The 288,358-nt window shown below is 42.6% G+C and overlaps 5 protein-coding genes across 5 annotated transcripts; 1 reads left to right on the top strand and 4 right to left on the bottom strand.

The window, feature by feature from the left end:
- Positions 1-19,141: 19,141 nt before the first annotated feature.
- On the bottom strand, positions 19,142-99,058 carry RAB31 (RAB31, member RAS oncogene family). Its single transcript, XM_086472472.1, has 7 exons — positions 98,843-99,058; positions 55,483-55,562; positions 52,814-52,895; positions 37,482-37,553; positions 35,463-35,569; positions 30,407-30,516; positions 19,142-19,239 (listed from the first exon to the last, which is right to left on the bottom strand). Exons 1-7 carry the CDS (start codon positions 99,056-99,058, stop codon positions 19,142-19,144), a joined length of 765 nt encoding a protein of 254 aa, XP_086328598.1.
- A 3,513-nt stretch (positions 99,059-102,571) lies between these two features.
- PPP4R1 (protein phosphatase 4 regulatory subunit 1) lies at positions 102,572-167,314 on the top strand. The gene is made up of 20 exons (XM_086472473.1): positions 102,572-102,598; positions 102,661-103,111; positions 118,195-118,330; positions 126,770-126,876; positions 135,641-135,783; positions 137,009-137,155; positions 138,751-138,858; positions 139,580-139,645; positions 141,912-142,070; positions 143,223-143,353; positions 144,982-145,499; positions 153,334-153,509; positions 157,724-157,819; positions 159,120-159,305; positions 160,828-160,989; positions 161,581-161,681; positions 164,022-164,142; positions 164,241-164,375; positions 165,324-165,465; positions 167,137-167,314. The coding sequence occupies exons 1-20, from the start codon at positions 102,572-102,574 to the stop codon at positions 167,298-167,300; spliced, it is 3,276 nt and encodes a 1,091-aa protein (XP_086328599.1). The 3' UTR covers positions 167,301-167,314.
- Positions 167,315-177,569: 10,255 nt separating this feature from the next.
- Positions 177,570-192,915, bottom strand: RALBP1 (ralA binding protein 1). Its single transcript, XM_009946827.2, has 9 exons — positions 192,634-192,915; positions 184,337-184,795; positions 182,378-182,727; positions 180,853-181,014; positions 180,260-180,391; positions 179,651-179,758; positions 178,773-178,894; positions 178,238-178,361; positions 177,570-177,962 (listed from the first exon to the last, which is right to left on the bottom strand). The coding sequence occupies exons 1-9, from the start codon at positions 192,875-192,877 to the stop codon at positions 177,699-177,701; spliced, it is 1,965 nt and encodes a 654-aa protein (XP_009945129.1). The 5' UTR covers positions 192,878-192,915; the 3' UTR covers positions 177,570-177,698.
- Positions 192,916-215,898: 22,983 nt separating this feature from the next.
- TWSG1 (twisted gastrulation BMP signaling modulator 1) lies at positions 215,899-235,456 on the bottom strand. The gene is made up of 4 exons (XM_009953880.2): positions 235,334-235,456; positions 227,839-227,938; positions 224,024-224,290; positions 215,899-216,080 (listed from the first exon to the last, which is right to left on the bottom strand). Exons 1-4 carry the CDS (start codon positions 235,454-235,456, stop codon positions 215,899-215,901), a joined length of 672 nt encoding a protein of 223 aa, XP_009952182.1.
- Positions 235,457-239,772: 4,316 nt separating this feature from the next.
- On the bottom strand, positions 239,773-283,723 carry ANKRD12 (ankyrin repeat domain 12). Its single transcript, XM_086472734.1, has 11 exons — positions 283,598-283,723; positions 276,092-276,239; positions 266,335-266,481; positions 265,003-265,203; positions 260,256-260,398; positions 258,469-258,616; positions 252,555-257,230; positions 246,059-246,157; positions 244,305-244,448; positions 241,387-241,482; positions 239,773-241,033 (listed from the first exon to the last, which is right to left on the bottom strand). The coding sequence occupies exons 1-11, from the start codon at positions 283,682-283,684 to the stop codon at positions 240,848-240,850; spliced, it is 6,075 nt and encodes a 2,024-aa protein (XP_086328860.1). The 5' UTR covers positions 283,685-283,723; the 3' UTR covers positions 239,773-240,847.
- Between the last annotated feature and the right edge of the window lie 4,635 nt (positions 283,724-288,358).

Consider the following 288,358-nt stretch of genomic DNA (forward strand, 5'->3'; position numbering starts at 1 on the left):
GGAGAGGGGAGAAGCGGCACCCCCCCGCCAAACACACACGGCCCGGCCAGGGACGGTGGGACCAGCACGCGTGCGCCGCGAACCGCCGGAAAAGGAGGGGCGCCGCTGGCTTGGCGCTTCGGGCGGCGGCAGAGCCGCCGGGGGAACTACCGCTCCCGGCGTGCCCCGCGGCGGGCAGCGCCGGACGGGCGCGGGGCCTGCCGGGAGTTGTAGTCTTCGGGAGCGCTGAGGAGGGCGGCCTCGGCGGGCGCTATCCCTGCGGGGATGGTGGGGCTGCGGGGCGGGTGGTTTGGCCAGCCCTTGCCTCGAAGCTGGAGGAGGGAGGGCCTGGATGGTGGGTGCCTGAGGGGCAACTGGGAAAGGCAGAGAGGCAAACGGGACAAATGGTGTCAGACTCCCTGTGGCCGCGGGCGGCTCTGTCTCAGGTCTGGGCGCCTCACGGGTGAGGCTTGAGGCGCTGGGGCCAGCGCCCGGCTGCTAACGGGTACCCGCGTCAGGGCGGCTGCGGCCCGGCCTAGAGGCTGCTGTACCGCCCTGCACCCGGGTACCGAGGTGGATGGGCCCAGCTCTCAAACAGGTCTGGAAAATGGCCGAAAACTCCTCGAGCAGGAAAACTGTCATGAGGTGAAGGCTCAGGAGCATTAACGGGGAGTCCATGTTGAGAGGTGGAGCTATTGCAAAACCGAAATGAGAAATAAGAGCTATTATTTAGTATTCGGCAGGAACACGGGGTATTTGCCATCCCCCTCCTTTGCTCTGTCAGATACAGCATTTTCACAGTAGGCCTCTTCACTAATACTGTACTTCTAAGCAGATGGTGCATCTTGGGATATTTGAATACGCTGGTAACAAACAAACAAGAAAAAACAGACAGCCAAATCCATCTGAACCCTGATGATTCCTATGTCCTAAATCTCCTTCTGAAGAGTCTGGCTGTAAGATAGTAAGTTGACGTTCATGCGAGGCTGGCATACAGGTGATGGAAGTGAAGTCAGAAGGATTAGCACATTTATTTTTCCTGTCTTGCAGTCTGGTGTAGGTATGCTAACAACATGTACAGGGACGTAATAACCCATTTGAAAAATATGTCCTGATAATAAATACGTTGAAATTATGTAAATGCTTTACCGTCAAAATCAGCTCATCATAATAAGACTTGCGGATCATGTAATTCCTTTGGCAAATACCTCTACCTCAGCCCCAACCCCAGGAAGGGTTTTGAGGCCATTTGGCAGGGGAGACCCTTTGAGTAACTTAGGTTCAGGCTCTGCCTTGGCTCCAGCAGAGCCTTCACCCTCCATTTCAGCTCCCTGCCTCTCCTCCAGGCCTGCCACCGTCACTCTTGCCAACTTCAGCACTTTTCTCTGTGCCTCTCTTGCCAACTTTTAATACCATCACTGACTGAAGAAGAAATAAGTGAGAAGTGGTCTAGGAAAGTACTTCAGAGCAGTTTTGCCTAATTGGAACTGCCTTCAATAGGTGGAGTTATGTGGCATATATGTGAAAACGTCGCTAGAGGTCTGCAACTGCTCTGGCTGCAGTTTTCCTGCTACAGACTTATTTTATGATGCGCATAAAATGGCATCTTAAATTACATCCTTTATTTACAGTGTCATATTTAAAGTTACTGTCTAGTGGTCTGCTGGGCTTTGTTAGCAAAACCAATGTTCCACTCTGTTTATGCATTCTTACCCTTGGGATCTGGAAGATAAACTGGAAGACAGAGGGGTTTTTCACTCCTGGTATATTTTTTTCTTCTGTTAACATGGACCCTTACTCTTATCACCTCCACTCTTTCTCTGCTTCTATTCATGAATCCACCAAAGATTAAGCAGTAGTGTACACTTCTCAGAAACTAATTACCTGGCAATTATGTACCAGAAGAACTGGGTCTGAGCTTGCAAACAATCAAGACACAGGGAACTGCTGCAAAATGCTAAATGCCATAAAAGGTTCTGTCTTTTCTTCTTTTAATGGGGTTAAAACATAACAGTAAACAGTACAGATTCAAAAGAAGCTTCATCTGTGCAGGTTTAGAAGACAGAAAAACTCCTGTTTTCTAATTCTTTTATACATCTTTTGCATAGGAAAGTCTGAGGAGGACCAGAAGTAGAGATCTCTCCTTGATATGACAGCAGGCCTTACAGGTTTTCCCGTGTGTGGTTTTCAGTGCAAACACCTTGTTAGACGTGGCTGCGCGATAGATCTAACTGACATCAGGGGACGTGCACGGGCTGGGGGAGGGCTGGGTTAATCCTTACCACCAGCCTACAGACAGGCAGGGAATGAAGGAGAGGGCACAGCCACAAGCTGTGGCTCGTAGAGGGAGCATCATAGCATGGCTGAGGCTGAGGGGACCCCAGCAGGGCCGCAGTTCAATTTCCATCTCAAAGCAGGGTCAAAGCTGAATTCAGGCCAGGTCACTCAGGGCTTTGTCCTGTCGGGTCATTAAAACCTCTGAGGACAGAGATTTCACAGCCTCCCGGGCAGCCCAGCTCAGTGCCTCCCTGCCAGCCTCAATCTGCTTGTTTCGTGGTGTGGTAACAGCGAAGTTAGTACACAAACACCGAGTGGGCGGCTTGATGGTAATTGTGTATAACATGTTTTTTTAATGTAGTCTTTGTTGTTGATTGAACACATGGAGAACCTTAATAAGGCATTAATCTGTTTCATTGCATTTAGTGTCATTTCTGAGCTAATGCTTTTATTTCATCCAGACTGATGTCATTTTTTGTTAAACAACACCTGTGCCGTTGATCGGCAATATCTGGCAATCTTCTCCAACATCTGATTCATTTCATTTTAACACCTTATGAGCTCTTGGATCTACTGCAGTCAATAGAACTCCTCTCACTGATTTCGGTGAGATCATCATGTCACTCCAGAAGTGTCTTTAGTGTATTCATCACTGCTTGCAGAAGGATAACATTTGCTTAATCTGAGGTCAACGTTTGTCCTGTGTGTTTGTAGATTCACGCTGTGAATTCAGTATTGTTGTTATAATATCTCAGTTTGGAGATGATCTGATATTTTTCAAAACTGTTTGCTATTAAATATTAAATAAGCTCGCTCTGTACCTGGAAAGTAGCAGAGTAGATTCGGCTTCGTAATAGCATTTTCCACTGTTTATTATGCAGGTAGTTTATTCAGTCCCATCGATTCTGAACTTGAAAATGTCTTGCGATAAAACAGTATCATGACCTTCTTTGCAATTTCTTGGTGTTATTAAGACTGTCAGAAAAAGCAACCCAGTGCCACATTACTTGTTGTGTTAATGGGAAAATTCTCGATCTCACTCAGTGAAGTATCTCATGCATCCTGCACTGCCAAGCCAGTGAATACTGCAAAATGCGAAGGTATAATGGTAAGAGTATGTTTTCATTTCTCTATAAGGAAATACCTGGCCTTCTGGTGCTGCTGTTTATTTTTCTGAAATACAAAACTGTTCATACAGCAGGCTCTAGTCATCATTTACTTGACTGCTAATGAGTTCCATATATAATTTTAGGCCCACTCGTTCTACTGTAAATCAAAGGTAAAAATGCAGTCCCCGCTATTACTGAAGATTGATGGCATTATTCAAATGTTGACACAGATTGCAAAAGTAGATCTTAGTTTAATACTTTCAAGTCTGTTCAATGACAGTGTATTTCTTTACCTAGTGGCATTATTATAAAAACAAACAGTGTGTGCTGAATATTCAAGTAGAGAGAAGCCAGTAAGACATAATGGCATTCTCATAAATAGCTATAGTGTAAAATTTGATGTACTTTTCACATTTTGGACCCAATTCTGTTCTGCTGAACACAAAAATGCCCTGGACCATTAACGTATGTAGGAACAAGACAAAAATGGTATCTCATCTCTGTGGTTTAAAGTAGCATTTAAAGAACTGAATGATTCCTGAGCCAATTTCAAATGTGCTAAAAGCCATTAGTCCTTTGATAAAGGACAAAGTTATCAAGGAAATGGATTTTTGAATACCATTTTCAGGAATTGGTTCTTTCAATTGATAGACATTCATGAGGGATGTAATGAGACAATCCAATATACAAAGTATGGAATATGTGTGCGTTGGTTGGTGTTTGCTGGTGTTGCATTTCTAAAAATGCACGAACACTTTGCTAAAAAGTAGCCAAAACTCAAATATGCATAGGTCAGTATACAAATGTAAGTCCATAGTTGAAACTTGCCTCCGGAAGAGAAAAACTCTGGTAAATAACAGTCTTAACCTGAGAAGTAATTCTGCAGAAGCAGCATGATGGTGCCTTGCGGTCATTGCCTCTCTTTTCCAATCTGATATTCTTGCAAACATCATCGTGGCCTTTCTCCATCCCGGTTTGGAGAACTCATCTGGCAACTGGGATTCAAATTTCCCCTTCTGTTTGCTCTGTTAATACACATAGCATCTCTGCAATGCTAATTCTGCCCTTAGCATCTCCCGAGCAGTTCCAGGAAGCCCTCAAATTATATTTTCAAATTATGCCTAGGTTCAGTTCTAATGGGTCACGAGGTGAGCAGGAGCAAAGAATGTCGTACCAATGTGTGAAAGAGAAGCATTGTACTGAGACTGCGCGTGGCACGCGAAGTGCTTTCCCTCTGCTAAGCGCCGATAAGACCTGCACTGAAGTGCTGCGTCTGGTTTAGGGCACTGTCCTTCCGGAGAGGTGTGGGGTCATTGAAGGGAGTGCACAAGAGGGGACCTGTAATGACAAAGATCCAGAAAACAGACGGAAACATGAGAACAGATTGAAATAGCGAGGTTGTTTAGCCTAAGAAAGACAGGATTGACTCACATGTTCAGTAATTGTCTCCAAATACATTAAAAGCTATTGCAAAGAGAAAGGAAATAATCTGCTCTCGGTTACTTTGAACAGGGCAGGAAGTAATGGCTGTAGATCGGAGCAAGAACTGATTTAGAGCAGATATGAAGAACTTTTTAAGAGCAAGGATAATTAACATAAAAGATTGCCTGAAAGCACAATCCACGGAGTCCCAGTCACTGACCTTTAAGAACAGGTTAGACATCTGTTGGGAGATACAAATTTAGCTGATCCTGCCTTGAGATGTGACCTCTGAAGTCCTTTCCAGCCCTATGAGTCTATCCCTGTGTAAATTCCAGCATGCTCAAAGATTAAACTGATCATCCGTAGTGGAAATGTCCATTCCCCAAGGTCTGAGCTACAGTCCATTAAAATCAGGGGGAATTTTCCAGTGACTTTAATAAGCATTGGATCAGGCCCTAATTGAGTGTATAATTTGGAGCTGTGTATGGAATTTGGTCCACAATTCTGTTAATGGTATTTGCAAATGAGAAGATTCCAACTCCTTTCCCAGGATACATTCGTTTGTATTGGTTACAAGAGAAAGTAAACACACACTGAAGAAGCAGGGCTAGATTTTTCTTACAAAATTGAGTAAATTGACTGAAGACAGACACAAGGAGAAGCTCTCTGGGGAAAAATTAGCAACTTTTCTCAGGGAAGAACGTTTTAAACAGCTATTTTTTACATCAATTAAGCAGGGCCAAACAGAAAGAGACAGCAAAACTATGTTAACAACGCTTTAAAAATAAATAGATATCATGAACATGAGAATGAAATGTTTGTCTCTGCTGAAAGATCAAATTAGCTGAGAGCCTACAAATGGGTAGAGCAAAAGAAGGGGAGGACATGGAGAAATTCAGTGTGTCAGTGGGTTCAATGAGTTGCACAGTGACTGACGAGGAAAGATCCATTCCCCTGTAGTCTGTGAGCAAATAACAAAGATTTTCCTCCACTCGGAATGATTGATTACATTACAAGCACTTATGTCAGCTAAAGCTCTGCCTCTGCAGTTGCTCCTGTTTAGGCGATCCGGAGGAATACCGATATGCATAAAGGTGAGAGTTTGCAGATGTGCAAAATCACAGCTCCTGTGGGCACCCGCAGCCGAGCTGCTTTCGCGGGCTGTGTGCATCCCCTGGAAATGCTTTCTCTGTTACCCTTGTGTTGTGGCAGGGAACAGGCAAGTGCTCAAAATGCTCCTCTAACAGATGCAGGAAGCTAAGGTTACCCATATGTGGCTAATACACACATAAAAGATCTTTGCTCTTGATTAATTCATTATCTCTAAGAGTAAAGACACATCCTAGAATCATCTCCCCACTCCAGTTTGTTTGTTGCAGCCGTGTTCTGTGTCTGCACACAAGCTTGAACACTCTACCTGGAAGATCCTTTATGAAATATTTATTTACTTTGCATTCAGGGAAGAAAAAACAAAAAAAGCCTGCATAATATTACTGATGGAATCTTTGCTGCACATACTGAATTATTTATAGCTTAATTGTACAAATGATACCCATGAGGACCTGTTAGATTGCAACATGCAATTGATACACTGCACAAAACCAGGGGCATGTCTTTCAGACTTTGTTCTGGTACTTCGGTGGGTCACCTTAAAACACTTTGCAGAGGCAAAGCTGGCGTACCCGACTGCATTTTTGAAGTTGCAAGGGGTAAAAAGGCCTGCAGAAAGCCCCACGTAGTGAAAGATGCTCTGACCTGCATTGCCCCACGTGGGACCTTCCCGCTCCCAACCCACGTGTGCCCATCAGCCAGCGATCTATCACACTGTGCACAATTCCCTGATGCTCCCCCTTCCCTGTGAGCGACCCAGTCCCTTCTGCCCTCCAGCAGGTCCCACCTGCGCTATGGGCACTGCAACCCCTGTGCACGGCTCTCCACCTGCAACCAAGAATATTCACCAGTTTCCTCCCCCAACACCACGCACAAGGTTAGGAGAGTGCACCCGCTCACCCACTACTTCAGTCCTGTGCCTACATACCTGTTGCCAAGAAATACAGAATTAGATGTTTCACTATTAAATTTGTAAAATTAAATGCTTGTAAATATTTTGTGAGCACGCCTTTTAGTACAGACTGTGCAATCACTATTTTAATTCCATTGGTTTCCTGGCTTCAATTCTGCTTTTCAGATAGAAGCACACTATAGTGCATTGAGACCCTTCTGCTCCCACTCCATCACCCCAAAACTAACTTCTGTCCTATTTTGCTGGGGGTTTTTTCCTTTCCCTCTCTCCTAAGCCACATTGCTCCTGCCCCTCTCTTCCCACTGGCTTCCAGACAGACAGGCCAGCGAGCTTCCCCTACTTTCACCTTCAAATGAGGCAGGTGGTTTTCCTCCTCCTTTGTCCCTAGTATGAAAAAAAGCAATTTAATAGACGTTAATAGCAATTTAATAGAAAACCAGAGTCAGCCACTGCAAACCTGGAATGTGATTTTTTTCCTGTGCCTGGCTATTCCTTGCATTTTTTCCTTCCCTGAGTAAGGCAAATAGTAGAAATTAAGAAAATGGGAATCTATAGTGGATCAAGAAGTTTCTATTCATTCACCACCCTTGCTCGCTGGACCAGCAGTAGAGGCTTCAGAGAGTCCCGCCATAGACAGGGAGGGGATAGTGTCTCTTCCACATTGAGACTCATCCTGGTTTTTAAATATTGGCTTAGGGCTTAAGATCTGAAGCACCACGTTAAATACCCTTATGTCATTTTGTTCTCTTCCTTCTTTCCTTTCCAGCAATTTTGGTGTCATTTGCAAAGTTATCAGCAAAGAGTTTATGTTTTCTTCCAGATCACTGATAAAGACATTGACCTGCATTGGCTCCTTTGAAGAAGAGAGTAGAAACATGCTGATGTAGCTGCTAATTGGTTCGCAGAGCATTTGATACAGGTACATTGATTTTGTATAGTACTGGGGTTTCTCACCAGATTGTCATGCAGGGCTACACCAAATGACTTAAAGTAATCCATGTGTGTTTAGTCAATACATCTACCTTAAGCGACGGCATTTCAGTCTCATCTTGTTGCTTGAATGCACCTATTTTCCATTAAAAATGTATTGATTAACATTACATAAGCTATTACCTATTAATTAATTTCTATTGTTTCCTACAATCTGTCTTTATTAGTATTTTGCCCAGGGTCTATGTAATGCTTGTAATTGGCTGAACACGTCCCATTTATTCTTTGCCATGTGCCACATTCACTTTTTACCAGTCATCTGAAATTTTCCCTGTGCACCAATTTTTGTTCAGAATGAATATGAATGGCTCCGAGAGTATCTCCACCAATTTTTGTCATACTCTTGGGAGCATTCAACCCTGAAGATTTAAATGTGTTTTGCTTTCACTGATGAACATTCTCTCACACACACAGTGAAAGGGAAAGTATTTCATATCACTTCATTATTATAACAGAAAAAAATCAGCTTTTCAAAGTAGCTTAGTAAAAACTGTGCTTTGTTATCCAGAAACTAAGTCTCCAGGTGAATTCAGTTTCACTCACATCAAAGGCAAAAAATAAATCATTGGATTTTGCTTTTGTTAGCTGTTCACAGACAATGCGATTGTGACAGAAACTGCTGAGCTGGGTTTTGGCTTATTTGTCAGTAACAAAACTTTTAACCAGGTTAAAATATTGGCTGTTCAATCTTAGGGATAGCTAAGCCAAAAAGATCACTCTTTAGGCAATTTTCACATTCTAAGTTGAGTTTCCAAGTCTGGCATGTAATCTTCAGCAAATCTTAGGAGGCTTGATCGGGATAGCTTTGATGGAGAGCAAAGCAGGGAACCGCATCATTCCATTTTTACTAAGTCACATAAATCACACACATAAATCACATAAGTCACACTAAATCTGAGAATTAGGCTCTTCCTCAAAAACTTCATACATTTGGGAAAGCTTGTGTATTCCAGTGACATCATGCATGACATTTCTTCACAATTTTTTCCCTTTATATTCATTGAAAAGTGAAATGAGTTTTAAATCTTACATTTGTCTCTTAGAGAGTGAACTGGATAGAGGTTTCTGAATGACTCATTTGGGCCACTGACTCAATTCTAACAAATTTCAGTAGCAACTCATTATAACAGACTGGACAGGATGGGGAGGGCTTCTGGCCACATTATGACTGACCTGACTTCCGATTGTTTCAGTCTGGATAACATGGGCGGATTCGTTCTTAACAAGCAGAAGTAACCCACTTGATGGGATGACCATAGCAACGTCCACCAATGATCTGACTACTTTTCTAGAAACTAGAACAGCAGAGTTTACCCAAGGTGAGCTTAAAGAGACTTTTTGCACATTTTCAGTTTTCACTGTCTTTGTTGCCTTTGTGTGAGTTAAGGAGCTAATAAAACTCAACACTTTCCTTCATTGTGTCATCAGCAGACACTGGATGACAACATAAGGAAATTAAATACTTGCAGTTGCCTCACAGGAAAGCTTAGAAACATGCAAAACCACCATGAAGCCTACTCTTGTATGAGGCAATACAAAGGCCAGTTCTGACGAAGGTGATGAAGATGCCATGGAGGCCCGACAGTGGGGTAATTCAATGTACAGCGAGACAACCTCAAGCCTCAAGGCTTCAAAGTCCTGACCCAAAATTGCTCTTATTCAATGGCCTCATAGGAGGATGGCAGCTGAAGAGAGGACAGATACCTGCATTGGAGGCATTTACCCTGGTGGGAGAAGGGAGACAATTTATACTCTGTCATAATCAGTCAAAACCTCAGTCTCGAGAGACCAGCTCTGAGTACGAAAGATGTAGGTAGATGACAACTGTGACGTTATAGAACAGTCCTGTTTAAAATTGCAAATGACTGTGAAATTTGACAGAGAATCTTCGTATATTTCTATGACGTGGTTGTGTGTGAAATCAGAAAGGCCACGTAGCCCGAAACACAGCTTGCTTAAATTTCCAGCATGAGCTCTAAATCTTGCCTTTGGCTGGCTGGTTTAAAATACACATTGGAGTTATCCAACATCCAGGATTTAGTTACAACTTTGAGCTCCCACTAAGTGGAAGGAGAATTTCCAATGCTGGTTGAAAATGGCCAGGGAACATAACACCTTTCCTCAAGTGTCTCAGGAAATGGGGACCTCTCATGGGAATTCTGGCACCTTTTCACCAAAAAAAAGCTATCTGTCATCGAAAGCAGAGTTGTCAGAAGGCGGCCTCAACAACCAGGCTCCCCTGTACTACCAGAGACATGGGCTGAGTCATCTTGCCAAAAATCTAAGTATCCACTTTCCCAGAGCTTTGAAGCCTATAGCTCCCAGACATCCTCACCTCGCTGTCACTGATGTGATGCGAACCGGGCTGCTCAGACAAAGGCTCTCCTTCTAATCTGGTGGTTGCTTTAGGCCCTGTAATTTTTTAAACTATGTGTATCAGACAGGGAAGGGTGCAATTTTCTGCCGTGGCATGCATCTTTCACTGGTGTGTGATTCACAGAGAGATGAGGCGAGGTGTTTGAAAGACGTGCCCGCTGACAGTGGTGACTTGATGACTCAAGTCTTGTGGATTTTCTAAGGCATCAATTTCCTCCTGGAAAAAATAAAATAAAAATCCCTCCATTTTATCTTTCGGTGATGGATGTTGTGTTATTGTAAAGCCTTTAAACTCCCAGCAGCAAGTACTTAAGTACATACTACACGCTGTGGTTAAATCAGTCAACACAAACCTACTTGGATACATTTATCACCACCTCATCCTTGCTTCCTTAGTCTCCTCTGGAACAGTTTGTGCTTTTTGTGCAAAACTACCCATCATTCCAAGACACCGTTCAGCCAGAATCAGCTTCACGACACGGCAAACCATGCAGGCGGGCTGGCTACGTAAGTGCACTGGAATGTATTAGGCAGAGCCCTTTGTCCAGGGCTCCAACTCCATCACCGCTGTGTCACGGGCTACACGAACAGGTATCATCTTTCATTCAGTGGACTTTGTACCACATAAATCCAGGCATACCCACAGGTAAAGATACAGTCTCATTTTTTACAGGTGGAGCCCAGGCACCTGCTGCACTCCTAATCTTGTATTTGTTTATGCTCGTATTTTAGCTAGGGTTCTCCAGGAACAACGGCGTTAATGTGGCTGTGCCATGAAATGCATGTAGATACACTTTTTGACCATTTATAATGTGATATCCTTTTTATCCCAAGTCCAAATTTTCTGTTTCAAACATCGCTTTTGCTCCTTCTCTGTCACCTCGATGGGGTTGTGACCCATCACGAAGAGTATCTTCCAGGGCAGGACATCATCATGTTGTTTGTCCCTTCTTTTCAGCTCTAAACTTTATTTCCCCCCTTCAGAATTTTGTAATCAACGTGACATTCTGGCTTTGTTCTCATTCAAGAAACCTATTTCCCCTCCATAAATTTCACCTCCTAAAAACATTAAAAAGAAAAAAAAAGACCATGGTGAAAAATTTACTAGAAAAAAAAAAATTTCCTTTTCTGGTATCTCTGTCATGAGGAAACAAGTTTATTTGTTGAGAGCCCTTTCCTAGATCATTATGAGTTCGTATTTCCAGCATATCTAAAAGCCTCCTTTGTGTTCACAACTGCCAAGAAACTGAGTCACCTCCATTCGAAATGTCAGCTGCTAAGACTTCTGTCCCTCCTTACTGACACTATGGGGAGAACCACTGCGGCGTTAAAGGCTGCGCCGTGGGAGGAGAGCTGGTTAGGTGCCAGCAGGCGGTTCAGGTTGCCACCTTGAAAGCAAATTTTCCCTGAGAACCAGGAATGACCTAGAGCGTGGTAAAACTCGGAGGGCAAACAGTATCTCTAAAGGGAATAGTGCCAGGAAAGCTATTTCATTCTCATTGGGGTTCCCGACTGTCTCAAGAAATAGCACAGAAAATTTAAGGCTTTATTTTGAACATCCTTCTTTCCCAGGGCTCTCATTAGATTCCTACTACACATTTTGTGCTTTTTTTTGGGTAAATATCTACTGTGCAAAACTGTCCCATGTGATGAGTGATGAACATAGACAGCAGCTGGGATATTTGGTAGTGATTCTAGGTTTGCTGATGACTTGATTTTTTGCAGAGCTAGAATATAGAAAAGGGATTTTGAAATGCACTGTCATCCAGGCTGCATCCACTGCTCTTTCTTGCTAAACCCCTGTGAAAACTCCCAACATGTATTTGTCAGCAAAGCAGCTGGATTCTTTGATGATGACAAGAAGCAGGGAGTTCTTTTATAAGGTGCTTAACCTACATTTCAGCCCTGTTAAAGAAGCAAAAAGAAACTCGTTTACTATGCTCTTATTCATTTTTTATTTTAAGTCAGTAACAGTAATGCTATCACTTACCCCCAAGTCATGTTATATTGACAAAGAGGAAGGAACGTGATGTTCATTTTTCTCAAGGGCATCTCTTCAACATGCAAGCTGACTTCCTCATTGATTGGTACTTGTCAATATGTAATCGGAAGCATAGGGATTGTCTCTCTCTCAGTCCGTAACAGATGATTTCCCCAGAGTATTCTACTCACTGTAGGGGAGCAGGGATTGAGTTGTTAGGTATTTATCTTCTTATTTAAACATATATTTTACCATCGTGGAGGGAGCAGGAATGGCACTGACTAGGTAAAATAAATGTGAATTAAATGGACTTCAAGGAAAAGGCATTTTTATTGGTTTTTTTTTTTTTTTACATTCCCAAAGTGTGGCAATCAGAAAGGCTGAGTGTTTCATCATAAATAAGGTGTGTCTCAAAGAACTTTTGACAGATGATGGGAAAGATAAAACTCAGGTTCTCAGGAAGGTTTTCAGAAAACAAGGTCAGTACTTTTCAAAGAAAGCTTTTTGCCCTTTTTTTTTTTTTTTTTAAAATACTTCAGGGAATCTCAAGGATAAAAATTATTTCTGGTTGCAGTAATTTAGCAGCCAGAAAAAAGAAATCTTTCCCAAGCTGGTAAATGTTTAATACTTAACCAGAAGCCTCAAAATTCTCTTCCACCCCAGTGCTAGACTTTTCTGCACTGAATATTGACATCTTATTAAAAAATTGTTAATTGGTGTGACACTAAATGCACGTTAGTACAGCCCTCTTCAAGTTCTGCAAGCGTACTATCTTCAAGTTTTCACAACTATGTTACACAACAATTTCAGTGACACTTCTATGCCGTATCTACTGAAACCGCAGGCATTATGAATGCGAGTACCGGGAGCCTGTCCTCGTCGTTCTACAAAATACGCAGCAGTGGTAAGTGATGATGCAAACTGATCCGCATCAAGACCAGCTTGGTAGTATCAGAAATACAGACGTTTTGCAGTAAGGACTCTTCTTAATCAAAAGAGAAGAAACCCATCTGAAACAGATTTTTCAGGCACGAAACAGGCTGCATTATGCTACATTGTGCTATTACTTCTCATCTTAACCTGCTAAATGTGGTCAACCATTGTTTTTACAGTTTCTAGGGAAGGATCTTACTTTTGGACAGTGTGAGAGCATTTGTATCAAGCAATGAATTTACCCCTGGCCCAGCTGTTAAAAAATAGATGTAATCAAAAGCAGATCTTATTAATGGTCAAGAACCCCATTACACATGCTGAGTCCTTAGGGAGTAACCTGCACCAATTAACGGAGGCATCTGTACAAACACTTTTAGCCAGTCTATCCTCCCAGGAGTGTTTTACCACTTTTAAGAAAATTACTCTCTAGCCTTGTGTAAAACAGCCTCGAGGGGGGGGGAAAAAAAAAAATAGTCCTGCAGCTTACTGTTTTCCTTTCAGGGAAGGGAGGCATTTCACAAACCTGGTGGTAGCCTAAACACTTCCGCAGATGAGGTGAGGGGGCGGAGGTATGAAGTAGATACACGGACTATTTAATCAGCCTTGCTGTCCTGATTTCAGAACAGGGCTCAGGAGATCACAGCAGGGTGTCCTACGATGCTCTTTGCAGAACGACTGAAGCCGCAGCAGTGAAGATTTTGAAGGCTGAATGTCAAATACTTTTCCTTAAGTACCTCGAGACACAATCTTCAGTCTTCAAAAGGAAAGCAGAGGAGGTTTATTTCCCAGCCAATTGTACAGCTCCCCTCTCACTGCTAAATTCAACACTAAGCTAACCTCAAGCACTGCCAGAACATGCTTCCAAACAACGTAAAACATCCCTCCGACAACGCAAGGACTGACCCATCGAGGGGCACAACTCTCTCTCCACACTGAAAGGAAAATCAGCATTCACTTCGGATTCTCCAACACACTGGTAATAGTCAAGAGGGGCTGACTCGGGCTGTCCTTGAATTAAGTACTTCACCTTTTACAGTTCACAGTTATGCACCAGGGTTCATTTTTATTGATGCATAGCTGGAGGTAAGACAGGTAATTTTTTCAGTTGTGATTATAAAGGCTTTAAAGCAGGGAGCAGACCCTGCCGCGTATCTTCGAGCAGTAACTAAACTCACAACCTGTGCAATCCCCTTCGAAAAAACGGTTTCTCCTTAAACAGAGAAATGGTGTTTCTTTGCTGGGTTTGAGTTGCTGCTTCTTGTGCACATTGAATTTATCTTCGTAGTTAAAAAAGCCTTACTCCAAAAACCTGTTTTTCCTTAAAAAAACCCAACCCTTTACTCATAGTCCTCATAGTTGTGGTAACAACTTTGAAAATATGAGCCAGACAGTGCAAAAAACTTCTGGTGAGTTTAAAGACCTCTTGAAACAACAGCACCAAGAGGTATGAAACGCTGCATACTGAAGGAGTGCTTATTCTTAACTCCTAAAGACAACTTCGAAGGACATAAAGTAGGGAGGAAAAATGTACCATCAAAATAAACACATACAAAAGAGAAAGGATCTTATGAGTCATGCTAGTCATGGTTGCCATTTAAAGCAAGTGGTAACTATAAGCTCACTTCTACTGACAGCTACTATTCTAAATTTCCAAGCTCTCTTCTAATGGATAAATCAAATAACTTCGCAAAGGGATTTTCAGATAATCCTTTTCTCGTTTTCGAAAGTTCACCTGCACTGCAGGATCCCCCAGGAATGCATTCAGTTTCTGCTAAAAGGCCAGCCACACACGCTTCAAGCAGCATTTAAACCCCAGGCAAGCGATGCACAGACTGCAGACAGCCCTTCTCCAAGAGCAAACGACGTGAAAAACGGGACCTATTTTGTTTTGCTTTACTGAAACCAGAGACATCCCCACATCAGAGGTATTTAAACATTTATTACCGTTAATCATTGTAGGTTAAATAAAACACAAAAACTACATTTTAGGGCAAAAAATATTATTAGGTATGATACAATTAATATGTAAAACAGAAGGTAAAGTATTAACAGATTGCAGCATCCCATACATGAAGCGAGTGGGTCCAGCCCAGTCAAAGCCCTTATATAAACAAAACAAAGGAAGAGTACTTAGCAGGTGACCTTAAACTGACAATTTGTCACTGACTCTGGTTTAAATAATTAAGGGTAGGATAGTAAAATATATCATTGTACTGAAAAGGTCTGATTATAGTCAGAGTGCTGCTCACATGTATAATCTATCTGGTCACGCTCGCTACCATGTGCCATGAAGGATTAGGGAAGATGAGGGACAACAGGTAACTTTTCTAGGTATTGATACAGACCCATGGTACACTGCAGCACTTTGACAGACCTGCTGTACCATGGACAAAACTAATTATTTTTTTCTTTTTTTTTTAGTGTCACTTTATTACTTCTGAGTCCCAATTCTTGGATAATAACGGCCTTTTTTAGATTTCTCAGTTTGCAAGACAAACTTTTTATACAACATGCCATCTTCATGCATAGGAATGGCAAGTCAACAATTGTACCTAAGTGTATCTCCATCTTCTTGCCACCTTTGATCCATAACTTTTAAGTTCATAAAGGTGAAATGATCATTAACAAAAAAATGTACTTACAGAATACAACGTGCAGTATATGAGAACCAGACATAGTGAAAAAACACTACATGTCAGCATAACAATATAAAACTGTACTTATATACACACACATATGCAGAGCATATATGAACACTAGTTCCTTCATAATCTTATTTTTAAACTACTTCACGACAAGCCAGAAAAGCAAGTCACCACGACTGGACAGTCACAGTCTTGAGTCACGGTATAAACGAGCTCCACCAAACACCCTTGGCACTGCAGCCCAGGCCTCCATCCCGCTGCCAGCTCTTGAGAAAACCACCTCGGACAAACCCAGCGCCAGCTGGCCAACCTAGAACCGCAGCGTTAGTATTATTATCCGTATTATTAGAGCAGATCAGCTACAGTCAGGTGCTCCTGTACAGTAATTCAGCTTTTCACCAGCCATTAACCACTAAGAGGAATTCTAGTTGCTGCTGAAACTTTGGACTCCGAGGTTGGTTTTTTTTTTGTGTGTCATTTTTCTGGCTGTTTATGAAGGGCGCTGATACTTTCCATGCAACACAGGCAACAAAAACAAGCAGAACTAATGCATTTCAGATTTGAAAATCACAAGTTCTAGAACAAACCGTTCCCCCATTTGAAGAGGCACGTTAAAGCTGCCCTTCAGCTTTGACGAACAGCAACACGATCGTCAAAGGCAAGCCCTGTCTTCAAAGAAAACGTGAGCTGCTCTGCACAGCACAGCGGCCTGCTCTTCTTCCACCTGTACCTTCAGAGTTCCCTGCTGAAGCTACTGGTAACCCAAATCTCAAGAACTTACACAATCAGAATCCTTATTCATTTAAATCTTTCTCTTGACTAAAAGCAGAATAAGGTGATGTAGATTTGGCCCACCAAATGCAAAAGTATTTCTGAGCCTACTTAGCCAGCATTTGAATTTTAAAATCTGCCAGACATCCCTTGTAACAACTCCCAATTTTAAACTATTTTAACCTATACCTCATAAACCTGTTCTGATTCGCATACAGCTCAATGGCAGCTGTGAGAGCTGGCTGTTCAGGACGATACCCCGTATAGACCAACACGACTTGCCAGTTCTAGCAGAAATTAGAGAACACAAGGTACTCGCAGAATTGGCTTACAAAGCTTCCAGACATCTCAAGTAGGGTTTAATGAGTTTTGAGATATCCCATTAAAAAAAAGAAATATGCCACAAAGATTTAGGAAAGCTGAAAACTCCGTTACGAATAACTACCATATGTTGAACTAAACTTTATGACACCTTTCAAAACGTGGTGGTTCAATCTCACCTTGTTTTCTTGGTAACAGGTCTAGCCTTTTACCAGGTTTTATTCAGGAAGAACCATATCTCTTGCAGTACCGGGTCACAGATCCCATAAATTGTATGAATCTGTGATGCTGATACGTTTGGTATTTCTTTAGTGCTGAAGGCCAGGTTAACCTCTCCCTCCACGGCCAGGTGGAAGAGCCAGGCACCCTGGCAGACTTGCTTGTGCTAGGATGAGCTGAAACGTTCCCTAAAGGAGCCTGTCTCCCTCCCCAACTACTGACAATGATGACTGCTGAATTTTCACTTAAACAACCCTGGATTATCTGAAAAACAGTTCTGCAATGAAGCAGCAACATGGACCATGTATCAGTACAGGTGACAACCGAAAGTTTACCTAAAATATCCTTTCTCATGGTAGCTGAGTCCGTGCATTATCCAAGGGCATATTTTCACGTATGAGTCCTTTCAAAGGAGTACAAAATATGAGAAATGGATTATATGTGAAAAAACAAGGCAGTTTAGATCCTTAGATAAAATCCAGTGGGATGTTTCCCACCTGTAACTACTTCAAGCCCTCTGAAGACAAAGAAAGCTTCCTGTTGATTTCATCTGGCTCCCTTTCAAGCCCTAATAATTAGTATCAAAGCAATCTCCAAGCAATAAGGTCTGGTTTTTATGTATAAAGACAGAAACCCAGCTGTAGCCTGCCTATTCAAGATTTATTGTGGAAAGTTGTTTTCCCCTTTTGTTTGCTTTTCATAAGTCCCCCAATAAATGGGCAGGGAGGTTAACCTTCCTCAGAAGAGAACAAATTAATGCTGTGGAGTGCAGGCCCGGCTTTGGTTTTGAAGCCCGCCTTTCTCACCCTAGTTATGATTTCCAACGAAATTGATGAAGAAGATAAATTTAGATTTTTTTCATCTCAGTCACACACATTCATAAAAGATGGAAGTGGAGAACACATACACTTTTACATTATTTCTAGTTCATAATGACCTATTGGACTTCTTTTTCTATGCTGCATTTCAAGCGCATCAAGCGTCAAAGATATCATGCAGTGGGTCTTCCCTACCACATCCCCATGCCAGTGAGGAGGCTACTCCACAAATTCACAGAGTTGCATTTGTAAAGAAACATTCTGGTTTGTTTTATTAGATTCCAGCCTTCAACCCCAAATTATATTGTGCTCTCTTAAGCTGTTTTTGTACAGAAACATCATTCTTCCAACTTGAAGACTTCTTGGAGCGCAGCAGTGAGACCACAAGGAGCGGGGCACTGTGGCACCCTCTCTTAGAAACCAAGGAAGAGGCAGCTTTGAGCAAAGACAACTTTGGTCTGGGGCACAGATTTGAAGGAAACCCGTTAAGCAGTGGAGATTAAACTGGTGTTTACATTCTTTTTACAATTTCAGAAATTAATGACACCCTAGAAAGGGAATCAATTCAGGCAAAGCACAGTGGCTGCATCTTCACTTCTTTCTGGAGCAGACTGGAGCTGCATGGGGTCCAGCAGTCCTTCATGACAACTCCTTCCTTCACATACACAGCACCTCCTGACACAGATTTTGACTTCTAGCTTGTAAAAATTGCACTTGCTCATCCTTTGGAACCATTTTTTTTTCTAGTTAGCAAATTCAGTCCATTTCTTGCTGATGTTTACTGAAAGTACGAGATGAAGCTACAGATTTAGAAAAAATACTGAAGCAAAGTCCAGCTAGAAAAATGGCAGAGAAACTCTCAGCCAAAATTCAGGTTTTATGGTGGGAGGTTTTTCACCCTATTATTACAGAGAAGACTCTAAAAACATGCCAAGTCCACTTTGCAATCTAAGAAGAGAGGTTTTTGTAGCAAATCTAAATTTTATGTATAAAAGGATCTTTTTATTAAAAAACCCCAGTCATTGGTTTAAACAGAGAATCGGTTACTTTGACATTGCAATTTTGACAGGATATTAGAGAGGATTTTCCAACTAGGTTTTGCAAAATCCCTTTGAAGTAAAGCTTTCTGCTTCTGGTCCTTGCATTATTGCTCATGGGAAGTATTGAAATTACTGCTTTCAAGACAGGAGCCACATCACTGAGATCATGAAGTCCTCTCTCAGTGAAAAAAGCAAACGGTGCTGTTTTTCAAGTAAATCTAAAAAGATCAAGTTGGGTCAGCAGCACCGCCTCCCCGTCTGTGAAGTCTGCTTTCCAAGTTTGATTGCTCCATTGTTACCGTTTTCATGAGGATCCAAGGGTGGAATCTGCCGACCTGAAACACAGGAGGAGACAGTGAATTCAATTTTCCTGATGTAGTAACAACACATGCAGTAACAGTTAGAACAGTTCAGCTTGTGTAAGAATTCCATCTGTGAAACTTCACCAGAAAACAACCATCTCCTGTGTACCTTGAGTCTCTTCCCTTGCATCCTACTTATGAACAAAGTTTTTCATATTTAAAAAGATATGAAATATGGCTGTTGAGAAAGCACGAAGTACACAGAAATGAAGTACACTGAAATTATGTTATCCACGTATTTAAAAAAAAACAGTTATCTTACTGAGCACAAGTAAAAAGAGAAAATTCTCGGCTTTCTCCTAATTCCACTTACATGTGAATGGTGCTGGTTTAATGAGATCTTGCCTGTCCTAAATCTGCGCGGCATTTAGTCCTTGTACATTAGAGTGTTACAAAGCACTGTAACTAAACGCATGCTGCCTATACTTGAAAAAGAACCCCAAATCCGCTCTTTCTATTGAATCCCTCCCTTTGAGGGGTACCCATGTCTTTCCAGTTGACAGCTTTGATTACTTAACACCACCCTCTCTCCCTCCCAAACTCTCCCAATTTTTTAATCATCTTAAAGGGTGATTATTTTAAGAGTCTGAAAGAATTTGAGCCGTCACAGGAGAGCTAGAGATCTCTCCTAGGGCAGAAGGCACTGCTCCAACTCCCTCGTCTGTGTGCCCTCTTAGTACTGCTGCATCTTTTGTCTAACTGGCTTCCTACTCACAGACAACATACAACGTGCTTAATGACTAGAAGGATAAACGGAAAAACAAGATCCTCCCAGGTCCAACCTATCCCCTGTCTCTGGTGTGGGCTTGGCCTTTCCACTAAACCCACTGTGTGATCCCTCCATCAGCATCTTGGAGAGCTTATGGTCATGGAAATATACTTTCTCATCACCTTGTGGATTTCCTGGAAGTTTTTTCTGAAGTTGAATCTACTTTCTATGAATTGCTCCTGGTTTTACTATTACCCATGTTAAATAACAAGAGTTAAAATATTTAACATTTATTTGTTATACGCCACTTTCAGAGAACATAAAAGTTCCTGTGAGCAGCTCATTGTAATCCAGGTGGATTTTACAGTTTAGATTTCTCCATCCTTTGCTGCATTTATTCACAGCTCTCTTGCCAAATGTTCTATGAATTATGTACCTATGCTGAAGCCCGAGTCCTACAAATTACTTGGGGGAGTGGTTGTGGGAGGGCGAGTTAAAGGCATTCAGGTAAAACCCAATCCCAATGAAATCAAACAGCAAAATTTCATCTGTAAAACTTGTCCCTAAATTACCTTTGGTCAAGCCCATCAAAATTTTACCTCTTAGTCCATTCTGAACAGGTATGTTACATAACAAAAGCGTGACTTTTGAAGCAAATAATCTTGAGTGTTTGTACAACTGAATGAGAGGGGGGAAATTCCTCACATTACTAAGCTAAAGATACTGTATTTGGTCCAACAGAGTGACAAACAGGTATCTTGAGGGCTGAAGCATGTCTAAGCGCTGACATTACAATGCTGTGCTCTATTTGGGTCACTAAAATATCAGCTTCACAGGCAGCTTACGTTCCGTCTGGACTTCATCATCCTAAGTGCCCTTCCAAAGTAAAATAAAAAGCAAAATGGGGGGGTTATAGACACAGCTGTTACGTGCACTGGTTCTGTTGGCTTTCTGTGAAGACAGAGAGAATCCACTAATTCTTAAAACTCTAGAGAATGAGGAATGCAGTATCTGTGAGAGGCTTTCCAAGAAGGTGATGCTGCTGTTCCAGAGACCTGCAGAGAACTTTTGCATTAGCTTTCCAAAGTGCTTTCAACTCAGTCCCAGCTAAAATAAAACCCTGTCGGTCTGACTCAGAGCACAATGTAGCCATAAAAACTGCAATCTGCAGACACAGTTTCCATAACATACCATTAAGCAAATACTCTCTAAACATTTGGTTCTCCTAACAGCAAGTTTGGAAGAGGAGAGCTGTAACATGCAAGCTAGCTTAACTTCCATTTTAGAAGTCCACATTAAACAATTAGGTTATCTCTACTTGGTTTTCATTCAGCGTTTCATATTTCTTACGAGTTTCAAGTCTTTTCCACAGTACTCTCAATGTGTATACAAAGAAGCAGGCAAACTTTGGAACAAAACCACTGCAGGCTTCAAGGTCAGCAGGCACTTTGTCCAGTTCAGACCAGGACACAATATATGTTGTTAAGAATCACCTTGATTTATTTCATTTCTCAAAACGATAAAAACAACACTGATAACAACGACAAACAATAAAGAGAAAAAAATTCTAGACACAGTATTTGCTGATTAGTTACTCTGGCCTTTGAACTTCAGTACTGTTCGTCATTAACTAGCCATGTTTTCTGCTGTTTGGATACTACCGCGCCTTGAATTCAGTACAAGGAAATACACCTTTAAACTGTCTAAACTTTTTTTGAGTTTGAGAATATTTCTTTTAGTACGTGTGTTTTCTCTCACTTATTACCAGATTATTAAACCATCAAGTTAAATCATTTTAGTTTTAGTCCCAAGACTTATCCCTGCCCAAACAGCTTTTACCATCTGATGCGCAGCTGACAGGAGTAACTCTCTTGGAGCACCAAACTCAGTCCAACACCCGAGAACAAGCTCCATAGCAAATGATATAGTGATTTTCACCAAGGGTCTGGGGAAATAAATAAAAGTAACCAGCCAGAAATCTGTTTGACCAATTGTCTCTCCCTGGGCCTCATTGATAGCTAGTCTCACAGCAGAGGCTGTAACAGAGAAAGGTTTAAGCAGCAGCAGAACACGATGGGCACTGAAACGCCAAGCCTGCATCTACACTTCCCGCTTCTAAACCAGCTCAATCACTGTTGCTACATAAAAGCACTGTGATCATCTCATCTTGTCATTCAGCTCTTCATAAATATGGCATCAATATTGCTGACACCAGCTCAAATATAGCTGGCACTGTGTCAGGATCAACAGAGGCCATAAACTGAATTAATTTTAGAAAGTATATACTCAGTTAAAATGTTTCTCTGTACATAGTCTCTGTTCCAGAGCAATAAAACCCACCCCTGTATTGGATAACTGACAGCATTGTTAATTTATGCTGTTTCTTTCATGCAGTTCATGTCAGAAAGCAGCAGTAGTGCTCCGACACGCAGCCCTGCAATTAAAAAGATTAATACAATTCCTCTTCAAACCAAAGACTGCTCTGTTAAGATAGAGTCAGCTCAAAAGGTCCATGAGAGATTGAACTCATCTGTTGCTTACTTAAAGACGACCAACCAGATCACGACTAGAGTCTTTTCTCCATTTTGCACAGCAGGACACAACTCACCAGCATGCCAAAGACCACTAACAGCACAACTTAGGAGTCCAGATGAAATGGTCAATTGCACAGTGAAAACCAGATGCGCATATGTTTATGTAAAAATTCTGCAGCTGAACCGGTGAAAAGAGGAACTTGGGGAAATACTACTGCTGAGACGGTGTAAAAGCCCTGTATGGTTCCCATTGCTGATATTTCTAAGGAGTGAGGTCCACTGACTGCAAGTTAAAAATTAGATTTTGCACTTGTACTAATCAAATATCTGATTATATATTTGGTTTCATTTCATTAACATTTAGACCACGTTTCACAGATTTTGTTCAACAAAACTGTTTGTTACCATGCGCCTCTACACATTCGTGCAGAGGTCTTTGTGTCCTCCGTGATCTCATTCCAGTAAACACATCACAGTGTGTAAACCACTATGTGTCACAAGAGACTGCTCAAATTGTCACGGCGCTGAAGTGAACCATGAGGTGGGAAGCACTAAAGCAATCACATCTCCTCCTTTCTGGTACGTTTGAGCTGGGCTGAGGCAGTCCAGGATGAAGGTCAGAGTCTTCTCCAATGCCTGGTAGAGTTCCAACTCCTGCTTTGAATCTGAGACTTGTCAATGTAAAGAGATTAATCAGCCCTCTGGGAGTTGCGGTTCTGAGAGCACCAGAGGCAAAGAGATTAGGAAATGGGAGGGTGGGACACGACATAAGCAAAATGGGAAAGGAGAAAAATGAAAACTGGAGCAGGGCAACAAGAGAGACAGCAGGGACTGGGTGACAGCTCTGCAAGCAGAGCTTGAAAAAAGGCTGGGGATTGCTCTGCTGCAGCTGGAAGCAGGATGCATCACCACAGTAATAAAGTCTGCTCTCTTTGTTCCTTTTTGAATGCGATGCTCCAGTTACAAGCTGTGACATCCATTAGCTCAGAAAAATCAGGCTTGGAGTTGAGCTTTTTGGTTTTGTTTGTTTTTTTAACATGAAACTAGTGTCATCACTGACCTGCCCAAGACTGCCTGAACGGCTGGAAACAGCCTTAAAGCTTAGCAGAAGGAAAAAAGCCCCACAACTGGTTACCATGCTGACAAAGGGATAAACACAACAGTGCATTGAACAGATACTTGTTCAGTGTGGAAACAGATCTGATGCGATCAATCTGGGCTGGCACGTGAAGTTCAGGTCCAAGCCCAAGAGAAGCCCAGCCCTACTATGTAATTGCATCAATTCTGCTTAGGGCAAGAGGCAAGACACCACGGTGCTGCACAGTGGCTTTCTGCACATTTCTCCCATCTGTTCTCTTCCTGAAAATCATGTACAATTTCATTTTTCTAGGAGGAAAGGGAGAGCTTTGCAAGGGCAGGATGTGAAATCCATTTCGCTCTGCCCCAGAGCAGCAGCCTGACAGCTGCCGCAGCTCACGGCAGCTTTTCTCATGGCTCACCTGACCAAAGGTAGGCAGTTTCAAGTCGTGGTACAACCGCCACACAACGGCCAGCACCTCCTAAAACTGCTGTGTCCCAGCAAGGGGAGCCCCTGCAAAGCGCTGCTCTCTCTACACCTCATGAACACAGCACAGCCAGCCGCCAAGGCAGGGCAGAACGAAGCAGGCACATCTTACCCAACACTTCTGGCATCTGCACACAAGACTTGCTGCACCTGTAGGACTTCGGACGGTCACACATCTTACCCTCCCAAATCCTTTCATCCTTTGAAACCAGTTTCACTGGCATTTTACAAGTTCCCCACGTCTCACATGGGTTATAAAGCTTGGCCCACTAGTCAGTCTCTAGTTTCTTTTTCTCCCCCATACATGATTTCCCCAATTGACATTTGTCAATGACTGCTGTTTACTTCATGTTCTAAGTGTTCACGCAAGGTAACACATATTTAAGATAAAGGATATTGCATAACTAAAGATAGTTAAGCTGCAATTATTTTACTACTCCTAGTATCTATCATACCTAACAGCATCTCCTTGCAAGAAAATAAAGTTTGTTCATTTGTTTTTTTTTAAAGCAAAAGCACAGATTGCTGACACTGAAGTTCTTGCTAGGGGAAGCAGCAATACAACTAAATTTTGCTCATTTAATTAAAATCTGCAGGAAAAAAAAAAAAGATTTAAATCTTACACACAAAGTAAACAACAGAATTCCTTATGACTTTACTTACTAAGAGATCCAACCTTGATTTGAGGTCCTGCTGCAATTAACTTTGGGGTGTTTCAGTTTATTTACTAGTTTATGTTGAAGGGCTCTCCTATGGTTGGAGAGAAATCCAGGACCTCACAAGTTTAACTTCAGGAGCAGTCCAAAGGCCAGTAAGTTTTGCTTCATTGATTAAAATTTGGAAGCAAGAGGAGAACTAATCCTAGAATACAGGGAGCATAAACTCTGAAGAAAATAATCTCACATGTAAGTTAGGGCAGTGTTTTTCCATCCTTTCACAGGCGAATGTCCCCTACAAAAATTCAATTATGAGCTTGGGCTGCCTTAAAAATGGTGTATGTGAATTGCTCCGTAACATAAATGTACTTGCTTTTCTTAAAATGTCTTTCATAGACCTCTTCGAAGTAGTTCAGAGCTATCTGCACCATACCCATCACTCGAAGCTTGAAAACTGTCCATCTGCAATTCCACCCACCCGAGTCCATCTGAGTCAGTGCAAACATCGAGTGTCTGGTGGGAAGGATCCCTCCCTGTTCCACAGACAGACACTTCACACATTCCTCTCATTGTCGGGTACACAACTGGTTAAACTGTGAACTCCAGAGATTGGATTTGTTTTGGTTTTTTTTAATCTCCCAGTATTTCTAGGAAGCAAGTATTTGGGTTACATTAAATATTCAATATATGAGCTGCTGGCAAAGCATCAGAAAATCAATAGCTTCATACATTTATAACCAAGCATTTACCACATGAAAGGCTGTATCCCGAGACAGAAACTCTCTGCTCTAATTAGGCAGCCGCCTCTAGGAGGAACATCCTTATCTGGATTTTGAAGCATCAGCCGTCTCTCCGTCTCATAGTACGAGCACCAGTAAGACCGAGCGCGTTAATGACTCTTCACACACTTTCCGTAGAGTGATTCTGATAATCTGTTCCTCACTTCCCTCTGACCCTCAACAGAAGATGCTGAAAATGCAATCTTGCTGCCTCTGGTAGCATGCCAAGCTCCAACATTTGACAGACTTCAAAAAAACAATGCATGACCCCAACTTACTCTTCTTTAAGCGCAAGTTTATCTCATGTTTCACTTGGCTAGGTATTCCTCAGTGGCCTACTCGTCCCACCACCTGTTTACCATTGGACCTACTGAGGCAGACTGGTATTAACCGGGGAGGTACAGTCTCGGCTCTGTCATTTACGGAGAGTGGCTTTTATGTAACCTTCTCTTCCGTATCTGGGGCACCTCCATGCTAAGGTACCAGGCAGCGCACACAGGCTGAAGAGCAGCAGCTGGGCGGGCACTAGGTTTGAACAAAGTAAAGCTTCTTGGAGCTGTTAAACAAACACGTGTCTGAAAATTGCAAGGGTGTGACTGCTCCTAGATGACGGTGCACTCGGGGAGGCTTGATTAATCAGTGAAAACCAGGCAGTTGTACCGGGTAAGCTGTCTCCCCAGGCACAAACAGTAATCACTGGACTAAAGCCCCACAACCAAGAAGGGGCAATACAGAACTGGTATGTCCCCCCGCCCAGCCACAACTTTATACTGGATTATACTGCTACTGTATAATACATTCCTGGCATTTTTGCTGCTGCTGAGTGACAAGGAGCCACTGTGCCCATGATTCTTCTAAGGTTGGGAATCAAAAATTGGTAACATTTGATCCTATAGACACTCAGCTATTAAAAAAGAACTACCGTAACACACAAAACCCCACTATAACCTTAAGCCCTTTTTATGCCAAAAACCTTTCAAGACAGACATAGGGAAAAATTTAGCCCAAGTGGGGAATATACAACTGCACTGAAAATATTTTTTTCTTGTTTACAGAGAAATAAACCAGCCACGTGATGTTGCACAATCACAGCAAGCCTTCAGTCAGGCGCTGCTAAATGTAAGCAGGGTAAGTGCAGCGGCGTGCCATCTGAAATCACAGGGGCACAACAGACAGGCAGGAGCTGCATCCCATTCCACAGCTCAGTGAAAACTCTCCAGCACAGAGAACACCAGCTTTCCTGACTCTTGTGCTCAGCCTGCCTCCTCAGCCTCATTCGCCCAAGTACAGCGACTGCCGAGTCCCTCTCCTACCAGATTTGCCCCACCTTCAGAAACTCAAGAAACTTTTACCAATTCTAGTCTTTCACCTCTTGTATCTTCTTGAGAAGAATTAAGGGCAATGGATTTGTGTTGAGACAGTGTTATTAAGACATCCCTCAAGCAGTCAAATCCTCATATCCTGAGAGAGATTTATAAAAATATTTTTAAAATAGTGTAATATAATAACCTTAAAAATGATCTGTCTATAATTTCTATAATTTCTCGAAAATTTATCTGGTTGTCAGCAAAACATCCAAGTTTCCCTTTTATTTTCTGCCTTCTTTGTATCATTATGGTGAGTAATTTTTTCCCATTATACTGTTTCACTCAGTTCACAACATTTTCCCTGGAAAAGAGACAATTGTTAAGACACCTTAGGAAGGAAAAATGATTATGTTAAAATACCCCTGGGAAATGAAAAGCATAAGCAAGCAGGAGGTAAATTTTTTAGCTAAATTAAAATGTAGCCTACCCTTTCTGTTTGGGGTATCAATTTCAAGAAGGTTTTAGCGGAGAAATTCTCCAGGCATGTTAGAATATCCTTCCAATCCCAAGCTGTAAAGTAGGTAACACACACAGTCTGCCTGCGAGATCCAAGGCAAACAGGAGTTGCTGTCTCCCTGGTCAGAGGCTGGGGAGCTGCACCGTGCCCTCTGCAGCAGCACAAAGAGAAGGGCACGAACTCTCAGGAAACATGAAGACAAAAACTAAAGCTGCAGCGTGACTTCTAGTGCACCACACAAAATTAGTCAACGGGGTAGGAGACAACCACAGAGGAGCTTCATCCACTGAAAAGGCAGAAATGGAAATTGCACAAAGGCTGAAGTGATGTAAAACATCAAAAAGTCATCTATACCCTTTGCCCAGTCACAATCATGCTAATTAATTCCTCTGCTAATTAAGCATTTTTCACTTGGTTTCCACTATATATATTTCTATAAATATACACTACCAACTCTCTCCTTTCTCTCTGCTGAGTACTTGGTAAGGTCAAGAGTGCATCCACTGAGACCGAATATTTCTATATATAGAAATAATTGCCTGTGGAATTAAGTGCACTTGCCTGGGTATCTAGTTCATACTAAACTTAATTTAGCTGATTTTCCTCGTCTATTATATCCATTATTAGGGACTGTGTACGCTGCCAGCTGCAGCATTGCCTATCAAAGATGGAAACTAATTATCTAATTACATGGCAAGGATGAGTTCCTCCGTGAGAACGTTCGAAACCATCAGAGGCAGACAATCAAGTAAACTATCACAAGGAAAAACCGGTTCCTCCAGACAGCCATGTTACACACTCGACCTTTTTTAAAAGAGGTAAAAGAAAGGTAGCGTATTCCAGGAATATCAGTTTTCATTAACCGTTTCAAATACATCCCATGCAAGCAAAGCAAACACTTGAACAGGCCCCATCTCAGGCAAAGTGTGGCAGATAATATGAGATGATGATAAGCATGTGAAATAAAAATAAAATACAGACTTTAGGGAAACAACGTTGAGTTTCTGGACGTGCTGTCTCCTACGCCTCTGCACCCCAAAACAGGATTCAGGGATAGAAGTAACCACCAGTAGTGGAAGAGGATCAAGTCATGAGGCTCTTAAGAAAACAGATGCAGAGGGAGCAAGCCAATGTCACTGCCAGGCTGTTCTTTACCATCCCTATTGTTTTTGCAAGGTTGTTGAGAATAAGGGAGGTCCCCTATGACTGAAGGTAGATGTTCTATCTGTCTTCAGAAACAGCAATAACAAGCCATGGATTTACAGGCTGGTTAGCCTCACTCTGCTTCCGGGCAAAACCACAGAGCAAAGCCTTTCAGAAGCTGCTTCTGAGCACGTGAAGGTGAAGAAGGTGACTGGGACCAGTCAGCATAGACTTACCAAGCATGTCCAGCCAACCTGGTTGCCCTAAATGATAGTGTGACTGGATCTGTGATTGAGGGAGAGCATTGGATGTTGCCTACCTTGACTTCAGCAAGGTTGTCAATACTTTCTCCTGGTGCATCCTGGTATAACCAAGTTGGGACATTAAAGTCTAGACAGGCAGACTGTTAGCTGTGTCAAAAATTGGCTGGATCATCAGACTTAAAGGCCAGTGGTTAACAGTATGTATCTACTTATAGGCTAGTTACAAGCAGAATACCTTGCTTAACACAGTCTATCAGTGGCCTGAAGGAGAAAAAAAAATATGTACCCACTTCAACCCTCAGATGATACCCAACTCAGAGGTGTGTTCACTGCCCTTGAGGGCAGTGCTGCTGTTCAGAGGGCCTTCGGCTGGAGGGAGGAATGGGCCAACAGGAGCCTTATGTGGTTCAGAATGGACAAACGCGCAGCCCTGCCTGGGGGAAGGAAAAGCCTCTGGCCATGAGACAGGCAGGGGACTGGCTGCCTGGGAAGCAGCTCTGCCAAAAGGGACCAAAGGGCAGCAAGCTGAGCACGAGCCAGCAGCACACCCTGGCAGCACAGATGGCCAACCTAAGTCATACCAACACCAGCCAAGCCAGCAGATCAGGTGAAGGGGTTATCCCTTTCTAGATACAGTCTAACCCAAGCTGGGTAACGCATCCAGTTTTGGGCCCCACGATACAAGAGAAATGTTGACGAACTGATGCAAACTCAGGAAAAGGGCCACCAAGACAGCTGGGGGGCTGAAGCACGTGCCCTGCGAAGAGAGGCTGAGGAAATGGGGCCTGTTCAGCCTGGAGACAAGATGGGGGACTGCAAAGCTGCCTGTCAGTACCCATGGGGAGGGCTGCCAAGAAGACAGAGCCAAGCTCTTTAACTGAGGTGCATCCAGGACAACGAGTGACCGTGGCAGTGAACTGAATCAGGAGAGGTTTTGACTTGATACAACGGGGGGGAAACCACTGTGATGACTTACAACAAACACTGGACTCAGCTGCCCAGAAAGGTTGGGGAACCTCCGCTCTCAGGCCCAGACAGACAGTGGCCTGAGCAACCTGGTCTGAATTCACTGTCAAGTCTGCTTTGAGTGGGAAGTGTGACTGACAATCTCCTGAGGTCCCTTCCAGCCCACAAGGTCCTTCCCACTTGCAGCCAGACACCAAAACCAGAACCCCTAGAAGGCAAACTGAACAAGACATTTTTAATTCTCCTCATGAGGAATGTCAGCCTCATCTTGTTTAAAAGATCCGGAGAGAGAACTCTTTTTTCTAAACAGATTCCACTGCAATGACTGTTTTCTACTTATCATAGCCCTCCAGGCGCATTTCTTAACATTTAAGTTTTTATCACCATGACGATAAGATCAGCAGTATCGCCCCTACAGCAGGCTTAGTCTGAAACAGAAGATGTGACCCAGGTCAGGATCCATACACAAATTTAGAAGGAACAGACTTACCCCATATCTACTATCTAGTATGCGTTACTCTGGTGTATTCAAAGTCATTTTTACTTTACATCTGCATAAACAGCAGCCATACTACCGGCTCAGTGGACTTCTTGATGCCCTTGGGAAAGAAGTTTTTAGACCCAAAACAAACAGCTTTTTTCAGAACATCTCCAAACAATCACAAACGAAAAAATAAATAAATAAATGGAACATTTACTTACTTATTCCTTGAAAAAGTTCTTCAATGTTAACAGCATTCTTTGCACTGGTTTCAACAACAATTGCACCTATAGATTCTGCATATTCTTTGGCATCCTTCAGAGGAACCTCCCTACAAAAAAAACAACCAACAATAACAAATTAAGAGAAACCAAATTTTAAAAAAATAATTTCATTTGGGGGGGGGACACGCAGGAAGACGTCAAAGGCAGCCTAATCAAAAAGCATTAGTATGCTACTCTTCCCTGCAAAAGTAGTACTATCTTTCTTCTTCCTATGGCATTTAGAGCATCATATTCAAAATATCAAAATTTCACCAATGATCAATTTGCATATTCCTTGGACTCGCTGCTGAATCCATGCCTTGAAAAAAGGAAGATAATTTAAATGACAATCCCGTTCGTTTGTTTTTTAAACTTGACCCTGATAAGAAAAGCATTTAAACTCTAGAGAAAAAGACATATAACTGCTGATCCAGGCAGCAACCAGCACTGTCTACACCAACTGTTCGAACAAGACAGGGTATGACCGTTGCAGAAGAAAACAATAAGAGCATGGTATGTCTAAGTGTTTGCAAGCAGCAAGAAAACAAGAGAGGTTCTGAAAGAAACACAAAAGCTGCTGACTCTGAGCACACTGGCAAGGGCAATCTGGGAGTGCCAGGTTCACTGGGGGCAGACCACCATTCTGTGCCATGTCACCAAAGTGACACCACCTTAAAATGACTGGTAGAACATCCTCATTGTGTAGCTAATACGTTACATGCCAAAAGCTGGTAAAAGCAATTTAACAACATGCAAAAGACCTCTGCTTCAGACACAAAGCAAGCCCCACGCTGACCTTGTATCTGCCTGAGCCAGGTGTCAAAGTGCATCTGCCCGTGTCCGCTGCTGTCCGTAACCACCGCTATCCCCGATTTTTGAGCGACAGCTCAGAATCAGAGACTGAACACGCTAACAGGCACCCAAGGCACACCCGACCAGGGTAGCACCTGTTGAAACACCAGGCTGCCAGCACTATTTTTCTTCCAGTTGTTCAATACATCAACTGGTGTGTTTTGTGCGGCTTTATAGCTGTCTGTTGCACGTGCAGAATTTGCACCGACTCCTTCACCCCACAGCTCCGACGTACCAATCCAGAGACTCCAAGTACGAGTGCCTTGGACTTTAACAGAAGGTACCTAGGTGGGAGCACATCAATGCAATTTCACAATTAGTTTATTGAAGTAAATATTTTAAATAAATCACAGCTGCTGCTCATGGGAAACATGCAGAGAAGCAGAATAATCGCCTGATTTATTACAAATGGCTTTCAAAAAATTAGCCTGCAATTCCAGCATCCGGATTCAGAGCTTGTTTCCATTACTTGCTTCTTTGTATCACACATCTTTTTACTATGAAAGACAGAGGGAAGGCAGCATTCCCCTTAGTATTTCTGAAATGACCTTTATTATGAAAGGTACCACCATCTTCAGATGGCCCTGGAGATTAAGAAAAAAATGAATTTAACTACGTAACTGAATATTCAAACAACAGTAAACGAAGAAATTTGGGAGCATAGGTTATGTAATGAAAACTTTCACCTTGCTGTAATTTAGATAAGAAAGCAAACTTTAGGCATCAAGGAAAACAAACCACCACCAAGAGACAATATTCCAAGGAACGGTCCCAAAACTTCTTAACCTTCTCTGATGACATTTCTAAAGGAAGCCTATAAATGTCCACAGCACACGGGGCCTAAGCAGCATGCCATCCAGCGCTGCCAGCACCGAGAAGGCTGCATACATCAAGCGGAGTTACCATAATCTGGATGTCAATAATGCTTAGATGCTACCTTGTCAAAAGGGAAAAGCACAAATGCTTGAACTCTAAGCCAAGAGATGAATACACTCAAGATGGAGAGAAGAGGGAAGGTGACAAGAACAATCAGTGGAGTGCTGAGAAAGTGTTATGCCAGGGCTATAGGAAAAGTCAGAGGAATACCTATTCTGAAAGATGTCAATTATTTCAGTTTATCCTTTCCAAATCATTCTGTTGATTCAATCTCCCTTGAGATTTTTCTGAAAAATTACTGAATAAAGAAATATTCTGGATGCATAGAGGGAAGACCTGAGCATGCAATTCTGCTGAATTCTCTTAACCAAGGATCTGGCAATTTCCAGTGAACACAACTTGTTAAGGTGGTGCACCACATTTTTAGGGAAGTAAACACTTCTTAGTTGCTGTTATGACTATTGACTTCTACAATGCTCAAAAAATATTCTGGACGCTTCAACATTTTAACATTGCAGTCTCAGCTCCTCTCTTTGAAACTACTTTTCAATGACCTGTCAGGACAGGACACATATCAGAAGGAAAAATCTATTACTATTACTTAGATGTACGCCAAACACTCAACAGTATTAGAGTTGACAGTACTATAATGAAGACGAGGATTTATTCTAAACAAAATTGCCTGTCTACCTGTAGAAATTCCTTCAAAGTGGAGATGAAATTTACTTCAACAGAGTGCCAAAAACCGCTGATAGCCTATTAACAATACTAAGAAAAGCAGTACAACCCCCGAGTGTCCCAAATCCGAGCTTGGCGGCTCAAAACCAAATTTTAGATGCTAAATGAGGAGGGTAACATGGTCAACGACTATGAAAAATAGTGCCAGTCTTTTCCCAAAGGAAGATACTCAGTTTTTATTGTTTCTGTTCATCCCTCCTCACATTATCTCCTACAGTCATAGAGATGGCAGAATCAAATCAACTTGAACTGGGTCAGCCTGTCCTCTTTTGCATCTATTCACGTTGGTCTTAAAAGCATCTGTCTCTCCAATATCCAGGAAAACATCTGCCAAAAGTTCTACAAAACCAAAGAGAGATGCCAAAACTGCACACGAACAGCAGCTTGCTCCTGTGTGCTCACATCATCTTGTTTTTAAATTCTCTGCATCCAAAGAGATGTGTATTTTCTACTCACTGGAAACAACCTGATAAACTGGTGACACATTTCACCTAAAATAATTTTTACTGAAGTAAATTTGAAGACACAAAGCACCCAGAGCATGCATATAGCTGCGTGTATTGCATAAACAATCAGATTTCTGGAAGAACTGTGACAACGTATCATGTACGAGATAGTCTGCTCTCTATTTCTCCTCCAAAATCTCTTTAGCTGGACATCACTGGATGATTCTAGAAAGAAAAAAGGCTGGGAAATGCAGAAAGAATAACTGCACGGAAAAAAAAAAATTCCCCAAACCATTCGTAATTATGGAGAGAAAAAACTCCTCCTGCTTGAAGAGCGAGGGGAAAAAAAAAGACAGAAGAGCGGAGGAAAAAAAAAAGACAGAAGAGCGGAGGGAAAAAAAAAGACAGAAGAGCGGAGGGAAAAAAAAAGACAGATGTTAGCTCATGGAAGACAATGAGGATCACGCAAACACCAGAACATTTCGTGCACAGAAGAGCTGTACTGGCTGAACAGGAGCAAGAAACAGATGATCAGCAATCAGTAAACAACGGGTTTGAGAATAACGTGGTGGGAAGACCAGAGGCTCTCTGCAAGGATCCCCAGCATTCTCACAATGTTTCCGGAGTGCAGGTTTTTCTTCATGTCCCCAAGTTAACCTGCCTCTAAAGGAACAGCATTTAAAAGCTTGCTGCCATGGCAAATGCTAACAAAAGAAGGGGGAGGGCTGGTTACAGATTCATTTGCAGTTGGTGCCATTTGTCACAATCTCCAGACTTATTACCCTTGATTTAATCAGGCAATTGTATTGCTGGGAATTCTTAAGCAATAAATTTAAAATCTCAGGGCAACTGAAAACTCCAATTTGTGCTAACCATTTTTTTGTTTTATTTTTATAATTGTCCTTTCCTTTTTTTTCCTACGTCATATTTGGAAACTTTTAGTTTTGTCTTACATGGACTCAGTTTCACTATGTTGACAAGCATATCGCAGCATCATGTAGGAGATGCCACTATGCATCTGTGTCCCCAGTTCTCAGCCCAACAGAAATGAGGAGTCTTCTAGTGTCAGGGCTTCTTCAGGTCTTACAGACAGCAGTGACTCACAGTTTTGTGTTCGTTCATGGCTGACAGTGGTGAGGGGTGGGAACAACAACAACAACAACAAAAAGACCCCCAAAAACCACACAGGTCCAATCCTTGTATATTGATTCAATAAAGCACTGCATCACTTACTTGAAGCTGCACATGTGCTTCAGGGCTCTGGTGAACCTGGGCCAGAGTAATGATTATAAAACAGGGGGATATATTTGAACAGCCATGAGAGCCTATGAGGTCGTAAGAAGAAAGCACCAAATAAGGCCACTGAGTCTGTACTCATAGTTGAAGCAAGAAACAACAGTCATGGACTGACACAAAGGATCACTACTGTACAGCAGAATGTGCTTCCATTTCCAGAAAGGGTAAATGCAAATCCAAAATAGTGCTAACAAGCAGAAGAGTGACTCTAGCTTCACTCTCGTCCCAAAGAGCATCATCTCAGATCTTCTGCAGGATGGCGGATTCAACCCTCCCCTCTTTTACTCAGAAGGTTTTTTTGCTTCATGCAGGTGACAAGTTTTACTTGAGGTTATGCTCCTAAAAAAACCCAAAACAAACAAACATACACTTTCTACATGCAGTATCATGGGACAGTTTCAGTTGTTGCAAAGTGCAAAGCACAAGTTCTTGAAGCTTCTCTGTGAATAACCTTCCTTCTAACTTTGCATTGCTGGTTTTCCTCATCGCTTAATACGTTCTGCACCTTTTAACATGAATGGAAGGAAAAAAAAGAAAATACTTTTCCATTCCCAATGATTCAGCAGCTAAAGGCTGTAGATTGTACAAATACACAGGAAGAGCAGCAAAAGAGAGGTTAAAAAAATGTACACAATTCAAGTTGTGCTGCTGCTAGTGAGGTCGTAAATTTGTCGATCCACTGGTGTTAGGAAAGACTCAATACAGCTAACCAAAGTTATGTACTATTATAACAACAAAACAAATCGGTTACCTGATAGAAGGAAACAATATAGTTACTGCAATCAAAGCAACAACAAAAGTGGTACCTGATATCTGAAAGATCACATTTGTTTCCAGCGATGGCCATTACAATGTTTTCAGGACCATGTTCTTTTAGTTCTTTCACCCATTTCTTCAAAGTATGAAATGAATCCTAAGTCAGAGAAACAACAAATAAGCTAACAGCCTAGTCTTTGTTGATGTATTTGCTTATTTTTTAAAGTTAGAGGTACACAGCTTTGCCAGTACTAACACAGTAATAGTTTTATAGATCACAAGACCAGAAGATCATCACTATATCTATGTAAGCTGCTTTTCAAACTTTAGGTCAAAGACTTCCTCAAAGTAATTCTTGAGCTTGGACACTTTCCCCTTTGCCCCCTGCCCCCAAGCAGCACGCAATGTTTTCCTTGAATTTTCAGTGATGAAGAAACTAACACAGCTCTTTTACATTTGGCTAGTAGTAATTTCCTTCACTTTTAATGTGAGCTTTGTTTGTCTAACTTCAGCTTCTGCCCAGTGGATTATTACTATCTCAACCATTATCATATTTTTCAGTAACACCCAGAAGAACTTTCACAGGGACCCCCTCCCCCCACATTTCCAGATCTGTGAGCTGGTAAACATCAATTTATTCATCATGAAACCAAAGAGCCAGATGACAACTCACTTGGCTTTTTCCCTCCAAGTACAAAATTCAAACACTTTTTGATGCTACCTACCTTTTAATAGTACATTTTCTATTTCTTTACACTAATGAACTAATAGCATCAAAATCAGTTTTGTTCCTAGAGATTCTAAGTATAAGACAAGGTTGAAATTATTACTGAAACTCAAAGTAAGCTCCCAAATATATTATAAATATTTTTTTCCCCTTCGGAAATGCACGTAAGAGTTCTGTCTAAAGCAGCAATGGCTGTATCAGTATCACTGAAGGGGGAGCATCTGTGAAAAAAAATCCATTCTGCTTTCATGATCAACACTGAATATTAAGCATCCGAAAGTGAAATACACATTGACCTTCCTTTCCTATTTTCCCCTCTTTATTCTGAGAGCTGTTCCACATAAGCTTAGAGAAAGGCTGGCAAAACAAAATTCTATTTTTACAATGCATTACAAGATCAACTGTAAGATATTTAAATTAAAAATAAGTATCAATCCAGCACGATTCACTCTTCCTCATCTTTCTTGGCAAATTAGCAAAGGAGAACAGTACCGCTGTGCAACAGTGGCCACCATCATCAGCCACAGATCATTACACTAATGCACTGGAGAACCAACTCAGCCCTCTCAACCTAGTAGTAAATAATTCAATTGGCAGGAAAGGAATAAAATGCTACTGAATTGTCATGACCATCCATCCATTAATGCCTCCTCTAACTCAGCTTTATCAGCAGGGGTTTCTTCCAAAAGCAGTGGAAGAGGCATTCAGCTAGAACCTCCTAACCTCCTCTGACTGAGAAATGAGCCACAGCAGTTTAGGATCTCAAAATATGATTTTCATTCCCAATGAATAATGTTGAGACAAAGGTCAGAGACTCACTATTTCATTACTGGTTTCCATGTGAAGACATGAGTCCCACGATACAAACATGAGATGATGTGCTTAGTTAAAAATAATTAGTTTTAAAATCAGTGATATACAAATTTCTGTTCAGTTGATAAAGCAGCCAGCTGCCTTTTGTTGTAAAACTTCAACCCCATACAGAGAACATTTGACAAATGTTTTTGTAAACACGCAGGCGTGGGAGGGGTATTGCAGGGTATTGTCCTGTTTACTTAGAGGAAATCCAAAGAAACTTCAACAAAACGCAGTCTCCAACCTTTTGCCTAGATGAAGTTTAAATAACACAGAAGCAGAACCTTATATTTAATTTTTTAATGCAGCTGGACACCTTCATCCAAATCTACACAAACTACTCAGAAACCGTGCTGACAGGAGCGGGGATTAACTTATAAATACTTCTGCAGTTCTGGGTTTTAACTCTGACTCTGGAATTTTAACTCCAACCCCTCCCAAGCAGAAGCGTTATTAACACAAGCAAAAAGCCTGCGGAAGGTCTTACCTGTTTGGTGATATCATAAACTATCACGGCTGCCGCTGAACCTCGGTAGTACATCGGAGCCAAGGAATGAAACTGTTAAAACATAACACCCCCCCCCCCCAATATCATTAATCAATTAGAATTATCACAAATGGCAGGACTACCAATTTATTTTCGTTCTGTTGAGAATGGACGTCTTCAGTGGTTGCCCATCTCTAATTTTCCTTAAACACGAAGAAAGCAGAGCTCCCTTATCTCCTGCTGTTCCCCGTCCCGCTGGATTTACACAACCAGCCCTTCAATGCATCTTGTCCGTGACGGGGCATGGACTCTGAGGACAAGTTTTGCCAGGAAGATCACCTCCACTTGGAGGCCTAACCTGACAGCATATAGACCCCTTCCCCAGCAAACCGCAACATTTTGCTTTGTAGTTGTAACAGACTGGATTCAGCTTGGGTTTGACTTTTATAAAACATTGCAAATGACTTGGACAAAATTAACTTGTCAGAAAGCTGTGAACACCTGTCATGTTTACTTCTCCTTTACCATGACAGATATTTTGAAAAAGATGTGTTCTTGCAGTTTAAATTACTCTTCAACTTTGTTTCAAGGTAAATATCCTTTAAGAAAAAAAGCAAGCAGCAAGTATGTTTATTATAACAACAGCTTGCCAATGAACAGCATAATTTTCAAAATTTACCATGACTAAGCAGCTGATTTAGAGTTTCAGCTTGTAATTACACAGAGAAAGGAAGTTAAAAAGCCTTTCTGCTGATTCAACTAAACTTAGTCTTAAGCAAACCAAAAATAATCTTTCTTGGAAAATACATTTAGTCTCACTGTACTTGCGCAGCCTTTTTACAGATTTTTAGTTGCAAAGTGATCTGCAAACACTTCACATAAAGCTGCAGCTAATAACCGAGGACAGCTCTTAAATCAAAAGCATTATTAGGGCAGGGTATGAATCTCACTACTCAGTGAACACGCACAGATCCATGTGTTACACTGCAACCCTCTGCAGATTTACTGGACACATCTTTTTCTCAGAACTGTAGCTACAGACTGAGCCTTTAGACCTAGCAGCCTCCACATTTCTTGCCATTTCACGTGCAATGTATAAAGCGAGTTATTTGTAATACTGGTTCGTTTGTCAGTTTGTAACCTATTTATCACACCTCACGCACTCCAGCTCAAGGTCGATACTTTCTCTTATAACAGTAAGGATGCACAGCAGCAGTGACAGATGGCCAAGCGCTGAAGTGTTTTGGGGAACGAGGCAGGTGGGAGAGCTCATTAATAAAAGAAAACAGCAGGAAGGAGGATGAGAGAAGAAAGAGGAATCAGTCAAGAAGCATGGTCTGAAGAAAAGGGATCAGCCAAGATCCCGAGGGAGCTGGGTAGATGCGTGCCTTCCGGGCTTTTAGTGTGTGGTTTGTATTACTTGCATGTTTAATGCAATAAATGCTTTCCAGAATTTTTATGCTTCCAGATCATGACAGAAATTTCCAGTGTGTTAGAACAGAATGTAACATTTCAGTTGAAGGTACCTACAATGATTGTCTTGTCCGACTGCCTGACCAAAAGTTAAAGCATGTTGTTAAGGGCACTGTCCAAACGCCTCTTCAATACTGACACACCTGGGCCATCGACCACCTCTCTGGGAAGCCAGTTCCAGTGTTTGACCACCCTCTTGGTAAAGAAACGTTTCCCAATGTTCAGTCTGAACTTCCCCTGACACAGCTTTGAACCATTCCCACACGTCCCATCACTGGATCCCAGGGAGGAGAGACCAGCACCTCCCTCCCCACGTCCCCTCCTCAGGAAGCTGCAGAGAGCACTGAGGTCGCCCCTCAGCCTCCTTCTCTCCAAATGAGACAAGCCCAAAGTCCCCAGCCGCTCCCCACAGGCCATGCCTGCCAGCCCTTTCACCAGCTTTGTTGCCCCCCTCTGGACGTGTTCAAGGACCTTCATGTCCTTCTTAAACGGTGGGGCCCAGCACCGCACACAGCACTCGAGGTGAGGCTGCACCAACACTGAATCTAGCGGGACAATCCCTCTCTTGACCGGCTGGTCATGCTGTGTTTGATGCTCCCCAGGATGGGGTTTGCCCTCTGGGCTGCTGGGGGACACTGCTGGCCCCTATGGAGCCTGCTGCCAACCAGCACCCCTACAGCCCTTTCTGCAGGGCTGCTCCCCAGCCACTCCTCTCCCAATTTATAGTTGTGACTGGCATTACTCCATCCCAGGTGCAGAATCCTGCATTTGGACTTGTTAAATTTCGCTCCATTAATCATAGCCCAATGCTCCAACCAATCCAGATCCCTCTGCAAGGCCTCCTGTCCCTCAAGAGAGGCAACAGCAGCTCCCAGTTTGGCATCATCAGCAACTCCTGCATCCAGATCATTGATAAACACATTGAACATAACTGGACCTCGAATTGAACCCAGAGGAACACTGCTGGTGACCGGTCATCAGCCAGATGTAGCCCCATTCACTACAACCCTTTGAGCTCTGCCCCTCAGCTCGTTCTTCACCCAGCACACTGTGAACTCACTCATTCCACAGCTGGACAACTTGTCCAGAAGGATGCTGGAGGGACACCATCAAAAGCCCTACTAAAATCCCGAAAAACTACATCCACTGCCTTCCCTTCATCCACTAGTTGAGTGACCTTACTGTAGAAGGATACCAAGTTAGATAAACAGGACTTTCCCTTTGTGAGCCCACATTGACTGGGTTGCTGACTGCATTATTCTTTCAATAGTACCCAGTATAATCTTCTCCATTATTTTCCCAGGAAGTGAGGTTAGACTAACAGGTCTGTAGTTCCCTGGTTTCCTTCCTTCACATCCTTTCTGTAAGCTGGAATAATGCTGGCTAACTTCCAATCAGCAGGGACCTCCCCAGACTCCCAAGATCATCTTTGGTAGATGATCAAGAGGGGTCCTGCCATAACATCCGCTAGCTCCTTCAGAACTCTGGGATGAATCCTATCAGGCCCCATGGACCTGAGAACATTCAGCTGATACAGCCGGTCCCTTACAATTTCGGTGTCCACAAATGGAAAGTCACTGTTCACATGCTCATGGTCCTCTGGCTCAGGGGACTGGGCAGCCCAAGGTCTATCAGTATTACTAAAGACCAAAGCAAAAAATACATTGAATGCCGCCGCTTCTTCTTCATCCCTATTAGTCAGATGACCATCTTCAACAAGTATTGGTCTGATGTTTTCTTTAGACCTCCTCTTCCTGTTAACATACTTGAAAAAGCCCTTCTTGTTATCTGAAACAACACTGGCCAGTTTCAGCTCTGAGCTTTGGCCTTTCCTGTCTTCTCCCTGCATAAATGAACCACACCTCTGTACTCTTCCTGTGAAGCCTGACCTCAGTTCCTGAGATGCTACAGTTCTTTTCTCCTCTTGAGCTCCACAAGGAGTCCCCTGTTCAGCCAAGCTGGTCGTCTGCCCCGCTTGCTTGACTCACGACACAGCAGAATTGCCTGCTTCTGTGCTTCTAAAAGGTGGTTCTTAAAGACTGACCAGCACTCCTAAGCCCTCAAAAGCAGATTCCCAGAGTACTCTGCTAAAAAGCTCCCTCAATAGCTTAAAGTTTGCTCTCCTGAAGTCCAGGGTAGCAACTCTGCTATCCTTTTTTCTCATTACACTCAACCATTTCACCATCACTGTGGCCAAGGCAGCCAGCTACCGTCACATCCCCCATGAATCCCTCTCTAGTCACAAACAGCACATCTAGGAGGGCATCTTTCCTAGCTGTCTCACTGAGTACCTGGGACAAGAAGTTATCGCCTACAAACTTCAAGAATTTCCAAGACCTGCTCATCAACACATGTCTCTCCTTAGGTCTCCTGAAAATTAGGAACCTTAATTGTGGAGGGCAGAGCTGACCTTTCATGGTGTATGCACACTCCTCCCAGTCTGTAAACTTCTGGAAAAAACCAACATACCCTACACACACCGATTGGTTTTTAATCTAGCTTACACTCTATTCACGAATGTACAAAGAGCTCTCAGATAACAGTAATCACCCTTCACAGGGGCCATGCAGTTAAAACTCACATGCTTCAAATTCCTTCAATACTGGCCCGGAAAGCACATTGAGAACCTGTAACACCTCTTGGGAATTTCTCTCCCTTTTCTTTTGACCAGGTGACAAGCACAATTTCCATCATAGCTGCTTCACTGAAGTACATAGCCAGTGTTAGGGTCAGAAAGTAAAAATAAAAATAATAATTTTTAAAAACAAACAGAAAAGCAGATCTCTTTCACTGGTTCCTGGGCAAGCAGGACAGGATGCAAACTACCATTTTTTAGGTAGAATTAATTTTCAGCTGGATTCCCAAACCAGCTTGTTGTGCATTAGGTAAGCCCCAGGCTCAGTCAAAAGGAAGGGGTGGGAAAGCACGGCTGAGAAAAAGGAGGAAGGACAGGACCACTAGAAGCCAGATTCACCTTGGTTCAGACCACACTCAAAATAGCTCTGCATTGCAAAACTACTTCGTGCGCATCTCTGCTGGTACGGTCTACTGCCACTGGCAGTTTTACTCTTTTTTCCCTATAATGGAAGCAACAACAATTTTCAATCAGTGCAGGTAATACACAGAAACAAAGAAAACTCCTTTTGAAACATGTTTGGAGTTTAATCACTTCAACAGTGTGTTGCACTTCAGTAACAGAAACACCAAACGATGTTAAACTATGTTTAACCTGCTCCTTGTGTCAAGAAACATTAAAAGCAGTGACCAGAGGGGCAGCATGCGGGAGGAATGCAGTTCCTCTGCTATTTAAGCCAAAATAATCTACTTAATATTCTAATTCCTCAGAAGCTTGGAAAGAGGGAGGGCAAGACCACAGCAAGCTAGGCTCAAAGGCAACTGCCTTTGAAAGGCACTCAGGTTCAGCAGTTGTTGTTAACACTGAAGTACAACCTCTTTACTCTACTGAAAATTTATTTACTTGCTCAGCTGACAGGACAGTTATTTCTTCTTTCATGATTCCATAGTAATATTTTAGCTATAAAGTCTTTTCAGAGGAGAAAAAGATTTCACCCATATCTGGGCATGTAGCTTCAGAATTTGTTTTGTTGGTTTGTTTCATTTTGTTTTGTTGGTGGTGGTTTTGTTGTGGGTTTTTTTGTTTGTTTGTTTGTTTGTTTTTAATATCAAGTGAGAGGTTTCATCCAGCATGCAAGTTTATATTCCTATTTGGATAAACCTGACACTCAAGATTTCATATTTTACATTGGACAAAGTGACCAAAATGGGACTGCATCTTAATGCAATTTCCTGCAGTCTGTGAGGGGAAAAAAAAAAAAAAAAAGTACTTTGAAACTGTTTAATAACAAAGTATACCAGTAATAACTATTATCAGTTATCACAGTACAGAACATCAAATAAAACCAAAATTAAATCCCCTTTGTCATTCTTTTGCGGAGTCTACTAAACAAACATGATGATACACTATGTCCCAGTCGTAAGAAATCACTGCTGTCCACAAGAAAACATGAAAAGACTCTTTGCAACACTGAATGAATCAAGAGGGGTTGAAAAACTGTAACTGTGTAAGTTTCATGTTCTAATAATAGACTCTTAATGAATGTGGTTTATGAGCATGAATTTTCCAATATCGCAAACATACTAGTAAAAATATTATGCAAACATTTATGTTTATTTGATGCTTTTTTTAAATTAAATTTTAAATCAGTGCCTAAAAAGAAAGTCTTTTTGGTCCTTTCTCTGGCCTAATTACCTGGAAAAAGAGAGTCACACAAAATTAATTAAAGGGATACAAAATACTAATGTGCATATTTTTCATCTGCCAAGGACCAAATGTGGGACAGATGCCCAAAACAAGTGACACACAAAAAAAATCAGCTCACAAAATTAAATCTCACAGGACTACCTTCTGTATTATACATTACAATGTCTATAACCTTGATTTTATAGCTCAGTATTTCTGTATCCAGTAATTCCCAAGAAAATCAGGAGAAACAGGAGCAGTTTGAGGTCTGGCATGAGACCAGCTCTGCTTCTCCAGAAGGCCCACCTAAAACGCTCAGGCAGCCACCCCGGCTCTGCCACAGAGACACCCAGATCACAACCCCGCTTGCCGGGGAGTCAGCCCCTCCGTAACCCACAGCCGAGAGCAGTGCTCTGGCAGACATCAGCCCTACCTGCAGCCAGCAGCACCTCACATCACCTTGGGCTGACAGGGAAACACAGACCCGCAACAGTCGTCTATCAGCTCCCACCACCACAAATAACCACACTCCTAACTCACTGCAAAAGCTGATCAAGGTCCAGCCTAAAGTAACTCAGTTTTTTTTTCCATGATACTTCTACAAGGATTATATTATTGTGATGATTAATAAAATTCTGAATTCCTAACTACTAAATTACTCATCATTTACTTGCACCTTGACTTCCTAAAATTCAAGCACCAATGCTTGCCTTTAGCTGAAATACCGATACAGAGCAGTCTTGCAGTCCTAACTTTGCCAGTCTGCTAAACCTTCCAGTGTGAAGATTAGGTAACAGGAGAAAGCAGGGTCTTATTGTCATTCTCCACGCCTGGTCCAGCTTCAGCTCACCTTCCCTGACTGCTGGTGACCAGGTTTATATGCAGCACACTAGACATAAAACAGTCTCAACTGCACTTCCCCTAACATGTGACACATTTCCCACGGCTGCATCACACACACATGATCATCTTTTAACCAGTAAATACATTCACAGGCGGCTCGCCTTCTCTGTTGCCAAAAAAAAAAAAAAAAAAAAAAATCACCTACAAATTTACAGCATGCATTTCTGTTGGGAGTCAAAATGTACAGGGACTTGCCACTTATACGACTGAATTTCACCCACTGCTGCCCACCACGCCCCTCCAGGCACTGGGAATACCTCCCATCTTTGCATAATGAGTAAACTATCATTAGCAGCTCACCTACCGTGGAAATTTAGAAGTCCTGTGCTTCTCATTCAGTATGCACAAAAAGTTTCCCTATTTGCAAATACTGACCCACTTCATCACTCATTAGGCCTGTTCTGCTTTTGTAGGGGTTCATAACAACTTGTGAGGCTGAAGTCACTAAACCATGCAATGCAACAGCGAAGTTGCAGGGGTACATTTTCCAATTCAACAGCTACACCCAGGCTGAAAGGACCATTGAAAATATAAATAGGAGCTTTATTTTACCAAAGACATTCCAAAAACCAAAACCAATGACTTGTTTTAAGACTCTCTCCCTTAGAGCACGCTACACAGCACGCTACATACCCACATAGTCGCATAAGTACTGATGTAACATTAACTGGGTTCAGAGCACCTTCGCAGTTGTGCTGCTCTACCAACATGTCCACTTTGCACTTGTGGTTCATCATCTCTGCCACTAAGGAAGAAGTGAGGCCATGTGTGCATTGTGAAATTTCCTCTGAAAGCAGATCCCCTTTTTCTCTCAGGATCCAACTAGAAGCTGCCCAGCCTTTACAGCCGTACAGCCCTGCAGCGCGGAGGACAAGTTCAGTCTTAGGTGGTGCAAATGCAAGTTTGGCATAACCAGAGTTGCTCTAGTTGATTCCAGGAGTACTCTGGAATTCTGCAACCCCTCATCTCACCATCTCACTGAAGTCAACAGAAGCTTTGCCCTTGCAAAAGGCAGAAAAATGGAACCAGCCATCCATTAAGGAATTTATCCCCTGCTTAAAAGCTCTGTAGTATTTTGCTTTCTATTTCCTGTGCATCTCATCATGGAGGGGTGTATTTGGTCATAGGTGATGTTTTTCATGTTTCCTCTGTACTAACAGTACAGAACGGGGAGGAAGAAAAATCCACGGAGTAGCTGTATCACAGTACTTGGAAGCTAAAAACAAATTCAAGGGAACACAACGTAAGTCACACCCGAGCTGTGGTAGTGCAAGTCTCTTAACCATGCCTTACATAATGCTGGTTTAGAAAGCAAAACACAGGCCAAACAAATACAGAAATAAAAAACTACCGCTCCTGCCTTTTTATATAGAGGCTGACAAATGCTGCTGAACACAGTCTGGATTCATCCAATTTGCCAGGCACACCAGGGAACATTAATTCATGTCAGCAGCTCTTTGCACCATCCTGTAGTGCTACACCCCAGTGCTGGCTTACTGCCGCAGCATGGCTGTCTCTTCCAAACTCCACAGCCAAGAGGAAAAAACAACAACAACAACAACAACACCCCCACAACTCCTCTACTGGGTTGCTTTTTCCATCCTAAACTGTGAAGAACATCACTTGTTCTTGCTGCAAAAGGACTACAATTCTGCCTACAAGCATGGCTGAAAGGGTAAGGACGCACAGAGTAAGCAGAATCACATCAGTGCTTAGTAACTATTACACACCTTCTCACATCAAAGGCTGAATTCAGCTAAGATTTTTCCACACGCTGCCTTTTCAAGCATCTGCAGGTGCACAGCAGCACAAGATTTGCTTCCTGACAGCTATAATCATTTGACTAGATTTCACTCCCATTCTCAAGAAGCTGCTCTCTGACTACGTACGTTGCATCTGAGTGGCCAAGACCAAACCACTTGGTTCCTCTCAAGGCCAGAGACCATAGAATCACAGAATGGTTTGGGTTGGAGGGGACCTTGAAGACCATCCAGCTCCAACTCCCCGCCATGGGCAGGGACACCTTCCACCACACCAGGTTGCTCCCAGCCCCATCCAGCCTGGCCTTGAACACTGCCAGGGAGGGGGCAGCCACAGCTGCTCTGGGCAACCTGTGCCAGGGCTTCATCACCCTCACAGTGAGGAATTTCTTCCTCATATCTGACCTAAATCTCCCCTCTTTCAGTTTGAAACCGTTACCCCTCGCCCCATCACCACCCTCCCTGATCAAGAGTCCCTCCCCACCTTTCCTGCAGCCCCCTTTCAGCACTGAAGGCCGCTCTAAGGTCTCCCCAGAGCCTTCTCTTCTCCAGGCTGAACACCCCCAGCTCTCTCAGCCTGTCCTCACAGGGGAGCTGCTCCAGCCCCCTGAGCATCTTCATGGCCTCCTCTGGACCCGCTCCAATGAGATCCATGCACTTCTTTACCTGGGTGCCATTAACGGTAAGGACAGCCACAGCTTCTGGTTCCCTGCTAGCTGCCTACGTGTGTGGGCAGTGACGTAGCTCCGCGACTTCCTTCCCCTTCCTACTACACACTCACTTTTCTAGACTACGACCTTCACGCACCTCAGTCCCCTCGCTCAGCAGCCCATTCACAGCCCCTCTGCAGGTCATTTTGGGTGTACTTTTTCTCCTGTCCTTGGCCCTTCCTACCACGCCACCCCCACAAACCCCTTCAGTCCCGTCCCCAAACCCACCTGAAGCACATTCCTCCTCACGCTTTGGCCCCCATTCCTACAACCCAAACTGCTGAGGTTCTCATAGTGAAAAGCACAGTAGACAGTGCCGGAAACCCGTTACCACCAGCTAGTTTAGAAGAGCTGCCTTAACTGCTTCTGTGGATCATGTGAGCACCCACGGCAGAAGAGCCAGAGGTCGCCACCACTGTGTCTGTGTTGCACAAGCTCATTGAAGTGGTCTGGGCAACACGAATGTACCTATTACACAGCTTGGGAGCCTCTACTTGCCCAAGTCTGGGCATTTACATGCCCTGTTCCTGTCACCTTCGAGGCAGCAGCTGCCAACAAACAGAAAATCAGGGTGTGGAGGCAAGCAAAGGCAAAAACCAGAAACGTCAAACAGATTATCCTGACACATAAGCTTCTCACACAAGAAGTGGCACAAGGAACGATACAAAATTCCTGACATTCTCAGCTGGCAAAGAGCAAATGGAAAAATGTTATGCATGAAAGCGACTATCGGATACCATTTAGCATTTTATAACCTTGAGTAGCTTTCCCCACATGATTGAAGGTTGAGATTCCAGTTATCAGGATTCACAAGCTGAATAAATCAGGAAAGATCTATCTGTCTCTGACCTACAGGTATTATTTGCTAGTTAAATTGAAGAAGATATATAGATAGATAGATAAAAGAATAAGCATTTTTGTCAAATACGTAAGAACTCTTAAAGTGAAGAGAAAAAGATTCCTACATTTTAGGATAATCTTTTGAAGATATTTTAAATAAGCAGAAAACAAACTTTTGCAACATCACAGAAGTGACCTGTGCTTAGCCCTTTTGAAGTTTACAGTCATTAAACAAAGGATGCAAAAGATACTACACCTGAACAGCGGCTCACTGTCAAGATACACATGCTACAAGTTTGTTGAAGCTTAAGAAAAACACACATCCATCTGCATGTCTTAAATGATTTAAGTTCACTCTAAAAATAGTAAAAATAACATATTCATTCACTAGCTGCAATGCCACTTGTGCTCTCACAAACGCACATGGCACCAAATCACTGGTTCCCTTCGCAACACGCAAGCAGTAGCTCACTGCAGGGAGGTCCTCACACTCTTACAAGGAACCACCTCCACACTACTGAGCTGTGGGCTACCGTCAGAGTCACCTATATAAAACTGTACAGCAAGATTCAGGACATGTCTTGACTGCAGAAGTAATTCAAGTCATTGGCAGTTGGTGTCGACTCCTCTCAGGATAGCCCAGTTTCAGAGGAAGCATCCATAAGCTCACTGATCAGGTTGCTCAGCTTAGGGGAAACATCCCAGTCAAGCCTGTGGCAAGGGCAAGTCCTCCTCTCAAGGAGCATTTTCACCCGCTACCTTGTGACACTGTCTCTGAATCACCAGGACAAGTACTGTCACTCAGAAGAAGAGGGGACTATAAAGCGCTGTAGATATCTCACCAGTCCGTCTTTTCCAGGAAATGGAGCCGTTTAAAAAAAAAAAAAAAAAAAAAAAAGCAGCCCACAACTCAGGGTAATTCCCATTTCTATGAAGGTTTAAATTGGGCTCAAGTAATTGAAGCTCCTTCTATTAAACAAAATTAAAATCCCAGAGTTCAACACAGTAAATTTAAAAAGGACAGAGATAAATTTTCCTGCCCTAGAAACACGGCCCTCAGGCTCCCTAACTATTTGCTAGGATAGTCCTCAGCTGGCAAAATGGAAAGCTGGCAGCCACCCAAGGTATTCGCACAAAGCACTGCAATTAGAAGCTACTTAGGGCACCGTGAACCAAAATATATGCTAATAAAAACATCATTAACTAACTTGTGAAGAGACTCTTCTCAGGGGAGGGAATCTTTGCTAACAATAACATAATTGTCATGCATTTAAGTCCTGAAGTCCATGGCAACAATTTCGAGCTGATGGGGGAACAAGTGAGATAGGGAAAAAGGCGACATTTGGAAAATAGTGGGGTGGAGGGAAAGTGACTCTGAGAAACAGAATGAAGCAAGCTTGTCTGATAACACATGAACACAAAGCAACTGGTCTGCAGAGACGAGTACTTAGGCACAGAAAAGAAGGCGGACTGTGTTCAGTGTGCTGCCAGTTTAAGGTTCTTCCTACCCAAAAAAGAGAAAAGAAAAACAAGATAAAAGGATTAAGCAGTGCTCTCCTTTTGTAATCAAGTACAATGTGAATTTTCCACAGCCAGAGCTGCTGGGAGAGCCACATACCCCTCCCTCTCCAGGGTCTCCTCCAGGAAGCACGCTGAGCATTCGCTCCCACCAGGGCTACAACAGAAACGCTTTTGATCTCCATTTTCTGCTGCATTATTGTCATTCTGCAGAAGTGATGTTTGCTCATTATTTCAAAAAAAATGGCAATTCTGGTTCCTTCTCTACTCCGCCTATAATTCTGAGTTTCCTGACAAATAAAATATTGTATCTATTATCCATTTGAATCGGAAGTTATATGTTCTCCATGACCAATCTCTAACTGGCTGGTCTGTGTGTTAAGGTTCTGCAACTAACTCAGGTGTTCCAACAGGGTTTTAAACCAAACAACGACCAGCATTTCCAAAGGCTTGCAACTTTACAAGTGTCTATCTGAAAGCTGATTTAACGCCTCAAGGGGGTGCTGAGTGCTTCCAGCTGGCTTCTCTGAGCACCCGGGACACGGCTCCCTTTCAGAAGAGGCAGCATGAATTTCCAGTTTCTCCCAGCTGAATGAAGGCAGCCAGGAGGTACACTGGTTCTCACAGGGCACTGCTTAAGTAAGGGCTTGTGACTGAGATATTTAAGAGTGTTTCTCTACACTCTCCAAGCTGGCAGTTTCCCAGTTTGTTGCCCAGAGAAACGCATGAAAGGAGGAGAAAACGCATGAAAAAGGAGAAAATCATGAATGAGGAGCACAGCGGTGCTGCTGCTGCTGGTTTTGTTTGCCTGCTCTACCATGGTTAGTCTGAGCTTAACTTTCATGGCATAAGTAAGGCTTCAGTTAAAGCTCACCTGGGGCTCTTCTGCTATGAAGGCTTCACATCAGCACAGCTGGCACAGCTGGGGAAGCACGGAGTGCCCCAACTCCAGAATAAGCACATGCAAGCCCTATGCTTGGCCTTGTGATTATGAGAATGAAGCCAAATGAAGGCCACGTTGAAAGAGCAGGAAGTCCTAAACACTGCCATCAGCAGCATGGACAATAGGGGCATTGACGAAACTTCCAGACTTCAGCAGTGGAACATACAAGCCCCCCCCTCCAAAAAAAAAAAAATAAAAAATCACATAGTATGGGGAAGGAGGACAGTTCTCAAAGCAGAAACACCATTTGGAAGACATTTATTAGTACACTACAAAAACCAGCAACAGGCCCAGAGGTTGTGGTAGGCTGGAAGCTTTGGGTCATCACTGTTGTTCAGAGGACAACAAGAAAGAAATTAACATGGGGAGACACTTGTTATTGAACAGCAGATCAGAAGAAGCAACACAAAATCCCAGATACATATTAAAGTGAATAAGTTACTGAGAAGCATCACGTTTCGCTGCAAAGTACGGATGTTCTAGGACAGAGAACAGTATGGACCTCACCTTGGGAAACTTGTCTGTCGAGGTAGCTAGCACTCAACACCCATCAACTTCATTTACTGTATCACCTCAGTTTCCTGGAGTCCTAGAGAAGGACTGGGAATGCATTGTGCAGAGAAAAAAAAGATGGTCCCTGGCCTAAAGACGTTATAATTCACTATTACACATGAAAATCTGTAACAATTTACCTGTAATAGATTCTGAGCAATTTAACAAGATTTGTCGTGGTCATTGCTCATCATTGTCGGACACACACACAAAAAAGGAAAACAGATGTCTGAAAAATTATAAGCTTAAAAAAAAAACCTGAGAGGAAACACAAGGGACTAGATGGGAAGGATGGATTTTGTGTCCAAGAGTCAGAGCTCAGTCACAGATTTCCTGCCTCAAATGAGGCATCGTTTAGTTTAGTGAATACGACTTTATTAATATTCCCCTACTTTAAAAATAAAGCTTTGAGAGTCTTAGATCTATGTGAGAAAATAGATTAATACTTGTATCTAAATGTCAAGAACTGTGTTTTGTGTGATAAAGAGCTAAAAGGGAAAAAAAAAAGAAAGCAAAGTGGGGCAGCAGAGGGGAGAGAGAGAAAATAAGCAAGGAAACTCAAACCATGGGAAAGAAAACTGAACCTTTGCTACCTCTTGCAATAAGCAGTCAGTTATCAGCTGCAGAACATGCAGAAATGGAACAAACAAGATTCAAGGGAAGGAATTATGCCATACTTCAAGTATGTTTTTCAAGATCCGTTCTCCCATCGTAAATAACATAGTGAAATGCTAAGAGTCAACAGATTTCATCAGGGCCACTTTACATCATGCTGCACACTGTAAATAAAAGCATAAGCATTTCCTGCACTTAACTACAAAAATCTTCATTGGCCGCAATTCACATACAAGGTATCAAGAATACAGTGGGATCTATCAGGACTGACATTATAGCCCATATAAGCATCTCATTTTACCCCAACCATGAGCATAGCTACGCTTTTCTATGAACAGGAACAGTGCAATTTCACAAGAAAGTCTGAAGATATTTTAAAATGTGTGCATGCGTTTTTCCATTTCTTTCAAACTTCAAGATAAATGTGGGTGCCCAGAAAGCCAAGCATACCCTGGGCTGCATCCAGAGCAGCGTGGCCAGCAGGTCAAGGGAGGGGATTCTGCCCCTCTGCTCTGCTGAGACACAGCCCCCCCCCCCCCCCCCCCCCCAGGGCTGCGTCCAGCTCTGGGGCCCCCAGCACAAGACAGACACGGACCTGCTCAAGTGGGTCCAGAGGAGGCCACGAAGATGCTCAGGGGCTGGAGCAGCTCCCTGTGAGGACAGGCTGAGAGAGCTGGGATTGTTCAGCGTGGAGAAGAGAAGGCTCCGGTGAGACCTTGGAGCCGCCTTCAGTGCTGAAAGGGGGCTGCAGAAAATGTGGGGAGGGACTCTTGATCAGGGAGGGTGGTGATGGGGCGAGGGGTAATGGTTTCAAACTGAAAGAGGGGAGATTTAGGTCAGATATGAGGAAGAAATTCCTCACTGTGAGGGTGGTGAGGCCCTGGCACAGGTGGCCCAGAGCAGCTGTGGCTGCCCCCTCCCTGGCAGTGTTCAAGGCCAGGCTGGATGGGGCTGGGAGCAACCTGGTGTGGTGGAAGGTGTCCCTGCCCACAGCAGGGGGTTGGAACTGGATGGTCTTTAGGGTCCTTTCCAGCCCAAACCATTCTGCGATTCTGTATGTTAAGAGAACCCTACAGTTCTACAGCCTATCACTGCACACTGCCACTGAGGCTATTAAAAGAAACAAATGACCAACCTGGCTTACACACAGTCTATAATGAATTACTGCCCACAAAATCCATTATGTTTTTTTTTGAAAAGCCAAAGGAAAAGCTACTTAATTTGAGCAATTCACTTCACACTCTTGACAAATCAAATGAAAACCTTAAGTGCTTCAGGTTGCTGGTGCCAGTTTCCAAAATAATAACAGCAGACACAACCTGTGCCCGTATTCAATGTCCCAATTCAGGACAACCCTGGGGTCACCACCTAAGCTCAGACCACCCACCAGCCCATGTGCTGGAAGTCAAGTGCTTTCCAATGCCAATGAAAGCTGCCAGAGATAAACCTGATGAAACCAGAGGGGAGCTGGAGACCATGCAGGCACTGCCCAAGCGGTCTTGAGAAAAGCGGCTGACAATTCACCCAGGCTTTCTCTCTAGCTCAGTGGTATGGTCAGCTTGTCTCTGCATTTTCCCCACCTGTTAAATGGGAACCTATATACTTGGTGACTGCTGACCACCTGCTCCACAAAGCCTTGGAAAGATTCAGTAGGTTTATACTTACAAAGCCTTCTGAAGATGGAAGGTTTAGATAAAGTATGCCAACACATTAAAAGAGACTGGGATAACAAAGACATACTGCAAAGTAATACTCACCCGTTCCTGACCGGCTGTGTCCCAGATCAGAAATTTATGAAGCTCATTCCCACAAGGCACAGTTTTAGTCATGAAGGATGCTCTGAAAAGAAGGAAGTGGCAGAAATTTGTAACGCGACCAACACTCTGAATACACAACCTCCAGACCTTAGCCAGTTCTGCTGGGTTAGACTGCATATGGGGAAACTCCAAAACCTTGATAAAATGCCTACAGAAGTGAAAGTCTCCCTTTTCTCAGATAAAATCTGTGATGCTTATCTATGTATTTTAAAAGAAAAGAAAAGCCTCTGAGGTTCAGAGGGCATTTGTGCATGGCCCCAGGAACACAAATGCTCCTGCCACTCTCACGTAGCTTCTGCTGCTAGCTTGCTCCACCTTCTCAGCAACATGGACCTCAGAAAAAGGCAGCAGCCAGCAACATATCAAGCAATAAACATGCAACTTTTCACTTAAACCTAGGGGACTGGATAACCAGGGAACAGAAAGTCACCTGCTGGAATGCATGTGGTGAACAAATGGAAAAAAGTCCGTCCTCCTCTCAACTCCGATGAAGAAGTCTTTGTGGCTTCTTGTATATATATATTTTTTTTAATTTTATTTTTAGGAAATGAGATTTTTGTCTGTTTTCACAGTGTGATTTTTCTTCTTTCCTAAGAGGGTTACAAATTTATAGGCTTTTTCTGTATGACAGCATTTCAGTTGAAAGCTGGCTAGGAGAGACTGCCAAACTCTGGTAGATTTCTTTTTTTTTTCATCCCATCCTATCTGGACACTGCTGAACAATTTCTGTTGTCGTAACTTTTTCTGGCTCAAAGATGCATTTGACACAATGCACTGTCATTACAAAAGCACTGAATTACATCAAATGACATATGACTGATCAAAACATTTCCTGAGAATGATATACCAGAGTTCTCCCCTACAGCCATCTGCAAATTGCTCAAATTTAACAATGCTGCATTGCTTATAAAAATATTAAGTAAGGCAAAAAGCAGCAGCATTTTCTTTGGTTGTTTCCAGGGTGCATGCTTTCAGTTGTCACTCTCCTTCTCAAAGCATTAAGCAACACTTTCCAGCTTCAAAACCAGGAACTTTAGTGCTGCAGCAGCTACTGTATTTAAAACATTTTATTAATTCAGAAGAAAATAAACATAATACCCTTATCTATATAGACAAGTAATATCACCTGCGTGCAAGCTAGCCTTCACATTTTAATCTGCAAATAGACAAATATTTTCCCTCTGTTATCATAATTATGAAAATTAAAGCAATTTTTTTTTCCTATTTGAGCAGAAGACATTACTTAGCAACAACAACTACCTGAGGAAAAAGGCTGCTGCTGATTTAGAAGTAAAGAACCACTCAAGTTCCCATCAATTCCTTCACTGCAAACAAGTGCCCTTCAGTCAGTAATGTTATTCATAACATGCTTCCTTTCTCTCTGTCCATTTTTCTCAATTCATTACATTCAGGAGTCCAAAATTGTCCTGGAACTTCAACATGCAACTTCCAGCTGAGACTCCTTCATGCATCGAAAGGCAGAGCTTTGGAAGATACTGTCTAACCCTCTGAACAACACAGCAATCAATACCAATCCTTCACAGCCAATTTAAAACACCTCTAACACACAAGCCTTTCCCACACAAATTACTCCTTTGTGAACATTACATATTAGCTTCCTTTCCCATATGAGATCAAGAATTTTCAGAGTTTTCCAGGTAATGTTGGACTGGGCATATTTGTCCCCAGGCACTTAAAAGAAAAAATTTTGGAATTAAAATCAACTACAGGACTAATAGGCTTCTGATGGTCTGACACATGGCAGCTTGGCAGTTTTTAAAGAACAAGTATGAATTTATTACAGTTAGTTTAAATTGCATTGTCCCTATTTTGAGAAAGGCAGGATAACATTATGCATCCTAAACCTAGATGAAAGCATGTCCACACCTGGGAACAGACACTGCCCATGTTCCAGCCCAGCCTGGCAGGACACGCGATGTAGGTACGTTAAGGACTCCCCACGGTTCTCCCACCATCATTTAGTTATGGGTGCCCTGGTCATTGTGCAGATCACAGCCTCTTGGGTTGTGGGGTTTCAGTTCTTTAAGCACCAAGGATCAGATTTGACACCTCATTGACCAGCGGGAACTGAAGTGATTTTAATCCTAGGGTCCTATGATGAAAACACAGCCTAAAGTGGGAAGCTCTTGACAGGACAAAAAGAAAAGGACACCAGCCGAGTAAGACACCTACAAATCTCTTGACTTAACACAGGTGAAGAAAACCAAAACACTAAAGCTGGAAGTCATGGCCATGCACAATACAAGTCCATACAGTGTGGTTCTGGACAGCCCCAGAAAAGAGGCTATTTCAAGAGACACGGTTCACAGGACAAGAGTGGCAGAACTCTGTCAGCCTCCCCATAACAGAGTATGCTGCAATGAGCCACTCCCAGAACACGGATGGCAGAGCAGACCTGGTTGGGGACAGCCCCAGACTCTCTAAATCGGTAAAGCCATTAAAGGAGAGTAAAGAGTTGAGTGAGATTGATAAGCTGGAGAAAAAATAAAAGATATACAGTATTTGGAGCCTTGAAAGTAAGGAGCTCAGCAGAGGGCAGTGAGTTAAAAAATACATAGAAGAAAAAAGATATTGTATGTGGTACTTACCCAATAGTAGGGCTAATATTGTGATCAAAGTGGTCCTGGACAAATCGACAAACGATGCTTGATTTCCCAACCCCAGTATCCTGAAAATAAAGGAAAGCACAACAGTGAGTTCAGGAGACCCTGGACAGCAATACTTGACCCAAAGAAACAGTCAAATATTAATCTGGGGAATGAAATCCTCTCTAGGGGCAAATGGGTCAGGTTAAACATTTCAAAAGAAAAGCAAGCACACGGATGATCCTTTTCAAATGTCAGTATTGTGAATGGAGCTACCTTGTCCTCTTCCCAACACTCCCTTCTCTCCAAGCCTTGTATTTTTTGGGGTGGATTTTATATTCCTGTTGCAAGGACCACAGTACTTCAAGCACAGGCCTTTACTTGTACAAGAAAACCCCATGCTTTCAAACACACAGTGCACTATCCAGCAAAGCCAGAGAAGCAATTTCTTTCAGGCTGGTTGCAAAGGCAGCCCAATCATGCTTCCAAAACAGATTACTAACACCAATCTTTTAGCACACTTAACAGCACTAACTTAGTGGAACTAACCTTTTCATGGCAAGACAAACAAGCCTGCTTGGTGGAAACTTTGCAGGGGCTTCGAGTGGTTCTGAAAAGGCAGGAATTCAAAGATTTGGATCCCCAGAGATGTTCAGTCATCCCTGTGCAGGTTGTGTTACTGGACTGCAGTGAAACAGCATTACTTTAAATGCAACACAACTTGCTCTCTACACTGCAATGTGGCAAACTGCTTCCATTTGCAGGAATAGTCTTTTTTTTTTTTTTTTTTACCCCCACAATAAAATAACAGCAGCACAGTACCAGAATAAAATTCAGAATAACCTGGGGGGAAGCGGGGGAAGCTTGACATTATGCAGAAATACTATTTTAGGAATTTAAGATATGAACAATTTCCCCCAAAAAGCTGCATTTTTTGGTTTGTCTCTTGTTATTCCACAGAGCCTTGGATAGTAGGCAGAAGAACCTAAAACTATACAGTGAGTTATCAAGGAAGAGGAATAGCAATATCACTATGGCTGCCACAGAATTGCAAAGAGCCTCCTTAGAGACAAAAAGCATGTCAGGAAATCGATCCTGACCTTTCCAAGACATTAACAATGACAGCCCAGGGTCCAATCTAACTCATTAAAAAGTCAATGGAAAGTTTTCTATTAATTTCATTGGAAGTGACTGCAGAACTACCAGACTGCACCTGCTAGTTCCATTTGTATCCACATTTTAAGACACTTGACTAATTTTCACAAATTTCTCGAAAAGTGCCAAGAGAATGCACTTTGTGGAGAGCACTACACACATAACTACATATTAAAAAAAAAAAAAAAGCAGGCTTTGCCCACACATAACTACATATAAAGAAAAAGGCTTTGCCTTTCCTGTAATCAATTTTGCAATATTTTATCTTCTTTTTGAATATGAAAGAAAAATAATGCCTGTATTTAGATTTCCTTTCACCATGCTTAAATGAAACTCTATTGCCACTGCAAGTGAAGTCTTTATAGACAGCACTTACTAGAAAACCATCATTCAAACTCTCATATTTAATTCAAAGCTGTCCTTAGTCAGCTTAAAAGCCATAATAAATGCTCATGCTACACAGACGGTTGTTTATCTACTGTTTTCAATCAATAGGAAAAAAAGCATAAAGAGAGAAGCAGTGTTTAAAACCAGCCCCATAGCCTTTGATCAATAGCAGCAACACATCCTGTTGCTATTCCCAAATTTTGTCTTCATTATCGATTGCAGCTGACATCTCTGTATAATTACTAGACCAGGATGGCAGAACACATTAAAAAAAAAAAAAAAAAAGTCCTCTGCACTGAAACTGAAGATCTAATTATTATTACGGATTTTAAACATTGTGGAGAAACCAGAACTACCACCCACCAGGCATGAGGAATTACATTTCCCTCTTGCGGGGACAGTTTCTGCCACTGTGTTCAAAACCTGACATTGACTCCTGTGACACGATGATGCTTTAGTTTCGTGTACATCCTTCAGCTCCCTTGACAGGTCACTCAGAAGGGCAAATGCAATTACAACTCCTGAGCAAGAGAAGCCCGGTCTCTGGCAGGGACGTGACATCCCCAAGCGCAGATTAAAGCTTAGCTCATTTTCCTGGAAGCTCCTACCTTTTCATCTTGCAGTTCATGGATCTTACTAATGTTTCATGCTAACATTAAATGAACTTTAAAAGTTTCTATTGCCCTTGCATCTCTCGCAACACGCATGGCTGAACTTAAGCCCATGCCAGGCACAGTGATAGTCCTCAGAGAGCTTAAAAGCATTCTTACACTTTGCTCCTGGGGTTGCTCGGACTACTGAGAGGGCTAAATTTACCCCTGGTGTAACTCCAGTGAAACCAATGGACTTGTACCACAAATGAACCTGTCTTTAGGAGGACCACTGCTGCAGCCAGCAGCCAGTGCTTTCCCGGAGACAGGCAATTTATTGCACCAAGGGGCCCAAATTGAAACAAGCGCTCCCAGCTCCTGTGGCGTTGCCTGGAGGACACGAACGGCTGGCTACCGGAGTATAATTAGAGCACAGAGGGGAAGGAAGTAAAAAAAAGAAAAAGCTTCCTACTTAAGGCAGTGATTATCATTCCATCCCAGGATTTAAAACTACTTAGACAGTTCTCAGTCCACGTTACCATACTTATGCCCATCAAACCACAAGCTCACCTGCCTGAAACCAAAGCAAATGACAGTGTATGAACAATATACAAGTTGAAAACTCAGTAGAAATCCTTTACTGCTAATCGGACCTTATCTTTTACTGACAATAGGGAACTATCTTTCAGGTCCATCTTGCAGAAGCTAAGGAAAGCACAGTTGCTTCGAAGAATTAGAAAACTTTCACTTCTGAGCAACGCACTGAAACTAAACCTCTTTGCTAAGGCTGTACAAAGCTTTCCTGCTACCATCTGCTTTGTCCTTTGCTATACGGTCATCTTCTACATACATCCGTTTTTCTAACATCTGATGGGGATGATCATCCTTGTTTTGTTCCTTTTTCTTTAAAGAATTCCTTGTCAAGCCACATGCCTGGGTTACATTCAGGCATGCAGACGACTTTTTTTTTCAGTTCTCAAAGTTCTGCTTTTTTGCCAGCTTTTTACACCCTCTAATCTGTTTTACTTTTTTATTTTACTCCAACTTGGTGTACATATAACATCAAACATACACCAAGGAATAACATTTTGGCTTATGTAAAAGGTCACAGCAGCACTGAGCTGAGTGGACTGGACAAGTTTCAGAAACTGAGAACATGTCCTCAGGAGTTATGTCACACTTTAAGGAACCGATCCTGCAATTCTACAGACAAACACTTATCCATGGGAAATCCAAGGGTTTCAGCACGACTAATTGACTCATCATGATCAAGAGTGTACCACTCCAGGAAAGGAGTGGCAAAAAAGGAATAAATATAAAATAATTATTCTGAATCAAGGTCTTCATGATGCATTTGATGAGTCACTCATGAGACCAACTGCATGTTTTGCTTTTCTCCTTTCTTCTCCATAAGCCTCATAGCACACTTATGAAATAATCAGTTATAAACTGCACTGTACCGAGATAAGCAAAACGGGTGGGGAGGAAGGAAATGAGTAGAAATGTAATCCACAGTAAGTGAACCACTATTAGTTCACCAGAAGAAGTAGTGACAACCTCAGAATCTTCCACTGGCCAGAAAATGGATATGGAAATCTGAAGCCATATCAGATGTTTCTGATACACAAGGAACCAGTGCAAGCATGACTAATTCCTGATTTTTACCCTTTAACCCTGAAAAGATGTTCTCTATTCTTCTAAAATCCCTTACCCATAGATTTAGGCATGAGAATTTTAAGAGCATCAGAATGGAGAGCAGCATGCCACAAAAAACAGTGCTTCCACCCACACTCCTGCTCATGGAGAACCACCCCTCTTGGCTCTTCTTGGCTCACATTACTGTAAAAGGAGATTAGACTGCATTTCAAGCCAGCAGAATTACAAGATACTGGCAACTCATTTGCAGGCAAACAACAACTGAGCTGCTGATTTCTTCTGGCAGATTTGCAGCAGCATAGAGGAAGATTTAAAAAAAAGTTAAATATGAGCAATATATTAAAAAATAAAACCATTTTCCCATTACAAATAGGCAGTTGGTATATTCCTCTGTCCATTGTTCCAGATGTGTTTGTCCTGGCAGAAAAAAAAAAAACCCTAATGCAGAAAAAAATCAGCTCTTTAATTTAAAACTGGAGGTCTCATTTACACCTTTGCACAACCATAGGGCCCAGTCCTCCAACCACTCTTCCAAACTGAAGGGAACTATACTACCTTGTAAACACATCCCTGATTAGCCTTGATATTATAATAGCTTTTAATAGATTTAGATGGGTCAAGCCCTATTGTGCTGAGCAAACTAAACTCTTCATGTGAATTCTTTTTACATTTGAAATGGAATAAATGTTGAATTCACAAAAAAATCCACACATATCGTGACTGATGACTAAACAGCAGCCCTATAATTATGCACACTGCTGGAACAGCTTTTTATTCTTGACTACTCAGAATCTTTCTGTGCTATGTTAACACACAGGGCTCTTAATATATGTAAAATTAGGTAAACCATGCAAAAATCCTTTTATGACTCTAGGATTAGGGAAACACAAATAAAACAGCACTTCACACAAGGAAATGGCACACAAGAATTAACATACTGAAGAAACTGCCTTCTGTCCTCCCACTTGCAAAGTAAGTAAAAAAAGAACATCTGGCTTGCAACCACCACAGATCTCATGACTAACTTCCCATTTCAGCTTTAAAAGAGGGTTGAGATACCCTGGAGATGGGCACCACAAAAATCTGCATTGAGAAGTAATGGAAAACTTGTCTCTATGAAAAAGGGATCCAAAGCACGGCTCCTTCAGAAGGATAGGAGTTTTCCCATCAGCTTAGACAAAGCCAGGATTCAATCCATGCTATTTCAATCTGTATAAGTTTTTACAAATTAAAAATGTCTGTTACTCCAAAGCATTTTTCATAATAACCAAGTTCACCAAGACTCGATCTACAGGCAGAGGTCTCATTAAAACTGACTGGGTTTAACATGCATTAGTCTCACATATCAGAAGAGGAATGATACTGCCCTAGCAGCCTGGAGGGTATTAATGCCAAGTGCTCAAAACCAAAGCAGGTAAAGCAGATGTTCTTTCAACAACAATACGAGAAACATTTGAAAGTGACAAGTCTTGATCCTTTCCCCTAAGCTAGAAACTGATCCCACGGTTCATGTGGCTTCCACCAAACTCGCAGGACTCCCCTGCACCTCACAGGGGGACTGCATCTGCCCCTCAGAGCCTGTTTGTGCTGGGGCTCCCCGAAAGCCGACCTGCTAACCACCCTAACTGCAAAGGCACTGTGAGCATTTGGCAGCTCAGCCCTTCCTCTGCAGATCCCTACCAACAGAAAAAGAGTGTGACCCACGCGGTCAGGGTTGATTTACTGTAACCCCCAGGCAGCATCTCGTGGTGTAGCTTCTCCATCAGTCATACAGCTGGAATTACAAAGCTGCTCACAGCAATGAAAACCCAGGTTCCAGGCAGAAGGCAGCACGGTTTTGAAGCTTTCTCAAGCCAGGTTAGCATCAAAAGGTGCAGTAAGTGCATGCACCAGAAACAACTGTGACCAAATTTGACTCACTAATGATCTTCTCAGTGCACCTTCCAGTGAGATAACGCTGCCTTGTGTCATCTCTCAGCACAGGGGAGCGGGGGCAGGGGAGGCTCGATCAAACATACAGAACAAGGGTACAGTCAAAAGGCTGCTCCATTCTCCTGGAAGAGGAGCGGCTCAGAGAGGAAGCTGGCTGCTCCTGATTACTAAGAGAAGCAACAATTCCTGGCTCCCTGTCACATATTCATGCCACTGGACAAAATTCTTGGCTGGTTCACTACTAACTGAAAAATAACAGAGGAGCCAGTTTATGCTCAAGATTTCCCAAGCTAAATCCTCCTCTTTGTTACCCCGATTTCACTCCTGCCAGTGCTACAGCAGAGAGGAAGGAGAGGTCCTTGCCTTGCCCAGTGCAGAACTTACATTGTTGGAGTAATTAAGACGTACAGATTAAAACATCTGAATTGGTATGAAGTTGCCAAAAGAGGAGAAAACTGTCCTTTATCATCAATGCATTTGATATTTTAAATACCAAAAAAAGGCACTCAAAATCTCTGCAACTGGCCAAGCAAATCTGGCTTAGAAAGACATGGTTTAAGCTTTAGGGGAAGAAAAACAATCAATGAGTCTTACAAAAAAAATGGAAATGCAGAGAGACCTTTCATTCTAGTTGCTCTGAAAAGCGCAGCTGGTTTTGACTTGGCAGTTCAGCTTCTGCACATTAAAATAGCCGTTCTTTCCACTGTCGGAATTGGCCACGGTTTAGCTTTTGATTTACAGTCAAATCTCCTTGGCCCATTCCCATTATCCTCAGCAGGACTTTGATGGAATTTGAAAATTCACAGCAGTGTAATCACATCGCAGTGCTGCTAGATGGTTAGCATTTTATCAGCTACCATCAAACAAATCGCTAGGCCTGCGCCATAAAGTATCGCTGGGCTTTTGCAGAAATGTATGCTCAGCTCGGGTGAAGCCTGGTATCTAGGAGAAATGTCACTCCTCAGGCAAGGTCTGGCATGCAGCACAGAGATATCCAACCTGCATCTTTGATGCTTTTGGAGATGCCAGTCCTTAACCCAAAGGCACATAATATGGTAAGGCTGAGTGCAGGATTACAGCTGCCTTTTAAATTCCAATAGAGGTAAAAAAGCAATGAGCTGAACAACAAAATAAAGCCTACATTTTGCAGCCTGCTTTAGTCCTCTATGCCTGCCATTAACATTTTCATCATTACTCAGGCGATCAGATGCAGGCAGCATTGCAATTCTTTCCATGTCTTACTAATCCAGCCACAGCTGCTCTGGAAGGCTGCGGCAGGCAGCTTGAAGAGCATCCGAAACTGGCTTTGGATTTTTATCAACTGTATGAACAAACAAGGAACAGTTATGCACAACAGACTCCTGATCACAGTTTCCAAGGACAGTATTTTAATCCAAGAATTACTCTACCCTAAAAACCTTTTGTTAGCCTTAAACACATCCTTCATCCTTCTCTGTATTTGGGTATCTCTTACTTGTCTGAAAACACTGCTGTGAGGAGAAATAAGTATCTTTCAGGGGACCTGAGTTCAGAGACACCCCTGGGATTGAACTGAATCTGCCCAGCATCAGGTTTATCCCAGCAAAAATGCAGCCGTGCACTGCAGAGTGGTGTCTAGGAAGAAGTGCAAATAGCTTCTCGCTGTATTCAGTTTTTCCATCTGCAAGACGTATCAAGTGAGCAAATCCCACCACTGCATATGCGCACAGACAAAAATACAAGAGCAGCTCAGACTGACACATAGGCTCTCAGCCACTTCACCAACACAAAACTGCCCAAGGCTTCAGCCTGAACCAGAGGGATGCAGGCTAAGGTGCCCTGAAGTCTCACTTCTGCAGTCAAGAGAATAACTCGTCTCATTCAGGACACTAACAATTCCTGTCAATTACCATTTTTATTACAGCCCAGTACAGTGAGAAATAGATTATTCTCCCTGTGAGCAACATGATTCTCAGAGATCTTTTTCCTGTCAATTTGCTGGGATCCCCCTTCCAGAGTTACAGAAGTGGCTCAGAGGCAGCTTGCTGACTGGCTCCCTACGAAATGAGAGATCTGTTGCGCTTCCTTCCCTACCCCATCTCCTCTCCACCTTTAATTGTTCGACTTTCTTCTTTACAAAGCCTGGCAATGTACTTCTGCAACTAGAGCTCCAAATGACACCAGACATAGCCTTATGCCACCAGTGATTTGCAAGGAGTTCCTGAAAAGGTCTGGGGAGTGCTCGGTTGCAAAGCAAATTTTTGAAAGGGAAGAAGTGGAACCAGAGTTGGCCTCCAGGAACGTCAATGTGCTATCATGCACCTTCCTGAATGAAGCACACTGACGTTCCTGGAGGTGGTGGTGTGGAGCACCTCTTCCAATTAACTTTAATTCCCTCTACATGTAGAAAGTATACCACTCGTTCTCAGAGACATTTTTCTACCCCAACCAGGTCAGCCCTGTTATATCAGAATACAATCCTTCCTCCTAGTGCTACAAGGACTGCATTTGGCAGAGGAATTCTTGGCTCTATCATTCTCAGCTCACTAGCTGTTAAATGAAAATAATAATTACTCGATTTTACCTTGTAACAGTGTTATGGGGATTTAGATCAGTGATAGTTGTGTTCAGACAGTTCAGTTCAGCCATTTAAGCACCTTAAGAGACAGTCGAGTGCTGAGTTCATTTGTTTGGTATTTATATGCAGCTTCAACACCACCTGTATATGTCTAGTAGCCATTTAAAACAGAAAAATACCTGCTGGCCAGGGCTTAATGCTATCTGGCCTCTTGTGGTGGGTTGACCTTGGCTGGACACCAGGTGCCCACCAAAGCCGCTCTGTCACTGCCTTCCTCAACTGGATAGGGGAGAGAGAATATAATGAAAGGGTTGAGATAAGGACAGGGAGATCACTCACCAGCTACTGTTATGGGCAAAACAGACTTGACTTGGGGAAATGAGTTTTATTTATTAACAATCAAATCAGAGAAGAGTACTAAGAAATAAAACTGATTCTTAAAACACTTTCACCCCACCCCTCCGTTCTTCCCAGGCTTAACTTCAGTCCTGATTTCTCCACCTCCTCCCTCCGAGCAGTACAGGGGGACAGGGAATGGGGTTTGTGGTCAGCTCATCACACACTGCCTCTGCCGCTCCTTCCTCCTCAGGGGGAGGACTCCTCACACTCTTCCCCTGCTCCAGCGTGGGGTCCCTTCCATGGCAGACGGTCCTCCATGAACTTCTCCAACGTGAGTCCTTCCCAGTGGCTGCAGTTCTTCACGAACTGCTCCAGCCTGGGTCCTTTCCACAGGGTGCCATCCTTCAGGAACACACTGCTCCAGTGTGGGTCCCCTAGGGGGTCACAAGTCCTGACAGCAAACCTGCTCCAGCCTGGGCTCCTCCCTCTGCAAGGCCACAGGTCCTGTCACAAGCCTGTTCCAGCATGGGCTTCCCATGGAGTCACAGCCTCCTTTGGGCATCCACCTGCTCTGGCATGGGGTCCTCCATGGGCTGCAAGTGGATATCTGCTGCACCGTTAACCTCCATGGGCTGCAGGGGGACAGCCTGCCTCACTGTGGTCTTCGTCACAGGCTGCAGGGGAATCTCTGCTCCAGCACCTGGAGCACCTCCTCCCCCTCCTTCTTCACGGACCTGGCTTCTGCAGTTGTTTCTCTCACATATTCTCACACCTCTCTCCTCTGGCTGAAGTTGCTCTTGTGCAGCAACCTTTCCCCCTTCTTAAATATCTTGTTATCCCAGAAGCACCACCACTGTCGCTAATGGGCAAGGCCTTGGACAGTAGTGGGTCCCCCTTGGAGCAATCTGGCATTGGCTCTGTCGGACACGGGGGAAGCTTCTAGCAGCTTCTCACAGAAGCCACCCCTGTAGCCCCTCCTGCTACCAAAACCTTGCCACACAAACTCAATACACCTCTGAACGTGTAACATATCATCTGATCCCTTCCCTCAATTTGTTTTCCTTTAGTCCACATCAGTTAGCAAAACACGTAAACGCCTGCCCGGCTGCTTTGCCTCAGAGCTGGATGTGTTTGCAGCCCTGTCCACCTCTCCTGTTCCCAAACAGCTCCAAAGCCAAACGCCTACTGGCAGGTTTTGGCTCCCTTAGCAGGGTGATTATTCAGCAAGTGGTTTCCTTTCAGACACATCCTGCACACATCCTTCTGTGGAGTTAAACTCAGGCTTGCACAGCTGCTCTGGATCTGCCATACTTGGAGCCAGGGAACACAGCCCTACTTGTCGTGCCATTTTGTAGGCTTCTCTGGAGGTAGTAAGTTTCTCTGTATTCACTGTCACACGTCCATTGCTCTCCACCAGATCTCAGCCCAGTAATCTTTCTAATGCCCAAGTTTTGAATACACTTTCTTTAATATTTTGCTGTATCCTTTCCACTCTCAAAACCAAAAAAAAGTATTTCCAGCCCACCCCCAGACTGCAATACTAATTACAATCTCTCCATCAGTTTACTTTTGTCAGAGATATGCCAAAGCAACACCATGGCCTCACCAAACTAGAAAGTATAAAGCAAGCATAGATGGCCAAAAGCACTATCATCCCATCCAAGCAATGTGCCTGGCCAGAGAGGAGAGAGACTGAAGAGCAGCTAATGTCTCATAGTAGCTAATGTTAGCAATAAATTCACTTTCCTAGAGTCACTCATATATTTGTATATGTAATATATGAAACCAGTCTCTCCTAGAGTGCTTCCGAGATACTTGGCTTTATCCTGCTATGGTAACTAGAGTTCCAATCTTAAGCTCTTCATGTTGAGTTGAAGGCATGGAGAGTTGCAGCTGCAGCCTGAAGAACTTCAAGATGAGTGGACCAGCAACATCTTCCCTCCTCTTTCTTCCCCAAACACTTGAATTTCCAAAGGATTCACCCAAAGTGCTCTCTCTCATCTGGCAGCTAGTAGGCACTCCACTGACTTCAGCTGAAGATTTCACTCCAAGTGTGGAAAGGTTTCTCCAAATGCAGGGACTCAAGAGAAGGAACATCACCTTGAAAGAAGGCAAGAGATGATGCTGGAAAGATGACAGAGTCAGAAAGGGAGGTATCTTTCCTTCATACATAGTCCAGTGACTGACAGGGCATTAAATCAGCAGTAAGGAGCAAATCCTTGTTTTACACTGCACTAGCAGTGGGTGGCAGGATTAGCAGTCAGTTAAACGATCCGCTATCCAAGAAATCACAAAGCGGCCCACGTGGCTGCTGTACATTTATTCACTCAGGGCTTACAAACTGTGCTGCTCTTCCACAACCTGCCAACTCTTTTGTGTGTGAAGTTGGCATGGGAATACAAAGCAATCTTTATTTATGAGACAGGGGACTGCAGAGGGAAAGGGAGAACAAAGAAGCTTCCTTTAAAGCTATTCTTTAAAATAACTCCAACAGAATAAAAAATAAATAAATAAAACCGTAAGGCAAAACAGAAATGCAACTGATGAGGAAAACACAGCCCGTGAGTCAGTACTCCAGCTACCTCAGTTCCTTTCCCTGCAACGTGACCCAAGGACAGCCACACTGTAGAATATATCAAAATAATAACAAATTAACACTGCACCTAACCTAGCTCTGGAATGTCCAGCTTAGCAATTTTTAGTTCATCTACTTTGGTCAAAAAACCCAACAAATCCAAATCTACACTCCAATTCAAATATGCTTGATCACTGCATCCGATCGTACAAAGTGCAAGCTAACCACAGCACCATGCTAGCATGAGTGTGGATGGCAAAGATAACAGCCTTCAATCGTTATTAATATTATTTAGAAACTGCTTACCCATATCAAATTTCCAGCTAATTCTCTGTGTCTTTTCTTACACATTTCCTTCCCCTCTCCACACAAGTTATCAAGTTCAGAACAGTAGCTGAAATGCCGAGAGAAACTGAGGATTTTAAATTGAAATCAAAGAGCAGAATCTCAATCAATCAATTTCTTATGCCCTTGACAGCATGAGGTATGGACGGCTGCAAAGGAAGAATTGCTTAGCCTGGTGAAAAGGAAGATGTTTATTTGCATTCCATCTCAAATTGTGGCTTTTGGGGGCATTGGCTGTTCGCTTAAGATGCTGAACTTGTTTTCAACTGCCTCTATAGTTTCAAGTATGAGCATGATCTCTATAAAAAGCAGCTGCAAATAAGGTGGTATCAATCCAGCTGACTAACGAGAGGGTGAAAGGACAAGCAAGAGGAGCAGCTTTCAAGGGAGCAGTCACACACACACAGATCTCCTTTGCAGTAGCAGCACATGTCAACGAATGAGCAAAACAACTCTTTCACTCAATGGGGGGGGCCCAACAGTGCAAAGCCTGAGGACATCCTTAGTGAGACTTGCTTGTGCTTTACACTACAGTAAAGCAGCTTTTGAGTACAACAGTGTGGTCACAAGCTATATAGAAGCAGTCCTGCCTTTTTTGGGACCTCAATGTCAAACAAGGCACTGGCTGACTAAATCACAGGGAACGACTTCGCTTCAAAAAAACCGACTCAAGACCGAACACATGGTGAGAAGCAAGACCCCTCCCCACCTGACACAGCTGCCCACCAAAGAAAGCTCCATCACAAAACCAGACACCATAAAACCCTTCTACAAGGGCTGGACTGTGCTGCAATGCAAGGGAGGGCATTGAATTGGGAAATAGCACCACCTGGTGACTCCTGGTGCTAAGGGAGAAGGAAACGATCAACTTGGACATACTGGGACGGGAGGAAAGCAGGAAGGAGCACCGGCTAAATTGCTCAAGTGAGTTGGGAACCAAGAGCCTGGGTAAGGAGGGAAAGAGGATTGCACGATGGAGTTACAAGAACTAGACAGGTGGGACAGACAGAAAGAAGAAGAGTGCCCGAGCACCTTCCCTTGGAAACACCACCATCTCCCACTGCTCTCACCACCTTGGGAGCTCTGTGTGGCAATGAGTGGTGTGAATGTAGCAAAGACAGCTGCAAAGGGATGTCCACATCCCACACAAATCACTGCACTAATGAACCAAGAAAGGGAAAAAAAACACCCACCCAAACCTGCACAGTATGAACAGTGTTGTACATCACACAGCAATGGGGGTTTTTTGATTCATTTTTAGGAGACCTACAGCTGTGGGACTTCATTGTATCTAGGAAAGAACAACCCCATGTACCAGTCTAGGTTGGGGACTGAGCTGTTAGAGAGTAGAGCAGGGGAAAGGGACCTGGGGGTCCTGGTGAGCAGCAGGATGGCCATGAGCCAGCAATGTGCCCTCGTGGCCAAGAAGGCCAATGGCATCCTGGGGTGTATTAGAAGCGGTGTCGCCAGCAGGTCGAGAGAGGTTCTCCTCCCCCTCTGCTCTGCTCTGGTGAGACCCCACCTGGAATAGTGTGTCCAGTTCTGGGCCCCTCGGTTCAAGAAGGACAGGGAGCTGCTGGAAAGAGCCCAGTGCAGAGCCACAAAGGTGATGAAGGGAGTGGAACATGATGAAAGGCTGAGGGAGCTGGGCCTCTTGAGCTTGGAGAAGAGGAGACTGAGGGGTGACCTCATCAGTGTTTATAAATATGTAAAGGGAGAGTGTCAGGAGGATGGAGCCGGGCTCTTCTCGGTGATGGCAAATGACGGGACAAGGGTCAATGGGTGCAAGCTGCAGCACAGGAGATTCCACATTAACATAAGGAAAAACTTTTTCCCTGTGAGGGTGACAGAGTACTGGAACAGGCTGCCCAGAGAGGTTGTGGAGTCTCCTTCTCTGGAGACATTCAAAACCCATCTGGACTCGTTCCTGTGTGACCTACTCTAGGTGGTCCTGCTCTGGCAGGGGGGTTGGATTAGATGAACTTTTGAGGACCCTTCCATCCCCTAACAATCTGTGATCCTGTGATTCATAAGAGTCACTAGCATCCAAACAAGAATCATACCTCTAATTGCCTTCTGCTGATCACTGAATCACAGGATCCTCCTGATCAAGGCATAACACAGACCAGGCAGGTAAACCTACCCCGCCAGATGCCCTGTAAGTGATGCGGAAGCGTATTATCTCACACTCCATGGTATGCTTTCCCACCTTAATGACCTCTCCCTGTTAACTGGCTTGCTGATTTCCTATCTGAGCACCACAACAGACACTTAAGTATGTTCAACTCCATGTTCCTTGCTTCATTTTTAAGGTGATAAGGAGAAATGAGAGCCCTGGGTTACCATGGGAAAATTCCTACTGGGTGCCACACATGGGTGGTGGCCACCACTCATCATGCCCCCCACCAACAAAGTAGGAACCAAGAGCAAACTTCGCAGATCTCTCCAGCATGTGAAACCTCAACAGGAAGGAGCTAATTAAAGCCGATTTAAAACAAAGAAAAATTGCAAGTCCTGCTTTAATGCCTATGCAATTTTACTGACAGCAACACCTGATTTTGGCAACTCAAATGGTCAGTTTATTCTCTGGACAAACTTGAGAGACCGTCTAACATCTGTATGCTGCCATCCTTTTCCTACCCACTCTATCTCAAAATAATGCAGTCACAAAAATCCAATTGATATACTCCTGTTCCCACAGACAAATTCCTATTAAAAATACAGTAAAAATCTGTGTGAATAATATCTGCTTAGGAATCCTGGTCATTGGTCGAGAACTTGAAAAATTAAGTAAGAGATAAGTGTAAGGAAGTAACTTACAAGTCACAGTACCTCACGTTATCAATTAGAATGAATATTGATTGCAAGGGCTGTTATCTCTATTGGCCATATGCACACACACCAGCATAACGATCTGGTTAAATATCATTCATCACCACAGTGCAATGCAGTGATCAGAGAAACTAAATTCAATTTTCAGACTAAACACATAAATAACCTGAGTTTTTCACAGTTCAGTAAACATGTTAGGCAACAGCATCCTGACAAATGTTGTTTCTGAGTACAGTTTGGCAGCAAAAAATGGGATAAACAATTCTGTGTCACTCCTTCCAAACTGAAATCTTTTTCTACGTGAACCTTCCCCACATACACTTGCAGCAGCTGAAACTTTCAAAATAATGGTATGACGAGGAGATAATCCTTGACCTGAATTGCTGTTGGACACAAGTTCGCACTCCAAGACCCTGTCTCTTCCACTGTCAAATCCTATCATTAGGGGCCATAATTTCAAAACACAGACTTGTTAGTGTCACTTACTAAATAGGAGGAGGAAAAAAAAAAATTATATACCTGTCCCCACAGAGAAGATATTCAAAATCTTCCAGCCAGTCTAGAATTGATAATCCAATCCAAATGTTACCGTTTCATACTAAAGATTGCCTACAAATCCCAACAAAGTAATTTTCTTTTATTAAATGAAGACAGTGGCTCTTATGCAATGAAGTATATGCACATCAACTAGGTACAGCATTTGAGCAAATGGCTCTTGGTGTTCAGTTTACTATTTCAGTAATACAAAAACTGTCCAGTGGTTGCCTGGAAAATTTGTAGAAGGGCTGAATTACCTCCAAATCTGCCCATCCAAGCAACTCAATTCAACATTCAGACACTCCCCTCCCAATCTGTAACTACCTCACCTGCAACTTACTATTGTACATCATACCCAAGAGGAAGAAAAAAGCCACATAAATTGTGAGTGACAACGGAAACACCAGTTGAAAACTCCAGCCCTGGAGAAAAGCAAGCCTGATCCCTTCTCTCTTGCAGCAATGCATGACGGAGAGGAAGGAGGCAGAATTTCAGGGGGGATCTACATAACGACACTTCCCCCAGCAAATGGGAAGCAGCCTCATGGCCCCGGATCTTTGCTCCTAATTAGCAGAGCCCTAGTACAGGCTATGTCACCTACCAACAACCAAAGGCAAACAACTCTTCCTTGCCTCTCCACTGGCCGAAGGCGGCCAGACACCAGCATCCTTGAGTGGTTCAGGAAACACCACGAGGGTGGAAGAGGGGCTAAAGATTCCATTCCTGGCTTTACTGCCAAAAACTACTCCTGCTTATCAGTTCCTTTTAGCTGACACCACAACCTGTAAAATCAGCAGTCTCCGACGACCACTGAAGGTCTGAGGTAGTCTCCCTTAGCTGCAGCCTGCAGGTTGGCCAGCTGCTAACAGCACTTTCTTTATGCAGGCCGCCCTTACCATTTACCAGCCCGCCCCGCAGCCTTTGGAAACCTGCCTTCATGAGCCTTCCAGACACACTAAAAAATAAAATCCAATCTGTGTTAAGAAATTTTACACCAAACTACTATGTTTAACTAACTTAGATTAATAGTGATTTCACGTTCATTTCACCTGTTGTTTGGATGTAAAGTTTTCCCCAATACCATAAACATCACCATTTATTTTAAACAGCATCATGTAAGGACCCCCCTAGTGCCTTCCCCTCTGTCACCCATGAAAGTAAACAGAAGAGATAACAGCAAGCACAGCATAATAAAACCCAAGGCTGAGCTTTTTTATCGGCGGATATACTGTGTGCTGCTGTGAACTTACCAGGAGTAAAGCTATCTGCACCGAACAGGCTCATAAATGGATGACATTATCAGTGCAAGGAGAATAACCTTCAGCAGTTGACTTCCTGAATGTATTCACCTCGCATTGATTTTGGTGAGAATGAAACCCAGCAACTGCTAAAGCTGGTACTACTAACGCCACAAAATTCAACTTTTTAGGGAAAAGCCCTTAAAATGAGCAGAAACAGGTTTTGTTGCTGTTATTGTCACAACATCTTCCTCTCTCCACCACAAAAATAACTAGAAAATAAGCATCTAACTTACAACTGACTCACAGAAGAAAGTTTTTATTCATCTGGCCAGTTTTTCTCATCTTCACTCAGAAACTGGAAACAAGGAACAGTCAAAAGCGTATGGGAGTTTGCAAATCTCAGCTGAAAACAGGCTGGGAATGCTAAACCATAAAGTTCAGGACATTTAAGGACATCTCTTCAAGGGACAAGAATAGCTGGGGTAGTAGAAGAATGGATTTGATCTTTCTCTCCAAAGCAGGAAGACTGAGCCACACAGAAGGTGCTGAGAAGTCCCTCTCAGGACAGACTGTTTGGATACTAAACAGGCTTTCTGTGTCGCAGACTGAGTGCTTGGGACGATGTGGGACCGAGTCCAAAGCTCCCACAGACCCCAGGCACGGCAGAACGACAGGCACAGGGATTTTAGACATCTCAAGTGGCCCATGAGATCCTACTGGACCTTGCCTGCAACAGTGTTCTCGACTGGCTGAAAGATACAGCTCAATTCAATGCAGTGTATACAACAACTCTGCAGGTTCAGCTGGACAAAAGTGTTATGAAACACAAATGGAACAACGCTAACCAAGACAAAGTTACAGCTTTAAAAGAAGAAAAAAGGAAACTGAAGGTTAAAACCAAGGGAGAGGTGGCAGGGTTTTTTTCACCCCACCTTACTATTTTGTATGTATTACTCCTTTTGCCATTTTGCTCTGTGGCGTTTTGTTTCCTTATTCTCAGCTTCTTTCCCTCGCTCCTGCTCTGACTGTACCCACTGTGTTCCTCATTCCCTCCCACAACGCTCCTCTAATGCTATCCCTCAGTCTCTCAGTTTCGATCCTCCCCTTCCTCCTCCTCTGTTAGTCTCTTTATCACTTTGTTCCTCCAAATCTCCTCTATGCTGACTTTGACATCCCTTTTTCTACCGGTCATCTCTTAAACTATTCCTGAAGAACTTTTTAGGCTGCAGGGCCACCACTCTCCTTCAGACAAACTTTTTTAATTAGGACTTATTCTACAGGCACCAAAGGTTTGGTTTCTCTCTCTTTTCACCACACCAGCCTGAAGGGGAAGGCAAAGCTGGACATGAAATTCTTGATCAACTTAATTACCTGGTCAAATAAAGGACCATCTCCAAAGAGCCTACCAGATGCTGAAAACCAAGCAGAGGTAACGCTGAGCTACTTTATCGACTTTTAATGTTAAATGACAGGAATCACTCAAAAGCTGTGTTATCTCAAATACTTAATTTACATCAACTTTTTACCTTTGTCCTTCACACAGCATGGCATTCAGCTGTGTATTAAAGTATATGTTGAACTTTAAGCTTGGGATTCAATTTAGCCCATTCAGCAAAGGCTGAACAATGTACCCTGATACATGGCTGAAGAGGAATTATGCCAATGCTTAGAATCAAACACATGCTTAAGGGCGCTACTCAAATTAAGGCTTCAGTAACATAATCTTAAATCAGCATTTATAGTATCTGGTTTTACACAACTGCCATTTTTGTCACATAAAACGTGCTCCAACTGTCTGTCTAACACCCAGGCGTGCATTTATTCTTCTCAAGAACACCCTGTAGGAAAAAAAATAAGAAAAATATCCAAAGGCGGGGGGGGGGGGAACTCAAAGGACAGAACTGACCCTGAAGACTATTCACACAAACTACACTCTGCCACTGGAGTCATAGCAGTTGAAGATATTAAGTGTGGGGGACATTGTTTAATTCCTTCATTGACATTCAAGCAAACTAAGACAAAATGTCCAACTTCCCTTGAATTTTCCACAAGAGCAGTATTATCCAAAAAAACAGAAAAATGCTGACTTAAAGGATAACATAAGAAAAAACCCCATGTTTGTAGCACACTCAAGAACTGAATATCCTAAAAGCAAGATTGTCTGCATAGTATTGCAAAGGTTGAAGTCAGCGTGGATTGCAAACCATGAAGGACATCTGGCCTAAACGTGGTTGGAAATTTCCTGTTCGCATCAGCTTTAACAAGATACATTGCAAGTGTTGATTTTATGACTATTAGACATACTTAACATTTAGTATGCTAAGGAAAAGAAAAGAGGAAAAAAAAGATAATGGGCTTCCTATTCAATAAAGGCAATTGGTTCTTTCTCATTTCCCAAATACCTCCAGGAATTAACCAACTGCCAGATCTATCCAGCCACAAAGTGGAAGCATGCCCTTACAGGCTGGTAGTGGTATGTGTCAGTCAGCGAGAGGTTTGGGTTTTTTTTTACTTGACAAAGACTGTCTTAAGCAAACAAACATAGTATTGGCTTCCACAGAAGGCAGAAGCTGCTTGATATTAGAATTGTGACTGCGCATGAACAAACACCTCAAATTTTTCAGTTGTAATATGCTTCTAACTCCTGAACTACCAACGATAGCAATCATGTACTTGCTCCCCCTTAAATCAAATAGTTAAAACCAAACTAAAGTCCCAAGAGCCAAGCTGAGCCTTGGAGTACCTAAGGATTCCTCTTCTGCCACTGAATTCCCAGGATCAGCCTCATAAGCAAGAAATAGGTACGTCTGGAGAACACATGCAACGGCAATCCTGGAGACGAGGTACCAGCTACTGGTTACAAGCATAAGATACAGAAGGTTAAAGCTATTCCAATGTCCACTGTCTCTCACGGGTCATCAGCAAGCAGGAGAGGACATGTAAACGACTTTGGACACATCCCATTGCTCAGAAGCACAGCTCTGCTGATGAACCACTAGATTCTATTGACGCTTACTAAGTTCTGTTTGCTGTAGAATTAAACGGGCCAAAAAATTAAATTTTTCAAAATTAAATCCACTTTAGGAACCTCTTCTAACTCACTTTGGCTCTGTAGACAGGCTTTAAAGTAAAGCAAAATTTGCCTCAGAGTCCCTAACTGTAGGTGAATTCCTGAAGGGGCTGATACTTAAAACTTTAAAAGATTGCCCTTACAGCTTTTTTTGTAGTCCCCTGCAGCTATGCCTGGCAGGGGCTGACCGGTCCAACCAGGACAATCGATGACGTCTGCAGCATCCTGTTGCTCTGCTGACAGAGTAGGAAACAATAACTCGGGGACATAAAGTATTTAGTAGCTGGATTTCATGCACATGTACTTCCACATGCTGCCCAAATAAGAACATACTCCATCCAAAACAAAAAGTGCAAAACTGTAACCACTCTACCCTCTCCTCCAAGGAATCTAAAAACCACACACTGACTAGCATTTATGTTTAAAAATAGCCAGGCGAAAATAAAAAGTGTTTGTTCCGCTGCCTGTTGCTCAGCTTTCACGAGCAGCCCTGTGAGGCTGGAGACAGTAAATCAAACCACTGGCATTTGCTTACACAAGGCTGTGCTCCGAGCTGGCCTCCCGTCCACCTCCGCTGGCGGCTTTCTAAAGCTTGGATTTGTCTTCGTGCAGTGGTGTTCAAAACTGCAAGCGTTCACAGGAAGGTTGTATAAGAAGAAAATTGAAACGTGCCCCTTTCCTGGTGTATCATAAGTTAAGTTGAGATGGAATTTAAAAAATTTCCTTTCACCTCAACCCTTATGCCATTACCCAGTCACCACAAGGTAGGCAGAGAGAAGAAAAACATCTCTGCAGGAATAAAACCATCTTCTATTCTCATTTACTTCAGGAGCATGTGCCCCATGGCAGCTCTTGGGCTCCTTATGGGGAAGGGCTGCAGAATTACATTCTCCTGAGCTGCCCCCAGGGCTGCAAGTGTGAGGTGGTGGGGGACATGACAAGCCCCGAACAGGAGCAGAGCACTGAAGACCTGCTCTGCCCTGTTCAAAAAGCGTGGGATGATCTAACGCCTCAGTGTGATTAGCACTGGATGGAGGTAGGATTTTTTTTTTTTTTAAAGTATTTTATAACGCAGCCAATTACCCAAAGGAAGTGGAGGGGAAAAAATAAACCAGCTTAAATCTGCTGTAAATGCTAGTAGGCTAAGCGTTTAGAAATACCACGCCACTGTAAACTAGAAGGAAGAGACCAGGCTGCACACCAGCTCGTAGTGGCTTTCAAAGGGAAAGTGCACCAGAGGAAGAAACCCCAGGAGAGATAGGAAGTGGCAAGCACTCCTTTTCCTCGACCCCCAGCATGCAGGGCCACTGCCCAGGACACCCAAGGACAAGTTGTTCCCACCCATGTCCTCCTGCCACCCCTGCAGCAGAAAGCTCCGGGGACGCCAAAGCGACCCACAGCCAAGAGCTGTGGCCATGCCCAGGGGGGCACATGCCACGGCCCTTTGTGCCAGCTGCTGTGGGTCTGGCTTGCCCACAGGGCTGCAGAGCTGGTGGGGAGCTGCTGAAGCCACAGCCCAGAGTAGGAAGCACTCGGCTATTAGCCTGCGTGCCAGCACCCACCACACGGGTGAGGAAACCGAGGCACAGAAGAGGAAACAGACACTTACTAAGCTGACATGCACTGCCAGCTCGGAGACAGTAAATGATTGTTGCCCTGAAAATGAGATCTTTAGTGCTCCCAGCTTTACAGATGAGCTCTGTAAAAGGATGAGACCAACCCTCAGAAAGATTGAAACGCCTGACAGGCACACCACCCTAACTTAGTCAGGGTAAATGCACTTGTTGCCTTCGATGTCAGGATCCACTAGACTAGACCAGATGAACCCACCCAGTCTTCCACCACCTTTCCCAACCCTTTTGGAGGGTATCTCTGGGTATTCATCCATGTTGGGTATTCAGCTGGCCCCAGAAACTGCTTGAGGAAAGCATGTGCAGAGGAAGCCCCAAACCTCCAGATGAAGGTGGAGAAGACGGCAAGGTGGGCAAACCACAGCTCCAAACCACAGTCCCCTATCAACAGAGGTTGATGAGTGACTGAAGCTGAGGAGAAACAAGCTACCCCCATACTCAACAGCTTGTTTTCTGAGGCAGCATCTGAACTGTGGAGAAGGTGGGGTCAACTGCTAAAGCCAGCTGTGTTCCATTTCAACACAGACCTCTGTCTTCCCCCTCAAAGCCACAGCGTAAGAAAAGAAGAAAACGGTGCCTGCCCTGATCTCACCTGAACAGGGACACGGCCAGGAGATACATGACCAACAACAGTCCTGGAGGGTATAGCAGCCCTGACTACTGGGCAAATGGCATTTGGAAGAAAGAGCAGAAGTGAGGCAAAAGACAAGGTGGGTGTTTGAGAGCAACCGGAGCAGAGCTGCAGCTCCAGCCTCCCTGTAAATCCTTCTCTCAACAAGGAGTTAGCTTGAGAAGTTTTAGAAAGGACTATGTCTATCCAGCCTGTACACCTGCAGTCTGCAGCACCCACATACCCAGCTCAGACACAACCCAACATTTGCAAATATTTGTAATTTATAAACAGTAATGTATGCAAAAGCCCTGCAGGTTCAGAGGCCTTCGCCCATGACCAGCTCAGCTAATGCCTATTTTGCCACTTCCTTAAACTGGCTGCAACACACTATCAGTAAGGCAAATTATCACCTTAAAAACAAGTCATACCATCAACCAGAGTCTCAGAAAACATACTTTAAACGTAAATAAAAAATGGACTTTTAATATGCTTGACATAAGCCAGTTAAAAGGAATTGCCTGATGAGAATGTGAGGGTTTTTCTTTTCCCCACACATTGCTTGCACGCAGAGTTTCTGCTTGCTTCACACAGTCTGCCTCGGCACTACTTCACTGCGTAGAGCCAAAACTGCATTCATCTGTTTATTACAAAAAAAAAAAAAAAAAAAAAAAGAACCATGGAGTTCACTACCAATTCAACTTCCTTATTTTGGTAAAAAGAAAGAATTTACTTTTTTGTCAGAAACAAAAACAAGAAGTTTCACAATTTTTCAGCCAACACCAAGAAATCAAAAAGAGGTACTAAAGCAAGTGGCTGGGGAAACCTAAACAAACCCCAAATGATAACAAAAGAAAGAATGAGACAGTAAAACTACAGCCTGCATATGATTTCTGGGTAATAGCCACAGCAGGGTCTCATTCAACAGGAAAGTTATAAGCAGCAGCTGGGACCCGAGAGCTGGTTACTGGCAGATCAGAGACGATTATGTGCAGCAACAGGCACCAGCCACGGGGCATTCTTTTGCTGCCCAGTTGATCAGTAGTAGCAAGCTTCCCCTTCAGAGGCTGTGCAGCTACTGAAAGTAAAGCCTACTTCAAGTCCTGCCTTCTGCTGCTTCAGAAATCCAGTCTGGCTGTGCTGCTGGAAACAAAAGCAGAATGCGGCCTCTGCGTTCATCTTTTCCTAGAAGGATGTTCCAGTCATAACCCAGTCTACTCGCTTTTCTGTGCAATCCCACCAAAACTTTCGGAAGATACGAGTAAACAAAAAAGTTTTGTAGATGTGTCAGGAAAGCAGCGAGGCCAAAGTCAATATGAAATCCTGAATTCTGTTAAATGTTGATAAATTGATTACCTACAAATTTAACGTCTACATTGCAAAAATCTGATTGTAGCCATTTCAGTATTTTATAAATTAATGGAAAAGGCTAGTTTATGCTTCTGAACATACTTGTTTATTAATACAAGAGAAAAGGCATTTCTCACTTGGTATGTAGCTGGATTTTTATGCAATATTTCAAAAAAAAAACCACCCTAAGTCACCAGTCCCAGTCTCCTTCAATATCCTGGTAGATTGTTCTTTTGCACAGCAAAGCAGGGTGATGGAGTGTGGAATTGCTATGTGCACACATTAAGTGCAAAGTTCAGAGTATTCTTCACCAAGGAAGAATACCAAGAAAGCTATTTCCCAAGGAAATCAGGCATATGTAGTCACTCTAACCGTGTGTCTGGCTGTCTGCCTTTCAGTTCCCTGTGGAACTAAAATCATTGTCCAGTTTCACACGTGATTTGATGTTTCACGACAATGCAAAGAAGTGGCTAGGAGGGAGACACAGATGAGGGCTCATTTGATGGACACTCCACACCAGTGACTCCACAAGACAGACAGCTGTGCAAAGTCATGACTCGAAAATTTCTCTCATGATAGAGCTACTTGTTTGCATAATAAAACATGAATAAGTAGATTATGATGAAACATTAACATGGAAAAAAATAATCACTTGACAGTTTCTGCTCTTATCTCAGACGGGTATTTAGCGGACAAAATTTAAGGCAGCCCTCATTTACTTCATCAGTATAATTTTCTTCTTTTTGCGACTGCCTTCACCATCTGCACTACTTCGGTCCCTCTTGTTCAGTTTCAGGCTGCAGCACTGCAGCTGTTGATGCATGCGCAGCTTCTGCATCTGTGTAGTGTTAGTGTCTTCAGTAAGATGCTCTTCGTAACATGTAGACCCCTTTGCACACATCTAGTAAGAAGAAAGGTCGTGGTACAACCCATCCAGGGGCACATTTTTGTTTTCAACAGCAGTGCTCCTCTTTGCATTGGGACATCTAGGCACTAAGAGCATTAATAATGACAAACATTTTACAGTTAAAAGACAAATAAAATTGTTATCTTTTACAACCACCAACACAAACAAAAAGATTCTCAGTCATACGTGTTCAGTGTAACAGCTACTTAGAGAAGAGTGGCCACCTAAGCTTTGCACTGAAAGGTCTGACACGTGCATGCACATGCTCTGCTACAGGAATTTGTTCTCCACCCAGCAGAATCCAGAGCTTTACATTATCATGACATGAAGATAAGAAAACCAGAAAGATTTTCTCCTCAAAATAAAAATTATTATAATACTCTGAATTACTCTGAGTATCAAACAATTCTGAGCTCAATCCCACAGCCTGTATGTGCAGACACTGCACGCCAAGGTGCATGACATCGTCAAAGATAATAAACTGTTTTCCATACCTAGCAATTGAGATTCAGTTGTGGAGAAATTCCTGAGGAAAACTCCTCCACAGAGGAAATGTCACTCCTTTTACAAACGTAGGCTCACCAACCTCAGATGGTATTTTCAGGCTACAAGCTAGCAGAACACATGCCAGCAAGTGACTTCTCATGAGCAAGAAAATGGAAACACAAACAGGAGGGAGAAGAAATGAAGTCTCAGGCAAGGAAGATATAGGCACTATGTTTGGGAAAAACTTTCTACACTAAGAGCAGCTAAACTCTGGGACATAAGCCTGGGGAGAAGACAAACCTTCATTGTGAGGTTTTTAGGAACAGGCGAGACAAACATACATCCGGAAAGTTTTAAGAGGAAAGTTTCAAGATGAACTTTAGGGCCAAGGGCTGACCTCTAAGCCTCTTCCAATCCTAACTCCTTCGGTCCTATGATGAACATAATAAAAATGTAATAAACAAAAAAGAGTAACGGAGATCACTTTAGATGGCAGTTAGCAAGCCACCTCCCAAAATCTCTCTGGACGGACGTCAAAGTTTCCTCTGGAAATGACAAAGACAAGAAACTTTGCCTTAGTCCTAAACCTGGCAATGTCTTCCGCAATTGCCACACACAATTATGTCAGGACTTGGCAGAGAGCTGTAAATCACTCCTCCAGCCCCCATAAAAAGAAAAAAAAAAACATCAGGAGCTAAGGCACATGGCACTCAGCAGCCACAGCCAGATTAGGAAACCTGGCAGCTGCACACATTTCAGCACTGAAGCACAGCTCAGGAACACACCAGACCCCCCCTCTCCTTCACCCTCCACAAAAGGATGCCCACTCAGGACAGAAACATCACACAAGTCATAGCACTGCATTTCACCACATCAACTGAGCTGCAGCTAAAACCTGCCCAGCCCCAGAAGCAGGTGGCCTCTAACAGCGGGACTGCCGCTGTGAGCAAAAAACAGGCTGGACCGAGAGACCAGAAAGAGTCTGGGGTGACAAGACAGGACTTGGAGCAGATGTTCAAGCGTTTGCACTTACAAAGACGAACACCTTCCACGTGCAGATACCTCACAGTCCAGCAGCGATAATTTACTGGGGGAAGTAGTTTAGGTGCAGGCCTGAGGCCACCTGCATGGCAACATACTCAAGAGCGCTATTAAAATTGTACCTCCGTAGCTCTTACACCTAAGGCTGCGAGGCACTGAACAATTAGGCAGGCATCTTGTTCCTGCCAGCCTACCTGCACACTAGAACCATGTCTCCTCAAAGAGCACTGCCTTCTTAACTTGAATAACAAACCTCCGCCATCAACAAAGCCTGCCTTCCAAAGTGACTCACACCTAGCCTTGAGCTGCCCCAGATTTCCTCTGTCATTATCTTGCTAGAGTCCCCTAAACACCTACAAAGCCCATGACAGGGGGATCCTTGTGTGCCCTAGTCCAGCCTGCTCCAAACGGCTCCCATCACACCCACAGAGAGCTGCGAAACTCCCAAGATATTCCACAGGAGGAGGAAGCGAAACACAGATACCCAAATCCCAGTTTTGTTAGATTTCAGATAAAAATTACAGGCCAGGTCGCCTCCTGGCAAAGCAGGGTTACATTCCGGGGCCAATAACTTGCTCCCCATCTCTACTCCAATGGCTCCAGGCCGAACTCCGGCCCTGGAGTACTGAGCTAGCTCATAGGGCTGGCAGCACAAGCACAGCTCTGGTTCCTCCGTTCCCCCCTCTCCTCACCCTCCCATCTAGGCCCTCTACAGCTGAACGGGGATTCAGGGCTTGGGGAGAAGCTGGCTTTGCAAACGTTGCACCAGCTGCAATTCCTCCTCATTGGGGAATTCTGAGCTGGCAGAAACAGCCCAGGCCCAGGCCCTCTGCACAGCTGAGGGCCATAGACCACCAGCGATCCTTCTGTCTGATTTAGAGGTGCAGCCTGGGGCTTTGTTCAGAGGCACAGAGGGATACAGGTCTACAAATCCATTTAATCCCTATTTCTGACATGGATAGGAACTCATCTGGGGACTTGGACATGCCAGACTCGACTGATTACCAGGGTTCTACCAGACAGAATACAGACTGACCCACCAGGTCCAGGACCTACTGAAAAGAAAACTGTCAAGATTCATTTTAGGAGCTCTGAAAACATATTTTTGAGTTGACATCTAGCTCTCAAGTAGGTTAGAAAATGAATTCTGCACTTAATCACATGGACAGGTACAGAGTTTCCCTGTTCTGCAAATCGGCCTGAAGTTCCCAAGGGGATTTGTCATACGAAGGATTTCTCCCTTTTGGGAAAAAGTGTCAGCCTCCATGGTAAATGAGATGTCTATGGTCAGAAGTAGACAGTTTTCTAGGGTTATACCCTATTAGAACTCAGGAAGGAACATGCCACTAACTACTAAGCGACTCCAACTACAGACACACCTTCCTAAGTGTTCCCACTGCTACTCGACTATTTTAATGAATCTACAGACTAATCACATACTTTTAGCAACACAGAGCTGCTCTATAGGTTTCTTTTCCTGTCCTAAGTAAACAATTGCCTTGCAAAACCTCCAGTACATTTTAATGTTACAAAACAGTGATAAATAATGGCCAAGAGGAATGTCATTCCACAGAACACTTCATCTCTATAAAATTACAGGATTTTCTGCTGGGGAAGAAAAAATAAAGACACATCCACATATTCTACCACAGACTCCTCATGTTTGTATAAACCACATTTATTTTGTCTCTATGCCATTTTAAGAGTTGAAGGCAGCAATTCTAACACGGAAAGGAGGAACGGTCACTGCCAAACACTTTGAGTTGAACTCTCCAGTGCCCTGGCACCATGTCCTGGCACTTACTGGGCAAGGTACACACTCCCGCTGGGGTGTCAACACAAATCAGAGAGCATTGGAGTGTCTGTATCTGTTTGCTTTTTAAGCGTTCAACTCGCGCGTACTGCACGAAAAGAGAATTCACTCTAAAATGCCTTCATTCATGCAGCTTTTCTGAATGTACGTGGAGAGATGGACCTAATAGGAGCCTAACCTGATAATTTGAGATTTTTATTTAAAAAAACAAACAAACAAACAAACACAACAAACAACTAAGTAGTGATGCTCCGCTAGCAACTGTCAGAAGAGGCAGCTCTCTTCTCCCGGGGGTGTTCGTAAGCACCATTTGCCGTGAAGCTGCCTGGGTGCGGGGCAGAGAGGGGGCAGGCGGAGCCGAACTGCAAAGCTAAGCACATTGCTGCTCCAGATGTGAAACGCACACACGGGATCGCCAGAAAAGAGAAAAAAAAAAAAAACAACGGCACAAAGGACATTCCTGCCAGGAGCCGAGCGAAAGCAGCTCCGGGTAAACCCGGGCAAGCCATAAAACAACGCACCGATACAGCACAGGGGTGACACGGGGCCGGGGCGCCCGGGCGGAGCAGCCGCCCGAAATCGGGTCTCGGGGCAGGCAGGGCGCTGCTGCGCTCCTCCGCTCCGCTCCCCGCCGCGGCTGCGGGGGCTCGGCGAGGCCGGCGCTGCCAGCGACGAGACCCTAAAGCCCCCCCGCAGCCTTTTCGGGGCTCCGGCACCGTAGGGACACCCTTCGCGGGGCCACCACCGCCGCCCCCCGCGGAGAGGCGGCCCTCCGGCGGAGAGAGCCCCGGCTAGGGAAGCGCTGGGGGGGGGGGGGGGGGGGGGCACCCCCCGAAGAGAGCCCCTCACTTCCCGCAAGCCGCTGTACCCGTCTCGCTTTTTAAAAAGTTCCGAAACAAGGCAAAAACAAAACAAAAAAACCACCAAAGCCTCCCCCCGCCCCCCGGTGCGCCGCTGCCAAGTCTCGGCGTGGAGGAATTCACGGCCGCCGAGCGCTCCCCCCCCGCCCCAACTCCGGCCCGGGACGGGGAGACGCGGCGCCCTCCGTGAGGGAGGCGGGGGGGGAGGGGGGGGGCTGGAAGTGTTCCCCTCCTCGGCGAGCACCCCACCTCCCTCAGCCCCCACCTGCGGGGCGGGAAAGAAAGGAGGGAAGCGGCCTCCCCCGGTCCCCTCTACTCACTCCAAGCAGACACACTTTCAGCTCGCGTATCGCCATCATCTGCCCCGGGCCCGGCCGCTCCGCATCCCCCGCCGCTCCGCACTGCCCCGCCGCGGCGCGGAACAGCCCCCGCCGGGGCCGCCCCCCTCCGCCGCCGCCGGTCACATGCGCTCGGGCCCGGCCCCGCCTCGCCGCTGCCCACCCCCCGCCCGCAGCCCCTCCGCGGTCTGCGAGAGGCCGGGGCGGGCAGGGGGTCTGCCCGGGGCGAGGGCCGTCCGCTCGGTGCTGGGAGGCGGGCCCGGGCGCTGCGGCCTGGGGCGGGCGGTGGTGGGAGCAGCCAGGGGTGAGGCGCTGCGCACCTGCGGGGCTGGGCCGGGGACCGGGTTGGGGCTGCCTCGGGTGGGAACGGCCCGAGTCCACCCACCTTTTTGGGTTTTTTTTGTAGTTCGACCTGCTGTGGGCAGGAAACATTTAAAAGAGACCAATCCACCAAAATCAATAAGGGGGGGGGGGGGGGGGGGGGTGTGTTTAACCACTCTGCTCTGCTCTCGGCAGCCAAGGCCCACAATTTATAGAATCAGAATCATTAAGGTTGGAAATGACCTCTAAGGTCACAAGGTACAACTGTCAACCCACCGCCACCATGCCCACTAAACCATGTCCCCAAGTGCTACATAAGCACGTTTTTTTGAGCACCTCCAGGGATGGTGACTCCACCACTTCCCTGGGCAGCCTGTTCCAATGTTTGACCACTCTGTCAGTAAACAATTTTTTCCTAATGTCCAACCTAGACCTCCCCTGGCACAACCTGAGGCCATTTCCTCTTGTCCTGTTGCTTGTTACTTAGAAGAAGAGACCAACCCCCACCCAACTACAACCTCCTTTCAGGTAGATATAGAGAGCAATCAGGTCTCCCCTGAGCCTCCTCCAGTTCCCTCAGCTGCTCCTCATCAGACCTGTGCTCCAGACCCTTCACCAGCTTTGCTGCTCTTCTCTGGACACTTCTCTTCTTATGGAGGACAGTTGCATGCTACAACCCTAGAAAAGAAGGAAAGCGTCATCTGTTAGATATTTAAGTCATACCATTATACTTACAGGTTTATGTTCATTTTTTGCACTAAGTTATCAGGTAGAATTGCTAAAGGGAAATGAAGGAAAATCTTGATTAGTCATTGTAAGATTACTGCCATGACATTAGGAGCTTCCTGGTGATAAACTGTTTTGGCATTCATTATGTCATTAATCAGCTCCACACGGGGTCCTACACTTACACTGATAGGCTGGACAAAGATGTTTGCACTCTTCCAGAGCTCCCGAATCCCAGGCCAAGGAAATGCTTGGAGCAGAGCAGTTGTTATCCCCACAGAGGAAAACACAAAAGCATTTCTAGTGGAGCATCACAGCCTGTCAGGAGAGAGAGTATCAAAAGAGAGAGATCAAAGGAGAGGCTCATCAGAGAGATGCTTGTGATTTAATTAAGCTTTTCTTTTTTTAGGAGAACTTAGCAAACAGAAACAAAACACAGCAGGTTCTCAGACAATCAATACAGAATATTGCTAGGATTCTGTCTGCTCATTGTCTTTCCACAAGAATGCATTATAAAATAAAGCCTTTCAATAAGCAAATGGGATACACTCACTAACATAGAACAATTGCAGTTTGCATCATAGCACCACTAATTTAAAGCAGCTCGACATTTCAGCCAGTAATCAATTTACAAAACGACACATGATACGAATTTTTAGGGTTTTATACCATCCCACTCCGTCCTTCCTTTCAATTTTAACTCTGGGTTAAATGTTGCTCCTCTAACTTTGATACAGACTTTTCCAGAATTGAGGGACTGCGATTCACAGACAGTGTATGGTTCAGGATCACCTTTCCATAAATTCTTCTCTTTTTTTGGTCACATTTTTGAACATTTTCATGTTTTTCATGTATCCCGTTAGTCATCTATCCCTTTTCTTTGGTCCAGATTTTGTAATTCTTGAAGTTTGGGAATTTTTACTTATTGTATATGTTAAACGTTATACCAGCTGAATTAATTTCGGCAAGAAACACTTGCATTACATTAGATTCTAATCTAATCTACATTAGATTACGGTTGCACAAGGTGACTGATGAGTGGCACACTATGTGCAGAGCTGTTCAGTGTCACAAGCACAGCATGAGGGCTTGTCCAGAGGTGCACTGGGGTTAAGCCACGACGATGTAATGGCAATGAGAGGACCCATAGAACAGATTAATGCACTTTGCTGTACATGCAGTGACTCTGCAGCTTTAATCGAGGCGCCTTGACTTTCTAAAGCCTCTCAGTGCAGGCATGCACTAGTGTACAACTAATAAAGTTCCAGTTTGGAAGAACATTGCTTAAGCCTGTCCATTTTTGAGACAGTAATACATCCCACCGACTTCAAAGGCATGTAAGTACATGCCTAATTGCTGTCTTGACTCAGTGCCACTGTCATACAAGACAGTGCCTGAGAAATTTGCCCAGGAAAGCAAGTCAGGTTCCCATCTTTCTTCTATTCTGGGGAAACTTCTCAAATACACAGTGGTGAAACAGGAGCCCTCACTAAAATGGGTTAAAGCCCAGACCTCAAAAGTTTACGTCTGAAGACAGCAAATAACTAATTAGCTACTTATGAACAAGCAAATTGTTTAAAACAGTAGCATGAAGATGACCCAGTGGAAGCTGTTCAGGCTGAAACAGCAGGAGAGAGTCTTAAGGAAGGGCAGTTTTACTTGCATGGGCAAAAAGTCTGAAGAACCAAACAAAAAAAAGAAGAAACAGAGGAAAAAATAACCTATTGTACTCATTTAAACAAAGAGTCTAGGAACCAAAAAAAAAAGAGGGGGAGGGGGGGAAATCCCCCAAAATTAGGGAGATGAGAAGGATAAGAAGAGAGAAAAACAATACAAACAGACATGTGCTCCAGTATTAAAAAAAGCTGATGATGTCCATTCTTCCAGGAACTGGCATAATCCTTGTGTTTGTCTGGATGCAAGACGCTGTGGTCAGGAAAACATTTTTGAGGAATTGGTCATGTTGCAGTGTTTTCAAATGGCTGGTTAAAAACAAAGGAAAACAAGTCTTTGCATCCTAAAGGTTTTCTTTTTTTTTTTTTTTCCATTTTGTAGCATTTTAGTCAATGAATAATTGTAGGTTTTGAAGCAATGATTTACCTCACTTCCTTCTACCCAACTGTATTTTGGTGTTGGGAAATACAAAGCCAAGCAGCTTTGATTTTCAGCAGCCTTCCCTTAGAGTTTCAAGTCATCTGTTCTCTCCTCAGAAATAATTTCCTTCAGTTTTCAGAAACTGGAGGAGCCAGACCATCCTTTAGTTTATTCTAATTTTATAACAGTGCAACTGCACTGATCTCAAATAAATTACTGCTTAAGTGTGAGAGTTTTAAGTCCTCAGAGCCGGGCTTAAGCGAGCAAGATGTGATCTGGCTTAAGGTATTTCTGAGTGTGATAATTGGAAAGTTTGTTCAAGCCTGTCTCTGTCTGGAAATTCAAGGTAGTACTGGTTACCTTGGGAGGGTAGGATTGATTCATCCTTCACTTTGGCTTTTTTTTTTTTTTTTTTGGCTTAGACAGCTAAAGCAGGACTATCCTGTCACTCACCCGAGTTTTTTCAGGGCAACACCACTGCTTTCACGCCACAGAGGAAGGAAGACAGCCTCCTGCTTGGAGGCACAAGACCAGGAGTACGGAAGACTGAGTCATTCTCCTGCCTGCAGCGCTGCCTTGCTGTGAGACTTGGGGCTGGGTACCTAATGGTGCTCTGTCTGGTGTGTGGTCCTCCAGCAGCCTAGGGCAATGGTGGCTGGTGCTGCTGCTGCCCTCCTCTGCCCATGCCCACATATTCCTGCCCCTCTGTGGCTCATGCTGGTAGAAAACTAGTCCTGTCTACAAGTTTTCTACAACCTCAGTCTGTTCCTCTCTCAAAGTGGTATTTGTCCAGCCTGTATTGGTAGGAAACTGGATGCTTGGAGGTGCTGGCAATGTTCCCACGCTTATGAAGGCATCTGCCTTCCTCCTCCTGCTTTCTCTCTGGTGAGTGACCCATGTAGAGAAAGATCCATCCAAGACCCTGATGTGTACCCAGCTCCAAAAACTGCTGTTGTCTGTCCCGAGCACCTGATGAGTTTCTCCCACTGTTGCTTTCCTTCTCAATTTCTTGGCAAGCATCTTCCTCACGCAAAAATGCTATCCCTTCTCTTCACTGGGAGTTCAATCCAGGCCCTCCAACTACAGGACTATGGGCTGTCATCCCAGCTCTTATTCCCAAGGCACGGAGCAGGAGGCAAGTTAACTCCATGCTGCCCGAGGAGAAATACCTGTGTGCCCCATGGATGACACAAATGTGCTGTACAGTAATGACTTCTGCCACAGAAATTTCGCTGGTGCCTGCCCAAGAAACTGCCAAAATCTCTTTAAAGGAAAGCAGCTGCTGCTGAGCAAGCAGTTCTCCGAGCAGGAGGAGCAGCTTCCAGCTCAGACCTTAGATCCCATGCAAAATCCAGTGATTACGAAATGCCAAAAATTCTGGAAGATGCTATTTTTTGTTCGTTTGTTTACTTAACACCAGGAGTTTAGAGAAGGGCTGACCTGGAAAGGCGTCATGAGACTCCTGAGACATGAAAACCAGAGAAGTACAGGAATGACCTGGTGGAAATTGAGGGCCTGATTCTGATTTCAGTCACATAGGTCTTATGCCACTGCGATTTTTTTTGACTTGAGTGGGGTTATTCCACTTCATGTCACATGCACAAAGGGAATTAAGCCCTTCATAGCCCACTGGTTCCAGCATTAATGCCAGGAGAATCTGCAGCTGCCTGTTACTTCATTTTATTGTAGTGTTGCTTCATGTTTTAACACCTCTTGTTTGTGGCATTTATATGGTCCAGTCACTCCCTCCTGAAGAGAAAAAGGTTAGAGGGGAGTAAACCTCTGCAAGATCCTACTTGCAGCTTCACTGCCAAGTACATTGAAAAGAAGCATTATTGCTGTTGAAAAAAAATTGGGGATCGTTTGTGTAAAGCTTATTGGCATGCTTCTTGATAGACCTTGTAACAGATGCACTGTTCCTAAAGTGCTCAGGAAAGATTTTTGGCAGCATAGATGCACGTTTGTCAAGCGGGTCAGATTTACTCTACTGATTTGCTGTTAATCCCCAGGGCAATCTCTTATCACAGGAGAATGGTAGTGAAAAATAACGTAAGTTTTCTCATTCTTTGCAAGGGATGTGCCATAGCCCCAAGCTGGTGATAGCACTACATTTCTTCACTTAGGCTGTTAGATGGGGAAATAATCAAAAAAAGCTTTTTTCTCACACCTGAAAAACAGAAGCTGAGGTACAACTTGAGAACACTACAAATACTGTAGGCAAATTAAGCACCAAGAAAGGACAAAAACTAGCTAAAGCAAAATGTCGGCTCAATTAAAAGATAAATTTGCTTTAGATGGATTTAGTCTGGAAGTTAGGTGTAGGGCTTTCCAAGGCTTTGGAAAATTTTTCTAATAGTAGCTGTCAGAGCAACAAATGAAAAGCAAATTAATTTAAAGGTAGAGCTTTATATATGGGAAAAGAAATTTCTGAGATGACCTGAAATAACACAAGATCCAACAGATTATTTGCCCATATTGCTAAGTAAATTTGCCGGCCGACACCAACTGTTGAGGCTGGACATCAAGCCTGATGTGCCACAAATGAATCAAGCTGGAGCTGTTTCTACTGAGATTGAAATCACTGATATATTCCATTTAGTCCAGCAAAAGCCATCCAGCTGCTTCAGCCTGTATATTACCTTCAGCCTGTGTATTACACAGGATGAATTCATACAATCAATTCCTGATGAAAGCTCCATATCTTATCATCAATCTCCATTTCCATATGAACCCTATGAAAATACAAATGTGAGCCCACGATGCTGGACGAGTCCTTTCCCATGTTACATTCCATACAAAAATATGCCTGAGCACGCACGTGTATGCGATGTAAACACCAATCCAAACAAAAGGTTGCTGTGATTTCATGTACCAAGGCGCAGTTCAAAACAGGGGGCTCACTGACTGCGGGTGTTCAAGTCTGCAATTTGGTAGTGTCCGTAGCTATTGTAACATGTTTCGTTCTGCAGGGCCTCTCCTCGGGCTGCCAATTTTGAGCACAGGTTGAAAAAACAGCCTGGTGATTGTTATGAGTGAGTCCATGGAGGTGGCATGAACTGTCTCAGTTTACTTTCAGTGGCGCTGCCATTGGTTTGCTCCATTCTTTTCATGCTTCTGGTATAGCTGTTAGTTGCTGCCTGAAAAAGGAATGTGAAGATCAGCTTCACCCAACTAAAGGTTGTCTGATTGGAGTGGTAATTGGAGAAAGATCTCTGCTTCGAAATGCAGGGAGACTTTGCAGCAGGACAGTGATACCTTCTTGTCTTCCAGCTCACTGCAAGAGCAGCCCAGTGAGAGCCTCACTGTAAATTAGAAGTGGATTTACTGAATAGTAATGCTGTTTCCTTCTAGCAGTATATTCCACAGTACACTATTCTCATACAGAATAGCGCAGTATTTAGTGCTTAACTTTGCCCAGTTTACCACCATTAGCTTTGTATGTGGTGAAGGAGCCTGTGTTTACTACCAAATGAAAGGAGGGCATCCACAATTCTCCTTTTAATTAAGCTTAGCCTTGTAAACGATGAAAAGAGTATTATATTAAGGCCAACGTTTTATTGTCAAGCAAGCAGGCTGCCATTGTGTGTATTGCCAAGGAGAGATAACAGGGCTCTTATTCTGTCAGAAATTCGTCCTGCCAAGTGGGCATCAGGTTTGTCTAAAACATGCCCAGTGTGTGTGTGCTGCCAGCCAGAGAAGGTTTGAACTTCACATTGATTTTTCTCATTAAATCCTCAGGCAGTGAATACATGTTGATAGGTGCTTCCTCTGGTTACAGAAGACCCAAACAGGGATCTTCCAAACAAACCTCAAATGCAAATCTTCCAATGAAAATGCATCTACCCATCCTGGCCTCACAGTAGTGCAGGTGGTGGTAGGGTGTCTGTAGCCAGCTTGTGGTGTCACTCCTACCTTTTCGTCTACATCAGTGGAACTGGGTGTTCGTTATAAACAATCACGAGGCAACTGAAAAGGGAGAAATTGAATCTCACTTGTAAGCCAGGTAGTGACTGAGGAGACTTATCTTACGGACTAAAGTGGATTCATTTGTTTAGATTTAACAGTGAGAGGGTTCTCTGCAGTCCAAACAGTAAATAGGAAAACAATCCGAGAAAGAAATCTTAGAGGGAGAAAAAACTGATTGAGAAATTCCAAAAATCTCCTACAGCATGAAAGATAGAGTTCCTAACTTTTTTTTTTTCTGTTTCTGCAATGAATAATTTTTTTCTGTGTTTGAATGAGTTGAAGTCTGAATTTGGGAGTGTGACCTCTCCTCCTCCCACCACCAGTCTAAACAGAGGATGTTTGATGTAAACTCCAAATCCCCTTTTGGCTCCATGTCCTTTATGAGAACAAATTAACTCTTAAAGAAACCTGCAGTTTTGCAAAGTTTTGACCACACAGATTATAATTATTGATGTTACGATGTCTGTATTTTTCTTTTCAGGACAAGTCCTTGGTCAATATTTATTCAAATTTCTGTGTACATCAGTGGTAGTACTGCCTGTTTATGGACTTCAGAATTTGCCTCCAACACAGATAATCTGAGTTGTTCAAACCTAAAAAGAAATGAGAAGTCTGTATGGTTTGTTCTGTAGGTTTTTGAATATTTAGTAAAAAAATATTTTACAAGGGGGGAAAGAATGCACTGCCTGATCAACAGCTTTATTTTTCTAATGAGGAGTAATAATACAGTAATCTCTTCAAATAAGCAATAACTGGTTCAGGGCCTTGAGTGCAACAACAGATGCTGATGACCCTGACATAACCAACACCTAAGAGACGATCTTGAAGAGCAGAAATTGGAAATATGCACAATGCAGTGTATTTTATCAGTCCAGATTTTTTACCCTCCCCTGCAATCATTTTTCATGGTTTCTTTAAAGATGTTTGAATGGCAATGGGTGCAACAGGTCCAAAGATCCAGCAGTACACTAGGAGGCTCGAAATGCTATTTTAGGGCAGTCAAATGCCAAGCAAAGTTCTATACTAAGCCTGCATTCTAAGGGGATGCAGACATACCTTCACCAGGTAGCAGTTAGATCAGGAAATCACATCTCTCACCTTTGCAGTTAGAAAAGTTTTAAGAACTGATGAAAATAAAAATAATAGAGCAATAATTGGAAAGGTCAGTTGTGAAGGTATAGTTTAAAGAGAACTGGCACTAGTCATCTGCAGTAATGCAGTTAGCAAAGTGAAGATCTATCTGCAGGACAGCCTTAGAGAGAAGCTACCACAGTCACAATCTTTCTAATGATAGAATCATAGAATCATTAGGTTGGACTAGACCTCTGAGATCATCAAGTCCAACCGTTGACCTAATACCACCATGCCCGCTAAGCCATGTCCTGAAGCGCCACATCTACACTTTTTTTGAACACCTCCAGGGATGGTGATTCCACCACTTCCCTGGGCAGCCTGTTCCAATGTTTGACTGCTCTTTCAGTAAAGAAGTTTTTCCTAATGTCCAATCTAAACTTCCCCTGGTGCAACTTGAGGCCATTTCCTCTTGTCCTCTCACTTGTCGATATCAGGAGAGTGATAAAATAGATTAGAAAATAATTAAATCTGACATTCTGAGAGACAAAATATCATTCAGTCAAAACCCAGAAAGAGTCAAAAAGGCTCATTTTAGTGTTAGAACATTATTAAAAAAAAATCTCTTGGTTGAAGTCTGAGTTCGTGATAGTCCTGCTGAAGCCAAACAAATCCTTTCAGTAAGACAGGTGGCTGGAATGGAGATGTGGTCCCCAGCACTCTGGTCCAGGTGTTCAGGCAGTCATTAGCAAGACAGGAACTTAGCCCATGAACAATTTGGACTTTATTCGAGCTACTATCATTCACTGAACTTCTGGGCTTGTGTCTTGACTGTAATCCCTCTTCCAGAAAAGCTCAGATGAACCGTACCTTGGTGGGAATATTCCTTTTGGCTCCTACACAGAGAATGGGAGCACTTGGGCATCTGTGTGACCTAGGTGCTAGTGCTTGCTTGTGGCTGCAGAACAAACAGAAACCCGGAAAGGAAGGAAATCAGAACTCGGGAAGTTTGGGGAGCTGGATCCCAAATGGTTTGCATAGAGGATGGGGAAAAACTGAACTCCCAGCTGGCTTTATCCTGCAGGAAGGGGAAGTAAAAGACACGGTGTGAGTTCAAAGACTTCAATCCAAATGCAGAGCTGCCTGTGTGTGTTATCCCAGAGCAATAGCAAGTTCATAATGTCTGTTTCATTCCAACACAGGAGTGTGGACACCTATTCTTGGACTGGTCACCTGGAAAATAAGCTCAAACTGAGGGCTGGTAGGTTTGTTTATCTAGCCCGAGCGAAGAAGTAATATAGGCAAGTAATCAGGCTCAAGGTACATATGCTGTGTTAGTGGCATCTAAGGAGCTAGATGTAGAAGAAAAAAAGGATGCAGAGATTTTTGAGGATAAGAACACATAAAGCCTATCTTAAAGCAAGATATGCTGTTCCCAGCTCTATCTTTATGAAAACTCTATCTCTGGATCAAAGAAACAAAATAGCTCTAACAGTTTGTTTTTTCAAGATAAGCCAAATTTTCACTGCCTCTCTAACTTGTGCTGGCATGCTGTACACTGCATGCTTTTCTGTTTGCTTACTGAAAGGTATCATGAGATAATTAATGCATATAAACTAGAGCTTTCCAAGAGAAAGAACTTTTCCTTTATTGTCATGTTCCTAATATCCTGAAGTTTTATTCCCTGACAATTTTGAGAGTCTAGATTAACTTTTAATAGCTAGGTGAAGGACACCACAGCAAGCACAGCCTTCATCTATTTCATCTATTATTTAAAGCTGATCCATTAAGCTATGGGTTAATAGCATACATAACCTTAAAAAAAAACACCGTTCATAGGAAATTTTGAGAACGAAACAGCATCTGTGGAATATTAATTCTCTATACACAGGTCTTGAAAAATAGCAGACTGCTTTTCAAAATCAAAGCTAGAAAGCCCTCTGGAAACATTATATCTGCAGTTTCCTATACTGAATCCTTTCCAGCACTAGGGTCACAGCTGGAGTCTTTCCTTCAGCTCCTGTTAGCAGGAGAGCTCACCTTGTCCCATTCTGCCCCTGTTTGGTGGGAATGTGAGTCTTGCAAGCTCCCTCTGCTCCACAAAACTCTTCCTGGTGAAACAGAGTATGCACAGCCTTCCTTTTGCTGGTTTTCCTTTCATTCCAGTAAACTGTCCTACCTCACAAATGCATGGATTTTGCCAAGGAAGCAGTTAGGACCACTGTAATAACCACAGAGTACCGAGGCATTGAAAAATGGCAATGGTACTGTTACAGCAACAAGAAAGCCCACCTCTTCCAGCTCCCTGACCTACAGCACATGTATGCCGCATGGTGCAGCACCTGCCATGCCGTCCCCTGGGTATGCACGAAAGCGGAGGTGTTCTGCTGATGGGACCATGACATCCCTGCAGGGCTGTGGGCTTCCAAAGTGGTTATGCCCTTGGAGTGCATCAAAGAGGACAAAGCAGGGATAAGGGCAGACTACTCTGTTCCTGCTGTTTAGCAAGCATAATTCTTGATCAGGAGCCAAAGAGAAATAAACATTAAATATATTTAAAGAGATGTTTTATAAATGTAACAGCTTGCTTTTCAATACTTGAACTCAGGGCAACATTATCACTCATGCCAGTATGAAACCCCCTAAGTAGGACCCAGTTTCGCAGTGTTAGAGCTCCTTGTTCTCAGCACGAGTGGCTGCTTAGTCTCAGAAACAAAACCAGTGCTGTGGTTTTCAAAATGCTGCCTGGAAAGAGATGTGAACAGGAAGAGTGCAGAGAGAGTGAGGTATGTGCATGCAAATGTACAATCACAACAACCCAGCTCAGGCTTATGGATGCTCCATTAATAGCAAAATTGTATTTAAATAAAAATGTTGCAGACGCCCTGTTAGAGGACAGACAGAATTTTCTTCTGTGTTGGAACTCCAGACAGTGTCCCTTTAAATCAATGTTATTTTTATTAATTTTCCTGCCCTTTGCTCCCAACAAGTCTGACTGTAGTCTCATTGCCAATGGAATATCTGAGGGTGAATGATGCAGCTTTCTTGTTTTACTTTGATTTTCGCTGGGGTTCACTGGAATAAAGGGCACTTGGAAATATACTGAGGTTCTCATGGGCTAAATCCATCTTTATTCGGGAAGAAGATTTCCTGTATACTGTGCTTGACAAACGTATTCCACTAAATCATTACTTTCATCCCACCCACATTCCAATATCACTGTGCATACTTTGTCTGACTTTCTTTATGAATCACCCAATAAAACACACCCAGTTCAAGATATTATTGGCAATGCTACAGTCTATGTGCATTAAATCTCATTTTAAACAAAACCCTTTGAACCTGAAACGTTGCCAGTGCTCGAATCCAAGAAGAAGTTGAAATGCAGTAATGTAAAGCTTCTTAATATATCTGACACGCTTTATCTGTTCCCACAGTTAAAAAAGATTACAGCTTATGTTTGTGCCACAACCAGGCACCCAGTGGTTCAAGCCCTATATGATGGTAAAAAAAAAAAAAAAAAAAAGGTCATTTTTATATCAAGTGAGCAAAATTGATTTGGAAATTATTGAGACAATGAGCCTAGCCAGGAGTTGCTTTAGGACTGTAATTGCCCTTTCACATCTTAGGTAATTTAATTAAACAAAGGAACTATATTTGGACCAGACAGCTCTTTAAACTTTTGATACTCGCTATTACAAACCATCTGGCTCTGTGTATTGCCAGATTTCATAACTCATACTGTATCATCATCTTCCTCAGAGACTATAATGGGGTTCTATGTTTATTTGTATCCTCTCCAGTTTTGTGCACATTCATTTCGGATAAAACACCTTGTTCTTTGGTTTCCCTCCCAGTTCAATAGCTGAGAAGTTCTATGTAAAAACTAGCACATGTCAGGAACCATCATTCAGTTGTCCTCCTTATTTTGGGTAGCTTTTTGGTGGTTGTTTCCTCTGTTATACAGTCCTTGCTTATAGTCTGGAGATTATTTTCTAACACTGTAAATAAGATAAGTGTCCTGGTTTGGGCTAAACCAGAACTAATTCTGTTTTAGTGCTTTAACTTTTCAGTTAAGTCTCTTCTAACTAACGGCACTTTCTGAAACAGCAGCATGTTTTCCCAGACAGTGACTGCTTCTAGCAGTGATAAGGCCTGATGGTTATAGTTTGTACAAGGAATGGGATGCAGAGAGGCCCTGGCTTATACTTGTTCTTACAGCGACCAAGGTCAGTGCTGAATCTTTACCCCATGTTGGGGTGCAGGGAGTGAAAAGGGTCGCAAGCCCGTAAAAGGTCACACCTGCAGGGAGAGGCGAACCTGACAGGTGACCCAAACCTGACCAACAGAGTGTTCCATCCCATAGACGTCATGTTCAGTGAAAAGCTGAGAGATCACGAGGGTCTCACTCTCTCTTCTTCAATGGCCGTCATCTGAGGAGGACTCCGTCTGTCCTTCTGTCATCGATCCTGATCCGTGCATCCCTGAATCCAGTGCCTGAGTCCAGCTCCTGCAGCCCATCCCTGTCTGCTGCTGTGTCCAGCCTGGGACTGCCCCAGTGCCAGCCCTGCAGCGTGGTGGTGACGTATCGTCATCAGGGTGGGGGAGTTGGGTTCGGTATTGGTGTTGTATCTATTTGTATATATTGTATATATTTCATTATTTCCTTATTATTATCTTTTCTTTTATTGTTACTGCTTCATTAAAGCTGTTTTAGTTCTCTTTTCCAAACCATAAAGTCTCTCTCCCTTGTTCTCTCTCCTTTTCCCTTTTGGGAGAGGAGAGGGGTTAATAGAGAGCATCTGTCATTCGTTGGTGGCCGGCCCAGCCTCAACCCGTGACAACAGGCACTGAGTCTTTTAGAATATTCTCAGCCTCCACTTTTAGAGGAACAACAATTTTGATTTCAATTATTTCTCCAGTGAATGAACCTCTGCTAGATTTTGCATATACTTGACTGGTTTCCAAATGTCGTGCCACTGTCTGTCCATACGTTCCTCTGGGCTCAGTGTTACATGAACTGTAATTACACAGTTGCTGATTGAGTTGGAGCACAAGCAGAATGAGTTCATGTCTGCCCTCAAAAGACTGTAGAAATACATGCATCTAAAGACTGACTCCTCCAAAGGTCTAAAATACACATCTGTAACTGACCCTGAAACTCAGTGTGCTTCCTACAGGAGCCAGGGTTATCTAAACAAAGAGGTCTTAGGATGTAACCCCTTGACATATCCACCCCTCGCATTTTTTTAGGATTGACAGGTCCTAGCAATCATGCAGACCAGGATAACAAGCCATGTCCCAAAGCAATCATTCTCCTGACATGCATCCCACTGGCACCTACTACCCTTCAGATCAGCAAAAAAAAAGCTTAGCTGCCTGCATAGGCACATACCCAATTCTCCCTGACTAAATGGATTACACTGTTGTTGGCTGAATAGGGTGGCCAAGAAGACTTCCAGCCAGATAGTATTCACATGGGTGTGAAACAGCGTTACTCTTGAATCTGACCTAAGCCCAGTTCAAATCTGGAAGAGGCTGCAGACAGGTTGTCAGACCCCGCTTCTGCCAGGATTTGGGTTTTGTTCCTATTGCACTTTGGAAAAATGCAATGTGAATATAAGAAAGCAGTAAGAATGTTCAACAGTTTAAAACAGAATTAAAGGTGCTGTACACAGCAGCTTGCTGAGAGGAGTCTGGGATGGAGGAGCAAAAGGGTGGGGAGAGCTGAGAGCTGGTGCTGTAGTAAGAAGAGAAAGGATCATAGGAAGGGACTGGTTGGAAGGATGTGAAACTGATGTTGGAGGATAACTGCCGAAAGGAAAAGCAGGTTTGGTGGTAGTGGTAATTCATTCGCATTTGTCCCTCTGAGACGTGTTCTGGGATCTGAATGACTCACCTCTGATTCAGAAGAGTGTGAGCTGATTGCATGTGCCAGTATCTAAGCAGACCTACAGATGCAAATTTAAACTCAGTAGACCAGGAAATGAAGGAGTGAATAAATGCAAATATATTAATCTGAAAAGCAGGTTAGGTATTGCCAGGTAGGCACTGGCTGTGTGGCGAAGGGAGACTGTGTGGGCTGGGGAGAGGCTGGAAAGCCTGGCTGACACAAGGGCAAGTCTAACAGGGAGGCAGGGTCTGGCCTGGCATACAACTCAGAGCTGGCACGTTAGGAACCACGCATTAGATGATTGCTACCTGCCATATACGTAATGGTATCAGACAGCAAAAAAATAGCACAGAAGATTTTTTTGGCTGTGTTTTATTTTACTCACTATTTGCCATCTCAGGCCTCAAGCGATATCAGGCACATCATTTTTCTTCTTCTGTTCTCTGTTTCTTTACCGGTAAGATGAGAATAATGACATCTATTTCCTATCAAAATGATTTGGAGATCTAGGATGAAGGGTTGGGGTATAACAGTATCTACTGCCATAGCATCCCTGCTGCACATATGTGTGGTTGCTGTAATTTCTTGAAATAGCCAAAATTTGTATTTTTTTTCTCTCTGCTCAAAAAAAAAAAAAAAGTCAACAGGCAATTCAGTGAGGAAAAGATTCAGTTTCTGGTTGCCCAGTCTCGTTTCCTTACAGTATGTCGGTGAGACACAAACCTCTGAGAACCAGGAAATCCAGAGCTAAGGTACATTGATACAACCCGAACTCTGCCTTGTTTGATCAGTGATTCAGTCTTCCCGTAGCATACATATGCATGACACATGATTCCTGAAGCAGAGCATCTCAGACCTGTGGCAGCGCTCTCTTAAAGGAAAACCTGTGTCCAGGCGGATGCTGCTGAACGAGGAATCCTGAACGTATGCTGTACTCACACACTGAGACCTAGCTCCCTGAAAAAGCCTCTGATATGTTAATTCTTTGTCCTCTTTCACAGTGAGCTTCAGCACCTATAGGCTCAGGTACAGACACAGACCTTCACTTGCCCACCATAAAGATCACAGACCACCCTCACGCAGTGTGCACAGCCAAAGGAGGTGGGGATATCACCACTGGTAGTGGTCTTAACCGCAAAATGAGGCATCAAGACTTGTCTCCTGATTTCCACGCCTCTCTTCCTTTCGCCCACACAGCTACCATCTTCATGCCAGTGGTGCCACAGATTTGCTTGCAAATTAATGCCAAGAGCCATTGCGAGCTCCAGGCACAGCCTTAATGTTGCATCAGGATGTACCTCAGGTGGGTACTTCCTAGTTTTCAGAAGTCTAAGCGTCACTTGAACTTGCTAATGAATTTGTTGCTGTCCTGGAATGATGTATGGAATCCACAAAGCAAACTTTACCCTGTATTAACCAAGCTCTTAGTCAGCAAATTTAGGTGTTAATTTATTCATGGTTGGCATACTAACGTGTTATAATCCTTCTGTGAGGCCTTCACTGGGAGCTGTGGCAGCTGGACCCTGATGTTAAGGTTCACAGGTAGTCACCAGCTCAAGCTTTTACCCAGGAAACAGGGAAAATGAAATATAACTGAGTGGTGCACAGTAAGAAACTTTCACATTCTCAAAGGATGTATCAAAACCCCCCTTTTGTTGTAGAGAGATAATAATAACAGGAATAGGGAAAGGAGGGAGACAAGGAAGGAAGAGTGGAACGAGAAGAAAGGAAAGGCTTCATGGCAAACACCGCTTTTTAGCAGAAACACTTCAGTATGAGATACATTTTCAAATGCAAATTGGCTGTCCCAGGCTTCAGCCATGAGGTTTTCATGTGTATCTATTTGTATTACATGTGCTTATGTGTGTATGTGTAACTTAATCTGTGTGTTTAGTCATGGGCCAGTATTGGTAAAGCACTTTATAAAGAACAAAAGGACGGTCTATAAAGAGTGTATAGTTTAACCATAAAGCATAACATATGTGTGAAGATAGAATCCTAGGGGTGGACAAGAAAACCATGAGTCAGTGTTACTCAAGAGGCTAAGCAGTTGCCTTGGTGCACCAGCAGTCTAATCCCACTACATTTTTTGGTAGGTTTTACAGGATAAGAGAGTTTTGTGGAGGAATCCGAAGGAGGATAGAGAGCTGTACAGATATTTATGGGAAGCTCTTCCCACACAGGAAGGGTAGCCTGGGAGAAATGCAAAGCTGGTGAACACGTGGAAATTGAAAGCTGGCATTGTTGTCTGATCAGACTTGCTTCTTCATAGCATACAAATAAAAATAGATCATAATATGCTAGATAATAATATAATAGATAATATGGGTGAGTTTGGGGCTGCAGAGATTTTGAGCCTGAGATCTCAGTTTTGGAGCAGTTTTGACTGAAGAAATGTCACTAATTCAACTACATGCTGCAAATACATCTAGATGGATGTTGGGTGTCTTGTGTCTAACTCGGTCACTTGTGTAGATTTGAAAGAATTTACATAGCACTTTGTGTCAATACTATAATGTCTTGCTGATTACTGTGGCTTTTTGGAGATATATCATGTAGACAGCAATACAGGTGTCTTTTATCACGTGTGAAGTATCTTGCCAAGGAGTCTTCCACTTGTACCCGTCCACCCATAGCCTTGGCTTCCACCGTTTATAGTGTGTTTTTCCATGAGACAGAGTGTGTGAACATGAGTTTATTCCTTAAGTTTTCTGTTTCTCAGTGCCTGTAAGGATACTCAAACGGACTATGAGAACTCCAGCACAACATGTGCTAGAACGTTTTGGCAGGTGCTATATTGCTTGCTCCTTAACGCGTCTCGTTTAACAAAACAAGTCTGTTATGAAAATTTTCTTTCATAATTAGATATGCTATCTTAGAATGGCAGTTCATCACTCTGTCTGAAAGAGCCAGCGTCTGTCCTGCACTTACAGCGTCTCTGTCTGCCTTGCTTGTGACCAGTGCCAGGGGATCTTACCAGCACCTCGAACTTTGGATCAGGCCCTTAAGGAGTGCCTGGGGATCTAAAGGCCTCCTGAGGCCAAGAAGTTGAAAAATATCCAGTTACTTGTTCATTAAGTGGGATTTTGCATCGTGTTGGCATGAAGCCAAAATATTTTTTTAAAAAAATTATTTTTTACCCTCTATGTGTGTGTCACCAAAGGTTTTGCCACGGAGTTTCTACTCACAGAGAAAGAGACCTTTCCTGATGGCTACTAGTGATGGTGCTGGGACCAGCTCTGCCCGAGGAACACAGTCTGACGTTCCACGGGTAACAGCAAAAAAATTGCAATTCCTGAACAACTATAATCTGTCTTGCAAGGCTAAATCACACTGATCCTTCTGATACGCACTATTTACATACCACACAGTCCTGCCTACAGAGAAAGAACTAACCACCACTTAAGAAGATCACATGCACATAGGAAGATCCAAAATTCATTTGTATGAATTTATGTTAAGTATGATCTCTTGCAATTACCATTTTACCTGGCTTTATTGCATAAATTGTACTCCCTCTCTTTAAACAAATATGTACACAGAAATAAAAAAATCCTAAATATTCTAGAGACCACTACATATGAGGTAATAATTAATTGACAATAATTAACACTATTAATACACTTTTAAGAGCAGTAATTCTGGTGCATTCCAGATTATAAACCCAGCTGTCATAGATGTATCTCATTAACTTTAATTTCTCATTCTGATGATAAAAATAATGGTTGAGGTAGCTTTGATGCTCACAGATCACAGTAAGATATGGTTAGTGTGCGTTAATGCCTCTTTGTAAAGAGTTGGAAAACCCAACCCCCTTGATTCTTTCAGTAAAACCAAGCACATCACATCATAGGCTGTTGTGATTGAATTCAGAGGAAGCAAAACCGGGCCTTGATCATGGTGAAGGATGCAGAGTGGAGAGGAAACTTCCTGGAAATAACTTGTTGTAATAGAGACATATAGATGTGGTGCTTCAGGACATGGTTTAGTAGTGGGCTTGGTAGTGTTAGCATAATGGTTGGACTTGATCTTAAAGGTCTTTTCCAACCAAAACGATTCTGTGATTCTCTAATAAAAATGTGATCTTCTAATATGCTTTATTTTTCTGCGCTAGGTCTATTGCTATTACACCCAGCATTGCCAGCTATTTGTGATGTCAAATATTTCCCCTCAATCTCCTCTTAAATTACACTGGCAGAGAATAGCATGGTTCATGTAACTTAACCATGGTGAATTTACTTGATTTATTTAGATTTTGAGGTTCTATGTCTGATTAAAAGCAAGTTTTGGATAATCCAGTAGGCCCTAGTGACTCACTAAAGATTGAACAGGTATGCAACAGGGCAGAGCTTGTTCCATAGGATGGTAAGGAAAGGGATGTACGCATTCCAAAAGAAGATTACACATTTTCAGCCACTATGGCAAAGAGAATAAATGACTATAGAGATTTAATCCCCATCCAACTTACAAAATAAAAACAACCTATGAAGTTAAAAAGCAGCCTACAAGGCACACGGTCAAACGTTCAGTTAAAAACAGAGCTACTGAAATTATATAATTAAAAAAAAAAAGTGCAAAAATAACTTATTTTGCTTTTCTTGTATTAACAACACCAGCTATTAGCGAGATAAAAATAAGGCTGGAAGACTCAGATGAGATTCTCAGGTAGCATCAGTAATGGTCCTTTCCTTCAAGTGACCAGGGGATTTGTTTTATCCAACACTTCTAATCTTCCAATTTACAGTGGAAAATGTATCAAAACAGTTAAAATGACAACCACCAGCAGTGGCCGTCAGGTACGGAAAGCGATGGGTACCTTTGCGTACACCGACAACCGAATGGTGTATTTTTAAAACAGAAGTCACAACTCACGGCAGTGGCGAACATCCCGCGGTTTCAGCCCACGGGCTCGCAGCTGCTGACACTCGGCAGTTCACACGAGGAGGGTGCTCGTGGGTGGCCCGGCCACCTCTCAGGGGACCCCACCCCGCCCGAAGCAGGGACTTCTGCGGCCCCGCCGCCACCCCCAGGTGAGGAGGACCTCCGTGGCACGGCCGCCCTGCGGGGGCCTTTCTCTGGGCGACCCCACAACGCCCAAACCGGCGCCTTCCAGGGCGGGACCGGCCTTGCCTCAGCCCAACCGCCCTCCTCGTCCCTCGGCGGGCGGCAGGAGGAGCCCAAGCCCCGGGATGGCAGCGGGGTATGGGGCGAGCGGCGAGGCCAGGTGAGCGGGCCGGGTCGTGCGGCCCTGCCCTGGCGGTCGCCGGCCCCGCCGCCCGTGGGCAAGGCCGGGCCGAGCGGCTCCGCGGGTGAGTCACAGCGAGGGGCGGGGAAGCGCGGCCGCCTGTGCGAGCGAGCGCGGCTCCGCCGGGCGGAGGCGGGGGCAGCGTGTCCGGCCCAGACCCCTCCTCCCGCCTTCCTCCGCCCGCCCGCTCCCTCCTCCCTCCCTGCGCGACTCTCCCGGGGACGCGGGGAGACGCCGCCGGGCCCGGGGCCTGGACCGCGCGGGGCCTGTCCCCTCCCGCCGCCCGCACCGCCTCCCCCTTCGTCGCTCGGCCGCGGGTTAGATGTAGCCCGGCGCCCCGCAGGGGCTGCAGCAAGATGGCGGGTAGGTAGCGCCCCCCCTCCCCCTTTCCGCACACGCCGCCTCCCCGCTGAGGCGCCAGCCCTCCTTTCCCCCCCCTCCTCTTCCCCCGCCCCGGCTTCGGAAGCGCTTCCCGCCGCTGTCCAGCTCGGAGCGCGGGGGGCTGCGGGGTGGGGTCGGGTCGGGTCGTGGGGGTGCCGGGGTGCAGCCCGCTAGCGGCGGCGGGGGGCGGCCCCGCGGGCGGGCTGGGTCACGCGTGGCGGGGGTTGGCGGGGGCGGCGGGCCGGGCGCGTTGGCACATGGTGTGTCTCCCGCAGATCTGTCGCTGCTTCAGGAGGACCTGCAGGAGGAGATCGACGGATGTGAGTGGGGCTGGGGGGCGGCGGCGGCGCGGGGCGGCTTTCGGGCGAGGAAGTGGCTTCAGCGGGGAGCGCCCACGGTGCATTGTGGGAGGCGGCGGGGAGGAGGAGGAGGAAGAGGAGGAGGAGGAGGAGGGAGGCCATGCTCCGCGATTCCCGGTGTACATGACGCGCACCCGGGCGCGTGTGGGGCAGGCCGGGCTCCGCCGGGCTTTCCCGCGGGGGAGCGGCGGCGGCAGCGGCGCGCAGCGGGGTGCGTTGGCTGGCGGGGAGCGCGGGGGTTCCGTTAGGGGCCGCCGAGGGCGGGGGGGCGGCAGCCTGCGGGCCGCCGAGGGCGTCGTCCCCTCGTGGCCTGGGCACTGGGAGACGCCTCCGGGGAGGAGGAACCTGCTGGGGCGGAGGCTGCAGCGTATGGGTTGTTCGTTCATTTTACATCTCTATATTTCTGTATTTTGTTGTGTCGTTCCCCAACCTCCCCCTCCCCTCAGGCCCCTTCTTCCTGGCCCTGCTGGAGGGATGTGTGGAAAAGAGTTAATGTCAGGGTGCAAATTGCCGAATGTGGCTCTGGTGCGGGATTACTAACTCAGGGGTGTGCAGCCTGTCTGGGCAGACTGTAAGAGGTTACCCAGGTGAGAAGGCGTCCGTAGGTAACGTCAATACCGAGGGAGCTTCTTGGAAGCGGAGAAAGGTGAATTTTTGGGCGGAAAGCGAAAATGGAGGCGGCTGGTAAGGCAAGCCGCCGTGGGCGTGCGGACCCTGGTCGCTGTCTGAAGGTATTTTGTCTGATGTGCGGTCTGTGCAGTGATCCGCTTGCCAGGACTGGATTGCAGGAGAAAAATCTTTCGGTTTATGCCTTGCAGTTTTAGGGGAGCGTTATTTTAACTTTTCAGAATTTAACTGTAAACGTTTCACATCTTTTTGTGATCTGATATCTAAAAGGCTTTTATCACGTGTTGCCTTGCACAAAGAGGCAGCCTTTCTCTAAGACTTTGGGGTTTTTTTTTCAATTCTGCTTGCTTGAATTTCAGATTGATAGCATAGCTGGTTTAAAACTTTGTGTGATTACGAGAGGACTTTCTCAGAAGTGACACACTTTTTGAAAAGCAAGTGTGGTCTTAAATTTCCACTTAGCTGATGGTTTTTCTTGACAGGAGTTGAAGTAAAATACGAGTGTAGTCTTTGGAGAGATGATTCTGAACCTGTGGGTTTCTGGTGATGGTTTGAATGTTATGGTCTTGTCCATAGAAACATAATATGTGCGTGGAGATATGACTCAATCCAGATGAGAGCAGCCTGAAGGCAGGAGCCATAGAAATCTAAAAATTTGAAACCTCATTAAAAATTACTGAGGTTTTGATGGAAGTAGATAAAAGTGAATAGCTCAATGCTTGTGCGTATTATCTTAAGATGAAAAAAAAAACCCAAAACTCTGTATGAATCAGTGTGTTCTGTCTGGACATAGTTCAGTCACACGATGTCTTTTATGGTTCTAAATTTTAGGTGGTTTTGTTCTTGTGAGATGGATTTGAGCTAAAGCACAATAATAATACAGAGCAGGGAGACTGTACATATCTAGTCAAAGGCACTTGTGCGGTGCTATTTCTTTGAAATAACCATGTTTTGTACCCACGTACAACAGGTCGTATGCAGTTTATGAGAGCATTCCGGATTGATGCATTGTTTAGGATTACATTTTGTGGTTGCACATATGAAACGGACAATTAAAAAAAAAAAAAAAAGACAAAAAGTTACAATATTTGCTTGAACCCCACCCTACAGTACCTCTCTGTTGCAAATATTTTACATATTTACAGCTCTTTCAAGCAGTAGAGTTGGACACTGGTTTAGGGGTGTGTTCCTGAAGCAGTAGAATGCAATTGTGAGAAAATTGGAAGTGGTGGCAGCTTTTACGTGTGTGTGGTTCTGCTGGCTGAGGTCTTGCTGTTAACTGTGCGAAGCTACAGTTAAGGACAAACAAGGGAAAAGCCGTGCGGGCATAGCTGTGGTCCTGGTGGTGTAATTTAGGAGGAGAAATTAGGTAAATGTAAAATAATATGAATGATAAGAAAAGATTGAGATGGGATCAACTGATTGGCTGTTTTTGAAAAATGAACTATGTAGTTTTCAATAAATCTTTGGGCTTTTAATTTCTCTGGTATCAAGCAATAGCAGAACATCTGAGGTATGCTGGAGAACTAGGAGTGATTAAGACTAGATGCGTGTGTAAAGGTCTGGCTTGGACATCTGGAGCTGGGTCTCTGGTTAGGCATATGGCTTAGGACATTTTACTAGATCAGGCGTGCCTTTGTAGCTCATCAGTGAGTCCAAGTTTGATTCTGAACCCCAAAATGTTTTGACAAGGAGAATCTACAATGTGTTTTCTAATGCAATGTAAGTACAAAAGAAAAATGAAGGACTCGTTAAGGTGATGTGATTGCGTTCTAAAGCAGTCAGAGAAATTCCTGGAGTTGAGCAAACAACAATGCACAGTTGCTGCTGAAAGTAATGAGCTGAGCATCTGTGTATCTTTTTAGATATGCAGAGTTAAGAACAGCTCTTTATGGTCTTTGTCCTTTAGGTCTCTGGAATTAAGAATTTTACTGGAAAGCTGGAGTTCAATCAACAACCCATACAACTGTGTAATTTGTACCTCCCCTCATTTATTGTGCCAACTCATTGGATACTAATTAACCTCAAATATAAAGCAGTAAATTAATATATATTTGGAGTACTGTTTTAGTAGTTGCTTGTAAAAGAAAGCATACCTTTTCCCCGCGGGGAACTTGATAAATATTTAGGTTAAATGAAACATTCCTAGCTTTTGGAGTAGTGGGAGACCTTCAGAATATATGTTGGAAGGCATCTTTTTAAAAACTGCCTTTTGTTTATTTGTTTAAGAGGGTCAGAGATTAAACAGGAGCTTTTATAAGAAAGGCTTTTAGCGAGTCGTTGATAAACCAGCTGGATTGACTTTTAAATAATTAATTTCAGCTTTGGTTTGCATTTCTATTTTGAAAGCTTCATATTATTTTCTGCTCTTGGTTGCTTAGTAACTGCTGGAAAGCTCTGATTTTTTTTTTTCCTTTTTTTTTTTCCAGGTGAATGCGTGTTTTACACCTGATGGTACATTACACAGATGATTGCTTTAAGTAGTTACATAGCTTGGCACATGGTAGTTCAGTACTTTAATTTTAGCTGATATTATGCTTCCTTAGAGACGTCAAAGGCTATGATAATAATTAAAGAAATTCTGATTCTCCCATACTCAGCCAGTGGCTTTTCCTTGTTTGGTAGTTTGAAGTAAAAAAATAAAAAAAATCTGTGGCTGTATCCTGACTGAACATACAGAAGGGTATAAAAGAAATTTAATTCCTAAATTAAGTTCTTTTGTGAAAGGCAACTTTGTTGTTGCCTCTGACCTCCCAAATAAGTAACATGTCATTGCATTTCATTTATGTGAAGGTGAACGTCGTAAGAATCCTGCCGTGCTATCCATTAGGGCAAAAGAACCTCCCAACCTAAAGGCAGTAGGGTGAAAATGCAAAGTGGAAGCCTGCAGAAGACTCCTCATCCCATCTGGACACTATAAGGTGGCAAAATTAAGGTAGTAGTTCAGTGTCAGCTGGACAGTTACCCATAACACCACTTGGGCTGTTGGCTTCCTTGATCTTTTGTCCAAGTCTTGCACGGTACATGGAAAGAAGTCAGGGAAAATTTGGCTTTTGTTCAAATCTTTGTTTTGTGCATACGAAATCAAAATAGAATAACATCACTGTGTAAGCTCGGTGTAGAACAGAAAAGAAGATAAGCAACAACAGTGGTTGAAAAGCAAACATGGGGTGTTGTAGAATTATGTATTGCTGATGATACATGAAATGTTCTTTATGACTCTTCCTAGATAGTTTGTGTGCCACCCCCCTCTCCCCCTGGATGTTTCTGAAGATGGAAGTGATCAGTACAGATAGATGCAATCAAATGTGCCATGATGCTGACTTCTTTCAGTCTGTCCATTGATGTGTGCAGGATGTGTTTTCTGAGAAACAGCCATCTGTAACTAGAATTCAGATTGTGGAAGAGGATAGCTTTATTTAACTTGGGGTTTTAATTGTGATTTAAATTGGGAGAGAAATTTTGATCCAATAACTGTTTTTAATACCGTTTTGCATTTGTGGGTTTTTGAAAAAATGTTTATTATTGATAACTGACAGCTGCATGTACATACAACTTAGGGACTTTTGATAGTTGCGAGTACCGTATGCATGCTTTGGTGGGTACGTAGCTTAAGATTCAGATTTTGAAGCTTTACCTTTTATCATGTTGAAAAATGGTGATAGTTACTTTTTTCTGGACGCTCACTGTTCAGATGTTTTAACTGAAAATGCAGAAAATGGTATTTTAATATCTGAGCATAGTTTAGGCAGTTCTAGTTTAAACTGTTAAATGAGTTTTTATAGATATATATGTACAGACTTATGTGTAAACTTGTTTTTTTAGCATAAGAGTTTAACGGTATAATAGATTTAACATTTAATAATAGTTTTTACAGCTAGCAAATCCAGTGTTACTGGTTGGATTTTACTAGTGAATTTAAATGGTTCTAAAAATTAAAAAAAAAAAAAATGCAATCACTATGATATGATATACCTCTGTTTTCAGTATCGAGTTCTTTTTCATTGATTGGAAAGGGAGGACAGGTCGTTCTAGCCTCTCCTCCCAGCGGGCTTCTCTTGAGTGAACCAGTTATTTAGCTGAGCTGAAGAAAATGCTCTTTGTGCATCTGCAGATGTCAAAAGCTGTTTTTTCATTGATGATGTGTTCTTTTCCCAGGTGATCAGCAAATCATCTGGTATTAGCAGTGAGTTTGTGTTGGTTGAATGCTTTTAATTAAATTAATCTCTTCGACATTGGGCAGCACACAAGTCTTTTCCCAAATAGAAGCTGATTTCAGTTTAGTTTTTTAAAGTTGTTTTTTTCATGATGCTTAAAGTAAAGAGGTGTGGGTTTGGAATTTTTTTTTTGGTGTGGGGTTTTGTTGTTGTTGTTGTGGGGTGTTGTGTTTTTTTTTTTAAATAAAATCAGTCTGTATTGCCTCATGGTGCTGTGTTCTAGTTCCTATTCTCTTGCAGCGAATTACACTGGCAGAACATGCATTCTGCATGTTAAAATTCACCTTCCTGTTCCCACAGCTGTACATAAGTAGTATCAGAAGCTTTTGCATTGTGGTTCCTTGGTTCCTTTGTTCCTTTGCCACAGAACAAGAATTAGCAAATTTTGTTATGCTGTTAGTTGTTATGTATAGACTGCAAGTCAGGTCACTTGGACTTAATTCCAGCTTTGAGTATAGCTAAGTACCCAACCTAATGTTCAAATGCCATGTAGTGGTACTGACCTTTTGGTCCCATCAGAGTCTTAGCTCTGGTGAAAGAGCACTGAGATAGCTTGAGTTACTGGTTTGGCATTTCAGTAGTCTGCAATTTTAATGTCTGTGTTGCAAAAAATAATAATGGGCATTGATGGCAGACTTTTCTGTTGTGCTTAGAATCAGCTCTCTGGTGTGACTGAGATTCTCTTCTGTTGGGAATCCAATAACTGGTTTTTAATGCTAATGAAACATACTTGTTAAGTCTGTTGTTTCCCCTGGAGATCAGGTTTTAATTCTCCTGACTCTTCAGTTCATTTCTTTGTCTTTTGATGCGGTGATTGACCCTCATAGAAACTGGGAGACTCAGGTGGATGGCTGTGTCCCCAGGGAATTCTAGTTTTAGTGGTCTCAGGTGGGTAATGGTTAGTCTCTTTCTCTCGAGCAACCTCTTAGCATCCTAGAGAGAAGGAGATGATGTGAGGAAAGGGTTGTACTTGTTTTGATGTAGGCTAATGAACCTTCCTCATGCAGCTGCACATGTTTTCACCATTACACCTAGCAGAGGATTGAAGAAGAGGTGATTTTCTAGGCTTTCCTGAGGCCAGTAGCATGGATGTGGAAATGTCCTTTTCAACCAGCCACCTTTTACGTTCCTGTCTCTGGCTGGGTTCCTCAATTAAGGTTGATAGCTCTATCTTTCTTTTTTTTTAGATTTGTCTTTGTCTCCTGATTTATCTCCTAGGGCTTCAGGTATTTTCCTCCTTCTCCCTTTCTCTCCCACTTGGAGGGAAAAATCAAAAATGAGAAGGACTGATCCGTGTCAGGAAGGAGCTGGAAATTTTCAGTATCTTAAGCTTGAGTGAAACCTTGGTGTTTGTGCAGTTGTTTCTGACTGCTGACCTATTGTGGAGGTGGCAGACCGCAGCGTGCTGAAGATGAAATGCCTTTCTTTCCTGTGTGTGTCTTTTGCTGCTGAGACTTTCCCTCTGTGTGGGCAGGAAATTTTCATTGTAAGAGTAGTAGCTGCAAAAGATGACTTGTAACAGTAGTAGAACTGGATGAAAGGATAACTTCTGCTTTGAGAGCTGGAGTAACAATTCTGTCTTGGAAGTGTGAGGCAGGGACAGCTGCCCCTAAAGGAACCCAGAACATCAGGGTTTCTCTGTCCACTTTAGAAGGTATGGTGTAAGAAAATTACGGTGGCTTTCTCTTGGTTTGGATGGGATGCTTCAGTTCTTTCTAGCAATAGGGTGTTAAAATCCTGTACAATGTATAGGTTGAATGAAATGTCAAAATGTTTGAAAAGCGTGTTTATTCGCAACGGCAGAACAACTGCACTAAGAGTTGAAAGTACTGGTTTGGCGAGGTTTAATAATTTTAAGGTAATACGATTTCCATAAAAGCTAAATATATTAATATATAAAAGTATCACTCATATAGAAAGTCAGTGCAGACTGTTGGAGTGTTTTTCTTAAATAAACAAGTCTGCTTAGGTGTTTTTTTGTCTTGTTGCCATAGTGCTCGAACAGTTCCCAAATATTTGAATGGAAGAGAGACCACCTTTTCCTTCCTCTAGGCTGCTGGAGAAATAGCTTGATTAGTCTGTAGGGATACTTGCTTGTGCAAGCTTGCTTGTACGTGTGCTTTATTAGAGGAACCTCTGTTTTAAATAATACTGAAATTAACACCCATGACTGTTCTTAATTTTTGTAAGAGTGAATCCGCTGCGTTCTGTACTGCTTCATCTTCTTGCGTAGACCAGTTTTATACTTTATACTGAGAGCAGACAGGAAGAGTGTGGAGAGTTGCGGAAGGAAGGGAAGTGTGAAGAGTTAAAGAATTTCCACCTCTTAATGCTCAGGAAACACAAAGGCTTATCCCACCAGGAGTTTTGAATGCTATCAGACAACATCTCAAGAGTGTTGTCTGGGGTTTTAGTGGAGAGAAGGGAAGTACAGTTAGGAAGTTCAAAGTGATTTATGTTGCAAAACCATGTTTTATAGATTATCGATGTACTAGTCGTAGAACTTGCCTTCTCTGCAACATTTAGCCCAAGTAAGTGTATTTCAGTTTTTGTGACTGAACCAGTTGAAGTAACTGCACAGTGGAGCAACGCTTGTTTCAAGTGCAGCAGTTGGCTTAGTAGCTGATAAGCGGTAACTCGTGGTGTCATGTTAGCGTTGCAAAGCTAGCACGAGCCCTTGGAGCGTTTGAGCTTCAACTGCTTGCTTCATGATGCTCTCCTTTCCAGTTAGTCCATGAGTAAAGTGTATGTAGTTTGGTTTTGTGTGTACCAGTTAGGGGGCAGAACTTAAGCATGGCCCCAAGCGCAGTGAATGCATATGTCCTGTCATGATAGGACCAGGGGGAACGTCTTGGTTGAAGATGGAAGTGGGATTCTCTTAGCAGTGCTACAAAATTCTCAGTCAGTCATGGAGTCAATCAAAAACTCCATAAACAGCAGTGCTCTGCAGAGAGAGGGTGGATACCTTTCTTTGACTCTAAAGAACTTGAGTAAGAGGAAAAAAGTATGTTAGAGGAACTTCCCTCTTGACTAGCTGACTTTTGCTTCACTCCAGCCTCATTCCACAATTCTTCATTGTATGCAGTTGTTTGGAAGGGGTAAAAGATGGGGACTTAAATAGCAGGGGTCTTGAGTACCATGGTGATGGGTGTGACATGCTCCCAACAGGAAATCAGCAGACAAAATATAAACTGTTGATTGTTTTAACTGGTAGCTTGGATGTCCTTCTCTTTGTTTCAGTTTCCTCTGGAGCAGCTTTTGTTGCAGATCAAACCGTTAACTGGTAGAAAGTACATTCCACTGTTGTGCAAATAAATGACTAGTGAGCAATACGAGGTGGAACTATTCCTTTATTTCAGAGCAAATCAGGATTTTCAGTGCTGATTGTGTATGCCTGGAAGAGTCAAACTTGTCTGTAGGTGCACCTGTCCTCATTGCTTAAAGAATTTTATATCACCCCTTGTTTTCTCTGATCCTTGATGAGAAATGCAACTCCTTTGGCATGCTTGATAACTGTATCTTTTTTTGAAGGCCTTTGCTAAATGAAAATATTCTCTTAATCTGTCATATTTAGTCTAGTGGGTCTTTTATTGCTGTGCCATACTTGCTTTAAGTTCTGTGGTAAAGAGCTGCTGACTTGGATTCCTGCGTCTTTCGACTGCTAAACCCTCTCTTCACATCCTCCTCCCCAGCCTGTACCGAAGCTTTATTTTCAAGGGTTTGCTCTGTGCTGCAAGCTGCTAGCAAGCTCTGCTGGGCAAGTGCTATGTAGGGGCTACTGTGGTAACCTTGCTGTTAGCACAGCAGCTTTGCATCAGAGCTGCTTTCCATTTCCCCCTTCTTATCTTCTTCCTTGCTCCTGCCTCTCTTCCTCCACCCCCAAACCCGATCCCACCAAGTTTGGAGTGGGGACAACAAAGTCTGTGCATACATGTGTGGAAACTTCACATTCATAAGAGGCTCAAGGCAGATAGTGCTCAATGTTTGAAGGGGAAATTTAAGGGAGACAGAGAAAGGGAGGTGTGGTTCTTACTCTGCTAATATGGTGGGCAGACTGGAATCTAAGACTATCACTTGGAGATCCCTTTTATGCTTTTGTCCACCTGTTTTGTAATTTTGCTGAGTAAAATCACACACTGTTCAAACTTCCACTTTTCCTCTGTAAACATTTGCCATATCAGGGTAAACTTGTGGCATCTCATTTACATTTTCAGACTACAGTAGGAAACCAGAGGTAGTAGATTTTAAGTGTTTCTTGGAAAAATCAGCTCCTACTTTCTGGTGATGGGATCTCTGATCACCAGTCAGTGATACCTGGATCGGGTATGCAGAAGATAAAATGAGAGAACTCTGATGTTAGTTAGAAATCTTGAATCTTTAAAATTGTTCCTTGCTCAGGTTCCAGAAATTAAAATCGCTCATTTTTAGAATATCTGTCATCTTGTTACTGACTTACCATGCCAAAATGAGGGAGGATATGTTTCTGCCATGGAGCCCATAGCAAATACAGAAGAACAAGAAGAATATGTGTAGACCTTGCTTCTGAATAGTCTGTGGCAGAGTTGTTCATACATTATTAAATAAAAGACAAACAGTAATTATTTTTTCAAACGTGACCTTGTGCACCTGTCTGTAAAAGACACACTATGAAGATAAGATATGTAGTAGAAAAATCAGCTCACTTGAAAATTGGCATATAGACTACGGTTTTATAGGGGACTGAGTTTTAAACGGACTAATGTTTTGTTGTGAGCTCAACCAAGCTTGTCAGTGGTTGGCTAAGCACCGCTAAACATAGTCTGCCTCAGCAAGATTGCTGTATGATCCGTGTCAGTTAATAATTGTGGCAAGTAATTGTTGTAGCCTTGACATAAAACAGAGGAGAACTTAGAGGAAACTGAACTTAAAGCGAGGGGTGTTAATATATTCTTGGTACAGTATGGACTAGATGCAAGACAGATAGACAGGCTTGAACAACTTCTACAAAAAACATCAAATGATTGGAGAGGAAAATGAAGGAACAGAGAGGAAGAGTTACTTGGCTTGTGTCGTACAACAGGTCAGTGATAGAAATTGAAACAAAATCCAGTGCGTATCTTGTTATGCCTTGTGTTTGGCGGTAGTAGTGTAGAGTTCTGAAGAGAAGTTTGCAAACTACTTAGTCTGGATAAATTAATGCATTTATTCATTTTGCTCTGCTTTGCTGTTTGTGTGGACAAAAAATAGGGGCACTGTGATTGCTCTTAGCATGTGCCCAATTATTCTTCCTCTCCGCATGTTACTAGTGGCTTTAAACCGCTGGGATAGGATGTTTTTATAGAAACTCCTAATTTCTTAGCTCTACTTCTTCTGCATGTTGGTGCAAACATGCAAGACTAGATTAAAAGGTACTGGGGCTCTGCACTTCAAGTAGGTTTCAATGGTATCTTGTAGCTTAGATGCCTTCTGAGCATTTGGTCTGGACTTACTTGTACTGGTTTGAAGAAGTGGAGAAAGTAAGAAAAGTGACATATAGTTTTTTTTCAGCAGAAGAGGAAAGTAAGGGGGCCCTGTTGCCTGGTCTACATTCTGAAGTAGGAATGAATCTGGACGTTCTGCATTTGAGCTGACAAGGCTTGTACTGGTTTTGGCTGGGATAGAGTTAATTTTCTTCATACTAGCTTGTATGGTCCTGTGTTTTGGGTTTGTGCTGAAACTAGTGTTGATAACACGCTGATGTTTTAGTTACTGCTGAACAAAGCTTACACAGTGTCAAGGCCTTTTCTACTCTTCACGCTGCCCTGCCAGCAGAGTAGGTTGGAGGTGCACAAAATAGCACTATACAAGCTAATATGAAGAATTTTAACCCTATCGCAGCCAAAATCAGTACACTTGTGTTCAAGGGTGTGTTTTGTATTTGTAAAATTTACAAAAGTCCTGTGGTTCTTGGGCAAGTGGTCAAAAGCTGGGTGGAAAGCAGAGGAGGGCTGAAGAGGGTGCTACTCAGTTAACAGGCTTTTTGATAGCTTTATTTGGAATAACCTTCCAAGTGTAGGGAATATCAAAGTGACTTGGTTTATTGAATAACGCAAAGCATGCTTTTTATGCGTTTTAGATTGTTGGTGAACTGTATTTGGGGCAAGTTAAAGACAAATATCTGCTTGAGGGGCTTTGTTAGAATGGAAATTCTACTGGGCTGATGCCTCTTTTCACTTGCCTTAATGTCAAAAGTGAAAATGAATATGTAAGATAACTGTAACAGTACTTTAATAGAACTATAAACTGTTCATGTACCAATTGATTTATTTTTATCACCCCTCTCTGTTGGTGTTAATATCGCGTTTGTCACGATGCTGCTATTTGAATGATCTCTTGTGACTATGAGCGGAGATTCTGGAATTATTTAAATAATAAATGTTGCTCAGCATCAGTAGCAGAGGCACGTCAAGCCCAATGTAGTGCTAAACTTAATTTTGCAAGGCACAAACACAGCAGAGTCAAATCGACACACCTCATTTTCTGTTTGAACTAGTAGGAGACATCAGACAGACAAGTTGTAAACAGCTGCTCAGATTTTTATCATTGATATTTCCATCTGATACAGAGTGGATTTAGCAGTTTGGTTGACTTAACTGGTTTCACAAGGCAAAAATTATCAGAACATTCAGCTCACTAAATCAGGGGCATCACATATTTAGTCAACTTTGATGGATGTTTATGTGTTAAGACATACAGAGTGAGCAGTTGCCATGTTCTGCACTGTCTAAGATGGCATCTATGCTGGACCACTCACTGTAGGTGTATTAGGGGAGAATAAATGTGGGGGGAAGGAGAAGAACATGGGAGTTTGAGAGGAGGGAAATGGAGGAAGCAAAATGGAGGTGGTTGATACAATGGTCAGCATTTTTTTTTTTAATTCGTGCATTTGATAGCTAAATAAAAATAATTATATTTAGGACAATAATTATTTTGGTATTTTGATGTAGTGCTTCAATTTATGCTTTTAAATTTATAGTATGAGCATCAGACTTTAAAGTAGGACAGTAGGGCCTTGTCCTAGAATAAATTTCACTGAGTATTAGTGATGTTTTGCTCTTCCCAGTTGGTTATGTCACAACTTAACTGTATAAAGTTCTGTACTTTAGAAATCAAGCTGAGTGCAGTGGTTTAGCTCCCTAGCAAAGGGTGCAGTTATAATGACACAAAAGAAATTTAATGCAATTCATTTTCTGGAATGAGGAGTGTCTGAGTAACTTATTTCGTGTGTGGATGCTGTAGAATGTGCTTGCTGCTTCAAAGTATGTCTCGAGTCAGCTCTCCGACAGTAGGAGCTCACACACACCAAAATGTACCTATGAGGAGCGGCTGAGGACTTTGAGCTCATCTCATTTGGAGAGAAGGAGGCTGAGGGGTGACCTCAGTGCTCTCTGCAGCTTCCTGAGGAGGGGACGTGGGGAGGGAGGTGCTGGTCTCTTCTCCCTGGGATCCAGCGATGGGACGTGTGGGAATGGTTCAAAGCTGCGTCAGGAGAGGTTCAGACTGGACATTGGGAAACGTGTCTTTACCAAGAGGGTGGTCAAACACTGGAACTGGCTTCCCAGAGAGGTGGTCGATGGCCCAGGTCTGTCAGTATTGAAGAGGCGTTTGGACAGTGCCCTTAACAACATGCTTTAACTTTTGGTCAGCCCTGGATTGGTCAGGCAGTTGGACTAGATGATCGTTGTACGTCCCCTCCAACTGAAATTGTCTGTTGTAAAAAGACTAGTGTGTGTGAGAAAGGTGCATGGCATAACTATAAACATGGGAAAACCTCTGGTTTCAATTGGATTGATGGGTTGAATTAAAGGCCTATGAGCCTGTCAGAGGATGTAGCCTGCTTCTTGTTAACTTAACCTGGCATAAAATCCTAACTTGCATTATGAGTTAATTTTTACCTTTCCCCTACCTTTCCTGTGAAAATAAAACTGATTCTTGCAAAAAAACCCGACCCCAAACAAACAAACAAAATGCCAACCAAACACAGGTTCAAACACTTGTGTAAACATGGGGTTGCTGAGTGCTTTCCCTTTGTGCTGCCATAGCTTTCTGCCACTGTGACCTTTCTTTGGAGCCTTTTCTTCTTCCCCCTGCAGTTCATTATCCTCTACCTTAGCCGTATCCGAGAGCACTAGTTCCTCTCCCCAAATTGCTCTTCCATCCAGCAGTGGGCAGCTCCTAGCCCACTGTCTTCCTTGCCCCATCTCCCAGATTGTATTTATGCACTTGCTCTTTTCCCACCACTTCATTTGATTTCTGGCAAGGATTTCATGTCCTATTAGGAACTCCAGAATTTGGACCCTCCTCCAGGGATGGGATCTGTTTAGGACCAATTCAACAATGTCCATTGATTCTCTACCTAGAAAATGGGAGAATTAGTTTGTTGGTAAAGGGATGCTGTTAACTCAGTTTAGGTCTAAAAATAATACACTTCTCTAGAAGTTTGGTGTTAAATCTTTTGACATTTGAAATTTGTTAAGACATTCGGAAAATGGTAGCTGCTTGTGTATTCTGAGTGTTGAAGATGATACAATGTCTGATAACCAATTTACATAACATAGTATAATTACATGGTTGGTAAGAGGACAATAATATTTTTTTCTTTCCTCTATAGAGTTAACTTAAAAAATATCATTGCTGGACTTCTGGTTCTCTCTGTTTTCTGCCCATCTCTACTTGCTAGTTTTCAAAAGGTTTTTTGGAGAAACTTGGCTAGACTGAAGAATATTTGTAGTGTACTATAGTGTTGCATTTTCAGGAGTAAAGCAGGTGACCTGGGATAGTTCTTGCAAATATGTGATTGCATTTGCAGACTAAGGTGTGTGCTTGTAATGCGACTGAGTTTTTGAGCAGTTTAGAGGGCATATAGAAGCCAAAAAAGATGATAGTTCGAATCCTAATTTTTCAAGCAGCTCTGCAGAGCAGGGATGGACCCCTCTTCTACTGCATTGTGATTCCATGTTGATAAAGGTGTCTGTTTATATGAAGTTCCCTACTGATGCACTGGTTAATAATTGGGCGTTAGGTGAACTGTGCCTATTTTATTTGGTAGCTGGATGTAGCAACACGCATCTGAACTTTCTAACATGCGTCATTTAGCATTTTCTTTTAAAAATCTCATATTTTTCCTTCTGTTAGATGACGCTGTATTAACTCTCTATCTCTGGGCTACTTGCAGCTATGGTTTTAGCCTATGCCTTTGGAAAAACTAATTAGCTAAAAGTCATTTGCTTGATAAAGATATAAGGTATAAAAATACTGTCAGCTAAAAATATCATGAAACTTGGATGTTCAGTGAAACATCATATTTGGCAACTTAGAGAAAATTGCTCAAAATCCATTTACTCTAATTCACACGTCGTCGATCACTGTTGTATAGAAAAGGCTTTATGGGGGTTGGGGAGAGCTGGGGGAAATGATGTAGTGCAGTTAGTAAATATGCTGTCAGTGGGACCTTGCCTAGACTTCGGTGTTTCAGACCAACAACAGACATCATTTTAGTGTTAAACTACTGTGATTATAAGGAATATTTCTGATGTCTCTGATAGTTGGTGTGGATGACTACAGCTCAGAGTCTGATGTGATTATTATACCTTCAGCCCTGGACTTTGTCTCACAAGATGAAATGTTGACACCTTTGGGAAGACTGGACAAGTACGCTGCAAGTGAGAACATTTTTAACAGGTATGCTTTTTAAATGTCCTGTCTGGCTAATGGTATTTGTCTGATTCAAATCTGACTGAAGTTAATTTGCATGAAATACAAATAACTTAAAAAACCCAACAGCTTTATAAAATTTTTTGGTTTCCACTCCTCCTCCTGTTTGCTGATAGTCCTCCTACTTATAGAGAGCAAAATATTAATGATAAAAGAAAAACATTTGCTTACCTTTTAAGCAACTGCAGTTCAGGAATTCTTCAACTCTTTCATTAATTGAACTACATCTTTTTAGTCTTTTGTGGATGCTAACATTCCTGTTAACACAGGACTAGAAGATAATAGTAAATTGTGTCCATAACTCTGTGCGGAAAGTGACTTTAAGAAAATACTTCATGGAATGTCAGGAGAGGATAACGAAGAGCACTGTAGATTGCCAGAGGAACCCAAGAAGTGTTCTGTAGGATGATCCTCCTGTGTAGTTTACAGTTTGGGAATTGCTGCTTCTGGCTGTTCAAAAATGAACTTGCCCAGTTAATACTGTGGTCTGCGTTTTCCCCTTTTTGTCTCTGTAATGCCAGTGAGCTAGTTGTTGCATTTAAAAGCACAGGTATTGGAGCATACTTCAGACAGACACACCCCACACCCACCATCCCCTGCACACAGACACTCTGCAATGGAATGGAGAGATTCAAAACCAGCATTTATTTTAATTTTAACTGTAAATGGTTATAAGATCACAGAAATTTATAAAATACATTAAGGTTGAGGTTTTCTGATGTTTTATTTTAACGCAGTTTAGTTTGGGCTCCCAGTGAATATTTAGTAAAGTATATAAAGTATGTTTGCTTTTGTGTTGAATTCTTGATTCAGTAGTATACAGAAGATAAATCTATGATCAATCACCCTGTAGGTTAGACTCTATTTTGTTGTTTGTGGCCCAACTTCTGTAAGGGTTTAGCCCTGTGCTTAACTTCTGTCATGTGCAGTGTACTTAGCATTCCATACTACATGTATGCACATACCCCTGTTCAGAAGGTTTTCATTCTGATTGAACTGAAGCTAGCAATTATAGAACGGCTCATTTTACAATCTGCAGAAATTAGTTTGAAATGTCTGATTTTAAAGTTTTCTGTTTTCCTGAAATCTGAAGTTTGTTGTAAGTTACAATTTGAGATGAAATCAGCAATTTGCCAACCAGGAGAGAGTTTTTGTGTGTTTGACTTTTCATGGGGAGGGAGGGAAGAGGAGCCTTTTAAGGCTACAGGTGACAATTATGTAATAAAAGACAGTAGGGAGGAGAACAAACTCAGAAACTCAAGTTGTGTGACTTGAATTTTAAACAAGAATAGTGATCTTTACATGTTACTTGCCCATTTCAGAAAAAACTGTCTCTCTGAGTCTCTCAGTATGGATTGCATGGGGTGTGGGGCATGCATAAGCTTGAAATGTTTTTGATGATGCTGTCCAGCTCTATGCATCCTGTGCTTGCCTGTGCTTTTCTGCAGGAGAAGATGGGTGGAGTGACTGTAGTTTTCCCTGGTTTTGTCTTTGTGTGTTTGGGTGTTTTTTTTGCTGGTATAAACATGTTTAATCCTAGCTCTAATTGTAGGCCTACTGTGTTATGTAGCATAAGAAAATATAGGAAATAGCGTATGATAGCCATTAGTGATATGAGTGTGACTAGCAGTTATATCACTGTAAGTGATCGTGAGTGACTGTTGCAGGCAGTTTATGATGGTTCAGCATTAGTCTGTCTCAGAAATAATTGGAGACATTTTTGCTAGACAAACTGGAGGATTTCGTAGGGAAAAGATAAGAATAAACAACTTAAATGGATTAATTTACTTTATGTCTCTTAGTATGGTGTAATCACATCCAATTACTTATGGATAGTTTTAACATTATTTTATAGTATGATTGAGTTAATAATGTTTAGGTTGTTTCTGTGACCTTGAGCCTCCATTTGTGTGTACACTTCAAATTATAGATGCCCAAACTCTTGAAATATTATCATTGAGCCTGGGTAAATTAGGGTAAGATATAATTTTTTTTCCTTTAAATGGATTAATTTACTCTTCGTGTGTGGTGGTTTGGTTTTGTTTTGGTTTTTCTTTGAATCTTTAAATTTCATTTAAAGTATTATTTCTCTTTGCATTTGTTTTTATTATAATTTTCTAGCTGGTTAGTCATCTACACAGGTATCATATTTGTAGTGTGTGATTGTATTGAATTATTAAAGTGAAGTTATTTTTAACAATTACTACAAAAGTGTGGTCTCCTTTGAGTGGATTTCTGGAGCACTCATGATTTCTCAGCTGGTGTCTGAAGGCCAAAGCCAGTTGCTCTGAGATGGAAATAGATCTATGTCTAAATCCTAAGAAATTTTAGCAGATCAGACTTGAAACTTGCAAATAGGAATTGCTTCTTCATTTAAATCTGTATGCTTTTTAACAGGATGAACTTGAAAAAAAAAGAAATGAGGTAGGGAATCCTTTAACAGCTTCCCAAGTGGTGGAAGGAATTGCTGTGTGATAGTTTCTGGCACGTTATGGTCTACATCCTCACTGTTTAAGTGTTGCTGATCAGCACCACGGATGTTGTCATAGTTTGAGAATGGAGGGGAACCAACAAATATTACAGTAAATGACCCCTCTTGTATCTGAAAACCAAGGCAAGTGGGACTCTGCTTATGGTTTTAGTAATGAAGAGACAGCCTCCAGACCAGATTTGAGAGGCATCTCTAGCATATGCCTTAACAACCCAATATCATATTGTAGCAAGAGTAGATGCCGAGCAGAAAGCCAAGATCATCACCCTGAAACACAAGGTCTCCTTGTGTCTGGTAGCACTGGTGTATGTACCTGCATGCATGGATGAGGATTGCCTTTTGCTGTTTGCTTTAAAAACCAATTGCTGGTGCAGACTGGAGCACAGCTTTTGTCTTTTCTCATTTTAAAAATACTTTGTGGGTTTTCTTAAGCTTTATTGCCATTAACTTGCTTCCTTTCCTCATTAAGAAGGCTCAGAAGCATACAGCACTCACCAATAGATCTGTTGAATAGTGAGGCAGTTCCTGAACAACAGACCCTTCCTTTTGATCAGCCTACTTTCTGAGGAATTGTTGTTGCCCTTTCTCTGCAAACCAAAGCAGATCTTGGCAGCAGACTCATTCATCGGTATGATCAGTCTTGGCTGTCGTGACTATGTCTGCCTATCAGTGTAGATCTTTTTAAGCTATCCTCTTGCTATGCTGCTTTGTGTTCTGAAGTACTTCTTTGCTTTTCCTTGGGGCAATAGCTTATGTCTTTTGTAATAGGTTTTTTTTTTTTTTTTTTAAATAGTTTAACTTCGACACACTCCTAGAGCAGCACTCAGCAGTAACTGAGGATATATTGGATCTCAAAGTACTCACATACAGCTTATCAGTAGCACTTTTGCTGTCTACAGTGTGGGTGAAGATTTGGCCTAAAGCATTCTGGGTAACTTGTCTTTGGCTAAAGGATGTGCTCCTCTGACTTCATGGCACAGACGTGATTTCTGGTATGGTCGGTAGAAGGTAGCCTTCTTGCTTTGTAGACTCCAGAGGGAAGAGAAGGCATCAGAAAGGAGGCTGTACCATGTGTGGCAATGAATTATTCTAATGTGATTATCTGATTCCTGACTCCAGCAGTCACAATATAAACCTTGGTTGTACGTGTCTGTGATTCTGGAAAATAGTCTCAAAGTTTTTAGAATATATGCTCTTGTTTCAGGAACTGAGAAATCAATTTCTCTTCAAGGAATTAAGGGCGATGATCCATTTTTAAATGTATCAGGGCTATACTATGGGCTTTTCCAGTTTTCCGCTCCCTTTTGCAGAGTCAAGAGCATCGTTTTACTGTGTATTTAAAAACTAGGACTTGCATGCAGAAAGTACTGCCACTAACACAGAAGAATGCTATTTTCATCCCTCTGTGCTGTAATGCCTATCAAAATCCTCTCTAAGACAGTATGTTTGGTGGGATGTGGAAAATCTTATCAAGACCTTCCTTAAGTGTAAGAAATTACCTTGCCTTATTTTCATTTAGACATGATCAAATTATAACCAACAAGTTAATTGAGAATTTGGTTATCCACAGCTGCAGGTTTTTTTCACTCTGCTCACTTTTCTTCTGTCTGTGGAGCCTAGCCCAGTGTAAACTTTCTCTTTTGGGGGTATTTGAGGACTGACAATAAGGAAATGCCAAACTCATACCAAACCCATGCAGGTGAAACTGTGGTAGTATTGCTTTTTGTGTACAAATTTGCAGATACATGCAAACCAAATAAATTACTTCAGTTTAACTTTCACAATATAGATTGAGAAAGTTTGCCTTATGAGTGTACAGTAAAATGATATAAGCTAAACTATCAAAGGACAGAATTTTCCCAAAGCACTTCAACAATACTGAATACACATATTTAGCCTTTCTTCTTAAGAAGGGTACAAAGATGTTGATTTTGAATATCTTCTGAGATTTCTGAGGGGAAAATCATGCCAAACTAAGTTACTAATACCAATATTCACTTAAATGTGAAATGTCATCAAGTCTTGATTTAGAAGTTCTGCAAATATGGATGAAGAAAACAATTGTTGTCTTTCCTTTTTTTATCTTTTTTTTTTCTTTTAGTGCATGCTTACTAGCTAAGTGCCCTCCTTGTGCAGATGAACTCCTTTAAATTCTATAACAGAAATTTATTACAGGGTCAGTGATGGTGATGGGTACACAGTAATTATGCCACTTAGAACTCCCAGTATCGATTCCAGATAAGGTCAAAGGAGTACATAAAAGGAGTTTGGATGATCTGAGCAAAGATATTCCTAGCTTTTCTCGGAGTATATAATCACGAATCCTAATTATGTCCGTGCGAGCAGAGTCTTCAAAATATCTGTCTCCTGCATGTGGACATAAAGGCAGGGTGTTTGTAATCTATCCCAGTTTTATTCCTCTGCTAATTGCAGTGAAGCATGCCTACAAGATATGCCTAGCGATCAGTTTTTCTACCGTTGGACAAGCTCTCCCCATACATGCTCATGAAAACTTGGACTTTGCTGATTATCCTCCACTTCTGCACATAATAGCTGAAGCAATTGTACTGCCTGCTACATTCTAGCCTTTGACCTCTGCCCTTTCTTTGGCCTGTAAGCTATTCAATGGATAAATAGATTCATTGCTGCTTAGGTGGCCATTGTATACCAAAGACAGGTATGATGAATAAATAATTTTCCTTGAGAGTTCACAGCTGTAGCATTATTGATTTGAAGAAGTGCCACTTGCCAGAGCAGCTGTCAAAAGTCTCTTTGGACCTGGAGGAATTGGGTACGAGAGTGGCTGAATGGGCAAGATGATGCAGTTCTATTAGTTGTTGCAATGAAGACAACTCTGCTGGCACTGCGGATTTGTAAAGGTAGTTGTTAGTGGAGCTTGGTATCTCACTGGAGGCAGGCATTGCACAAAGCCAAGCCCATGGCAGAAGAGAAATAGCACAAACCCGTTAATTCTAGGCCCAAATTGTGCCCTGATAACCGGGAGTAATGTATAGTAACAGAATGTGTGCCATTGAAATGCCTTACATCATCACCATTAATGTTGTTGGAGTCATTTCTGTCACATACGTACTTGAAGGAGTCTGATTCCCTGTTAGAATACAGTTTATGGGGTCGTGTTGTCATTAATCCTAGAGGAAACCTGCCCCTCTTTTTCCCTGTCACAGGAGGTGTCTCCTTGACTCTTTAGCCTGAAGCATGTCCGCCTGTCTTTGTTGTTTTGTCTGTTGCTAGACCAGACAGGTTATCCTTCAGAGCTCTGTTACAATTTCACAAGTGCTCACCTGATACTAACCTGGCAAGTTGCTGGGCAAGCTCATTGCAGTCCTCTGTGGTAGGCTTTTTCTGTAGCTCAACTGCCAGTGCTTTTGTGAGAAGGAAGATCAGACTGCTAAACAGGGCACCAGGGACCCTTGCTTATGCTCTGCTCTCCAGTAAGCAGAGCTTGTCAAAGTAAGCTTGCAGGGCTCCAATCATTCTGCATTAGTTGCCTACGTGCTAGCTCCTGGCCTGTGGCAAGTGCGAGGTGGGTTTAGGTCTGTCCTATGTTTGCGCCTTGGAGGCGCACGGAGAATTTTGGCAGATTGTTGGGGATAGTGGCAGAACTACGTCAGAGCCCGTAATGTTTGGAGGACATGGATGGACATGATCTCCCAGAGCACCGGATGGACGGAATTCAGAGATTACCCTGTCGTGACTGCCTACCCCCATTAGGTCTTCTAAAGTAAGCTTAGCTTGGTCTGTTGCCTTTTGCTGTACTGCTTTTTACCAGAATCTGCTAAATGTAAAAGTAGATCCATTGATTCCTTTACAAACCAAAGAGGAATGCAGGTTGGGGCAACCTTCTACATTTAGACCAGGGAAAAAGTTGAATGTCCCTTCTTAGCTTTGAGTGGATTGAATAAGTAAGTCATATCTGCTTCAGGTTAGGATTTGTGTCTTCATCTCCTCCTCTTGAGCACAAGTTTTGTGGCCTTCAGCTTACAGGGTGACTACTTCTGCATAGCCATCTGTCCACCTTGCAGGAACTACCAATGACTTACTGTGAGATCCAGCCACCACAGTTGAGGATACTGCTGACAAAGCTCTGTGAGGAGATGAGAGTCTTCTCAAAACTCCCAGCACAGTAGGTGGCCATTCCATAGTCCCCAGGAGCCAGCTGGGCTGGAGTGCTGTTTATCGTGGTTCCTTACTTGCTGCGATCAACTCAGTGGGTTCGTTGACTTGTCTCTCGCTTTCCAAGGTTACGTTTAATATGTAGGGGACACGTGCATCCAGGCAGGCTGGTTTACAAAATATGCTTCATCTGTTCCTCTTCTCTTTTCAGAGGTGTCCAGCCCTTTAAAAGACCAAGTCAACTCTGCTTCTAGGTTAGTGTGTCACACAGTCTGTTTCCCTCCATTAGGATTTTGATAGCTGAACTTCCAACTGCACACCAAGATCTCTACTGAGAGATGTTGCACTTTTGCCAGGTTGAAAGGAGCGAGGGAGAGGAAGTTTGTTAAAGGCAAACAGGTTTTTTTGCAGTTTGTTTTTTAGAGGATTTTGTTCATCTGTTTGTCAAAACAGTTTAGTTTAAGATAGTTTTGCAAGTGGCCAGTGTGAAATATTTAAATTACTGATTTTCAGTTTGAGAAAATGAGAATGTCTGCTTAGCTTTGGGAATTCATGAAAACCTACTACATTTCTCTGGTTGCATGGAATTGTAAAGTTCTCAAGCTCTCCCCGTATGCTAGAAATGTGACCATCTGTTTCTTAACAGTTTGTGACCATTGCTCACGTTCACTGTTCATAGTGAACACGATCAAGTTTAGCTTCTGCTTCTGCTTTTGCCTACAGCACTGCTGTTTGTCAACAGTGCTTCTGTCTATGCTGCATCCTAACAGCGTTTCCGTCAGTCGGTTCTGGAAGTATCTGGCGCTTGACCCTTGCTGCTTCAGCATTTTGATAAGTTGCTCTGAGGCAGTACAAGAGCTAGCAGTGTGTTGGACACTGTTCCTTGGCTCATTCCACTGTTGGGATAATCCTGCTAGCTCTTGGCCTGATGTTCAACCCACAGTGTCCAAAAGGGTGAAAAAAGAGAGTTATGCCATTGCAGGCGGTTGTTGAGGAGAGAGGTTGATTGCCACATGTTGCCAGCTGCATTGTTTAAAACCTTAAAGTTTAGGGCTCTCTAGGTAACTGATGGGCGGGACTTTGTAACATAGGCTGCAACAGAACCTTAGAGGACAAACCCCAAAATTTGACTGTATCTTGTCAGTGACAAGTTAATCCTTATAAAAATGTCTCATACATTAGAAGTAGTGACTGAGTTGATTCTGACTTATTTCCTATTTTCTTAATGTTTCATTTTCCACTTTGCTTAAGGTATGTCCCAGGCACACAGTATATATCTACTGCTCTATGTAGCATTTGAATGAAGTTTAGCTTCTAAACATCACCGTCAGTATGGAAATCTTCAGCTTAAGTGTTTGTACTTTTGTGCAATAAGTCATAATTCTGTTTATAACTGTTCTGACAATGGTGGTGTTGTCTTGCTTTGTACGGAGCAAGCTAGGGAATTCAGAGGTGAGGATGCAAGGCTGACACTGACTTCCTAACATTCAGCTCCTGTTCGTCCGCTTGGCAGATAATTACTATTTTTTTAATCTTTGTGGCTGGTTTCCCTTATCCTTGTAAACCAAAGAGATACTTTTAATGTTACATTTAAAGATAACAGTTCTTTAGGGTTATGCCAGTTATCAGAATTAAGAATTAAGAATTCCCAAAGCAGGACTAACTAGATTTACTGAGTTAAAAGTGAATCTATGTAAAATTTGCACAATTGCACAATTTCTTGATTTGGCTGTATTTCTGGACACAAATAATGCTAATTTTTAATCTTTCCTGTAAACTAGGCAAATGGTGGCTCGAAGTTTGCTGGACACTTTGAAGGAAGTCAGTGATGATGAGAGAGATTGTATTGCTGTGTTGGAGAGAATCAGCAGATTAGCTGATGATTCAGGTAGGTAGCATTAAATATTTTACTGGTTGACGAGGAAACGTCAAAATTGCTGAACCTGTGTTCAGCACATGACCAATACATTCTTTCTTGTCTTCAATATTCAAACTAGGGTTCTGAAAATGCAGTAAAATACTGTAAAATTTCATTTCACTAAACCTTCACCCCCCGAATTACTTTTTTCCTTAACTATTTTCCTCAACAGAATTAAGCCCCTTCAAAGTGTAGGATTGCCACTTTCCATCAGTACATTTTTGAATAACTTTTACTATGTACTTCAGCTGCTCAGCAGACCTACATGATTATTTTGGATTTGTAGGTAAAGATTAATTTCTTGCCTTGAAAAGAATCTTGAAAAACATCTGTGCAATAACTCCCGTTAGTTTTGATAGAATTTAAATGCTGAAGTTGCTCCCTTGGTCCCTTTTGGGCAAGCAGTTGTGAAGGTAAGAGAGGCAGCAGGAGTTGGTAAGCAAGGTGCAGATATAAGCAATGTAGTAGATACAGAGGGGCTTTTGCTTGTGAATATATCGAGACTCCGGGGTGTTTGGAATTAAAGGCAAAAGCAGGAGAAAAGTGAAAAACACGTGAAAGAAAAAGAGTGCTTAGAAAGTGGTGGGGGAGTCGATGAAGGGAAAAATGGTGTGGACAGAGTTCCAGTTTGAAGATGCTCTAGAAAGAATTAAGGGCTTACTTTCAACATGGCTGATACAGTTGGAGCACCAGAAGGAAGAAGGAAGGCTTTAGCAGCAAAACACAGAAGATCTTGAAGAAGTTTGTTCTTTTGTCATTGTAGGAGTGCTATGGAGAGTAACTTGTATTAAATCTTGTATGAGAAGAAAATATTTCTTCTGTATAATGTCAGTTAGGTTTTTTCCTTCTTCTGGAGTTGCAGAAGATAATGCTTTCCAAGGGTAAGAAGGTATTCTGCTTATTTCTGTTATTCCGTCATTACTGTCTTCATTTAAAATGGGTGTTTTTACTTTTCTGAGGGAATGTCCTTGTTTAGCCAGGAAAAATAGCCTGTTGTAAGTATTACATAATAGGAGTACCTCTCCAAGGATTCTTTAAGAGGAAAGAGAAAAGTGTCTATTCATTTAAGATTGAATGTGTCTTTAATTGAGAACAGTGGTGTGCTACTGTCTAGAGTGCTTTCCTAGCAAAGTTCTGCCTCTGAAATCTGTAATACAGTTCTTGTTTGTTTGATCATGTTAACAGTTTTGAGCATCAGAAACTTTCTGAAGCTTCATTTCAAGTTTGGAAAATAGGACAGATGTGTCCAGGGGAAAATGGCCTTGCACAGCAGCTTTGTAGCCTTAGGCTTTTCGTTGGTGACCAACTAAGTGAATCACATTGAATTTTGTTTAGGTAGAAATGTAATGGAAGCTGGGAGTTGAGCTCAAATCAATTTGTTTCCTTTAACAAGGGTGGAGGACATTTTTAGTCAGGGTTGATACTTTCTCAGCGTCAGTAAAAGCAGCATTTCAGGCTTTTCCTGCATTGTAGAAGTTGTCTCAGATCAGCCAAACTAGTAGCGCTGGATTCTGCAGCTGCCCCACAAATCAAATTTCTGCAAACTTATTGTGCCTCGAGCAGTTGCAGTAAGAGACTTAGCCTGTTTCTGTAAGACAGGTTATTAGAATGTCCTTGTGTCTTAAACCATGTGAAAATTCATTAGGGAACTAGATCTGCTTTGTCTCTTTTTAATGTATGTGTTAGACTATTGATCAAACTGCACCACAGTATTTTTTGTTCTTTTTTTGGTTTGGGGTTTTGTTTAGTTGGGTTTTTTTGCTAAGGTTGCTATTACTAGATTTGTTTTTTACTTTTATCTCCTGCTTTTTTCCATTTACGATTTTTTTTTTCCAACTTGTTCTGTGAAATGAGAAAACTGAATTTGGAATAAGAAAATATTATAAAAGTACCTATGCGTTTTGAGTGGCTTGGTTAGAGCCATCCTGGAGTCAAGCCTTCATGTTTAAATGCATAAATGAATAAAAATAAAACCAAACTCTCGTTAAAGGAGCTGCTCCCAGTGCTGGTGGAACACGGGAACTGCTGTGCCCTGGTCTCATGTCCTGCTGTATGTAAATGGCAGCACAGAATAGCTGTTCCCGTGGAGGAAACCCATCAGTGGCAGCTGGGGAATACTCTGCTGCCTCCAACCTCATTACCTGCCAAAGAAACTTTTTCTCCAAATCTCAGATGTTTGGAAGGCTTATTTTCTTCAGTGTTTGTCTTCATTACTGTAGTTGCATGTTCCTGCAAGTCTGTGATTTTGCTCTGGGGTTTGAGTATTTTTCAGTCCTTTCAAACTCTGGACTTCCTTGCTGTCTTTGATAGTGAGTTCCCTAGAAAAGTTACAGCTGAGATACCTCTGGTCTTGCTTTGGAATCTGCTGTTTAATCACTTCGTAATTTCTCTGTTTCTTTAGGGGTGTTAGGTATGGCTTCCCGCTTACATGTTTTTATGTTGTCTTTGAACCTACAGAAGCCAAAAAGCAGCTTGGCATAGAAGCCCAGTGCTTGGCAAGTGTTAATTTATCCTCCATAAACCCTTCTTAGGGATAAAATGCTTATCTTCATGTTAAAACAGTTGGGCCTTCTTCATTCTTAGATGTAGACTAGCCACGGACTTATGTGAGCTTGAACGAGGGCCTTATGTCTGGATTTTTCACTTGAGTAAATTAGTATCATTCAAACTTTTTTTTTTTTTTGGGTACCAGCTTGTGAATGGCTTGTAGGATACAAGGCTTCATCATTGTGTGCATAAGTATGATTAACTGACTTTGAAAGTCAGCCTCAGCCAGAATTATTGCATTATTGGCTTTTTAGTCAATGTGCTTGCAAGGGGTACCAGAAGCTTTAGCTCTTATTTTCTGAGGGTTCTTTTAGAGGAGGAGTCTAGATATTAATTTCTAAACTATATGTGGTATTTTCGTGTACTGGGAAATAGATACATATAGGTATCTTTCTAAAAAAAATGATAGGGAAGAAGAAAGTGACTTCCTGGAGGACTGGTGCTTATTTGCTTGTATGTAACAGGCTAGGTTTTTTTTTCTCTAGAATTAAAAGTAGTCTTTTTACTGCAAAGAATCTGTTGTGAATGCACTTTGCAAAACAAACTGATTTTAAAAACAATTATTAGACTGATTGGTTATTAAGTTTTGAAGCTGTATAATCAGGCTTAATGTGGATGGCCTCACAACCTTAATTACTTAATAGTGTACTTAACCTATGTTAGTAAGAGCGTTTCAATTACTGGTGTTGGTGTAGTGAGAGGTGCCAACTGCCAACAGTACCCGTTGAATAGCCCGTGTTACAGCATTTCATTTAACAAAATCTTCATATGTAAGCAATATTAATGGGAATGCTAATATTGCCTTTCCCAGCTGTCAGTAGTGTTTTCTCCCCTCCCGCATCTTCATGTTTCAGGATTTTCCATACCGTTTCTCCCACCTCCTGCTACACTAAGAATTTTTCCCTTTGCTTGTTGTGATCCTCTTTTGTCTCTCTGTGCATCTGCTGGATGACTAATGATGACTCTACCCTCTCTCACTAGCCTGTATTTCATTCCTCGCTCTGCCAGTCAGTAATGAAGTCCATTTCTGGTTAGTAAGAGAAAGAACCTGACTACTGAAGCAGCACACGTCAGCCACTTTGTTCTTTCCGATGGACTCCTAAGCTGAAAGGGACGGGCTCTGGTTACTGTCTATTTTCACTTGTCTAGTTTTAATTTTGTCTTCAAAAAAGGTAGGAAAGTTGGGGGAACATATGAAACAAGAAATGAGAGAAATTGAAAGGGAAAATGTGGATGACAGTGAAGGAAAAAAGGAGGGGAAGGGAAGGTTATATTTAGGAAAGAAGGGGATAGATAAAGTTTGAGTTGATAAACTATAGAATTCATTTAAACTTTGTCTTTGATCATGCAAATGACATTCAGTTTGATAATAGACATGCATACAAATCCAGTACTATGGCCGTGCCATTGGCAGATTGGCATCTTAGTATGGTGTGGATCTTGCATTCAGGCTGAGCACAGAAAGGGGGATCAATGCGGAGGGAAGGGCATGAAGGTGTTTTCTGCGCTGCTTGTTTCTCTCTAGCACATGCAAATCAATATTTTCATTTGCCTTTCACCAAAATTTTTTTCTTAGAAGAATGAAAGTGTAAATGCAAAGCTATGCACTTACACATTTACTTTTTACTCACAGCCCTTAATAAGAGCAAATGTTAATACTATTAATATTCAGGTGTACTTAAAACACTCATCAGTTGTCAGTTAGAGCAGCATTAACATCACCAGTAGTTGTTCTTCATACGCACTTCTATAACACAAAAACCTTACAGCCCCTCACAGATGGAAGCCAGGTGACTGCTGCTTGTATTCCAGAATGGATAATGAAGGCTTTGCAGAATTTCTTCTAAATACTGTACGTTGTTGCAGAATAAGCTATTGTGAAATAAGTCTAGTTGTGAGCTAGCTCTGGAATAATAACTTCATTTACAAGTAACTGTTCTGGAGCAATTAGTTGGTATTATGCTGTGCACTGTGCAGTAATCCCTTCTTAATTTCCAGTGTAGAGCTAACTGTAGTGCTTCACTTCTTCATAGCTGAAGTGGAATATAGAGTGAACAGAAGCCTGAGCAGAGATGAAATAAACCTGACACATTTATATAGGAAAGCTAAGTGTATGTGCTAGGAGTAGCTAGGTGAATATGTTGGCACTCTGCTTATGTGAGAGGTGGTGTCAGATTCTAGGGGAATTTTAAATGTTTTTTCATAGGTGAGGAAGGAACACAGTTACTTCTATGATTTTTTGAGTCAGTTTGGGATGTTGATTTAAATGTTTATTTCTGAAATAGCTAAAACTGAAGGTTGGTGTGTGCAGATCAAAGTCTACCCAGGTTTTGGAGATGTTGGTTGGAATATATGTGGTCTGGAAAACAAGAGAGGTACAACTGTGTCACTTTATTCTGGCAACTTCTTTTCAAAGTTATTTCACAAACAGAAGACATGGAAGTGTTTTCACTTTCTGTTGTTCACATAGTTTCGCTTGATTTTGAAAACTCAGTTCAGTATAGTTCTGCATCTAGAGAATACACAAGACCTGTTAGAATGAAGTGCTAATGAATGAGAAAACCGAATGTGAGTTACGAGATCTATTTTTTTTCTATTAATATTTAGTTTCTTTTTTTTTGTTTTGACAAGCTGCAGCTTTTTTTCTAGTAGCCTGCTGCTTTAAGGTGTAGACTTGTACCTTCAGGAGGTAATTTGAAAAGAGCAGTATTTAAAAATATTTCCTCTGCCAAATGGAAAAATACTGTTCCAAGCAAATGTTATGGAGAACCTAGTTGTAAACAGCAATTTTCCAGAGTGCCTAAAATAGAAACTTGCAGTCTTGATGTGAAGCAAAATTCTCCACCCAGATTTTGTTTATACTATGTGGAAGTCTGGTCCTGACTGTATTGTACAGTGCGAAAAATATACAATACAGATGTATTCCCCAGCTGGATGAGCTTATGCTTTAAGAAGCTGTGTGTGATAATACTAACCGATACTGCCATGCTCTGTTCACTCTGTTGATGACCAAACCATAAATTTGGCTATAAACAACAGAAAAGTTTAAACTGAAGTGTCAGACACTGTTATGTATTGAAGTCTGCTGGAATCTGTATTTGGAGCTGCCACCCGTCTAAGCTAAAGACAAAGCTGAGGAATGGATGAAGGGAGTGAGAAAGTGCTGTATCTTTAGTGGAAATTTTGGCATTGTTGCTCTGCTCTTTAGGAAACGTAATGCAGAAAAAGCTCTGCTGTAACCCCATCAGACTGCCAGATTAGGCTCTATTCAGTACACACTGGAACATATGCTTCAGCATTTGGAAGATTTAAGATCTTATCTAAATTGGTAAGCTTAAGGTTCAAGTTCTTACATAGCAGCAGTAATTCCCTAGAACAGCACAAATGCCTTTTTGATAGCGAATTACGGTGTTGTGTTACACAGCCAGTTACGTACGCGCTGCTCCTTTGTTGGTTTACATTGACCTTACTAAGATCGTAGAGCCATGTACTGAAAGTTAGGGAATGTAAGAACTAAGGTGACTTTACAGTTCTAACCCATTCATGAATTTTTCAAATTTTTAATTGCATAATCTCGTCTGTCTGTGTTCCTTACAAAGCCACAGCTTGGTTACTTAGCTCAGGAAGAAGGGGTTCACTTTACGTGAGCAGCTCTTCAATATTGTCAGGCGGCGTGGCCACTCTCTTAAGTGCTGCATAATAGATGAACCCTGTTCTGAAGAAAAAAGGATCTTGCGTTTTTGGTACTCATTGCTCTCTTACTAGGGTGCTTCATAAAGAAATCCATGAATTCAATTTCACAGCAAACTAGTCGATCTGGGGGAAGCGTTGGCATTATTTTACCAGTGGGCAGGCAAACTATAGAAGTATCAAAGTCAGAACAGTCTGCCTATTTTGAGTGAGTAGTGTCCAAAGCTTTATACATAGCTCTTGATACGCTTAATACAGAGCTCTGGTTGGCTTTGATTGCAGTGGTGGTATTTCTTGAGCAGTGAAGACACAGAGTTTGGATTGCAGTCAAATGAGTAGTGTGCAATTACCGTGTGAAGAGTCTGGCTCAAGTGTCTTGCACAGCTTCGCACTAGGCAAAGGAACAAATTTGGTTTCTCAGCATTTTGCTTCTTTCACTCTGTTTTGATTAAGCAGTCCCAGTGCCGTTCTTTACCATCACTTGCTTGCTTCCATCATCAGATAGTTCTGCTACTTAAGGGAGATGTGTGATTGCACAGGGAAACCAATCTTAAGTGCCAGTTCTTGCTGTTTCATCATGCTGCTGTGGTGGGGCAAAAGCTGCATCAGCCAAATCAGTTCTTTGATATGGTTTATTTGACTGCACGTACAGTTGCATTGGCATAATGGAAGCCGCAGGTTTTGAGTTTGAGAGTGTGGGAACTGCCCAAAGCAAATTCGGAAACAATTTAAGAAGCACTGCTGCCAAACATGCAGCTTCAGCCAAGTTTATCTTACTCGCTGTCCCTGCCTTCTGTGCCCCCCCATTAAGTTGTCTTCTGTCTGCTGCGAGAAGTGAGGCAGGAGTCCTAAGAAGTGAGAGCGAGATCCTAGTGACAAGTCTGTCACATAAGCCTCTTGTGCCCTTAGATCATGTCCTGGGCATGTCTTGAAATAGCAGCCTTATGGGGAGAGGTGGGAGCTAGTCCCTCCAGCCCTGGCATTGGCCCTGGTTCCAGTTTCTTGTCCAGCAAGTTCCAGTCTTGCTTCCCTTTAGTTGCAAGTCTTACCTCCCTGTCACTCACCTCTCAGCCCTCCATCCCTCCTTGCCCAACCTGGGGGTTCCTCATTTTGCTGTGTCCCATCTGCAGCCTTTTCAACAGAGTTGCTCTTGGGAGAGGGGCTGTGTACAGGCTGGCTGCGTTGTAGTGGCTTTCTCCATCTCAAAATGTGCTCAGCAAGGAAGGACTCTGCAGTTTGTAGGTGCTATGCTCTCTGTTGGCTGCTGGGCAGGTGGAAATGGAGGGTGTTTTCAAGGCCTCTTAGTTCAGCCACCTTTGAGCAGGTTTTCACACAGCTGGAAAAAACATGTTGAGATGTAAAAGGACTCCTTTCTCTGGCACTTCAAGCCCCTCTTCCAGAAGTGAAGAAGCTAGGCCATGTCAGATAAGAGGACCATTATTCCAAATGTAGGAAGAAAATAGTTTTACCAATTTTTGTCTTGAAAACAGCTGATCTATTTTGATTTTTTTTAATTATTTTTTTTCTGTGAGAAAACCTCATCCTAATGAAGAATTGCAGCTAATCCTATCTCATGTTCTAAGGACTGCTTTGGCAAATTTTTATAAGGAAGTGAAAGAGGAGTTACCATGGCACAAAGTACAAGGTAACTTCAATATTAGGAGATGCTGCAAGCTCCAAATAGAAAGTTAGACTGAAATTAGAAGATTAGGCTGAGGATGGTAACCTTTCATTCTCTGACTACATTTTTTTAGATAAACTGCATGCATTACTATTTCCTTTCTTTGCATTAATATGGTATGTGGAATTTAGCTTTCAGAATTAACAGTCTCACTAAGTATTACGTTTGTCTTAACAGGTGCTTATTTTGGTCAAGTGTCATGGTTAGTGCTACAAACATAGTGTTCACCAAACTAGAATTTAGCCTTTTATTATCTGTTAATTTTTATTAATTCAACTGTGCTAAAACTTGCATGTAGTTTGAATACTTCTCTTCAGGATCTGACTTTGTCAATACAAACTTCATGATTTTTGTATTGCTTATGGAGTTCGACCTGCACGTGTTTCAGAACATCTGCAGTTTAAATAAAATGGCTTCTGTCCTGTGTTCCTTTTAATGTTTTGGGAAGAGAAACAGAGCAGATTGGAAGCCTTTTTTTCTTTATTGTCATCAACAGCAAACCTATTCAGTATTGATTTATCTGGGATTTAATTTTGAATTTTGAAACTTTGTCAGCAATCATAAATTTACAGAGGACTTTGGTATATTTTTCTAAAGGAAAAGCAATTGCAGTCTATAGTCAAAGAAATGGAGCCCATAGGCATTTGATTACTTTGGGGGCTATGATCTTTCCTGTTCTCATTGCCCTTAGTGATGTGAACACCTGAAAACATAGTTTGTATGTTCAGGACTGTAAAAAGCTTGTTCTGGTGGTATTTGGCAGTATGCTTGTAAACATTTATTGTGCCTTTTCTGGTTTTATTTTGCACCTGACAGAGCCAACAGTGCGGGCAGAACTGATGGAACAGGTGCCTCATATTGCTATGTTCTGTCAAGAAAACAGACCTTCAATCCCATATGCTTTTTCCAAATACTTACTGCCTATTGTGGTACGATACCTCGCAGACCAGAATAACCAGGTGAGTGTCTTTCAAATAGACATGAAATACATGCACTCTAAACTTCAATTAAAGAAAATTTCCAACGTTTTTTTCATCTAATGTGGTCTGTTCTGATTTGGGACCTTTTATCTGGTATTGTATTCTTATGGACAAAATTAAACAGTCATTTTGATAAGCTTACTAATTTAAATTCTGGCAAAAAGGAACAATAGTCATGAAAAACTGCCTCCTTGGTATAATTAAATTTCTACACCGTTATGTACCTTCATGACCAGTTATTTGTATATCGATCCAGTAAAGCTTTTGGATTGAACTTGTGTGGTTTGTTTTTCTGCCTGTATGAGTTAGTTTGTCTAAAGCTTTCTTTAGGCTTCTCCACATCGTATTTTAGGTCTCGGAGTTTGTCACTTTTTCCTTGTCCTTTCCAGATTTTCCATAATTAAAAATAGGTTCTTCAGCCTATTTCTCTCAGTAGTTGTTTTGCTAATTCATGCATAATACAACAACCACACTTCTGGTTGATATTCTCTTACTAGCAGGTTCAGTGATTTATTTCATTGTCTTAACCTCTGTTGATACTCCGTAGTGCATTTGACTGGCTTGCTCCAAAACAAAGACCTCAGAGGTGTTACCAAAATTGCTCGTTTGCAGTACATAGTCTCTTGCTGTGTTTAACGTTTTCTGATGAAATTACTTTTTTTCAGAGGCAGGGGTTAGCCATGTATGAAGTCACTTGTTAATGGTTATCTCATTTTGTACAGTCTTTCTTTTTTTTAGATGGCAGTAAGCAAAACTGTGTCTTAGAAATTAAAATACATTTGAAGTAAACACGGTTATTCATCATCAGCTAAACTTTTTAATCTCAGAAAAAGAGGATTTGTTTCATAAAATTCACGTTCCTTGTAACTTTGTTACTGCCAATTAGTTGTGCTGCTTTTCTTTAAAGCCTGAGCTTTGCCATGGCTACTTTTTTGACATCGCTGTCATGTGTTTTAGAAAGTACATAGGTGGACACTTTTATAGCATTGCCTTAGTTTACAGTATGCAGGTGTTCTTGGGTTCAAACATAGTTTGTTTCAAAAATGAAGTGTTTGCAAAAGTGTCCTGTCACAGACTGCAATTAATATAGGGGTGTGGCAGTGTATAGGTACAGCTTCCAACATACAGGGCACATATTTAAACAAAAAACCCCAAAAAAACTCTCTTCGAATTCTTCAGTTCAATTTTTATCTCTTTATGATAGGTAAGAAAAACAAGCCAGGCAGCATTGTTAGTTCTGTTGGAGCAAGAACTCATAGAGAGATACGATGTGGAGACCAAAGTGTGCCCTGTTCTGATAGATCTGACGGCTCCAGACAGCAATGATGACGTGAAGACGGAAGCCGTGGCTGTAAGTAACAGCGATACCAAATCACACGGTATAAAGTTTGCTTGAATGCTTGGTGTTGCAGTGATGGTGATGTGATTCCAAGTTGCACATCCATGTGGTATTTGAGAGAAAAAGTAATACTACTATCCATAACCAATCTGTAACTTTTTCCATGCTGTGTTACACTCAAGTCAAGGTTAAATTTAAATTCAGCAGCTTATATGTGCTATAAAGAAAAACTCAGATGGACAAGGCAGCTCAGGGGATTAATTTTATTGATTCCTAAAGTGTCTGGTATTGTTGGCTTTTTAGTTTTTTCAAGTTTGTTTGTTTTAGGGATGTTTAAATTGCATATGTGAAAAATTTCCATCAGTGGAAAATCTGTAACGCTTGAATTCTGTTGGTCTTTGAATTGCTGTATGTCTGTTCTCTTTATTGATTTTGTTTTGTTTTATTCAACAAAATAATAAGCATTTGAGTTGATTAATGCACAGTTGGTTGGTGGTTTTCTTTTTTGCATTAGACATAACCTTAATAATTAAACATTATTACATTGAATTAAATTAATAAGCAAATTAAGAAGTTAATTTGTAAAGGAGAAATGGCAGAAGGTACGTGCCCTAATTTTTCCCTTGAATTTTTGCAATTTATGTTGATGCTTTTTGCTGGGTGTTTTTTTTTTTTTTTCTTTTTCCTTGGTGGAGACTTCATTTTATGTTTTACTTTCACAATGTATCTCGACTCGTAAACAATAAGCAGGCTGGACACTATTGCATTTGGCACCAGATTTCTAATACTTTCTTGAGGAAACTACAGGTACATAAGGGAACAAAATTTAAAGCAGAACTGGTTTTACGTGTCTTCATTGTTTTGAAGATACTGAAACTTGACAAAGGTTTCTGTAGCTTGCTGACCCCCTAGAGGTTAGAAAAATAATAATTTGTTGTTATAGGAAAATTAGTTTAAATGTTTCTACTGATGTGATTTGGAAAGTTAAACATAAAATTCTTTTAGATTGCCTTCTTTTTTTGAAAGTTTTATTAAAAATCAGATTGAAAGCAGTTAAAGGGAAAAGCTGTCACTTTCTTTGGTATGATGTGCTTTTTCATTAATTTTATGTTAGGGAGTTGCATATGCGCAATATGGAGTGTTGTAATTGATTTTTAAATCATACAGAAGTTGTAGAAGTCACTTAAGCATATTGTCAGTAATTTTCTGTTAATTGGAAATATATATTCGTTAAGTATTGAAATAGTGAAAACATCTTGTACTTGTTTTTTTTTATTTTTGTAAGTCTGATAAGATAGAGTGATTTCTGAGAGTTCAGTTATCTCCTTTAGTTAGGAATTTGATTTAGTTTGGTGAAAGGCCAAACTCTTCTACAGCTGTTACATCATGACAGGGGGAGGGTAAAAAGAAAAACAGTAAATGCATTTTGCAGAAGCACCAAGCCTTTTCCATTCAAAATATGGATTTTTTTTTTTTCAATATTTGTCACTATTTTCAATAAAATTATGTGCATCAGAATAAAAAGTAAACGTAAAAAGCCTCTGCTTAACTGACATGGAATTGTGTGTTGTGCAAGCATCCCTGATTTGTGTCTGTCTTGCCATCAGATAATGTGCAAAATGGCCTCCATGGTGGGAAAAGACATCACGGAAAGACTTGTTCTTCCTAGGTTTTGCGAGATGTGCTGTGACTGCAGAATGTTTCACGTTCGGAAGGTATGAATTAACAGCATCTGGTCTGCATTATCTGTGAAAGGAGTGTCATGAACTTGGGATTTGCATTTGACTAAATGACTTCTTCCTGCTAGATCTCATTTGTGACGTGTATAAGTGAAAGCTATGGGTTTTCTTTGTAGCTTGCATTTCCACAGATTTTATGTTTGATGCTGAGTTGGTTTTTTTCCTGAGTCACTACCTTTATTATCAGAAACAAAGAAAGAATCTGCTTGTCCTTATTGTGTAGGTAGCCACGAAAATGTGAACCAACTGTAACTGATACAGCATCAGCCACCTGAGTTCGTATCTCTGTGTGTAGATGGAATTAAAGGTGCTCATTAAGATGAAATAAACCAGTACTCCATCATGGTATTTAGGTGCTGAGGCTGTGTTTTGATTTCACTCTGCCGTTGCATAGTTTGTTTTTCTTGATACTCCTTTGATAGCACTTTGAATGCGTTTCATCCTCCTTCCCTTTCACTTAAGTTCCGGGGTGGTTCTTTCGTGATTAAAAAAGGCTGATTAAGCTTAAAATGAAAAAGACAATTTCTAGAATTTTTTTGAAGCCACGAGAACTGATGGCATGGGGAAGTAGCTGATACTGAGTTTGCACCAAAACCTGTTTTTATGGTTTTAAAAGCAGTTTTATTTTTTCCTTTGATTTTGTTTGCTGTACTAAAACTATGGTCTTAGTGGTTATTTCTTACATTTTGTCTGCAAGGTATGTGCAGCCAACTTTGGAGATATCTGCAGTGTGGTTGGGCAGCAAGCCACTGAAGAAATGCTGGTAAGACATTTCTTAAAGGATTTTTGTTTTTAATATGAGTCACTAGTGGAGCTAGACAAGGTACAGAAGAAGGGCAGCTAAAATGATTAGACAACTACTACATACCCTTAGTAAGGAGTGTCTGAAAAAGCTGTGACTCTTCAGTTTTCCTGATGTGAAGTTATGATTGGTGTTTACAACAATCTTGAAAACAGTTACTGTGAATACAGAACTCTTACTTGTCAAGTTACACAGTCTAGAGCTAAGAGGTACTCAATTCTAGAGCTGTGAGAAGGGTTTAAACTAGACTGAAGAAAATACCCTGGGCTTTGGAGGCAGAGGCTATTTGCAAGTTCAAAAATAAATTAGGCAAGGGGTAGGTAGGAATATATCTTCTAATGTTTGTAAATACAGTGAGAGATTGCAGATACAGGGGGAGTCGGGGAGAGTATAGACTGCAAGAAGTGGTGAGGCTTGTGTGGTCTTTTCAAACGACATCACTTAATGCTGCTGTTCATTGATTGGATCTTTTGAAGTTGGTTTTCCTAACAAAGCCTCACAGCCATCCTGAGTAGGAGGGAACGAGAAAGAAAAGCAGAGACAATAAATGAATCTGGGTAATAACGAATTAAGTAAAGGGAAGAGATACAAATTCAGAATGGAAAAGCAGGGAACTGCATGGAGCAGTGAGCAGAGGATCTTTAACAGTGCCCCCCATTCCCCTGATGGGTCTGAGGGGCTGGTGGATGGTGCTAGGCTTGGAGACATGACCGGGCTAGGGAGCAGAAATCAACCTGACAGTCACTGGGCTCCTTCTTCAAGCTTTCTCCTCTTGGGGATATAGACGGCGAGCTTGTTGAGGGCCTTGTGAGGAGGCTGATGAATGAATCGGTGCCATGAATTAGTGAGGGACTTAGATGGAGAGAGGGTAAATGCAGGCATGACTTCAACAAGGGGCTCTTCAGCCTTTTGCAGATGTGGTATTGGGGCAGGTAGGCCTAGTGCGACCCTTGGGGCATTTCTTATGTTCTTACTGCATTTGCTGTTTTTTTCAGTAGGTACTGTGTGATTCAAGCCACTCAGTAATGAAGTATCATTGCGCAGATTTACATCCCATATGTTTCTTAATTGAGGATGTAAATTGATGTCTCTCACACAAATGCCACCTTAGTGACTATGTCATGAATTTGGATTAAAACTTGGTGGAGGGTGCAATTAGACTATGAAATAACAAAGTGGTGGTTATTTTATGTGAAAGCAATAAAGTGGCTAGATGGTTGGGGATCTCTTTCCATGACAAAAAATGCCATTTTCTGCTGTTGGATTTAAAAAAAAAAAAAAAAAAAAAAGTCAAAAAGCTGAATGGCTTTAGGTGGAACTTCATTTTGTAACATAAATGCTTTTTTAATCAGAAGCAAAGTCCAGAAAACTTCGCTACAGAAATTAGGAACAGCCAAACATCAGTAGTTGAAAACAGAGCTGTAGCAAGTCATTGTATTACTTGCATCTTGCCACTCTGCCTGTTGCAAGCGAAGGCAGCCATGTGATGACCTGCATGTCTTTCTTTGACTGCCTCACCTGCACTCTGTCCACCATTTCATCCTTACCATTACTGTTTCCAAAAAACCTGAGCACCTCAGCAACTTCAAAATGCTTCCGTTTTAGTAGTGAAACTATTCAAACCTGTTGCCTCTTGCACCAAATGTGTTTCTCTCATTCCCCTCTTCTTTTATGCAGTTCAGGCCCTACTTTGTAGGGTAGATGGTGACAGAGATTTGTCTAACAATGAGAAGTTTAGGTGGAAAAGAAAGGTTTTATTTCTTTCTGAAGATGCTCTTCCTCTGCATTTAAGTGAGATTCTTACAAAAATCTGAAGTGGTCTGTGATTGGTAAAACATTAATGCACCAGTATTCTTTATGTTTTTGTTCCTTTCAATGTTACTTGCTTTAAAAGAATGGTGTGGAGATGAGCTTTTGTCTTATAATAGGTTTTCTGGGTTTGAGGGTATTTTTGGAGTTGGGTTTTTTTGGATATAAATCAGGTTAGAAAGTTTACCTGTTTACCTTTTACATGTCTGAAGAATAGCAAGAATTTTCCTTATCTGTATCCATAAGTACCTGATTAAAAGGGTGGTGCTACTGAACGTGCGTTGTCTTGCAAATGTTAAACTAATGCCTTTGAGTATGAGGGCAGAGAACCAGATGAAGGAAATAAATGTGAAAAAAGAACTTGCTTTGAAACTAGTGCTGCCTGTTACGACTTGCAAACTTACTGTGTTCCTAACAGCTGCCAAGGTTTTTCCAGCTCTGCTCTGATAACGTGTGGGGAGTTCGGAAAGCCTGTGCTGAATGTTTCATGGCAGTTTCTTGTGCAACATCGCAGGAAGTCCGGAGGACAAAACTGTCAACTCTTTTTATTAATTTGATTAGTGATCCTTCACGATGGGTAAGAATTGCTTTTTGTTTCTTGAATAGCTGTCATATTTAAAGGATTTTACTGCGATACTCCATATAGAACTTCTCCCTGTAGGTGGAGATAACATAACTTGTTTCACCTCAAGCAAAGTTCTTCTCGGACTACTTAGTTTGTCAATGGGTGTGGAGAGTCCCTCACGTTTTTACTGCAGCGTGTAAGAAAAACTGTGTCAGTAGGATAGCTTTTCTTAGCTGCACGACTGTCTGTGACTTAATTGCTGAAAATCATTAACAAAACTGGAAAATTGGATGTGATTTATTTGTATATCTTCAAATTCCCTACCACCACCTCCTTTTCTGGGGTGAGTGGGGGGGGGGGGGGGTGTTTGTGTTGGTTTTGGGTTGGTTTGGGGGTGTGGGGGTTTTTTTGGTTGGTTGGTTGGTTTTGGGTTTTTGGTTGTGGAGTTTTTTGGGGTTTTTTTGCCTTGATGATCTACTCTTCAGACCTTGCTAAGTGGGTTTTTTTGTTTGTTGTGGTTTGTTTTTTTTTTTGTATTGAGCAGACTACTTCCAAGAGCCAAAAGCAGATCTTTTGCACAGGAGCATGAGCTCTTGGATCCTGGAAAGTCGTGCAAGTTGTAGCCAGCAGAATTATCAAATAATAAAAATGGAGGTAGATAAGATAATTGTTGAGAGGGGGAGAATAAATATTAGGAGAAGGGAGGAGCAAGTGAACAACATAGCCAAATAGGAAAGGGAAAGAAATGCAGAGCTTATCATTAGTCAAACTTACGATAGTGAAACGTCTGTTCGCCGCACAAAAATTTTTCTTTTCAAGGTGTTAAAAATTCTCAACTGGGCTTTCAAATTTACCTGCTTCTACTGTCTAAATAATTGTGGTTTCTTTAGTTGTGAGGAATAGGCCTGTCAAGTTAGTTACCTGTGATTTAACTGTGTTTTACCCTGCTTTTTCTTAACTTGTTTTTTTTCTTAGCACTTTGTGTACAACTGGCTGACTCTTTCCAGACAAGAGCCTCTGCTGTTGCTTTCCTCAGCAGGCTTATGACCCTTCCAGTTCCTAGTAGCAGGCATTTATGTTTTATAGGACAATAAGATTTTTTTATATATATATATATATATATATAAAAAAAATATTTATTTTCCCTTGGACCCTTTGCACTAGGTCCGCCAAGCAGCTTTTCAGTCTCTGGGGCCTTTCATATCAACTTTTGCTAATCCATCTAGCAGTGGCCAGTACTTTAAAGAAGAAGATGGTAAAAACCCAGAAGATTGTGGTTCTGCACAGGAAAACAGGTAAAGAATTTGCTGAATCTACAATTACTTTTTTTTTTTTCCTCCTTATTTTTCTTCTGTAAGAACTGCAAGTTAAGAAAATTAACTTTCCTGTATAAATTGAGTATTTGTCTTGGTAAATAGAAAGATCTGGAACTTCTCATAGTACTTAATAGACTACCAGAATTTTCAGTTATTTGCTAAAACTACATGACTCCTCAGTAACCTGACCTAGTTAGAGATGTCCCTGCTTATTGTAGGGGTGTTGGACTAGATGACCTTTAGAGGTCCCTTCCAACCCAAACATGTCTATGATTCCGTCTTAGGATGCCTTGGAATACACTTTCTGTGATGAAATGACTGACTTGATAGACAAGAGAGAGCAGTGGATATAGTCTACCTAGATTTTAGTAAGACTTTTGACGTGGTTTCCCGTAAATCCTCATAGAGAAGCTGATGAAGTGTGGGCTGGATGAGCAGACAGTGAGGTGGACTGAAAACTGGCTGAATGGCCAGGCCCAGAGGGTGCTGATCAGTGATGCATGGTTGGAGGCCAGTAACTGCTTGTGGATCTCAGGGGTCAATATTGGGTCTAGTCCTATTTAACATCTTCATTAATTATCTGGATGGTGGAGCAGGGTGTGCCCTCAGCAAGTTTGCTGATGACACAAAACTGGGAGGAGTGGCTGATGTGGCAGAAGGTCATGCTGCCATCCAGAGGAGCCTCAACAGGCTGGAGAAATGGGCTGGTGGGAACTTCTTGAAGATCAGTAAGGAGAAGTGTGAAGTCCTGCACCTGGGGAAGGACAACCCCAGGCACCAGTACAGGCTGGGATCTGACCAGCTGGAGAGCAGTTTTGCAGAAAAGGCCTTAAGGGTCATGGTGAACACAGGTTGACCGTGAGCCAACAATGTGCCCTTGCTGCAAAGAAGGCCAGTGGTATCCTGGGCTACATTAGGAGGAGTGTTGCCAGCAGGTCGAGGGAGGTGATCCTTCCCTCTGCTCAGCACTGGTGAGGCCACAGCTGGAGTGCTGGGTCCAGTTCTGGGCTCCCTACTACGAGAAAGACATGGACATACTGGAGGGAATCCAACAAAGGGTCACAAAGATGATGAAGGGACTGGTCTGTCTCACATACGAGGAGAGGCTGAGACACAGGGTCCTGTTCAGGCTGGAGAAGAGAAGGCTCAGGGGGATCTCATCAACATCTGTCAATACTTGAAGGGAGGGTGCAAAAAGGACAGAGCCTGGCTTGTTTCAGTGGTGCCCAGTGAGAGGACCAGGGGCAATGGGCACACACTGAAACACGGGAGGTTCCCTCTGAACATCAGGAAACACTTTTCTACTGTGAGGGTGGCTGAGCACTGGCGCAGGTTGCCCAGGGAGGCTGCGGAGTCTCCATCCTTGGAGATACTCAGAAATTGCCTGAAAATGGTCCTGGGCAAGTGGATCTGGGTGTCCCTGCTTGAGCAGCGGGTTTGGCCCAGATGACCTCCACAGGTGCCTTGCAACCTCTACCATTTATGCTGTAAGTAAATTGAGTTTGGTAAATAGCAAGCTGATAGCATGTGTGTGAATTTTCAAGAGCATCTGTTTGCAGTAAGTATATTTTGTTTTTGAAATGTGCATTTGTTTTGGCACTCAACAGCAAACAAGTCAGGACTACAGAAGATGTTACAACAGAAGATGAGCACAACAGGACAGAGGATCTGTCTTCACATGTTGATAGTGACGATTTTGCAATAAAACTTGAAAATGCCATGGAAGATCAAAATACAGTGTCAAATAACTCCCAGCGGGAAAGTGATTTCCAGACTGAGTCATCCTTCCATTGCACTTTGTCTTCAGAATCTTGCGGGGAAATGGCTGACGAGAATGAGCGAAGCTCTCATTGCTGCACAGCTGGTCTGCGGGAGGCTGGGCTGAATTCACAGGAAACCTCTCTTTCAGAGCAGGAATTGTACAACTCTTTCCATTTCTGGAGGACTCCACTTCCTGAAATAGATATTGACTTTGAGCTTCAGCAGACTTCTGAGATAATACTCGATAGAGAAATTCAGGAACTCACCATGCCAGTGTCTCCAAACATTCCTATGGCAACAAGGAAAGAATTGGAAGAAATGATAGAAAATTTGGAACCTCATATAGACGATCCAGATGTTAAAGGTATAGTAAAGATACTGAAGCACTTTGAGTGTTTGGAGATAAGCGTATGTTTCTTTAGCAGTCTGGGCTTTAACCTTTCAGTTGTTTCAGAAGTCAGAAGTACTACTTTCTCCTGGTCCTCAAAGAGATTGTACTTGTTTTGGTTTAATTGTGGAAATTGATGATGAACTGAAAGGGAACTTCCATTTGTGTAAAGATATTTAAAGGCAGTATGATTCCTTCCATAAGCTGAGTACCCATACAGTTAGCAGTATAAACTTCTGACTGCCTGTTTTGACGATGTAATCAAATAGATGGTTCAATGGCATAAGCTGTTGATCAGGAAATTAACTTGTAATTAGCATACATGCAAAATAAGAAGGCAGGTTAATAAGATTTTCTTTTTAAATATTGAAGTGTGATAAATGATTTTCATTTGTTGCAGTATCCATTTTATTTTTAATGAATTAGTCTTCTCCATTTTTCTGCAAGGTCTTTATTTTGCAATCTCATGTTGTCAACTGAAAATTGATCCAAACTGAATTCTGGAACTGAACACACACCTACCATTTTAAAAGCTCTTGAAGGGTTGAGAAGGGTTTCATAAGTATGACTAGCTGGTGGAGCAGCACCTCAAATTCCTGCTGGGCTAAAATGCGTCAGCTATTTCACACGTACCTACCAGAGATACACTTCTCTTGGTGTTTGTATACAGAATAAATTCTAAGGCACAGCAAGCTTTGAGCATCGCAGTCAGAAAATCCAGAGGTACCACTAAGGAAGAAGCCATGTTATTCTGGAGCTGAAGAATCCCTAGGGGAAAGCGTGCCTTTGTACCAGAAAAAGTAGGAAGGAAAAAGAGAGCCAAGCTGGAAGTGGGTAAAACATTTTAGAAGAAGCTGATGCTACTTTGAACTTCTTTTTGATGTTAGTAGGTTGATATGCTAATAGCTTTTCTTAAATCCATTTTGGGCTGCTTCCATTTAATCTATTGTGAAGTTACTAGATGCAGCTTCGATGCCTTAAGAGTGCTTTGGGCAATGTGTCTCTAAGGAAAGAGGTAAAAGAAAAATTTCAGCCTTGCTAATGATCTCAGTCTTCATATACCCCATCTCTGAAGCCCGCTGTTAAAACTTGCGCTGCTGTTTGGGTTTGTTTTGTGAAACCTTGTTCTGTCCAGTTACAGAACATATCTTAAACACATTTAATGAAGATTTGTGTGGGCATGTATTTGTACATCCAGAATTGCTCTGTGTTACGGGGTTATTTGTCATATGTGTTCATATCTTGTTTCAGAGCAAGTTGTATTTTTTTTTTGTACCTCTCTTGACTGGGTGTCTATGCAGTTGTTGACTAGCACTTGTGTATTTCAGTAGAAGAAAACTGTTACTAAGTTGTCAATGCCCTGGGTTCTCAGTGCCCACAAGTTAGGAAAGATCTGAATTAGGGTTACTAGTGCCATTTACTCTTAATTTGGGGTGGGGTGGATGGTCTTAATTACTCAGTCACCTTTGTATTCCTTTCGGTACCTCTGACTTGATCAAGGCTGTGTACTGAAGCCCCATGAAACACACCTTCTAAACCTTGTATACTTTTTTCCTCTTGCCTGCACTTTCATTGTTTGCTGTAAATACTTCAGAAGCTGGAATTTGACAACATGCCTGTTTTGATTTGGTAATGCTGTTTTAATTTTACACAAAGTGCATTGAGGCATAAGGAAAACAGACCAAACCTGATAGAATAGTATTCATTTTGCATGCTTGTCTGAGACACTAAAGCGCACATAGAAGCGGTAGGTATCCAGACTTTAGTCTCAGAGTAGCTGACTTAATTCCTATATTTTGGACCTTACACCCCATAAATTGTGACAAGAGGGAGGTAAACTCCCTTTGGGGGTGATCCAGAAGATCAGAGCCCTGACTACCTCTTTGCTCATGGCAGTATCAGGAGTTATGTGTCCATCTTTATCAGCTGAAACTGTTGTTGCAAACTGATGGTATAAATACTCAGTCCAAAGGTTGTCTTAATTTTGTTGTTTTCATAGAAATTTTATAAAACTTCTTAACTTCACAGATAATTTTGTTTCCAGTATATGTGGCTTACAAGCGTTTGCCAGACAGGTCCCAAGTGGTGCTTAGGGTCTTTCCTGCCCTCCCCCCTCCTCTTCACCAGACTAACCGTTATATTTTTATGAGTCTTGTACTGTGTGTGGGCTGGTTCTTGACAGCAAAGACTGAGCAAGCTAGGAATTTTTTTTTTCCTCTCTTTCGTTCTTTTTAAATCCCTGTGACCTGTTTCTTGTACTTACTTGCTTCATTGGTTTGCTGTCACCCAAGTCCTGGATTCCTGCCTCCATGCTGTGTCTCTGTCTTTGTTGCTGCATTCCCAGCCAAGGGACGGGAGTGGAAGATGCAGTGTACTCTGTGGTGGGTAAGCGAAGGCTTGCCATAGTGGAGAGCTCCCATAGCTACACTGCTCTGGGTTTTATAGCAAGTGGGGCAAGCATCTGAGAGACATCACAAGATGAAGTGGGGATGAGTTAGCAAAAGTCTAGTTTGGGAATGAGACTGTAGTGTGTGATGTTATACATGTGTCGATAAGGCTAAGTTGTTCAGACAGCCTTAACTCTGGCTGTGCCTGCCCTCTCAGCGCTTGACTCTACAACTTCAGCGTCCTTCTCTTAACACGTTTTGTTTTGGAGAGTATTTTCTAAACTTTAATAAATAAAAAAATTAATACCTGTTGTGTGGAACTATATTGGCCAGGGTCATTGGCACAGGGTTTTTGAAGGTTCTTAAGATCACACTGAATTTTTATTCTTTAACTCTGCAGAATAACTGATAATGGTAATAAGGTGATGTCCTTCATGGTACAATCAGTGGAGGCTGATGATTTTCATTTTGCTAGTTGGTTTCAGACCCAGTCCCTGACAGCTGAGGCAGGTGCAGGGATTGGGTACTGGAGTTCAACTGGCAGTGATTCTGTCTGGGTCAGAGCAGTACAGTGGTGGGGTTTTTTGTTTTGGTTTGGGTTTTTTGGTTGGTTGGTTGGTTTTTTCTCCCCCATGTGTTTTGCAGTGTATATGCATCCAGAGCAACTACTATACCTTTATGCCCCCATCCCCTCCCTCGGTGTGTATTTCCTCTCCTATTTCCTGTTTTCTTTTCTTTTCTCTTCCTTTCTGGATTCTGCATTCCTCTGCTTCACATGCCACACCTCACCTTTCTATGTTGTGCAAGGTGCTTCTTCCCTCACCTGCTTGCATCATTATAGCAGAAGTGTTGAGAACAGAATAACTCAGCTTTTATCTGTGGGGTACCTCAGCATACTATGCCAAGGGGAAGGGGGGAAGGATCAGTGGAAAGGAAAGGCATTACCAGCTCATGCAGCCCAGAGTACTATATCTTCAGTGCATACCCCAGTCTTCCAGATGTCTTGGCTGTCAAGCACTAAAGGGTTACTGCTTAGATACACAGAATGAACTGTTTGTGGTTGTGTGGGGGTTTTGGGTGGTTTTGTTTGGTTGGTTTGGGGTTCTTTGAGTTTGTAACTTGACTGCGTTTTCTGGTTTTGTAGTGCACCTCCCTATCATCAGAGCAGTTTCCATTTCAAACTTGAAATCCTTGCTCCAAGGGCATGGAGACTGATGAGGTCTCTAGCAAACACAGTATTTTACAAGCGACCAGCAGCTGCCCTAGAGCAGACTCTTTTCTGTAATCTCATTCTCAGAAAGGGGTGAATGGCTTTAACTGAATCTCCTTCCAACAAATCTTTACCTTGAGGCTTTCTCTCCAGAACTAGCTTGTTGCCAAAGTGATAAACCTGAGTGATAGGTAGTTGAGCAGTCAGCAACCAAGATAAAGATGGCCTGTGTTTTCACAGACAAACTCCTAGCTAGCAGAGCGACACAAGCTATGCAAAGTTAATCAGTGGTGTGTAATCTCTGTTAATAGGACCTTTTCAATCCACTGGCCAGACATCCTGAGGGTCTCAGACTGGGAGATGGAAACCTGCAGATTCCTCTGAAGTGTGCTGGCTCTTTTAAAATTATCACAGGGTCTTTATTCAGGTCACCTTTTTCCAGCTCCCTGAGGCTGCTGCTGTCTTCACTTCAGAAGTTGCTTTTCTTTCCCCAGATGTTTTTATTTCTTTATTTTTCTTTCCAGGGACACTTTCTTCAGCTTTATTTATCTCCTTATGTTTTGCATAGAAAGTGCTAAATTATGTAATGGCAGCTTTTCTTAAGGAAGAGAGAGGGGCTAACTGTGGCTTATGCCGGTTACAGGCTGCTTTGCCAAATTGAGACCTAGTAGGGATAAACCAGCCCAAATGTGGGGTCATTTGATCTCATTCCCTTATAAAAACTATGTTTATAAGTTAGGCTACTAGCACTGCCTGCAGTAAGAGTCTAAAATAATGTGGTTAATGAACAGTAAATGAGGAGGAAGTGGAGAAGAAACTCCTCTTATTTTTGTGTTTTATTTACTTGCATCTCTGTACCCATTAATGCAGCCCATGGCTTTTGCCTCTGAGTAAGAACTGAGGGTAAGGAAGGCAGATCCTTCAGAAAAAAGAAGGGAGGCTGCCACTTAGAAATGTCAGTGTCTTCTAGTGAAACATCAGGAAAACAGAAAACAACAACAAGGCATATTGAAAGGATGGAAAATCCTGAGGACCAGGAAGTTTAATAAGGCCAGGTAAAATGTGGTTTTAAATTTACAGTTGTGTCAGTTATTTTAGGATGCAGGTAAGGTAGCCAAGAGTAAATAATTCCTTAGTGAAAAATGCTTGTCACCTGAAGTAAAAGTCAAGAGAAGAGAGTTAATTAGCAGATGGTTTAAGATCTAGCGAACACTAACTGTGTCTTACCAGTTCTGTGTTATCCTCAAAACTGACCTTTTACACTCCAATTTTTACTGAAAGTAGCTGTGAAAGCTAGTTAGCCAGCAGGTTCCGTTCCATTTGTCTTCCCAAAACCTTGCTTCCCAAGGACTCTGAGGCATTCATTTCTCTGTGTCATGCATGAGGGGGGAGCCCTATCCTTTGCTTGTGCTTCTAATGCTTTTCTAGAAGACATCTGTCTTATGGCTGTAGGAAAGATCTCTGTGGGAGGTGGGGAGGAGCAGCAGCCACCTCAGTCAGGAGGGTGTCAGCACAGATTTTGGACTGTGTCTGTGTGATGGGATTGTGAGGGGATGTGCCCTGGCACCTGAGGCCAGGGTGCTGAAGACAGCTAGTTAGGATGCTGTCTCAAGTTTCTGTATCTTCAGGGCAGCCACCTAGAGCTGTGCACAGATAGGCACATACTTACACAGGCTTTCTCATCCTCTCTTCATAAGCGCTGCACCACTCTGGAGCCCTCCATAGTGACTACTTGGCTTTTTTTGGCTAGGACCTTAAGATCTTTACAGACTTCACCTTTCGGTGAATGATAGCACTGGAGTCACCCTTGGTGACGGGACCTATGGAGAAGCACTTGAAGAAGAAAGGCGGCACTTGCCAGTCAATGAAATCCTTGGGAGTTTGGCCTCTCCTGTCCTTCATCCCCGCATCTTGGGATTGTAGAATTGACAAGAAGCTGAGGAGATGCACATTTGCGTCATATGTCCTCTAGGGCAGGCAGAGGAAATCGGGATATATGTGGTCTCCATCCCGTTAAGCCCCTAAGCAAGGGTGGTCCAGGTGTGCAGGCGTGTGACAGTGGGGCATGGGTGGGGAATATATCTTGGAAAATTCTCAATTACTGCTGTAGATACCCTCACTCTTGTGAAGTCATCTTTGGAGGTCTTTTTTCAGTAACTGTTTTTCAGTGAATACATATTCAGTGTTGAAGCAGTATGTGCTACTTAGTCAGGGTAAGCTTTCTTGACTTTTAAATGAAAGTGAGTGTACATCTTTCATGAAGTTGTCCGTCGTGAAAGAAGTCTTCATGAAAAATGTCTCCTTGATGTGCAGCAGAATATAACACTCTTTAATTTTCGTGTTTGATTTCTCTAAATGATAATACACTGGAATGAGATGGGCATGCTCTGAAATGACCACCTATTTTGCATGGGTTTGGGGTGATTTATTTAACTTCCAAATTTTGGAGAGATTTACTAACCTTGATCTTGTTCATCCTCATGGGCCTTAAAGTACAGAGGTTTATTGTCGGTGAAGTAACACTTGAAGAATGAAGTCATAGCAAGCTTTTAATCTTTGTTAATCTTAGGAATTGTAAAATTCCTAACTTTTATATATAAATTATATAATGTATTGTAGATATATATTGAAACTGTATTTTCTAACATAATGTATTTTATAGTGGAAGTATTCGTATGATACTGGTTTTGTTTTTCAGTTTCTGACTTGGCTGTGTGTTTTCCTGTTGAGGTGAATTGCAGTAATACAGCAAGATTATCTCTTGGTTATTCTGTGAGAAATTTGGTGCAGTTATGGAGCTAGCATTGCCATTGTAAAGAATTGTCTTTACTCCTGTTGATGAGACTCCACCTGTTCACTCTACTAGTGAACCTGAAGCGTGTTTTCCAGTTTTTGCTAGCTAACATTGTGCCGAGTTACAATTTTGCTTCATGTAACAGATACACAGGGAGGGGGCAGCCACATCTTCTCTGGGCAACCTGTGCCAGGGCCTCACCACCCTCACAGTGAGGAGTTTCTTCCTAAGATCTCATGTCAGTCTCCCCTCTTCCAATTTGAAACTGTTACCCCTGGTCCTATCATTACCCTCCCTGATCAAGAGTAGTGATAGGACAAGGGGCAACAGTTTTGAGAAATTCAGGTTCTGTAATTTAGTATGGCAACATGGGATTAAAAACAAACATATGGTTTGTCATTTAATTTCGCGGTGAGCATGTAAGAAACCTTGGAAAAGCCAAAGTCTGTGAGGAACAGAGCTTCTGGATGGCTGGGTAAATGTAATGGATGAGGAGATTATTCCCCCTTACCTTCTTGGAAGGAAGTGGAGAAGGAGGTAGGGTAGGTCAGTGGGCACTGAATTCTGTGTCTCTTGTAGCTAAGATTGCCTCTGACACCTGATCTGCTTAGGTCAGGCAATATCCAAGGAACATAGCTTAACAAAGCTTTTCTGAATTAGCAGCAAGCAGAGGGATGGAAAGCAGAGCAGTCTCAGAACTGCTGGATCTTTTTTAAAAGTGGATGGCAGAGTCTGAAGTGCTAATGCTTTCTTTTGATGAATAAAAGGACATCGAACAGTGCAACCTTCGTTATTTGTTTGGAGGATGCAAGGAGGCTGAAGTGTCCTGTCCAGAAAAGAGCTACGGGGGTCTAGTGTCTGTAGATCTTGCTTTAGAGTTGCTGTAAAAATGTAAGAATTTAGTGAGAGACAGACAGCCTCCCAGAACCGAAATCCTTTCTGTGTGAATAAACCTGTTCTCAACCTTTATTTGAATTACTTTTCCCTTCTCTCTCTTGCTTCCACCTCCCACAAAAGACCGAGTCAGTAAGTTACTATTGATGTGCCGTTCTGCCCTAAAGACTATTTGCAACATCAGTATGTACGAAGATTCCTAAAGAACTGATCCTGCCATAACAGCAGGCTCTTACTCTTGGCGTTTTTTGGTGGTGTTTTTTTTTCTCTTTAAAGTCAAATGTTACTGAACTTGAGTGTGGTTGAGCATCCTAGGAAAAGTGGAGTGTTAATCTGCCTTATGTTTTACTCTAATTGTCCGCAGTTTGGGATTTACAAACAGTCAATAATCTGAAATTTGTACCTCCCCTGTAGTTGTTCTGCCATGTTTCAGTTAATTAGTCACTGCCTAGAAGTTGATTTGTGGACTTGCTAGAAGTTAATTGCAGTTCAGTCTCTCATGGATTTCCCTTTCATATGCTGCAGCACAAGTGGAGGTGTTGTCCGCTGCACTCAGAGCGTCCAGTCTGGATCCTCAAGAAGAGACGATGGCCAGCGTTGGCAAGGGACCAGACTCACAGACTGAACTAACCGTCAATGACCAACAAAGTTTTAAACCTATACTGAGTGATATTGTGCCTTTAATTGGTGACACTGTTGAGGTAAGAAGTGAGTTTTAATCTCTGGGTTTTTTTTCCAGGGCTCTAGTAATAGAGTAATAGAGCTGTATTTTGCATGCGTGTGGTGACTGCAGCCCCTGTTTCTGGGCAGTGTGGCATTCCGTTTTGTTGGCTGGTTTTGAAGCGCTAGCTACTAAAATAGAATGAGTTGTGTTGGGTGCCTTTGTTTTTGCCAGTTCTGTGCTTGTCCATGTAAATTCTTGATACTGTTTCCGTTAAAATCTCTGTTATGACTATGACATTTTAAGACTTTTTAATGCTGCTGCAGTTTGCTGTGAAATTGTCTGCCTTAAAACAGAGCCCTACTAATAGCAAGTGAATCTCCTTCTCCACTGCCCTCCTGCCTCTCTTCCCCCCCCTGCCCACCCATCTGGAGGAAGAGGTGCTTTATTCCCTGTGCTCCCTGTCGAAATATTTTACAGTACTTTACTGCCCTGCATAAGAGAATTTCAGGACCTGCAATCGCTGTTGTGTGGATTACTGAAAGAGAAAGCGGATTCTAGCAATCAGTAACATTTTAAACTTTTTTTGCACTACTTCAGCACCCCACCACTGCCTGACTGAAGCCTCTGGCATTTGATACTATTTTCTGTTCTGTGCTGTCTGTTAGGCCAAACCCACTAGGTTCACTGCATATAGTGCCACAAGCTCTGATGGCGTTAACAGCTATAGCTGTGCAGAAAGCAATGGTTACAAAGTATGCTCCATGAAACCACAGCAAGTGATTTGTTGAATCACATTGCTTAAATAGTATTTTCCGATGAAATGTTGATAAATCTATTTGAAAAGTCTAGGAGAAGACATCAGTCCAGTGCAAACTTTTTCAGCCTTCTTTAATTAGAGCAGTGTTTCTAGATGACGTTTAATTAACTTTGCACCTAAGCTGTTGGACTACCACGTAGCCCAAACACACAGGGGGAGTGGAGTAACGTGGCGTTTACTTGGATACTGCTGTTCATACGTGATGATAATTCAGCACCAGAAGTGTGGTTGGTTGGTTGGTTTCAAAAAGACAATGTGCCCCTAATTCCTGATGTCAGGCTTGGTGTGTTTCTTTACCGCGGGATCTGTTGCACGTACTTCATTCTAATACTAACCTGTGAAGTGACTGTGAATGTATCCTCTGGCTTCTGATCTGGGGGGGGGGGGGTGATGAGGGTGGTGTTTGTTCAGAGGGACCTGTCCTGCATTTTATTTCTCTACGGAGTATGATGCTGACAAAGTTTAAGAACCTGTTACATTGCTGGTAGATGTTGGTTTTGCATGTTTCAGTTTTACTCTTTAAAAGGACACTCTTAATCTGTCACTTCCTTGTTTGTTACTGGCACTGAATCAAGTCCTCATTTTACAAGTGAAAAGGGTATTATAGAGGTGACCTAGAATTTGGGAATCAAGCTGTGACCTGTTGAGCAAGTGGACTGTTGCCCCTAGCAGTGAAGAGAGATCTGATTTTCACAGGTGTTGTATTTTTATGGTGATGGTTTTTGCTTAGTTGGTTTTGTGTGGGTGGCTGCTTTGTTGTTGTTGTTGTAGGGTGTTTTTTTGTTTGGTTCGTTGGTTTTTTATGGGTTTGTTTTTGGGGTGTTTTTTTGTTTGGTTGGTTGGTTTTTTTGGTGATGGGTTTGTCTGTTTTTTGGGGTTTTTTGTTTGTTGTTTTTTCCCCAGTTTTGGCATAGCAATGTGTCAGTAGAGTGCTGGACACTTGAGAAAAATCAAGCTACAGCATTTTATGTTTGAAAGCAGCCATCGTAGTTCTGCACACATCACAAAACAAAATTGCACTTCGCTTGTCCTTCTGCGTCTGTATTGGCTCCTGGAGGAGTTAATGCTGCATGTTAAAGAGAGATTCTCTATTCAAATGAAAATAAATGTAACAAAGTGAACAGATAAGATTTTGGGATATAGATGAAGCTTGTTTATTGAGCATGAGGGTAGCTGTTTTAATTTTCCTTGAGAGCCACCATTTATTTTGTTTGTATTTTAGAGGGAGAAGGGAATGAAAAGAAAGAGAAAGGAAATAGGACTAAAATCAGCTTACTCTTGCCCTGGTACAAGTACCTCTCTTTAAGAAGAGGGTGGATGCTGGGAGGACACTGGACCTCTGAGACTGGCCTCTTCTCTCTGTGTTTGGGCCAGCTGCCCTGTCATGAAATACCAGCACCACTTGTCCTGGTGCTGTGGCCTTTTTGTGCCACCTGTGGTGCAGAGCAGAGGTCTGTGGAGCACAACCACGGAGCTCTTGTTGCACTGCAGCTGCAGGAAAACCTCCCATAAGAGGTTTGTAAGCCTGTGACAAAGATTTTGCATCTCAGAGGTGGTGGTTCACCGCTTTGGTACGCAGGAAGCCTTCAGGCTAAACCTTGCTGAATTCTTCTGTCCTGGCTCTCTGCAGTGCTCAGTTCAGTGTGTGCGTGTTACATGACAGAAGTGCAGATGGAACTTCATCTGCAGGAACAGAGATACTGCATTGACTTCAATACTGACTGATGCTGTAGTTCTGTGCTGAAGCTCTTCCTTTCTGGAATGCATATTTGACTTTAAAAGTGGCTGAGTAGAATGTTCCCACCTGTGACACACTTCAGTATATTTAGTTGTTCAACTTAGTTCAGTCAATAAAGGATGTATATATTTTTTTAAAACTTAGCCTTTTAGAGCTGGTGTAGCAGAGATTGTGAGACGGAGTCTTTTCATTTTTATTGTAGAAGAATGGATGACTGGCCTCCGGTCCCATGCACCTGGGCAACTTGTGGAAAGCACTGTGGCTGCCTCATTTCTTGATTTGAAAGAGGTCAAAGCCAGTGACTTTCTGGCAATGCTGAAAATGATCTCTTTTCCTGGAAGAAAAAAAAAAAAAAAGCTAAAAAGGAGGGAAGAATTGACTGGCAAACTAAAATCCTGCAGAGAGGGTTTTCAGAGCCCCTGGAGGTTTCATACTTGGAGTTGTATGCTGCTGGACACACGTAGTTACGGAGCTGCTTGCAGTTCTGTTCTTTCCTTGGCTCTTGGGCACCTTGGTGCTGCTGCTTGATGAGTCCGACAGGTCACTTGGGCTGCGGTGCAAGCGATGGGCAGTTGCCTCCCAGCTCTGCCTGTTCCTTATTGCCTGTAATTGTACCTCAGGGACTAAAATTACAACCCAGTGCTTAGATGAAAGCAGCTCGTGGAAGAGGAAAAAGCAACTGTCTGAAGTCAAACCAAGGAACACAGATGGTGTCCTGGAGGCTTTTCTGAAGAAGTTTATAGTTTGCTGGAAAATTCTCATTGTCAAACTGATCCGAACAGCTGGCAGAGTAGGCATGTTCTCCGTGCTTGTGTTGACCCCAGAGCTCACCCTGCAGCATCTGTGAACAGATACCTTGGCAAAAATGCCGTTGTCCTGTTCTACCACGCAGCAGCCTGTTCTACTTTTCATATTCATCATGTACTTCTTGAAATTCACAGTTGATTATGCAAAGTCCATTGTACTTGGGGAATTCCACTGGCATAGAAAGTGACAGTGCATCCCCTCAGCAGCACAGTTTGTCATGGCGCATCAGACCTCTGCTGCTTGGTACAGTTCTGAAACAGAATCTCAGTCCTTATCTTCAAGGCTTAGATATGTAGCTGGGATGCTTGAATGATTGCTAAAAATTATTTTAATAGAACTGCTGAGAGGGGTGGCCACCAGTGTCAGCAGCTGTGGTCCACTAGGACTCTGTATGATAAGGTGAAGCTCATCTGTAGAGATTACAGAATAATCACCTCTAGGAAAGGAGCAACAGTGTAAGTCTCATCAGTTTTTACTTCTAAGTGTTTGTTTTGACCTTTTTCTACCACAAATCCAAAGCAACAAATTCAACAAAACCTGCTACAGATGTTTTCTCACTTTCCCTTCAGGGGAGAAGCAACATGACCCGTGTGTTAGTTACATTTTCCTTAACGCAGTCTCAAAGGTACTCCACTCCTGATTTTTCATAAGATCAAAATGGAGCAGAATAAGAGGAGCCTGTGTTTGCAATTGAAAGCAGAAAGATTTATCTTAACAGATCTCTTGATTTCAGGCTGTAACAAAGTTGTATTTGATATTGAAACATGTATTCTTTTAATTTAAGAAAAAGACCCTGAGGTGAGGACAACACTTCTTGATATTGACATTTGTTTTATGTTTAATCCTTGAATGTATTTTGTGTGACCTTCTTTTTTTTTTTTTTTTGTAGAATATGGATTCTACACTTCACTATATTCATAATGATTCAGATTTGAGCACAAACAGTAGTTTCAGTCCTGAAGAAGAAAGAAAATCCAAAGTGCAGGTAAATGACAGACTTCTGGTTTTCCTACATATATCAGCTATATGGAATTTTTTTATATATATGGGGATTTCTTTTATCTGTTTATCATTTCTGATGTAATGGAGTGTCTATTAAATATAGCAAACCTCTTAAGTAGTTTTAAAATATTCTGTTTCCAGAGATAATGGCTTAATTCAGCAGTAGCTTCTGCTTTAATTATGTGTAAGAGATGACAGTATTTTTTGACATGAGGTAACGGTTGTCATAGGCTTCTGGTTTTACTTGGTTTCATTTTCTATGGAAACTATCCTGTAATAGAAATTAGATTATTGAGGAAACAAGATTTTTTGTTTGTTTGTTTGAATGGGATCACCCCCACCCCATGACAGCTTTTTGCAGAAAAGTTGTGAAAGTGTTTCTTTAAGCTCGAACTATACCTGTGTTTTTCCCCAAAGGAATCGAATGTTTGTTATTATATCGTTCAGTATTAAGTGTGCCACCCTGTGCCAGCGTGATTCCTTGAGTGGGAGCCCCTGTCCCTCTTGTTGCTTGCTTGAGCTGAGCTATTTGGCAGCTGTGTTAGGGAAGTGCTCTTGTGCACCCCCTTGGGTAGAATCGGTGCCTGAGATAAACTGACAATAGATGAAGCAAAGACAGTGTTGGAGTCAATGCAAAGAGGTTTTCACGAAATTTTCATTCAGGTGCTTTAATTTCTCAGTGGAGAGAAGTATTGGTCTTCGCCAGAGATCTCTTTGTCTCTGGAGAAGCCTTTTTGTTCTTGCTGGCTATTTAGGGAGTTTGGAAGCAACGTTGAACACGCTATGCTCTGCCCCCTCCCCTTCCCTCCCTCCCCGAAGCATTTTAATTTGGTTTTCTTCTCCCCACCTCCCCAAGATTTTGAGAGGAACAGGAAAACGATTTTTGAGCAAGTCTAATCATTTGCTGTCCTGCCTGTTTTTATGGATGAGTTAAAATGGCCAATTTGCACAGCCTATGAGCCTGCATGTTTGTAGAAAGGTAGAATAAGTAGTCTCTTAATTTCCTGGTCTGCTTAAGTGGACAGTGATCCACCCATTCGTCTGTTACATGGCTCTTTATATTTTCAAATAGCCCCCAGTCATGTCATTGTTTCTTTGGAACTTTTTGGTGGAACTTAGGAAATACAAAACCTTTGCATTCTTATGAAGAGATTGCAGTTAAGGAATACTCTATAGTTGTGGGGGAAAAAAAGATTTTCTGTCAGTGTGCCCTGGAATTTTAGTAAGCCTTATGAGGATTTATTGAAAATAGTGTAAACACTTTTTTTTTTTTCTTACTGTAGGATGTTGTACCTCAGGCCTTGCTGGATCAGTATTTATCGATGACCGATCCATCCCGCGCACAAACAGTTGATACCGAGATTGCCAAACACTGTGCCTACAGCCTGCCCGGTGTGGCGCTTACGTTAGGCCGGCAGAATTGGCACTGTTTGAAAGATACCTATGAGACGCTGGCATCTGACATGCAGGTGAGATCAAAAAGCTCTTGAGAGTGAATGAGCTGAACTTCTACGATGTGACAATGAGTCATCTGAACTTCTGTGTTTCAGATTTCTCTTGTTTACTGGGTGCTGGGTTGCTCTGCTTTTTACATGGAGCTTTCTGTTGCTGGTATCAGTTATTTGTATGATGAGTGAAAGTGTAATGGTTGTCGCGGAGGAAGCTGGGGGGGTGTGGTGCTCAGGTGGTAAGGAAGTGGGGCAGGTTGAGTGGGAGGTGGATCTCCGGTGGGAATGTGAGGAGAGGTCTTAAATTTCTTATGCTCGCTTGAGATCTTACGGCAGTGCCGGGGTTTCTCATAGGTATGAGAATTTGGGCTGTGCTGCTCTGCGTGAGCAGACATGTGCCCTTGCAGGCATGTCTGGAGCTGAGTGAGTCAGCCTCACGCCAGGCTTTTTGGTGGCCTTTTGGTGCTGCATCCAGTTAGTCATAAGGGAATAACATCACTATCACCCTGCAGCGTTAAAAACAAGTACTGGAAATAGCATTTTCCTTGTTGTCAGGTGGCAAGGAGATGGCTTTGTGCATTTTACTGTTGGTTTACAGTTGTTTCCCAGTCCTCCCTTGTTTCCTTTTTTGGAGATGCTCTTTATGTTTTGAAACATTCTCAGACTGCTTCACCTCTCTTGAACTTGCTGCTTGCTATGTCAGAGCAGCAGTTCTCAGTGATGTGTAGTGAGTAATTTTATACATGGCTGTTGCTCATATTTTCCAAACTCTTTTGCAGCCATTAAAAACAACCAGCTGATAAATTTAAAACCTAACTAAAACCAAATTACCCTGTATTCAGAACTGTCCAGAGGTTACTGCCAGTGTAATCTGAATTACGACTGAATCGCCAAACCAGGACAAAAGAACAGTACCCCTGCTAATTGGAAAGTGCTGGCTGAAGAACAGATGCTATTTTATTTTTAAAAAGTCTTATTTGGAATAGTTACTCCATTAAACAGTGCCCCCTCAGTTTAGGGTGAGTAAAAGCTCTACTGGTCCTTGAACTACTGGGCACCCAGTGTGGGTGAACCTTTATCTATTATGGAAGCTAAAATATGCCAGGTGAAATGCTGTGGGTTATATATCTTATCTCTTTTGTAAATTAGAGTGAGAAAGCAGTAGTATGGAATGGATTAACCCAAAAGAACCTAAAGCAGAGGATAATGTGTGAAAGAGTGCTGATGTCAGGAATACTATTTTCCTTCCTGATACCTGGAAGACTAAAATATTTTCGATACTTCTATTTGCCTTGTTCCTTGATATTCAGGTGGAAGAAATTATACCTTGTCACTTGTCCTCGCTTTTATTTTTCTTTTTTATTCCTTTTTTTTTTTTTTAATTAATTTCCAATTTCATTTTCAATTGTTACATGAGATACTGTTGAATGTATTTGTAAGTACTGGAGGTTGCTGGGAGTCCAGCTTGGATCCTGACCCTCAGGTTAAAATAGAGCACTTCAGAGGTACATCAATAAAATTCATTTGTTCATTTATTTTGCAGTGGAAGGTTCGGCGGACACTGGCATTTTCTATACACGAACTTGCTGTCATCCTTGGAGACCAGCTTACAGCTGGAGATTTAGTTCCTGTCTTCAATGGCTTTTTAAAAGATCTGGATGAAGTCAGGATAGGTGTGCTTAAACACTTGCATGACTTTCTGAAGGTATGTCTGTGTTCGGCTCTGGTCAAGTGTAGTACTGTACTTTGCTTCGCTTCTTTGCACACACTTGCTTTTTAACATAACCCTGGTACAACTCTTTGTGGGAGTTCATACAGATGTCTGTTGAATACTAGAGCATATTTTGCAGGAGATCTGTGTTGCCAGTACTTACTTTTCTCTGAAGAGCCTGGTTTGTGTGCATGTTTATTCAATATATAGGTGCCAGTGGATGGTATTAAGTTTTTTTGATAGCTCTAACCTCTACACAGCTTAATTCTCAAATTTCTATAGGAGTTTTTGGAGATGCAAGACATAAATCGTAAAACCTTTAAAATCAATCTTATCTTTACTGCTTCCCTTCTTGTTTTCTAGAGTAAAAGTAGAGACTAGATCAGATTTTGCTTTCGGTAGTGTCCCATGTGATTTTACAGACTTAAGCGTGATAGGATTTAGCCCAGGGAAGAACACTATTGGTAAAGATTTTATTATTTTTTAGTAAAAGCAAGTGTTTCATTAAATGTATTTTGAAGCTTTTGTTTCATCTGCTGATTGTAGCCTACGTTTCTTCATGTAAGTTTGCGTTTACTGTTACAGCTTCTTCATCTTGACAAAAGACGAGAGTATCTTTATCAGCTTCAGGAATTCCTAGTGACTGATAACAGCAGGAACTGGCGTTTCCGTGCTGAGCTGGCTGAGTATGTAGTTTTCTGGATGCTTATTGTTGTTATGGATATTTAAAAATTGTTAAAAATCGTAGAATAGATATGTTGCAGTCACATTCTTTATTTCATTTTTAATTAGTGGATAGTCCTTATCCAACTCCCCTTGCTTAAAAATTCCCAGTAGTTGCATATCACTCATAATAGTTGGAACTTGAATGTCTTTTCCCGTCACCGTATGTTGAAAACATGACCCTCACATAAAAGAGAAGCTGCCAAACAAGAAGACCACATCTGGTTGCTCTTGAAGTCAACATAAGCATTCTAGCAATTTGATTTCAAGTTGCTGTAGGAGTAGGCTGAATTCATGACTGTGAAACAGAGGGGATCAAGATCTTTAGGGAAGTAAAGGAAGTGAGTAGCAGAGTCGTGACCTTGGACTTCACCTGACCAGACTTTGGCTTTTTCGTGGAACTGGTAGGCAGGCCCCTGTGAGAGGCAGCTCTGAAGGGCGAAGTCGCTGAGGAAAGCTGGCAGAGGAAGGGTCTTAGGAAATTCAACAAGGGACAATGCCACGTCCTGTGCGTGGGAAGGAAGGGCCTCTGACAGTGAGACAGGTAAGGACTGGCTGCCCTGGGAGCAGCTCTGCTGGAAAAGCTCAGAGCATCGTGGAGGCCAGCGAGCTGAACATGAGCCGGCGGTGTGCCAGGCAGCACGGTCAGTATATAGCAAGAACAGATTAGCCCCCTCCAGTCAGCCCTCGTTAGGTCTCATCTGGGTAACGCACCTATGCCAGTACAGGGAAGATGCTGATAAACAAGTCAGCAGAGGGCCACCAAGATGGTCAAAGCTGCAGCACCTCCCGTGCGAGGAGAGACTGTGCAACCAGGGCTCCGCTAGCAGGGATGATGAAGTGAGCACATAGCAATGACTAATTACAGTGTGACTTTTTAAGTCAATGTTGAGAGACCTACTTTAACAACTGATCGTGATGTTTTTGCTACATTTAAGTGTTTTGGTTTAGTAACTACAAATCACTTACCTGTTACTGCTGATATGGAGACGTTCAGTTGGCTGCTTGTACCATGCCGTGCACTTCATTGGACATAGTTTCTACCATTCATGACACATTAGAGTCTGCAACCTGCTGAAATCTTAAAATCATAGAATCATAGACTGTATTGGTTTGGAAGGGACCTCTAAAGGTCATCTAGTCCAACACCCTTACAATAAGCAGGGACATCTCTAACTAGGTCAGGTGATAACTAAGTCCCTCAGCCTCTCTTCATAAGAGAGATGCTCCAGCCTCTTAATCATCTTCATAGCCCTCTGCTGGACTGTCTCCAGTAGCTGCTTGTCCTCTTGAATGGGAGCCCAGAACTGGACACAGTACTCCAGATGTGGCTGCACCAGAACAGTAGACGAGGAGGAGAACCTCCCTTGACCTGCTGGTCACTCTTCCTGATGCACCCCAGGTTGCCATTGGCCTTCTTGGCCGCAAAGGCACATTGCTGGCTTATGGTCAACATGCTGTCCACCAGGACTCCCAGGTCTTTTTCCACAGAGCTCTTTTCCAGCAGGTCAGTCCCTAACCTGTACTGGTGCACAGTTACTCCTCCCAAGTGCAGGACTTCCCCTTGGTGCATCCATGTTGACTACTTCTGATGATGTTCTTTTCCTCCACATGTTTTGAGATGACCCCCAGAATGAGCTGCTCCAACATCTTTCCAAGGGAACATTTCCTTAAACATATCTTTTATACCTTACTTTGATCTACTTGGCATCAGTTTCACACATTATCTTAATCAACGTGCACATGATCTTAATCCATTCATTACAAATTGAAGACAACTGATAATTTCTGTAGTTGTCCAGTATACTCTGAAGTAGAGGAGGGTTATCGATTTGATAAATCAGGGTGCTTAAGTGACCGAGGACAATGAACAAACTAAGTCAGAGTAGTTGCTTTGTAGCTGTATACGTTATGTGTGTGAGAAGTCTCTACTGGGTATGTGAATATACGTGCGCCCTGTGGTGTCTCTCACAGCCGGATGGCTGTGCTGTCTGTACACTGTACCTGTCTTCAGGATCCCTGCCTTGTAAATGCAATCTTGGTTCCCTTGCCCCTCCCCTAACTTTTCATCCTTGGAGCTCATGCAGTGTTTGCCATTGTTGTGAATAAGTGGTAATTTAAAATTTGCAAGTGACCCGTAGTCAAACTGATGGCATTGAAAAATACAAGATTTTACTTTTCCGTAACTTCATTATGGCCACGTTGCGTATTTGGCGAGTGTTGTCATATAAATGATCATACTCACAGTTGAAGCTACCTTTCTTCTTACTGTGATGTACTCTCGTTCTTATTCCATCTTGTAGGCAACTGATCTTGCTTCTGGATCTGTACAGTGCCCGAGACATTTATGACTACTTGCGACCTATCGCTTTCAGCCTCTGTGCAGACAAAGTGTCTTCTGTCCGTTGGATTTCTTACAAGCTGGTAAAACAATCTCAGTAAATTCAGGATTTTAAACATCTGAGGCTTGGTGGTCAGAAGTAACTTCCGTTTGTTGGTTTTTTTCTTCTCATTTCTTCAAGGTCAGTGAAATGGTGAAAAAGCTGTACATGGCTCCAACATCAACCTTCGTGGTAGATCTCATGAATGAACTTGTTGAAAAGTTCTGTAGATGCCGCAAATGGTCTGGTCGGCAAACTTTTGTCTTTATTTGCCAGGTGAAATGTCTTTTTGTTCATCTCTTGGTTTTGGGGGGTGGTAGTAAGAACTAAGAGGGGATGGCAACTGGAACTCTTCAGCTGTCTGTGACACGAGTTTCATGAATATTTGAGAACTTTGTTTCCAAGGGAATAGATTTCATGGCTGCTTTCTTCAGTGTTGCTCCATCGATGAGCTTGTGTTCATCTTTAGCTTAGCTTGTGAACACCAGTTTGTCAAATCTGATGTTGAATATAAAACAAAAGCATAGCAAAATAATCCCTGAGTTGGGAAGCTGCTTTGTTACGCAGCATCAAGTGAGATATTTGTAGCATGCAGCAGCCTACCACTTCTTTGGGTTACTCTGTAGAAATCAAGCACTAGGAGTTGCCTATTCCTCCTTAGGCAGCTCGTGCAGCTTGGTCAAAACCAACAAAACGTGTTCTCTGCAAAATAAGCAGAACAGTTGAAACTAGCTGGGGTCTGCTGCCCGAGTGGGACAGTTCTTGGACGTATTTGGAGAGATGTGAGCTTTGAGCTTAGTTAGAGAAACATGTTTGGGTACAACGGATGGTTATTGAGGTGGACCGTTCTTGTCTTAATACAATACTTAGTTAAAACAAAGACTAAATCAATCTTGAAAAGAATTGGGAGAGTCTTTTACTTTTCTTCCCTCTTTTCAAAAGATACAGTGACTTAAAAAAAACCACAATAAAAACAATGAAATTGCTGCATTTCATACAAAACAAAGCGGGCTTCTCGCTGAGCCTGGATTTCCTCAACCCAGACGTGCTTCATTGTGTATGACTTTGTGCTAGAAAGCACTGTACCCTATTTTAAGACTTTGTGGATACTACGTACTGTATTCATGCTATGGAGGTAATAAGATCTGTGAGCTCTGATTATGTGTTGGGATTTTATCCTCACTGTGCTGAAATCTAATGAAACTGCTTCTGTCTCCTTGCCAGACTATCAGTGAGGATGACTGCCTGCCCATGGACCAGTTTGCTGTGCATCTGTTGCCGCATTTACTACACTTGGCATCTGACAGGGTTCCAAATGTTCGAGTCCTGCTTGCAAAAACGTTAAAGCAAACCCTTTTAGAGAAAGGTTAGTGGCAGAAGGAGTTGCAGTGGGCTGACTGCGTATTTTTTGTCCCTCCACTTTCTTGTAGTCAGCTGGGAAGGAAGAAACAACATCAGACAGGGGTCGCTCGTGCTTTTACAGACTCCTTGGTGTGGGATTTACCTTGGCTGAGATAAAAGCATGAACCTTGTTATGGCATCAGAGCCACGGTTGTGTAACGCTGAGGAAGTAAGAGTTCTTGCTCGTACACCAGCCCATTCTTTTGGTACCATTTTCTCTGAAGGAGCTAGGTTGTAGATGTGTCGTCAAGGCACAGAAAGTACAAACGAACAACTAGCAACTGTGAAGTTGTTGAGCAGGGCCCTTCATTTGGTAAAAAAAAAAAAAAAAATTAAAATCTGTTGATGTTCTGTGTAATAAGAATGACAGAAAAATCTTTCCATGCAAACCACCGTCTGTTTTGTCACTGGTGGAGAAGAGGTGGCTGCTGTTTGGTTTTTATATTTCATGGTAGCAGTGGGAAGAAAGTTCCTCTGGAGTCTCTTCAGGGAAATTAGACAGGCAACTTTCAAATTGCAGGCTTTGCTTAGGGAAGAGTCCCCAGTGCAGAGCAGATGCCAGAAGAGTCAGCAGTGCTCGGAGTCCAGAGCACTGTAAAGGCAAATAGCATTAGGAATGTTATGCTGTTTATTAAACCAGCAGAGTGTCCACAGGTGGAATACTTCATCCAGTTCTGGCCACTGCATTTCTCAAAACCACACACCGGCTTGAGGAGTGCTGTTTCTAGCGTAGGAAGTGTGAAGGAAAATGCAAACGATTTGGAACAGTGGACAGCACAAAGGATGGCCCACAGTGAGAGCGAGGCTGTGCTAGCTGTCTTGTGCGTGCTGGAGGCTCTGAGTAAGCACATGCAGACAGTTAAGATGGATCAGCTGATGTGCAGTAATTTATCCTCCGTTAACTGTGCCGATGCTGTCACCGTTCGTCCTGTTACCATGTAGCATTGGTATTTGTGTTGTGGTCCTTGCTTGTTATTTTTGTGTTCCCCACCCCCATTCTGCATTGCTGCTGGGTCAGCGTTCCATACAGGTAGTCCCTCCCTCAGAGATGTCGTGTGTGTGATTAGGGGTGGGGGATAGACTAAGAAAGGTAGATTTAAACAAGTTCAGAAGTTTTTAAACCTTGGATCTAAATTGCCCTTCCTATGAGCTGTTTGTAGTTACGCTGCTTTTATGCAACTTGTGTCGGTCATGAAAACCATCAGATGTTGGAACTTCTTCCGCTGTTATTTCATGTTACCTTAGTTTTATTGTTTGGTAACTACTTGGCAAGCCTGCCCGCGAGCGGAGTGGCATGGGTTTGGATACCTTCCCTCCATCACAAGTTCAAGTGCACTCCTGAGTCTTGCAGTTTTTTTCTTCCTCTTTGGTCATGGCAGCTGTCAGGCTTGCATTTATATTGAAGGACCACAGAAACCCTGTACTCTAACAGCACGGTTAGAGCAGCTGTGCCCTGAAACAAGGGGAATTCTCAGGTGTATTCAGAAGTGTATTGTGTGCCTGCTCAGATACTCCAGTTTGACTGTACGTGTGCCATGTCTCCTGCGGTTTTGAACCTCATGACAGTTTGCTGAGGTTTACGCTGAAGTGTCTGCAGTCTTTTCATCCTGTAAGTCTTGTGCATTTTCTCTTGCAGAGTATTTTCTAAATTCTGCCAACTCTCACCAAGAAGCTGTGGAACAAACGATTATGGTGCTTCAAATGGATGACGACAGTGATGTCAAGTATTTTGCAAGCATACACCCTGCCAGTACCAAGATTGCAGACGATGCCATGAGCACTGCTTCATCAACTTACTAAAAAGTTCTGAATGTTGCTATAATTAAAAAAAATTGAAACAAACTATCCTCAAATGCTTCTAAAATGGTTGATCTAGGACAGCCTCTTTGGAAGGAGAGATTTCTTGCCAGATTTAACAGGTGGATGTTACCTAAACCTGATACCAGGGATTTTAAGTCAAGAAAAAGTAAACATACCTGTGTCAGCTTGACTTCAGAAAAACACTGCTCAGAGGATTATTCTTGCCACCGAAGCCTTAAATCTTCTGTCTTCCTGAAAAAACAAAACTTGAATTGGCAGATCATTTTCATTGTAGAAAGGATGTGATTCCCAGAGACCTGCATTGTTTCTCCTGAGGAGTTAACTTAGCAAGTATTTTCTGTAGCAACTGATAGATGAAATGGCCAGAAAGGCAAATTTATACCGGGACGTGAGACCTCCAGTATTAGAGCTAAAAGTTTTTATCATTCAAGGACTTGATTTGTGTGCAGCTGGGCACACCCTTAAGTGGGAATAGCTTTGATGTTTGTAAATGGGGAAAATTAGAAATTTGGATTTCTCTTAAGGGCTCAGTGCTAACACTAAACTAGAATTTGATTTTAATCCTTAAATGCAGCATATTGCTGTATCCATTAGCAGAAAACTTTGCTGAGTACCTGTGTCCTGATTATTTTCATGCTGGTCATGACCTAAAGGAAATTTATTAGCACATGTACTTTAAGTCAGGTATTTTTAACTTGATCATGATCGGCTCTGAGGTGCAACTTTTTTCTTCGTATACTGTACATATCTGTCAGCCTCCTTGGAGTGCTGCAGTCTTTAATCATGTTGTTTAAAGCTGTTGTGATACAAGTTGTTCTCTACTTGTCCAAATAAAATTTATTAATAAGATTGAAAGCAATCTTGTGACCTTTTTAAAACATTAAATGAGTAAGTTTGAAATTTAAGTGGCCTTTTTTTTTTTTAGTACTTTATGCTTTGACGGCTGTTGCAGGGGGAAGGGGTTTGCCTAATGACTGTGAAGAATTTTGCATTTTGGGATGAAACATCCAGCAGCACCGCTGTACTTGGAAGTTTTGCTTGATCCTCTTTCAAGCATCCCTGCTGTGCGTGGGAACCCATCACTCCGGCGTGAAACGGCGTCTTTGCTGAAGTGAGCCTGAGTCTCCACCTCGGTCCAGATTTACAGGGAAGGGTGAGCTCCAACGGCCCTTCACCTGCCTTCGGCTGCGACTGCTTTGGTTTCCCGTCATGTGAAGTGGCTCATACGGTATCTCCTTCCGTGTCTTCCAGGGGCAGCTTGATGCCATCACCTTCCCTCCAGCCTGCCGGACCTGCAGCGTGTGCAGCGTATTCCCCCGGAGGCAGAAGTGGCTGTGGCCGCTTACCTGTGGGCTGTAGCAGAACCTTCTCCTGTGTCGGTCAGGTGCCTGATCCCTAGCAGTTCAGCCTCAGGCAGCTGGGTCTCTTTTTGTGGGGGTGGCTGGTTGGTTTGGTTTGTTTTTTTCCTTACCCCCCCGCTGTTCTCTTGGAGAAAAATAGACTCTTCTGCAGTAAACAGAAAGTCACTATTTACTGCTTTTCTGCTCTTGAGCATGGCCATGGAGGTGGTTAAGATACAGTGTCATCTGTGTCTGCCTTGAAGCTTGGTGGGTTGGGGTTTTTTGGGTGGTTTGTTTGATTTTTATTCTTTTTTTAGGATTGGGATTTGTTTTTTTGGTTTGGGTTGGGGTTTTCTTTGGTGGGGTTTTATTTTTGTTTTTTAAGTCTTTCCTTTGCTTGTCCCTTTTTCTTTTCGTAATTGGCTTAAAATTTGAAAAGGCAACTGTCTGCCCAGCTCACAAGTTCCTGTAGTGTAGGTAATACTCTCATCAGGTTTTGTGTTCCTCCTGTTCTCCAGTAGTCGTTCAGAAATCACACACAAATCCCTAGGGGAGCAGGCAGTGTGGCAGCACTGTGTCGGAGTGACAGCAGATGGCCAGAAAGCAGAGAGCTCTTCAGGCGGGAGGATTTCTGAGCTCTCCCGCTGCCATCCAGAGAACAACCAAAAGTAACTAGTCCTCTCCCAGGCCAGATGATTCCCACCTCAGACATACACATTGAAGAAGGCCAGTACGTAACTCCCTTTGTCTGTTTTTTGCCTCATTGATGACAGTTGAATTGTAGTTGGGCCATGTGTGCGATTCCTGAGGTGAACGGGATTTTGTCCAGAACAGAGCGTGCTTCAGCTCATCTTCTAACTGTGAGTGAGTGCAGTAGTCGCTGGAGGAGTGTTGGGACTTAAATCCTGGTGTTTGGAGTCCAGAACAAACTCATCCCAAGGCACTTCTGTTACTGCTGTACTGTTCTGCTAGTCCAGTGCTGTGCAGCGTTACGTCTGACCCCTCTAGGTGGTCTCTGGTTAAAGGACAAGACACTCTCAAGATGCAGTATGAGACAGATCTTCCAGGTGCTTCATTTCTCTCTGTTCTGTGTTTCTTCAGAACTGGCGCAGGCCTGTGAATTTGAGGGAGAGTTGGAGGCTTTTCCTAAGACAACGAGTGTTTTCAGTTACAGAGTACCTGAATTCCCCTGGTGTGCCGTTGACCTGCCTGCCTCTTTCCTGCTTCGTTTGGGGATTCCCAAGAAGTGGAAGGGAAGGGAAGACTTGGCTTTATTGTCAGCATTGCCCAAGAGCATTTGATCTGTAGCCTGAGGGATGCGGTCTCTGTTACTTAACTCTGATAAGGAATTTTCTCATGCCAGCAGTGTTAGCAGTGTCAGGAATTCAAGCTTCAACTTGTCCCTAAGGACATGGGGTTTGGGGAAATGTGCATCTCTGTTCTGAGTGGTGAAAAAAGGAACTGTTTGTTTTTCCTGTGGGGCAGTGTCGGGGAATGCTGCCAAAGATCCTGGTGAATTCCCTCCCGTGTGTCTCCACTGAAGAAAGATTTGAGCTTTGTAATCTCAGTTAATTCCTCCTTTGGTCAGGATTTCTTGAGCAGAAAGTGAGGTGGCTCCCAAATTGGCATCTGTTGATCCACGGTTTCCCAAGAGCGGTGTTGCGGCTCTACCCCCGCAGTCTTGGTAGAATAACAAATCAGCCCTTCACAAGCAGTTCTCACTGTTTTCCATTTAATCTCTTGGCTCGCTCATATTGGAGCTTCTTCGTGGGAAATCCCTTTTTTCCCATGTCCTGGTTACAGCACTGCCTGCCTTTCTCCCGCTTGCCGTTTTTGACAGCACGTTTTCATCTTCAGTTGTTCCTCCCCAGAGACCCGTCAGGATTTGGTCGCGCCGCTTCCCCACCACGCTTTGGTGCAGGCAAACTGATGAAACTGGCAAACGTCTGGAACCCTCTGGAGGGTCGTTTGTTTTTAACCAAGGCACAATGGCTGCTTGGAAATCAGCGTTTTGCTGTTTTGAACGCCCCAGGTAGCTGTTGCACAAATTCCTGGCCCTGCGGAACAGCCGGCTGAGTTCAGCCCAGCTGAAATAGCTGCTTGCTTGGGCTCGGGAACCCTCCTGTGCAGGTGTGGGGCTGGCCGTGAGGGTTTCATGATCATCAGTGGATCGTGCCCCCTCGGTTCCTTGTTCTGTTTTTGTCCGAGCTCGCCCCCTTATCTTGGCAGGGTTCAGAGATGCCGATTTGAATGGGTAGTGGGTGGGCAGAGAGGGGGGAATGGCGAAGTCTGTCCTGTGGCTCTGGCACACCTACGCTTGGATTGGGTTCCTTCCCACTGGCCAGGTCTCCTTTAGTTCCCTTGTCCTTCGATGTGGAAACAGTGTGCAGTGCTCGTGCTCTCTGACCTGATTTCAGCCCGGGGACCCGTCTGTTGTGGTCGGACGGGAAGAGGAGTCTGAGATGGGCAGATGGACAACAGCAGGTCTGTGTTCCACTTGCTCTCTCATGTCGGTTCCCCCCTCTGATTCTGATGGGAAGGGCTCGTCTTGCTGTCTGTGCTGGCATTCAGACAACGTGGGAAGTACATTTACAGTGATTGATCTTTTCTTGACAGGCAGTTAGGGCACACTGATAGACTGCCTGAAAATGTGAGACTACGGCAGGAGAGCTCATTTAAAGTGTGCATGATCTCCTCCTCCCTCCCGCCCCAAGTACTTTCAGGCTCTGCCTTTTAATTTTACGTAACTTTTACTTTACTTTTTACTTAGATCAGAAAAATAAAGAGCCCAAGGTAATGGGAGTGTTTTAGGGTTCAGTCACTGTGAGGCTGGACTACATCTCGCTGGTTAAAATACGCTGTGACTGAGCAGAGACAAGCAAACAGATGTTGAAACATCTTGCAGCCCTCTGGTCACGGTGACCCATTTGTGCAGAGGTGTAGGAGTGTCTCTGTCAGGGAGGTGTAGAAGGATTGACTGCCTGCAGCGGCTGGGAATCAGGACTGAGAAGTGAAGGTACCGGACACGCTTCTCTGCTTTTTAACGAGGCTGCTGAGCAGAGGAGAGGTGTGCTGCTTGGACATGGAAAGAAATACCAGCTATTTTTTAGGCAGTCCAAGTTTCCTGTGCAAGTAAGAACCCATGCTCTAGTCGAGTGGTCTGGGCGGTGGGTGCGGACCCAGGGGTGTGCTGGTACGTAGCTCCTTCTCAAAGTGGCAACCTGTCACACGTGGGGTTCCCCAGGGACTGATACTGGGCTCAACGCTGTTTAATGTCTTCATAAGTGATCTGGATGACGGGATGAAGTGTACCCTGGTGGTTTCCTGATGATCCCAAACCGAGCAGGGAAGTGGACACTTCGGGAGGGAGAGCTGCCCTGCAGGCAGGCCTGGACAGGCTGGAAGGGTGGGCTGACAAGGACCTTCTGAAGTTCAACAAGGACGAGTGTAAAACATAATCCAGGAGGGCAGCACAGGCTGGGATCTACCTGGCTGGGGAGCAGCTCTGCGGAAAGGGACCTGGGCGTCCTGGTGGACAACAGGCTCTGTGAGTGAAAAGGGTGCTGCTGCGGCAAAGCGAGCCAGCAGGGGGCTGGGCTGCATCCACCAGGGCATCGCCAGCAGAGAGAGAGACATTGTCCCACTCTGCTCAGCGCTTGCCAGGCCACACCTGCAGCCCTGTGTTCAGTTTTGGTCCCCGCTGTACGAAAAAGCTGTGGACAGGCTGGAGAGGGTCCGGAGAGGGGCCACAGAGATGACCAGAGGTCTGGGAAGCCTGCTCCAGGAGGAAAGGCTGAGAGAGCTGGGTTTGTTCAGCCTTGAGGAAAGAAAGCCGAGGAGAGATCTTAGCGCCATGTTCCGGTATTTAAAGGGTGGCTAGAGGGAAGATGAAAACTCCCTTTTTACAAGGAGTCACATGGAAAAGAAGAGGGGTAATGGGTACAACTTACTCTGGGGGAGATTAGAGACAGGAAGGAATTTTTCGCAATGAGAACAATCAGCCCCTGGAATAATCTCCCCAGGGAACTGGCGAGTTCCCCAACATTGGACACTTTACGATCCAGCTGGACAGGGTGCTGGGCCATCTTGTCTAGACTGCACTTTTGCCAAGACAGGTTGGAGCAGATGATCCCTGAGGTCCCTTCCAATCTGGTGTATCATAAACTTGGTTTGAGTAAGGTGACAGCAAAGGCTCACGTCGGGGCTGGGACACTTCTCTTGTGTTGGTCACTTATTGCATCGTTGTTTCTTCTGTCTCTTGACTGAGGGGTTTTGTTCCTGTGTAAGGGTGGGGGCAGCAACAGGAGCTCATCAGCAATTGGTGCAGAAATCCTGGATGGAATATTCTCATCTGCCAAATCAAAATGCTGAGGCTGCTGACTTCCCCAGTCGTCCGCTGAGCTGTTCGGCTCCTCCCTCCTCCGAAAGGGAGCTTTAGGCTGGGAGCGAGGGAGCAGCGCTGTGGTTCCTGTCCTGGACCAGGGAGTCCAGCAGAGAAGAGGGTTTTGGGAAGGGGAAGGCCCATGCTGGCAAGCCCCAGTTCACAGTGGGTTGGTCTCTCTCCAGGGGCCTCGGTGTGTTGCTGTTTTGGGGGACGGAGCAGCCCTGATAGGGGAGGCTGTGGAGGAGCATCTTGGGAGCAGCCTAGTCAAAGCAACCTGAGGAACAGCGTTAGAAGGTTTGGGACGCAGCAACCTTTAGTCTTGGCCTTTTTCCTGATGTCTGCCCTCCTCTAGTCCCCACAGGCCCCCCTTTTGCATACGGTGAGTAGAAGCTGTCGAAGGGCTGCCAGCCACTGTTGTGGCCCTCACGTGGTCAGAGGGTACAGCCAGGGCAGGTCTTGGGCCGTGCCGGCTGGCAGCAAGGGCTGCTCTCGCTGCCCTGCGCCGTAACCTCGCCGTACTGAGAACTGCCATGCAGGTCAGATGGGGAATTCTTCCAGTGTGTGGGAGCGGGGTTGTCTGGTTAAAACCGTACGCTTTGCAGCCTAATCCTTGGCAGACCTTCCTGCTCGCGTTGTCCAGGTGCTCAGCAACGCGACAAACTCCAGAGGAGACTCGGTACTGTTCCATTGCGTCCGCGTGGGTCAGCAGTGACGGTGCCCGCGCTGAGCCGGAGGCATGGAGCGCCCCAGGGGTCTGGCCCGACGGGCGTCGCTTTGGGTACCCGCATCAGGGACAGGACGGAGGAGCAGCCGGCGGCTTGGCCCGTGGCTGCGCAACCTGCACCTCAGCTCCCTGGGGCGGGGAGGACTGACAGCTGTTCTCTGGTTCGGAGTGCGGTGCCGCTGGCTTCTGCTGTCCGAGTGTGTTTTAACGAACACTGTAGAGAGCTTGTGCTGTGGCTGTAAGCCACACTTGGTCTGGATGGGGCATTTTTCCCTCTGCAGATGGATCACTACGAGTCAGAGGTGCATGCTGAAAAGTAAGACTGGACAGACCCAGCTTGGTCAAACCTTTTTGGCTGAGATTCAGGTGGACGCTTTAATTTTTTTTTGTTTTTTAATTGAAAGAGAATAGTCTTACATGGTCAGGTGTAAAATTCTTGGCATCAGTAGGTAGACTTTAAAAATCAGACTTTGCTCATTGATCCATCAGGGCACGGAGATAGAAGTGAATCCCCCACGTGGTACTGCTGCAATTGCTGAATGGAGGGGGAGGCTTCCTGCACAGGGCTCCTTTGTCATAAAGGCCGATGAATTTCGGGAACCCCTTACGGTTCCCTGTAGGACCATGTATACAACAGCGCTTTCAAAGCACCTCCCCACACTGGAGGGGAAAGAAACCTTTCAGAGTCGTGCCAGAACAGGCGCCTCCTGCTGCCATGATGGTGAGGCCGAGCCAGCGCTGGAAGCCGGGTGCAGGCGAGGCGGAGCCCAGGAACCCTGGTAGCCGGCTGGCGTCCTGCGAGGTGCTGGGCACTGGCTGGTGTTTTTAGACTTGTGAGCTGAGGGGAGTACTGCTCAGTCTTTGGTATTTTTGTTTTTTTAATAAAAAAAGACAACTGCTCTGTTCAATTGTTCAGAGAAGTATCAGCACTTCAGGCTGCTTGGGATGGAAGGTGGCTGCAGCCAGCGGCTCACCCTGCGGGTGCGGGATGGCAGTTAACGAGTGCAAAAGCTGTCAGGGCTCTGGTTCGGTGTGGGTCACCCGCTGCTGGCAAACCCCAGGTTTGTGTCCCGATTCACGTTGGCGTTGTCACCCCAGTGACTGGTTTATACGGTGCTTGGTCTCCTTTGGGTTTCTGCTCTGACAAAACCTGTTCCAGGCTTGTGTTGGAAAGGCCTAAAGACAGGGCAGGTCTGGAGTTGTCCCTGTCCCACCATCCCTGCCTCCTCTGAAGTAATGGCCTGTGGGGGAAACCCTGAGGTTTTCAAGAGGCAGAAGGAAGCAGCGGGGCTGCACCAGAGCACCCGAACGAACGGCGCAGGCCCCTCGGGCCTTCAGCACAGGTGAGGCAGCCTGGCGGTTGTCCGGAGGGGCTGCTGCTGCGCCCGGCGCAGACAAGCTGTACGTTGTTGGACAAAGTTGTCTTTTAAGTAAGTCAGTTTACAGGGGACTTGGATTTAGATGAGATGGCTATTCAACGTGTGGCAGGGGCCTGCTGCGCTGGCACGGTCAGCGCTGTGGGAGGTGATCGCCCGAGGGCCGCAGCTCACTGGTTTCACTGGGAGGCAGCTTGAAGTGACCTGCCCAGCCCACTCGCAGCGGTGCAGGGCAGTTACTGTCCACTTCATTTGAAACGAGCTTTGGCTTTTTGGGCTGATGACATGTCAATGGCCCCGTGCAGCCTTTGCAGTCGCTGCGGTGGCTTTTTCACCACCAGCGCTGCAGGTGCCGGGGTAATGCTCCTGCTTCTGGGATGGGGGCAGCTGGGCCCCTTCGTGGCGGCTGTGGGGGCAGGAGGAGCAGGGGCCTTGCCCGGGCCCCAAGCAGAGGCGAGGGGCTGCTCTTCCAAGGGGGTTTGAGCCACGGCTCGGGGGCTGTCGCTGCCCCGGGCCTTCCCAGGCTGTTTGGTGGGGCCAGCACCGCCCCACACCTACAATGTTACCTACAGGAGTTTTATCAGTAACTGTGGTCACCACTGCACGTGTCATTTGAAAGAATGTGGGAGACAATTTCAAGGCACCATCTTTCAGGGTGTTGAAGCTACATTTCTGGTTCGAGGTGCTACACGGCTGCAGGAGCAGCAACGCCACCTCCATTTCAGACCGCAGGGGTGAGGCTGCGGGAGGAAGAACGTTGTTCCTGTGTTGGAAGTAGCGATGTGAACAAACACACACGGTGATTGTTTTTACCTTCACAGCTGCAATCTCTAGTAGTAACAGAGGAGCAAAGTCTTAACATCTTTAACGTGATCAAATTAAACCCGATCTTCAGCCCCGTTACGGAAGCTGTCCCTGACTGTGTCCTCTTTCAGAGGAGAGCTACGCCAAAAGCCTGAATGCATTTGTCATCTAATTGTCTCAGCTACAGGCAGCCTCCCCAGAGGAGTAACTATCACTTACATTATGAAATAGATAAATTAGAAACTACTTTCAAATGGCTGTTGAATTTATTTGCTTGATAAATACAATCCTAACAAAATAAAAGTTAACCAATATTAAGAGATTTGTCTGAGGAACATTAGAAAAATCCATGACAATTCAATAGGAATTAGTGTGAATTAAAAAAAAAAAAAAAGTTTAAATATTGCCAGCAAATATAAAATGTATGTAACGAAGGCAAGGGAGAATGCTTTAGTTTACATTTGTCATCTGACCCCATTTTCTGTGTTTATAAACTTTTTTTTCCAAATTTTAAAAAAATACTATGCTGTTTTTCTATAACATATCAAAGCATCATTTGTACAAAATCAAACCATGGCCAATGATTCACAACAGTGCAATAGATAAAGAACAACCACAGCTGCCAGGTGCTGAAAATAAATACCCAGATTAAACCCACGATGGCCTGTCCGCCCTCTGTGGTGGCCGCTGCCTGTGCGTGACCGGAGGGATGAGCCTCAGGAGCGTGTCTGAACCAGTAACTGGCCCTTAACTGGCTGGAGGCTTTTGCTGGGGAGAGGCAGGAGAGCAGCCCAACCGAAAGCAAGCCCCGGGGGGGTCAGTGTTTTTTTTTTTAAACCACCCCAGGAAAGCGGCTGTTTCCAGCCCCAGGGAGAGCCCGAGTGACCGCCCGGCGTCCCTGCCGAGGAAAGGGGGTATTGCTTGGTCAGGCAGGTCCGGCTGAAGGGACAGCCCCGGTCCCCAGCGCTGCCCGAGGCCCCCCCCAGGGCCTGGGACCCTCCGCAGGATGAAGGGGGAGCCCCGGGCTGTACGGCAGCGGTGCGGGTGCGGCCTGTCTGGGCCAGGGACAGTGGTTTAAAATGAGCGAGTGGGTTTTACCTGCGTTGCTAAACGACATGAACAGCTCTCGATGGACACTTCCATCATACAGGGACATAAATAACATCTCTCAAGTTTTTACATTTATTCAGTACATCTCAGAACAAAAATGAAGCCTGAGGGCATGGTAGGTAAACGTTACCCCACAGCCTCCCACCTTTTCGGCCAACCCAGAATAAATTTAAAGCTCCCTTGTATATAATCTGCATCAGAAAGGTATCAAAGGCACAAGCAAGAAGTGACTGGGTTAATAAGCAGAAATAACAGTGAATGAGGATGAATAGATTCACAAGGCAAATAATTAGTAAGTGTGGGTGGGTTTTTGTTTATTTACTGAGAATGAGATCTTCCAATTCTGCTCCAATGAATTTAAAGAATGATTTTGGTTTAAAATAAACCTGTTACTGAATTATTTTAAATCACCTGAAGGAAACCAGTCTTGAAATCATCTGATACTAACTGGAAAACTCTTCTGGCCTCTCCAAACTCACCTGAGGCTGATGAGTAGAGGCCACAAGACAAAAGTCTCCAGGGCTTAAAAGAAAAGTTTCTTTACAGAATGTACACAGCCAGCAGTACTTTGTGCAGTTTGACTCAAATTACAGTAATTTGCACAGTTCAGTTGGTTTTATGCAGATCCAAGGAGCCGGATCAAATTGGAGTTTCTTTCCTGTCTTTACTTGGCGATGGCTTGACTTGCTGCTCCTTGCTTGCTTTTGGCTGCTCTTTGGCTGCTTTTGTCTCCAGGACACTGTCTCTTTGCTGCTGAGGAACGCCCCCGCGTTTCTCTGGCTCCTCTTCTTCCTGCACCTGCTGCTCCGATTTAGCTCGCTGCAGCAGCCGGAGCTGGACGCGCAGCTCGATGATGGCCTCGCGCTCCTCGTGAATCGCTTGGTTCAGGTGATTGTTCTTGATCTTTAAGGAAGGAAAACAAACGTCAGGGCTCCTTCTGACACAGACCTGCTGGAGCCAGGGGGGCGCTTAGCCCCGCACAGCGAAGTGTTGCTGTTAAGGCAGCGGCAACGGGGCCTTGCTCTGTTCTTGGGTCGCTAGTGCGTGCACGTGGGTTACGAGCCTTGGCAAAACAGATGCAAAGCTACCAGCCTGCACGTGTGCCAACACCTCTGCGCAGCTAACCCCGTACCCACTAAGGGGAAGAGTACCAGTTAATACCAAGACTCAGAGCTTACCTCCAGTTCCTCATTCTGCCTCTGCAAGTCTTCCAGGATGACCTGCAGTTCCTCCTCATCTTCGCTCTCACTTTCACTCTCAGAGGAATATTCCTCGGTTTCGCTTCGGCCGTGCTGCTGGCGACTGAAAGAGCAACGACAAACTTGGGTTTAAGCACTGCCTCGAGCCTGCCACAACTGTAGCAGCACCAAAGAGTTAACTTACATCCACTAGGTAACCTGCCACGGTTCTAAAAACAAATTGGAATCTCCTTTCAAAGCTTAATTTAATAAACCAGTGATTTCCTAGGGGGATTGCTTCAGTGCACAGTGTCTGGTTTCCTTTAGATCGTAACTCTGCTGTTAACACTAACAGAAAATACCCTGGAAGGTCCAAAGTTGCTGAGATTTCAATAAAAACAGGCAGCTTTCCAACGTGATGTTCACAGGGTGAGCTTTTAAGTGTAGTTTAGAGTACAATTTCAGCAGAGCATGCATGCACTTTGAATCAGTGTTGCCCTGGCGGGGGCTCTGGCATGAGCAGTCTCCCTTTTACCTCTGTATTTCAGCTATTTCTGCTCGAAGGCGATCTATTTCTTCCTTCTCTGAGGCAATCTGTCTCCGCAGAAACTGCTCCATGGCCAGCAGTTCTTCTTGTTCTGTTAAAATCTCATTCTCCTGCAACGATCAATTAGTTCACTTAAAGCCTTGACACTTTCTACAGAACATACGGTAAGGATGAGATGCTGCTGTTCTCTGAAAGTCTGTCAGTGGAAGCGGTTACCCTGCCTGCTCTGAACCTTCCCTCTGCAAGACCTCAAAGCAAAGGTCAGTTCAAAACCAACAACGTCTGTTCGGAGCCCTCCAGACGATCGCTGCACTGAATAGCTGTGCACCAAATTCTGCTGTGTCTGGCTGCCTATTTCCTTAAATCACAGGGGAAGGCTCTGGCTAACCAGTAGAAAAACTGAATTACAAAATAAGTCTTTGAAGATGAATATAAGGAGGAAAGCACAGTGGAGAGAAGATCAAAGCTCCTGAGGGAAGCAAAGGATGGCAAAAAAGCCAAAATCATTGCCTTATTTCCTTTGATCAGCAGGAAAGTAGTTACTGGTATTGAAAGTGGGTAGATTTAGAAGTGCTTTCTAAGTACAATAACAACAAGGGCTCCTCGCTGCTGTGGTGGTGGTTGTGGCGCAGCGTCTCCTTTCTGCTGTTAATGAGTCTGCTCAGCTTTGGGTTCCCTCCTGCAGCCCGCGTCCCCTCCCTACTTCACTTCCCCCTAAACAAAGCCTTGTATTTTCATGGAGAAGGAGACCCCTCTGGGCCTTCCACTTCCCACGGCCTTAGAAGGAACAAACGGGTGTTTAGTACTTCTGAAAGATGGGGAACAAGGAAACCCCAGCAACAGACAGGTGAGCGCCTGCCGTCTACCTGTGCCAGCAGAATGTTTATGACTTCTTCGTTCTCATTCATTTCTTCTTTGGAGACATCCTCCTTCGAGAGGCTAGCAATTTCTTGTGCAATCTTTGTTTCACACTCCTGCCACACAAAGAGAACTTTTAAAAGGACAGCTTCCCCCAGTCGCTCTATTTACCATAAAAAAGACTTTTATGAAGGTAGTATTTTCTAAATTTAGAATCTCATCTTGGTTGTCGGTTTCAGCAAGGTCTGTCCCTTCTCTGGGACATACGCCGGTTTAAAAAAAAAAATGCTTCTGAAATTTGTTAACCTTGAGTCTTCCAGTAACTGCTCCTGGCACTCCAGGGCACACCGTTTTAAGCATATAACGAGTACATGCTCTGCCAAACACTAAGTTTGGAGTTTTTGGTAACCAGCTGTGAAGGAGCGGGAAGATCTTGCTGTCCCTGAGGAGAGGCAGCTAACCAGATAATGCAATCGCTCCTCAGCCATGAGATGAAAAAAATCACCTGCAGTAAGTGACTGAAACATGGTTTGGTGTCTGACTGGGTGCCTCTGCACTGGCACCAGTCGGGGATCCACGATTTAGGTGTCTGGCCAATAAACAGAAAAGTCACCCACCTGTCTCTTCGCTTCTCTTAGTTTCCTCTTAAGAGCTGTTAAAATTCTTTGCACCTCCCAGAGTCTCTCTTCTTTGGATAAGTCTTTTATCCCTGCCTGCAAGTCTCTGTGTAAACAGTTCAGTAGGAACTCCTGGAAATATTGCCAAAGAAGTTAGTGTCCTCGGTATCTCCTAGAGCAGGGCAGACTGAAGACAGAATCTCTGTGGCTTTGGGGCAGCAGGCTGGGAGTTCTGCCTCACAGCCCGACATGGCAGCCGCCACCAGGCGTTAACAGCCATTCAGCACAGCGTCTAGGACCGGCCAAAGAGCCACGCTCTGACATGTTCTCCTATCCCTCCTCCCACGCACGATCAAAGCATCGAACTCCAGAGCAAAGCTCTCCACGGAAGACCCAGCTATCATCCTCCCAAGACAGTAACAACTTTCCACACATGAAATGGGCGAGAATATCGCCAATCTCTTACCAGTGGTCTCCACTGAGAGAACAACTGGGATAGAATCAGAGTATGTCACAAGCTTATGAGGATTTACTACTGGATGTGTAAAAGCCAGGGCAAAGACAGAGAGAAAAACACTGAAGTAATTGCCTACCTGTCGCCTGATTTCTTCTTTGATGCTTTCCTGTGTTTCTGGAAGTGCTGGCATTGTTGCCATATTTGACCAGCGAAGAGGTTTTGTCACCTGCTTCAGGGTCACATTCCCGAAGAACTCTTGAACATGTGTAAAAAACACATACAGGACACGGTTGCTGATCTGCAGAGAAAGGACAGATGCAATATCGGTTAGGACGACTCATTCACATCACCTTTATCTGTGAAGCACAGTATCTTTCTCCAGAAACAGAACAGCCTTTATTATGCCTTTCTGTGAGTTGCAGTGGTCTTAGTTTGTCCTAAGAGATTAAAGTCTGGCTTAAAACTGGTACTTTAAATGACCCGGTGCTGGCCTCAAGGAATCACTTCACTCTTACCTGAGTATCTGATGCATTTTCATGCTAAACTCAGGATTTTCACGCGTCTTAACCTACTACAATTATTTCCATCACTGGTAGATACAGAAATGTATTAAAACTTTCTTTTTACTCATGTAAAGGGAGATACTGACAGCAATAGGTAAGAGGGAACACCAACCAGACTGCGCCATGGCTGGCTGCTGGCTACCTTCTCTCTCCTCTCTCAGATGACTTAATAGAGTAAAAAAAAAGTAGTTTGAAAGGTGCTGCTACTGTAGTCCTCGTTTTAACATGAGACAGAAGCAAGCATTTATTTTGATACCATGTCTTCCATTAAAATTCAAAGATTTATCCTAAAAGACTGAGTTCTGTCACTACCTGCTAAAATCTACGTAACAACCAAACATGATTGGGCCTGCATTGTTTTACATTAATTGTTACTGCTTTTGCTAGCTGAAAGTGTCTGGCACAGCAAAACAGCCAAGAATAACACCCAGCCCTTTTGCTACTGGGCCTCCACCTAGACTCATAATTATAAAGCCAAGCTTTTCTCAAGTGTGGGGTTTCTTCTGGAAGACCCACACCCAGTAATGCCATGTTTCCATAATGCACAGGACTAATTCTGAGCTGTATTTAAATTAAATATTTCCGAGATGTTTACCAAGGAATTAATCAATCCAGAAACCACAAAATCTTACAGGAAAACTCAGTCAGTTGTTCTTCCCCAGCCATCTGACTGCAGACACCAAAGCCATTACTCCACCAGGAAGATCTATTTGCAGGACAGGGTTCATTGGCTTGATGTTAAAATTAAGCAACAACACAGTCTTCACTAAATTGTCACTGGATCAAAAGCGCACAGAAATTGTGTAGCTGCATGAATTACTGGATGAATTAAACATTAAATGACTTCTGTTCACAACAGAATTAAAAACCTGACAGCAGTCTTTGGGCTACACTCATAACAACCCAAGTATCAGACCCGTAGCATGCAAGCTCACATCCAGAAAGTCCTTTGTTCCCCCTTCCCAGCGTTTTAGGTTCCCAAGGTATAAAGAGAAGCTGTCATTTAGCTTAACTGCATCCGACACCTGCAAGAGAATTCCTACAAAGCAGCCTTTCTGGGGCTGCAGTTCTGCTCTAACACCTGTGGGGTGCACGTACCTGGACAGTAGGGCTGAGCACTATAGAAATATTCTGGATGTTCATTTTGGTTTCCAGTTCCTTTGCAATAACATGGTCCATATGCACAATCAGCCAAGAAATTAGGAGGTGGTTACACTCCGGCAACTCTTTCAGCAACCTCTGGCACTCCTGAACTTTCTCAGCTTCTGTGCTCTTCCCACAAGCATCTTCAAAGCGGGGCATTAGCTCTTTGGTAAGCAAATTTTCAGGCAGTTCTCGTAGGTACTGTTTCAGCAAGCTGGCTACTGTATTGGGCTCATATTCTTCCAGGTTGGGAGATTCTTCTCGATCATAGGCTGCTTTTAGCTCATCAACTTTTGATTTTATTCCTTAAAATATTTAGATCAAGAATTAAGAGAAATCTTCAACTGTAAATGTATAATAATTATATTTAAATGTCTCTTTTTGAGCTGCATTTACTTCAGCTCTCCTTACAATTTAAGCTCATTGAGGAATACCTTTTAAAAAGTTATTCACATCTAACAAAGTTAAGATCATGACTCAAAATTACGTGATCGCCGCTTCCAAAAGCCCTGACTGCTGCTGCGGAGCAAAACCACGGCAGTGCCGAAGCTCTGCATCAGAACTGGCGCCAGCATTCCTTTGCACCAGGGAACCGAAAATAGGGTGAGGAAGGGTTGGGGAACACAAGATAATTGTGCATTTGCATTCACCATCTTTCAGGCTGTTCCATTACACAGCCCTGAGCCAAGTAGCAAATCTGTTATCAACTCAAATATTGTGCAACAAGTTCTACCTCTAACAGCTTTCCTCTGTCAAAACAAACCCCACACTGCTTCGTTTGCAGCTCTCCAGCTGGCCCTCCTCAGGGGAGGCATCTTCTACAGGGCTCTCGATGGGAGGCACTACAGGAATGGCAGTGCACGCACACAATTACTCAACCCAGCCAAGATTTTTCTGTAACAAAGGTGTTTTTAGAGCTCAGTGACATCCCAATCAGGGAAATTTCATTCTTAAAGCTCAAACGTGCACTTGAGTCACACCGACTTCACGCGCTGCCGTGGCTGGGCTCATAGACAATAAGCAGAACTGGGTGCCCGCAGCCGGTGGTAAATGCCCAGTACAACACGCTCAGTGTCGTGTCCATCAGTCCGTCCTCACAATGGCTGGCAGGTTGTTAAGCCACTGCAGTCCTCTCTGAGCTCTCAACTGAAACAATCTCACACACACAAGAGGGTGCTATTGCACTGGAGAACACCTAGAAAGTACCATCATCAGAAACGATTTACGGAAACACACCTTCTTGTGTGAAAATTCCCAACACATCGTGTCTGGAACAGACACACAGCCAGAACGTTCCAATACACAAGACAAAGAAACTGCTTAAGCTGCTGCGCTGCTTACGCCTGCCTACCAATACCACGCAGATCGACAGCAGGAACACAACTCAGTGAAGCGTTTTAAATCATTTGATTACTGTTTTACGGTGCTAGGGAACTTGTTTCACACGCCTTTCCTCAAGTTCCTTTTCTCACTTGTTCTTGCTCCCTCAGCCATACCCACAGAAGTACTTACAACGAGTTACACTGCAGATGCAGTGCACAAGTAAAGGGACTGTTTGTTTAACGTGACTAAAAACGATGTCTCATTTATGTAAGCTGGTGTTACTCAACTACCGTGGTTAATTAGCCTGCTGTTGCTAAGCTTAAATAGTGAAACTTGGATTTTCTGCTTATGAGTGTACTTGCTCAAAGAAACAAGTGTATTTTTACTGCCATTACGCAGTACTACCATATTCGCAACTTCTCTGGTACTTCAGACCTACGGGCTTGCTTCCCTTTAGCTACCTGATTATCTTTTGGGTAACTAAAATTGATGCAGCTATAAACAGAGTCTCTACGTGTTGTAACTGGTAAAATGGTAAGAAAACTGCAAGTAAAGACCTTAGGAACCTGCACGTGAGCGTGTCCAGGGTACCTGAAACTCTGTAGATGCCTTCACACTTCATGCCATACTTCTCTACGTAATCTATACATTCACGGAAAACTGCTGGCAGGCGGATGCCGTCGTACATCATGGTCCTGTCTACCGCATCGGCCAACGGAATGCCAAACACGGGTCTGTGTCTTGGAACATCCACTTGAGGTATCTCTGTCTCCTGAATTGGCTTTTTCTTTTTTTTCTTCTCTTTCCACTGTTTTACAACATCTGCTGCAGTTAAGTCTTTTGACTTCTTCTCTTTATGTTTGTCTTCCTTATGTTTGTCTTCCTTGTGTTTTTCATCTTTGGGTTTCTCTTTTATTTTGAAATCCTTTTCCTTTTTTTTGGAAAAGCTGGGTTTCTTGAAGACATGTATTCCCTTGGACCGCTTCAGCTTTGAAGGGCTTTCAGCTTCATCACCGGAACTGTCCTCTTGAAATGCAGCATAACCTTCCGCTATTAGGCAAAGGAGGAGAAGGCAAGAGGACAGCTGTAAGTCTGTTTATTTTCTAGACAGCATATTATAACAGGGAGAGAACAAGAAGTAATACGTAAGGAGGAGAGAGAAGCAGCAACATGAATTAAAAAATAGCACCTGCCTGACTCTTCAGAAGGTTTTCTTTAGTTGTTGCACTGTTAAGTGGTCAGGGATTAAATCAAGGTTGCATAAACACATCGAGGATAAGCCACACAGCTCCTGAATGGTCTAAACAATCAATAATTTATATACTTACTCATAATGGCAATGTCCATCTTATGGGCTAGTTCCCATCTAATAGTCAAGCAAACGCAAAATAAAAACAACTGTCTGGCAACTTCTCTACGTTCCTGTAATCAACAGTATAAGAGTCGCTGTTAAGGATCATCTGCTACATACACAGAAGTCTAACAAACTTCTATTAAGAACAAATTAAACTTCAGCCACTTAACTCCCCCACCATCCCTTTCCAGAATATTATGAATCTTAAGTATGAAGTTAATAAAATTTCAGCCTCAAATAAAATACAGAAAAAAGCCCAAGCACACTTACTTTTCCCCTAGACTAATAAACCAATTCCAGCGACACTAGCACGCTACCTGTCAGCGAAGGTGCGTATTTGCCTTAAAAAGCGTACGCGAGAGCCTCAAACAAGTCCCTGGGTGAAGTACGGCAGCACAACACCAAGTGCTGTCTAAAACGTGCACCAGCGCTTTTCCCAACTACGCCTCTGCAGCTGGCCCTGCCTATCCTTCAGGCAAGAACAAGAAAATCTTTAAAGAGGGATTGCAAAAAAAACCCAAAAACAAAAACCCCAACAAAAAGACAGCCCACAACCAAACCCAACAACGTACGAACCAACACAACTTCCACGTCAACTAATGGTGATTTTCCATACGCAGTACCCCACGTAAGAGAAGTAAGCCTGAAACCCGGTCAGCAAAGCAGCCCTTTTACATGCCATCTGCACCAGCCAGGCCCCCCGAGGCAGCGAGCGCTTGCGTCAGCGTGAAGCCCCCATCATACAGGTCCTGTGAGGCTCCTCCTCTGCCTACAGGCAGCACCTCTGTCCGAGCGAGGAAGCACCGACAGCCAAATGCTCTTCCTGCGTGAATAGTTCTGGGTGGTGGAAAATCACCCCCTTAGATTATAAGAGGCAGCATCATGGACAAGATTATAGGCTGTAAATTTTACAGGTGGAAGATCTTGTGCAAAAGAGCCAGGGGCCATCCAGTCTTTTATCCTTCCAAATCTAAACTGTATTAAGCTGCAGAGTTTCTCAGCATTATTTCAGCACATGCAAGGGGTCTGTATTTTGCAGCCTCCTTGGCTGCTCCGTAGAAGGTAGCTTTTAATAGTCCAATAAATACAAGCATGGAACTGCCATAAAATAATTACAATTGTTTGAGCAGCTCACCCTTTCCCTCCTGGACTCTTCCTAGGACTACCAAACATGCCTAGAAGGCAGAGGAAGACCATAGCACTGTTCCTGTCCAAGTGAACTGAATATAAAAATGCAAATGTGAACTGGAGGACAACCAGCAACCAGGTCTCATCCTCCCAGTGTACTGACGATACCATCATTCACTCTCTATAAACTGAAACCAGCAGAGGTAAGGAAACCTCCCGAGCATCAACCCGGGGTTCCAATCTCACTCTGGTACAGAAAGAACCGCTGACGCACCCGCTACGGGACAAAGGAGGAGCACTCATCGCCACTGTGTTTTGTGAGAATGAGATGGGGCTGGCACGGAGTTTCAAGATGGGGTTCCAAGTGGAAAGGCAGACCTGCACCAGAGCCCAGCACAACCTGCCCTCAGCCCTTCCTGCTGGGCAGCCGTAGCAGCTCCCAGTCGAGCAGCGCCAGGTTCCCCCACACCAGGAACAGTGACAGCTCATCCTCTGGGGCCGCATGGGGGGCCCAAGCTCGTGGCTGCTTCACCACCAAGCACAGCACCTGCCTTGCACGTTTCAACACTCCGTGTTACAACACAAACCTTGCTGCTTTTCTGGATCTGTGGTAATGTAACACCAGCAATAGCACATTACTGAAACTAGTATTTCTGGACTTCATGAGAAGACATGAAGGAGCAAGTTAAATACAAAACCAGCCTATTTTAATTTGTCCCAGTAACATAAGTCAACAAAGTTTAGAAATATACTAATTACAGATTCACAGAGAATGTCCCACCCATACCAAGAGGGAGTGTGTATGTCTCTCAGGGTAGCCTGATTTTCTTTACCATGCTTCTGACAATAAAATTACTGTATTCCTTTCACCACTGATCCAATATATTGAAAAATAAACAACCTAATTTTATACAGAAGAAAAATTATTGAAAGTACTCGATAAATCAGGTAATTTTAAACGTGGAAAGAAGTATTACCTACTGTTAGTAAGGGTGACAACGCACTGGAACAGGCTGCCCAGAGAGGTTGTGGAGTCTCCTTCTCCGAAGACATTCAAAACCCGCCTGGACGTGTTCCTGTGTGACCTGCTCTGGGTGGTCCTGCTCTGGCAGGGGGGCTGGACTAGATGATCTTCCAAGGTCCCTTCCAACCCCCAACACTCTGATCTGTGGTATTTCTGTTCACTGTTTCATCAAGACTTCTAGTACTAATAGCCTGCGTTTTCCTCATCACACTAATGTATGCCAATGACATTTTCCTGCACCTAGAGGTGACCAGTGCTAATTTAATAAATACTCCAATTCTGCCAGCATAACAACCGCACTACCTGCCAGTTCCTTGCTCAGGCTTCATTAGACCTTCCACAAGCACACACTACTGAATGCCTTCACTGCGGTTATTTTAAACGTGATGTTGCAAATATAGTTCTTACCTTACTGAAAATTATGAAAACCCCTTTTAAAAATTAAAATAAAATTAAAATGCAGTGTTACTCTGGAAAGATCTAAGTTACAGGCTTAAAAGCTTTGTCTTCAGCAAAGCCCCTGTTTCTGTCAGTCTGCATACTTGGGACTACTTTGCATTTTCTGCACTCTGGCGATGAAGCTGTAAATTCATGCTATAGCATTTATTGTTAACACAAAGGGCTGCGTTAGGTAGAACTGCGACTTACCAAACCTACTGACCACAAGACACATTTTGTGCATCAGATCTCTGATGAGTTTTTAAGCCATTTATATCTCTACATTTGATTTTTGCTCCCTGGGAAAATCTGCATTCACCTGTAATTAATTCACTGAAAGGAAACATGGATCACTCACATACGGAAGAATTAGCAGGTCAAATACGACGCTACCGAGTGCTGTGCAATGCTAGCATTGGCGATCTACTTCCGATTTGTCGGATTTGCCATCGACGTGTATACCATTTCTAACTAAAAGGGTAAGAGACATGGATGCATAAAGAACTTGGGTAGATGGCTTCTAGTTCCTTTCCTCACCCACAAGACGTATTGTTATTATTAACAGAACTTCAAACTTACAGGCACCTCCAACACTTAACGACCCGACTTTCAGTTAGAACATACATTCCACCACTGATACAAGCACAGCACGCCCAAACAAATTCCGCGTTCAGATTACTGTGCAGCCCCGTACGAGGAGAACAAATGAAGCTGAAATATGAAATGTGTCTTACTTTATTTTGATTTAAAATAATTACTGGCGCTGAAAGGCAGACTTTTAAACTGTTTGCAAATAGTACTCTGCTAAACAAGCCCACAGCAGTACATAGATATACGTAGTAATTTGTCAGTAGAATAAGATGTAGCAACACAGAAAGATAAACCTTGATAGGAAGAACAACTAATGCTTATCGGGGGTAGAAAATTTCAGTAACCACTTCTTCTGTAGACCTGAAAACTATTCAGAGCTTCTCCCCAGAGCAGATCAGCAAAATAACATTTTGTTCGCAACAGCAGCTACTTGCTTATTTTGTAGGATGACGATGGCCTCCTTGCAGCTCCCAGCAGACCTCCCCCCACAGACATGTAGCATCCACCGCTACTGCAGAACCCACCTCCTTTAGCACTCTGCACAGAAATGAAGGGCTGTAAGCACACAGACAGCTGATCACGGCATTGCTCTACCTGGGAATACTGTTAGAGCTTTGCATGGTTGCCAAATGTCCAGAGTGATGACATTCCTGAGCAGAAATTATGTTGGAGAAAAACCTCTTAAGATGAGAGAACAGGCTGGTATCTTCCACCTGGTAGTACCTACCAGAAAGCTGCAGGTCACTAGAACCCCACACAAGGCAAGCAACTTGGGGGAAGAAGATAAAGGTTAACACCAACTGGGGACTGAAGATTGTTCAGAGCAGGTCCCCAGGTTAATAAAAGTAATATTCCAGCCCTCACCTACATCCCAAAAGAACATATGGGAACCATCCCCCCACCCAGCAAATTAGGGATTCAGTCTTCAAAAAGATTTCCTGAAAAGTTCAGAAGAGTTCATACCAACGATACTGCTGTCCCTTCACAAGACAGTTCAGTTCACCATTCAACCAATCCTCCATTTTCATAAAAATTATAGAAAGAAAATGGAAATTATTATAAACACAAAAATCCTAGCTACATACTGAACCCGTCCTGTCCAACTGTATCAATCTCAGAAGTAAAACGAATAAGCAGAGCGAGATCTACTACGTACAGACTCTCTCTAGCTACAGAAATTCTAATGGGTAGAAGAGCTTTTTCGTCATATTTCTTATAACCTTTTCCTTTTGCAAGGAACTGCATATTTTATGACTTTATCAACACGTGATTACTGACAGGTGGTTAAACATTCATTTTTAAAAATCAATTACACTGGTCACTCTCTCATATAAACCCATTACTGTTTCAAGAAAGATCTATTTTTGCTCTCCTGCTGCCACAGTACAAGTTCTTGCATGGACAAGGGATGTTTTGAGTCAGGGGACAGATCTGAGTCAAAACTATCCCAGTACAAAGAAAATTCATTTTAATCCCTAGTAAATCCCCTAATCTAACTCACTCTACAACTAACCACCACTCAAGTCTGTCATCGAGGAGCGGAGAACAGAAATTAGTGGCTGAAACGTTTTTCCAGCAGGTGACTTCCACATAAAAAAGAGGATTCCATTTAATTTTCTATCATCTCCAAAACATTTTTAGCACTTCTCCCCCAGGATAATTGCTGTGTATTATTAGGTTATTGCCATTAACATGAAAAATATCGAATCATTATAGTAACCACATAGGAAAAAACGATGCCTTGCTAGCATACAAAAATGCTTTTTTGATATAGGTAATAATACTGAAGCGAAGAGTACATTACTCCCACAAACAGGATTTACCTGAAAAACTAAAATGAGTAAGCTTGGAATATCTATCCTTCCCTCTCCACATACTCCCCCACTCTTCAAACATTTCTGAAGTTGCTATTTAGAGTAATATCAAAATACCCCAAAATCTTTGTAGGATTAAAGTCACATACAGCCTCAGGAGTTTGGATGATCTTGTCATCAATACACTAACATTGCAAGTTCAAAAAACATTCACTCTGTCATAATTTAACATCAACACTTGTCTTGTTCTCACTGAAATGTTCCAATTATATTTGTTTAAACCCCAAATTACATGACCATAGCAGGTTGTGTATTGTCCAAAATCAAAGCAGGTAGCCAGAAAAGTGAAAAGAAACAATCTCAACACATGTGACAATTTAAAAGGTGGAAGAAACTGGAGAAATAGAAGTATGGAAGGAATAACAAAAGGCAAAGCTGGAAGGGAACTCAAATTCAACCGTGTTGACCAACTCATTTACATAAGTAAAATGTCTGTTCAGGGTGTACTTATGATAACGACTACTTTTGGACTGTACGAGATGTACTGAAAGCTCTGTGTGTAACACATCTGACTGGCAGTTACAGGACATACTTCTACTAGGGCTAAGAAATGCTGAATGCTATTTACATTACAGCTGCAAGAGATAATTTGATTCTTCCTACGTTTTGCATTTGTGTGTTTTTGAGGATTTTTCATACATTTAAAGCTCTTGTAAGTAACAAAACCGGCTTTACATCAGCTATACAATGTGTGGTAGTCTCTGGCAGAAGAAAGCAGTTGCAGTGCTACTGTGCCCAGACCTGCGTGTCATTGCATTGCTGAAGAAGCATTTTTCCCCTTCAGCCCTCGGTTAGACGATCGCCATGAGACTTGCCGAATTACACCACAAAGAAACCCACAATATCTATAATGCTGACCTCCAGCAATTCCACATTTAGAGGTGTCTAATCTAGAGCCATAACAGAAAACAGACTTGCAAAGAGTAAAAAACCAACTACTAATAGCCTGAATTTAGACCTATCCAATCACCACTGAACTGTCATCACCAATCCAATATTCTGTATTAGGTTAATGTCATTTACACTAGAGAAAGTGTTAATGTCATTTACACTAAGGAATCCCTTTCCTTAAAACCTGCAGGAATTTAAACTGCTGGTTTGAACTTCAGGATAACGTATTTTTGAGTTACAGTATTCTTTAGGCACACAGTCGTTAGTTAAAATAAAAATAGTCCTAAACTGTGGTAGAAACAATTCCTGCATTCCAGGAAACTGGCTTGATTAAAAGCTGTGCAGTCGCAGCAAATTCTTAATGAGTAACTATTAAACTTGTGCATGCATATTACACATAGTCACCACATGAATTCACAGAACACTGCGTGGTGTCTCATTGGTTTTGATCTTCCAAATTTCACATGGAAGAAGTAGTAAGGTACACTGGCACCCAGAACTTCCAGGCATCAGAGGCATGGGCATTGTAGAACAACATTCTTTTGAAATTTTGCTAAAGCAAACATCAGTTAAAAAAGCACTTGCACTGTGATGTTTAAGTTTCAGAGACTTGGACAGTGAGCATCTTTCTGGTACTGAGAACGCTCACTATCAGCTTTGTATCTGCAAGTGCTTTGTTCTTTCAGAATATGTAGAAAATCTCTGTTGAATAAAAACTATTTCATGTTTCCAAAATTTTCTGCACGAATCTGAAGGTGGGATGAATCTGAAGGTGGGAAGTAAGATTCCTCTTCTGTTGTTTTGGAGGAGGGGTACGCTTTTTAAATGAAAACTTCCATTCTGGACTCTGACACACTGACAAAGAACAGATCCTATAGTCAAAGCTTTACTTCTAACCTTTACTCTGTCGGTTCTAGCATATTCAGATCTCGATAGTGGCTTGCACAGTTCTGAACTCTGCAATAATACTTTGGCACTGCTGGAGGAAACTGCATGATCAGACTAAACTGAGAAGCTACAGAAAAAGAGGACACAGATTTTATTACTCCTCAAAAAACGGTGCAGGGTGCCCATGACAACTTGAGATAGTACATGTCACTCTGAGTATGGGAGACATAAGGGAAAAGGGTTAAAGTTGTTGAAACTGCCTCTTCCAAATTGAAAAGTATAAAACTCAGGTCAAACTTACAGTTTTATTTTAGCTAGCACCTCAGCTACAATTTCAAAAAGCGTCTATTTGGAAACACACTTGGAAACCTCCACTTAGAATGCGAACAGATAATGAGATTGGAAGAACCCCAGACCAGGCAATTCCCAACTCATCATTAAAGGTTTTGGATAAACATGTTTATTGGTAATTCTGGGCACGTGCTTCGCACCTGTAGCCGCGCAACAAAAATACAAATATGTTTTTTGGTTAAGGTGTGGGGTTTTTTGGAAGAGAAACAGGTGTTGCACAAGGCCTGTTTGTGCAAGTTAACTTCCTGCACATCTAAACAAGCTTAAAAAAACCATTGGGAACACTAAGCAATTTTAAGAGAGAACAAGAGAAATTGTAAGCATGAAATAAGAGAAGGTGCCTACTCACTTCTTTTTTCTTTCTTCTTAAATTTTCCTTTCTTCTTCCCATGCTCCTTTTCATCATCAGACACTATATCTGGAGGCTCATGCAAGCTGTCATGAGGTGGTGAAGGCTCCCCGGTGCGGTACAATCCAGGGAATTTTGTAGGACTGATTTCTTCAGAGCTGGGAGTACGAGCAAGACCCCCACTGTGCTCTACCCGACGGTGTTCACTGGGGCTGCTGGTGGGAGGCAGGAAGCACTCGGTCATTCTGATTCCCTGATATCAAAGTGAAATCTTCTGCTACCTGTCCATCACACCTGCAGCAAGAGAAGACAAGAAACCCCACACCATGTTAAGCGACGGGTTTCAGAACACCTTGGTTAGAGCTCTATCCTGAAAACACAAACAGCAACACCTTCTACCACAGATGTTCCAACCGATGTCAAACACAGCAATACAACACCAGGTCCTAAGCTCAGTGTTTAATCTGTCCATTAACTCCTAAGCCATATTAACATAATGAGAGCTGCTATTTTAGCTGTTTCTAGTTTATCATATACAAAACATTATATGTTAAGTATCAGAATATTTTAACATTTGAAATAATTCTTACAAAATTCACAGGCAGCTTGCAAACTTATTGGTAACATTTACTATTAAATAGTTAGCTAACTTTACATTTTTGACATAACATAGATTTGTCTGGAAGCCCAGCGTGTTCGTGAGCACTGCACTTAAGGCAAAGATCATTTTCATCTTTCCCAAGCATATTTTATAGATGCAAATAAGAACTTGCCTAGCCTGTTGCAATGGGGGGGGTGGGGTGGGGGGTGTGTGTTAGTAAAAGCAAATCCATCTTCTAATTATGCTAATGCAAATTAAAGAAAAGAGAAAAAGAACAACAGCTTCACATTTGAAGAGGCCGTATTAGGTCATCTGCACCCAGATGCCGGTATGTTGTTTGCTTTACAGTTATGGCCAAATAAAAGCTAATACAAAATCTGCTCAAGGAGGCCAATACACAAATTCTCAGCAACAGAACTCAGAAGCAAAATCCTCTTCCTAGCACAGATACAGTTCAGAAATTCCACAGCCAGATATGATGTATGGGACATCACACCTCTGGAGTCCACTTCGCTGAATTTGGCCCTTTGTGTCTAAATGGTCACCCTTACATATGAGCCCTTCTTTCAAAGGATGAAAGGAAAACAGAAACAGAGCACCCCCTAGAAGAAGAAAAATCTGTCTTGCACACCCACTGGTGTACTTGGATGACAGCTCAAGTCATGGTTACACGTTAACTTTAATCCAACTGAAATCTGTGCTGCTGTGTTGCTACTGAAAGGAAACTGATCTACTGGAAGACAAACAGAAGGAAAAAAAAAAAGTTGGTTTTTTGGTTGTTTTTTTTTTTTTTTTTTTTTTTAAGCTACATCAGTTCCACAGCCTGGTGCTCTGTGCAGCCATACAAGTGTCAGGGCAAGGACAAGGAAGGCTGAGAATTGAGGGAAAGTGCCCTGCACTGCAGACTTAAAGTGATCAAGGTGGCTGTGTAGCCATGGCCTCAAAAAAACAAGAGTTAAAACATGTTATAAGATTACAGACAAAAGCCATATTAAACCTATTTCCCTGAGTATTTTAGTTATGACAAGAGTACATCCAGATGTAATAGCTGTGGCTTCTGCACTACCCATTGGACTCTGCAGTCACCTCTGGTACTCCTGCCATTTGATGCTGCTGTACAGATTAATTTAAAGTAGAAAGTGGTCAGCCCTTGGCTAAGTTAGGCAAACAATCATGGCTACGCAGTATTTTACAAAATCTCAGCCAGGGAAATAAACGATACATACTGGCTAAGCAGGAACTCCTGATACACCACACAAACCAGACTGTAACTTCCTAGGCAAAAGCAGAAAGCCTCTTTAAAAGAAAAGGGCATTAACATGAGGCACAGACATCTATTTTTTTTGTCATGCTTGTTGGCTTTTGTTGTATTTTTAACTGATACCAAATACTCCACTGCTATGCTAGTTTGATCCTGTGTTTAAACAAGGAAACGGTATGTTCAAACAAGACATTTTAGGAGCAATGCCCAAGTAGCTAAAGCTTCAGGCTTACAGGTATCAAAAAAGGTCAAAACTTCCAATCATACAGGCATTTTCACTATCACCAATGACACAGACTGGCAATGCTACTGCATCTCATCCGAGCATCAGAATGATCTCTCACATGCATGACCGGTTCGCATTTCAGCCACCAACCCCCAGCCCCACCCCACCCAACAGAACCCAGGCCAGAGTGTATTTCAGCTGTAACCCATGGAAGGGAATTAGATATATCACATATAAGTGATATATAAGTGAACTGGATGGGCCACCCCTACAAACCAGTGCACATCTAGAGCGGGCAGGACAGGCGGGGGCACAGAGGGAAAGGACAATGCTACTGCAAAGGCACAGAACACCACCCTGGAAAACAAGGACGCGCGCTCGCTTTGCCTCTGGAACCCGGCAGAGCTCCCGGGAGGAGGCCAGACGCAGCCCCGACGTCCCACAGCTCTCTTGAGCAGCGTCACTCAGCTCCTGGGGTTTTATTCTACAGATTGGTGGAACACAGAAAAACATAATATGGAATTGTGTTTTGCCAGATTAATAATTATAAATGTGTTCAGCTAAGCGGGTTTTGGGGAGGGCTGTTGATTTGTTTGGGTTTTTTTTTTGTGGGGGTTTTTTGGTTGGTTTTTTTGGGGGGGTTGTTTTGGGTTTTTTTTTTTTACTCTCATCCTTCAGTTCTCCGTATGCAGAACACAGTCAAAACTTAATGTATGTATGGAACAAAGTATCTCACTACAGGAGATCACTCACAGAGTCCTTATGGAAATTAACAGTTACTCAGACCAGAATTTGAATAGGGCACAGTAAGACACGGAATTATGATAAGAAACAAAATATTCATGAGGTCTTTTAATACTGTTCATTCTTTAATCTGGCTAAAGCAGAGACACAGACTAGAAATAAAGATAATGGTGCATATTTTTAAATGCAACACACTGAGACTGCACTCGCATTTCATTTTTTTTATTTTACAACTTTAAGAAAGCATTACTTTCCTATATGCGTAATTTCCTAGGCCTTTAAATAATGGAGAAATTCCACAATGCTCAAATTATATCAAGACTTATCAGCAGAATCAGAACCTTTCAGCCTACTGCAAACACCTCTTTCACTTTTACTAATGGATGTTAATGTACTATTGCCATAGAAATCTGCACCTTTCCTCCAGCTTTTACAAATTTTTTCTGACAGCAATAAACGGCAAGACTGAAAAAATCACGGATCCTCTCAGCATTTTGAGAGGGATCATTTCTAACAGGCTGATTCTTCACCAACTTCTCCCTCTCAGACTTTCCCATCTGTCACTGCTTCAGTCCTGCCTCTCCTCTGCAGCAGGCTCCTTGCTTCAAATTGCTTCTCTTCATCCATGCAGTTCTCATCTGTCAGACTTAACAGCTCACCGCTGCCACGGGGGGAAGGTCACACTACTCTCCCCACGAACACCCCCCCTCCAATTCCAGTAGTTCTCTCTCCCAAGACCCCTTTGTGAGATGACTCAATTTGCCAGCTGCTCCAACAGGCTTGGGCTGCTGAGCTGGCTCGTGGAAGAGCACCACAAGGACTGAAAGCAGAGGAGCGGCAGAACCACAATGACAAGAGTGCAGCCTCCCTCTTGGGGCAGCTGGTTTGTGATACTGCACGCACAGCTTCACCTCCCCAGATTTCACTTCATTCTTAGTATTTCCTCATAACTCCAAGCTTTGATTTCTTTACCACGCAGTGCCAGTACTCCTGTGGTTCCAGTCATGATTGATTTCTCTTTTTCACCCTCAGTATAACACACACATGTTCTTTATCTGCTTTGGTCTCTGTGACCCAGGCTCAGCCTCTCACTTTCCCCTCCCCTTGTTCTTTATTCAGCTGGTTCCCACTCTCCTGCTGTACACTGCTTCCTTGCGGATAAAGTTCTGCCTCTTCTTCCTCTTTTTCTTCTATCTGATTAGTTATCTGTTATTAGTTATCCAGTTCCTGGAGGTTCTTCTCTGCTGCAGTCTTTTCTTTCTTCATGATTATCTACCTCATCATCTCACCTTGTCCCACGTCTCCCACTGGCTGTCAGGCTCTCCCTAGTATCACAAGAAGATATCTTCTTCCTTACCTCCCTACCAACACCAGGCTCCTTGACTCCCACCAGTTCTCACTCACTCAACATTTGATTCTTTCACAGGAGCCACGAATGCTGTTAGGTGACAGTGTCAGAGAGCTTCTCGCAGTTCAAGCACGCCCTCAGACCCAGCTACCCTTTTCAGTATTCCCAAAATGCAGTTTCTTGAACCATCTTCCTGCTTAACATGGAGTTGAACCTTCAGAATAACTGAGTGTCAAAAATAAACAGCTTTAACAGGCTGCCCAGAGAGGTTGTGGCATCTCCTTCTCTGGAGACATTGAAAACCCACCTGGACGCGTTCCTGTGTGATCTGCTCTGGGTGGTCCTGCTCTGGCAGGGGGGTTGGACAAGATGATCTTTCGAGGTCCCTTCCAACCCCAACATTCTGTGATTCACTGAACATCTGAGGAATTGTGACCTTTCCTCGATCCCCCAAGGAAAGACTAAATTAAAAGAGATTTTAAACATGGAAAGCAGAAGGTATGTCATGTCCTTAACACAAAAACTCCTAGCCATCAGGTCACCACCATCTTTCAAGACCATACACCAAGCACAGGAATGCGGGTTGGGGAGAGGAAGGAAGATGCCTGTATGGGCTAAATGTGTGTTTCCTAGCCTCATTTTCAAAAACAACTGAATTCTTCCCTAAAAAAAAATCAGCCTCAGCTATATATCTAGTTAGCAAAATTTAATATTAAACAGTTGAGGTTTGGAAAAACCATAGAAAAGTGAAGACAGAGACATGACAACCAACCTTAATAGATCTCACTCATTACAGTGTGTCATCTAAGTCGGCACAAACACATGAAAGAGAGGCACAGTCTGAAAGACCAAACTCACAGCTCTCTCATTCAGCACAGAAGGCTCCATTATTTCTTTTTTGCACTGAGCCTGTATTGTGACTTTATGCCTTGTAACCAATTGCAACAGCAGAAGCAAATTAGAGCAGGTGACTGCATGCACAGATGTTATTTTGAAAGCTGTTGGGTGGAATGAAGGACATGGGGAATTCTTCTGCAACAAGCATTATGCAAGACCACATCTGAAGCATGGTGGGTGTCCCCAGACCATCCTGTTTTGCCACAAACAGACACTCTGAAAATCTGGGTGTTACATTGAAAACAGTCTCAAGATGGCAGTAATCAAAGGATGGAGGCAGAGTGGGAACACTCCCTCAGCTACAAGAACCTGCTCTATCCTAACTACCCAATACCAAGACCCAGAGCACAGCAGTGCCTCATTATCATAGTCCTTCAGTCCGAAAGATCTGGACGTATGTGAAGAAACTGATGTTACTGGAAGAAACGAGCCACACTGCTTTTGGACAAGAATTACCTTAGCAACAAGCATAGCTCCGTTTTGGAAAGTACTGAACCGTAAGAGGAGAAAATAAAAACTACCACTCGTGCTCTAAGCATGCCAAAGCACTTCAGAGACTGAGTGGTACTCACACAACTGCTAACATGGTTGAAAAAGATGACTTGGAGATGAGAAGACAGAGTTGGAAGTAAGTTATTTACCAAGACTACACAATGCCTGAGACATCCAAGTTCTGTATCTTGCTCAGACTATCACAAAGTGTGGGAGGCCGTTAAAACCATGGTCCTTCCAAGAGTAGCAGATATTGTTAAGTATACCTCAAATTAATCACCTTGTAACTATTCAAGGTTGTCAGCTACAGCAACAGCTTAGGCAAAGAACAAAGTTTTCACTAGCTTAAAGCTAATAAACCATTTATGTTTTACTCAAATTGTTCTGAGGTTTTATCACTGCAATAAAACACAACGGTTTAAGCTGTGTTTTGAAACAAAAAGATGCATTTTTTACAACATACTGAAAAGCTTAATACAAAACACTGCTTTCACTCAAACACTACTTAGACTGAAATGTTGCCATGCAGTCAAGCAGCAAAATGACATCAGAGGCCATCTATTTTATTTAACAAGCAGTACCCAGGTACATAAACAGTGCTCCTTCCTTTAATAAAGCAACATGGCCATGGAAGGAGAAAGAAAAGGGAAGTGCTTCATGTAGACAGGTAAAGCAAGTTTAAAATTTCACAAGTCACAAGTAACCAGACACACATAGCATTAAGTAACTCCCTTGAGTCAAGCACTCTTCATAACTGGCAAAAATTAAAGCCTCAAGAAGGGCCTTCACAAGATTTGTTTGGATAAAGAGAATAAAATACAAATTGCTAAGCAGTATTCAGCTCCTAAACCTAAGATTACTTTACAGGACACGTGATGCTATGAGAATGTCAGAAAATTTACTTTAAAGCAGTGTGTAATCACACAAGTCACCCAGGAGCAAGCTGTACATTTTTCAGAAATAATGCCAGCATCAGATCAGCTCTAAAAGCAACACAAACAAGTGAATGTGTTCTCTCATTCACCCGCAGGTGGATGAAGTCTGCTGCAACTACAGAACCATCCCGTACATCACGAGGCAGGTGGGTACGGTAACCAGGCCAGACTTTTGCAAAAGTACCTTGACTAACCAGCTGCCTGCAGCACAACTGCTACTGCCCACCCAGAGAGAAATTTCTCATTCTTCAAACTTCTCCGGAAAGTGCTGGTCCACTGCTCGGGACTCCCTAGTCTTACTCCCTGTGAATCCTGCTCCTAGTTCCCATCGCCTTGTCACCCCAAAGTGACCCAATACCAGTTCCTCCAGCAGTCATACTCAATCCCAGTACACTAGTTTGCCATTCCGTGGTCCAGTTCCACTGCTTCCCAGGCTCAGTCCCTCTCTGTCAGCTTCTTCATTCCCCTCTCCTGCAGGCCAGCTCCTCCACCATCAGGACTGCATCTCCTCTCTCTCACAACCTCCTCCTCACCACACAGGTGTTCACCACCCAGACCTGTGCAACTTCAGTTTCACCATTCCTCTTCTCCACACCCAGTGCCTAATCTAACCTCACCTTTTGGCTGCTCACTGTTTCCCAGGTTTCCCTTGCCACTTTCTATTTCTCCCACACTCAATTCTAATTTAGGCTTCTGAAAATTACAGTCCACGCATAAGTAAGGAAATCTGGGAGGTCTTCTTCAGCCAAATTTAGGTTTCCCCTCTAAATTACCAACAGTGTTAAAAGGGTTGGCCCAATTACTGAAATATTTTTATAACAGCAAATAGATACTTGTCCCTGCTGGCTCAATTCTCAGAAACAATTTGAAGGATTTGGTTAGTGCTTTTTCTTTAAATTTTTAAATACCAGCCTAAGAAACCAAACTTTTCAGCCCAAATGAAAATGTGGTAACTTTTGATAAGGGCTGAACTATTTAGAGCTCAATTGAATAATAAAAATTGACCTGCAAATGTATCAAACCCTCCTATACTTCTGAAAAATGCCACATTGTACAACATATATGACACCCACTATTGCTTACACTGGCCTTAGAATTCTTCCTGCTGTGACAACCCTGTCCCTCTTCTCCTGTCCACCTCTCCAAATTCTCACTTGTGCCAGCACTAATGCTTGTAAAACAGAACACAGTGGCTACATTCGCCACTTAACAGAGGAAGGGAGGGAAATACAATGAAAGGTGTGCAGTTTACTTTTTTAACAATCGCTATAAACACAGTATCACCTCAGGTTTTGTTTGCCCTCAGGACTATATACAAGTTTTATACAATTCACATTTTCTAACAAGTCTTTCAAGGAGTTGTCTAATCCCTAGTCACCAAAGGTCAACAGCAAGTCGTACAGCAATTGATGACCTAGTGAATAAAGACTAATTTTTATACTTTTATCAGTTCCTGGGCTGGGTTTATTTACTGACAAATTCCCCTTAGCAGAGATTTCAAATACAGCATCGTTCAGTCACACTCCAGTACTTAGCCAACTTCAGAACAGCTGCTCATTTAGTGGAGTCACTTAAAAAAACCACCTCAAAACCATGATCGGTGGAGCTGAATGCACTACAAATGCTGTTAAAAACCAAGTGCTAATCTTCAGAGTGAAAAAAAAACACCCACCAAAATGAAGGAGAAGAGAAGCAAACAGATTTGGCATGAGATATTTTACTGGCATTTTAAGCATTTCTGCTATTCTTTCAAGAGCATCTACAGACCAACCATGACAGATCACACACCAGAAAATGGAATCTAGTTTTCCAGAGAGACCAGAGCTCTGCACGCTCAGTTCCATTGCCAGATTAAAAAAAAAATTAAGGCTATATATAGCCTAGTTTTGGTTTTCCTGGGTTTTTTTGTTTTGTTTTTTTAAGAGTGCATTAGCTAACATATGCTAAAATACTAGAAACGACAAGGGCAAACAGCAAATACGAAAGACATTTCGCTTTGGATTTAACACTGGTAACAAATTTGGGACACGCCTACACGCCAGAAATGTGTAATATAACACACAGGCATTTCTGTAACAGCAATAATCCAGCTGGCAAAAGCAACAGCAGCAGTAGAGATGTGGTAAAGCAGAGTTTGAGCTCTATGGAAATCTTGGGAACATAATCCACTGAGACGTGCAGGCAGACGCCAACACTGCTGCATTATCATGGTCTTTCCTATCCATGCCCCTGACCACGAATGGGTGTGCCCCCCTACAAATTTCGCTTAACTCTGCTGTCTGTCCCTGAAAAGCCACTGGCTACCACCTCCCAGCACACCCAGTTCAGTACAGTCAAAGCCCAGCTACCCTGTCATCTGCATAAACCTGCTGAACGCGTGGAGGAAACGACACCGAGCGCACAGGGTGCACAAAGCACTGTGGGCTGAATCCAAGCGGCAGCCTTCTTCAGTCCAGTACTGAGATACTATCTTTTAGACTGAATGTAGAAAGATCAATTTAAAGTACCATACTTCTTCACTGAATTGGCTGAATTGTGATCGTAGTTTTATTCACAGAATTCTCAAAGAACGCTGAGTTCATTTTACAGAACTCACTTTGTAATCTTTTAACTGGGAGGTCACTATGAACAGTCTAGTTTACCTTAAGAAGGTAAAGAATACCCAATTCTAAGGCCTTATCATTCCCAGAAATAAGCATTTTCTGAAAGTATATTAATGACACAAACCTTTAGGGTTAAACCTGTGACAATTAAGTTTCTTGCGCTTTACATTGAATTTTTGTCACCATGTATTGAACACAGATGAAGAGATCTATAAATTCCAGGCTGTCACTTGAACTGACAAGTCTGTAACATAAGGAGGAATTAAGAACAGCTTTGCTTGGATCTCTACGTGGTGTGATACACAACATAGATGATCAGTTTCCAGGTATGGGGTTTTTTCATGTTTAAACCCCTGCACATTCCAATGTAACATGGGCAAATCATATCCAGCTTTCAGTGAATATTAAATTAGAACGGTGGTGGTTGAGATAAAACCCATTCTACTGTAACAGCAGAAAGGAAAAGTAAAGAAGGACTTTGATCTAGACAAACTGTTTATGCAATAGCTTCTCTGATTGTTTTCAGTGATCATTCGGTAACCATGCCTGTCTTGATCACCTTTGTTTTTGGCTTAGAGTCCTGTATATTCTCAAGCTAACATCAGTGGCTACTGACCTAGAAACCAAAGTGAAAGGGAAGTCCCCCCTTCTGCCTTTGTTTTATTAGGCTCATATTGAGTAAAATCAACTGGAGGCATACAAACATTTTCCCAACTCAACTATTATGGACAGGAGTGTAACGTCTCTGTGCTCCCAGCACAGCAGTTTTTAGCAAAGCCATATACAAAGCATGTAAAACATGCAGTTTTACCCACCAAAAGACTTTTTTCTGATGTAGCTTATTTAATTTGGAGATCTGTTTTGAGCCATGCCAACAAAATAATAGTTTAATTGATCCGTGTTACCTCTATAGCAGTGCAACCTGCTGGAATAGATGCTGATGTCTGTCAAACTCATTCTATACATATTTACTTTTTATTTGTTTTTACCATAGTATGCAAGTTTCCACACAAGAAGAGGACTGTATCATCTCCTCTTTTCAGATACATTCCCATCAATGCCAAGGCCAACTCTTCATCAAGACCACATGAAGTATTTATCCTTTCTGTAAATTTCTACATTTTTAGTTATTTTTTTCAGTACCATATGCAGAGTTCAGATTAACAAATTCTGTTTTCCACCTCTGTCCCAGATTCACTCAATACCCAAGGGGAAAGTCTACTTAAATATTTATAAGCTCAGTAGATTATTAATTACGATGAACATCACCACCTCCAGGGTTGCGATGTTGCAAGACGTCATGCATGCAAACAGTGAAAACATCCACAGACCCATCCAAGGCAGGCTGAGGCACCAGCCGGTCTTCGGGGCTCCTCTCCGCAGCGAGTGGCTGGGAAGCAGAGTCTGCCTCCCCCACCAGCAAAGGCTGCTTCAGAGGCAGCTCTGGGGAAGCCTCATCAGTTAAATTGCTGGTTACGGAAACCACAGCAGGACCCACAAGTTCACAGTATTTGTCTTCTATTTGGCCGATTTACATAGCGAAACAGCCTTACAAGAAAACTGAGATGAAACACCAGCTTTCTAGAACCATGTATAAACATCCTTAACATTTAAAATTAAATTCACATATATTTTCTAAAAATAGCTTTGTCTCAGCCTGTAGCACCTACTGCAGCAACTTTCAGCAATCCTGTGGCTTCGGAGTATGATAAAAAGAATACCTTACGAAATACACACTGATTGCTGTTTTCAATTTACTTGCCAAATACAATAAAAACAAACTGAAAAATAACACAAATAGACACTAAAAACACATAGGCTTCACAGCTGGCGAAAAAGTCCAGTTTCTGATAGCAAAGACCAAAGAGGACCAAAGTTCCCAAATCTGTTGTGTAGCCTTGCCTACATAAGACAAAGCACGCTGCTTTAAATAAAATTAGCATAGGCAGTTTAATGGAAGCCCTAGTATACATAAGGCAAAATACTGCCATTGTCAGCTCCCCCACCCCAAAAAGAAAATAAGCTGCACCCGTTGGTATAAGGCATTTTTAAGAGTGGTGAAATCCTTGCTCTTAAGCACTAAACTCCACAAAATGTAATGACCCATTGAAAACATGCATCTGTAACTGACTGTTCTAATGACAGACACTAACTGCAAACTCCTGCGACATACCCCAGCGTTAACTTCTAGTGTCTTTGAAGTCTGCCTGAACTAGCATACTAAAAACTTACTTATGAAAGGATTTATAAAGAACCAGCAACGAAAAGAAGCCAACCACAACTGTAAGCCAGTTTCATCATGAACTAAAGAAAATACCATAGAATTGTAGCTCATAAAAGGAGTGCTCCAGGTAACAACTGATGCAACTTCTCCATTGTTTTTTGGTAGGATATACAGATTTTGGCATATTCCAAGACACTTTTGTGATAGTCGACAAAAAATTAGTTCTTCTTAATTATCTTTGTTGAGGAACTTGGATTTGAATCTGCATCTTGTAAGTCTGTCACATTAATTTACCGAACCACCCAGACAACAAAGCAAGAACTCCACGTATTCATCACTTCCTCTTTCAGCTGCGAAGTTGCATTTCATTTCCTCCAGCAACTTTTAAAATCCTTCTCAAAACATGACTGATAAAACCACACCTGATCACCAGTGGTGTGAGTTGCATAAATTTTGAGAACTGCAATCCCGAATTTCAGGATTAAAACTTCAGAAGCATGACCTGTGAAAGATCTCTGCGTGTAAGATCAGCTTGCGAGCGGCCAGCACAAAGACAACTTACAGAATTTGTAAAGATTAAAACATCTCATGAACAAGAAAAGCTAAAACCACGAGACTGAAATAATCCAAGGAGTTTCTGGGTAAATCTATTCAATCAGTTGTGGGTTCTTTTTTTCCCTTCAAGCTCTTTCAATTTTAGTCCATTCAATCAATTTAAAAAAATCCATCAAATACGAAAAGCTCTTTAGGCTATCGTAAAAGAACAGCATCTCCTTCAAAGCCACCACAATGGAAAATTAAGAAAAGGGTGTCACATGATGCTTTTCTTCAAATCCAATTAAAAAAAGGTATTTTAGGTTTTGTACAGATTAACGTTATGCTTTCATATAGCATTTGGTTCACAATATTAAAATCCCCTAGTTAGATTACTACAAATATAGTAAAGTATCTGCCAACTTAATTATCTTACATCAGGCAACATTAAATTAATACACTCACGTATGTGGAAGCAGTGTACTGGACAGAGGAAAACGGTAACCAAGCATTATGGACTTCCACGGTAACATGACAGACAAACACCACTAGCAGCACGAAACAACACTGCTGGCACATTTAGCATTAGAATTTACATTTAGCATTCAATGTAATTCACGCTAATAAAAATCAGTGAAAATTTATTTTCATGGTAACATCCAAAAAATTCTGCACCTTGGCTGGCGATGCTTATGTTTAAAAACCACACCTGGACAGGCTAGAAATGTTAAAGCATCAATAAGCCTAATTACCAGGGGAAGCTAAATGTTAGAAGTTATTATAGAAAAAAGCTAAAATTATAGCTTCTAACTCTTAGGTGTAACTCCTATTTTTAGAAGTTCAGTATGGTTTTAAAGACAACTGATGTTCTCACAGAATTCTTACTAAATCTTTTCTGAAAAAGAGAAGCTGCAATTTCTGTCACCATGATAGCTCTTTTTCCACAAGTGTGAAGTCAACAGCATCATCATCGTCCACTGTGTGTTTAAAAACCACGTATCCAGCTCAAGCTCTGGCAGTACCAGAGGTCTGTGTTCAGTCCCAAGAGTTCCTTTCTGCCAGATGTCCGTCTGCTACCACAAAGCTCGTCACAACAGCAGCCCAGGGATCCTACTGAAACTGTAGGACAGGAAGCACACTTTGTGTGCTGACTTAAGCTAGGTCATAGAAACACATGAAACATCCATACTGCAGAGGACAAAAATGAAATAAAAATATGTTTTATCTACACACAACTCCATGAACTGACTTCAGTGGAGAGTTATTCACTGCTAGCAAATGTACAAAACAACCAACCTGAAACTAAATTTTTTTTCTTTAAAACAATTTTCAGTTTGGTCCAAACTTGTATCTGATTTGGAATGTCAAATCTCACCAACGAGCACTTGCTCCTCACTCTTCCTCTACAGCAGCAGCCATCTGGCCCCTTCCCACCTCATGCAAGCAGCCATCACTCATCCCTTTCTTTCCCTGTGTGCCTCCAGAGACCAAAATAGCCAGTCTAAAAAAGCTCAGTTCCTCGCGAGCAAGAAGGAGAATAAAGGCAGCAGTGTGGAAACGCGCAATCTGCTCCTCCTAGCTGCAAAGCTGCCCCTTCCGTGGCACTGAAGTACAGGGCAGCACCCCTCCTACGAAAAAGTGTGCCCCCTAGAAGCTAAACCAGTGCACCTCTACACGCTCAGGCAAGGGCTTCCCAGAGCTGTGCTTCACACTGGGCTGTAGCTGGCAAGAATCACGAAGCCGTTCCCTGCTTCCTTCAGCAAAGGCAGCAGTCCAGATGGAAGCATGCCAGGGACTGCCTACAAGGCCATACCGTAAATTAATCTCTAACACAGAGATCATAAACCTTCTTTTAAAGAAATTTTATAGTCGTACCGACTGCTTAAGGTTTATATTTCTACATATCTTCCCAGTACTTAAAATAAGATAACAAACTGTTAAGAATTAAGGGCACACCAACGAGGATGAAGCGACTTACATCACGCTCTTCAATTATTATTATATCAGAACAATTGCATGATTTAATTCTGCACATGGAAGACAATAATAAAGCTGATCATTTATAACTAAACATAACATTTCCTCTACTAATGTTTTCTTAAATTGGGCTACATACCACATTAATTCGTATGACTAAACAGCTCACTACACTTATTCAGATTTACATTATTATAGTTCTAGCAACCGGTGAGCACTTTTTCTTTACTTAGTCATTTTTAATTATAAAATTCTGTGCTTATTAAATAATTAGTTGCTATTTTTTAGTCAGGATGTCATGCCAAGCTGCTTCTAGAAATCTGGAACATGTTCATTATCTGTACTGTTGTTTACTTAGTATTACAGAAGCTACGCAAGGAAAAAATACCAAATCATGTTCTCTGTTTAAATACATCTTATTTACTCACCAAAGGAAATACTACTTGTAGGTAACGAACCAATCGCTCCTAAACATTGATATCTCACGTTTTCAAATTGGCAGATCTCAGTCTCCCACACATACTTGAAACGCATAGACTAGACAAGAAAAAAAAAAAAAGATGCCTTCTACTTTTTCAATGCACAGCTAATAATAAACAACACTAAGGACCCCAGTATGTCTGCCAAATATTTTTGGTCAGACATATTTTGTTTCGGTATTAAATTTGTTTTTTATCTTCTTAATAAATTACTTTATCCACCAAAGCCACTGTATTTGGTATTTTTTTTTTTCACAAATTCTTCCTTACTAGTTCAAAATTGTCACAGCACTTTACTGATGAAACTTAAAAATAAAACATTTTTTCCTAGTACACTATCTTCTAGTAACAGGACAGAATAAACCTATAATCTCTTTGGATATATTTGAGCTGGGTGTTGTGTGAGCCTACTTACTGGATCACCACTCCTTACCAGGGCAATTATCTATCCCTCCCCATCCCACTTCCCAGCAGCTGCCAAGTAAGCAGTCATCCCCCGTTTCTGCTGTAGCCTAAAGACGATCTGGAAGCAGGGAGCACCGGATCCCAGCTGTTACTCAGCTCCAGAGATGAAGCCTTGCTGCTGCTGCTGCTGCTGCCACCGCCACCAACATCAAGGGCTCTTTCACCTGCCACACCTCCACAGCTTCAACCAAGTTTCTGTTCCCTGACGTCAAACCCAAAAGGCAATGGATGGCCGGGATGGGAAGGGTAAGTATGGACAGGAAAGGAGTCCCACCCTTCCTTTTTGATAAGGCCTGCCTGCATCCTTACCGTTTCAGTTTTGGCCCCAGCAAGCAGAAGACATTTTTGGACAGCATATTTGGACAGCAATTGCCTCTCAACAGCACTGTGTCTGGAGATGCAGCCTAAGCGCAAGCCTCCCACAGGCTACTTCCAGCCCAACGATGGGCCCATTTGATTTTTTTTTTATTATTTTTTGAGAAGCAATTTGAAAACTATGGTCCACGAGGCTCAGGTGAAGAGCAGAAAGAGCTGATGAATTCTTCAGGTGAAAACCTGAAGCAGGCGCGTGGCAAATCATGACTAGTTTTAAGGGTGGTGAATCATTCACTGATTCAAAACAATCAGATGCACTAGTTCAGCCAAAAGCTTAGTAGATTATGCTAGACATACAATAAACTGAAGATAAATGTCATACTACACTTTATTTTGGCATTTTGAGGCCAGCTACATGACACCAAGCTTTACAGAAGGAAAGTAGATTTGCACTTGCTGGTATTTATTGCTAAACAGCAGAATCTTCCTATTACTCTAAAAACAGCTTGTAAGAAACAGCAGTATTTACTCAGGAAATATTCAAACCTTTTCTGTAAGAAATACAGCTAAAATGTATTAGGGAAGTGCCTAAAGGGTACAAATGAGATCAAAACCCCAAGGTGTCAGATACAGCACATGCGCACAACAGTTTTGGTGTAAATACCTGTACAGAACTAAGCCACGCAGCTCTGAAGCAAGAACGCAGCTGCTGCGATACACCAAGATAAGGTATTCCGGTACAGACAGGCACATCAGAAATGGAAGCAAGCTACCTTACAGGAAAAACTTCTTTTCTCAAAGTTAGAAACGAGATCCCTAGAACAGGGAGTGTGAAGTTCCCTGCTTCTCCATAACGAACGCCCTCTTTCTGACCTCGCTACCTGGAACGTTACAGCAGGAGGGTCAGTAAACTTCAAACACTGTGTTAAACACTCAAAACCGCAAGTTTGGAAGCTTTTTATATTTCTATTTTACTTCCCTGTAGAAAAGAGCCCCTTAAGAGCATGTGTCACACCGGCTGTGTAACTGTGCTATATATGGGCTGTACTAAAACGAACTAAAGCAGCCGTATGGCATCATTCAGCAGCAGCTTTATGCAACACCTCAAACAACATCAAACCCCAAATCTAAGGGATCTCTCTCCCATTTTTCTTTAAGCTTGCTAATAAATTTGCATCCATTTACAGTCCCGCATCACATCCAACAGAGCCTTACCATCACCCCCGAAGGAGTGCATTACAGCCCCGCTTAACACGCAGGGTAAGCGCTTCAAGCACTTTCCAGACAAGAAATAGGTGTAAGAATGCAATTAGGGTTGTTTTACTGGGCTGGAACAGAAGGCTTACACAAATCCATCTGGTTTCTGCAACTGGTAAAAATGCTTTAGCCTATTATTTTTTATTATTCCTCTTTAAGGATGGCCATTAACCTCGGGGACACGGGGGCAGGGGGGGGATGGAATCCAAACCGCACCATTTTCACAAACAGGTACTTTCAAACTACCAGTGTGAATCGCTGGCATTTTCTTTGTTATTTGTTTTAACACACGTAAGCACCTAAAACTAAGATCTGCTTATACTCATACATCATACACTGAGCTATGATGTATGGCAACACACGCTTTCTAAACACTGTTATCAGGTAGAAAACGCAGCATCCTTCGAACCTGTTTAAAGACACTAGGTGCAGGGAAATGACAATAATGGTAAGAGTTTTCTGCTTTTTCAGGTGTGGCCTCTAGGTGAAGGTAAGCGAGTAAAAATCCCCGACCTCTCCCGCCCTCAAACAACCCCGAAGAGGCTCAGACAAAGCTAGCCCTCAGCCCAGCACACCTCTAACCCGAGCCTGAGCTGCGGTGAACCCCGCACGACTCAAAGCGCACAAGCGCTTAAGAAAACCCTGGGCCGCAGGACGCCCCTTCCCCTAAGGGCAGGAAGGGACAACCGGGCCGGTACGGGAGCACACACCGGCCGGGTCCCCCCCGAGCAGCCCGACGAAGCAGTCGCCGCAGGGACGCGCGGCCTGATCTCAGCACGGCGCCCCCCGCGCCCGCGCCCCCGCAGGCCGAGACGCCCCGCCGCCGGAGGGGGCTGATCCCCCGGAGGGGAGGCCGAGGGGATCACCCCCGCACCGGGCACGCCGAGCCGCCGCCAGCGGCCCCGGGCCGGGTGAGGGGGACACGGGGGCGGAGTCCCCAGTGGCCCCGCCCCTCCCCCAGCCTCCGGGCAGTCCGGGCCGGCCCCTCCCCCACCCGGCGGCCGCGCCTGGGGGCCGGGGGCAGCTCCCCGCCGCCCGCTACCCCCCCGCCTTGCCCACACCGGGCAGGCCCGGGCCGCAGCCCCCCGCCCGCGGGCACTGACCGTCGGGGTCCCGCTCGCCGGCGCAGCGGCTCCGCCTCGGCCTCACGCGCGGGGCCCCGCCTCGCGCCCCATTCCGCCTCTGCCGCCCGCCTCGCAAGGACGGCCGGGGAGCGGCGCGAGCTGCCCAACGCGCAGGCGCCGCCGCTTCTCTCCGCGGCTCGGGGCGGCCGGGGGCGGAGGGGAGCGGCCTGTGGGACGGGCAGGCGCGTGCGCCGACGGCCCCGGGAGGAGAGGCGCTCTGCGCAGGCGCAGCGCCGTGAGGGCGGAGGCGGCTCCCGCGCGCAGGGCACGGCGGGCGCTGTGGCTGCCTCGGGCCGCCCGGCGGGAGGGTCGAGCCCTCGGTCCCTGGGGTGGGGGTGGTGGGCTCCGCCAGCCGGAGGGAGGCCGGGCGGGAGCTGGGCCCGGCTGCGGGCAGCCAGGGGCTGCCTGAGGGGACCCCGGCTTCGGGGCGCCCCGCGCTCCTCCTGCTTCAGCGAGGGGCCTCCCGGCGGGGAGCAAACCGGTAAAACAACTTGGCGAAGTTTCCTGGAGCCGCTGAGGGTAGACGGGCAGCGACGCGACTGCTTTTCTGGGCGGATTTAGAAGGAAATGTGTGCGTTACCGGTGATGAAAGCAGCGCGTAACTTAACCCGTTGTGCGATAAAATTCCTAACGGTGGGAAGTTAGCGAACGTCAACAGCCGTTAGTATCAACGCAAAGGCTGACGCTGCTCTGTACGTGTTCGCATCCAGCCTCTTTCCGAACAGCGTTGCTGCCGACCTCACGCTTGCGGCTCACGCGGCAGCAGGCACCGACTTCGGCCTCACCTTGGGTAACGAATCCGCCCCGGAGCCGTTACCGGCTCTGCCACTCTCTGAACACAAGCAAATGGAGAAACGCTCTGGATGCGACTTGAGGCGACCTGTGCCAAGAAACACATCTCCAGCTCAACATGCATCCTGTTTACAGTGATGTTAAATGGAATTCTGTACTTTTTGTCTCTTACAATGCAAGTTTCTGTTAAGCACCTGCGTAATTTGAATCCTTTTCAGGATTCCTCATCAACACGGGAATTTGTTTCAGTAAGAAGCAGGCCGATTCATTCCCACAGCCTCAAACATAATCCCTGGGCTACTGGACGCATTAATGCTGTGGCAGCGTGCCACCTGCTTCATTTATTCACTTGAGATTCAATGCTGCTTAGTCCCTGTCAAACGGGCTCTTTGTACAACCTCCTGCGGTAATGTAAAAGGACCTCCACAGGAATTTGTGCTATTCAGTAGAAAATACAAGAGGGAGGGTTGTAATCACCCCGATTAGTGTTGGAGCACAGAGGTATTGTCTCCACAACTTATTACATAACCACGCAACTTCCAGTTTACCTCCTCCCTTCCAGAAGACACAGTTTAACAGCAAGGGCTTGCTGGTTTATTTAACTTATCACAGCTAATGTTTGGGTTTGTTGTTGTTACACAAGGACTGTGTTACTTCTGGCAAAAGAAAGGTTACTTCAGCAACATGCCGTAGTAATGGGAGATGATTGCATGTGAGGATCTCCACTTGAAGCGACGGTCGCCAGAGGCTCTCGACTCCGAAGAATAAGTATTATCAGAGGCTGTTGCCAACACCAGTTCACACACAATGGGCCCATCAGCTAATGAACCCAGAATGTATCTTCTCCCATTTTTTGAAGACAAACAAGTGATTGTGTGCAGTGCTGACTACACCAATTTACTGACATGTGAAATACATTTGGATGGCTTCTGCCTTACAAAACTTACTGTGAGCTGAGGCCTACTTACACAGACCGAGGCACTTCTTTACACCCTCCATGCCCCACATTCACTGTAAATTCTTACTGCTTTAGGACAAAGGCAAGCAAGGATTCTGAGGTGGCAAGTTCTCTGCTTTGAGAGTCAGTCTTGCTGATGCACCCGAGCCTCATAAATGTATTAAAGTAATAACGGAGGGGAGCTTTAGAAAGCACTTTGTCAGGACAAAAAGGGAAAAAGGCAGAGCTGGGCTAATGAATAACTCCTTCCCATTCTCTCTCAGTTATACCGAGTTCTGGGGGTTGAGTTTGTCTTGGAGAGATGGGAGTCTACAGGGGCTGTACTATTCTGGGATAGCTTTGGGCACTATGTAACTCGTTAGCAACACAGGAATATGCAGCAGTCATAGAGAGGTGCAGCTTATGAAAGAAACCACTTGGCCACATACAGAAACACACATGCGAAACAATGAGGGCCTCAATGTACAAAGGAAAGCCTAGAAAAAGTAATTAGCTAATGCCTTCAGAGGAAAAGTATGTTATTTGTAAGAAGCACCCCACAGCAGGAGAAGAGAGCCAAGAGAGCTGCACGACACTGAGCCCTGCCCATACAACTGCCATGAACACTGCTATGGAGTCACACCACTCCACGATCTTTGCAGTAAGAAGAAAATTCAAAACTACTTAAGCAATGAAGAGGCTATAAGAAATCTTGGGTCTTGGCAGCCTTACATCTTAGATTTGTCTGAAAGGGATTTCTTTGTTCCTTGCAACGTTTTGTATCCAAGTGTGTTTTCCTGTGTGAGTAGCACCAACTGTCATGATGTATTGCCTGGTGAAAGGTGTCATGCCAAGGGCACACGCAAATCTTGGTCCAGGCGTTTGCTTTTGCAAAACCCAACATTACGATCAGCAAAATGGTAGGTCATGTGATCAATGCTCCTCTCCATGAGGATGAAGCAGCGCAGTGGCACGATGGCAGGTGGGGGAACCCCAATATGGCACCAACAGAAATCAGCCCCGCCCAGGGCTGCCCTGTGACAGCCATCACCGAGTTACAGGGGGTACTGCCTCCAAGAGTATGGGACTCCTGGGACGTAGAGAAAGGGCATTTTGGGATGGCACAAGACCTATTACAGGATTAGCAGCAGAAGGACGGAAGGCAGGGAAGGGGTGGGATCAAGGTTGTTTGGGGAGGAACAAAGATGGGAAAAAGAGGGATGAGAAGATAAAAGGGGCTGGTCAGCCGTGAGCAGGTTGCCAGTCAGTACACTTGTCTGGCCCTGCCCTGCCGGTACCTCATCGCCACCGTCTGTCCCGTCTTCTCATTAAGCTCTTCTCCTGGGGGATGGGGTCTCCACGCTGTATGCACAGAGGTGCAAGTGCCAGCCACTGGAGAGGGGACCACGAGTCACAGGGCCTGAGCGTCTCGTGTGCCCATGGCTGGAGAGACCACTAAATAAAGCACTTACGTAGGCGATGGCTTGCTGGTGTCCAGACGTAGGCGAAATAAAAGCCCTCCAAATAAATGACGATTTTTCTTGCAAAACGAGTTAAGACTAAACAAACAACTTTCCAAAATGGTTAGATTTGTCAGAAAGAACATTTTGACTATTAATAAAATTCTATTTTATTCATTTATATAAAGAAAAAACCCTCAAAATGACAATTTTAGTTTTGGAAAAAACTGCTGAAGAGTTATTCTCTGTATTGTTCCGTCCATCTAGATCAGTAACTTTTCTGATATGCTTCCTGGTAGCATTTGCCCTGAGAAAATCTTGAGAAAGAAAACACATGAACCAGTAATGTCTTTTTATTAAAATACCTCTTAAAAGACTCATCCTGACAAAATACAGAGGCTGTTGCTGTAGGACATCTGCGCACACACCATGCTCACAGTGACAGCTAGGCAGCATCGGGAGTTCCAAACCCAAGGCAAGCCCCAGGCAGCACGCACCCTCCCCGCCTGCTCTCGGCCCTGCGCAGACAACTGCGTTCCCATTCCTGGCCAGTCCCCCCGTCGCTCCCGCTCCCCTCCCTTGACTTGACTTCACAGCGAAATTCTGATGATGCAAATGGAGGTGGTGTCATGGGTCCATGGAGCAGCAGGTGCCTGGCCAGAAACATCAGCCCTGGTTTTCCCCCAGGAAGATTCTGAACCACCACCACGTTTCCAATGACTTAACAGAGCGAGGATCCGGGGCCTGCTAATGACCTCAGCAAGGCTTGCTGTACTGCTCCTGCCCTGCTCAGGAGTGATGATGCCTCACCCCCCAGCTAAAACCAGTCACAGCTGCTCTGACATAATTCTTTCTCTCTGCTCATTTTGAGAAACTCAAGCAGAAGAAAAGGTAATGTGAATTGTCTAATACAGGAAGAACAACTCTTTCAGGATAAGCTACGTTTTCCTATTCTATGATTTTTTTATCACTTAACTGCAAGTGTGAAGTACGAAGGTATTTATTATCCACTAGTTCAAAACAATAAACAATCATCTTTCAAGTATGAAGATATAGCTGAAAGAGAGACTGACGAAATTAACATTATTTCACAAGAGTAGATTCTTTAATTATTATTATTTCATCCTATTGAAAGAACTGTATCATGAGAAAAAATGAAAAACACATTCAGGCAAACTTTTCAACAAAATAAACTTAAAATGACTGCTTTCATTTGTACACGGTACAGATAGACAGGTGTGACTAGAAAACAGTTTAATCCCTCTAGGCTGAGGTTAGCGAGAGAAACATGAACAGTCAAATGCATTTTTGTGTGTGCATATGCATATACACATTAAAAAAAAACCAAACAAACAAGGAGTTAAAACCTACATCCTTATAAATATCAGAAGCTGATCATTAACTACTCATACACTTTATTCTTGTACTTAGTACCATTACCAATGGAGCCCTAACTGGGTCACAGTAACCACTATGTAACTGTCAACACATTAGAACTCTTACTTAGAAACATGGACAATGTTCTGAACTCAGAACATCCTGATTCTGCCTTTGCGGACACATCTTCCCTTCTTCAGTGACAACATTTCATAGGGAAAAAGAAAATAATTATGTTTTGGAATAAATATTCACAGCAAACTACTAAATGGGAACACGCCTGCTGCCAACTGCTCAACTGGTAGCCCTGTACCACCTGCTAGTTTGTGTCATTTCATTCTTCTTTATTCATTTAGTCATTAATCCGTAATAACCCTTCATGTTTCCTTTACTGGACTGAACGTTCAGGGAGTAAGCAGCCCTAGAGAACAGTGCAAAAGGAGGGAGATGCAACTGCACTTAACAGCTTTATTTTGGTATCTAAGAGAAGACCGGAAAGTTATGTATTTTTTAAAATATACAAATTATGCAACATAGGCCCCAATGTACTTATGGGAGCAGGGCAAATGAAACTTGGAAGTGTCCCATACATAGTGTTTTGTTGGGCAGCCCTTCTAAGAAGTTAGGATTTTATCCATGACAGCCCATCCGTTGAACGTGAAGAGAAAGCACGAATTTTTCTTTTTCCCCACATACCATTTCACAATAGAAGCTCAGAAACTGGAAGATAATAATAAAGTTAAAAAACAAAACCAGAAACTAAACCAACAAAAAACCCCAGCCCCTAAAGAACAACCACCCCCCTCCAACCTAGCAGCCATTTAATTATTTGTTGAACTTAGACAACAGAAATCTCATTACCATATTCTTAAGGCTTCCCTAATCTAAACTACAAGATCTAGTACTACATTCTGAAAACCAGTATAGCCAATACGTTCAAATCAAAGGAAAACAATCAGAACAAGAAGAATGAGCATGGCTGTACCATTGGAGCAGAAATAAAGAAAACCAAAACATAGTGTTGAAACTTCTACTAGTTAGCCTTGCTTACATGAATTTAAAATAAAAAGTTTTCAGATTTTATACATCTTTTTTCAACCAGGTACATTTAATTGCAACCAGTAGGCACTCCACCAAAACGCAGTATTTGCAATCCCCGTCTCTAACCGAGAGAGATTACTTTGGCCTCAGTATTGCTATATTACAATTTTCCTGCTTCAAAACATGCAGTTCATACATTTTACAGTTTTACTGCCATAGTCGATGCATTCTGGCCCAATACACTCACAGCAGGCGTTGTGAAACCATCGGTATTTGGAAGCTCCCATGGACTCGCAAGAGATCTTGCACTGATGTATTGACATGCAGTCATCAAAATACACCACAGTACACATGTGTTCTAAACCAAGAGGGGGAAAAAATTTTTAAAAGTCTTAAAATATTTTTAAAGGTTAGTAAAAATTAAATGTGCAGCTTTTGAAGTAGGATTGCAAATCATGACTATGAGGCATGAGGGGAAAAAAAAAGGTGATAGTGAAAGCAGAGAGAAGAGACAGCGAGCCAAGGTACAATCTATTAACTTCAAGCTTTCTGTGTCTACAACTCAACCTGTTGTCTGCTCTCCTTCTGGACTAACTCACTGCTATAGTCACAGGTAAGAATGGTTTTGGGTTTTGGAACTGAAGTGTAAGGTGTACTTTCTAAAGTGTAAAGATGGCCTACGCCAAAATAACACGCAGGCGTGTGTCCTCTGAAGGTAATACCAAGCTATCACTTTCCCAGGTGCCAGCAGCTACTATATGCTATCACGAAAAATGTCAGGTTTAGAGAAGTTATTTAAATAACACCAAAACACACTTATTTAGGCCCCCCCCAACCCCACAATATTCTTCAGCCACACTAAATCACAGAGCTAGAGAATCACGTTTTCCTCAACTTGAAACTGCACATGTTTTTCTTCTTTGGTTAGCAACCACAGCAGCTTTACTACTAAGATTAAGAAACCCCTTCTGCCTAAGCGGTGACTTGATTCTTCTAACATCTGTCCAATTACCTGAGACGGTGTTGCAACCTCAAACTGGAGCTGAGGCGTTCACCATAACTACAACACAAAAACATCCCTCTCCAGTCTACTTCCAGTTCCCCAGGCTGACAGATCTACCAACTGTCTTCTGTGCTGACCGGGCAATTACACCATTAACTGTGTTCACCCTCCAAAGGACCTTGATTGCATCGCATTTACCCCCAGCGTAACTCGGCACACTTTGGGGAAGAGCTCAGCTGAAAGCTGTCTGCAAACATCGATGTCTCACTCACACACGTCAGACAGATTTATGAGCAGGAGAAATCAAGGGGCTTTTGAGCCTATTACTGCTTATGGTGCGTGGATCCAGGAGAAACACTGACCTACGTTCCAACACGGATTAGAAAAATGTAATCCAAACGTCAATGGTAAATCGAGACAGTGGGATTTTTTTTGCATGATCATGGAGATACGGAGACGGGCGAGTAACTGAAGGACTCTCAGAGCAATGCAGTTGTTAACCATAGCGTTCATTCAGTCTCTTATCTGCGAGCAAGTCTTGGGAGGCTGAAGTGCACCAGAACCTCCCCTTCAAACTACTGGTGTCCTACAGATGAGCAGCCTCAGCAGCGTGCATATCTCATGGCAAGCTCCTAAGGTGAGGTCCAAAGGAGAGTTGAGGCCAGCAAGGGTCTCCGTCACTTTACAAGCCATCAGATCTATGCAGTCGGTTTCCCCAGTACCACAGAAATCATCTGTGCTTTTGGGCACATGACAAGTGACAACACAACATACAAAAGAGCACAATGTCCCCAACAGTTTTCCTGTGGATGCATCCTCTTCCTCGACATCTGGAAACCCTGCCTACCCTTTTAAGAATTATCATTTATTAAAACTTGTATGAGAGAACCCTGACCACTGTCAAACTATTTCACTACTGCCTAAGAAGCTGCAGGAGGGTCACAGGACGTGCTGCCAGACCCCTGAAAGCCAGAGAGTATTCGCTGCCTTGTTCAAGCTCTGAACTGATGTACTGGCCTCGCAGATACCATGTACAGTGCAACAGGCAATAAGGACCTTGGGTGGGAAGCACAGACCCACAGCCGAAGCAGTTTGCTGCTCCCAGAAAAGCTTTGCTGCAAGTAAAGCTCCAGTTGTCCAAGAAATCTTGGAACACCCAAAGTACTGCTGGGAATATCAGGGAAGTATGCTGCGGCTGTGTAAGTCCTGTCCCATTCCCAGCACTTCTATTTCTATGACCCCTTGCAACAAATCCTGAAGCACAGTTACCGCAGAAAAGAGACTTTTCAAAGAACAAAACCTCTGCCTAAAACGAACCAACATATCCACAGCTTCAGTAAGGACACTTTATCCATGGAGGAGAGGAGGAAAGAGCAAAACAGAAGCATATGCAATGGCACCATGAGCAAAGAGTGACCAGCCAGGTACACACCTAAGGTGCTCAGCCAAAGCTGAGAAGTGGTAGGGAGATGCAGCCTCCAAGATCCACCCAGAGGCCATACAGCAGTTCCACCTTCTTGTGAAGAACGCACAAGAACTTGGCAACATTTCCTCACCAGTGACAAAAGCTCAGGTTGCCAGGGTCCCCAGAAGGAGCACACACCATCCATTCCCAGGAGGCCCAGACAATCCCAGGTATCTGTCCCCCTCCCTCCTCACAGGAGGTTTTCAGTGGAAGTGTAGGGAGTGAGAAAGGAGAGGTGAGTCTCCAGGCAGCATTCCTCATGAAATCTAAACACCAGCGAGTGTCCCATCAGTCAACCAGTTCAGTGCTGGCATGCAAGCACAAGAGCCTTACAGAAGCCTTTCTAAGACATATTCATACTCTTCGTACCCTCTTGCTTAATCCCAATTCACTCCTTTGACATCTTTTTAGCAGTTTTCTTCTCAAGTTTGACCTTAAATGCCATAGGTAGGGTCAGTCATAGAAGGCATCAGCTGGAGGCACAGAGCCTCTGCCTCAAAACAGGCAATCCTGGCTAATCCAGAAAGATTTCTTGCTGCAAAATCAGCTTTTGAGATGCCATCTCCACCTGACTGGTCTAGTCTCTGGATCAGCTTGAGAAGGCAAAATGACTCATGTCTTTCCTAGATAGTAGTGGAACAACTCTTTAAGGAAACCAGTCCTCTCCAAAGGGCTGCCCAAAGTGCTGGCTGCTAACATGTTGATCAGCGCACTCCAACCTGCAACATGCAAAGGAAAGCCTGCAGTAGGTCAGGAAAGCTTGTCAGGAAAGTCATGCACGTTCTGAGGTGGGCTAGCTGCTCTCAGCACTTGCAGGCCGTCTTCACACCAGAGGATGACCAGTGCCCTCTGTATTAGGAGACATCCGTGTTCACCTTCATGTTAACCTCATCTGCGACAGCCTCACCCATGTTAGCACCAGTGCAGAAGTCCTAGAGTAGCCCAGTTCATCAGCTAACGCCTGCTGAAATTTGAAATAAATCTCTTTTGGAAGAAGAGCCTATGATTTCTAGGATGTAAAGATCCATGTCACCGAACTGAGAGACTGAAGACATCTCTCAGGGGGCAGGAGGCTGGAGGACGAGCAGCACCAGGCCCATAACCCTGGCAAAACCAGATGACAGCAGTCAGGTCCTGTGAGACTGGAGACTGGTCTCCTTGACCACTCTCACAGGACCAAACTGGGAACCTTATCAAGGTGGCAGCAACAAACCACGATGTTAATCTTGACTGACTGAAGAGTGGAGAAGAAAGTTTTTATTTCCACCTGCACACAAGCCAAGAGGATTATGTCCTAGAGGACCAGTCCAAAAATGCTGTGAAGGGGAGAGGACAGACTGTACCTGCCAGGCCAGAGCCAGCAGTAGCTCTGCAGCTCCAGTAGCTCCCGTCAGCAGCTGGAGAACGTGCTCCATGTACACGGTACCAAACCGTCTCTGAAGTCCAGCTCGCTCAGAGACTTGCCAGGTCTGAACGAGTCAGACTGGCCAGGGTGCACTTTGTTCCTCACGGGACACTCCCGGTCCCCTCCCCAGCAGCATCTGCATGCCTGAGTAGAGGCTGAATTACTGAAAGCAGGAGAGTTCCTCCCTTCAAGTATTAAATCCCTTTTTATAGGCTGCAGAAACACAGTTACACAGGGAAAAAATACATACCTACAGGCTCAGTTGGGATCCCAGAGAGTATTTAAATTGTTTCACAAACCTAATTACATAGTCATCACTTGGCTCCCTCAGTGTAGATAAAAACAATGTTACTTAGTGCAGCAACAGCTCTTTCATTTGCATTTTGCCGATTTTCACGCAGTAAGGACTACAGACTACAGGTGCAGGGAGGGAAAACGACACAGCAGCATTCTTTTGTTTCCAGAACATGAGTTTCTCACCATTTCCCCCCCCCCCCCCCCCGCTTCATACTCAAGAAGGGTTGTGTAGGAGAAATAACAATCAAGTCTAAATTCAAAATGACCAGAAGTAATGGACGGATGTTTCTATCAGGCTTTGCTAAAGTACTGCCTGTGCTGCAAGTGAGATCTGGGGCACAATGGAGGAATTTAGCAACTCTGAGAAGATAAAACAATCAGTTCTTGTAGGTTAAGGAAAAATGCTTATCTACAAGATGAAAAAACTTCCCCGGTTAATGACAATTCCCTGCATACCACCTTTGAAGTTAAAGGTGCTACATAAGTTCAGTTGTCTGCTGGTCTGTTTATCAGTAGCTCTAGAAGTACTTCAAAAAGGTAACTGTCCATCCAGCAGCCACACCATTTAATGCCAATCATAACTTATAAAAAGCAACATTTAAAAGAAAAAAAAAATCTTCCTAGAGTACCTACAGAGGTAGACGCCACTTTACTGGATTTCTAGCTCTCCTCTACCTGGCTGGCACTGGAGGGGAGCGGAAGCGCTGAGCAGACGCCATCCCGTGTCGCCAAGCACTGCAAGTCAGAAACCCTTAACTACAACACAGATTTTGTTTCATCAGTTGCCAGAAGATTATCTAGTTCCCCTCTCTCTCTCTCGCCAACATCCTGTCATCATCTGAAACAATTAAGCTTATTTAAACAGCTGAACTCGCAGTTCAGAGCTCGGAGGGCATCAGCTAAAAGCAAAGCAAAAAGAAAAAAGCATAAATGTAGCTCTAAATTAATAAACACCACCATCCTCTCTGAAGTAGTGGCTCAAATGCCAGAAACTACTGACACGAAGAACTACAGCAGCTCCAGCAGCGCACGCATACTTCGCCAGCTAAAATGTTAAAAGCCAATTCAGAGGAGGAAGGGGAAGACACTCATTAAGATAATAACGGGGAAGTTCAAGGTCTGGTGGCTGGGCTCGCAGTAGGCTGGGGCGAGAAAGGAATGCTTTATAGCCCACCGCACCCCACCTCCTCCCGGATCTACAGCCGCCCTCCCGCCGGGGCCGGTGGCTTCACGCCACTCGTGCACAAAGCTCATGGGTTCCCGTGGCTGGTGCTGCTTTTCCTGGCACTCACCCAGACTGCATCGAGCAGCTACAGCTCCCCGGATCAGCTTAACTGTGGTCTCTGCAGGAACGCACGGTGAAATGAAAATCAGAACTGTCTTACACAACGGGACAAGGGGGATTTGTAGGCAGAGCCTTTCCAAATTTTGGGATGTATTCCAGAAGACAGCACAGAGACTCCTGTCCCCTTACCACAATCTACCTCTCACTGGGCCCTCTCCCTTTAAGGGCAACGCAACAGGCCACTGCCAGCGCACCATGTTGGAGGGAAGCACTCAAGGAGCCACAGAAGAACCACAAAACAGGATGCACAGAGCTGTAAAGAAAACATAAAGCACCTGTGTTCCTACTCATAGGAATATTCTTTCAAATCCCTGAACATCACTGCCTTGAAGACAACTGCTTAGCGAGTCACCCAAAGGAACCTCCACTTGCAAGATGTGCCCTGAAGCGTAGCAGCATGTCTGGGGAGAAGGAAAGGGTAAAGACGTGGTCTTCAGTTTCTTCCACTGGAGGCTAAGCTTGTATTTAATGCAACTGAGCACGCACACGTACACACACAGACCCACCCTCTCCTTCAGTGGCTCTTCTAACACACGCTAGCTTGTTACACCACAGTGACTTGGTTGTGTGACTGAACTTTGCATGGGCAGAAGCCGTCAGACTCCACCAAACCTCCTGGGCTCCCTCTCCATGCTCATGTTCACTAGGCCCTTTAGCCCTTGACCTACCACTCCTCCACCTTCTGGTTACTCCTTCCCCAATTAACTCATCAAAAAAAAGTTTTAAAACCAATGCCACCCCTTGGCTCACACAACATCCAGCACAAGCAGCACAATTCCCCAGTTGTCCTTGCTTCCATCATAATAAACATCAACTGACCGAGGCCAGCAGCCAACTCTTCTTTCCACCTTCTTCTGTTCTCAATGCTCAAATCATCCATGTTTTCATAAGCAATCTTTAATATGACTTCTGATAAAACAGAGCACTACAAAGTTACCTACATTGTGACCAAGAAAAGAGAGACTCCTCAACAGGCTTACACATTTAGATACCTAAATTATAGGATGTTGAAAGCCATTTTTTACCTTTTCCAGTTCTTCACTGCTCACTAAGATCGAGGAGGCATAGCCAATGATTACAAGAACAGCTCTGTTCTAAGTGTTACTGAAGCCTGAAAACCAGTGGCATTTGGTAACTATTTCCACCTATAACTGTTGTTTTTGGACTCTCATCATTCCAGTGAAAGCCCTCTCAACCTAATCTCTTATACGTTCTTAGTAAATGAAAGGAAGGAGACTTTTGACTAAGAAAAAATTGCAGTGTTATGTATTTGTCCGTGTTGTTAAAATCAACTCCTCCACACCCTTGAGATGCAACTCAAATTCCAAGTTTAATCCAAAACTATCATTAGCCCATCCTGCTGGTATGGCAGTGACGGACTGTCAGGGAACAGTCATCTGAGCTGCAATACCTAAGTACAGTGGGATATATTCAAAATTGTTCTAAGCATATTTTTTTTCCAAGTATAATTTACATCTTTAAATACTGTAGTGTTTGCACACAGGGCTTCTTGTGGCTTGCCATCTAACATGTCTTCCTGCATCATTCTCATAATGGCGAGCAAGCGTTTTAATAATGTCAAAGACATATGAATGAGATGCTTTCTGACCATCTGGTTTCCCAGTTCTGGAATTAATTTATTTTTCTAACGTGCCTTAACCAAAGGAAATTAGAAAAGTTGCCATTAATGGTCCCATTTAATCAACAGCAGTCCTACACAGAAACGTAACTAGGCCAAAGGTTCACAGTGGCATGGAAAAGCAGCGTGTCCATCACTTAGGGTATCTTTCATTGAGAAGATAAAAGAGCCATCACAACAGCAACATATGGGGTTACAAATATTTAAAGTGTGTGTTGGGAAGGAAGCAAAGCATTAATTACACTAATAAAACAAATCAGATGCTCTTTTCTCCTTGTTAAGCAGCAATTTCACTATGAACTGTTTATGAGATTCTTTCACGTCTGATGTAATGATTTCAGGGAAAAGTAATTCAGGTTTCGCATGGGAACCAAGGAGCAGAGAGTACTTTTTCTTACACCACTGCTGTCACTACCTCGAACTTCTCATCTGCCCCCAAACAATATTCTGATCTGTCCTCTACATTGAAGGTGAGAATACAACTTGATATAAAACAAGAGGAAGGAGTCCGTAAGTTGAACCCCCACCCTCAAATTACCTATTTTTAAGATTGTCTGTCACATATCCCTCCTCAACACAACAAGCGATCTTGCTAATCCCACTCAGGTTTACTATTAATCCTAGATTTCCTACAAACCATCCTTCTAAAGAGTTCAAGTTATGCCAGCTGAGATGAAAGAAATAAGCACCTATTCCAGGTACAATGGTTTATGGCACGTGGCTTTCTTAAACCTCTGAAGCCATGCGTTTCAGTTGCCCACCTCTGCACTGACACATGATTTGGATTCAGTTTTTGGTCTGTCCTGTCTCCTAAACTACAGGTAACTGCTTCAAAGTCAAAGCACATACCGCGCCAGTGCACACGAAATAACACAAACTGCCTTGTGCCGCAGGAGGAATTACAGAGACTTCAAACTCGCGTGGTTCAGTGTCTCCTAAGATCACCAGACACTTTAACACCATCTTCCATGTTCCTCAACCCTTTTGCTTTACTCCTTTCATTACACCATGCTCAAAGACAGACTGAACTTTTCACATTTTGATAGGAAAAGAAGAAGTGAGTACAGACAAGCACAGAAGATGCACCAAGAAGGCTCCTGGAAGAGACAAGAGGAAACGCTAGGAATTTAGACACTATGCTCGTTACCTTTGTCACTAGAGTAAGGTGTGTGGACATTGTTGCTTGGAACAGAGACATTCTGATGCTGTGGCTGGTTCACTGTTTCTAAAAAGGAAACGAGGTTCTCGTGGTGCGACAGTTCTTCTGCCACAGGGAAGGAAACGATATTCCAGTTCAGCTGAGTATCCCCTTCTGTCAGTGCCCGGAAAAGGGAAGGAATTGGTTCATGCAACTCCTCGACAGTGCTCTTGGACGTTGGAGGTGTATCACTGTAATTGCGAGGATTGCACATACCTGCAGAGGAATTAAACAGCAAGTTACACAAAACTCTTTAAACTCTTCTCCTTGGAATCAGAGGGAATATTTAGAAAATTAAAATTCCTTTTTTTTTTTTCCTAAGCAGAACAGAGCCCTTTTATATATATCCCACTTGCAGCTCAATAGCGGAAGGGCCACCAAATATAGCAGGTCAAACTTTCCATAATGGCAGGTTTCAGATATCTGCAGACTTCCACAAAACACACCTGTGACTTTTGAGAGACAAGTGAAAAGAAAAACCCCATCTAAACAGCACTTTGCTTCCCTTTTTATGCCAACATTACAGTTTAGAATATAAAGAGTTCAATGAAAGGCTTGTTTCCCCTGGAAAAAGAGACAAAGCACAGCATAATCGATACCAGAATAAGTCTGGAATGAAAGCTTACGACTGAATGGAGATAGTATCTGGGCAAGTCCTGACATATATGAAACTTTTGATCACAATTCAAGTATTCTATCTCATCCGCTGCAGCAGCGCACTAGATCTTTTTAGTCGCCTGCCAGAGATGAAAAGATCACTATCAGGAGGGAGCAAGAGTCTGAATTACTTTACCTGCTTAGAGACAGCTGAGGTGAACCTCATTTGGCTACTTAGTTGGAGGGGTCACTACAGGCAAAATTTTTATTCCCAGGTGACCTCTTCCTTATTTTTCAACGTCTTTTGTGGTATCTTTTTTGAAACCTTGTATTCCTCTTTGCCACTTTTTACAAACTGTTTTTGTGATGTGCAATACAGGTGCCAGTTGTTCACTAACCATTTAAACACTAACATTTATTACTAGCAACAAAACTGAAGGGTACCTTGGTTTAATCCAAACATTGAAACAACCAAGATTAAAAAGGAAAGATGTATTTGCACAGGTCTTTCAACTCTGAAGCCCTAAAACACTATTAGAAGTCATCTGACAAGAGACAGACAAATCCATTTTCCTCATGTACATCTGGATATCGTTTTGGGTAGTTTCACAGACATAGCTGTAGACAGCTACAGCTACAGCTGCAAAGCACACCAATCCCTGAAGTATCAAAGCAATAGAGGACATAAATGTGCAAAGTCTACCTGCCCCACACAACCAGAGAAGCTTCGCCTGCCCTGCAGATACATTAGGACTCCAGCTTTGGAAATCCTGTTTAACTAGGGCCTTATACAAACCCACAATCTTTTCAATCTAAGTAGACGGATTTCCATAACGAGCAAAGCAGAATGAAGTTTGTGCATGACAATTAGCATGAGATCTGGCAAATCTTAAGCAAGTGGTTAGCATCACCAGCACTTTGTAATAGGAACAACACAAGAGTCTGCTCCTATAAAAAGGTGAGCCAAGAACTGGGTAAGAAAACAAATAAGCCTCTCCTCCAAACAAATCAGGTCACACTAAAAAATAATTCCACTTACACAAACCCTACCATAAACAATTATTTTCCTACTCCTCTCAACCAGGTTTGCTCTTCACAGATGCTCCTGGACTCACTGCTTTAATAAAAAATTTCTATCCCTGCATTATCACCTTTTGGTAAGCACTTGGAATATTCACCATACCACATGTAACAGAGGATGCCCACGTGAAAATTATTTAGGAAGGCATCAAACCAGGTAAGAGTTTCATACAGATACATCAAGAGAGGTACACTCTAGTTGATGTAATTGTATTCATGTTGTGAAATGGAAACCAGTAAGCATTTCTAGAGGCCCCCTCTGTCAGGTTGGAATCAGAAAATAAATTCCACTGATAAGAAGGACACACAGGAAAAAAATAACAGCACGATTGTTTACGAAAGTATTGCAGAACGTGTACAAGTTTGTATGCCTATCAAGGCAGTATGAAAATATTATCTTAAGATAGTACCAAGACACTATTGCTTATGGTTTAATGGGTAACTGCTCATTCCACAAAGATCCTTCCCTCTTACTATTTTAAAAAGTATTACAATTATAATAATTATATTTACATATAATAATTACTATAAAATAGTAGCTGTGGTTAAAACAAAACAAAACAAAAAAGCTTAACTTATGAGCAACTGGTTAGGAACAAACATGCCTACATTGCTGCTTTGGAGTTGATGAGAAGATGCAGAAAGGGGTATTGAAATGGTAGAAGCAGACAAGCCTTTACATGAGGGACCAGAAAAGCTTAACCTACAAAGCGCAGAAAAATAGAGGAAAGAGGAACCCGTGGCTGTTCTCTGTCCTCCAGTGGCTTTTTCCCTGTCAGAGAAGGGAGAGGACATACACACAAAACACAGGGCATCAACTGAACATCAGTACAGTTAGTGCTGGAGGGTAGCAGGCAATACCTGACCTTGGAGCAGACATGACCTGAAAGACACAACCACCTATCTGCTTTTACATTAGGCATGATCACCTTCCAGACCAAAATATCGGCTCAAGTACCAGCAAAGAACTGCCTCCAGGAAGCTGGGTATGGCATGCACTCCTGTTTCCTCATTTGAATAAGGCTACAGCAAGGATGACCCTACGCTGAGGAGGAGGAGAATGGGACCACACCATAGAACCACCAACCATCAGGTGTTTCAGTTTACTCAGTACTGGGAAACTGAACCCGAAACCCCATTAACCTCTCTCCTGGATAACACCACGGGAAAGAGCAGCAGCACAGTGAATAACGTGCAGATTTAGGAAAAAAAACCTGTTGCGTGCACCGCTTTTTTTCTTCACAATCCCAAGAGGTAGGTTCTTCCTCTCCCTAGAGGAGATCGGCACACTATGCCTTGCTTTCTACAACAGGTAACAGTTCTGAACAGGGAAATAACCTACTATGCTGTTCCTCACCCCTGTGACTGAGTATGACAACAGTACACTTTAGTATGACGTTACAAAAACCCAGAAGACATTGGAGGGGTAAAAGGGATATATGTATTTCACTTTTCAAGAAGATCAAATGGAAAAAACAAAAACTCTAGGGCCTCTTTCTAAAGATATTTCCTCCACAGGTGCAGGGGCTGAAAATGCCACTGGGAAGAATCACACATGTGCAGGACCATGCCGCTCCACTGCTTACTGCTTACCCTCCACAAAGAGCTCTTTTTGCAAATAAAAGAATGATGAAAACATTGGGCCATGCATATTTACTACTAGTCCTCAGGACTCACAAGGGAACTCAAACCTAAAATTGTCCCTGTGCAGTATCTGTCAATACACTCTACAGTTAGAAACCTCCATACAGGATCCAACCCCATGAAGCAGGTGCTGCGTAGTTTCCTCAGGATGACAATTCAAAAAGGAGGTTATGTTTTGGAGACAAAATTAATAGTCAGTCATGATGGTATTAACCAAGCAAACTCTGGACTACTGCCACCCCCCACTCCATAGAGCAGATACGGCCTTCAAATGTTTGGTTCCCCACAGTAATTTATTCAGTACCCACAGAACGAGCTGTAAGATGTTTAAAGCCAAATTCTGTCCTGATGTTTTACTTCTATTATAAGACTGTGAGGTAGGCATGTGGCAGGAGGAAGCGATTTAAAAAAAAGAAGAAAATTCCAAAGAATTGCGAACTTACCAACACAGTCACAGCACTCATCCCAAAGCGTGCCCAGGCAGAGCATGCACTCCTTACAGCAGGAACAGTTCCCTTCCCCAGGGCGGCACTGACACAGCTCCTGAAAACAACAGAAACTCATCACACCGCAGCAATCCCAGATGTAAAATGCCAACATGGCAGAGCGATTTCTCCTCAAGCCACAACTCAAATTACAGCATTAAAAAAGCTTAGTACACTAATACAGGGAGTAACTGGTAAAATAGTTCCGACCACAGAACCGACCTTAGTTTACAAAAGGATCTTTTGCAAGTTTGTTTGGGTTTGTTTGGGTTTTTTTAAACTTGACATTCTAAAGACAAATCTGAGTCAGTATTTAAAAGAGGAAAAAATCCTATTAAAGGGAAAGGTGTGTGCACCTCTGTGTATGCCTGAATCTACAAGTTCTTTGACTGTTTTTCCCATCACAACAGGAAATTCAAAGGAGGATGTTTCTTTATATATAAATAGTGTGCGTACATTATAATTTAGCTAAAAAAGGAAGTTACTATAAGCCACATGTGCATACTCAAGAAGACACACAACATCCACCATCACACCTACTTGTGGATTCTAAAAGGAACTTACCCAGTTAAGTTGTCTGACCACAGGATTTTGTGCATCTCTGAACACCTGTTACACATTGCTCTCCATGTGCAATATTAGCACCAGACTATTTGTTCACCCCCAGGTCCAGCTGATTCATTTTTGCTATTATGAAAACAACCCCCTCCCCCCCCCAAGCCGACACCTTGGGATACTTCCAACACTTCTGGAGCCTCTAGACAGTGAATTGGTATGCATACGTGGGTTTTGTTAACCCTTAAGCTAGGAAAATGGAAAAAGCATGGAAGCAAGATGACAAACCTTTCCCTTCAAATTACCTAAAGCAGACGACACCGACTGGTTTAGCAGTCCTGCTGAAGACATACACTTGTCGACCTCACAGCACAGAAATAGCCTACATGGATGAAGGAAACCTAAAAACCAGGCGGTCTCCTTCCCTCTAGCTCAAATCCATCCGACTAATTCCAGTTTGGCTGAAAGACTGTGGCTACATGACGATAATATACAGGCTTGAATCACGCTGTAGAGCCAAACACAGACAGTCAAGAAGTCACATTTGGTTGTCCTGTCTAAGAATTTGGTTTTGATGACGTCTGTCTAACTATCACTTTACATACAACTGGTGAGAAAACAAACTCCTGTTACTGGAAACACTGACCACAGGATCCTTTCCACCCCCAGCTTTACTGGAAGAGCCGTTGGCAAATCCCTGCCATGCACCGGACTGGGGGAAGATGACGCCCATCCCTGCTCTGTGATCCCGTTCTCCAGAGGCAGGGCAGGGACGCGTGGCAGTGTGCTCGGGAGACGCATGTGGACAGGAGGGAAGGGCAGGAAGATGGTTTGGCACGAAATTCTCCTAACCTGGAGTCACCACCTGAGGCTCCACCTCAGCTAACCACAGCTGGGTCGGGTCACCACACCTTACCAGCAGACACAAACATCGCCCACAAAGTCTTTCTGTAGCGCCTTCAGAAGAAGCCAAGGGGGCAAAACTCCACTTCTAAAGCAATTCTTTGCCTGCTACTGTTAAACATCAAGTGGGGAGGGAAGGAGGCGTTTTTACACCAAACATCAGGAGTGCCTTTGCTAGGGAAGGCAAGGCACAGAGTTGCACCCGAAGGTGTACGACCCCCATCCTCTCTTTATTCTGCAACACCGGCAACTGCAAACACCCGCAGCCTGGGGAGTTGCCCAGGGACACAGGCCTGCAGCAGACCGCAGGGTGCATTTCAGAGGGAGGTCTGCTGGGGACAGGGCTTAAGAACACAGCAAATGAAGCGTTGGGGCTCCCAGTTCCAGACTCAAAGTGAACAAACCCCCAGACCTGCTGCAGACGTGCTACCATGTACTAATGCAGTATAAATTCACTAATCTGTTATTCCTCCTTTCACTTCACCCCAGATCACAAATCTTCTTGAAGCCAGCAAAGAAACCAAATTCACAGACTATTGCGTGTTCTATGTAGCACCGAGAAATGATGTCGCCTGCACGATTTAATGTGAACTGTTTGCCCTGCTGCATGATTGACCGTGAACTCCTGCTCCACATGCATTTCTGCATCACACAGTCTTAGTAAGTCTTGAATTTTTACTTACAGAGTGGAAAACTATCAATATATTTTACTTTTTCATCCTCAAAGTTTATTAATGTCACCTATTACAATCCTGTTTCCAAATGAAAGATGAAGAATAAGCTCACTAATAAAATATACATTTTTTTCCCACAAGAGGAGACACCACAAACTTAAAAAAATAACTTATGTGAATGAATGACGCATTTCTAAAATATTTATCTTACCGTTTGACAAACAGATTGTGTCAGCCTTGAGAATAAAAAGTCCAAATAAAATAACTTTAAAACCAACTATGAGTAAAGTACTGTTACCTTGGCCAGAGAATAGTATTAATACATATTAGCATTAAAAAGATCCTTTATACTTGCTCTTCAACAGTGAAACTGGGCAAACAACTTCATACTCATTAAAGACATTGCAACACCAACAAGCCAGTATGTGGGAGGAGGTGATTCTCTGTGAACTATTAAATGTGATGTATGAATCAAAGCCAGAAAATCCACTAACTTTAAAGTTGTTTCAGTTTTATAGTTCGCAATGTGTGAATCTAAGAGAAGAGTATTCTCGCTGAACTAAATGTAACCTTATTGTATACGTTTGCAAGACAACAACAAAAAAATTCTGCTTAGCTTCAGTATGTGTAAGCACTAGCTTGGGATAGCATCACTATACCTACCAGTATTTTACTTTTACAGGAGGAGCTTACGAGCAGCATATTTTTAAATCTTATTTTCTTTTTTTTTTTTTTCTCCTTCCTTTCACTTGGAGGGGGAGGAGGGCAGAAAGAGCAACCTAATTAGTCTTCTGCACAGTTCTCCAGCTCCCTCCCTCTCACAGTTCAACTGTCTCTTCAGGGCAATAACTGTATGTTTTTCCATGTATGTGTTTGCACGTACATGGCTTCCTCAACCACCCTCGAGTCCCTCTGCCTGACTCATCCACGCTGGATACTTGTACAGGATACATCTTTTAAAAAGAATGCTTATATGAGACATGGGTGAAGCGAGGCAGAATGAGAAATGTTCCTTGTTGATAGCTGGGGGTGGTGAGGCGTCAGTGGAAGAAAATATTACTCATAAGTCAACTTGGCAACTTCCCAAGCTGAACTACTGAAGGTGCACCGGAGAATGTATTTTGCTAGGCAAGAAATAAGTCTCTCAAGTCTAAAAATACAGCACTAAATAGGAAGCAGTCATGTTCATACAATAAAGACACTTCTGCTCCAGAGAGCAAATAAAGATTTTTCAAGGTATTTAACATCTGCATTTTTTCAAAGCTTTCTTGAAATGACAGAGACTGTTTTCTCAGCTCAGTGAGAAACAGGACCTGAAGGCATTGGCAACATCTTTGCAAACTGGAAGGAAGAGTGAAAGAAAAAGAGCTAATGTTTTTTTCCTAGAACAGTTTAATAACAGAAAATCTCCTGGAAGCAAACCAGCCAGAACTGTTTTGTTAACCCAACTGCGTTACGTACGACAGCTACAACATACGCACGAAAAGTAATTTCTAGATGCCTAAGCCCTGAAGTTAAGGAGTGGTGTTTATTTCATACCACAGGACTAAAAAGTCTTGGAAATCCTTTCAAGCCAACAAGTTTGTACACAAGATTAACAGGGGGTGAAGACAAAGACTAAGAGAGATTTTAATCGGAATGATACCGCACCAGCCAAGGTGACTGTAGGCATGTAGTGTTCAGGAGACAAAACTCTGTGTTCTCCGGAAAACAACTCCTCTTTAGGAAGACCTGAAATCCGTGCCTGAACTATAGCAGTGTTCAGTTCCTACACACAGCAGGAGTTTAAGGAGCTGCTGCAGATGAGACGGCAAAGCTCGACTTCCAGCAGAACACGGATGTCCCACCCAAGCCCGACTGCTGCAGGTAGCTCTGCACCGCAAGAGCCAGCCCGGGACTCGCCTCAAACCCATTTGCTACAAACAATTGTGGGAATGTCTCATCCTAGAGGTTTCTGCCTTCAAGGATTTCCTCCATGTTGCAAGGACACAATATGCGCCTCCACTCCGCCCAACGAGCGTAACTGGCCTTCTCATCTCCTCCACACGTGGAAACAGCAAAACAACCCACAAGTCAACAACAGATGGGCTAGAATAAACACTGCGACACGCATGGCGTGGGCAACCGGGGCTCGGTGGCCTACCTGAAAAGCAAGGCAACAGTTGGTTACTGACTTCAACGACCCAATCAGTCCCAGGCATGGGAAGGAGCTACATCCGAAGCCCCCAAGGGAACTCATTTTGTGGTCCCACTCTGCCTACACTCCCAAGCCTTATCCACAAGTCCTCCAACAACTACGGGAAGCCACAAAGCTTTTTTGCAAAGGCTAAGCTTATGCAGAGAGATGCCTCAAGCTATTTTCTTATAGGTCTTTGCTTACAGACAAACACGGAGCAGACAACAAGAGCACCGATGAAGCTAGAGCCTCAGGACGAAAAAGGAAAGCTGAACGCATGCAAGTTGTTGATCTCATGCTCTGTTCTGGACCTAACAAAATAAATATTTATGTAGGGACCACCCTTAAGCAGAGCAGCTCCTAAGGAGTGGCAGTAATGACTGTACTGACTTCTAGCCATGCTGGCAAAAATATTTATGTTAACCATATGCTTTTTGAGAGAGCAGGTCTTTTGTCTTATTATGTCTCTTAACACAGGCAGCCTCACTTTCTGCACGCAGATGCAGATGACAAACATTCACATTCTGTTTGCTCCCCCAGTTGCCTCCGAGTGACATTATCTTGGTTTCAAGCCATGGATTTTGCCAAACTATAACAGTTACAAAAATAGGTTAGGGAAAAATTGTCATGTGATAGTCAAGCAAACTAACTCAACACAGTAATTTATTTTTAAGCTCAGATTTCTCCAGAAGAGTTTAGAGGGGGAAAAAAAATACACAGCTATACTCCACTTGTATGCCTACCCGAGAAATGAGACGCACTTCACATACCAGTGCAGTGCTTCTGCTACAACAGCACTGAAGACTTTTTTTTTTAAAAAAAAAAAAAAAAAGGGAAGATGACAATTGCTTTAAGCCAAAGCTTTAGGAGTCTTCATATCCACAATCAAGACTAGTCTGACCTGATCCGTTCTTCTACAAAGAATGAATACTGACTGGTACGTCAGGCCTGTTCACAGGAAGAGAGCAGCCAGACGGTGAAAACAAACAGCGGCATTGCCCCGTAATTGTACACCATTCACACGGCCTGCGCTACTTCAGGGTCTCCGAGAACTGCATACAATTTTGATTTCAGGGAAATGCTTCAAAAAGAGATTCCACATCACCTGTACAAAGTAAGAGGGAACACATCCACAACAAGTAAAGCAGCGCGGGGGTGTCTCTGCATGCACAGGGCTGTGTCGCTTCAAGGATGCCAACAAAATCCAAGTAAAGCACAGCCATGTGAGCCACTTCTGTGCAGCGCTGAACCTCAGCCGTCTTAGGCCCAGAAGAGGAAGGACTCCAGTAGCATTAGCTCTGCTTCTCCTGGGCTGTACTCTATTCAGACTAGCTCATAAAAATAAAGTTTAAATGCCGGATGTCTCAAGCTTGACTTGATAGAAGGCAAGTGATTACTTGGGAAGAAGATGTCTCTGCTCTCATGGACAGTGGACTCTACCTGTGGCACAGGAAAAGGAGACAATACCTATCTTCCCTGTTCTCCCCTTCACCTGGACCAACAGCTTTCCCCTGAATCAACCAATCTGTACTGCCTGCACTTGTACCAATGGCTGCACTTGCCATTTCGGTGCTTTGTACGTCCAATGCCACAACTAGCATCTCACTTTTCAAAGGTTTCCAGCCTCGAGGCTATTTGAAAAAATGCAACAGAAGGAACCTGTAAGTGCATCAGTTTGTCGCAGTGCACAATGCCCAATGTACTAGCAAAACCATCGGGGTTGTCTTTGAAAAGGTGAAACTCAAAAGCCTCTTTCTCACTCCCTTATTTAACAACTCCACAAACCATTGTGGCGCTAGAAACTCCAATTTTTTTTATTTTTTAATTTTTTTTTTTTTGTGAAGCACGAGCAGTGCAGAAGCCAGAAAGAGGACTGTTCAGCCCACAGTCAGTCTTCATTCCAAAGGATGGATCTGTAAATCTGGGAAGTACTTTATTTGTAAACCAAACAAATTTTATACAGAAGTCAACGAAATGAAGTAAACACAGAAATGCTTCATGCCACTTCTGCACCACTTCTCAGACTGTGACCATACAGTTACAGTAAGCGCTCTAGCATGTTACCGGCACGCGGTGTTTGTGCTCTCTGCTACTGCCTTTCTACAAAGAGGCCGTAAATAACATTTTTATTTTAAAAAAGCTGCAACTGACCACATGAAGGCTCCTTTTTTCAATACGGAGTCAAGAACCATGCTCAGTACACCATTAGCAAATAAATACTTGGTAGTTATCAGAACTGCTTGCAATTTTGCTAAAAGAGGCACTTTTGTTCTGCTGCACACTGTACCTCTTAACTCCTGCTCTAAGAGCAGCAACCCAGTCTCAGCCTGATTCTTTCACCGAGTCAAAAGCAGCATCTGGATTTAACATCCACTTCCTACCAACACAACTCATAAGTATTTGGTTTTTGTTTTGCTTTGGTTTTTAGGTAGGCCCACATGCTTTCAGAGCTTGCTCATTACTATCAGTAGCCATAGGTCCCTCTGATCAAAAAGCTTTCCCAAATGCACCTCAAGACTCTAAGACAAGTTAGGTCTCTAGTCATGTTTGTTCTCTCATGCAAGTTTTTAGGCACTTTTTTAATTGACTGTACAAACCTGATGTTATGGAGAATATCAGGCATCAACTACTGACCCTCTGCCTGGGCCAGGAGATTTAAGAAAGTGGAGGGATTGCAAGGTAAGGGGAAAATCTCAGACATATATGGGAAGACTACAAGCACATTTGAACTTCTGGTATTGCAGGTATCTTTAAAAAAAACAATTGTTGTCCACAGAAACTTTTCTAATAAAACGTCTGTTTGAAATTTCTGCTTGTTCATAATATCACTAATAAAGAAGAAAGAGACTGAAAACTAACAGTGTGGCTGGTAGTGGCTTCAACCAGTAACCCAGGAATCACTATCTTCAACTTCAACATGTTTCCATTAAGAAAAGAAACATGCCTATATACACATCCACTTAATATTATCTATAAAATGGTTGTTAATCTGCACTTACATGTGCAGGAGACCAAATTAACTTCTTTAAAAAGGCATTATTTAACATAAAATACCGTTTATTTGCATCACTGGATCTTTTCAAGACACAGGTTCAGAACTGTTTCTTAATCACTTAAAAGCAAATAAAGGAACCATGACTCGTACCTGTATCAGGCATTTGCTGACATCGCTAGCACAGAGAGCCTTATTGCAGCCTGTTGACGCCTGGATCCACAGCAGGAGCAGAAGGACAGTGACTGTGGGCACTGTGACATACTGCGGCCTCATGTTTCCTGCAGGTGAGCAATTTTCACAAGTACTTCAACCAGCACCAAAATAAAACCCAGCAACTGAAAGGGCTATGGGAACTCAAGTCAAATCCTACTTCCCTTCCCCCTTCAACTCCTTCAATAAAGATCCGTATTTTTCGGGAAAAAAAAAAAAAAGGTCAAACCGGGGTGCTTAACAACAAACCCAACTCCTCCTCCCCCAGCTGACTTGTTTATTCGAAGCTTTCTGCTATTGCACCTTTGGATTAAAACTGCAACAAACTTCAGGTGAACAATCTCAAGTTTGCAATATCAAATACAATGCTCTATAAGCAGTGACAAGAAAAAAAATACCTCAGAAGAGAAAATCCACCAACGAAGACCTAATTCTGTAAACGCATAAAGAAGGCAGATGGGTTTTGTGTAGCATCTCCTCAGGCTAAAGGTACACACAGGTGTTTGGGGCCAAAGCTACACAGCCACCTTTTGCGACGTGTAAGGTAAGTTGCTGTGTCATCTTTAATGCAGACAGGCAGTTGTTTTCATACCGAGAGCTAGATGTCACACCGGCTTTTGATTCAGCCACAAAGTTGTTAACTTCTTTTTTAAAAAAAGTACAGGCACCAACATTTAAGAAAAAAGTACCAGAGACTCTGAACGATGCAGCTCTCCAGAGCCAGGCAAGTGACTGAAGTCAACTGGAGATGAGCATCTGCTCCTTCAGACAGAAGAACTGGGTTTGTTCAAAGCACCCCCCTGGCGAGAACCCAGCCTCGCAGCAGGTGGGATTTTGGCACACCGCGTCGCGAGCCGTGTGCCAGCCAGTTCCCCCTTGGTCTCAGCGCATGAGCCCAACCCAGAGAGCGGCCGGTGGCACCCGGCACCGTACCAATGGGTAAGAAAAGGCAGCCCATGTTTGGGCAAGCTTACAGTCAGCCTGTATTGTTCTCATAAGAGGGGGAAAAAATGCTAAGGGGGCACTGAGTTTCTTTCTGTATCTAGAAATGCTTTTCTGCATTATGAACTCAAAAAAAAAACAACCCAAAACAACCAAAAACCAAAAAGCCAACACTCAATATCCGAGCGTTACAAAAAACAAGCCAACACGTAAAAGAGGCACGATCCGGACATTCAAAGACTGGGTCAGGTCAGCCTTCCCGACAGCGGCTGTTAAACGCCTCGGAGCCCGCCATCGGCCCCCGGCAGGACCGGGAGGGACCCCCCGCAGGCCCGGGGTGGGCACGGAGAGCGCGAGGTCTCTCCCCTCGGCAGGGGGTCACCGCCCGCTCCTCGGGGCACAGAAAGCTTCCCCTCAGCCAGAGCCACTCCAAACCCCCGGGTGCTGCGCTCCGGGGCCCGGCGCGGCAGCCGAGGCGGGATGAGCCACCCGGGCAGGCTCCAGCGCCGCGCCGGGCCCGGCTCTTGCACACGAAGGCTCCGAGAAGCGGGGCCGGAGCGATGCCGCCGCGGGCTCACCGCGCACCTTCCCCACCGTCGTCTCACCGGTCGCTGCTTCCCCAGACTTTCATCCGGCGCCTCCCGCCCCCGCAGCGCGACCCCTGCCCACCGCCCCCGCAGCCTGCTCTGGCGGCACCGGCTCCCCCCAGCTCCGGCTCGGCATCGCTCCCCTTCACCGCCGGGCTCACACCCGGGGCGGAAAAGACCCAAAAAACTCCTCCGGCCAATCAACCCGCGCTCGGCTCGGCTCCCCCTCCCCGCCGAGGCTCCCCGCTGCCCCCTGGGTGGCCCGGGCCCCCAAGATGGCACTGCCAGGGGCCCGGTGACAGGGAGCGCACTCCCCTGCCGAAGCGGCCCGGGGCAGGCGGGGCCCCGCACGGGGAGCGCCGCCGAAAGCCGCCCCTCCCGGCGGCGGGGGGCCCGGCCTCCTCCTCCCCCTCCTCCGGCAGGCAGGCACCGAAACTTTCCTTCCACAAAGAAGCAGCCGCGGCCCCGCCGCCGCCGCCTCCTCCCTGGCCACCGGCTCCATCCCGCTGGCGTGTGCTTCCCCCCCCCCCCCCGCTCCCTCCGCCGGCGGCTGGCTCACCGGACGGCGCCGCAGGCCGGGCACCCCCTGCTCCGCCGGTGGCTCTCGCTGCTCCGGAGGCGGCGGCGGCAGCAGCAACCGCGCGCCTCGGCCCGCTGCTCCCCCCTCGGCCGCAGGCAGCGCGGAGGCGGCGGCGCGGCCTCGCATCGCCCCGCCTCGGGGCACCGTCAGGCGCCAGGACCCTCCCCCCGCCGCCGGCAGCGCGCCCCGGGACCCTCCGCCCCGGCGGGCGGCGGCTGCGCGGAGCGGGGTGTGTGTGGGGGGGAAGGAGGCAGGGCCGGTGGATGGGAGATTCGTGCTGGAGCCTGCCGAGCGGGACGGGAGCGGAGGGGCCTGCCGGAGGAGGGGTGCGCGGTGGCCGTGAGGGCGCTTCTTCCGCGGCGAGTGGCTGAGGGTGCCCCCGCCGGCCCAGGAGAAAAGTCGGAGGTCTTGTGGGGAGAAAAAGTCATCCCAGGGCAGCTGGAAGGTTTCGCCGGGTCGCTGCTACGGGGAGAGGAGGGCGTCGGGGAAGCACCCCCGCCCCAGAGAAAGAAGAAGGGGGTGCAGGGGGAGCCGGCAGAGGCGGCCTGCTGCCCCGCTGAGGGGGAGCTGGAGCCTGGCGGTACCCGGCAGCGGCTGCCCGGGGGCAGGGCGGGTCCCGCCGCCGGGCAGGTGGTGGGGCGGGAAGCCCAGCTGCCAGCGGGAGGAAGACAGGGGATGGGGAAGGGAGCCTGGGCTGCCAGCAGCCTCGCCCAGCGTCTCGAAGGCACTGCCGTGTGGGTGGTGTAGCCTGGTGCGTGCCGCGCTCCGAGGGACCACGGTAGGAAGGCTGCTCCGCGGAGGAAAAAGGCGGGAGGAGCCTGGCCGGGCACCGGGAGCAGCCCTCGGGCGGCCTCCGCCCCCGCCAGTCCCTGTTGGGTGCCCGCTCTCCGCCCCCACCGCTCCGCCGAGGGAGGTCGCAGCGGGGTGCCCCTGCGCAGCAGCGGGGTGCCGCCCCACAGGGCGAACCTGGAACAGAACCACGGCTGGAACAAACCCGCGGTTCAAATCGGAGAAGCCACGAGACCACGAAGGGACTGTGAAACATGTGGGCAGCCCCTTTTCTTCAGCAACTAAGTTTTTCCTAAGCGGTTGCAATTGAAAAGCACAAGCTGTTTCAGATCCCGACGGCAGGGAATCGCCTCTCCTTGCACCGAAGGCACAGGTTAATCCTGAGAAACGTCCGTCGCCCTGTCTCCTTGGAAGACAGGACGCTGCCCCGAGTTTCGGATCATCCCCAGACCCCTCTGCTGGCCCTCCCGCAGGCGGACCCGCCCCGCCGCCTCCTCCAGCCGCCGTATCCGTGTCACCCGCTTCTAACCCAACACAGCCCGCGCTCCTGCAGCCCCGCTTCTCTTTCCCGTTCTTTGTGAAACGCGCTCAGTTATCCCTATCCCGTACTTCACAGAGTCTGGGTTGGGTTCTCCCACTTCCAGGTGTGGGCGTTACCTTTCATTACTCTGAGCGTCTCATGGAAGTAAACTCACACCCACTTACTAGTTGTTAACACCCTGCAGCCTTATCCATTATTTTCCTTGTCTTTTTTAGGAGGTAATACAGAAATCTGTACTATTTTAAAATTTTACAGCTACTTTCAGAAGAATACCGCATTTGCATTTTCCTCAGTACATCTTCAATTCTGAGTGAGGTCAGGAAGATATTCCTCTGTAAAAGCTGGCACAACTTCTCCTTACACAGGTACCTAACAAATTAAAAGTGTGATAAACCAGTTACGGGGCAGGAACTCTGTAGTCACTGCTTTTCCTGTGCCTGAGTTACCATGACTTCATTCTTGACTGGAACCAGCAGCGACATGCGGACAGGAGGGAGCCTGCGGAGCCCCTCGTTCAATGCCCCTTTACTCTCCGTCACAGCAAGGGCACCCTGGGCATCACACAAGCGTAAGGACTGCGCACTCTGCAGAAGGGCATCTAGGAATTAAAACTCAGTTCAAGTGCTTTAAATCACTTTTCTGGGTAACCAGCTCTCTTGCCCAAGTCCCATTTCCTTCAGCAGGAATTTCAGACATCAGATCCCAAGCATTCTTGAATAATCTATGAACTAGAGGTTAACAAATCTTCTTCATGAATATCTGCAACCTCCTACTAATAAATAATTAACTGTCTGCTCATTAACAGTACTAACGGAAAAAAAGCGTTAAATTTCGCAGCATGGGAATTTTTGTTTTAGTTTTTCATTGAGCCTCCTTAGGTATTTCAGGAACACGAAGATTTGATGTATCAGGTGTTACAATACTAAGAAATTCCAACTAATAACATGACCAATAAAATTTATTAAACATATTTACAACTATTTACATATCCTTCCATAGATTAATAATAAAATAGACAATATACAATTTAAGAATTTTCATTCAAAGGCATTTTGTTGGAAAAAATAGGCTCTGTTACGAGACCACCATATAAGAGCAAAAGGTTGTTTTTGTTTCACACAAAAATATTTTCATTATAGTAAGTGGTAGGTATGGCATTACAACAGCAGACTGGTATGAAATATGATTTTGGAAATGTTACAATTGTTTAGGTATCAGTTACTGACGTAAAGGAGTTCAGAGGTCTGTGAAGCATGCAGTACAGTTCTGTTTCAATTCTTTTACAGTTATGGTGATGAAACAAGCAGCTAAATCAAACACATGCCAACCGGGAACACACTACACTTAATAAAAACTACAACTTTGGTCCAATAAAACATTAGACAAAACCAGTTTGACAGTTAAAATATCTATTTTATACAGGTTTGAACATTAATTACAAGACTATTTACATTTGCACAATAGGTATAAAATAAATTATTTAAAAATGAAGACAATATTACATCTTTTTCCAAAAAGAGAACTGTACAGTAATTTACAAAATACAATAAGATTAACAGACTGTTTTCCTCCAAGTCTTGTATTTTCTTCCACAGGCTTTTACGTCATTTTTTCTGTGGGAGTTCAACTGTTACTGAAGTTTCATAACACAAAGCTTTATAGCAGATTTTAAGTAACATTTGTGTTTTGGTGGCTGTTTTAGTTATTAACAGCTTCCAGCGCTGTCAACTCCCCGTGTTTCGTCGCCTTTTGCAGCGATAGGCTCTAAAGCTACAGGCAGGCTTAAAATACAGATAATGGCAGTTACTGTGAAACTGACTGTAAAATTAGCAGCCGTCTTCTGTGGTTGAACAGGAGCCCGTGCCACACTTCTCTGAAGGAACACCTCAATTATTGAGGAAGGTCCTATTCCGCAGAATTAAGTGCTCTGTCTTAAAAGAAAAATACCTGTGTGTATCACTGCACCTCAGTCTCTAGTTGTCCAAGGGACCGGGTGAGCCACAAGATGCTGGTTGTCATATTGGCGTCAATTCAAAGTCATCATTAACATCAACAAGAGGAACATAAAACTCCTGAATTTCATAAATGCTGATAGATTTATATGTAGCAGGATCGAGTTCTTGCAGTTTAAGCTGCCACTCCAGTCTCTGGACGGCATTTAGAGCCGCAGCTTCGTGCTGCTGCCTCATCAAAAGGCACGTCTGTTTTAAAAGGGAGACAGAAGTTACTTCAATATTTGAAAAAATACTGCAACAAGTTTGAAAACAGAAAAAATACCCAGGAGCCTCTCTGGTGGTACAAAGTAATCTCCCCACTGTGTATTTAAAATGTGCAGGTTATTCCATTACACCACATAGCAGCAAAGGTTCGTTTTTTATACTGCAAGACCCTCCTTTATGTTGCCCTTAAAACCTCCACGATAGCCTATGATACTGCATAGAGGTCTACTACTTATCCATCTATTTATTCACCTCATCTTCATAGTGACACTAGAATTGTTTGGGGTTTGGTGGTGGTTTGTTTTTTTTTAAAGTGGAAAGACAAAGAAGTGTACCTTTAATTTGTCGAACTTATCATCGACGTCCTGTAACCACGACATAAACTGTCTCGCATTAAATCGATCCCTCACTGATGTTTTGCTGTCATCAGCCTGCAAAAAAAAATGTTATTCAAACTGTTATTTGATGATTCAGTCTTAAAACATAAAGCCAACTTTGTGGGACCTCCCTAAGCAATGCTTCGGATGGAAAAAGAAACTCAAAGTACCAAGGTACACCTGAGCACAACTGCTGACCGCCACTGCAAGCCAGCTGCTCACTAAACATGGTATTTTCAGATTCCCTCAAGCTATGTACTGTACTCTATTTTTGAAATGTAGAGTAGGAGGAGGCTTAAAGATTTATGCCTTAGTGTCTTCATCAGTACAAAGCAGATCCTTCCACAAAATTGCTCTCTTTGTTCTCTTTAAAATTCAGTAACAAATTAAATGAATATGCCCTCAGAGAAAAGCAAAAACATTAATAAAGGAAAACTTAAGCAGCCTGACTTAACTGGCTACACAAATATTCAAAAGTAATAATAAAGAAGTATTTTTACCATCAAAATACCCCCCAAAAAAAAGGAAGCAGACAATGTCCTGCTCAATGAAATTTTTTCCTACTATTTAATAAGAATCCGGACTGTCACATCTGCCTGTTGTGAGAAAGAGATACTCCTAAAGCCAGACTGTGCCCATTTAACATTTAAATAACAATCACTCAATAGAACAAGCTGCTGTTACTTCTTTAGGAAAAATAAATGAACACTGCAGGAATTTGTACACTGTAGCAATGGGCAAGAACGGGGAAAAAAACCTGCAAAGACTGGAATCTAGAAAACGGCTGAGATTTTGGGTATCACAGGCAGCTGGACAGGCTGGTTCTGCAAAGAGCCCTCAACAACACCCATCTCGTAACCCTGAACCGCAGGCACTGACTTGAGCTGTGACCAGCTACTAGTCTGCCCCCCAGAAGCCTGGGCCTTTCCCTCCCCCACCATTGGTTCGGCCCGTGTGACCGGAAAGTTCTCAACGTCTGCCCAACACGTGTGGCCGTAAAGGCAAACCTCCAAAGACCCAGAAATCCCGTCAGACCAGCTCTGAGGTGGTCATTTTCCTGCAAAATAAACCAGACCTTTGCTTACAAATCTTTCCCAGCTATTGGCTCAAATACAAGAAAAATTTTATCAGAAATGGTTCTTCGTTGCAGAACAAAATCAAGCGTTGCCGGTGGGGCAACAGGGCAGCGGCAGACTGCGTGACGAGAGAATGGTTTCTTACGCAGCTACATTCCTCCCACGAAGCAAACTTAAATCAAAGCATCATGCTGGTAGTTTAAAACATTGATTTCAGTTATAATAAAAATGTGTATTTAATACTTTGCTGAACAGTATGTGCGGTATCATAATTTTCTAAGAAAAATTACCAGAGACTGAAACACAAAGCTGTTGAGCTAGTGAGGCGGAAGGAGAGGCAGTTTACTGCTATTATTGTTGTTACACAGATGGTCAAAAAAGCTGTAATACGGGGGGGGCAGGGGGGAACCACGACAACTCCGCCAATAAAGATTGGTTTTGTTTCACAGAATTAAAATATAGAATCAGTTCATTTAAAATCAATTGTAAAGTGTTCACTATAAAAATGCAGTTATGTGCGTAACTCTGAGGTATCTCAAATTTCTAAATAGGTCAGGGCCTCTAAATTGAGGCAGAAAAAAAAGCAAAGGACATTCTGAACTTCAGAACTAACAATGATGATATTTGGACTTAACAGAAAAGGAAAATCTCGGGTTTGCCCTATCAGATTTACTGAGGAAATGTTTTAAAAATTTGTTGGTATAAAGCTTAAAATGGGAGAACAATAGAGTCTCTATAAATGGCTGTCTCCTGCTGAATCACCTCGTTGTGCATAGCTCTAGTTCTTTAAAGATGGGGGGAAAATGTAGTTAACGGGCTGAGGAAACACTGGAAGCTGTAATAATTCTGTAAGGGGCTCCAGGACTGAAGTAGAATTCCACATATGTTGGAAATGTAGGTGTTTCATTTTAAAATGCCCGACATCCAACGCACCAATACTCTTACGACACCCAAAATATCAAATTTCTTCCCTGCATTACATGCTCCTCACAGTCACTGAAGCAGGTTCCGAATGCTCTTTCCATTCTTGCCAGTTAGCAGACCTGTCCCCAAAACACCGGCACCATGTGATTACACCCTCCAGAGACACAGCTGAGCGGCAGTCCATGGATGGCAGCCAGGGGATAGAGCACACTGCTCCTTTGGTGTTTTCACCGAGACCAAACACCAGCACTGATCGTGTAAATAACATGGTGCGTGTCAGTAACATGGAGCTCGAGGCCATTTGGAAAAAATAATTTCACCTGGCAGCACTCAACCTTCCGCTGTTGGTCACCTGCTCTTCTGCGGAAGCGTTCTAAGGACTGCTTTATAGAGAGCAGAGAAGCGCAACGTGTGGATCTCCACAAAACATTTCCCAATTGCATCAGCCAATCTCAACACTTCACACGCTACTGCCTTCCGATTCTCTGGACTGCTGACAAAAATGATCTTATATTCTGATAATTTGTTGTTAAAGCTGTATTTGTAAGCTTCCAAAATACATTCTGTTTATGACTGAAATTTGATTTCATAAAAATCAGCAGAGTAATGTTCTCATTTTATCCTTCTCATAATTTCTGGAGGTGAAAGAAACCCAGACACGATACAAAACAGAAAACCAGCGTACATATACCCATATCCTCTTGTTCTTGTACGCCCAGACAAGGCGTAACCAAAGTAACAATCTACGATGTGCAAAATCTTCATTCCAGACAACCCAATGACACTCTCAGTACGGGAACAGAATTCTCTCCAAACACTCCTTTTGAGTCAGGTGAGAAAGGCTTTTGTCGGAAATTCTGAAACCCGTGTCTTTACCTGAGCGTCCAGAGGCACATTATAAACCTCGGCATCCAGCAGAACGGTGCAGGCACTGAATGGTAGTGTTTGATTAGCTAGCGTCCTTGCTGCTCGGTAATGAACCCGCAGAACCTCTTGTTCGTTAGAAACAATCAGCTTTTCCTAATTGAGTAAGAGATCAACATATAAACATACATTTGGTAAATTAACCATTTCAGTTTGATTCATAAAAATGGCCATTCACTTAAACATTTCTTTTTAGGGCTTACACTTGTGAACAGTGTGAGAAACGGGTGGTTGGGGGAGGAGCGGTTGTTCATCTAATCAAATCCAAAATTTCAATTTAATGATTGTTCCCTCAATGTCAGAACTGCAAACACCTTCTCCTCCACCACCACTGTTGGCTGAGCACCCAGATTTTCCACTTAGTGCTACTGAGGCAAGTTCTAGTTAATGAAGAAGCTGAAAGAAGAGAGGAAGGAGCAGCACAGGGTTGGGATACAGGTCTGTGAGTCTCGACCGTATGAAGATTTTTCATCACATGCTTGTCATGCCAGGCACAATGGCCAAGCAAACTGAAGCAGAAATATGATTTGCAGGATAATTTAAATAATTTTTAATTTATTTTTAAACAACATGCAGCAACTCCATAAATTCACAGCTGGTCAAAGATTCTTTCCTGAACGGAGACAAGAAAACAAGCTCACTTTGCCAAACTTGATTTACAGTTGCCTAAAGTGGATTTGATTTGAAGACAGTCTATGTGAGCAAAATAACTAACAACATGCAGAATTTCATGGGACGTAAAAGCGTGTGCGTGTGTTGTTTACTGCTCTGCAGCATAACAGCTCTCATTTTTATCAGAAGAAAAGAAGGTGGATTATAAAAAGCTCAGAAAACAGAAAAAGCAGCATCTTTCCTTTGGTTATAACTAATTTATTTTCAGTCGGAACTTGAACCACATTTACATTCTTTGGGCTTGTGATTTTATACCCAGCTTTACACTGAAATACCAAATTCAGGTAAAACACCCTTCCTCAGCTGGTTTGTTGAGCCACATTGAAATCAACTTAATAAAAAAATCTACCACATCAGGGTTTAATGAGCCCACTGCTTGCGTAACTGTGTGGAAATCCTTAAGACAGGTTCCATGTGAGAAAGGGGTCCTGCCTGTGTCCATAAGCAATGTGGCTCACAACGCTGACAAGACAGCTGAATCTAGGCTGCCAAAGAAAAACATTTGGGCAACCTAAAAGGAAAGACTACTCAAACCTGGAATATTTTCTCCATCTCTGTGCCCAAATTTGATGAAGCCTACAGATGTAGTTCTAACATCATTTTAGGCAGTTTCTGCAAGCAGAATATTGCAAATAATGTTTTAGTCTCAGAGCCACATCTGTCTCCCACCAATACAGAATTTACTCTTGCTTCGATTCTTTTAACTCAGCCAGTTTGGATCTGAAGTCTACAGAACCGAAAATTAGCTTTCAAAACCAGAGTCTGCAGCTTTCTTCCCACTCCCCACTGCCCCTGGGAAAAATCTGGGACGCATCTTAGAGCAACTAACAGGAAAAAGCTGCTGTCTTACTGACCGAAGTATTCCGCTAACAGTTGTCCAAACCAATTTTTTTTTTATTTACAAGTTTCTCCGGTTCATAAATTTGGGTAGAAGGTGGATTACATCTAAAGCATTGTATAGTCTGTCCATTGAAAAAGAAAAAGCCCTAAACCTTACAGTTGGGAAATAAAAAAATGCATTACTTTAGTCTTACCCTTTCAATACTGTGCTGTAAACGTAGTTTCATCCTTACAACCTCCTGTTGTTTAAATAGTTCCTTAAGTGGGTCCGACAGTGAGGGAGGTGGTGTGATCTGTGGGAAAAGTTTTATAAATAATATATAGTGAGTACGTACTTAACATATGTTTAACATTGCCTATATGAGTTGAGCATTTATTTTTTAAAAGAATAAGGGGGTTTTTGGGATACTACGAGAGTCTTGTACATTCTATTAATTACATGACTTCAATCCATTTGCAATAAAAGGTTTTAAGGATTCTTTACCACAAAGTTAATAAACATTTCAAACTGTTTAGTGCTTTTAACCAGACGTTGTTAGCATGCCATAGCTGTTCTTGAAAAGTGCTATACATTAGAAGATAGCAAAACCACACCTTGCTTTCAATTTTAAAGACTCTTTAAAGCACAACTGTTTATTTTGAGAAGCTGAAAAACTACCTAGCCAAATCCAAGAGCAAAGTAAGAAAAAGAAAAATATTGCTAAAAAAAATATACATTACTCGATATATCTATAGTGTCACTGGCATTTCATATGTCACAAAAGATAACCAACCCTATTCCTGATCTTACAGTCATGCAGAACACAGGCAAACACAAAAAATACACTAGAGCCCCAGGCAGTGGCTTGGAAAACTGTTTCCTCCTGTCAGTTATTCAAGGTTTTTTTTTTTAAAAGCTTGTACCTAAAAAAAAAATAATTAAAAAAATCAAATGGTCTCAAGTGAGCTACCACCACTGGCATTGACTGGCTATACTCTAAGCAGTTTGTATTTTTAGTCAATCATATTAAACAACCGGTGTTGCTGCCCTGACTGAGCTGTGTGACAGACACTGAAAAGGCACCTGGAGCCCTCACGACAACTACCGAAATCAGGTGTTTCTTGAGGAGTCACTGATAAACATCCCCAGAGTTTTAAGGCTCCACCCAAAGTTTACTTTTCTCTGCACAAGCTCTGTCTGACAGTGCAGCATGGGTCTCAACAACGGCTGGATGGACGAGCGTTGATACTGCTTTGGAAAGACTCATCAGCACCACGTGAAGGACTGCTGACTACCACCGACACTCACACCGCCGCCGGAGTACCTACCCCGGTGTCATACACAAACACCTGGTGCCCAACACAAACACACAAATAGTTCTCTTCAATGATAGCGATCACGCAACTGTCAACAAATAACAAATCCATTATGAAAACATGGAGACACTGCACTCCTGGTATCAATCTTGCAGCTACACACTCCAGTAACCAAGTGATTTATCTACCAACAGTCATTCAGATCTTGCAAAATTATTTCCGGACACTTTTTTTCCTCAACTGGAAGTCGGCCAATGTCTTTGGCACTAAAGAACGTGCCGAGTAACTGACTGCGGGTCGTTCCTCAAGTTCGCATTTGGTACAAACCCACATTCAGCCCCTTCACGTTCCAGGCTCCTCACCGAGGCGCAGTGGCTTCTACTGTGACCGGCCGGGCCCGACCGGGCCGCGCGCACCCGAATGGCCCGGACCGACCGGCGCGTCCCCACCAGCAGGCGGCGCCCCAGCGCTGCGCAGGGGCGGGCGCGCGGGCTCGCCCCGCCGGCAGGAGACGGGCCCGCGGGCCGGGCCAAGCCAGGCCGCAGCCCCGGGTCCGAGGGCCACCCCCCGGGTCCGAGGGCCTCTCGGCGGCACTGACGGGGGCCCCGCCACCGGTCGGGCCCCCCGCATGCCCCCGGGGTCGTCCTGCGGCAGCACTAAGCGTCTGCAGCGCCAAAGGCTGCCCGTGCGGCAGCTACGGGCTTTTATGGTCCCAGCGACCGCTGCTGCCTCTGTGTCCATTTATAAACGCTTCACTGCCGCCAGCCCTATGCTGTCCTCCAAAAGATAAAGCCCCAAACAGGGCTGAGTTTACAGTAGTGTATGAAATTACGAATTTTTTCCTCTCTCCTTGGAAACACGGGAAGAGCGAGCCTTAAAGCCTGCAAATGGGATCCAAGTCATCTCCCACCATTTGCTGGAAACCCCAGCTTGTGAACCCGCACTGGATTTGGACAAAGCAAATAAACTTTGTGGTCCCAAAGAAAACTGAAGTTAAAGGTTTCAAGGCAAGAACAGAGAGAGGAGCCTCTCGGATCCTCTGGTCAAGGAGGTGGTTCATAAAGAGACCACAAAAAGTGTGTAGGGAAGACACGAACACGTACATTGGAGCTGCAGGAACAGAGCTGAAAGTGAACGCCACAAAGAAAAGGTGACCTCAAGTTTTTGTATAACCAACATAAGTTATCAGCCTAGTTTCTTAAGGGCTCAGACTCCAAACGGGAGAGAGGGGAACAAAGGGGCCTGCCTTCTTGAGCATTCTCTAATCCCAGTCTGAGAAACTACCCAGAAAAGCTGGACAGATCTCAGTCGTTCATCTCTTTGCTGTGCTTCACTAGAAGGCAGCCATCGGAACAGGTCTCTTCAGTAATAGCTAACATTCAAGAAATACCCTCACCATCTCCAACACATGAAAACCAATTAAGAAAGTTTCTTGCATACCTTGCATCCTTCAGAACACCAGCTCTTCACTCTATAAACTTTCCATCCTCCTTTGTGCCCGTTACAAAAAAGAGCAACGCTGAAGCTAACTCAGACTCACAGATACACACAAATCTTCTACAATTATTTTCACGCATCCCTCTATCTCCCCTCACCCATGTCACCCAGATCAACTGGCCTGCTCTAGTGCTATATTTCATGCATTTAGGAAGCAAGTTTCTCCTAACACCACTAAAATAAGCTTTTACCACTTAAGTTTCTACAGCAATGCCAGAGAGATTGGAGAGCATCCTTTTTACTAGTAATTTATCTGCTAGATAGCCATCAGAAGCTGGAAATGAGTCATCCTGGTATCTCTTCTCAGGAGGCAGTACAGATAAAGATGGCTGAACCCTACAGAACATACCGTGGAGCAATCTGAAAGGCAACATAGCTAAGTACAACTTAAATTGACTCTGTTAGAAGATTCAGATTTGTTTCCCTTTGTTTTGAACTGACCTGATGTCTCATGTTTTGTATTTGCACTGGTGAGAGGCAAGCCACAACTCATACGCGACTATCCTTACAGCCTTAGGTGATATGGGTTATAAATTACAGTATATAAACAAGGCTGTGAAAATCAAGCACATCATCTCCTGGTTCCCACCTACAGGATGTCTGAAGTTCATCAGATAAACTACAGTGCATCATTGAAATTCCAATGCAGAGAACAGTACATTACACAAACTATTTTGAGTCTCAGAGTATCAGAGCTAAATTTATTGTCTTCATGTCAACCTTCACACAGTGCAATCTAAAATACAGCAATAATTTGAGAAAGAGTATCTACTTTCCTGTAGCCTATGTAAAGTAATGAGGCAAAAATCAGGTTAACAGAGAATCATTAAAGAAGCATCAAACGAAAAATTTTTTAAAAAATCCCAACAGAAAGGTTATTTTACAGTTGCAGATTAAATTACACATTATATGAGTAACAGCACATCCCTGTTACTAATATTCCGCAATTGCAGGGAGACTAAGCATAGCCCTTATTTTCATGTTGTTGGACAAAATGTACAATACACAAAGACACACACTCATTTTTGAGCATGAAATTTATCTTTGGTTTAGCAGTACTCCTTTTTACGGTATTAGTAATGGGAACCGTTACAATTCTGATTTTTAATGGTGAAAAATGAAAATTATTAAATTGTATACACAAGCAAGCTCTGCAGAGAAGTTAAATCTGAGCTACTACTGATTTTTTCCAATGCTTTTTTTTGGGGGGGAAGAGACAAGAAGTTTAACTGGAACTGTGTATTTACACAAATGACAGTAATTGAACAAAGCATTTAGTGGCACTGTAGATGATTTTTCAGACAAACAAAACTAAAATGCTTAAAATATCTCGCTCTCTAGATTAAAACTCATGCTGCTTTCTTACACTTTACTCCTAGTGGAAATAAACACCAATTTCCTACTAATTTCTTTTGGCTTCTCACAATTTTTTTTCTTTCCTTCTGCTTCTAACAGCCTGGAATAAAAAACTCCACCTGTTCTTTCTACAACTGCAGAAGATTAACAGTACCATGAAAGAATGTACAAAGCAATTAACGGTTTACAACATCAGCATCACCAGAACGTGTATGTGTAGGGAAGCAACCCAGACATCTCAATGAGATAAAAATCAGTAACTGCAATCTTCACGCACATATTCACATCTTTATCAAGCTTTTTTAGAGGCTTTTATTTTCAACAAGTAATTAAAAGCCATGAGAATGGTGAGCACACATTCATCTCTGACGTTTTCTGAACCTGGGTTACCCAAGAATTTGAACGACCCCACTACCTAAACTGATTTTCATGAAGTGCAGTGTTCCTGTTACACACAGCAAGACAGACAGGAAGGAAGTGTAAGGCAATGCTTTAATACCAAGTCGATAATCCTCCCTTTCTTACCGTGCCTACACCCACTGCCATTTATGACTGGGAAATGAGTTCTATTGCCCAGGTAGAATACGGACCAGGGAAAAATATATGCCATGCTTCTCCACTTTCTGCTTATCCCAAGTTAAGCACTGAAGTGTGATGCCAAAGCAGAAAGCTGTAGCTTGGAAACAGTATGTACTTGACTAGCAGCTGCTATAAAAAAAAAATTTAAAAAAAAAAATCTCTGCTTCCAGTGATAAAGATGTTATTATGGAGGCTGCAACAGCTACGGAGAAGGATTTGTAGACGGTGGAAGGCTGACAGCCTGGTACATTGTAGCACAGGTCACTACTATACATCCTAGATCACTTACAGACCAAGTCAAAGGGTCACTGTACCCCGATCTTTGCTCAGACTAGAACTGCTACTGTAATTACTAATTTCAAAGAACTGTGGTCACCATCAAATACGAGAGAACTCACAATATTAAGAGGATACATACATTAATTCTCTTGGGCAGACATAAGGGACACAGGGGAAAAATGAGAAGAAACAGCTTGTACGGGGGATTATGGCTACCTCCAGAATGAAGCAAACGTATTTTGAAATTTGCTTTTACACATTAAATTTGTGTTCACTGCTTAATCCAAAGAATCTTAGTTCTATTGGAAAAAGCTAAGGCAACACCTCATAATAGGGGCAAGATATCTTAAATGAGTCAGCATAATAACTAGCCTGTTCAGAAATACAGAGCCTGAAGACTGGATGCTTGGCTTGTGCATATGAGATTTCCTGTATACAAACAGTGGGGTTTAGTAGACATTTTTGCCATTCAAGGGCTAAGATATCTTCCCCATTCCTCCCAAACTCAGACCTTCCCTAAGACACATCTTAAGTAACAGGCATACAATCAAATACCACTGAATTCTGACATTACCAAGCTACTGTGTGTCAGCCAAACAACAGCTTTAGGAAACCAAATATGTGGGGTCTGCCTGTTTCGGCTATTACGTGTGTTAACATACAAAAAAGTTTAAGCTAATATGTTCTACCTCAGAACTAGAGCAGCTTAAGAGGACCAGGTAATAGGTGGAAAACCAGAGAACCTCCTACTCCCAGGAGTAACAACAGTATTTCATAAAACCCTCAATGCACGATGTTTTGGGGCTCCCCTGTGCCCCCATGCAGGACAGGAAGCACAGGATCAGGCGTGCTGAGGAGCAAAGAAAGGAAGCACGATTCACGTGCTACCGTGATTATGCTGACTTCAAATCAGAGACCAGCAGCCACCATGTTGTTGTGAGACGCCTTGCAGGGCACCGCTGCAGCCAGCAGCAACAGTAACCGCCCCCGGGCCAGCTGCGCTCCACATGGCACCGAGCTCCTCCGCAGCTGCCGGCGGGAACGTGCCCGTGTCAGAACCACAGAGAACCAAGAACTAAACAAGTGTCCCCGAACTGTGCATGTTCTTCAGCAAAAAGGAAAAGAACTTCACATTATTAAATGTAATTCAGACCACTTTAAATTGATGGATTACAAAAGCTGGGACACAGATTACATCTGCTGTTCCTGAGAGTACTAAGGAGACACTGAGATAGCTAGCAGGCACTCTCCTGCTTAAAGCTTTTAGTGATGGATTTAATACTTTGAAGCACAGCACATCCACCCCACCTCCAAATGAAACAGCTCTGAATAATTAGTTTTAACCAAATTATTACCAGCAGAAATTCAGAGAAGCTCTCAACAACTGACTTCACTTTTGAAAAGGCAGGCTTTACAGTAGTAAATACTGTATTTGTCTGTGTGCCTTCTGCAGGTGTCATACACGACGGCTTGTCTTGTAATGACTGTGAAACCACTGTTTATATTTCCATTGAATGGGCCTTTTCAATGTGACATTACTGGTCAATATTAATTTGACATATGTCAACTTACTATTTGCAGCACGAGTATTCAGAAGCAAGTTAGGAGGAATATGAAAGTTAAGAAAATAAAACCAAAACATTCCTTTCACTGTACTGTGTATTTAAAGACAATGTTACTTACAGTTGGGATGCATATCTTGCTCAAGGGATTGCCATCCAACAGGTATGAGCCATTGAAGGTCACGTATTCATCATAATACTGAGGTGCCTGAGGAATAACACTGCACAGCAATTTACGCTTCTCTTCTATTTTTTTTCTTATGTGCAAATATTCAAAATACGGGTTTGCTCTCTCAGAACTGTAAGGCTGAATCTCTTCAAGTTTCAAAGAATCAACGATAGCTGCCAGCGACTGCTGGGTTTTCTCCTTAGCCTGCAGTAAAGAAGGGTTCACTTGCACAGGCTGAGGCACACGCGACACCTTTCTTTTACGTGGATGATGTACCTGAGCATCATCCTCTTCAGTTAATCTAATCCTTGCTTTCATAGACGCTGATGATTCAGACTCTTTTTCCATGCAGCCAAGAGGATTCTGCTTACCCTGGTTAGCAAGCAGATTTGCTCTGTTCCTCGTGATTCTTTGCGGTACTTCTTGCTGTTCCACCTTCTGATCCTCAGCAATTTCTTCTTCTAGTTTAACTATTTGGCTGTATTTACGCGCCTCTTCCTGTGTAATCTGTGGTGAACTATTTTCCAAATCAGATAAAGAGGAGTACTGTGGTGGATCATCTGTCAACACATTTTCTCTGTCTGCAGTACAGGGGTTTTTATTAGCCAATTCGTTCGTAATTCCCTTTGACATTCCTGAACTTAGTTCACAGAGATCAACGTCGGCTTTATTATCAACAACATGCTCTGAAACCAACTTCTCTTGTTGGCCTTTTTCATTCCTAATGTCTGCAGTATCTGCTGTGTTACTATCCACTTCACTCTGAGCATTCTTGCACACAATTTTACTGAACGCGTATGAATTTATGTTTAATTGTGAACTGCTATCGCTTTCAGGAAAAGCTTTTTCTAACCGTACTGTAGGTAAATCATTCACCCTTTCATAGCTCTGTGAAATATCTTTCACAGAGCTCCCAGAATATACAGCAATGGGTGCATCAGGCTTCTTAACGTTTGAAGGGAAGAAAGCATTATCCAGCTCTCTGGTACTAGTAGCATCTGTATCCAAAGCAGAAGTTGTAGTTTGAACTGCATTTTGTTGTTGTACAAATGATGAATCTTGACTGCTAATGCCTGGTAAAGAAATGTGTTTAGACACATCTGGGAGTGGCTGGATAGGTAAAGAACAAGGCAACTGTGAAGGCAAAAACGATGCAGACTCTTGAGCACTGGAACTCCCCTTAATTTCAGCATGCTGAGGCAAAAATTCAGGTACTTGTTGCTCTTTTAATGTCCTGTTTTCAGAATTATGCATTGCTATAACACTGTTAGTGTCTTGCTCTGATACACCACAACCTGAGCTGTTAAACTCATTGTTTAATGAACTAAGTCTGTCAGAAGGCACATCCCACGGTTTGGTTTGCTGAGTTACACCACTTTGACTGCATGGCTCTACATGCACATTACAGTCGTCTGAAGGGCTCATCTGAGCAGTATTTTTAATGGTACTTGTACCCGTTGTTGCCTGCTTGTTGCCAATAGCTCCAGTCGGAGATGATGTAAAGTTTGACTGCGTACTATTTTGAAAATCTCTCTCCAGCATGCCACCCGACAGTTCTGGTTTAGGAGAAGCGCTAGCGTGAGTCTGAACTGACAGCAGAGCATTCTGATTATTTTCTTCTGACATTCGAGGCTGTTTGCTGGGCTCAGAAACAGCAGCAGGCATGCTGCATCTTCGAACCTCTACAACAGGTCTACACTCATTTAAAACCAGTTTAACATCTTCAACAGACGCTGATCTAATGTACGCTGGTGGAAGCCTGTTGGCGAAAGGCGGCTTAACGCGATCAGGCAACTCAGCAAGACCATCGGTCTCTTTTTCAAGAAGGGCTGGTGATTTGGCACTTGCCAAAAATGGTGATTGTGAAAAAGACATCTGGGAATCAGAACCTTCTAGCATGAAGTCCGAGTCATATTCGATTACAGGCCTTGGAGTAGTTACCGTGGTATGGCAAGAATCCTCAGAGCTTGCAACTGAAACCATGGACACTGATCTGGAGCTCAGACCCATCTTTTCACTTTCTGATTTGGGGGATCTATTTAAATTATCTGAAACCAATGAAGACTTTATTACATTGACACTTCTCGTATCTACTGATTGTGATCTATTACTTGTAGCGTCTTTCTGCTGTTTTTCCTTCACACAAACGTCTGGCAACTCTGAGCTTTTTGAACGAATCAGTTCTTTGCTTTTTACTTCAGCTAACGAGTGTTTTGGTTTTTCTTTCATCTTGTTAAGTTCTAAACAGGTGCGGTTTCTTAAACGTTCCTTCTCTTTCTGTTTTATTTTTTCTTTATGTTTCCTATGCCACTGCTCTATTTCCAGATCTTTAAGGCTAAGCATTCTTTCAAAACTAGTTTGCATTAAATCATCATTGACTAATCTTTTTTCTTTAGGTCGAGCATCCTTCGGTGCAGGAGCTGGTTTAGGCTTCAGTTTCTCATGTTCCAGTTTCAGTTTAAGTAAACTACTTTGATGCAGTTTATCTTTATGCTTGTCTCTCTCTTTGTATCGGTCTATATCTTTGTCTTTTTTATCTTTCTCTCTGCCATCTGGAGTTTTCAACAAATCATCTTTTGGTTTTTCTTTCAATGAGAGTTTGTCATGCACTGCTTTATTACTTTCTGTAATACTGCATCTCCTTTCCTCTTGCATGTGTTTGGAGTTTGCTACTGCTGAGGTCTCCTTGTCTTTGGATTTGTCTTTTTTTTCAAGTTCCCTTTCTTTGTCTTTAGTTCTGTTTTTTTCTGATTTAGTATATTCAGGTTCTTTTTCAGACTGTTTGACTTTTCTTTCAGTACAGTGTTTTTCTCTGCTTTCAGCCCAATGTCTGTCTTTATCAGCCTTTTCTTTATCATGCTTCTTATCAGTTTTTTCTTTATTTCTTTCTTTATCATCAAGTTTTTTAAGAGTGCTCGTGCTTTTTAGTTTATCATTTTCCTTATGGCATCTTTCTGCTTGCTGGAAATTTGGCTTCTCCTTTACTTTCTCTGTATTTTCATTTACTTCTGCTTTTTCTTTCTCCATCTTGTATTCAAGTTTTACTTTTTTCTCTTTTTCTCCATTTTTTCTTTCTATCTTTTCAACATCTTTTTCTTTGGCTGAGGTTCGCTTTTCAGTTTTTTCTTTATTTTCCTTTAAATTCTTTTCCTGCTTCTCAGTATCTGTTTCTTTTTCCATTAAATGCATGCTGGCTGCCTCATCTTTAACACTGAAGCAGAACAATTCCATTTCTTTATCTGCAAGCATAATTTCTTTTTCTTCTTTTGTATCTTTTATTTTTTCATCCTTAAGAAACTTCTCATTCTCCTTCTTGTGCTTCTCTTTCTCTCTCTCCTCTTTAGCATTTCTTTCTTTCTGGAACTGTCTCTCCTTAACTAACTTATCTTCTTTTGCCACAGCTTTTTCTAGCTTTGATTTTCTGTCTGAAGAAAGAGATTCATGTTCCATATTTAACAACGTATCTTCATTTTCATCACTTTTGAAAAAGTTCTCTTTCCAAAATTCTCTGTCAAACTCAATACTCCTTTGAACCTCTTTATCTTTATGTTTATGTTTTTCCTTCTCCCCATCCTGTTCCTTTTTGTGCTTCTCCTTTTCTCTTTCTTTGTGCCTTAATTTATGCTTTTTAAGTGTTTTACCTTCCTTGTCAATCTTTCTCAGGGTATACTCTGAATTCTCAAATGTTGAGCTATTATCGTCCTCTTTAATTTTAGGACTAGATTTTTCACCAAATTCTAAGTGAAAATCTTTCTGATGATGCTTGCTTTTTTCTTTGTGCTTGCAAGATTTGCCACTAGAACTTTCTACTAGATATTCGGAATCAGTGCTGTGATCATAATGAACTAATTCTGCTTGCAATGTTATTTCAGAACCTCCTGGTGATAAGCAAGTTTTGGTGTTTTCTTGCTTTAGTGGTGTTGACTGCTTTTCAATTAATCCACAGGGATGCTTTGGAGATTTGCCAGCAGTGATATGAAACAGATGTAAAGAAGAGTCTTCTTTCGGGGTGAAAGACTTCTTAAAGGTTTCTTCCTCTCTAGTCTTATCTAAAGAATCTAACCCAGAAGTAGCTATATTGGTTACTCTAGCATTTTCTTTTTCTTGCTTTAGTTCTTGATTCTCTTTATTTTTGCTCTGATTTTTTACTTTCTTTTTAACTTTGCCTTTTTGCTTGTGTTCATTTGTAACCATATATTCTTTCTTCACTCTTACATCAGAATTTGATGTTTCTGAAATAGAGCAAGGAGAGACTATCTTCTTGTCCTGAAGTATTTCTTCATCTGAACTTTCAGAACTTGAATACAGAACCCTAGATGATTTCTGCTTTTTGCTTTTAAATGATTTTGAAAAGACAACTTTTTCCTGTTTCACAAATAAGCTGTTCTTTTCAACTTCAGCCTCATCCTCTTTCCTTAGCTCTTTTCTAAGAATATGTTTGTCATCGATTGTTTTTTTCATTTCATCTTCATCATCATCTTTAAACTCATACTCATCAAGAGCAGATGGAAGTGGTGCCTTATTAGGGACCAGTTGTTTGCTGTCATTGGCTACAGAGTCCTTTTCTGCTTCTGAATCAACATTCCCCTCTACACTGGAAGGATTTACAGATGGAGGTTCTTCAGAATCTAGAGTAAGAAAACCAAAAATTAGTTGAATATTGATGGGACATTCTTCACACTTCAGTTCATGACAAAATAGTTCAGTTCAGCAGTCATACTGCTACACAAATGAGAAAAGGAAAAAAACCACTCAAGACACTCAATAAACCTTTTCACTAGAATTAAGATTTAAGAGAAAGCAAAAGGTGATGAAACCAAAGTGCTCCCCACACTTTACAGCTCTCACTCAGGTATGTAAAAATATTCATTAGTATTTATATCCCAACCTAATAAAAGCAATGGACTTTAAATTTTGTAAACCTCATCTACAGTGCGTGACTCCTGCATAACCTGACTCCTCCTCAAGGACATCTTACTATGATGACTCATTCCTCTAGGAAGTCATCAACTCTTATACTAACAACTAAGCAGTATTACTCCACATGAACTATTTGGTCATGTTTCAACAGCAGATATGCTTTTCTTCTTAAAAGACAAAGAGCTGCTCGTGTAAAGAAATTACCTCATGAATCTTTATGCACTTGACACAGCCTAAAGTAGACTATGCTGTAATGCACTGCAACTGGTCTCTGCTATATGCGTGCACAGCACGGAGCAAATGCGTTGTATGGAATTTCTTGGAATTGCAAGGCCAAAATGTAAACCTCTCAACTGTTCCTAAAATTAAATTTTATGAAACATACGGAGCGTTATCATCACCCGATCACAGGAAAATCTAGAACTCAAAAGCCTTTAAAAAGTATTTCTGGATGTATTGTTCCCTCCAAGTAAGGTTCCAAGTCAAGCCCCTTCAGCTGAATCTATCAGTCTCCTTTTTAAAAAGAACCGAGTATTGTAATATTCAGTACCATGGACTAGAGATTTCACATATTGAATAAACAGCAACAGAAGAGTTTGAAATAATAGGCTAAGGAAAGCGATGAAGCAGTTCCAACGCGTTAAGAGTCTGAATGAGGAAAAAAAAAAAAAAAAAGTTCTGCTGCAAGACTCCCCTTCATTTCCAGCAGGCCCCTCTGTGGATCAACTGCCAATATACAACGGCTAAGACACATACCTTGCCAGCAGGCTTCTCAGCTACTTTGTATTCAACAAATTCCTCTAAAACCACAAGTGGAAAACAACCTCAGCAATAGCAATTGCTACCTGCAGCAACCCCTAATAGCTAACACTATGTAAAAGATTACAACCTCCTAACTTCAGGCGAATTGATGCACTTGGAGTATGCAAGTAAATGGCTATTTTACCTGAGCAACTGTCCTCATCATCAGAGATGGGCACCTCCCTTTTCAATAGCATTTCCAACTCTTCAGTTTCAGCAACATCAACAGGTCTCTCCCCATGCTTATTGGCTTGAAATGGATTTCCACCGTGTCGAAGCAACAGCTTCACAATCTGCAACATTAAATAAATGAACTTTTAGGTTTTCCACAACATGTGACTTGACCAGCATAAAAATCTTCCATTGCACACAGAACGTGGATAATGTGATAAGCAATCCTAAACTCCTACCGATGAAACTGAGACTGCAAAGCGAGACTTCAGCAACTAAAATATTCTTAATATGCTCATTAAAACAGGTAACAGGGAAGACTAATGAAAGTTGTCCTGTTACACAGACATAGCATCGTCATAAAGAAAAGCAACAGTGGCCTTCTGTTCTTGCTGTTCTAGCATTTCCTCACACAACTCGTGGCTCCCCACCTACGAAGCTCTCTACTTCTCTGCACTCAATTCACCTCTCTGCTCCAAATTTTATAGCACTTAACTCTAAGGAACAGTTTTTCAAGTAGCAGTACTATTGGTTTCCACAGCATTCCAGAAAAGCCCTGACACAGATCCAAGTATCTTATTGGAGGAACAAACTACCCCCATCCCTAACTGAACACATTACAGCAAAATCATCAATTTCTCTAGCATCAAGGGGAAAAAAAAAAATATCATTGAAGTTACAATAATATCAAGGCGACTGCATTTTCAGCACAACATCCAGTATCAGTTACTATTTTTTGATCCTACATACTAAGAGTGAGGAAATTCAGCAGACAGTGATATGGTAACATGAAACTTCAGAATTTTTCTGATCCATAATGTCAGTGAGATGTCACAGATACTGGGACCAGACGAGCAAGAGGTCCTGTTCTCTAAACCTCTACTACAATTTTATGCAAGTTCAATCTAAAGACCCACTTTTATTCAGATACCCGTAAATTTCAGAGTCAGATGATCAAAACTCTCTTCTGTAGCTTTTCCAGAATATCCTTTCAAACGGAATGCCTTGTTTAGCGGCTATACTTGATTCAAGGAAATCTAGTTTTTTGCTTTATACAACAGATCGCCCACATAGTAATGAAATAAGAGAGACATAAAAGGAGAGCAAAGTAATTTCTGCATCTAGTTTGCAGAAAACAAGAACAAATTCAGAAATTAATGTAAATACCCACAGTGCTCAGTTTATAATCTCTGCTAAGTCATTATTTGTAATTTTTTTAAAAAAATAAAGAATATATATATACATATCAATGCTCTATTTCAAAGTCCATAAACAAATATATAAAAATAAATGTAGGATATTATAACTTTAAATATTTATATATATAAAAATACTTTATATATATAAAATTACTTTATATATATATATAAAAAGCATCTTTTACTTTCCTATATGCACAGAAATAAAAAACATTTCCCCAAACTCACAGTATACTGTTTGGAGACATATTCCTTTTGAGAATTCTATACAGTAGAAGTCTCTCTTAAAACAAAAAGTCATTAAAATGTTTATTAAAAAAGTAGAAGTGAAACTTTAAAATATTTAAGATAACAGATACTGGTAGAAAATATCTGGCAAGAGAAGTGGGATGAAAAGCAAGATGAAACAAAGAAAAGCAAGACAACTTTAAGATGCCCTCCAAACAGCAGAAGCAGAATTATAAAACCACATGAGAGTCATCAGGACAGTTAGGATTTGTTCTGAAGACTGAGCATTTCAAACCACTTGTTTATTCCCCTCCCGCTCTCTCAGCAAACTCACGTTTCTATGCCCACTACTAGCAGAATCGTGAAGTGGTGTATCATCGTCCAAGCCCTGTGTGTTCACGTCAGCTCCCGCTGCTATCAGGACTTTAGCAACGTCGTAGTAGCCAACATTACAAGCTTCATGCAGTGGTGTCCAACCTATAGCGAAGAGTAGGAAGTGTAAGTTTGAAAGGTTAATGACTTAAGTTTGTTTTTTTTCTCCTGGGCTATAGATCTCTATTGCCTTGAAACATCTCAAAATACACTTGCACACAGCAGTTGGCAGGAAGGTAATACCATCCATCTGATGAACAACACATGCTTTATCAACTTTAAACCTCACACCAACAAATTCCAAATTCTACTGTGATTACAGTGAGATTTCTGTGAATACAGAAATCACTAATCAAATAGTAAAAGACACAATCTGGCACAAATTCCCCAAGCTAAAGATGTTAGAAATTAACTTTCCCCTCACCCTATCACCACCCTCCCTGATCAAGAGTCCCTCCCCACCTTTCCTGCAGCCCCTTTCAGTACTGAAGGCCGCTCTAAGGTCTCCCCGGAGCCTTCTCTTCCCCAGGCTGAACCACCCCAACTCTCTCAGCCTGTCCTCACAGGGAGCTGCTCCAGCCCCTGAGCATCTTCCTGGCCTCCTCTGGACCTGCTCGAGCAAGTCCGTGTCTGTCTTGTGCTGGGGGCCCCAGAGCTGGACGCAGCCCTGCAGGGGGGTCTCAGCAGAGCAGAGGGGCAGAATCCCCTCCCTCGACCTGCTGGCCACGCTGCTCTGGATGCAGCCCAGGATGCCATTGGCTTTGTGGGCTGTGAGCGCACGTTGCTGGGTCGTGTTCAGTTTTTCACCCACCAGCACCCCAAGTCCTTCTCTCCAGGGCTGCTCTCGATCCACTCATCCCCCAGCCTGTGTCTGTGCTTGGGATTGCCCCGACCCAGGTGCAGGACCTTGCCCTTGGCCTTGCTGAACTTCATGAGGTTCACACAGGCCCACCTCTCCAGCCTGTCCAGGTCCCTCTGGATGGCCTCCCTTCCCTCCGGTGTGTCAACCACACCACACAGCTTGGTGTTGTCAGCAAACTTGCTGAGCGTGCTCTCAGTCCCACTGTCCATGTCACTGACAAAGATGTTAAACAGATAATCTGAAGTTCAGTGCTCATTTTTTACGCAGAGCCTCAACTGAAGACGACAATCAACCCACACGTGCTATATTCCTTACCTCAATTTCCTCTCCACAACTTGATGCCTTCCACTTCATAGCTGCCCGAAACTTCTAGCCTGCCATTGATACCCTCTCAAAGCCCAGTTCTGGGAAGGCATTCAGCTTTTGTTTCCAACATAACCAGTGCAAGTCTGGAAGAGTTTATCACTTGAACTCTGCATCTAATCAGTAATGGTCTTGTACATCCACGAAGAGCAGGTACAAGAAACGGCTAACTTATCTAATCCCTCAGTAAGTAATTTTTCACCTTTCTCTCTCGCTCAACTTCTCACCTCCCACTCATCTAAATAAATTCAAAAAAAGCTAAAAAAAAGAGCAGTTAAAAAAAAAAGATAAAAGCTTCTACCTTATTCTACAACAAAACACTTTTACTGTTCTTCATATACTAAATTTCCTCTCCAATCATCACTTGGGTCACTTGCTTCCAACACTGCCTGGCTACAACGTTGTTCTTTCCATTTTCTTGTCATTTGCCCTTTTCCCACTCATGCACAATGATGACACTCTTCTGCTCTCAGCTCTCTGATCTCTGTTGTCTTTCACCTTATTAATTCCCCCCATAATTCATTCTTCTCCATGTTTTACTGCTTTGCCTTTCTAGTCTATCACAATGTCTGGCCTGCCAACTCTAGTCCTGGCCTGCTCTGAACATCTGTTTCCTTTACTCTTGTTCTCACATGGCAGTATCGTTCTGGCAGATATCCCATGAGCAGGGTTACTTCCTCCATTACTAATTCATGTTCTGCTCCCTTAGTTCTGCAAAATTCCTAGCTAAAAAACTCTAATACTCTAAACTTCACTGCATCCTAAATTCTTATTTTTCTCCGCTCACTGCTGAAATCCTCCCCCTCTTCTTGACTTCTTCCTCTGCACAGGAGTTTGAAGCTCAGCCACCTCTGTTTCTCACTTTGGATTACCAATGGGAAAGTATCTCACTTGATCCCAAGCACCTCCTCCAGAGTTCTGAATGAAGTCTCTAATGACTTGTTCCCAACTGATCCTCAGAACCAGCTCTCAGCCATTCTCCTCGTCCTTTCATCTGCCTTTAAAATTAAATACCTGTACTAGGTCAGGCTGGGATGAAGCTACAAAGTTAACTTCTTTCATAGCAGCCCATACAGTGCTGTGCACGGTATTTGGGGCTAAAACAGTGTTCACAACACACCAGCATTTTGGCTACTGCTGAACAGTGCTTGTACAGCACCAGGCTTTCCCTCCCCCCATGCAAGAGGCTGGGAGGGGACATAGCCAGAACAGCTGACCCAAGCTGACCAAAGGTATATTCTGTAACGTACGATGTCATGGTCAGCAATAGAAGCTCAGGAAAAGGAGAAGGAGGGATGTTCATAGTTATGGCATCTGCCTTCCCAAACAAGCGTTACACCTGCTGAGGCCCTGCTGTACATCTGTCTGCTGACTGGAAGTAGTGAATGAATCTGTCTTTTTCCTTTGCTTGCATGTGCAGCTTTTGCTTTTCTTATTAAACAGTCTTTAACTCAACCCATGAGGGCTTTTTTCCATCGTATTTTCTCTGCCTGCCCTGCTGAGGAGGGTAAGTAAGAGAGCAGCTACGTGGGTGTCTGGCATCACCCAAGGCTAACCCATCCCAGCATCTCTTCTGAAAGTGTTTCTGTTTTCCCTACGATTTCTATGGGCCTGTCTTCCCCTGAACCTCCCCCTCCTTTTCTAAAATTGCTCTTGTCAATAAGTCATTCTCTTCTCCCTCCTTAGCTTCTCTGAAGATCTCACAGGGCTCTACTTCTGCTTCCTTTCTTTTCTTCCTCTACATTCTAGTCCTGGGCAGCCTCATCTTCAAGCACAAATTCAGCTACCCTCTGCTAACCAAGAAATTACTGATCTGTTTCTTACCTAAAATCAAGATTTTAGTCAATCTCATCAGTATCTTCTCTTGTTGTCAAGTTCGAGCTGACAACTAATTGTACCATATAGTTCTTAATTCTCCCACTGGGGCCTGCTACCGCAGCTCATCTCACCCATTCCTACTGAGAACATAATTCTCACTATAACCATTCAGACCCATAAACCGAGCATCTTTAGCAGGCTTTGCTGCAGGTCTAGTTAAAATTTTCATTCAGACCTTCATTATATTTTTGCTTCTATTATGCAATGCCTCTAAAAACTTGAAACTGCTAGTGCTGACACTTAATTACAGTACTGAGAATTCTCAACATTATCTTTATTCCCTTGGGATGCCAACAGCTCCCCACAAATTTTGCCACCGTTTCTTTAGCATTACGCTTCACATTGAGAACACAGTCCTTTTGAACAAAACCAAAAGCAAGACAGCCCCTTCTTGTATTTACTGCCTCACTGTCCCATGATCCACTTCTACTGCAGACAGAAAAAAAGCCAGTGTTTAGAGGTAAGAGTATTAGAAGCAGTTCCTTATGCTGTTTATATAACGTGCACTTGATACTTGTAGTACTTTTTTAGAGTTGTCCTTGTGTTTAAGAGAGAAACAACTACTGAATGTTATCTTTATAGATGTCTCTCAGACCCCAACCCCACCACAACCTCCACACCTCACCCAACCCTTTATCCTCTGATTTAGCCTTCCTTTCACTCTGTTCCATCCCTCTGTGTTACCGCAACCTCCTATGCCCTAATCTCTATCCAATATTCCAGCTCTGAAGTCTTACGACCTTTTACACTGGTTGAGGAAAAAACAGCAAGTACTTTGGTTTATCTCAGTATGTAAATGCATTTAATTTGGTGCCTGGCCAATCAACAACTGGCAACTACTGAACTTAAAACTGCAGGTTCTATCTTTGAAAGCATTACTTTGGGGATGTCCCGTTTACTCTGCTGGAGGTTTTTTACTAAAACATGTAGAAACTTAACTACTGTGAGAGTACCCAAAGCAAAATAGGCAAAAGTTTGCCAGGAGGTCTTACAGACAAACAGACCATAAAGAAAGATACCAAATAAAGGATACTAAAAATATGGTCCAAGTTATAACTTACTGTAACGTTCATCCACCAGTGCTGAAATCACAGCAAATACTGACGTATCAAAACTATCATTATTCTAGCAGGACTAGGTGTCAAGAGCAAGCTATACCACACTCCTCTACTTTAGTGCTCATCAGCTGTCCCAGTAAGAAGACAATGTACATTACAGTGCTACCACCTTCACTGTTACTAAAGTTTGCATCTCCTCACATAGGCTACAACCCCATTATCAATTGCTGACTTTGCCTACTGTAATTCTACAAAATTCAGCAAGCGTGCACACAGATTTTCGTAAATACCTAGTATGCAAGAGCCCTGGCCACAGCTGAAACCTCCAGGTATTAGCATACTGTTCTAATAACATACTATGTACTGTGGTGTCCCAGTACTACCATGCCGTCAGGAAAAGAAACCCAACATTATTTGAGATTTTCCACTACTACATTTTAAGTTATATCTTTTCATTAGCATATAGCATGAACTGAAATTAAATCTCTGATAACAACTTCAGCATTAATTTTGAATTTGTACAGTTAAGGGAACACATATCAACTTACCTGCAAAATCTTTTACATTCACATTTGCACCTAAACTGATGAGCTCCTTAACCTGTTTAACATCCCCTCGAATTGCTGCCATATGTAGAGGAGTTTCCCCTCGTTCATTTCTCTTGTTAACTTTGTCTTTTTGTCTTGAAGAAGAGCTTGGAGTTTTCTTTTGTGCTGGTGTTGTTTGTAAGGGATGATTTAAGGTGGAATCTACAAAATAAGTTTTTAAATGGTCACTGTAAGTTACTTAACACTATTTTTACTTCACCTCATTTTAACACTTGCAAAGATGGCAAAAATCAGTGAGTAATTATATTTAAATAAAGGATGTATTTGACACTTCACATGTATCAACACATTCCTACTTGCAATGTGCAAAAGGGCGTTTTGCAGAATCTCACTGTTTTTAAAGTAGGTTTCAAGGACAGATGAAGTCTATCCACACTACATGGTTCACATACTCTGCTATAAATTCTGCCGAAACAAGACAAGGCATAACCATGGAGGTTAGCATCTACCCTGCTTCCCCTTCCTCTAGCACAATTCCACTATATTTTTATGTAGTGGGATGCCAGTTTAAGGAATTACTGTCTGTGTATCGGACTCCATGCAATCCCTCAGTTTTGCCAACACAAACGTTTTTGGGTGGATTAGAGTGTTTCTTAAGGAAATGTAGCTGTTCGCTTTTAAATGCCAATTTTGTAAAAGCATTACACTTTGCATCTCCTCACATAGGCTACAACCCCGTTATCAATTACTGACTTTGCCTTGTATAATTCTACAAAGTTCAGCAAGCGTGCACACAGATTTTCATAAATACCTAGTATGCATACGCGTAGAAGATACACAAACAGAAGGATTTTTTAAATACAACTGGACCAAGGACAGTTTGAAGTTCTGAATTAAAAACAAGGTATCTCCCTTCTCCCATTAAATCCTAAGGAAATGATAGTTTCCTTCTATTAAAATCCTGCTCCAAATTGAGACAATGAGACAGTAGTTAAACTTCATTAAAAAAAAAAAAAACAGACAACATTTCAGTTTTTAAATAATGCATATGGAACAGTGTTTGAGAGGCAAAAATAATCCAAGGAAGAAAAGAGATTTTCAGGTTTTACAGCTATCATAATGCAAAGCTTTGCACATAAATACAGAAGGTCAAGAATTTTTCATCAAATTACTCGTAAATGCAAAATAGAGTTTTAACAGAATTTTGAGTAATTAAAATAATTTTCAATTAAAAAAATCAAGGATTGCCAAAAAACATCAGGGTTCAGAATATTCTGATTGGGACAGAATTAAACAGGCAGGAGGAGGAAACAGTTAACTTTGTGAGATCACCTGGACTGTTGTCTCTCGCTGTCATCTGCATCAGAAGTGCCATCTGTTTGCGCTCTGACAGAGGATAACCAAAAAGAATGCTAACTGGTGTTGATTTCTTATTTCCAGCATCCTTCTTCATTTTCTTTTTCTCCGGACCTTCCTTTTCTGGAAACATTAACATTTAAAAACTCCAACTGCTGTTCTATTAGAACATTTTTCGAGACATACAAACATCCTTTTAAGGTATGTGAACTGGTGATTGGTGGCAGGTGATGAAAAACAGAAACTGCATCTCTAGATTACTGCATTTGCATTAGTTTTGGTTACCTGTTCTAATCTAAGTAGGATAATAAGCTAGAATTAAAGCACTTAAAGCTGTAAGGAGGATTACTAAAAACTCTATAAAAGATGAAAAACCTGTTTCACAGCAGGAAGACTGTATATGTCACAACTTTAATTTCGAGAGAATCAAGTCAGGCACTTAAAAACTTCTGTAAGATCAGCTAGTCAACCTTGAATTTCAGCCTTGAATACAGACCTGAGACTGCGGTCTATTCTACTTCTCTCAAGACACCATGTAAAAAATTAGGAAAAGACTTTTTAATATTGGTATTTGTTAGGTAACTGGATGAAAGACTATTTCTCTCAAACTCATCCTGTTACTTCACATTAGAGCAATGTCTTCTCCAAAATTCATATCCTTCAAAAACATACATTTATTTTATATACATAACTTAATTATTTTTAATCAATATTTATGGGAAGTTGTTTAATATTTCATGTCCAAGTTTTAAGCCAGGAGCTAAAATTACATGTCTGAATAAACAGATAATTTCTAAAGCTACTCAGGACATACAAATTCTCACAGATCTTCAGATCAGTTAAATGTGCTCTGAAATCAGACAACTTTTTCATACCTAACAAATTTCAAAACTTGAATTTTTTTTTGTGTAATTTGGAAACTTTGGTCTGTCTTCCATCCCTCTCAAAAGTTCTTCCTTCATTTTTCTGTATAAGAGTCTTGTAAACCAAACACAGGCATCTAAGTTGAAGTATTATAGAAAACAACAGATTTGTGATTAACTGACTTGGACTAAATCACTTTTAACTGGAGCAGTATTAATGATCGTAACATCAAACAAGTACAAACTCTCAATGCATCACATTTCTTTGGGTACAACTGTTTTCCACAGATCTCCCTACCTGAGTATTTAACTGTATTTTCTAGAAACATACTAGTTTGCGTTTATGTGTAGTGAAGACCACTCATTTTCTGTAATTATCTTGTCTTTCCAGGCAACTGCTTTTTTTCTGTCTTAAGCTCTTATCAAATCCAACATTTTGTATCTTGTATGTATCTTATATTACTTATATGTTAGATCTGTAATGTCTACCTTTTTCTTCAGAGCCCCTAAGATTACTACTTGAATATAAACACAGTGGATGTAAGAGATGGCTCAAGGAACCTTAGTCACAAATTGGTGATTTGGAATTAAAATTTTTGAAAGTGTTAAAAAAACCCCCAACATTTCTAAGCACCACGATCAAGAAGGAATGGTCTGAAGAATGTTCTAATAGACTGAACTAACAGAAACAAGATCTCCAAACTCTGAGCAAATAATTCCCTTGGTTTCCTTCCCTAAAAGCCTGGCTTTGGTATCAGCTTTTCCAGAGATCCTTCCCACTCCACCACACCTTCTCCTTTTGGAAGCCTCCCTACTGACCACCTTCCCAACAGACCTTTAACAGCTGGACAGGGCTGCATCCTACATTCATGGGCAATCCCAGTTCACCCTCCAGGCTGGACTACTGACCACAAAGCCAGGGACAGAATTCAGTATGGATGTCTATTGCCTGCTTTTTCTGCCCTGTGGCTGGCTGCTGCGCTAACTCCCATACAGCAAGCAAGAGCATGAAACAAAGCTGGGATCTAAAAATTACAACAGGGAATATGTAACAAATGAAAGAGGGGCAGGGGGGAAAGTTGTTGGACCGATTAACTGGACTTGGGCCATATTAAAATGCTAGAATTTGGCTGGGGATTGGTTGAGGCTTGGTTGTTACTATTCGTTAAATAAGCCTGGTAGCTACACTGATCTTTTTAGCTTTTTCGGTAATAAGTTATTTCATCTTATTCTTACTGTGACCGACTGGTGAGACACAGTTCATCCAGTTTTAGGTAATCTTAGTATTTTGGGCCACACTAAAAAAAAACTGTGGAAATGCAATTAAGCTAAGTCAAAGTAGGGTGTGAGGATTTTTATGACTGTCCCCATGATTATATCGGTCTCCCAGTTTCCTTTCTTTAAACGTCAACCTCAAACACCTGTATGATAAAAACTTCATTAAAAAAATAAAAATCTGTCATCTGCAAAAGACTCCACCAAGGCAAACTTCACTGACCTTCTGCAGAGAGACAAAAATTACTAAAAATTACAAATTAGAAGCTTAAATCCCTTTGAGGTTCCTAACCATGCAATTCCACATTGCATTAAACCCCAAACTGACTCTTTATCTTTTGATTTTCTCTGCTTCCACCTCAGGCCCTCTCTGTGGCCCTCCTTGTTTCATTCGTTTCCTCTCAGCTCATCTCCTGACTTCCTAGGCTTCTCTAAATCTCATCCTGTAGGCTTGATCACAGACCCAGGCTCAAGTAATGCAATGCACTTGAGGCGCAGGAAGGCACGTAGATAGTGCACAACTTGAATTCCATAGCGACCAAAGAAGAAATACATCATTTTACAGGCTGAACAATTATGAGCAAGACTATTTTAAGAATGGAAAGCCACAGACCTATGTATGTATCAAGAAAAATCCCTACAAATTTATCCCTTATGTTTAAAAAGGAACCAAGATCTCTTTTATGGAAGTAATCCATGAGATTTTTCTAAACTGCATGCATCTCATACTCCTGAACATCTAAAAATTCATTCAATATCCAAATCAGCACTACTGCTCTATTGGTAGAATGTCTGCATAGGAAAAAATTAATAAGAACCTACAATGGAATTATACTTTCAACTTCTTACCGCAAATATGCTGTTCTCTCTCCAAGGATAATGTACAGCATACTCTCCATTGACTAATTTAGTACTTCCATCAAAACAACAGATCTCAGTTTGTCTGGCATGATCTGCTGTTTCTGAACTTATGCTATTTACCGCTCATGATTCTCTTCTTGAAAAAACACATTCCTTTTCATTCTGAATTATTCCTTACAATTTTATAGCTATACTCAGCTTGAGAAAATAATACATCAAAATAAGGGAAATAAATCTTTTGATGATTGAGCTTTTGGTTTTTTATTATACAGTGTATTTTTCTAGGTATTTTTATTTCTTGGGGTTTGGGGTTTTGTTTTGGGGTTTTTTTTAATAATTTTGTTATAAAAGTCTCTCAATAAATGACTGCAATTTACTCCTGTCTCATGTCAAACAACACGAAGATCCACCCCTACATATTCCAATGCATTTCAGAAGTAGGGCAAATTATTCTTCTATTACTCTGTTAACACAGATTTTGCCAAGCATTTCTAGAGCTTACCAATTAAAAGTAGCAAATAAGAATTGTTCTCACTGTTACACTGTAATTATGCCCCTACCACTCAAAAAAAAGAAACAATTTTATTAAAATTTATGTGAGACTTCGTATGTGTTTTCAGTAAATCTGAACACTTCAGGACACAAAATTAATATGATCAACAACAAACCTAAGGAAAAAAGTCTCAGGACTACAGCAGGTGCACCTGATAATCCATTTACTGGAGGGTGACCTGTAAGAGACTGTCGCTTTTCCCCCCACAAAATCTCATGCTATGTCCTGGTTCTGAATGTACAAGATAAAACAGCTGCACAAAAGGGGTGGAAGGAAGCAAAAGGAAGGAGTAGGGTGTATTAAGGATAAATATTTATTCACCAATAAATAAATAAGATAGTAAAAAAATATCTTTTTTAAAAAAAACCTTTAAATTCAAGGGAAACAACGATGCAACTGTTGATAAAGAAGCTACACAAATCCACAGAAAAATTCTTATAAATTACTGGGAACCCCCATTATGCTTATTGCAGAATATACTAAAAGATTCGTTTTCGCTGCTCCAAGAATATCATGCAGCACACTATACTTTATTTAGCAGAAGGAAACCAACTTAACATTCAGGAACTTTGACTTCTTAGCTATTCTTTATCTTGTGGTAACAGAAAACTCTCCTCAGGTGTGTACTCGATGTTTATATAATTTGAACAGTAATAACTTCCCTAATAGAGGAAAAATATCAGTTTAAGAAATTAAGTTTAGGTAGAATTTAATGTATAAAATTTACTGTTAAAGTCAATTAGTTGTTTGGGTTTGGTTTTGGTTTTTTGTTTTGGTTTGGGTTTGCTTGGTTTTTTTTTTTTTAGATTTTGAGCATTTTGTTTTCAAAGTCCATGGAATACAAGCATCTTCTTTTACATTCTCTTTCTTGTCACCTATTGGTGTTCTTCCGACAGTTAGAAACAACATCACGGAATTTCATACTTGTTATTAAAAATAAATTCAAACCTCTTCAAGTGGCTTCATGTTCAATTATTTCAATTATCTTTATTAAATAACCTTCATAATATGCAGCCAAATCTATCTGGACAACATTCCTTCTAAGATTTTCCTTTTGCAATGTAAGCTTTTCACCTAACACTTTAAAAAAAGGAGTTAAAAATAGGCAAGTTATGTGAACCAGTGATTTAGGTGCATTTGAGCACTTATTTGCAGAAGAGCGTCACGAAGTTCACTCACAATACTTAAATGTACTGCCGTGAGAAACATCAGAATCATCAGCAATTATTTTAGGAGAACTTATGCATGACAGATTACATTCCAAGGCAACCAATAACATATCTGTGGTTTTGGTTTTGTTTTAATTCGCATAAATTACAAACTCCCAGTCAAGTAATTTCTAAGTGTTTTAGGAAAATAAATTTTTAAATAATGCAACGTGGATTTCGCAAAACAAATCATGCCAAATAGAATATTCCATTTGTAGAGTAACCACCTTAGTAGATAAAGAAAATAAAGCCAAAAGATCAAATTCAAACTTCAGGGCTCATGAGAGCCTGGTTTCACGTAAAACCCTACCATAGTGCAAACTGTAAGGAATAACAGGATCAAGAAATAGGACCATGTGAAGCTAAAATATGAACTGCTTAAAATAAATGCTTCCAAGGAAGTTGTAAGATTGAGTGATACACAACAAAAGTCTAACATGCTTATTACCAACAACTGTAGAAGACAGGTCAAGATCATCAATTCTGCAGATGATGAAGTTGAGAGACAGAGTTACCGAGCTCTGTGTGACCGTGGTAAGCTGACTGACATTATTTTAAAGAGAAACACGTGGACTGACTGCTTCTTCCTATCCTCAGCAAAGGAGAAAGATTAGAACATGATGAAGAGACCTCACAGTATCCTGTATGCTCTAGAGATACCAAGGTACTACTGTGATATCAAATTAATCAAGTTCCTGGCATAATTATTTAACCAAGCCAACACACACACACACAAAACCACCTCCACTTTCCTGCCTTCAGCCCAGCCAACAGCTAACAGAACCTATAATAGCTGAACAGTAAGCCCAACTCCAGCAAGCAGCAACAGTGTGGAAACAGTCCCTCTACTAGCCCCACTAGCCTCTGTGACTACGGGAAGCACAAGTACAGAGATCGTGGTACTATGATGTACCCATGGGACATAAAGAGGTCAGTTGTGTTGCTCTTCTGAATGTCAATTAAATGCTAAAAGAAATAGGACCGTGCCATATTTGGACTACTTTAAAGACAGAAATTAAAGGGGTCCAAAAACAAAACCAAGATGCTACTATAAACAGATAATCTGGAGAACATAATTTTCAAGGGAAGATCAACAAATGAGCACATTCAGCATAACTGTCACTCTTGGTTTTCTTCCCAAGTAATCAACTATATAACAAGACTACCAAAAAAACCCAAACTCAACTAAGTCTATGCTTATCTTCACAATTAAAAGATTTTTCCAATCTGTAGTTGTGTTTAATTATTACAAAAATTTTGAATTTCTCTCTTCAGACCAATGAGGTCAAAAAAGCAAACAAACCTGCCCTTTGCAAAAGCAGCACCTGCCTGTTGGTATTCTGATAACCACATTAGAGGTTATTTAAAAATAACCAGACTAATTAAATAAATTAACAAAATTTAAATAATGCTATTTAAGTAGCCTAAATAAGTGATGGCTTTTCAATCAAATTTTGGGTTTGGATTGGGAGACTTCAAATCAGAGAACTTATTAAAAAAGGTATGAAAAATGCTTCTCCTTCCATTCTACCAGTCTTAATCAAATCTTGCGTGCAGAATCCTTCATGAGATTAACTTAAACAAGGGTTAAAGCTATACTGCAAAATTTACAGTGTAAATAAATTTGACTGCAGCACGTATATATCGTATTAGTTTTTTGTGGTTGCTGTGATCAAAGTATGGGGACGTGATAACAGAGCCCTCCGTTTAGGAGGGCCATCCAAACCAGGACAGCATCAACGGAGACCCCACACAACGACAGATGGGCGAGGGGGAGGCTGTGCTTAAGGACAGGCACGCAGTGCCACTTCAGGTGCTGCTCCTGTCCCGCGGCCTCTTCAGAAGGCCACGGGTGTCCTGTGACTCACGATGCCTTTCAGCCCTGTGCAGGCTTCTCAGCTGGCATTGCATGACTTCACGTAGGCAACCGGACTCGGTCCTAACCAGTGTGAAATTACTAAGAAAGCAACCTGAAGGCTAAATCTGAAAATAATTTAATACTAATTTATTGCAGCAGTTTCTTAGGCAAAAACACTGCTTTAAATCCAAATTTAGATAAACAAGAGGACTTGAGTTTATTCCTAGTCTTACGGGACACTACAAACACTGTCTGATTTCAGTCCTGCCAAAATAAACTGGGTGTAATAGTTTTGTAGGAATCAAATTTTAAAAACTATTTCCAAATTAAATTAACATTCAGTTTGGCTGTCCATGTTCATTATCAGTTATAGTTTCTGGCCAATACCCAAACCAAAAAAAAGCCATGACAAAAAGAAGCAAGAGGTGGAATTGTAGGTGGCAATTTTTGCAAAAACAAAGCAAAAAAGACAAAAATCTTAGTTTATGAATGAATACTCTGAAGATAGAACTGAGACAGCTCTAATGATGTAAAGCTCAAAAAATTAGGCATTCCCATTCTTGGACTGATTTACCTGTCTGAACAGGACAAGACCCAATTATCATGGGGCTTCTATAATCAGCTAGCAACTCTATCATGTGTCTCTAAGATAAACCATTTATTAAATTAAACTACTAATTAAATTGAATTTTTTTGTCCTAGAGCTACTTTCTATGGCATTTCTTGATTTCTGTTCACCCAGACACATCTTTAGAAGACTAAATCTTTAAAAACATTTGAAAATCAAACTTGATGGTCTTATCTGTTACAGAGAAACCACTTAGCAAAGCAGTAAGAACATTTTGCTTGTCTGAAACAAACATATTGGAAGGCTGTTAAAAATAAAACTATCGGGAAAGGACACATCCTGGAACTGTAATGGTCAGTAGGAAGAACAGAGTAGTACCACATATTTTTGCAGACTCTTCTCACTTATGAATTGTATACACAACCTTTGACCATTTCCCTGGAATACCACTACAGAGTTTCACAAAATATCAGAAGAAAACTTTTTTTTTTTTTTTAAACTCCCCCCCCCCCCCCCTTCAAACACTACCACTACTGGCTGATAAGCAGCTTTTCATCACCTCTTCTTTTTCCCCCTCTGTCTCTGGTTACACTGTCATCTCCAAAAACTTAACCTTCTTCCTTCTCAACTAACATTTGCTGTTCTCTGTACGTAGTTAGCAGGGAGACACTTCTCTCAGAGCTAACAGTTCAGTCCAGTGATGGCAACCCTTTCCAATCCATAATGCCAAGTTTGTGGCAGAAGCAGCACTGCACTTCACGATCACTGATGCCAGTCCTAATCCGTGTCAGGGACAAAGTTGTCACCAGTGTAACTGGTTGATTCCCACTGGTCTAATCTAACTGGTTAGGTACAGAATCAGCATTACAAGCACTTTTTTCATCCCAGTAATGCTTCTGCCTCTACAGTTTCTGGAAAGCTTATGTACCAAGTTTCCTACCTGTGAAACTGTGCTCATACCTCCCTGCCTCAGCAGTAATGAAAGGGACAACAAGATATGATGTTTGCTACATAGTAGTTAAAAGCTATGCGCCTTCTATTGCTATATTAAGTATTTCTTGCCCCTACTTGAACTGTTTATTTAATTTCTCTGCTACAACTTGTAACAAAAAGATTTTGTAGTGTATGCATTGTCTTTTTGTGTATGTCTAAGTGCCTAGAGTAACCAGCGTTTGTGGCAACTGTGACAATAAATGCCATAGCAAGAGAAACACAAAAAATTATGTTACTTTACACGATGCTGTGACAATCAATTATTTAAAGTTGATGGGGGTAGGGATAGATGACAAAAGATTTTCAACACAGAAAACATTAGGTAAGTGCTAAATATTACCTCTAAATAGATTTATTTCCATTATGAAAAATAGTTAGGGTCTAATACCAAGCAGTAAATTTAATAAAGCAGATGCTGGGAGCATACTTCCAATTTATACATGGTCTTCTCAGAATCAAGCGGTATCACGAATAGTGTAAGCCTTTAGAATTCTGTAAAGCCACTGAAAGCAGAGATCTAAAGCCAAGAGTATTGTTTTGGAATGTGACTATTTCAAACTTGGATTTCATACCATATTCTCTTTACAGTAACAAAAACATGTATGTAATATCCAGGAGCCAAATCTTCTACATTAAATCAATCCTAGACAAAAATTAAACATGTACCGAGGTATATACTTCTATCTTGGATTTAAATCTAAGCATATTAAGGGAATTACCTATTTATCAAGATATTCAAATGTACAATGAGCACTGCTAAGAAACTGTAGTACTGAGCCTCATAAATTTGGGGAACATGCCTTCTGGTGGCCTTCCAGAGGGCATGGACACTGTTTTGCTACCAACAGAACTACTACTGAACTACGACATAGGCAACTAATTACCTAGACTCAGAGATAACTGTACTTTTGGAATACACCTAGATCCCTCCATCTTGATTTGAAAAGAGCCATGTTAAGAATGGTATTTTAAAGTCTTGAAATCAGTTCTAATAGAGTAAGCTTAACGTAGGAAGAACTACCAGCCTGTGCAGAAAAGGTATCCCGAACAGATCACAGGAGCTTAGGCTGAAAGAAAAGTTTGCTCTCTATGGCTAGTTTGGTTAGTTACCTTAGCAACCTTCTCTTTTACATGGAGGACAGTACATTCACCAATCTTTCCCACTCTCCCTCCCCAAAAAAGGCTACGAAACGCTGACAGCTGTGTCTCCAACCAAGGCACTTAGATGTCTTTGCATTAGTTTACTTGTTTAAACAAATGGACCTCTAGAGATGACAATGAAAAGAAAGATTTATTACTAACATAGAAGCAAAAGAATGAGGTTAGGAGACCACTGGAAAATGTAGATAAACTATGCTGGCATGCTAGCTCTTGTTAATGATAGGATGAAAGTCTGTCAGACTGAAATGTAATAATTAGAAGCAAGCAAGCAACTTTTATACTTAGCATCCTTTTTTACAGGGAAAAAATAATATAAAAACATAATATACAATCAATTAAATTAGGACGTATTTTACCAACAAATAATTAGTTAAGGAAATAAAAAGGATCTACCTGTGTCTGAATTGCGATCTTCATTTCTGGATGGACTAATAGTAAAAGGAAGTTTACGTTTCATGGAAGACTTTTCTTTCATCTCCTTCCCCACATCACTCCTATCCACTTTTGGAGTTTTGCTGTAGGATGCAATCTTGTCCTTGCTCTAATATAAATAAAAAGTATACTAAGTAATTTTTGCATAAAGCAGAATAGTCTTATAATGTATACAGACTGAAAAGACTGCTATGCAAGAAGGTACGTGCATGTGTGTAAGTATGTCTATTACATAGTTTCTTCAAAAACTTTTAAAGTAACCTTACTAAAAATAATAAATGGCTTTTCTTTCTTTTTAAAATCAGTATCTCCTGTGTTGTTCTACTTCCAGATACATCACCGTAGAACTGCTGTTCACTTTAGAGCCTTGATTAATAAGCAAAGGAACAACACAAACGGGACAAGAATTTGCTAAGTCTTAACAACCATCCCAATTTCCTTCCCTGACCATAACATAACAATCACATTAAAAACACATTAAAAGCCCACACTGAGATTCAGACTGTGAATAGTAACACAGAAACAAAAAAACCTCTGACAACCCTTCCCTGCCTCCACCCCCACCCTGTAATCCATCCATACAGAACTCCCTTTCTATTTCAACAGGAATAATAGTGTACTGTTTCATTTTCTAAAGCAAAATTTACTAAGTATTTAGAAAATCTATGAAGACACTTTTTTAACCAGTATCAAATTTAGAAAAAATAGATACTATTCAGAACTTTTAGTTTCATAAATCTGGGATTTTTGGCTTATAAAACATATTTCAAGATAAACAGAGAAAAAACTGGATAGACACAATATTAACTTATGTTTGATTACTTTGATAATATACGGGATCAAAATATGTAAAAGATACCAAGTTAGTGGGAAAACTGCTTGAGAGAACCCTCTGCAAATCCCAACATTTTGGCCTACCCATCAAGATGTAATGTAGAGACGTTACGTTTTCTGCTCATCATATGCTGCAGCAACACATCACCCAGCTAAGCCAGCTATCACGACTCCATAGCTTTATGTCATTCTTAACAGATGATCGGATGAAGCCACTAACATTCATTTTCTAAAGGCAGAAGAGGCACATGCGCTGACTTGCCAATCAGTGAAAACCAAAAGGCTGCTCCTTGGTACTTCTGAAGCAAGAAGTTAAAAGACTTATTCTGAGTAGAGGAAAACTAGGAAATAACTCCAAGTACAGGTACTATTCTCAAGGGCACCATCCTTTTTTAAAAAACAAACACAGGTAAGAAGAGCAGCTTGATTACATCTGCACTCAGTTTAAATTGCTACCAAAAGGGTAGGTAGAAGTAATTTCAAAAAGACCCTGCAAACAAACTCTAAGATCTTCAGATGACAAATGTCTGTACCAGGGAAATCACAAAGAAGGGATCAGTCTACGTCAGGAGAACTCTTGAAGTAAAAGGCTGATGCCCCCAGAGAAAACCTATCTTCACTCTGGGTTTGGAAACCTGAAAAAAAAAAAAAGCAGCCAAACAACCCCAAAAACCAAAACCCCAAACCAAAACGCAGAATAAAACCCACACACCAACACCAACCCTCCTCCAAAACCCCAAAGGAAACACACACCCCACCCCACCCCCCCTTTTCTTACATGCTAGAAAATCTAAAAAATCTAAACCCCCTTAAGACTCCCCTAAGCCCTTGGGAGATAAAGTGTCTGTGCTACCACTTCTGAAAGAAGCTAATCAACGTAACACAAGCGATCATTTGCAAATGCATCTGTAAGTCGACAAGAGCAGATACAAACTCCATTAAGCCAATTCCAATCTCTTCCATTACACATAAGAGCTTCCCACTTCAGCCCAAACTCACCAAGAGAGCTCTCATCCTTTGTTCCAAACAATCCAATTATTTCTCATATGTATGTATGTAAATTTCCCACAATATAATAAAGTGGTATTAAAATTTTATTGCTTTCTCTAGAATATTATCTCATGCTAGGTACTATGTAACAGAAAGGATCAATTTAAAAAAATCTAAAATTCCTAAGCAGAAAATGTTGGTTTCAATTTGTTCTGTAGGAAAAAAACTCAAAACTTTTTGTGGTTGGCAATTCTTAAAAAGAATCACTTTTTTTGGTAGTAATCAGTAAAATACATCAGTAGGTGCTCACAAAGAGACAGAAGCTGCTTAATTTGATAGCTTCGTGTTTATTCTTAAATTGCATATAGGCATTATGTTAAATATTATGACTGATGGACTACTTTTTTGATAATCACTGAATATTAATTTTCTGATGATCTAATTAGGAGGAGAGACAGTTCAAAATGCACACTTTCAGATAAATAAAGATACACTGAAAATGAAAGAACAGGCTACACACAGGATACACAGAAACTGAAAAAAAAAAGGAATATTTTGTTCCTTAGCTATTGTGGAAATAAACATTTAGCCACCACTGGTGGTGAACTTTCCAACCCAAAAGATGCAATGAACAGGGTGTTTGGGAAGTCTGTACAAAGTCAATGCTATTTAGTATTTTCAGTGACAATGCTGAAGTAAGAGATGCAATTAGATATGCAGACACCATCACAACAGAGAGAGAAGCAAAGAGCACTGGCAAAGCAAAAGCCAAATGACTAGTGAATTTGAAAAACAGTCTAAATACAAAACAAAACTGGAAAAACAAGGATAAAACCAAGGTTCTACAAATTGATAAAAAAAATAACAATCACAAGACCCCACATTAAAAGACAGGCAACTCTTAACAGCCTCCTGGATTCAACTTCAAGTAAAGGAATGCAAGAGGAGGTAGCAAGCCCTGCAGGTTAGAACAGGTATTTCAATTTAAAGCGTGAGCATTCAGTGTTCCAACTACTCTTGGTCACTGCAACAGCATGGACACCTCTTCTTCAGGGTCCAAAGCAAGCTGAAAAATTCAGCATGAATAGGTCTATGTATTAGTTTAATGCGATCCATGGAAACAACCTAAACCAAAGTTGTTTTTTATAAAGCAACCTGTAACTTAGAGTATCTGTGGACTTTCTAAAGAGGTTCATTAATCTAAAGTGAAGGCTGTTAATCAAATAAGATGTGGTAATGTTCAGATACATGAACTATAGCTGCAAAGAGAAAGGCATTACGTACTCTCTGTGTCCACTACAGTTCAAGAACGTTTAATGGCTTTAGACTGCACCAGGAGACAAGCAAAGGCTATTTAGCCTTCCACTAAGTAACTGCCTCTCTGCCAGTCAGTGTAATTAAGTATCAGAATAAACTGCCCAAGGAGACTGGAATTTCCATCAAGCAAGGCTTTAACGAAAAGGTCTGGCCAACATCTGTCACGAACAGAGTACAGCTTATTCTACTTTGGGGCAAATGGATGAACCGGATCTGCACGTCTCAACATTTAATGCATGCCTCACTGGAGGATGTAGTAACAAGGAAGAATTCTCTCTGTCAACAAAACCACACTAGTACACTATGATGAGGAACACATTTTTAATCTGTTCAGCAGAAACTGTCTCAGAAGGCTAACGAACAGCAGTCTGGATAATTTCTTGATATCCCATTCCAGCTCTATTGTCTGGTACTGCTACAATCAATGACAATAAACAAAAGCAGACAACAGAGTGCCATATAATCTAGCAGATGTACTAAGCCCTGGGAGAATAAGCATTCTTTTTCTGCCTATCAAACATAATTACATACCAAAGCATGTTCTGCATAGTATTAAAATGGCTTTGGGCACTATTGTTGGACTCTTCTAAGAAGAAAGTTAATTCTTACAAATCCCAAATGTGTTTCTCCTGTGGACCACATATCTATCATTTACTCCCTGCGTTTTGGCCATGGAAGTTCTAAAGTATAAATTCAGATAAATTAAAATTTCATTATGTTCTTATGTTCACAAAATATCTCATGCAAGCACTAAATAGTCCAACTGCTGTGTGCACTCTTATTTTTTTATTTACTTTATGCTCCCAAGATGAGGAACTGAAATAAAAATACACATACCCTAAAGCATATATGACGTAAACTCAGTTTATTAACAAAAATGTTATGCCTAATGATTTTTTTAAGCTCTCAGAAGACCTGAGCACATAGCTGATTCACAGAGTTATTTACTGGTGGCTAGAACAAAATAATAAGCATTAACTTCTACTGGACAAATATGATGGATTAAGTCTCATAACAACAGTAACTTTACTACATTCCTCAGTCAACAGCTAAGAGTGCACAGCCAGCAAGAGCTACACATTGTATCAACTACGAAAGGACAACCAAATCCTGCAAGTGTTTTTTCTTGGAATAGACTTACACCACATATTGAGGCCATTACAGTTATTATTTTGAGAAGAAGAATGAAGATTTTTTTTTTTTAGGGAGTGGTGTCCTTTAACATTACTGTTCATTTGTGAGAGGCATTGTTTTGTGTGAACATTATTTCACATTAGGACTCCTCTGCCTACAACGCACCTATGAACACGTAAGGGAACACCAATAATTAAACTACTGATCTTACAGTCATGGAGATTAAGCTCCATGAGTAGTTCAGAGACATTTCTGCTTCAATAACAAAGTGGTCACAGAAGCGAGTAACAGCAAGTTTACGTAGCAAAGTGCAGAAGAGGTTCGACTGTACTGTTCTACATAAAAAATAAAAAGCCAAAGCTATGTGAAAAACACAGTTAGAATGCATTTTTTGTACTAAGGACCACTGCAGTTAGAATCATAGAAACATTCAGGTTGGAAAAGGCCTTTGAGATCATCAAGCCCAGCCATCAACCCTACTCTACCAAGTACACCCCTTAACATATCTCCAAGCACCACATCCAAATGACCTTTAACTTATCTGAATGTTGAGTACCTCAGGGTCTTTTCATGCTACTAAGAGACACAGGTGGCTCCAGTGGCTCAGTGAACGGTCACTCATTGGTCACACAATACTGAGAAAAGTGTGTGGGCAACAGGTGTCTTCCAGATTAATCAAGACATTTCCATATCAAAATGGCACTAAAGCAAAAATTTTACTTTAGGATCCCTTTCACCTGCAGCATCAGTACTTCCTTACATCCATTACGTTAGGTTAATGAACCCATAATTCTTTCATAAGAAGTTCTAATGCTTCAAAGACTATTGTTTTTAAATTCAGGGTTGCAAATATTTACATACTGAGAAAAATCCTTACTTACTATACAGAAATTTCCACTACTTCCTAAAGATACTTCATTTAAAATTATCACTGGTGATTTGGCCTGGTCATTCTTCACTTCAGAGTTTTATGATTGTGTATGTAATACAGATTTGCCTTCATCGCTTTCTGTTGTTCAAATTCAAATTTTACTTTTACTCTATTGCCTGTTGAATTTTAAATAATTTTCTAGGTTGAATCTAAATGATACACACCTCTGTTTCAGGAGACTTCCTAACTTTGCAGAGGTTGCAAGGTTTGGGGGTTACATGGCTCAGCAGACGTAACTGCTACCGTTATTACCATTCCTTTGGCAGCGGTCGCAGAGTCAACAGCCACTCTGGAAACAAGCACCATTTTTCTGCAATGGCAGCAAGCAACAGGGAGAGGAGGTGAGGCGGAGTCAGAGGTGGAGACTGCAGGAGGAAAAGGGGCTTCACAAGGAAACTCAATTTTTTTTTTTTTTTTCCTTTTTTAACACTCAGGATTGCAGAGCAATTCGCACGTACAATTCAAAACCTAGGAAGGAAGAAAGCAATCTGCACTACAAAAATATGACAATCTATTTCTATATGCTCAAACCTACAAACAGATGCATTCCAAGCATTTCAAGCCATACCCTTGGCAAAGAAACAGGGAAAAGGAAAACTTAAAAACTGACGCTTTGCAGCAAACCCACAGTTTTTGCTTTGATGAAAGTGAACAAAAGATGAAAATTCAGCTGTTATATAGATTTTTATTTTTCTAAATGATAAACATAAATAAAGCTTGAAAAAATTGACCTAAGTCAGTTCTCCTAGCACAAGCAGCTGTCGATTATGTTGCCAAGATTTTTCTGCGTCAAAAGTATTTTTTCAGAAATACTGAAGTGTCAAGACAATGGGAGTTTATAAAGGCAGAAAATATTTTTTTGGTTAAATATAACCTAAAATCTTTACAAAATGTAACTTATTTACAAGTGTATAAACAAAAGGTAGTATTTAATACCATTAATTTCACTGCAATAGCCTTCCTATTCTTGTTGCTTGTAGGCCCCAGACGTTCCGCCCCTCCTTCCCAGAACTGAATGGCACTTCAATTAACTTGACCTTATCCCAAACAAGGACCAGAATAAAAAAAAGAAAACCCAAGACTTTTGCATCCCTTTACTAGTAAGGCCATTTTCTTTCCCCATTTTACTCCGTTATCTTCCTCTTCTTATCTAAGTAGATCATCACAGCTGGGAGAAACAACTACCTGCGCCTCACTGTACTGGGACCCATAAAACAAACGGAAGAGACTAAAATGTCTAAAGTTTTCTAAGAATGTTTTCAGAAGACAAAAAGTTTGAAGGAGATGCTGGATCTTCTAATATTTTCCTACTTTTTTTAATCTCTTCATGTCTTACATCCATTCATTAAGCGGTCTTACAGATAATACAGACTTCAACAAAATAATAACAGTAAGGATGAGCACACACGCACAACCTCCTTCTCCAGGGAAGACAGTTTTAAACATCATTTGAGAGATAAATGGATTCTCTCTCCTTAGAGCAATATAAAATTCATTGTTCACAACGCAGAGTGTTATTTTATCTTCTGTTATCCATTAGTACTACAGATAAACTCATCTATTGTACAAGGGTAGCAGGCAGAGAAAACTGAGAACTGGGTTATTTGCAAATTGGCTCCAAAAGTTTGAAAATGATGGGATACTTCACACTTACAAACAATAAACCACGCCTCAGTATTACTGGAGTTCCCATATTCCTTCATTCTCCATTTCAAAAATGCATTGTACAATTTTTAAAGTGAACTCCCTTGTGCAAGAGTCCTTAATCCTTCTGCAGGACTTGGCTTTCAAGTCCTCCTAACAGAGGGGACAAGTCCTCATGTTACAAAGGAGTACAAGAAACTTGTTCTTACATTGTTGATTGGTCTGTGCCTTGTCACAGGCCTTCAGAAATGTTTTATGTGTTTGTTACAGCAAGTAAGACACTGTAATATTAAATAAAATATTAATCATTGTTCTTGTGAGTGTATAAAGACTCCGTATGATGTAAGATATGGAAACCATGCACTAACTTACATCAAATAAACCCAACACATCCAGTTACCTTTTGAATTAAGTTGCAAATTATAATAAAAGGCGTAAATTCTGTCCCCTAGTTTAATTTACAGGTAAAGTCATATAAAAACCCATACTTCTTTCCTGCACTGAAGATATCAGAGTACAGGTTCATATTTATTTGTTCCCATTACAATAAAAATCTTGATAGAACACATGCTCTTCATTTCACTGAAATTAAACAAACATGAATATAATGTTGTTACCTTTCTTGCAGTGTTTTTTTCCACCATGGTGCTATCACTGTCAGAATTTTCAACTTGAACTGTTTTTGTAGACCCAAATTTGGGCATTTTATAGCTGTTTAGCTAGCTGTATCTGGTATCGGTGGGTTCATCGTGTGTCTGAAAAACAAAGAAACAAAGACACTATATAAATATACACACTGCAGCGTCATTTCAGGACAAATGCTGTTACTGTAGATGGTAGCAGAGATGAATAGTATCCCAGAAAAGATGACTAACAATGACACCTGACTTAAAGCATCCCACTCATTTGCAGCACAAACCTTGGGGCGAAAACCCAAAAGCTCTAATGTGGCTACTACTGGGGACAGTGTCATCAGAAAATCACAAGTCAGTTGTTGGAACTGCCTCATCCCTCCAACTTACCTCTTTGGCAGACTTAACACTTTCTATTTGATGGCTCATTGGTTCAACATCTCACTTCATTTTATAGGTAGTAAGACTGGGGAGATGCAAAAGATCATTTCTAGCAACACTGTGAAGAAAAAATAAGCTTTCTAGCCTGGGAAACAGAAATATTGTCTACCCAAAATATTACAGAAAAAAGGTCAAATCTTGGTGATTTGCTATCCTTTCTGTTGGAAGAGAAGATACATGTTAGAAGAAAAATCTTCTAAAGCTTGGACCTGGAACTAGAAACCCTAATTTCCACTAGATAGGGTACATCAAGTAAGTGTCATTACAGAGTCACATAATGGAAGAGGTCCGATTTGCCTCTTCTACAAAATGAAGAGCCACTCTTCTTGTAGGAGTGCCTGAGAGGAAAGGTCACGTGAAAAGTAAAACTGCATTTGACATCACTTTAAAGCTGGTGAAGTCTTACGAGTCTTTTTGAATTGATGTTACAAATATTTGTGTGATCACAGCCTTATTGAATCTTCCAGTAATGTTATGTCTCAGCTAGATGTCGTTTCAGATGTGGTTTTTCTATTGTTGCTTTACAGTTAAGGTTTTGGGATCATCACATACTGAATTTGTTGCTGTTACAGGACCAGGGCCACTATTTTGGTTTGACACGGGTAACTGACAACGAAGACTGGTATTTTCTCTTTGGCAGATGACTTTTGAGAAAACTGTTCGCACACCAGACCTGATACACAGAACTTTCACATTCAAACAAATCTCTACACACCCCACCCCACCATCACCCCACCCACCCACCCATCCCCCACAAAACCTAAACTGGGAAATTCCCTTACAGAATATTTGGCCAAGATTAATACCATTGTATACAACAAAGTAACATCTTTATTATCCTTCCAGAATAGGAGGAGAAGAACAAGAGGGGAAGGAAAGAGCAAAATGCTCAGTCTTTCAGTCAGAAAACTAGGAAATGCTGCACTAAGGTCTGCTCTTTTCCTCCCTTTCCCCCACACCTGAGGGTTTGTGGGTTTTTTAACATTAAACACGAGCTTATGAAAAACAGGAAGAGCTTAATTAGAAACTGTCTCACATATGGTAACCTGAATCTTGTCTCCACTATGATACAAGATACAATACTGTGACATTCCTACTGTTCTACTCTTACCCAAGACAAAAGAAACATTCGTTTATGTAGTGTCAATAAGATTTGTGCCACCACACTGATACAGAGAGCAAGTGCTCATTTTAATGGACATCAAAGCACACGGTTATTTGCCTTTTCTTTTTCTTTGCTTTTCATAACAGCTGCAGGAAGAAAGGTTATTGGTGCAATGTAGAGTACTCTAGAACGAGTTTCCTGTAGTCTACAAAAACATTTCTTAATCCTAAAAGAAGCAATGAGTTAGTATCTTCACAGACAATGACTACTGTGCTGATTACACCATACACAGACTATTACCATAGCAGCAAGTATCTCTTTTCATGGGTTTAAAAAGAAAAGACAACTCATAAATCTGCTTTTGCTCAGTTAGCCTCTCAAATCCTCTCTTTAAGTTTCATTTGAATCAATTACCATTGTATATACCATCATGATTACAACTACTTTAAAACAGATCAATGTGTGAAAGTTTTGTTTATTGTTTTAATCAAAATATTTCTCATTGCATATGCTGCTTTTTTTCTTTTCTTCCTTTTTTTTCTGCTACTTGACTCCTTGAAACTACCTCCATTCCTGTTTTGCTTCGCCTCCTTTCCTGGTTCAGTATGCCCTTCCCTGCACCCTGCTGATACTGACAGTAAGGAGCCCAACCTCATGAGCTTAGTAAAATTTATTTGCTTAAGCTTGGTTCCATTCCTCTTATTTGCCTCACCAGTAAGGGCTAAACCGCATTAACTGAACAAGAGTTCCTCCTTCACAGATGGCCCAGCCTACCTGCATGTCCTTTCAAGTCTTACCAAACAGAAATTGTTTATTTTTAAAATCGATACACAGAAAGAAAAAAATTCAAGCAACAGGTATTGTATAGGGGCAAGAGTATGTCGAAAACATTTTCAAACAAATTTAAATTAAAAGTATTTTTAAATACTGCACTTAGCACAAACAAAACACAACTGTAAGTAAATGAAAACAGAAAGCACGGGATGTTTCCATTTTCTTCACCACATGATCAAAATTAAATGTGAATTCATTCAATTCTTGACATCAAGCCAATTAAGTTTTGAAGACAAAACAGCTTTGGAAGTTCACTAAAACTGAGCATCACACACTGGACTATTAAAGCAGAACCATCCAACCATCACACTGACACACAGCAGTATTTCCATTAAGTGTTTTATGTACCAGGTTGCTATTTCACAATTCTTGTGTGAAGTACTTTTCAAACACACATAAATGCTTCAAATATTTGAGAAAAAAATACTTTCCATAACGGGCAGATTTTTTTATTTCCTAAGATATCACTACGATCCAGAAATGTAAGCAAACTATTCAACCCTTGATCACATGGTATATATCACAATAAAATTCTGACCTGAAGAAGTGATTTTACTGACATTTTATTTCTGTTTGCCTGCAGCTAAGTGCCATTTCAAATCAAAACTAGTCACATGTAGCAGTTTTGCTCTGGACCAGTTCTAGTGCAGTCCCACGTACTAAACAGTCACTGAAGGCTGGAGCACATTCAGCACATTCCCAAATGCATCTCTGGCTCAAAACAGGCAGAATCAAGCTCTGAAGCCACTGCATAGAGCAAACTAAACTATGCTCTGTGTTGTAAGGATAGACAAGGATAATCACTCTGAAGGTATATTCCTGATTAAGGCACCAACACAGATTTGCTCCTTAGTGATCTCTTTCCTCCCACCCCCAAGACTTGGTCTCTTACAAGTTTATTTAGGAATGACTGGTATGATCTAGATCTCAAAGCTATGAAGAGTCTATTACGGAAAGGGAAAAAATAAAGGTGGTGGATGAGTTTGAGAGAGAGGCGTCTTAAGAACAGCTGAACTGAGGGAAAGGCAGGCAAAAGCCAACATCACCTACTCTGTTCAGAGAAAGCCAGCTGGCCACCCCGTATGTACACACTGGCTAATTAAGAGGTACGTAGGTAGCTCCTGCCTGGCCCGCCAAATGTTATCTGTGTTCTGGTAGGAGCGTCAAAGGCAGCTGAGATTAAGGCACTGGGAGAAAGGGAATGGGTGTAGTACAAAAGACTAAAATCCACAGAAAAATCAGGTTTTTTAATTACCATACTGAGTGGAGTTTAAGCAAAAAGATATTAGCAAAAAGATGTTCATTTAACTACGTTTAACACACTTCAGGGTTTTTTTTTCTTATCAGGAAAGTGCAAATGACTTCAGTATTTTATTTCGCAGTAAATGCATCATCAAACAATTTACAGAAGTGATTTCTTACCACAAGAGAGGTTAACAAACTCCAGCATTACTAGTGCTAAATGAAACATTGGGATGGGAGATGTAGCAGCAGTGCCAATTTTCTTCTTACAGAACTTAGTTCTTCTATACAGCTAAGTTACATAAGCATAACCTGCTGCTATACCATGCTACAGCTCCCAGGCAGACTGCAATGCATGTGTTATCAGGCCAGCATCTACCTTTCCACTTACAGTGTCCAGTAAGAGAAAAAGACTCAAGATGGAATGAGAGATTATTTGGGATATTTTGGTTAGAGGCTGGGGACACGCTAAGAGGCACAAGACCAGGAATTTGGGACTGTTGGGAAAGAGACCATTCAGGTACAACACACAGTAGGAGGGTAGTAAAGTCCAGTAGTAAAGAGCTGGGCTTTTCTGGCTTGGGAATTTAAATACCATGTGTATGAAGACAATATCTGTATTTTTACCTGATACTTCCCACACAGAAGTACGCCCGTGAGGAGTAAAGCTTCAGATTAACTAAACGGGAGAATGTGAAGAGGAAGCAGCAGAGAGAGAGAAACTTGACAGGTAAGAAGGGACTGTGCTTAGGAGGAAAGCACAGGAGACTCCATAATCAACACACAAGAATTTTTTTCCCCAGAACACGGAACACAAACCAAAACTCTTTAGTCCTACCATTCCTGTGGGCCTGTAAAAAAGCCCAGGCATTCCATTTACTTTTAGTCTTAATGGAGAATGACAAGGTTACTACTGTGGTCAGTTTTCCATTACCTCCTCGGTCAGACATACTTGTAAAAAAGAAGTCTTACTAAACACCGCTGGTGTCTCATGAGAATGTCAACAAGAAGGTAAAGGATGGAACATTGCCCAGGGCATGCACTTAAAAAAATTTCATTAGAACATCATACAAAATACTGTTCTGAAATTTCAAAATTTCAGAGTGACTGTAGCCACAGAAATA

Source organism: Leptosomus discolor, chromosome 13, assembly GCF_034619465.1.
Source record: "Leptosomus discolor isolate bLepDis1 chromosome 13, bLepDis1.hap2, whole genome shotgun sequence".
Classification (NCBI taxonomy): domain Eukaryota; kingdom Metazoa; phylum Chordata; class Aves; order Leptosomiformes; family Leptosomidae; genus Leptosomus; species Leptosomus discolor.

Coding starts and splice junctions, on each gene's coding strand:
- RALBP1 (XM_009946827.2), bottom strand. CDS start 192,877: ATGACCGAGTGCTTCCTGCCTCCCACCAGCAGCCCCAGTGAACACCGT. Junction 178,895..179,650: donor TAAACATTCTGCTGGCACAG/GTAGACGGCAGG, acceptor TGATCGTTGCAG/GAGAATGAGATTTTAACAGA. Junction 177,963..178,237: donor GGCAGAATGAGGAACTGGAG/GTAAGCTCTGAG, acceptor CCTTCCTTAAAG/ATCAAGAACAATCACCTGAA.
- RAB31 (XM_086472472.1), bottom strand. CDS start 99,058: ATGGCTCTTGGCATTAATTTGCAAGCAAATCTGTGGCACCACTGGCAT. Junction 37,554..52,813: donor ACACAGCCGGTCAGGAACGG/GTGAGTATTACT, acceptor ATGTTTTAACAG/TTTCATTCCTTGGCTCCGAT. Junction 30,517..35,462: donor TGTGATCTTTCAGATATCAG/GTACCACTTTTG, acceptor TTTTTTTTGTAG/GGAGGTTCCTCTGAAGGATG.
- PPP4R1 (XM_086472473.1), top strand. CDS start 102,572: ATGACAACCACCAGCAGTGGCCGTCAG. Junction 142,071..143,222: donor TTAGTGATCCTTCACGATGG/GTAAGAATTGCT, acceptor CCTTTGCACTAG/GTCCGCCAAGCAGCTTTTCA. Junction 145,500..153,333: donor AGACGATCCAGATGTTAAAG/GTATAGTAAAGA, acceptor CATATGCTGCAG/CACAAGTGGAGGTGTTGTCC.
- ANKRD12 (XM_086472734.1), bottom strand. CDS start 283,684: ATGCCCAAATTTGGGTCTACAAAAACAGTTCAAGTTGAAAATTCTGAC. Junction 265,204..266,334: donor AGCGAGAGACAACAGTCCAG/GTGATCTCACAA, acceptor CTTATTTTGTAG/ATTCCACCTTAAATCATCCC. Junction 258,617..260,255: donor CTAGTAGTGGGCATAGAAAC/GTGAGTTTGCTG, acceptor TTAATGTTGCAG/ATTGTGAAGCTGTTGCTTCG.
- TWSG1 (XM_009953880.2), bottom strand. CDS start 235,456: ATGAGGCCGCAGTATGTCACAGTGCCCACAGTCACTGTCCTTCTGCTC. Junction 224,291..227,838: donor TGAGTGCTGTGACTGTGTTG/GTAAGTTCGCAA, acceptor ATTCCTCTGCAG/GTATGTGCAATCCTCGCAAT. Junction 216,081..224,023: donor ACCTTACTCTAGTGACAAAG/GTAACGAGCATA, acceptor CTCTTGGTTTAG/AACACATGTGTACTGTGGTG.